The sequence below is a fragment of the Cantharellus anzutake genome (assembly GCF_015039405.1).
Source record: "Cantharellus anzutake strain C23 chromosome Unknown EI90scaffold_30, whole genome shotgun sequence".
Classification (NCBI taxonomy): Eukaryota; Fungi; Basidiomycota; class Agaricomycetes; order Cantharellales; family Hydnaceae; genus Cantharellus; species Cantharellus anzutake.
In genome coordinates, this window is record NW_024066980.1 from 19,620 (window position 1) to 288,052 (window position 268,433).

The window sequence follows — 268,433 nt, forward strand, 5'->3', positions numbered from 1 at the left end:
TGTCCAGTGCAGAGACTTGCATCTCTTTCACAATATTTGCCTCCCACTGTAGGAGAAATAACGGTCACCCTATGAAAACTCATTATGGAAATATGCCAGATAAATTACAAAAACACCCATACAACAAGTAGAAATGAGAAAATAGAAGAACCTGAATTTTAACGAATTTTCACGAATTATTACGACTACATATGACAAATAGAAAGAAAGAAAATTAATAGAAATACTTCAAGCTTAGCATCAACAAGACGGAATGCTTGGGAGAATTTATAGCAAATATAAAACAAGAAACTAGGTCAATCGAGTAAGATTTGACAATTAAATCAACCAGAAAACCTCCATGGAAACTACTTTCCCATGCCTGCACATGTAGCCAAGGTTGGAAGTACCACAGAACAAGGATTCTGTAGGAACCAATGCAAAATTCAAAATTGTGTTTATAATAGGGAATGTAGATGCCTCCCAAATAGACTCAATGAAAGTACTTTCAGGGAAAACTACGGATAAATGACAGAGAAATGACTGAAATTCACAGGAAATGGGGACAACATTCAAAAGGCAAGCATGAAGAACAACCAGTAATGCCTGAGACGAGTTTGATAGCCCATTAGAAAGGAAGGGATCTATTCTTAATTCACGCAAATTTTCATAATAAAAGGTTCACACATCAATGAGATATTAGGGGTGTTCACAGTACCACAAGTCAGCCATAAGTCAGTCAAAAGACTCAGTCACAAGTCAGTCACAACACTCGCCATCTTTTGGCAAGTCAACCAAAAGAGTGACTTTTGTCTTGCAGCTCTCAGGCTGCAAGAGTGCCAAAAGTACAAAACTCCCTCTTCAAAACATTTTCCATAACTCAGCCCTAAGCTGATAACCCTGTGCTGAGTCATCCACATCCCATGTAATTCATCCACAACTCAGTTACCTCTGTGCCACTGTCTCCCACTGTCAAGTCTGAACCAATCTCACCCATTGAGTGCATGCTTCTGAATAAACACCCACACCCAAACAGGTGATACCGAGTGCCACACCATTATTACATAATCATTCAAGTCATCATGACCTCGGACTTCACATGAAGTTGTTTTGCAAGTCTTTCCACAGGCAACTGTGAATGCCCTCATAAGTGCTCAAAAGTGTACCAAAACTCGAGGTCAAAAGTCGCTGGGAAAGTCCCAGTTTTGGGGACTCTTGTGAGCTGCTTTTCTTGTACTTTTCGCTACTGTGAACACCCCTATTCATTAATGGGATGAGCAACATTAAAGTCATAGCTCAGGGAAAAGTTGACGTTCACGCAAAATCCATATTTAAAACACATAACGAAATTTACAGGGAAAATATGATAAATTAGAAACTACCACTATGCAAAGTTTCAGGCCAAATGGCTCAGCCGTTGTGAAGTTACACCAGCAATGGGAATAGAGAATTCCACACTATGCTTAAAGACACATGAGGGTGGTGATGCGAAGGGAACCAGCCACCGGAAACGAGACCCACACCCTGGCAGATCGAAAAGACCAATTTCTGTCCAAATAAGGAAGACTCCGGTCAAAACAAAGCATGGAAAACACAAAAACACTTTAGATCATGAGGGAAAAATCTGAAATAAATCATGAAAGCCTGTATTGAGGATACAAACACCCACGCATACAATAAATTCCAAATAATCAAACAGAAACAGTGCCTGCATACAGATGAGTATGGGAACAACACACGTGATTACCGATTGTGCATGCGAACTTTTCCTAACTCGACAAATGCTGAGAGTTAGAGTACAACTTTAATACTGTTGGAAAGGTTGGATTAAATGATGCTGAGAATGTGAAAAACCATTCAGAAATGAGGGAGATATAAGGATATGAAGTTAGTAACCTTAAGAAGTGTGGGAAGACAACTTCTAGAGGTCCCAAGCCTCAAATAAAATACATAAAAATATGATATCTTTGAGGACGACCTATTATAACAACAAACAATACATACGAAGGACTAGGATGCAACAATACAAATGGGAACCAGGGGAAATGGATGAAAACCACAAAACTACGACAGACCATGGCTGTTAGAGACTGGATCGAGACAAAGGAGTCATCTCCGTGGCGGAGGGCTTTGGCCTCAGCGACTCAGACCAGGAGTGCTGTGCCAAGTTACACGTCCATGCCCTAATTTACTTACTGGCAACGAGAACTAAAGAGGGATCAACTCTAGTTGATTTTATCACTGAGGTGTAACCTATGTACAATGTTAGAACGGGCGGATTCGGACAACTCCGGAGTGGAATCGGAGACTTAGCATGGAAGGACCTTGGCCTCAGCGACTCAGGCGGAGCGCTGTGCCATTGCTGGTTGTCCTGGGGGTCCCTAATTTCGGATCTAGCAGAGGGAAAGTCTCTTGGGGGGAATTCAGGTCGATTTCGGACTGAGCCCAAAATGAGTATGTACAAGCGCCGATATATATAATGGAGGGGGCAAAAGCACAAGGAAAAAAAGGGGATCTGAATTGGAACAAAGACGTCCAAATGGGAACAAAAGGAAAACAGAAGCGGAGCGGTACCGAAGGTCATAAGGCAGAACCTGTGATATGTCTGAAAGGAGGTAGGGAGGGCGAGGCCCAGAGGGGCAGGAGGATGAGGAGAAGTGGGGATGATGACTAACTGGCTAGAATGGGAAGAAGCAGCAGTCCAAATAGGGATGAGGGGAAAACGCGAGAGATACATTACAAGTGGCGAAAGGGCCGAAGATGATCTGCAAAGCTCGGAGGTTGCGGAGCTTACAGAGGCGGGGTTGAAAGTCCGAGGAATATTGGCAATGGTGTTTACGTAGTATGAGGTCACCAATGCAATGGACTAAGACCGAGGTGGGGTCAAAGTCCGAGGTAGGGACTATGATGGAGGCTCGGAGCAAGGTACGAGCGGTGCCCAAGTACGAAGTACGGGACAGCGGTGGAAGGTCATAACTTGGCAGGAGGTCGGCGGAAGAGTACTAGAGGGAAGAAAGAGGAGAAAGGGAAGGTGGAGTGGAGGTGGCATGGGAGGTAAAAGGAGGTGTGTTGCCAGGACTGAAGGTGAGTATCGGAACGGACAGCGGTAGGGTAGGACTCCGGAGGTGGGGAAGGAGGAGGTCCGGAAGTCGGGTCGGGATCAGGTATGCATGGATATGACATACAAGTTAAGTATAATATATAATTACAGCGAGGGCAGACCCGTGAATGGTGGGGCCAAGCGGAGTGGAGCTAACAGAGTTAAACATTAGCTGATTGAATATTACTGACAAGTCGGGTTATGGGGTTAGCGGGATGGCAGGCGATAACCCAGAAATGGAAAGGAGGGATAGGCCCAAAGGTGGACTTGCAGGGCAAGCAAGTGAATTGCCCAGCAGAGGCGGGAGTGCGCTAGCGGATGTCGGAGCTGTCCGGAAGCCTTCAGGGCTCTGTACTTAGGGAGGTGTAGGTAATATATTGAAAAGAGGGGGTGGTGACCATCAAGGGAGGTGGAGGTGATTGCAGAATACGGGAGCTCCGAGGTTAGTGAAGAAGGAGTGGAGGTAGTCTGGAAGGATCGGAGGTAGTGGAAGATGATGGCTGTGGATGGATATGACAGGTATCCCCGGAAGATATTGGGCCACTGTGGGAAATGTTGGAGGAACCATGTGCTATGGGAGGCCGGACGAGTTTTCGTACAGCCACATTCCCACATCCAGGTGAGTTCCTCACCCGGACAGCCACATTCCCGCAGTAGCGTGACTACTTAGTCACAACACCTTTTCTCTTTTATATTATTTCGTACTAATCCATGCCAGGCCATGGACATATTCATTCATTTGAATTCATTTCCTTTTCCCTCAGTTCTTCATGCATATTGGCTGAGACTGAGGTTAGTTAGTTACATTCCCTCATTAGGGGGGCTCACAGTTGAATAAATTCGCCTAAACTGGATCTCAAGCGAGATTTCTCAAGTGAACCTAAAGTGACAAAAGTGCATCAAAACTAGATCTAAAGTCGCCACTTTAGGTCCTTCTCGACTTGGGGCTCAGGAGCCCCAATTTGCCTAAAGTCACCCATCTAAACTCGGCTTTAAAACTGAGTAAGTCCGTGTTAACACTAACTGTACAGTTTGCTACCTAAGTCACCTGTCCATTCCCTTCACCATGCTGCTGCTGCTGCTCGATGTGGATATTATTGTCACTGTTGTTGTCAGTGTCCGAACTAGAACTCAAGAGTGAATCCTTAATTTTAGACACTGGCATTGTTGATGGTGACGTGCATGTATTCACAGAGTATGCTGGAGGGCCGCATGTTGTCATGGCAGATGCGACACAAGGATGAAGGGGGAGGGGGCAGCTTCAGCCAAAGCGTCGGAGGCACTAGTTTCATGTTCACTGTTTCCTTTGTTGTCATTAGCCCAATGGATTGTACATTGCACCTGTCATATCCCGGAATCCCGACCCCGCGCACTCCCACCACATCACACCTTCCTAACAACTTCACCATCCCCTACACCATGCCTCCCCACTCTCCAGGTCACCTTCCCTCCTGACTGTCTCAGCTCCGGTCTGGTTGCGGCACACCGAACCTTGGCCACTCCCATCCCGGAACCTCGGTCCCGAGTCGGAACATTCGGAGACCCCGGATTTGCTCCGATATCCTGACGGACCTCCGACATCCCGTGACATGCTCTTAAACCTTTCCTCCACCCACTTCCTTTATTGGAGTCACCCAACATCCTTCGGATATGCAACTCCGCTTTCAGAGCTACCCGCATCCTTCGGTGATCTCCCTCACGTTATCACTTATTAGTCATCTTCCATTCTTAGCACGACTACCTTCTTACTACCATTCAGTCGGCTAACCCCCTTTACCCATTTGTCTTCCCCATTCATTTTCCAGCCTCCAACTCCGCCCTCCTTGGCCCGACACCTCGGTTCCCCATTTTAGATATCGTCCGGAACCTTTCGGTACCTCTCGGTATCATTCGGTACCTTTCGGTGTTTTCCCCATTTTGTCATTTCGGGCTTTGACTAAAGTCCTCCCCATCCTCCTTTATAAATACACGTAGATTAGAACCTGTAGTTCCTCAGTTCTAATCTCGACTAAAATGCCACCCAAAGTCCCTCTGAGTGAATCCTGTCCCTGTTCTACAAGACACCTCAGACATAAGAAATACAAGGACTAACTGAGACGTAACGGAGGCACAGCACTCCCCCCGAGTCGCTGAGGCCGTGTCCTTCTTAGAGCCTCTTGTACCATCCAGCAGAACCGGGCTCCCTGAGAAGCTTCGGTTCACTACCGGAGCCCTCGGACCCCCCTCTAGTTGAGCCCCGCCTGCATTCGGACTCACGCATTTTTACCCCTTCTTCCACAACCTCGGGTTTTTAACAGCACCTATATAAACAACATCACGCTCTAGCCCGACTTCACGCTCCCGTTCGCCCAAGTCTTCGTCAAAAGAACCAGTTCAAAGGCTTGACTCAGTCAGGATGGCAATTGATTCTATGTAACGTGTTCAACGCAAATACAGGTAAATATGCTCTGAGGTTGTTCCTCCAATGGAGCACACCACGTGTATGAGGAGCTGGCATTCGGATGTATAGTGATGGTGTGACACAGAATGAAACGGACTTATGAGATCCAGGCCCGAGCTACTTTGGACACACTTTAGAACCGCCCCAACTGTGAGTGCCCTTGAAGTGACCTAAACTCGACCTAAACTCGCTCTAAACTGAGGCCCCACTTGAGGTGGAATTTAGGTCAATTTTGAACCACTTCAGAACCCAGTTTAGCTCCACTTTAATCAACCGTGAGGCCCCCTATTGCTTTATCATTGTAACTTATATTATGTATATTACCTCTAGTCATTACTCATAGTCCAGCTCTGGGATCACAAGTGTCGCTCATCAACAGGAAAGTGACAAGTTAACCTTCTTCTCACTTTCTTACCCACAGTAGAGTTGTGCCCTAGACAGGGCTGTTCACAGGTTAGGCTGTGGGCCATAGAGAGGGGTCATGGGGTCCCGGGGTCCATCCCCTGACATGGACCCAGGTGGAGGCAGGTGTCAGGGCACACACCATGACTAGCCCGGACCTGCTACACTTCCCATGCAGACTTCCCATGCCACATGCTCCACACGCCACATGATCTGGCCCCGGATCCTGCCCTCATGTGACTTCCGGGTATCCCCGGAAGTTTGCCTGATATTGTGGCCACTGTGGGAAGATGAGAAGTTAGCTTCCTTCTCATCTTCTTACCCACAGTAGGCAAGTGTATCTACTTGCCTCTTTATCTATTCATCTCCTTACCCACAGTAGGTTGTGCCCTGGATAGGGCTGTGGACCATAGGGGAGGGTCATGGGGACCCAGGAGTCATCCCCTGACAGGAGGTCAGGTGGGTGTGCCCTGACACCTCACTTTCAGGCTCTGGCATCTTGGTTGCATGGAATGCTTGGCATCCCATTGTGTGCTTAGGATTAATCTCTGCCATCTCATCAAAGAGTGGTCACCCTTTTTGATGGAATGGAGCAGCCAGAGGCCACTCCTAGTAATGTAAATATCATTAATAAGAGATATGGGCTAGCAGCTACTTACCACAACAAAATCAATCCATAATTGCTCCTCTTCCAGTCCTAGATCAGCACCATTTTCATTACTCCAGGGGAAGCCTGACTGTTCCAAGCACTGTTTGACTGCCCAACATATCTGTTTGCAGAAAAGGTACAGTCAATACTTTGCTGAGATGCTGCAACTAGCAACTCACCTTGCCATATTTGTTCTTGCATGCACTAGGCTTGAAGACTGTCCCACACTGCTCAAGTAAGTGCACTGAGGCACCATTCCAAACCTTGTCCTTGAAGCCAATATTAGAAGTACCACCTGCACACTTAACTTCAAGAAGATGGTGGATGAGCTCTGCCTCATCATGGGACCTCCAAGTAGCCTGCTCAGATGGTGTCTCAGTGTCATATCCATGCAATCCCAACCTCCACTCCGGGCTCCCGGAACTCCGAAACTGATTCCGGAGCCCTACTTCCCTTCCATCACCTTCTCCTTGCCGACTCCCAAGAGGTTATCCCACCTCTGGCTCTGACACCACCCTCGGTCCGACTCCGGAACATTCCGGGTCCAACCTCAACCTCGACACCTTCCAGACAAGTACGCAACACCTATGCTCCCGACTCCGGACCTCTGCTCCGGAATCCCGTTCGCATCTCCGTCTCCGGAACCTCCGGTCTTAGCTCCGACCTCGGACTTTGACCCCACCTCCACTTATACCCATTGTATTGGTTAGCTCATTCCATTTAATTATGTTTGCCAATATTCCGGAGTTTAACTTCCGAGTTTGGACTTTCCGGACTTACGTCAGACCTTGCAACTATTGCATTGCTCCATTCAATTCCGCTATACTCCCTCATTCCTATTTGGGCTGCTGCTTCCTTTCTATTCAGTCAGCTGGCCATTCCCCACTCCCATCCTCCTTCCTTCCTCCTTGGGCCTTGGTCCTTCACTCCTCCTTTGGGAAACACCATTGAGTCAAACCCTTGACCCTCGGTGTTGTCCCCCTTTTGGCTCCCTTTGTCTCCTTTTGGAGTACCCTCACTCCTTTTGATTCCGGACCCCTCCTTATATACAATGTACATAGTAACTTGTAACCTCAGTCCGAAATTGACCTGAATTCCCCCCAAGAGACTTTCCCTCTGCTAGATCCGAAATTAGGGACCCCCAGGACAACCAGAAATGGCACAGCGCTCCGCTTGAGTCGCTGAGGCCGAGGTCCTTCCATGCTAAGTCTCCGATTCCACTCCGGAGTCGTCCAAATCCACCCATTCTAACACTCAGTACCTCCTTTGGGAGGTCAACATTGTTTGCTGCCATTGATCAGAGCTTCAGATGTTGTGTTGACATCTGTGTCAATGTGTTTCCACTTTGGGGGCATAATTCACAAGTCTCAATGTCACTACATTCCATTGTAGAATTTATAAAAGGATCTATGGGGAAGAAACTGTGTAACAAACAGTCATCAGTTTCTTCTCGTTTCTGTCATATCCATCTACAGCCATCATCCTCCACTACCTCCAATCCTTCCAGACTACCTCCACTCCTTTGTCACTAACCTCAGAGCCCCCATATTCCGCAATCACCTCCAACTCCCTCGATGGTCACCAACCCCTCAATTCAATATATTACCTACACCTCCCTAAGTACGGAACCCCGAAGGCCTCCAGACAGCTCCAACGTCTGCTAGCGCACTCCCACTGGGCAATTCACTTGCTTGCCCTGCAAGTCTACCTTCAGGCCTATCCCTCCTTTCCGTTTCTGGGTTATAGCCTGCCATTCTGCTACTGCGTTTTTCAGAGAAACTGTCTGATGAAAAGTGAATGGGGTATGACCCTGTTCGTGAGAAATCAACCAAGAAATGACCAAATTTCTGCAATTTCCACCTTTCAATACAGTCCGAATTATATTTCAATAGAGTAATTAGCGCTTGCACAGCCATTCCGCATTCCCCGTTGCACACTAAAGTCCCAGCAATCTAGTTCTCAATTCTCGTCCTCACATTGGCCATGATCAAACTAATGTTTGGCCATCTTTTCCGTGATTGGTTTTGATGCGTGTCATGTCTAAACAGAGCCAGAATACCGCTGGCATGTCTTTACCCCATTCTGGAGCTAGCTAGTATTCCGTATTCGTGGCTGGGCCCAGCTATCTGGGTCTCATTTCATAACAAGTCTGGGCTCTGAACTTCTGCACAACGGTCACTCACAACAGTCACTCTCATGGGCGCTAAGCACACCACTCCAGACATGAAGCGACTCATCATCCTAATGTCCGAAACCCTTTCTACTGAGGAGATTTCACAAGCTACACATTTCAGTAGCCAGACAATTCGCTGTATTCTTTCGGCTCACAGGCAGGGGATTCCCTTCGAGAAAGTCGGCAACCGTGGGCAGACCCGCAAACTGAACAACTGGGATCTGGATGTGAGTACGACATATCCTGGCAATTGGTTGGTGCTAGTGCTCAATCTATTGACCAGCTGATGCAAGGTCATATCGAGCTTAACCCAGATCTCTACCTTCATGAAATACAACGAATATTAGAGATCTACCACAATGCCTCTGTTGGCCAATCGACTATCTGGCGAGGCTTGAAGCAACGGGGTCTCACGTACAAAAAAGTACTTATTATACATTTTATGTCTTCTTTAGCATTCTGAAGAAGTTATTTTTTCTGACAGCTGCAAAAAGTTGCATCGGAACACAATGAAGAATTACGAGTTGCATTTAGGCAGTATATGGGCCGGAACTACCAAGCTGAACAGCTTGTTTTTGTCGATGAGACAGGTTGCAATCGCAACACCTCTGCACGCTCCCATGGCTGGGCACCATCTGGTGACCGAGCACGTCGCTGGGATTTTTTTGTGCAAGGAACCAAGTATGTAACATCTTCGACTCTAAATCCATGCTTCAATTCTAATAGCTTCTTCTCAGGTACTCCATACTCCCTGCTCTCAGTGTCGAAGGTATACTCCATGTCAATATTCAGGAGGGAGCATACACATCCGACACATTTAATGATTTCATTCGTTCCATCCTTCCTCGCATGAACCCATTCCCGCTTCCTCAATCTGTTCTTGTTATGGATAACGCATCGATTCACAAATCTGATGAGCTTGAGCAAATGTGCGCTGACTGGTATGTGTGCTTCACAATTATCTAAGCTTGCTCTTACTGGTCTTGACATTATAGTGGTGTTCATCTCATATTCCTACCACCATACTCCCCTGACTTAAACCCAATAGAAGAGGCTTTCTCTACGATCAAACATTGGCTCCGTCTCAACAGGAATCATGTTGATGCTGTGCTATCTGGGAGGGATATGGATCGTGCAAAAGGTTTACTTCTTGAAGCTGTGTATTCCGTGACTGCCGAGTCGACACGTGGCTGGTTTAGCCACTCAGTGTTAGAACGGGCTAAAACGGACGACTCCGGAGTGGAATCGGAGACTTAGCGTGGAGGGACCTTGGCCTCAGCGACTCAAGCGGAGCGCTGTGCCATTGCTGTTTGTCCATTTGGTCCTTAATTTCACAGTAGGTGAGCAGGAAGTCTCTAGGGGGCATTTCAGGTCGATTTCGGACTGAAACCAAGACGAGTATGTACAAGTGCCGATATATATAATGGAAGGGGCAAAAGCACAAGGAGAACAAAGGGTAACCGAATCGGGACGAAGACGTCCGAACGGGAACAAAGGGTAGACGGAGCGGATAGGTACCGAAGGTCATAAGGCAGGACCGGTGATACATCCAAAAGGAGGTAGGGAGGGCGAGGCCCAGAGGGGCAGGAGGATGAGGGGAAGTGGGGATGATGACTAACTGGCTAGAATAGAAAGAAGCAGTAGTCCAAATAGGGATGAAGGGAAAACGTGAGAAATACATTACAGGCGGCGAGAGTGCCGAAGGCGGTCCGCGAAGCTCGGGGGTTGCAGAGCTTACGGAGGTTACAGAGGCGGGGTTGGAAGTCCGAGGAATATTGGCAATGGTGTTTACGTAGTATGAGGTCACCAATGCAATGGACTAAGACCGAGGTGGAGTCAAAGTCCGAGGTAGGGACTATGACGGAGGCTCGGAGTAAGGTACGAGCGGTGTCCGAGTGCGAAGTACAGAACAGCGGTGGACGGTCGTAACTTGGTGGAAGGGTGGCGGAGGAGTAACAGAGGGAGAAGAGAGGGGAATGGTAAGGAAGAGGGAGTGGCGGAAAGGAGAGTAGTCAGGTCTGAAGGTGAGTATCGGAGCGGACGGGGAAGCATAGGGGGATGACGGGAGGGTGAAGGTGTTGTGAAGGGGGAGCGGAGTAGTAGGAGGGTGGCGAGTGGGGCGATGTTCGGTCCGAGATGAGTATCGGAACGGACGGAGATAGGGTCGGAGAGGTAAGGGGGAGGTGTGTTGCCAAGACCGAAGATGAGTATCGGAACGGCAGCGGTAGGTTATGACTCCGGAGGTGAAGAGGGTGGAGGTCCGGAAGTCGGGTCAGGGTCGGGTATGCACGGATATGACACTCAGGATATTTGGCTTAGAAATGTATTTAAACTCCATTGGAATAATATTTTTTGGGTTCACAACAAGTTTGCGATTATATACTGAGTCTATGGTTCTAGCTCATCATGCTCAGTGTCGGACTCAGGAAAATCGTCGGAAGAGCAAAGGTTGAAAACAGGGACAGGGGCCTTCTTGGAAGGTCCAGGAGTTGGGGAGGATGAAAGATTTATGATTTCAGTTCCGACTTTGGATGCGCGATGATAGAGAAATTCCGGAGTTATAGGGTCAGAAGAGAGGATTATTGTTTCTTTTTCAGGCTGCTGTTTGGCTGGCATCACATCGGCTTTAGCCTTCTTTACTGGGGGGCTTGGTGTAGTCGTGGCTTTGGACTTTGTTGGGGTTCTTGGTGGACTAGCGCTGCGTTTCCGCTTCTTAGATTCTCGGCGTTGCTTTTCATTGATAGCCTTGGTCTGTTTCCCCAGAGCTGGAACATCAAACCAGTGATGAGTCGGAGGGTTGTAGAGATCAACACCAGGAACACTGTCAGTCTACAATAAACATAAGATCAATGTCAAGGATTGCGATGAATTATACATACCCATTGCTGTGCCCATAAGGACAGCATTGCATTGCTAAGGTGGAGGTGTTTTCCCTTTGCCCGGGCATGCGGCCAACAGTGACCACCACATTTCTGACATCCCCACTGCTTTTCAAGCAAAGTGTATTGCTCCGAAGCCGGGTTGGACTGGATTGCATTGTTTACTGTATTGTTACGATGGCCTTTTCCACGTTTCCCAAGGTCTTCAGCTTTGGGTCCTGGTTTCTGGTGAGTTGGTGTATTAAGCATAAGTATTGTGTTGTGTAGATAGGGCTTTTGGAACATACCATATTGATAATGTATAGTTTTTTATTGGTCCGGGCCCGTGACAAGCAATCACGCAGTTCATGCAGTGCCTTTTCCATGTGCTCTACAGTCTTGAGTTGGACCGGTGTATCACGTCATCGCTTTCCATCAAAGGTTGGAAGGTAGCCAATCTCATGTTTGGCCACATTGACACCCATTCCTTCTTCAATCTTTTCAAGCACAAACGAGGGAGCACAGTCAACAGGTAGATGGAGACTTGCTTCCGTTGTCACCTTGTCAGGATTCAGTGTATTGCATTGGTAGCATATTCCAAGTAGTTCTATTTGGGTTATTGAGTGAAGCTCATGAGTCGAGAGAACCATGTACTTTCTGCTCTTTCATTTAATTGAGACTTCGGTGACAACTTTGCAGCAGGTACCGGTGTAAGGGTGGCAATAGGAGGAGAGGAAGTAGGATGCTGAGGGAGGAATATGGACAGTTGACTAGGAAAGGGAACAATGGGGTACGTGATTGGGTATGTAGAGTATGGGAGTTGGGGCAGAGGTGGCATGGGGGGCTGTGCTGCGGTGGAAAGTGCGGCGGCAGCAGCAGTCTGTTGATGGTCTGTGTGCTCCTGCTCAGCTTTCTGCTTCCGTACAATGAATGTTTCGCAATTGATGCGTGTCAGATTGTCTGATGGGAGTGCTTCCCCTGAATGAAATGAGTCTAATGTCAGTGTTTATCCGGCCACTCAAATTAAAATTTGCACAATTTGGTGGAAACTGAACAGTCCAGTTTTTGGGAGGCAAGTCATGCGTTGAGGGATCCAGAGCATCAAGGACTCGATCAGAGTCATCTGGCAAGAATAAAGCATGCCCTCTTGCAAAGAACTGTTGGAAAGCTTGTTGGGATGTTTTTGGGAGCGGGCGCGGGGCTAATCCCATAATGTGGTCATCATTCCATCGGGCACGCTTATCCCTGTTGAGAACATAGTAGTTTAGATCGTGCATAGTTCAAGCAAAGAACTGAGAGACCGCTATCAGAGAAGATCTAGCTGACAAGAGCTTGACGGGGACTCTGCTTTCATGAGTGCCCATATTTATGTGCCCTTTTGATGAGACACTACAGACAGCACCATGATATCCCTGCAGTTGGGCTTTCTAGGACACGGCAAAGATGCTAGTGTTATTGTCCTTATGATGGCGATTGTCCTTAGAATACAGCAAAACTAATTAACTTGACATGGTCCGATCACGACCAATGTGAGGATTGAGCTAGATCGCTGGATCTCTGTCAATGTAGTCACCGTCAATGGGGAACGTGGAATGGATGGGGGACGGGGAATGGACGGGGAACACATAACTAATATATTGAAATATAATTCGGACTGTATTGAAAGGTGGAAATTGCAGAAATTTGGTCATTTCTTGGTTGATTTCTCACGAACGGGGTCATACCCCATTCACTTTTCATCGGACAGTTTCTCTGAAAAACGCAGTAACCCCATAACCTGACTCGTCAGTAATATTCAGTTGGCCAATGTTTAACTCCATTAGCTCTGCTCCACTTGGTCCCACCATTCATGGGCCCACCCTTGCTGTAACTATATATACATAACTTGTAGATAGGTTACACCCTAGTTGTTAGAGACCGGATGTGAGACAAAGGAAATGTCTCCGTGGTGGAGGGCTTTGGCCTCAGCAACTCAGACCAGGAGCGCTGTGCCTAGTTACATGTCCATGCCCTAATTTACTTACTGGCAGAGAGAACTAGCAGGGGGATAACTCTAGTCAATTTTTATCACTAGGGTGTAACTGTCAGGGCCCGGCCTCGGACTCGGAGGCTCCCTGACCCCAACCCCCATCTAACCTGTCCTCACACTATGCGGGGCATGAGATGTATAGTAAAAGGAAAGATAATATATACACTTGCCTATGTGGGGCATGAGATGAGAAGAAGGGTAAAGGTCTCATCTCCCCGCATGGTTGCTATATAAAGGAATGGGTCACATGCCCACAACTATACAGCTCCTAGAGTTGTGTAGTGTGACCCGGAGGGAACATCCAGGTGGCAGTGCCCAGTAAGTGTGGGAACATTCTGGGCGAGCTGCTCGCTCAGAAAGTTCCCACGCTATCCCGTGCACGCGTGTACACAACACACAAAGGCAGCAACAAGGCAACAGTCAAAGAATAAAAGGGGGTAAAGTAGGTGGGGAGTCCAGGGCACCCTAAGGCAGGGTGCTGAACCCTGACAGTAACCTATCTACAAGTTATGTATATATAGTTACAGCAAGGGCAGGCCCATGAATGGTGGGACCGAGCAGAGTGGAGCTAACAGAGTTAAACATTAGCCAACTGAATATTACCAACAAGTCAGGTTACAGGGTTAGCGGAATGGTGGGCTATAACCCAGAAAGGGAAAGGAGGGATAGGCCCAAAGGTAGACTTGCAGGGCAAGCAAGTGAATTGCCCAGTGGGGGCGGGAGTGCGCTGGCGAACATCAGAGCTGTCCGGAGGCCTTCAGGGTTCCATACTTAGGGAGGTGTAGGTAATATATTGAATTGAGGGGGTGGTGACCATCGAGGGAGTCGGAGGTGATTGTGGAATATGGGGGCTCTGAGGTTAGTGACGAAGGAGTGGAGGTAGTCCAGAGGGATCGGAGGTAGTGGAGGACAATGGCCATGGATGGATATGACACTAGTGATAAGATCGACTAGAGTTAATCCCCCTTTTTAGTTCTCGCTGCCAGTAAGTAAATTAGGGCATGGATGTGTAACTAGGCACAGCGCTCCTGGTCTGAGTTGCTGAGGCCGAAGCCCTCCACCATGGAGACAATTCCTTTCATCTCACATCCAGTCTCTAACAGTTTCTTGCTGAAAGTGAAAGAATCAGGAAGAAAAAGCGAGAAAGAAAAACGCAAATAAAGAATTAAGAAACTGGAAGAAATGGGTTGAAGAAACCAGTTTCTTCAACCTGAACGAAGCCTAAAAGTGCTCAAGCACAGCAGCTTAGAATGGCAGTGCAGCGCTATTACAATACAATCCTAACTGTGTTGAAAATAAAAAATCCCCAAAATTTGATCACTTTCAAGCTGATTCTGACAACCATATTGATACCCCATTCATTTGGAAATTGACAGATTCCCTCAAAAATGCAGTACAACTGCATTGTTATGAGAATGAAGTCTCTGTCAGGGCATGCTGCCTCTCCCCCTCTCTCTCTGTAAGACCAGTGTAGGTTCTGACCTTAGTGCCTCTTCAGTCCTCAAGACAGTTGGAAGCTAGGTTGTATAGAACTTAGTATTTCGATGTGATGAGGAGGAGAGTCCAGTTCCCTTCACTCAACTCTGGGCAATACATAAGTAAATACAGGTGGTATGTCATATCCATCCACGGCCATCAACTTCCACTGTGTCAGGGCATGCCTTCGGGTCGCTAGTGTAAGTAGCGCATTGCCACATGACCTGTATCTCCATCAGCTTCTACTTCTTTTCTTCTTCTTCATCTCCGATCTGATCCGATCTGCAGCTGTCGGTTATGACGCCGCATGATCTTCTATCATTCTTGATCCGATACTACCGGTTATTAGCTAGTTGACTAGTTACCACCTCTACCATGTATATATGACCGTGTGCTGGGATGGGCATGTCCCCCAGCTTTGATATCAATTAGGTTTCTGGGGCATCCTTCATTGCGAGCACGCACGACCCTGACACACTGCCTCCAATCCCTCTGAACTATCTCTGCTCCTTCTTCACTAACCTTGGAGCTCCTGTATTCCGCAATCACCTCCACTTCCCTCGATGGTCACCACCCCCTCTTTTCAATATATTACCTATGCCTCCCTAAGTATGGAGCCCCAAAGGCTTCCGGACAGCTCCGACATCTGCTAGCACACTCCCGCCTCCACTGGGCAATACACTCACTTGCCCTGCAAGCCCACCTTCGGGCCTATCCCTCCTTTCCATTTCTGGGTTATCGCCTACCATTCCGCTAACCCCGTAACCCGACTTGTCAGTAATATTCAATCGGCTAATGTTTAACTCCATTAGCTCCGCTCTGCTCGGCCCCGCCATTTATGGGCCTGCCCTCGTTGTAACTATATATACTCAACTTGTACATAGGTTACACCTCAGTAATAAAATCGACTAGAGTTGACCCCTTTAGTTCTCATTGCCAGTAAGTAAATTAGGGCATGGACGTGTAACTTGGCACAGTGCTCCTGGCATAAGTTGCTGAGGCCGAAGCCCTCCACCATGGAGACATTCCTTCATCTCAATCTGGTCTCTGACATGGTACAACAAGAAATAATAAAGGAATAAAGTAACCACCATCCCTTCCTTGCACTCTCCCTTCTGTCATATCCATACCAACTCCACCTCCGCTTGTCAGGGCATGCCCCGACATGCCCCACCCGATCCCCACTCCGCACCGCCTCTCCTTCCTTTCCCTCTTCCTTTCTCCTGTTCTCCTTTCCTCCTTTCTTTCTTTCTCTCTTTCTCTTACATGGACCACCTTTCCCCCTGCTCAATGTATCACCGGTGCACACGCCCATCTCCCCTCCTGTATCTTACATCCCTATACCACCGCCACCACCACCGCACTCGCCTTGCACCCACAGCGGGCCCTCTTGGGATCTTCCGCAGAAGCACCCGGAGAGCCGTGGCTGTGTGCAAGGGTGACGTGGCGCACCCCACGTGACCATTCCCGCTTGTATATAATAACACCTGGAGTGGAAACCGAAGAAGTAGCCTTCTTCTCACATTTCCACTTCAGACTAAGTGGTCGGGGATGCTCACCCCACAACAGGATCGCCACTATGCATAGCCGCTATCCGTCCCCCCAAGTCCCACACCCCGGGACCTCGCCGCTTTCGGAGCTGTCCCTGACACCACTCCACTCTGCCACCACTCTGGTCCACCTCCGGTCCATCCTCCCCCCACACCTCTGCCATACCCTCTGGTTCACCTCCACCTCCAATCTCCGGTACCTTCTCCGGTACCTCTTATCCTCATCCTAAATATTTCTATCTACCCAATATTACTACGGACCTCCTGGGACCTCCACCCACCCTGCAAAGGTTTTCCCACTCTCCAGTAGCTGTCACTAATTCCACCCTTCACCTACCCACTCCACAACGCTCGATAAGGCGATTCTCTCACGAGCTTGCCGACCCAGCAAGTGGGTAAGTCCCCCTTGGGTTTTCCCCTCCAGGGAAAGGTCCAGGGACACTGCCCTCCTCGCTGTGTTCCTGACACCTTCCTTGTTTCCTTCTCTCTCTCCTTCCTTTGTTTCCTCTCTATCCCTATATGGATGACTCCCTTTTCCTTACATCTGTAGCATGGATGCATCCAATGCTGTAGGAGGGCATGACAGGTGTGCTCATTTTTGTGGAACCTTTCACAGTTAATACATCAAAAAGTGGGCTCCTGCCCTTGTACATTATTAGGGAAAAGGAATGATAGGAGGGCACAATGAGAGGGTTTTCATATGAACCAAATGAGCCTTTCCACAAAGCAATTGGTTCAGAGAAATTCAAGCTAAGGAGTCCTCTTGTGCTAAGTCCATGCACTTGACCATGACTCAATGGGAATGAGGTCAAAAGTTGGTGGCAGAGGATAATATTTGGGTCATTAAATCCAGAAAAATACCCAAAGACCCAGCATAGAATTTCATCCCAATTGGATCAGTGGTTGTGGGGAATTTCTGATTATTGTCATATCCATCCATACCCGATCCCAATTCAACTCCCAGACCCTTTCCACCACCTCCAGAGTCTTACCCCTATTCCTGTCCATTCCAATCCCCACCTTCAGACCTGACCTGACCTTCCATTCCCCCTGACTCTCCCCCACCTAATCTCTGCCAAGGTACAACCCCTCATTCTGCCCTGTACCCTGACCTTGGACACCAATCATACCTCCACCCCAAGATCCTGTCTTGGTCCCTGACCTCAGACTTTGACACCACCCTGGCCTAAGTCCATTGCATTGGTGACATCATTTCATGTAAATGCCATTGATTCTTCAAACTTTCAACCCCACCATAAGCTCCACTACGTCCAAGCTTCACAGACCTGCCTTGGCCCCTTTGCCATTTGTATACTTCACACTTCTCCCTCACCCTTATCTGGACTACTGTTTCTGTTGGAGAAACCATCAGGGATGGGTGCCCCCCCCTGGCATAATGGGCGAGTAGTGTATGGATGCACACTAGAAGTCCTGGGTTCGATACCAGGCTTGTCCATTTTATGTCATTTGTCCAGTCACCTGGTTTATGTCATTAGAATTTGGAGTTCTGGATAAGTCCATGTAGTTTCACCGGATACAAATTTCCTCAGTTTCCTCCTATTCAGCCAGTTAGTGATCCACCCCATTCCCCTCATCCTCCTGTCCCTCTGGGCCTTCACCCTCCCTACCTCCTTTTGGATGTACCATAGAGTCTAACCCTTGACCCTTGGTGCAGTTCCTGTTCCAAACTCCCTTTGTCTCTATTCAGACACAGAGTGTATATATAATACAGGAGTGGAGTCAGAGGACAAATAGAACCCAAAGGGAACAAAGGGAACTGGAAGGAGACAAAGGGGGACTGGATGAGGGGACAACCCCAAGGGTCAAGGGTTGGAACTCTATGGTACTTCCCAAAAGGGCAAGGCCAAGAGGGGAAGGAGTGGAGTGGGTTGTGGGGAATGACAGCTGACTAATATGGAAAGGAAGCAGCCATCTAAATAAGGAAGAAGCAACAAGAGGATTAAATGACACCATACAGTAGAGACTGCAGGGTCCAGAGTTCCGGAGGTCCGGAGTCAGAAGTCAAAGTCCGGAATATTGGCTAGACATAATAAATGAAATGCAATAAAGAATACAAGGAGATAAGACAGAGGAGGAGGTCAAAGTCCGGGGCAGAGATGTGACCGGAGTTCCAGAGGTGGAGGTGCAATGGGCTTCCGGTACAGGAGTCTGGAGCTGGAGGTGTGGAGCATCACAAGCTCTGGTCTGGAAGTGTCAGGGCATACACCCTGACCTAGCCCATACCCGCATCCACACCTGCACTTGCACCCGCACCCGCACCCACACCTGGCTGTTGCACTTCCCACGCATGCCCTGTGCTGGATGCTCAGTGTGGCTGGATGGCCCGGACCTCGGGTCTTGGGTCTCATGTGACTTCCAGATATCTCCAGAAGTTTTCGATCTATTGTGGCCACTGTGGGAAGATGAGAAGTTAACTTCCTTCTCATCTCTGACCCACAGTAGGCAAGTTGTATATACTTGCCTCTCCTCTATATACCATCTCTGACCCACAGTAGGATTGTGCCCTGGATAGGGCTGGCCAGACTTGAGGCTGTGGGCCATAGGGGAGGGTCATGGGGACCCAGGAGTCATCCCCTGACAGGAAGGTACAAGGTTGGGATCGGACCTGGAGTAAACCAGAGTCGGACTGGAGGTAGTGTTGGATGTTGTGTTGGAGCCAGAAGTAGAGTGGGCTCTCAACAACCAACAGGGGAGGAGGATGTGGAGGATGTGGAGTTCTGGAGGAGATGGAGGTCCAGAATCAGGAGCAGAGGTCCAGAGTTGTATGGATATGACATTCCCTTTATATATAGACTATGTACATACTTGTTCTACCTCAGTCTAAAATTGACTTGAAACTCCCCTTGAAAAGCTATGTCTGAAATTAAGGACCAACAAGACAAACAGCAATGGCACAGCGCTCCACTTGAGTCGCTGAGGCCCAGGTCCCTCCATGATAAGTCTCCAATTCTGCTCTGGAATCATCTGAACCTGCACTGTTCTAACAAGTCTTCTAAAAAGGGGGAAACTCTAGTTGATCATCTGACTGAGTTTTCCGGTATCTACAGGTTTGGTATATATAGTATAGGCAGGGACCCATAAATGGCAGGAGCTGGCAGGGCTGACATAATGGGATCATGGGTTAGTCAACTGAATGTTACCCAGAAAGGGAATGGAGGAGGCAGTCCGAAGGCAAACTTGCAGGGTAGGTGACTCAATGGCCTAATGGGGATGGGAGTGCACTTGCAGATGTCGGAGCTGTCCGGAGGGCTTCAGGATTCCATACTTAGGTAATATATGGAAATGGAGGGGTGAGGGTGGTGGCAGAGGATGGATATGACACCCTGCAAGCAAGGTAATATTACATTGGACTTTTGGTTACATGTATCTGAAGCTGGATATTGAGGCTCAGATATTCTGCCTCAAAACACAGTAATAATGTCATTACCAAGTATGATACACTGAGTCAATGGACACAATAGAGAGGAAAAGGTTCCAATGGTACATGAGGAAAGACATAAAACATAAATAATAGGCATAGCACTCTGAATGGCATACAAGGTATCAGCAAAGTTCAACACCAAAAACAATGCAGGGATGCTCTATTAACCTCAGCATCGTCCCAGCCCGTCATGAAGAGTTCCGACTCGTAAATAGTCGGCACTGCTCCTGTACTGAGATAGGGCAGAGAATTACAGTTCCGATGCACAGATAAGTGGAATACATACCTCTCCTGTAGCGCAAGAAGAGCTTCATCAGCGATCACATCCGCAGACACAATATTACCATCTTCGCACAGGACCTCAGCCTCCCTAAACGTTGCCTGTGCACGTTCAGCCAATCGAAGGGCCCGATCCCATTCATCAAAACTCTTTGAATCCTCCTTCCCCTTGTGTTTCAATTGATTGTAACATGCCTTCAAGCCTGCGATATACCCGCTCAGCATCACATCAAAGATTGTTTCGCATACACAACGAAGCTGGAGAATCCAAGGGAGAGGAGTTTCCATGGTTCTATTGTCGGATAGCTGCAGGCCACGCCGGAGGGTTTCGGATCCCCTCGAAAGCAGCCACGTAGAAAAGTTGGGGTTGGTGTTCTTTCGAACTTGAAAAATTCGAAGGACCAGCCATCGGAGAAAATGCAGTAGATAGGTAGAGAAAAACCATGAGTGTGGTTGTTGAGGGCGCAGCCTGCACATCTGGGAGTTCGAGCAGAAATGTAACCCTGAAACGCTGAGACTTACCATCACTTTTGGCTATGACCTGAGCAATACCCTTCAGACGTTCCTCGCTACTACCCACAAGGCGCTTCATCTCGATCAAAAGAACCGCAACAGCGCCAAAAATTTTGAAGAAGTACCCGATGCGATCCTGCGTAGCAATGTCACCAGCAATTATCTCTGGGTGATTCCTCAGCATGAAGGTGAACTGCTTAACGAGGTGGTTGAAAACCTATTGGTTGTGGTGAACTTTTGGGTCGCAAGCAAATCAGTTATCCGTACCGGAGAGAAGAACCTCGATCTCGTCTCTACCGTCTCATGATCAAAAGGCGGGCCATATTGGATTAACATGATATCCATGTCCATCACAATCGACTTGAAAAGCTTTAGGGGAATGCGACAACGGTGGATTTCAAAGGTTCCAATGTCTTCCAACATTCCGAAAGATCCAAGTCCGACGCAAGGAGCGACTTGCTTATATGTGGTTTTGGAAAAGCTGACTCTCGCACCATGATCTATGTCAACCGTTAGCACACCAGATTCCAAGACAGTGGAAATAGGGAGAGACCTGAGTCGTCCTCTTTTGAAACATCAAGACCGAACTTTTTAACGAGACCGCGTACAATGGCCATAGCGGCATCTGGTGTATCAGGAGTAAGAATCTTTGTGTAAGTATCTGCAGTGTCGTGGCGTTGCCACTTAGATGCCATTGCAGTGATGGTGGAACGGGGTGTGTCGGAAGCAAAACGGTCGGATGCAAATCAGCGAGACACCAGTGTATGACTCTGTGCAGAGTAACGTGTGCTCGCATACGCAGGGAAAACTCCGAGACAAGGACGGGGTTCTGATCCTTGCGAAGGTTATGCCTGTAGCAGAATATGCGAGCGGAGCGTGTGAGACATTAAATGGATTTTATTCCGAGGTTCCCACCCTTAGCGCTCCCAGAATCCAGAATAGTGTACCCTGAAAATACAGTACTAAACCAGAAGATCAACCACTTACCATGTAATATTCCCTCATGTATAGTAATACACTGGACAACCTCAATGGTCATGAGGTGGCAGTAAAGGCTGGGGTTCTGCCTAAGGCGGCGGGATGACGAAGAGAATCACCCAGAACAAAACAAATGCGTGCTGTAGGAGAAATAACGGTCACCCCATGAAAACTCATTATGGAAATATGTCAGATAAACCATGAAAAACCCCATACGACAAGTAGATAGAAGAACCTGAATTTTAACGAATTTTTACGAATTATTATGAACGATAAATCGGAAGAAAGAAAATTAATAGAAATACTTCAAGCTTAGCACCAACAAGACGGAATGCTTGGGGAAATTTATAGCGAATATTTAACAAGGAACTAGGACAATCGAGCAAGATTTGACTATAAAACCAACCAGAGAACCTCCACGGAAACTACTTTCCCACGCCCGCACACATAGCCGAGGCTGGAAGTACCACGGAACAAGGATTCCTTAGGAACCAATGCAAAATTCAAAGTCGTGTCCATAATAGGGAATGTAGATGTCTCCCAAACGGACCCAATGAAAGTAATTTCAGGGAAAACTACCCATAGACGACGGAGATATGACCAAAACTCTCGGAAAATGAGGACAACGTTTAAAAGGAAAGCGCGAAGAACAAGCAGTAACAACCAAGACGAGCTTGATGGCCCATTAAAAAGGAAGGGATTTATTCTTAATCTGCCCGAATTTTCATAATAAAAAGTTCATGCATCAATGAGATATTCATTAACGGGATGAGCGACATCAAAGTCACAGCTCAGGCAAAAGATGACATTCACGCAAGATCCATATTTAAAACACACAACGAAATTTACATGAAAAATATGATAAATTGGAAACTATCGTTATGCAAAGTTTCAGCCCAAACGGTCCAGCTGTTGTGAAGTTACACCAATGACAGGAATATAGAAATCTGTCAGGGACATGTCCGGGGTCGAGGTGGTCCGGGTATAGCGCCCAGTGCTGAGGACCTTGTGGGGGGTAGATCAGGCGTGCATACTGGCAGGCCCAATATGGGACAGCTGTCCCTGGCCACTCAGACTGAAGTGGAAAATGTGAGAAGAAGGTTATTTCTTCAGTTCCCACTTCAGGTACATTTATGTACATGCAGCTTGGGTCACATGATGGGTGCCACATCATCCTCAGAGAGAGCTGCAGCCATCCAGGTGTCCCCATGGGGGATCCTGAGAGTGTCCGCTGCAGGTGTGCGAGCTGGGCATATGTTAGAACAGGGCTGATACAGACGACTCCGGAGTGGAATCGGAGACTTAGCGTGGAGGGACCTTGGCCTCAGCGACTCAAGCGGAGCGCTGTGCCATTGCTGTTTGTCCATTTGGTCCTTAATTTCACAGTAGGTGAGCAGGAAGTCTCTAGGGGAATTTCAGGTCGATTTCAGACTGAACCATAACGAGTATGTACAAGCGCCAATATATATAATGGAGGGGGCAAAAGCACAAGGAAACAAAGGGAAACCGAATCGGAATGAAGACGTCCAAACGGGAACAAAGGGTAGAAGAAGCGGAGCGGTACTGAAGGTCATAAGGCAGGACCTGTGATACGTCCGAAAGGAGGTAGGGAGGGCAAGGCCCAGAGGGGCAGGAGGATGAGGAGAAGTGGGGGTGATGACTAACTGGCTAGAATGGGAAGAAGCAGTAGTCCAAATAGGGATGAGGGGTAAACGCAAGAGATACATTACAAGCGGCGAAAGTGCCAAAGGCGATCTGCAAAGCTCGGGGGTTGCGGAGCTTATGGAGGTTGCGGAGGTGGGGTTGAAAGTCCGAGGGATATTGGCAATGGTGTTTACGTAGTATGAGGTCACCAATGCAATGGACTAAGACCGAGGTGGAGTCAAAGTCCAAGGTAGGGACTATGATGGAGGCTCGGAGCAAAGGTACGAGCGGTGTCCGAGTACGAAGTACAGGACAGCGGTGGAAGGTCGTAACTTGGCGGGAGGGTGGCGGAGGAGTAACAGAGGGAGGAGAGAGGGGAAAGGTAAGGAAGAAGGAGTGGCGGAAAGGAGAGTTGTCAGGTCCGAAGGTGAGTATCGGAGCGGACGGGGGAAGCGTAGGAGGGTGACAGGAGGGTGGAGGTGTTGTGAAGGGGGAGCGGAGTAGGAGGAGGAGGAGTAGTAGGAGGGTGGCGAGAGGGGCGGTGTTCGGTCCGAGGTGAGTATCAGAGTGGATGGAGATAGGGGAGGAGAGGGAAGGAGGAGTAGAGGTGGCGTGGGGGGGTAGAAGGAGGTGTGTTGCCAGGACCGAAGGTGAGTATCGGAACGGCAGCGGTAGGGTATGACTCCGGAGGTGAAGAGGGTGGAGGTCCGGAAGTCGGGTCAGGGTCGGGTATGCACGGATATGACAGCATAGCGGGAAGCCATCCAGGGTGTCTGAGCCAGACGGGTTAACAGTACAATGATACAAGGGAAAGTGGTCCATGTAAATAGAAGGAATAAACAGAAAGGGAGAATGAAATAAAGAAAGAGAGAAGGAGAAGAAGGAGAAGAGGGAGGAAGGAGGAAGGAGAAGGATGGGCAATGGGGGAGTGGGTCAGGTGGGTGTGCCCTGACAAAATCTGCATCATTAAAGACACGTGAGGGTGGCAATGCAAAGGGAACTGGTCGTTGGAACCGAGATCTGCACTTCAGCAGATCACAAAGACCAATTTCTGTCCAAATAAGGAAGACCCCAGTCAAAACAAAGCACAGAAAGTACAAAACCACCTTAGATCATGAGGGAAAAATCTGAAATAAATCATGGAAGCCCGTATTGAGGATACAAACACCTGCGCATACAATAAACTCCGAACAATTAAACAGAAACGGTGCCCGCATACAAATGAGTACGGGAACAACACACATGATTACCAAATGTGTGCGCGAACTTTTGCTAACTCAACGAATACCGAGAGATAGAGTACAACTTTAGTACCATTGGAAAGGTGGGAATAAATGAAAATTTAAATGTGAAAAACCATTCAGAAATGAATGAGATACAAGGACATGAAGTATGTGTGGGAAGACAGCTTCTAGAGGTCCCAAGCCCCAAATAAAATACATAAAAATATGATACCTTGAGGATGACCTATTATAACAATGAACAATACATACGAAGGACTAGGATGCAATAATACAAACGAGAATCAGGGGAGATGGATGAAATCCACGAAATCCACTAAACTACAATGGACCATGGTGGGAATTTTAGGGAACAATATACTAATGAAGCAGAGAGCTATAACACATTCGTTTGATCAATTCTTGACTACTAGTGTCATATCCATCCATGGCCATCGTCTTCCACTGATCTTTCTGGACTACCTCCACTCCTTCTTCACTAACCTCGGAGCTCCCCCCCACTCCCTTCTCAGGAGCTAGCAAGGACCTCGACCGTTTTAAAGCCGAGTGCAGGATTTATTTCCATGTTCACGCAGCTGAGTTCCCCACCGCCCTCTCCCAGATCCTTTTTGTGTTGTCCTACATGAAAGGAGGACCTGCAGGGGCATGGGCCATGCAACGCATGATCATGCTGCTGACGGCCGGCTCCCCCCCCCCCCCTCACCATCGATGAGTTCAACACAGAACTCGATGCCATGTTCCAGGACCTGAACCGGGAGGCCACAGCCAGACAGAAGCTGGCAGCCATCCACCAGGGAAGCGACTCCGTGGATAAAGTGATCCAGGAGTTCGAGATATTGGGACCCGCCTCAAGGCTGGGTGACGTAGGACTAGTCGACCGCTTCGAGCAGGCGATCAACTCCTGCCTCCGGGAGAGCATATACCGGCTCCGTCCCATGCCCACTACTTGGGCCGAGTGGAAGTGCGAAGCCATGCTCCTGGACAACCAGTGGCAACGATTCCAGGCCACTCAACCACACACGTTCCCACCCAAACCCACGCTCCTGCCAACTCGATGTCAGGGCACACCCACCTGACCCCACTCCACCTGGTCCGACCCCACCCGATCCCACTATCCTCACCCGCTGCCCCCATCCTCCCTCCTCCTTTCTCTCCTTCTTCCTTTCCCTCTTCCTTCTCCTTCTTCCTTCTTTTCTTTCTCCTTCTTTCCTTTTCTACTACACGGACGACTTCCTTGCTCGATGTACCATTAATGCGCAACACACCTGGACTCGGACACACCAGGTGATGCCCTACACACCGGACGCCCCCAAGACCTCTTACGGAGATACCTGGGCGGACACGGCTGTGTACGTAGATGACGTGGCGCTCCCCACGTGACCTCCAACCGCATGTACATAAACACAGCCTAAGTGGGAACTGAGAAGTAACCTTCTTCTCACACTTCCCACTTTAGTCTAAGTGGCCAGGGACCCTTGCCTGCTTCGGGCCCGTTGTTACTGTTGTAACTCAGGTTATGGCACCTCTGAGATGAACTGTAATGTTTATACAAGAGTAGAAACAGATAAGTACAGGAGAGACTTGCCTGAGATGAACTGTAATGTTTATACAAGAGTAGAAACAGATAGAGTTCATCTCTGCAGTCATGTGACACATAAAAGGAAAAGAAAAAGGAAATCAAACAAGAGGTAGATGTACTACAACACTCCCCCTCAACCTAGCTCTTGTCTTCTAAGCCCTAGTAATTGGCATTGGTCTTGATGGAGATCTTTACTGAGAGCCTTGGTCAGGATATCAGCACAATTACTGCTGGATGGTACCCACTCTATCCTCAACTTCCCCAAATCCACCTGGTCTCTGATCCAATAATATTTTGTGTCCAGATGCTTCATCTTCCCATGATGCTCTGGATTCTTAGCCACCTTGATGGATGATTGGTTGTCAATTTGAAGGGGGAATGGTGAGGCTTGAGGGAATCCAAGTTCCTCCAGTAGGTGAGTCAACCAAGTCCCATCAGAGGCTCCACAGTTGGCAGCAATTAACTCTGCCTCTGTGGTGGACTTAGCCACAACATCCTGACGACGACTTGACCAGTTGACACAAGAAGCCCCAATAAAGGAGGCATAGCCAGATGTGGATCTTGCTTTCTCAGTGTCACCAGCATAGTCAGAGTCAGAAAACACTGAGAGGCTGACTCCCCCTACAGTGGATGGACCAAACTCAAGGCAGAAATCTGAACTACCTTTGAGATATTGGAATACCCTTTGGATGGCCTTCCAGTGGACCTTGGCTGGACAAGAGTTGAAGCGACTTAGCAGCCCAACTGCATAAGCAATGTCAGGCCTTGTCCCAATAGCCAAATACATGAGGCTTCCAACAGCACTCAAGTATGGTACACCAGCCATATACTCCTTCTCCTCTTGGGACATGGATTCAACTTTGGAAAGGGAAATGGAAGGGTCAAGAGGGGTAGAAACTGGCCTAGAGTGTTCATGATGGAAGCGATGGAGGATGTCAAGGGTATGTTTGTGTTGGGAGAGCCAGATCTTGCAGCTAGGGCGATTCCTATGAACTTCAAGGCCTAGAATGTACTTGAGCTCCCCCAGATCTCTCATTTCAAACTTGGATTGCAATTTGGACTTGAGCTCAGTGAGAGCATCCAAGTTATTGCATGCAAGTGTGAGATCATCAACATAGACAGGAATGATAACCTTGACCTTATCCTTGGCCCAAACCCAGATAGAATTATCACTTGGACATCTTTTGAATCCCAAATCCAAGAAAGTTTCATGCAACTTCTGGTACCATTGCCTAGGACTTTGCTTGAGACCATAGAGTGACTTCTTCAAGTGGCATACCATGTGTTCCTTGCCTGGCTCCACAAATCCTTCAGGCTGGACCATATAGATGTCTTCTTGGAGGTCACCATTGAGAAAGGCTGAAGACACATCCATGTGGTGGAGTTCCAAGTCTTCTATGGCAGCAATGGCAAGGATGGTTCTGAGGGAAGCAAATTTGGTGACTGGGGCAAATGTTTCAGTGTAATCAAGATGGGGTTTTTGGGAGAATCCTTGGGCAACAATCCTAGCCTTATACCTCTCAATAGAACCATCTGCATTCTCCTTGATCTTGAAGACCCACTTAGACCCAACAGGTTTCCTTCCCTTTGGCAGGGGAACCAACTCCCAAGTGTTGTGTGACAACATTTGAGTGTACTCCTTCAGGGCAGCCTCATACCATAAGTCCCAATCATCTCTTTTCTGAGCCTCCTTCATTGACCTAGGCTCAGCTGGAGAAGTCCTAAAAGCCCATTCTACCATTGCTTCCATTGACAACACCTTGGACTGGTACTTGGCCAAGCCAACTGACATTGCAAGTTCATCCTCTGATTCCTCATTGAGATCCTCAGATTCAGAGTGGGATTCAACATCAGGTGTAGGCTCTCTGGCTTCCCATTTGCTGGCAGGTGGAGGAAGCTTAACCTTCCACCACTCACCAGGTGGCTTGCCAGCATTGGAGCGAGTAGTCCTGCGAAGATTGGTAGGGCCAGATGAGGAAGATGGAGCACCAGAAGGAGGAGGTGATGGAGATGAAGGATTGGGAGTGGGAGTGGGAGAAGGAGAGGGATAAGGAGGATGGTAAGGCAGTGGATTTGAATCAGTGGCAGAAGTCAATGTGTTGGAAATGTCATCAAGGAAGGGAGTGAAGTGATTGGCAGTTGACTTGTCTCCCCCTGACTCTGGCACTTGGTTCAAGGGTAGAGGGTGATAGGAGGTATCAGAAAGGGTGGATTTGGTTCCAGGCATTGTCTGTTCATCAAAGATCACATCCCTTGAAATAAGAGTTTTCTGAGTGGATGGATCATAGAGTTTCCAGCCTTTAAAGTCTGAGGGGTAACCAATGAAGATGCATCTCTGGGTCTTGGATTCAAAGCTTTTACGTTTGTTTTTTTGCACATGGGCATAAGCTTGGCAGCCAAAGACACGAAGATGTGAGACTGAGGGCTTGTGTTTAAACCAGGCCTCATATGGTGTTACCCCCTTGACAGCTGAAGATGGAGAACGATTCAGGACATGGATGAAGGCTCCCAATGCATCTCCCCAGAAAGAACCAGGAAGGTGAGCCTCATTCAACAAAGAAGTGATCCCCTCATCAAATATTCGATTAGACCTTTCAGCAACTCCATTCTGCTGAGGGGTGGCTGTGGTGGTATGCTCCCTTGCAATTCCATGGGTTTTAAGAAAATCATCCATCTCCTTGCTCATGTACTCCCCCCCTTTGTCATCCCTGAGTGCCTTAAGTGGGAAACCAGTCTGTTTCTCAGCAAAGGCCTTGAACTCCTTGAAAGCCAGAAATGCATCTGACTTCTTGTGCAGCAAGTAGACAATTTTATATCGAGAATAGTCATCAACAAAGCTTATCCAATACCTGCACCCCTGTGGAGTCTGGACTGAGACTGGACCATGAAGGTCTGAGTGCACAAGTTCCAGTGGTTGACTTCTCCGATTAGAGGCAGCATGAGGAAATGAGGAGCGATGTTGTTTGCCAGCTAAGCAAGGTTCACAGAGTTGGGGGAAAGGAGTGGAGGGAGGTGAATTATGAACAAGAAGATCCCTCACAAGTTTTCCAGAAATCAACTGCTTCCAACGATCTTGTCCAATGTGGCAAAAACGACGATGCCAGAGTTCAGGGGACAGTGAAGAAGAGACCTTGAGAGCAGAGGCTTGAACAACTGTAGATCCATCCAACAAAGCACAGTTGTCATCACCAACCAATGCTTGAAAGATCAACTGGGAGTTCAAGGTGAAGGTCATAGTTGATTTCTTGATGTGCACTTCAAAGTCCTTCTTACGAGTAAGAGCAAGGACAGAGAGAAGGTTGTTGGCAAGGAGGGGGACATGGAGGACATTGGTGATCACAAGTTGACGTAGGGGCTGTCCATTTTTCCTTGGAGTAAACACAATTGATCCCACACCAGCAGCATAGATCACATTGTTGTCAGCAAGACGAACTGGGATTTTGCAAGGGTTGTACTCCAAGAACCAGTGGCGATTTGGAGTCATATGGGATGTAGCACCAGTGTCTGCAATCCAAACATCTGGACCTGGGCAGGCAGCAGTGGAGAGTGTCCTAGCAGTAGTATTGCCAGCAAATTCCTCAAAGGTATAACCAGTGTGTTGATGGTCACAGAAGAAAGTGGTGAATTTGGCATGCAAGTGGGATAGGAATGAGAGCAACATAGAAAGTATGTTGCATACAGAATGGCAAGCCATCCCTGCAGCCAGTAGTGTGATGAGGAGGAAGGGTGCTGGGTGTTGGGACAACATGGAAAAATGTAGTGATAAAGTGGGAGTCAGTGATGCGATTGACATGAAACTCGGAGGAATGATGGAGCGTCAAGAGAGCTACGTAGTCGCAAAGTTTCGAAGAGATTCAATGGCACGTTGAGGCGATAGAGTCAATTTTGTGCTCAAATATGTTTGCCTTATTCCAGATAAAGGAATGGCGCGATCGGCACGAAAGTTGGAGGGATAGTAGATCCGCAAACGAAGTATATCGTATGTCACTTTCGAGGCGATTGGCACAGTTTCTGAGATGCTATAGCCCTTTCAAAAACTGTACGATTTTTAAAGGTCGTTTTTTGGGTGAACGAGTGATTCGATCGGCGCGAAAATGCGAGGAACGCGAGATTAATATACGAAGTACGTCGAATATCAATTTCAGAGCGATCCGTCGAAGAACAGAGGAGCTAGAGCAGTTGCAAGATGATAGAATCGTTCGTTAAATATCAGCGGAGTCCGTGATTCGATCGGCGCGAAAATCGGAGAGCGTCGAGTTCGACAAGAAGTGACGACGTGGCAAAAGTTTCGCGTCGATTGAAGCAGATCTCGAGGCGCAATGGCAGATATCAGCTGAGAGGGGGTTCCAGGGGTTGTTTAGAGCAGTTATAGAGTGTGTTTTCAACCAGGGGAAGAAGATATGAAGTGCTGGATGAAAACTTGACCTCAAAACGAAATTTGCGAAAGCCCCTTCAGTATTCTGGGCTCATAACCTGTTGTAACTCAGGTTATGGCACCTCTGAGATGAACTGTAATGTTTATACAAGAGTAGAAACAGATAAGTACAGGAGAGACTTGCCTGAGATGAACTGTAATGTTTATACAAGAGTAGAAACAGATAGAGTTCATCTCTGCAGTCATGTGACACATAAAAGGAAAAGAAAAAGGAAATCAAACAAGAGGTAGATGTACTACAACAGTTACACACGCCCACACCCCACCCTGCCGGGCCCTCAGCCCCGGGCGATATACCCGGACGCTCTCGACCCCGGGTCGGTCCCTGACACTCGACCCCCATCGATCGTGACCCCACCTCAGGCACAACCCATGCCTGGGCCTCCACAATCTGCACCACTGCCTCCACCCTCCACCCCGGTAGCCCACCCCACGACAGGGACAGGCCCCCAACCGATGGACCTCGACCGCTCAAGGACTGACCAGAGATGGTGCTACAACTGTAACACCCAGGGGCACATCCTACAAGACTGCCCACACCCCAGAGTCCGCTGGGCGTGACGTCTCCACCCTGAGGACCTTCAGGCGTTGATGGAAGGGCTGAAGAGCCAGCTGACTGAAGAGCCAGAGATGGAAGGGACAGAGCCAGAGACGGAGGCTCAGGGGGATTTTCAGGAAGGCGACCGGTGAGGGATGCGTCCCAGGCGCTGCAAGAGGGCTAGCAGCTCTCTATGCTGACTAAGCTCGTGGGGCCAAACTCTCCTAAAACTTCACTTTCTCTCTAGACTTTGCTTGACTCTCGATCCTTAAACTCCATGGTGGGTTCTCCGGGATTTCCGCAAGGTCTGTCATATCCGTGCATACCCGACCCCGACCCGACTTCCGGACCACCACCCTCTTCACCTCCGGAGTCATAACCTACCGCTGCCGTTCCGATACTCACCTTCGGTCTTGGCAACACACCCCTCCTCTTACCTCTCCGACCCCTTCTCCGTCCGTTCCGATACTCATCTCGGACCGAACATCGCCCTACTTGCCACCCTTCCTACAACTCCGCTCCCCCCTCACAACACCTCCACCCTCCCGTCATCCCCTACGCTTTCTCCGTCCGTTCCGATACTCACCTTCGGACCTGACTACTCTTCCTTACCTGTCCCCTCTCTCCTTCTTCCGTCACCCCTCCACCACCCTTCCGCCAAGTTACGACCGTCCACCGCTGCTCCGTACTTCACACTCAGACACCGTTCGTACCTTACTCCGAGCCTCCGTCATAGTCCATACCTCGGACTTTGACTCCACCTCGGTCTTAGTCCATTGCATTGGTGACCTCATACTACGTAAACACCATTGCCAATATTCCTCGGACTTCCAACCCCACCTCCGTAACCTCCGTAAGCTCTGCAACCCCCGAGCTTCGCGGACTGCCTCCGGCACTCTCACCGTTTTGTAATGTATTTCTCGCAATTCCCCCTCATCCCTATTTGGACTACTGCTTCCTTCTATTCTAGCCAGTTAGTCATCACCCCCACTTCCCCTCACCCTCCTGCCCCTCTGGGCCTCGCCCACTCTACCTCCTTTCGGACGTATCACAGGTCTTGCCCCATGACCTTCGGTACCGCTCCGCTCCCTCTACCCTTTGTTCCCGTTCGGACGTCTTCATTCCGATTCGGTCACCCTTTGTTCTCCTTGTGCTTTTGCCCCTTCTTTATATATCGGCGCTTGTACATACTCGTCTGGTTTCAGTCCGAAATCGACCTGAAATGCCCCCAAGAGACTTCCTGCTCACCTACTGTGAAATTAAGGACCAAATGGACAAACAGCAATGGCACAGCGCTCCGCTTGAGTCGCTGAGGCCAAGGTCCCTCCATGCTAAGTCTCCGATTCCACTCCGGAGTCGTCCGTTTCTGCCCCATTCTAACAAGGTCCGGGCTCAACAAATCTACTACCCACTCGTTGTGGGCTAGACAGTTGCCCTTATTCCTACTGTTGGAATCCACTCACTCACACCCTCTCTAGCGCATCCTAGCACCTTAGAGAATTTTGGGGGAGGGGAGAACTTAATTTTCAATCCCGGTATGTACAGGATTATAAAGAATAAACATTTTCAGAAATGATTGATGGGAAATATTGGCTCCATATGGCTCCTGGACCCCATCGTAAGCGAAATATTTGAAAAGGGCATCAAAAGAATAAAAGAATATCATCCAATATATCAAAATGATGGTAAAAATGTGAAAAGATGAGGAAAATCGGGAATTTATCAATGATTTCACAAAATTAGTACCCGAAACTGGAAATGTGGCTGGGGATAACCTTTACGCGGCTAAAGAACATTTTTCCCAATTTATTTGATACCTTGGGAATGTGTGAAGCATGCTTTTCTGACTTCCCGCTTGCCTAAATTGAACTTCCCACGCCCGCACATGACCAGATCCCGTGACTCGCGCTGTGGCTAACCTCCCCAACACTTAACTCCACCAAATCTCCACCGATTGGGACGATCTTGACATCGACGGATTCGTAGGAATTAGGAGTATTTTTAGGTACCAATTTTGTATCGATTTATGGAACGAATGAAGATGATTCTTGCATGGTGAAAATGGGTATCCGAGCCGGGTCTGCGTGTGGGCGATTATCCTGCCTACAGCGCCCGTAGAAGATAGCTCATGTAAATACCGCAGTGCACATGAGTCAATGCCAATGCCAAAACTTCACTGAGTTATTGCAAAGAAGAGGAGAAAAAATGCATCCTCAACCCGTGAGAGTAAGAGAACCATAGAGATGGCACCTGAAGTAGCAGTATCCCTGCCAGCCATCTATGTCCTCTCTAAGCAATCCCCCAGATCCCTCAACCTTATGGTGAAACTAACTGCCCTGACCTCCCTCCCATCAGTGTCGGTACCAGCCCTCCTAGATTCAGGAGCCACCAGGAACTTTGTAAGCCCTGAGTTTGTCCGGAAACACAAGCTCAAGACAACCCCTCTCCTGCGACCCATTCCCGTCCATAACGTTGACGGAACCCCAAACGAGAATGGAGCCATAACCGAAGAGCTGGAAGCCCTCCTGACGTTCAGGCGGCACACAGAGCATGCCTGCTTCGTGGTTGCAAACCTGGGACGACAGTCCCTCATCATAGGGCACTCGTGGCTGCTACACCACAACCCAGAGGTAGACTGGGCACGACAGAAAGTCGTCATGTCCCGTTGCCTGTCTGCCTGTAGACAGCCATGAGCACGAGATGACCAGGACCCTGCACTAGAGCCAGGGGATGGGATCTACGCTGCAATCATCCCCCCTGGCTGGGGACATGACCTGAGGGCCACCACAACCCCCTCTCAGCGGATGGCCCAGGAGGCCCATGACCCAGACGCAGAGCCCGCATCGTTCAAGACGCTGGTGCCAGAGCACTACCAGGACTTCCAGGACATGTTCTTGAAAGAAGCCTTCAACCAGTTGCCCCCCCCCAGAAGCCCTGGGATCACGCTATAGATCTGGTACCAGATGCCAAACTGCCCAGAGGGAAGACCTTCCCCCTCTCATGCCCAGAGCAGAAAGAACTGGATGAGTTCCTGTGTGAGAACCTGCAGAACGGGTGGATACAACCATCTAAATCTCCGATGGGTGCACCAGTCTTCTTTGTCAAGAAGAAGGACGGATCACTGCGCCTGGTACAGGACTACCGGAAGCTGAACGAAATCACCGTAAAGAACTCATACCCACTCCCACTCATCTCGGACACCTCCAGAATGCCAAATACTTCTCTGCCCTGGACTTGTGCTGGGGGTTTAACAACGTCCGGATCAAGGATGGGGACAAGTGGAAGGCAGCATTTGCGACCAACCGAGGGCTGTTCGAGCCTATGGTAATGTTCTTTGGGCTGTGTAACTCCCCCGCGACTTTCCAAACCATGATGAATGACATCCTTAGGGATTTCATCGACCAGGAAGTCGTTATCTGCTACATGGATGACATTCTCATCTTCACGGCCACCCTGGAGGAGCATCGGAAGGTCGTCCGAGAAGTCCTGGAGATGCTGCAAAAGAGGAGGCTCTTCCTGAAGCCAGAAAAGTGCAAGTTTGAGCAGACCTGGATCGAGTGCCTCGGCCTCGTCATCTCAGAAGGTAGCGTTGCCATGGACCCCGTAAAGGTCCGTGGAGTCCTTGACTGGCCAACCCCAACCAAAGTGAAGGAAGTGCAGTCCTTCCTGGGGTTTGTGAACTTCTATCGCCAGTTCATCAAAGACTTCTCTGAGAAGGCATGCCCGCTCCACAAGTTGACCCAAAAGGCCCAAACCTGGAACTGGGGCATGGACAAAGACGATGCCTTCCGTGCCCTCAAAGAAGCTGTCACCACTGCCCCAGTTCTCTCCTTCCCCTCCGACTCCAGCCACTTCAAACTCGAATGCGATGCCTCCAATTTCGCAACCAGTGCAGTCCTCTCCCAGCTCCAACCTGATTGTCAGGGCACATACCCTGACTTAGCCCGGACCCGGACCCACGTCCGGACCTGCTCCACTTTCCGTGCACTTCCTGCGCCGCATGATCCCACCTCATGTGACTTCCGGGTATCCCCGGAAGTTTTCGCCATATTGGGCCACTGTGGGAAAGTGAGAAGTTAACCTTCTTCTCACTTTCTTACCCACAGTAGGCAAGTGTACCTTACTTGCCTTTCTATCTATTACACTTTCTTACCCACAGTAGCTATGCCCTGAGATGGGCTGTGTTTACAGGCCAGACTGTGGACTGTAGAGAGGGGTCATGGGGACCCGGGGTCCGTCCCCTGACACCGATGGGGAGTTCCACCCGGTGGCATTCATGTCCAAGAGCTTTATGGATGTGGAACATAACTACAAAATGTATGACAAAGAGATGCTTGCAATCATCCAAGCTCTTGAGGAATGGCAACACTTCCTAGAGGGTGCTGAAGAGAAGGTCAAGGTCTACACCAATCACCGCAACCTGGGGTACTTCTGGATGGCCCAGAGGCTAAACCGCCGCCAGGCCTGATGGTCCCTCTTCCTCTCCTGCTTCCACTTCACCCTTGTCCATCGTCCTGGGAAGCTCATGGGAAAACTGGATGCGCTCTCCCATCGTGCTGACCACCCAAAAGGGAAAGATGACAACGAAGGGTTGACCCTCCTCCAACCAGCCTGGTTTGAGGCCCGTGCAACAGAGGCATTCTCAGTGGAAGGTGAGGAGGTAGGCATCTTAGATCGGATACGCAGGGCAAAGGACCATGATGAGAGGGTGGTAAAAGCCATACGAGAGCTAGGAGAAGGGACGCTAAGGTCAGATGAATGGGAAAGGCAAAGCGAACTGGTCCTGTACCGGGGGAGGGTATACGTCCCAAAAGACCCCCAACTCCGCCACGACCTAGTGAGGCTACACCATGACGTGCGGGCGACAGGGCACCCAGGGCGGTGGAAAACCCTGGAACTTGTCTCCCACGACTACTGGTGGCCCCAGATGGCAGAGTATGTCAGGCGGTATGTACGTGGGTGCAACACTTGTAACCGTGTCAAATCCTTCCCCTCACAAAAGGTTGGGAAGCTTACCCCGAACAAAGTCCCTACCCGTCATTGGCAGGTAATTTCAGTGGATATGGTGGGAGAGCTCCCAGAGTCCAAGGGATATAACGCCATCTTGGTGGTAGTGGACCGCCTGTCCAAACGTATCCACGCAGTCCCCACTGTGACGACCATAGACTCGGAGGGTATCGCGTGGCTCTTCCTAGAGCACATCTGGAAGCATCATGGGCTCCCTGAGGAGATCCTCAGAGGAAGTGCCTTCGTCTCCCACTTCTCAAGGGAGCTCGCGGACCTCCTAGGCATAAAATTAACCCCCTCAACGCCCTACCACCCCCAGATGGATGGACAGACCGAGCGGGTCAACCAAGAAATTGAAGCCTACCTCCAGGTGTTCATCAACCATCAACAGGATGACTGGGCAGATTGGCTCCCACTAGCAGAATTTTCCTACAACAACCACATCCACTCATCCACCCACTGAACCCCTTTCGAACTCAATACCGGCCGGCACCCCAGAATGGGGACAGAACCCACACGTATGTCCGAAGTGGAAGCTGCTGATGCATTTTCGTCAAGGATGATGAAAATGCAGGAGGAGGCGAAGGCCACACTGGAACACACAGCGGACGAGATGGCCCGCTACTATGACCGAGACCGTGAGGTGGCCCCAGAGTATCGAGAAGGTGACCAAGTCTGGCTCAGCGCCCAGAACTACACGACTGACTGTCCAACCAAAAAGCTGGACCACAAATGGCTTGGCCCCTTCAAGATCGTCAAAGTCGTCTCCCCAGCCGCTGTCAAACTCCAACTCACCGCACAACAGAAGGGAGTTCACCCGGTCGTGTCTGTAACGAACATCAGGCCACACCACCCGGACAATATCGCAGAATGACCCACTGACCCCCGCCCAGGCCCGGAACTCGTAGATGGAGAAGAAGAGTACGAGGTCAAAAAAGTATTGGACTCTAAGTGGCTATGCCGGAAACTCTGGTATCTGGTAAAATTTGTTGGTTGGCCAAGCTCAGAGAACCAATGGCTCCAGCGGGACCACTTAGCCCATGCCCCCAACCGGATCAAGGAATTCCACAAGATGCATCCCCTAGCCCCAGGGAGAGAAAGAGAGAACCACCTGACCGCTTCGAGGCAAAGCGGCTTAAGGAGGGGGTGATGTCAGGGCACACCCACCTGACCCGGGTCCACCTGGACCCACCTGGCCACACCACACCCACTCCCTGCTGTCCATCCCTCTCCCTCCTCCTTCCTCCCTCTCTTCCCCTTTCTTTTCACTCTTTCTTCTCCTTTCTTTATTTCATTCTTCTCATCTTCCTTTTCCTGTTTATTTCCTTCTATCTACATGGACCACCTTCCTTTGTATCAATGTACTATTGACCTGCCTGGCCCACACACCCTGGATGGCTTCCTGCTGTGCCCAGCATGCGTGCATGCAGCAGACACTCTCAGGATCCCCCACAGGGACACCTGGATGCCCACAGCTGTCTCCGAGGATGACGTGGCACTCGTCATGTGACTCAAGCCGCATGTACATAAATGTACCTGAAGTGGGAACAGAAGAAGTAACCTTCTTCTCACATTCTCCACTTCAGTCTAAGTGGCCAGGGACTGCTGTCCCTTCCTGGACCTGCCAGCATGCATGCCCGGTTCACACCCTGCAAGGGCCCTTCTGCTGGGCGATACATCCGGACCCCCTCTACCCTGGATGCGTCCCTGACAGTTTATTGTTGCTGTTTACTCTAGTTAGCCCCCAAAAAACAAGGAATCTGGAGGCTACTGCCCACAATGATGCAGAAATGTGAGCTTGTGTGATCCTATCCCAAAGATCTCTGGCTCAGTTAGGACAAATTGCCCTCTGCCAAGCACCATCCTGACAGAACTTCACTGCCGCCACTTGATTAGTGATTCAGTCATTTCATTTTGAATATAATGGACATGTATGAAGACAACAACGTAAAAATAGGTGGTGGACTATGTAATTACAGTGCTGTTTAACAGATCAACAAGCTTATCAATGGCACATTGTGACTGCTCTTCACCTTCTTCCTCAGATAGCCCATCATCCATATTGTCACTGTTTCCCTCGTCAGCTGTCTCATTCCCAGAAGGCAAATTGGGTTCAATGCTGAGTTGTTGATTGACATCGGAGTTGCTTGGAGGCACCCACTCAGTGCAAGCAGAAGTACCAGTTCCATGTGGGGAAAGATAATACGGACAGGACTTGAGGCACAATAATTTCTTGCAGAGGTGGGCATTTGCTTTGACATGCCACTTGAAAGCCATCAAGATATATGATGCAAGGGTTGGGTTGCTAGCAGCCACAGCCTTGATAGTTACCTTGAGCTGTAGTTCCTCATCCCTCATAGAAGTCAGTATCCTGTGGGTTTCAACTCCAATGGTAACAAGTTCTTCTTTTGCACATTGGAGTCTTGCCCATGCCTGGGTTGCTGCACAGAAATGCTCCTGCATCCATTCACAACTCCGAATATCATCATGACCCCATAATAGTTCAACTGCACTTGGGAAGTCAGGATGGGTTATGTCATCCCAAGTGAGGGATGGCTTCAGAGGTATCATTGCTGTGCCAGTGGTGTCATACTTCTCAAGGGTGGAATGAAGCATCCTGCTCCGTTTTCCAACCAACTGTTATATGTTGATGGGTTTTGTAGTCTATGAATGGAAAAATTGATGTAATATCTGAAAACTATAATGAAGTACTCACCGGTCTTTGGAAGACCCATTTTCTCCAACTCAAACCAATGAGAGATAGCAAAATGTTCCAGATCATCAAGAAGGCAATGATACTTTCTCTCATTACGCAACTGGATGGCTTCCTGGAATTGAGGACAGTTTTCAAGCCAGGGCAAGGCGAGAGATGACGTTGCATCCAGCACAGAGACAATACAGTGTGCATCCTCCACTTTGCGTTGAGCACGCAAAGCTTGGTAGGTGAGTTCCAAGGTTGGTGATGCAGATAGCATCGATAACAGAGGCCGAAGCTCTGACCTACTTAGATTTGTAGGTGGTATGCACATTATGCAGGCAGCGACTCACTCAGCATTCTCTAATCGTGTCATATCCATACAACTCCGGACCTCCGCTCCTGTTCTGGACCTCCATCTCCTCCTCCAGAACTCCACATCCTCCACCTCCTCCTCCCCCTGTTGGTTGTTGAGAGCCCACTCTACCTCTGGCTCCCACACAACATCCAACACTACCTCCGGTCCGACTCTGGTTTACTCCAGGTCCGATCCCAACCTTGTACCTTCCAGACCAGAGTTTGTGATGCTCCACACCCCCAGCTCCGGACTCCTGTACCGGAACCCCATCGCACCTCCACCTCTGGAACTCCGGTCACATCTCCTCCTCCGGACTTTGACCTCCTCCTCCATCTTATCTCCTTGTATTCCTTATTACATTTCATTTATTATGTCTTGCCAATATTCCGGACTTAGACTTCCGACTCCGGACCCTGCAGTCTCTACTGTAATGGTGTCATTTAATCCTCTTGTTGCCTCTTCCTTATTTAGACAGCTGCTTCCTTTCCATATTAGTCAGCTGTCATTCCCCACAACCCCCTCCACTCCTTCCTCTCTTGGCCTTGCCCTTTTGGGAAGCACCATAGAGTTCCAACCCTTGGCCCTTGGGGCTGTTCCCTCATCCAGTCCCCCTTTGTCCTCCTTCCAGTTCCCTTTGTTCTCTGACTCCACTCCTGTATTGTTATATATATACTCTGTACTTAGTTTCCTGTACCCCCAGTCTGAAATCGACAACAATGATGACTGGATTGTCCCCCAAAGAGACTCCCCCTGCTAACCTGAAGTTAAGGACCACCTTAGACAACAAGCAGTGGCACTGCGCTCCACTTGAGTCGCTGAGGCCAAGGTCCCTCCACTCCTGAGTCCCTTCTCCACTTCCAGACAACTCCGCACATTCATCTAACAAATCGCTCCAGTGCTTCAAGGTACTTGATTTTGGCTTGTTCAGCCTTTGGCTCAGACCTCAGCAATGCAATGTATTCCTTCTCTTCTCACAGAAATAGTGGACAGTCCTGGTTGAAATCGAATGATGGGTGCATGCATTTCATTGCTTCCAAGATATCCATGGATTCGCAGATCTGTGTCCATGCAGAGGTATGGTTCCCTAATAGAAAGTTGCCTATCCCCAGGTCAGAACTAGTTAATGTGAGTGGTGCCGATCCTCACCTAAGCACTCATACTTATCCTGGTCCCACTTCTCAAAATGAAGGTGGATCCGGAAGTGGCAGTAATGCGCAGACGCATGCCAGGTTACTGCCGCAACACCATTACTGGAGGAGAATGTCCGTTTTTGGCATTGTGGGTGTCAATGGCATTGGCAAGAGTGGTACAATGGTTGAAAGAAAACATGTGATGGAGCTGTTAGATGCTGTACAGTTTATTAGTGCATTGAACGTGCGATGTGCATGCGGTGTATACAGTATGTATATAACTGGAAGTCGAAGTGGTGATGACACTTGAGAGTTGAGGTTGTGTGGTTGTGCAGTTGTGTGCACAGACACGATGTTGAGGTCGTGAGAAGTGTGAGTATCCAACATAGGAAATCAATTCATTATCTGTCCACAAAATGTGATTTTGCATCTGGACCATCTATATATATACAAGGGATTCCAAGAGCATTGGGAGCATGCTCTGAAAACGTGATTTGATATCTAAGAAGGTATTGGAACCCCCCCTGACTACGACACCTAGCAGGCTAGTCAGCCAATTAACCCACCCTATCAAGGGGTGTTTTTTACGCTTCAAATAGGGCCTAAACAGCCTATTTCAATGTGGACATCCTGGGACGTCCTGGTGATGCAGCTTGCTGCCAAAAATGGACTGTGGGAAAATCTGAGGATGTCCTGATAACTATGTGCCCCATGATGTTGTACATACGGCTATTTACATAAATAGTAGACAGGAAAATGGAAAAGATAAAGGGAATTAGGGCCAAGGTGGGGGAATGGCCAATGTTTCTCAATGATTTCGAGCATTATACTCTGCCATAGTGCTTTCAAGGGGATTTTTAATGCTTATAAAGATTTTGGAGATTTTACAGGCCATTGTAGATAACCATATCCGGTATGCACCTACTATGGGTAGCTTGCGAGGCTGGCATCTCTGTCAAATCTCCACCGATTTGGAAAATCCATTGCTTACAAGTACATACAAGCTCTGGCTAACATTCTATAAGGAAATGTATAACCTTATAGCTAGGTATCAGAATGAAGAACACACATGTTATGTCGCATGTAAGCATATATATTACCACATTCAAGTTCTAACGTGTATTGTCATGAATATTCACCGAACATGGATTGTGTGGGAAAGGGAAAAAGTCGACATTCAGAGTCTCTCAGGAGCCTTAAAAATATGAAAAAATATCCTGAGTGCCCGTGGAGAATATTTCTCCTATAGTACCAAGTTTGAGAGAAATCGATGGCATTTTTGTCAATATATTTGCAAGTTATGCTGATTGATGGCAACACAATGAATAAAGTTGACGATCTCCACAACGGCTGAACCAAATCTCTCCGCTACAGACTAGCTCGACTCATTTTGATAACAGCTTTCCAATAATACAAAATATGTGTAAATCGACGAAGAAATGGGGGAGAAATGGGGGAAATACTGTGGAGCAGCCTGATATGAAAGAAGGTTGACGCGAAACCAAACCGTCCCTTTCCATGCCTTTTTTTGAGCCACACTAGCTTCTCCTCTCTTCCAGCTTTCCAACAAGCTCAATTTTATTTAAATTGGCCCTGTGGTTCTTGAGGTACCACCATTAACAGGTGCTGTCAAGTCCACGTGAGATTCAGCATGGTGTTGAATCAGAATCTCTACTAATATTTGTCCATTCGGCACGAAAACCGGCATGGTAGGAGAGCTAATTGTGATCTATCGATCGAGCATAAGAACATCGGGTGTAAATGCGTAGTTGTGGAGACCGTTGAGTAAGAAGTTGAAAGTTATGCTGTGCATGAGAATCCTGCTTAGGAACTGAAAATGGTTTCAAAAAAATAGAAAAAAAATTGGAAAGAGCAAGTAATGTGGGTCGTAAATGGATGTGCAAATGGCGGCAAGACTGGGCCTGTGCGCTGTGTGGGCTACAGTGTAATATCCATAAAAATAGTTATTTTGTGGTGTATGAACCTTTCCCTGTAGAAACAAACAGAAACAATATGCTATGGTAGCTTCAAGAACATTCCAATTGGGTTTAATAGATGGAAAACACTAATAAAAGAAATTGAAAAAGACAGAACAATAAGAAAGTGGCCTGGAAACCCAAACTTGTGTTGGAAGCCTCAACCCCTCCCCATAACCATAACCGTTCTAATTCTACACCATTCAACTATACTAAACCTTAGCTTTACAACCCAGTTGGTCTCATTCCAAATGGTGGAGAAATGAGCAAGATAGTATGGGAGGAGCGGGGAATACATTGTGCATTTCCCCTATCTCACTGAATAGTAGTCCAAATGTCCTGAAAGTTTGTGCACTACAATACATGTCCTCAAAGTAAACTTGACATATTTTTTCGTATTTTTTTGACATCTGAGAGGCACTGAACTTTGACCTTGCATGTCATTTCCCACGCATGCCACTCCCGTGCGGTGTTGAGTGAACCGAGAATCACACATTTCTCCATCAGTTTTCAACCATTTGCCATCGGGTTTTTTGCGATAAATTTCTGTTAATCGCCTCTTTATTTCGTGTTATTACTCCAACTCATTATTCTGCATGCACACAGCTCCAGAAGTGGATTGTGAATCAAGGACATCGTTACTTGAACATTTGAATTGAAAGTGAATTGTCAGGACGTCTCAGGACGTCCTAGGATGTTCCCATACAAAAGAGGCCTCTAGGCCCTCTTCAAACGTCCTGAGAACCCCCCTCTATAGGTCTAGATATCGGTTGTCCAAGGTGCACCTAGTTACATTGATCCCGTGATGAGTAATAGGTGCTGCTACACCCCAGACACCTCTTTATATTGACTGAGTCACGAGTACTAGGTGCCACGGTCGGTCCTGGAAGCAAAAGCCTCGCAACAATGGTTAAACCGATCTTTTACGCATCACTAATTCCCTCTGCGCAGAGTGGTGAATCAATAATTCTCTGGAGAAGCCTTCCTGTGCCGCTTTTCGATGTCTCCTGTGATCAACTGCGCTCGCACTCCTCAACGCCGTCCCACTCCCGCCTTCACCTGCTCGGAACACCGCATGGAATACACACCTTGATTAGTCTGGGATTCCTCGAGCCACGTTTCTGGAAGTTCGAACAGAAGGGTCGTGTTCACGGAACCGTCGCGTCATGCCCCGAGAACCCTAAGTGCCATTTGGAAAGCAGCGTGATGGGAGGATGGTGTCACAAATTGGATGACTCGGGGTCGGGGCATTATGTACATGGGTGGCGCAGGCTTCAGTGGTGGCGATCCCTTCTATCCATTCTCATTGGAGGAAGAACTAAAGAACTGGTGGAAGTAGAGGGATGGGATGGGTTAAAAATCGAACCGAGCCTCCATTTCCCGCCCCTTTTCTCATGTTAACGACAATCCTAGCGAATACTTCGCAGTTTGCGGGCTGAGCGACGACATTTTTTTATATTATAATTAAGTAACTCTCTGGGACAAAGCGGTGCCTAGGCATTAGACGAAGACCACGCACGACCCCTATACCCATTTGCATTACAAAGATCATTTTAAAGATCTAACAGTGGTGATGGGTCGTATCCGAGGCCGTTTCGGGGTATAATAGCTCTCCGCCTATCTGGAGAAAAGGAATTAGCATTCAATATTCATTCTTGCGACACCGGGGAGTAAGGGGAGATGAATCACTTACCGAAAAGTTGAGGACTTCCTGTCGTTTGGCTTGCAGGAGCTGTCCATTCTGACAGAGTTCTCGAGTTCTGGCGAACCAGGCCGGACGAGGAAACATGTTCGTCCGAGGGGCGAGTGGGTGGATTTGTTAAATGTGCAATGTCCCGGAGGACACTGGCATAGTAAGGGACGGGATAGGGAGCGGCATCAAAGACGGGACCTAGCATCGTTTCCGTCACATCTCGGTGACGGGGCGTGATGTCGCGTTTACGTTGTCGTCGACGATAGAAAATGAATGTTGCTATGAGAGCTACTGTAATAACCACCAAACATCCTACAGTGCCGCCGACTATCGACCCCACATTAGTGGAAGTCGATTTTGACGATCCATTTTGGGTTGGACTTGCAGTTCGCGAAGATGTCCGAGCGGCAGTTGTGGAAGCGATGAAAGGGGTACTGGGGTCAAGGGAGGATCCCCATACTTCGACGTAATCAATGGAGAGACTAGCGCTATTGATGTTGTTAGCGATAGTGAGAAGGGTTGGAGATAGATGGTCGCCCAGCCCAAGGAAGTAACACAATAATTGCTGTATCGCGTCGTCGCTGAACAAGCCCGCGTTGCCGTTCATAGTCTGGAGCACTGGGTCGACTATCGTCTTGTTTATACCACACGCATAACTTCCGTGGCTGGGTCCAACTTTTCCGTAGACAGCAACGGCATCAGCTGTGGATGGAACAACAATGGATGTTCGAGCATAGTTCGTGTTTGTTGATGAAATCGTATCGTCGTATGACCCATTGTCAAAGGTACCAATATCCCAGAGAGATTGACTGGGGAGGTACTCAAACATGAGCACACTACCGTTTGCATCAAACCGGCTTGAATCATCGACCAGTAACGACGTTGAATAGTCTGCAATGATAGCCTCCCATATGATATAGTCAATATCGAAATAGTGGTCAGAGCCCCCGTTTGTGACGCTCAGGGAGTGCAGTTCAGGTGCAAGGTCTGTTCGCCCAAATAAAACATTTTGAAACGTGTCAATGGGGCTATAACCACTGTATTCGCTGACTGCACCATCCAAATTCACGAAATAGTTTCCATGATTCTGGCGCTTTGCACCATAAACCCAAATCCCGGTCCCTTTAAAAATAAAGGTTGCCGTTGCGTTTATAACATTCGTCATCACTCCGGTCCCGTTGTGGTACCGGTCCACGGACGGATCGGTTGAAGGTACCAGTTGCCAGCCACTCGACACATAATGTATGAGCGAGTTGGGGGCATCGACTGTGAAGTTGAGCTTCATAGAACAAGGCACAGGCAAAGGTGGTAGAGGGAGCCTGAGGATAGTTGGTGCAAAGCGAGGGCCTCAGCTGCAAAGCCATTGAATGCGCGAGGTGATTGTTTATACTAATAAAGACTGGTAACCTGCCTAAGGTGATTGATGGCAACAGCATCGGAGCTTAAGTACATAGTCGGAAAATCTTCGACTTCTCGTCTTCCGTCAGCCTAAGTCGGGGAACACCGAAACTCCCACGGATTAAATGGTTAAATGAACTCGTGCTCGATGGTGAGTAGAAACCTGCCTGTCGATGGTGGTGCGTCCGGTTCGACTAGCGGTCGTGGGCGCAGGGCCTTCGGCCTTTTATTGTGCACACAGAGTTCTCTCAAGACTCCCCTATTCCCAAGTGCATTTGTATGACAGGCTATGGGCACCCCATGGACTGGTTCGATATGGTGTGGCACCCGATCATCCAGAAGTGAAGGCGCGTAATCTCGCTCATTAAAATGAGCACGGGAAGCGATTGATCCTCAACCAAACGCACCTCGACCGCATAATTTTAGAATTGCACGCATAAATTTGATGAGACAGCTCTAGACCCTCGATTCAAGTTCTTTGGGAATGTTTCTTTGTCTGCACCCCTACCTATGAAGCAAAACGTCTCGCTTCCTCTGTCGTCTCTTTTTCCTTACTACACCCACATACTTCTCTCACATGGTGCATCTCGGCCACTTCCATTAGAGAACATGGATCCCTCTCATACCATCACCGCGCTACGTTTCGTCCACTGGTATACCGGACATCCTAGCACATATCATCTCCCTTCACCTCCACTGTCAAAGGTGAAGCATATTACTCTTGTCGGCCATGGAAACGTATCACTGGACATCGCTCGCCTTTTACTCACTGACTCGTCGCTGCTGTCCTCACTTGACATTTCGGCGCATGTCCTTGAAGAGTTGCACAAATCGACCGTTGAACATGTCAACATCGTGTCTAGGCGCGGCCCCGCTCAGGTGGCCTTCACCGCAAAAGAATTGCGTGAGCTTCTCAATTTGCCGAACGCTTCCATGGTACCCATTATTCCCGAGATGTTCTCCCCCCTTACACTTGTACCTGCATCGTCTTCTGCCGTGGAAATAACAAATAACGGCCCCAAATCCGCCACATCAATCATCCCTGGGTTGACGAGACAACAGACACGGATTTTAGACCTTCTCAAGAAGGGGTCCAAAATGGCGTTTGGATCTACGCGAAAAACTTTCTCCTTCCAGTTTTTCCGCACACCACATTCGTCATCCTCTTCCTCGGGGACAATAACCTACGATCTGAATATGCTGAACCCGGACGGAAAAGCGAGATGGACTGGTGACAGGGAGACACAGAACACGGATCTCGTCGTTCCCAGTCTAGGCTACCGCTCGGATCCTCTGGTTCCATCCCCAACTCCAATAATACCAACACCAAATGGTGCAGAAACGGGGGTTGTTGATGGATGGTATGATTCCACGCTGGGGAGGGTACGAAACGTCTCTGGACGCGTGCATGCCTTCGTTCCGTCGTCTTCGCCAGACCAGAGCCATCGGCTCTGTCGCATAAAGAACGTCTATGCGTCCGGGTGGGCAGCAAATGGCGCAAAGGGGGTGCTTGCTAGTACCATGTATGATGCGTATGCCGTTTCAGACCTTCTAGTGAGCGATCATCTGTCCCAACAGAACGAACTAGCATCCGAAGAGTCCATCGCTCCCAGCATCAATCTCTTGGAGGGTGATCAGGATCTGGGGACGAATCTGGCAACTGGTTTACCTGCATTCTTGAATGAGGCTTCGAAAGGAGCCGGGAAGAGGGTCGTTAGCTACCCAGAATGGAAAATGATCGACGAAGAGGAGCGGCGGAGGGGACAACAGATGGGGAAGGAGAAGGAGCGGATGTCTTGGGAAGAAGTGAACATTTTCCTATCATAAAAAGCAAGAATCGGGTGGCTTTCTCGCTTATATTTCGCCATCCTAGTCCAGTGATGGGAAGTCGCGTTGGCAGCTATGCCGCATCCCCATTTTGACGTTAAGGCCGAGGAAATTGTTGCACTCCAGACGCAAGGGGGGTTCTTGGGCGTCCATCCATCATCAATCCCTTGGTCGCAGTCGTCATCCCACCCAGCTCAGCTCACCCGCAAGGAAAAAAAACCATTGTTTTATTAAAAACACTAAATTACAATTTTGTTTCTCTCTTCCAAAACTACCAAAAAAAATATACCAGTGGTGCTACAAAAACTTCCACACAAAGTAAAACAACAAATATAATCTATGAAGTGAGAGCTTTTGATCGCTGGGCGGTTAACATTTTCCTCAAGTCCGAGGCTTTTCCTCCACCTGTGCCCAGTGTAGCCGTTAACGGTAAAGTAGACCCAGTGCTAGCGTTGGGGATAGCCCCATCCACGATACTCCGCATTCCGACAAATGACGTTTTCCGGGTTGGTACCTGGGTACCACCAGTGACCGATTCCAGTTCCCTTGTGTCGTATTCAAATTCGTCTGACACTGGCGGTGAGGTCACTCGAGAAGGGAGGGGGCGACGCCGACCCGATTTCTTGGCGTGAAGTTGGGGAAGGTGTCCATCCGGCTTGTAAGGAAGAGATGCAGATAGTGCGGCAGTAGGGGTTGTGGGTAAGGGTGTGATAACTGAAGAGGGGGTCGTTTTAGGTGACCGGTTCACCTTTCTGTCCGAGATTTGAAACTCATGATTCGGGTTAGACGTCGCGCGCGATCGCGAGGAGTCAGTATCCAATTTTTCTCTTGTCTTTGTCAGAGTAGGAGGCCCAGTGATTGGGGGTGTGATTTTGGAAGGAATGGTAGTTTTAGATGACTTGGCCGCTTTCCCATCGGAGATTTGAAGCCCATAATTTAGTGATGTAGGATTAGATGTCGCGGGTAGGTGCGGTAAGTCGGTGTCCGAACTCGTTTTCTTCAGTGGTAGATAAAGGTCTATACACACCCCTTCGCGGCGAGATGATGTGGAAGGTAGTTGGAGGTTTTCGAGTAACATTGATGGCGAAGGGGAGTTGGAACGATGAAAGTCCCGAGTCTGTTTGGGAGGCACCGCGTCCCCTGGGGGGGATGGATTCAGTGATGTGTCTTGGCCAGATATTCTGATATTCGGCATTGTGGGTCTGCGCCCAATGGAGTGAGGAGGGCGCCCCAGTCCAGGAGGCGAAGTCAAGGAATCCGATCTAGAACGGCTTAACAGGGAGGGGCGATTCACATCTCTCAGCTCAGAAGGAACATTCTGTACAGTACTCGATTCATTATTATTCTTCACAAGCGTAGCGTTCACAAAGCCATGATCTGGTAAAGAAATATGAGATAAAACACGCTTAAGTGGCGGCGTGCCCACCTATTGGGGAAGCTCTTCCGGCCGAAGAGCCGGGAGGCGCGTCCGGGGACCTCTTCAGCGAGCTCTTTAGAGGTCTCGGACACTGGTGAGGTTTTTCGACCATAGGATTCTTGTTTGTCGTCACGCTAGTATGATTCAACGGTGCAGTATGCGGCCGTTGAAGTGCGGGCACGGTTTTTGAAGGGTGGACGGGAAATTTTACAATGCTGGTGGGTGGCATGGGGAAACTATCAAGGGTGGAGAATTCGTTCAGTGCTTTGACAGATGGCTGACTGAGTCCTTGCGTTCCAGCTGTTCGAGAGAAGATGAGTGGGACTCGATCTGGTCCACGTGCTGCTTCTGGAAGAGCTTCATACGACCTGGAGCGACTTATCGGAGGCCGTGGGTTGCTGATCGTACTCTTGAGAGTTGGCTGCATTACCCCAGCTCCAGCGTCCCCACTGGGGGCACGCCAAGCACTAGGCGCAGTAGAAGGCCGTTCAATGGTGCTATGGAGTGAACGACGACTCAGGGATGGTTGTTGCGGGGATATGTCCACCACTGCGTTGAGATGTTCCAGCGGAGTCTGGCTGACCTCCGAAGGTGGAGGCTCTTGAATTGGCAGCTCGAAACGTTTGGAGGTGCCGTAGAAGGGAAGGGCCTTTTTCCAGACAGAGGTCTTGGACGGTTTCTTTTCCCTGACGGATGCACTGGCTGCTGCACTGGTTCCGTCTGGCAAGGAAGACGAGGGAGTTCCAGTGATAAGGACGACATGGGACGGTGAGTTATCCTCAACGGTCGGAAAGGGAAAGAGTTCGATAGGACCACTAGGTCGCCTCTTGACGAGCCTTCTACGACTATTGCTTGGCTTCAAGGACGGTGCATTGCTTGGAGTGGAGGAAATATCGCTGGTAGAGCTGCCCTGGGAATGTTGAACAGTGAAATAGCTCATCAATCTTCGCGCAGCTATCATGAACTGCGAAAAAAGCTTCGGTTGCCAGCCAGTTCAGCCGTTATACAAGTCTTCATTCCGACGACCCGAATTAGCGTGGAGAGTTGTAGGCAGTTAAAAAATTGCAAAAAAAAGGAAACTATCAACTCACTGAAATAACCGAGGACGAAGGAGCGTTTGTTCAAGGTCGGGACCAAGATGGACCCGCCTGGTTGGTGAGCGAAAGGAATCGACGAACGACAGTGAAAACAAAGACAAGGGAGGTGAACAGCAAAAATTGCAGTTAGTGATGCGATTGCATGTCATGGAGACGAGCTGCTATTTAGCGCATTCAGGAGATACAATCAGGACTTTTGTCAATGAACAGTACTTGGGATAATTTTCACACCGTGATCGTCGCCGCACGTCGCCATAGAGAAAATCTGGGCTCTCCCATGTCCCTAATTCAAAGAGAGTCATTTACGGGTCGCAAACGTGCACGTGCCTACTCCAGGTTCGTCGAGCGTGTGAGTTCGCTTTATCACAATCGGTTCGGGTTACTGGATTTGTCCAACCCAACACCAGAACTGTTTTCGCCAGTTGTCGGTGTAGTACGGCATATGCCGAGGGGCATGGACACCTGTATCATATCATCATCGGACGAGGTGCTAACATCAGAACTTATTATTATGGACTAAGTACATTGGCAAGGCCAGGACAGATAAGGTTAGTGCCCGTCGATCACAAGCATGCACATAAAAAATAAACGCACTCTTGTCTGAAAAGCCGAAGAGGACGCCACAAGACCAATAAAAACTCGGTTTCGATTTCTTGGGGCCTTGCATGGGTGCACAACAATTTAGCGCCTTTCGACAAGCAGGTTCGTTCTATTCAGTCAGACGTGAGACACGTAGTACTGAAAGCGCCATCACAACCCCCGGATCAACAAAGAGTTTGCGGTCAATTGATAAATCGAATCTCCAAGACGAAACCCGTTCTCGCCAGGAATGTGATCGGTCAGGTCTTTGATGAATATAAACCCCCGGATATGAACATGAGATTTCGTTGATGGATAGGTGGGTAAGCTAGAGAGAGATTCAACCGGAGATCACAAAGCAAGGTTGTACTTCCACAAGACACAGGTCGTTGTGGTTCAAATGTGAGTATATGCTCCCGGGTGCGACTCCGAAAAATCTCGCATATGAAATAAGTAATGGAGGAACGCCAAAGAACAGGGGCCGCTCGCGGGACCTAAAAGAATATTAACGAAACGTACAGTTTTTTTGATTTATTCGGTAAGTAACAGGTCGATGAAGCGGCCATCTCATGAACATCAAGAGGGGGTGCAAGTTGTTCCGCTTGTGATAGGAATCCATGAGAAACGTTAGGTGACCCATTACGAAGAGAGAGCCCCTGAATTCTCGGGGTGAGGTGATTAGCTAGGTATTGGGCCACATATTGTGCTAATATACTTAACAGCATGTGTGACGTGGGTGTTGAGGCTCAGATAATATTACCTCCAGCCACCTTAGGGTTGGAGGATTGTTTGTCCTTGGACGCGTGGACGATTAACCCCTGGAACGATAGACCATGTATGGGTGTGCATTCATCGGCGAAGGCTCTCGAGATGAACATGCGAAATCATGGCGGGGCCTGGCGCTTCAACGCTGCCACGTCATGATTTCAAAAAAAATTACATCTCCCTTGCACGCGCGCCTCATACTCCTTTCATTTATTGTCCGCCAATAATAAGTATCCCCCCTTGGCTTTAGGTCGATGCTCGACCCTGCGAACCTAAACAAGCAAGTCGTAACAGAAAAGCACCTGCTTTGGATATATCCAGATGACCATAACCTTCCGCAGGCCCAGGCATCCGAGAAGCGCTGCTGGGCCATGGCGACTGCAACTGCTTCGTGTCAATATCACTGACGTTTGCAACTAGCCCGGCCTGGGCGCGCCGGCAGAAACACACACATCGATCATGTTTTTTTTTTTTCAATCAATTTATACGTGAGGCACTAGAACGGCCTGAAGATTGCTTGTCTAAATGGTGGATAATGACCCAGGCCTTTGAGCGCTGCCGAATTGGGTCCTTTAACAATACTATGGAGTGTTGTCTTCAGATTTAGAGGGTGCTGAGACGGCTGAGAAACCTCCTGTCATTGTTAGACGTGACCTGAAGTGTCATCCTGTACACGAGATTTCAGAAAGATAGTCTGATATCGGCGCATGGCCAGAGACTCGAGGGAGGGGCCAGATTAATTATGTTTTTTTTTTTTGGTGGAACCTTCGGTAGCTTTCGCGGGCAGTGTAGAGTGTAGGTTTGTGGGGAAGGGCGAACCTTCCCGGGGATCGTCTATAAGCTTGCCTGGGTTATGAGTGAAATTGCCACCACGATCGCATAGGCGCGCCACATGTCCGACGTGCACGTCAATAATATCCGCTCTCCCCGGGGGGGGTCCGGTATAGGCAGGGTACTATACTCATAGAGGCTGGTGACATGACCTGCCTAGCAGGTATAAGTATAAGAAGGTCCAGTATACCCTAAACCCCCGGGCCTCTTAAGCCAATCCCCTTGGGGCGGCACGCTTCATTCATTTAGGATAGTACCGCTCCATGATGCATGTATGTGCGCGCGTAAGACTAACTTTTCTGGGATAGCTCTGTTTCGGTGCATGGCTTTTCCTGTTGGTTGCCAAGGTTCCTGCCTTGGTTTAATTACTAGTTTTTTTTTGTTTTTTTTTTTTCCATTCAGCCCGCGCGCTGCTGCGAGGCCGGGGGGGGGGGGAGGGTATTCAAGGGATTCATTCATTCGGGGGAGATATATTGCTGCGCTTCTAGCTGTGGGTTTCGCCCCTTGGGCCCCTCCTAGTATATATCCCCAACTTCCATACGTATAGTACATATTTGCCATATTTAAATGCATGTTTGTGCATTTCGGATCCGGATCCTGAAGAACTTTGTCGCGCCCCATTTCATCCCATCATCAAGGGGGCGGCTTGGCCCATATTTTACTTACGTGGGGGGGGGGCTAAATTTCCCATATTATCCGGGCCGGCGGGGTGTTCTTTTTCGCTCCCCCCTTCCCGACCCACCAAGAGCTTGCATGAGAGGGCCTTATTGCATGCAGGCCGGCAATATATATGGGACAAATAAATGTGGGTCCAATCGACTCTATGCATGGACCCTGCTTGCATCTCGAGCGCTTGCTTTTGGTTCTTCGCAAGCTCGGGATTTTTGATCTTCCAGCTGGCCAGTACATGCCGTCGATCTTTGTGGGCGCTACTTCCCACATTGCACAGGAAGTTCCACATTACATTAGCTCCGGGTTGTTGTTCCTCGATCACCCTAATTAATACTCCCGTCAGTCGTGCCATCTCTCATGATGGCCATGGCGCCATGACACAAACAATGCAGAAAAATCCCAGAAAAACCGTAATGAATTATGTAAAAAGAGAAAAAAAAAAAACCCCCGAAAAAAACAAACAAACACAAATTAGGATGACCATGTCCATCATTACTACGTTAACCAAAAGAGATTTTCAATGCATGACGTTCATTCGTGTCGCTGTCGATCGAGCAACCACGTAGGATGCAAGAGATTCATGGTGTACATCGCAAGGACGACCATCGTACCATCAAGGACGTTGAAATACAACTCGGTGGAGATGATCCTTCCTGTCCAACCGTCGTTGAGCTGTTCCATAAAATCAACAACATGAAAAAGTATATTTGCAAGGAGCCACACGACGCGCACGCACCTCTATCGTTCGGTAGATGGATCGAATGAACAAGAATAGGGTGCTAAGGATGAGTCCGTATAGCTGTAGTTTCACCTTTTGATGGAATCCTCCATTGGGTCGCTTTGGTTCTTGACCATCTTCGACGATGCCTGGTTCCAGGCTCGGCGCGCTTACCGACGACGCCAGCGGGTTATGAGTCGTATAACGCCAAAGGAATTCAGCCGCTAAGGCGGTGTAAAATATAATGGCAACTGGAGAAGAAAAAAAAAAAAAAATGTCATATCAGAAAGAAGGCAAGGGGGGTGCGGGATAAGGGGCAGTATGTATTACCCAGTTGAAGGATGATACCGCCTTCCATGATGTGGGCACCATGTGAAGCGGCAGCATCCGTTGAGGCTGCCGATGCCATACCCCCACCAACGGCTTGTATGACCAGCGAAATGACGTCTATCACAATGAAGAGGGTTGCATCTATATAAGATTATATTAGTTTGGTTGGAAGGGGAAGGGGATGAATGATGAAGACGACTTGGGGGGGGGGGGGGGAGGACACGTACAGAGCTTGGGTGAGAGGCGGCTGTACTGAGTTCCATATACCTTCACGATGGCACCGAAAATGAGGAAATTTGCAGCGCTCAGGAACGTAGGCCTATTTTTTTTTTTTGAGGGAATGTCGTGAGATCAGGGAAACAGGATCTCTGAGAGAGAGAGAGAGAGAGAGCCATCATTACGTACGATATGATAGTAGTTGATATTTGGATCTTGAACGGAGAGTCAGCGGGAGGGTTGATCGAACTCCATAAGCGACCGCTCCATCCGATTAGCTCCCCAACGCCACACAAGACCACGGTTGCGATCAGATACCAATGACGGCCCAAGACGCTTTGTACACAGTGAATAACTGGAAGAATCATGGTTCTCAGTCCCCGTTATGAGAGGAAAACCATAATATTGTATTTTTCCATACCAGTGGAGATACCAAAAAGGACGAGCATCAAGATACAGATCCACTCTGTGGGACCAGCATTGCGTCTCCCGTCGGGAAGGGAGTAATTGTAAGGGCTGGTGTGATTAGGGTCAGGATCGACGTGGGTCATTGTGATGAACTTCTTTTGCGCTGTGAGTGGATCGTAAGATAGCTAAGAACTCGTTCGATGAGTTAGGGGGGGAGGACATGGGTCATTTTTAGAGGGCCTTTTTTTATAAGTGAAGTCAACGGGAAAGCAGTGTGACGGTTTGGCGAGGTCGCAATTTGAAAATTTGAAACTGTTTTTTGCGGCGCAGCTCAATTATCGGTTGTGTGCGTGCGGGGACTAAAAGTCCGCATGGAGGAAAAGAAACACATCAAGCCACCCGAACGGAGATATGTATAGAATCCATCCAATTCTCGCAAGTGTACGATGGATCGTACGAGTCGCGAACCAAATAAACTGCGTGCGAGGGTTGCCCTGCAGGAAACATGTGCGGCGCCTATGTAATTCGGCAGAGTCACTCCTCCCCCCCACAAAAGGGGGTACCTCGGGCGCTCCCCTGAGAATCCACAGCCCATGCAACAAAAGCACTGGTTTTCAGTCGACCATGACGAGATCTCGAGGTGCGCTTGAGTACAAAGGGTGACTTTTAGGCGCGAGATGCATTGCATGCATGGCTTCTCGATTTCTTTTACTCAATGGTCCCTAGATTGCCAAGTATTCTTCAGATGCGGTGCAGTGGTGTTCCGACTGCCAGCAGTTTGCGATTGCGATTTGTCGATCTTCGGGAAAGGTGCATGGGTACCTTCACTCAAACCCGATTCCAATCCGGGTCCTTAAGAATCTAGTATAGCAATGGATGCAAAGACTTGAGAGAGCGAGTAGTTATGTAAACGGATACGGGAATGCATCCGGTGGCGGCCCCCATAGAATCTTTGATCTTAGATGAAGATGTCATAGCAAAGAACCCTGAAAGCTATGGGTTCAGAGCAATAATAGCGACTCAAAAAGGCGCCCATCAACGTCCGCTTATGTAATTGGGACTTCCGAGCGGATATCGGGATTATCAAGCTGCGCGAGAGGAATGGTTGTTCAAGTGACTCTGCTGCGGGTTCGGAAGATGAAGCGCCCAAAAAAAGAGTTGAAATTGTCAATGACCAATTTGGTTTCATGCCTTGTTGAAACGGCAAGTACCGTTGAATTGAAATCCCATCCTGTTTTCGCCACAAGCAAAGATTTCTGACAATGGTAGAGTGTCCCGCACCTCTGGCTTGGGGCAAATAGGGTTGACCAACTTTGTTTTGTTCTTTTCCAAACATAGAAAATATCTGTTCTTCAACATGACCCATCAGTGTTCGCTCCTTCTCAAGTTGGGGTCCCTAACCCGGTCTCTAGAAACCTGAGCTCACACATGCATCCCTTTGCAAAAGCCAGGGAACGAAGTCGTGCTTTGGTCGCTTCCAAGTTGGAGCGTATGTTTGCGAAACCGTTCATGGCGAGCTTGGAAGGCCATTCGGACACTGTGAATGCGATCGCGAGAAAACCTGATAGTTTGGCTGCAATTGCCAGTGCAGGCGCCGACGGAGGTACTATTATTAATTGTGATCATCTTTTTTTTTAACGCGATTTTCTACCCCCCCAATCATGGTCAAAAATAGAGATAATACTGCACGATTTACCCCAACGGCGGCACCTGATGCGACTTCCTCATGCACATGAACGTAGCATAACCGGGATCTGTTTCGCTGGACCGGACCGGCTACTCAGCTGTGGAGCAGACCAATTAGTGAAGCTTTGGGATTTGAAAGTCACCACAGACGGTGACGATGCGCTTGTCCTAGACGAGGAGACAGGCGAAGGCATTAACATAGTAAGTTTTTTTTTTTCTTTCTGGGGGGGGAGGGGGGAGGGGATCGTTCTACTCCTTATCTCTTACAATGAGCAACGATGATACCGATATGAACGGAATTGTGATGCTTTTAGGCGCAGAAAAAGCCCTTGTCACTCTATCATGGAAAAGCTGCATTCAAGTTGCGTTTCTGTATTATAAGGATTCCCTCGGTTCCTGCACTGAACACTTTTACTTTTATATAGCGCGATTGATCATCATCGAGCCTCTCCTTTATTCGCTACAGGCTCCAACGTTGTCCAAGTTTGGGACGAGAACAAGTAAGGCAGAGGCTTCCATTCACTGGGACCGCCTCTCATCAGTCTTTTTTTTTTTTTTTTTTTTTAAAAATTCACCATTCCCCCCCCCCGAATTACATAGAACCTCTGCCATCTCGAACATCACCTTTGCGTCCTCCAACGAAACCGTGATCTCTTTAAAGTTCAACTTGACCGAACAATCCGTTCTTGCCACCACGGGAACGGATAGAACTTTTACTCTCTATGATATCCGAACAGGGAAAGCAGAACGAAGATTAGTCTTTGAGGTGGGTTCTCCCTTTAAAAAAAATAATTCAAATGGATGGGGTCGTTGATGTTGTACCCCATGCTCCTTCTAGCTGAGAGCGAACGCACTGTCCTGGTCACCTATGATGCCTACAGTTGTCCTACTCGCCTCAGAGGATCACACCCTCTCAACGTTCGATATTCGTAAACTGAGCACCGCCACGCAGGTGTACAAGGGTCATGTAGCTCCCGTCATGAGCTGCGATTGGAGTCCGACGGGAACCGAGTTCGTGTCGGGTGGATGGGATAGAACGGTTCGTGTGTGGACGGAAGGGAAAGGGAGTGGTAGCGAACCTTATTTCACCAAGCGAATGCAGAGGTATGTTGCAATGTTCTCAAATTCAACATATTTAAAAATAAAAATAAAAAACAACGTGTTACTGTGCTGATTCCCTCTCGCCTTCCCTTTTTTTCTTTCTTTCTTTTTTGACAGAGTATTCTCAACAATTTTCAGTGGAGATGCTCGTTATGTTTTATCGGGTTCGGATGAAGGGAACATACGTTTATGGAAGGCACACCCTTCTGAAAAGCTCGGTATACTAACGGGAAAAGAGCAGTCCACTCGTGATTACAGAACACAACTACGAGAGAAATGGAAATATGATCCTGACGTTTCTAGGATTGAGAGGTACGGTCGTCACATTTCCACACATGAAACCTCCCCTCCTTCCCCTCCCCTACCATTGCGATTGAAAAACATTCTAATTATTCGATTGCTCTTTTTCAGGAAACGTTTTTTACCGAGAGCCATACATCAGACTCGGAAACTTCATACGACAATGACACGAGCCCGTCAAACCAAAGAGGACAATCGTCGTATACACTCGAGGTTGGGAGAAACGAAACCAAAACCCGAAAAATCCAAGGTCATCATCGCCGAGCAATCGTAATCAATGCATTATTTCACATATTTCAGTACCCTTACCATATACACGCTAGCTGTACCATACCACGGAGCGGAGTTTTGCTCCTTTGTTTTTTTTTTTTTTTTGCCAGCTTGGTAACCAATATTATGTGTTTTATGTGTTGTGTCCTTTCTTCCTCCCGATTTGCGACGGATACATGCATACCTTCACATATCAACAATATTGTTCTTGTTCTTGTTGCACTGTTGCAGACAATATTGAACACAATATATGTTGCCAATCAAATATATTGCATGTGGTTGTGCACGGGCGGATTTAAGTATAGCAGTTAGTTGGCTGGTTACGTTGACGCTGACTTCGACAGCGCAAGCACAATATTGCATCTTATAATAGTTTGTTCCCGTTCCGTTCATGGAACTATTTCGCAAGCGAATCATGCCGGGTAAGTACCGTTGCAGATGGATGAAACCTCGAGCGTAAAGCACGCCACCACCATTGTTTATTTGAACTGGGCTAGCTAGGCATGGCATTCTTCAAATCCTGTACAGGGCGTCAACGACTGATCGTGTGAGGGAGATGGAGTAATCGACAGATCGAAAATACGCATTTAGCGTTTAGGGGCAGAGGAATAGCCGCTTTACATAACATGTTGCCCAAAGAAAAGCTGCACTATGCTAACTCGGGAAAGTGTGCGAGAACGGGCATGTCGTACTGATCGATCGCGCCAATATCTACTCCATTTTGATGGATGCTTACGATTGTCCGATCTCCCAACATATTGGTTTGGATTGGGGTGGCTAATATGAATGAAGGGGATCATTGCCTAAATTATGAGATGTCCCAACTAATGCTCCCTAAGCTACCTGGAATCATGGGCGGTTCAGTCCGAAAAAAATTAAAGTTCATGTTGGCCCCCACGAAGTGTCAACTACATAAGTCCCCAGAAGTCATGACGAATACCCGTCCAGCATCTGTCTTGCATCACGTCTGCGCTCTAAGGGTGTAGAGGACTGTGTACGGCACCGTACAGCATTCAAGATCGTCGCTTCCCAATCCTTGAACCACTCTCCTTCCTTGGCACCGAGCGTCTTGGTGACAGATCGCCATCCGAAACTTTCCGCGCCGACAGTCACATCTACACGGGGTGCCGAAGGATCATCCTGCCGTTTCAATGCGTAGGCGGCTCCACACATATCCCAGTAACCCCCTCCCCTCTGGCTGAATCGTCGCCAAAGCCATATAAAGGGGTAGATCAAAAGGCACCAAAGAACAACTACGATCCACACTGTAGAAAGAGCGCGTGAAAGGCGGTTGTCCGGTCGAATGTTGATTTTATTCCTTGTGGTCTCGAACTCTACGTTCAGGTTGCCAATGTAGTTTGTTGATCGGATTAAGTCACAGATAGCTATGGAAAATGTCAATATTTATCCTGAAAAGAATAGATGGAAATCCCCCGCCTTCCTTGAGCGTTCCTAACTCCCATCCATACACAACCTGTTGAAGAAAGGTCAGGTTTCAAGAAGGGGTTATCCGAACAGACCGCACCTTTGTAAAGGTGAAATCTTTTAAAACCATCTCGCTGGAGCAGTAATCATCTGCCCAGGCCCTGACAGTCAGCCTCGACAGCATTGATCCCCGCCTCTCCCCATCAACAAGTTGCTCTTCTGGCGCAAACTGTACTGCCCAGGGGGCTCGCCCTTGCTCTTCAAGAGCTTTTCTTAATCTCTCCGCGCTCTTCCTTTCTCGGCGCGCAGCTTTCCGCCACATAAGGTTGTGCTCGTCTCGAGACTCCTCATCGTCAAGTCTGATCCGTCTGTTCGGAGTGAAGATGTCTTTACATTTATCCCAGAATGAGAGGAGCGGTGGGACTTCGTGAGGGGAGAGGAAGACTGGAATGTTTTCAACTTCTTGATACATTCTTCCACGGTATGCTGGTTCCGAGTCCGCCAAAGTGAAAATTTCAGGGTTTCCGGCGGTGACCAGAAAATGAGTAAGATCGATATAAAAGTCAAAATCAACAACAGTTACGGTCTCTGCTTCTGGAGAAGGGTTAGAACATCGACATGATATGGTGGCAAGGGTGTTTACCTTGGCTAGCGCGCCGACGGTCGCTGGAACCATCTGAACGGTAAATCGTTCTTACACGTTCTTCGCTATGGGACCCGCAGCAATGTAGACGAAAGCGTGGAGGCTCAAGATGATTTAGTAAGAAACGATACAGAGCCTCTCCATCTTTGTTGAGATGCGGATCATGGGAGACAATGTCACCACTGCCCGAGGTTATGGCTTCCGCCACGTATTCGGAAAAAGGTGGCGGACTCGCACCGGTACCAATGTTTCCATCGAGCCTAGGTGACTGCGGATATGCGGCGGGTGCAGATTCGACATCCGTCGCCACCTCCACCCGACTGTTCGGTGCCGAGACTGAGTCCGAAAGTGGTGTCCCGGAATCCCAAGCTTGCGGGACAGGTCCTGCAGTAACTTCCTCAAAGGGCGGGGGAGGTTCAAGAGACACACTACGGGCTCGCTCAGGTGCATTATTCATTACTCCATCCTTGATCATGTCAGTGGTTGATTGGACGTCAGGCTGCGCCGATGCGACACGTGACCATACGGTTACATCCGCCAAATCTCTAGTCAAGGCTCTCAATTCTTCATTTTTCTTCCTTCCACGCCACACAACCTGTGCCATAACCTGCCACTCGCCGCTTCCCCAACTCCTCTCACCTGTTTCCTTCTCCGTTCCCCCTTGACCTTCCCGTTTTCCGCATGGCTAACGGTGAGTAACAACTACGTACGCTCGTGCCTTGATTCTAAATGCGTTGCGAATCGTCGTTTCTAGAAGCCGAGACTCACACTATGCCCACCAGCACTGGTGAAGCCCTTACTCTCCGTGCTCTTGTCACCACGAAGGAGGCTGGAGTTATCATTGGAAAAGCTGGTAAACATGTTGCCGACCTCAGAGAGCAAACTGGGGTCAAAGCTGGTGTGTCTAAGGTTGTCCCTGGCGTACATGAGCGTGTGCTCAGCGTCAGCGGGACTGTCGAAGGCATTGCGAAGGTGTGCATTTCTATCACTTACGTACTTAACTCGTTCCTAACTACCCGACTGTCCATCATTTTTTTTCTCTCACATCTAGGCCTATACACTCATTGTTCGCCAGTTACTGGATCCCGAAGTTTCCTCCAATGTCACCGGCACGGCAGGTCCGGCCCCAACTAACACTTCCCTCCGCCTCCTTATCTCTCACAACCTGATGGGGACGATAATTGGACGTCAAGGTCTGAAGATCAAGGCCATCCAAGATGCGTCTGGCGCCCGCATGACCGCTTCCAAAGAAATGCTTCCACAGTCTACAGAACGTGTCGTTGAGGTCCATGGTACAGCGGAAGGGATCGGTCGCGCTGTAGAGGAGATTGCCAGATCATTGCTGGAAGATTGGGAGCGTGGCTTGGGTACCGTTTTCTATCACCCAGGAGTCGAGGGTGTGAAAGACACGAGACGCACCCATGGGATCAGTGAAAAGAGGCGTTCTGCACCCAACGGTGCTCCCGGGAAATCTGGTCTTCCTGACTCAGCTGGACCTGGTAGTTCTTCGCCGCCGTCTTCACCCCCACCAGATGCAAACGGTGCGACTCAATCGAGCCTCCGTACTCAAAATATCTCCATTCCCTCTGATATGGTTGGTTGTATAATCGGACGTCAAGGATCCAAAATCACCGAAATCCGACGGCTCTCCGGTTCCAAGATCTCGATCGCTAAGACTCCACATGATGAGACTGGCGAGCGCATGTTCACTATTATTGGCACCCCCGAGGCCAATGAGAAAGCGCTTTTCCTGTTGTACAATCAGTTGGAAAGCGAGAAGGAACGTAGGGTAGGCAGAGAGAATGCTGCCGCCGCCGCCGCCTCACCGGGTGGTGTTGGGACGGAATAAATCTCCGTCACTCCAGATTTCATCTTCCTAACTCCTCTTCCATTGTCTGATTGCTTGCGTGTGGGACCCTCTTGCGTCTATTTGTCGGCGCCATTTCCTGGGCCCTCGTCCTGCTTCACGTCCGTAATCGCACAGAAAAGCTACATGGTCATTCCCTGGAATAGCTGATTCTGTTTACCCTCAGTCGCCCTACATATCCAAAAGTGTTGACCCTTGCTCTTGCGAATGCCCTTTGATCTGACTCCCATTATCTCTTCCGTGCCATTTTCTTTGGCGTTGCGGACCATTTTTGCCATCCTCCCTTCTACTTCTCCGAAAATCCTGCCTCAACCCATTGCTTCCCCAGTTATCCCAACCCTTCGCCTCTTCTACTGTCACTTTCAATGAAGCCCCAACTCGGCATATCCTTTATTCGTTCTTGTTCGTATTCCTCACTCGTCATCCAAAGATAAGATTTCCAAATGCTTTCTGTTCCTTGTCCATTATCGGATTGCATTTGAAATTGCTGGGACGCAAGCTTCCCTGTACAACCGGACTGCTCAGGCACAGATTACCATTCAAGTGCCAGAAAATATTCAATTGTGCCTTTACAATAATTTGAACATGAAATGAAGTAGTAATTGTGAGTCTCAGAGAACCTTTGGGTGTGACCGGGGATACAACGTGTGTCAAGCTCCGGCTGATTCGTCTGCGTCGAGTCTCTTCTCCAATAATGCCCTTGCAGGGATCGCAACATCTTTGCCCCTATAATCTCCATGGAACTCCCGGCCCGTAGTCCCGCTGACACTCATGCTGATGTACTATGGGGAGCATTCTGGACATCTGGCCAGTGGTTCGTCTGAAGGTCCCAGATTGGTACCATCAGCCTGCTGTGCAATAGGATGGGTCGACTGGGTGTGGCCAAAGTTAATTTGCTCACGCAAGGTGAATGTTGTCTGAACCCTGAGACAGTGAGCAAAAAGATCATATCTTATGCACGGGTACTGGTGCAGTGTATATCATAACACACTTATGATCGCAAATGGGGGTGGGCCAGTCAAGAACTGACGCAATAGTAATGACACCCGTTGGTGGCAAGTCCGAGACAGCCAACGAGGAGCAGTACATACACAAAGTTTCACAGATACACCTTTCTGAGAGCGCAGAGGCTTGAAATGGCCTATCGCAACAATTCCCAGGACCCAAACACCCAGCAAGCTCGGCCAATGGCTCATTGTAAGGAATCCCAGCGAGTTGTTGCCCAACCCACCCTGAAACTGTTTAGCGGTCAGAATGAGGAAAGGGCTTCTTCATTGGGAAAATATCAAAGCGATCCCAGTAGGTAGAAAGAAGGGTCAAGGGATATCCATTGCAATGTTCTGTCTACTCGATGCGGTGGCGCTCGAACGCCTGGAAGCAACCTGGAAGAGTAAGCATTCCTTCAAGTTGACGTTTATTTGACCCGCACAGCCACTTCAGTGACCCTCTTTAGCGCCGGCCCTCAGGGAGGGAGTTGACCAGATGTTCGACGAATGTACCGCCAATTATGTTCTTAACCGTCAGAACACTTACAGTATGCCAATAGATGTAGAACATTCTACCAACGCCGGATCGTTCTTCCCCCCGGCTCGTTCACTTCCACACCTTCAGTACGAGGGTTTTGAACCTGCTGGAGACCAGGACGAATTGGCTTTTGAGGCTGGTGGTGCTTATGGGTTGGCAAGTAGTTATATGTAGCGGCATTCAACTTGTTGGCTGACCGCGCTGGTCCGCTGGCGCCCCAGAATGCTTATGCTTCCCAAAATCTATACCCTATATTCGCTCTCGAGACTGTGCAGCACACATTCCCCAGTGCACTAGTTTCGATGACAGTTTCTTCAAAAATTATTACGATGGCGTTCAAAACTAACAGTTTGCAACAAATCGACCTCGACAGGGCGGAGGATATTCGTAACATTACCCTCGAAGTCAAGAAAGGCAGGGGGACAGCGGAGCTGAGCATCTCAAAAATATTCTGTGATCCAACGGGACGGCACGTAATAATTGGCACAGCTCAAGGAGAAAACTATTATCTGTTTGAAGGATGGTCGAAGGCACGACTGCTTCCAAAGTGCAAGCTAGTCATAGAGTCCGTGGCCTGGAATCCTGCCCCCCCATCCAAGTCCTCTGTCTCTGCGCATCCGCGGACCTCCGCTCGGGAGATTCTTCTCGGCGGACGCAATGGCACCATTTATGAGATGCACCTAGACGCACAAGAAGATATTTTCAAGACCCCAGATAGATATGTGTCGCCACTCTACACTTTCACCGAGCGGCATCCTATAACAGGATTACACGCAGAGTATATGTCCTCTGGTGCTGGCGGAGCATCGGGCGACAGCAAGCGGCTAGTCGTGCTCGCTACATCTGCTACACGGATCTATCAGTTCATCGGGATAATTGAGAGGAAGCCGGAAGAAATAGGGAAGCTTTATGACCCAGTGTTCGCAACCTATCGGGACGTTGCACCTAGTAAGTGATGCCGCTAAGTGAGAACTGAGCCTCGCTTATCGTAATGCGTGAAGAATTTCTCGAACTCCAAGGAAATAATCAACACTCTGAGCTTCATGTAGTCCCGAAGTCAAGAAGCGTTCGCACGATGGCTTGGATGACAGGTATACACATTTTTGTCGTTATTCGAGATCTCTGACCTTTTTTTTGCAGGACAGGGGATCTACTATGGCATGTTAAATCTCTCCGCACCATCAACCTCCGACATTATCGAGTCCGCCACCCTCCTTCCGTATCCCTACTCGGCCCCATCATCACCCACTACGCCCCCTTCCTCACCAAAACTGTCCCAGAACCCGATGCCGCTGTCGATGCTTATAACAGACTACCACTTCCTACTGTTATACCCTGATCGTGTGTGTGCTGTTAGCAATCTAGGAGGAGTGGAGAGGCTTGTATATGAAGAGTTCCTTGCACTGGTCAGTATTGGTGACTATGTATCTCGATCTTGCACTCAGGGACGCGCCGCAGAAACCTTCAGAGAAACCACTTTACCTTGCCTCTGACACCAAGAGCAAAACGTATTGGGTGTACAGCAATTCATCTATGTTCGAGGTTATTGTCAACGATGAGGACAGAGATGTTTGGAAGATTTATCTTGAGCGCGAGGATCATGAAAAGGCATTGAAATACGCTAAGGTACGAAAGCTGTTGCATCCAGAATCATTAGCGTCTAATCCGGAACATGGCTCATGCCATCGTCAGACCGCGTCACAACGATCCGTTGTTAACGCATCCCTTGGTGACCAATATTTCAAGTCGCAAAACTATATCAAAGCGGCTCAGTGCTATGCCCAGAGCAGTCGTGGGTTCGAAGAAGTATCGCTCAGCTTCAATGATATTGGAGAAAGCGATGCGCTGCGTTACTTTCTCGTCAAAAGGCTTGAAACCATGCCGAAGAGCGTCGGTAACTTGTGTGTGCCTAAGTTTTTCGTTTGTTGATGCGTTTACCCGGCAGATGCTGATACAACGGACCATGCTGGCATCATGGCTGGTTGAGTTTTACCTCGGAAAACTGAATACCCTCGACGATCTTGTTGCGGCAGAGAGCACTTCACAGGATGTTGACAATTTGAAAGCCGAAAGGGATGAAATCACCGAGGAACTCCATCAGTTCTTGGTCACATACAAAGTTAGTGACCCCGCCTGTCGATGTTAGTTGATTGTATCCTGAGATTCTTTTGAAGGCTAGTTTGCATAAGAAAACCACATACGAGCTCATACAAAGTCATGGGCGAACCGACATTTCCCTCCATTACGCCATGACTGTCGGTGATTATGAAAAGGTTGTGGAGACGTATGTCATGGACGAGGAGTGGCTCAAAGCTGTCGACGTGCTCAACAGACAGGCAAGGTCTTTGCAAACACTCTGCGTGCATTTCATAATTATTGCTCTTAACAGTCAGACTTGAATTTATTTTATCGGTTCTCTCCAGTTCTCATGCGACATGCCCCTAAGGAGACAGTCGAATCTTGGCTAAGACGAACTACTCTGGACCCTCATCGTCTCATTCCTGCGTTGCTGCAAACCCAGCACCTTCCACCTTCCCCTCTGTCACCAAACTACGCTGTCCACTACCTCAACCGTGTAATTTTTGATTTAGGGTCAACATCTCCGATGATCCACAACCTCCTGCTTACGTTCCTTGCCTCTAATTCGTCATCACAACCCGCCTCGTCTCCAACAATATCATCTAGCAAGCTTCCTAATGGCACTACAACCCCTGATGTCCGTCCAGGTGTGAAACTCGGTTCCGAGTCATCGGTCGATCGTCCTTTGCTCCGCTTTCTCTCCACGGCACCCAAGAACCCCATCACGTCTCGGCCATACTATGACCTTGATTATGCCTTGCGCCTTTGCAAGCGCAACAATCGACTTTCTGCTTGCGTACACATCTATGCTCAGATGGAGATGTGGGAAGATAGCGTCGAGTTAGCCCTACAGATAGGAGATGTTGAGCTCGCCAAGACGTACGCAGACAAACCAGAAGGTGATGAAATCCTCCAAAAAAAGTTGTGGCTGATGACAGCAAAGTACGTCGTCCAAGACAAGAAGGACATTAAGTCGTAAGTCGTCGTATGACTTGTATTGTGACATAACGCTTAGAGATGTTTCTCACTAGTGCAATGCAATTCCTTGAAAGTACAAATGTACTCAAGGTTGAGGACATATTACCGTTCTTCCCTGACTTCGTCGTCATCGATGATTTCAAGGATGAAGTTTGCAATGCTTTGGAAGGATACAGTGCTCGCATTGAAGAACTCAAGAACGAGATGAACGACGCAACAAAGACAGCAGAAGCGATCAAACGAGACATGGCCGAACTCAAGAAACGTCTTCTTACTGTCGAACAGAATGACAAATGCGCTTCATGCGAGCTGCCACTCTTGACGAGAGAATTTTATGTCTTTCCATGTCAGCATACCTTCCATGCTAATTGCTTGATCGGACAGGTGCGCCTTGAACGTTCACATCATGCGGGCGTTACACTGACTCAAACTCTGACATTGTGCAGGTCAAGGAGTATCTCCCAACCCCCACTCTACGGCGAATCGTCCTGCTTCAGGATGAGTTGATGAAGCTGACTGGGAAACTTATCGAAAAGCCCCGTCACCGCCAAAAGGCACCCTCCATGCCTGGAATGATTGAAGTTCCGGGTCATCAGCGCCAGGAATCGCATTCAAGTGCCACCCAACCGGTTGAGAATGGACCTGGAGGATTATTGTCTTCAAACTTCAATCGCGCTGTCGTCGCCCCGGCTGTGGCAGGGCGGAATGCGTTCGTTGCTGCTGGCGCAGGATTACGGGATCTGGTTATCCCTGAATCACTGGCAAGTGCGATAGCGAGCAACATTAACTTGGGGATTCCTAACGTATGGGGTGGGAACGGAGGGGAATTAAAGAATGGTATGACGACGCAACAACTTCAGGAGAGAGCTACCAAGTTGAAGGAGGAACTGGATGAGCTGTTGGCTGCCGCTTGTCCGTTATGCGAGTCTGTCGTTGCAGGACTGGATAAACCGTTTGTTCTACCCGAAGAGCGGGATCGTTCTTGGGATCTTTAGCTATCGTTATGCTGTCGACATTATTTGTTGGAATCAAAAGTCAATTTTCGGCGATAGGTTTAAGCGAACACTTTGATTAGAGAAAGTGCAGTTGTACAGTTGAATAAGAATATCGAATGTCGGGGTGTAAGTCCACTGATCAGCCATTGATTTTCTTCGTTCTCCCTTCTTTTCTCCGTTTTCTGTCTAGCTTCTTTTGGCTCATCTAAAAAAATGTCCTGGATGAGATTGCTCTCAACCAAGTAAGCGATTGCCGACAAACCTTTGCCCTCATTCTCTCCAACCTCTCCTTCTCCGCCTTAGCCCTTCTCCTGGCCTTTATCTTCTCCACATGACTAGAGGTAACAAGCCGACGCGCGAGGAAATCAAATTACAGCAACGTTCGACGATTATGCGTAGAGTGCAACAACTCACGCTGCCTTCTCCGCTTCTTTCTCCGCCTTCATTTCCCTCTCCAGTTGCTTAACGGCTTGAGCCTCTGTTTTCCTACGCATTTTTTCCTCCCAGGTAGTTCTTAACGATTCTGCTAACTGAGTGCGTCTAAGAGTGGGAGTTAACGAGGTTAAAAGGGACACAAAAAAGAGGACCTTGCGGCTGTTTTGGGTGCTTTCCAATTTTTCCCCGATACTCGACCCTTCGAGGAAGAGTTTAAAGTCACTGGTGCAGCCATAGCATCTGTTGACATTGGAATGGGCGCTTATTTTGATTCAAAATTCTGTTCTTTATGCATGTGACTCTAATTATTCAAATTTGACGCCACACTCCAAATCAGGAATGCAACCGCCGTCGAGTACTGTACTCCACCGACCAACAACCGCCAGGGTCCTGCACGTGATACATGTGTGACGGACCGCTGGCTCATTTTGATGCGTGACACCCGACCGGCCAGGCCTCTACTCTATTTACCGGAGTTAGCCGAATGTATTTTATTTCAAAAGGAAATGGGAAATTTGAAAACATGTTTGCCGTACTCCCTTGTAAAAAAATTCTTACTCCCGGTCATCATCCATGGACGGGTTTGCTCTTGCACGACATATCTGCTCTTGCACAGATGAGCTTGTCTTGTACAGTGGTATCCCAAGCACTCTTATTGGACCCTATTTCCCAAATGAAACCCTGTCAGTCACCGACTTTCTCAAATTTAAGCTTCCATCACTCCAGGGAAATTTACAGATAATATCTGCATGTCTCAGTCATTGCCCACCATCCACCCGAGAATTGACAGAGAGTGACCTCCGTAGCATGCTCTGCCCTCCCCGCCCAGTAATCAAAAGTCTAATTTACAACTATGATCCCAATGATCCCAACCCTCCTTGCTCCGTTAAAATTGGCACACATTATGTCCCTATCAACATTCTACGAATCTGGGAAGTCCTATTTCAGATACAAAGTATCCGAAAAATGTGGAAAGAATCAGAGGCGCATGTTGAGGCATTGGCGGGTTGTCAGCCTACTCACCATGTTGCTGTCATCACCACCCAAAAGCGGCTCTTATCATGCAGCTGGAATGCTAGAGTCCTTGGATTTTCAAAATCAACATCGAGTTCCATTGGGGGACTGCTCCGTCACCTCACCTTCTCATGCCTTGTGACCACCGATATCTCGTACCATATCCAACTTCTGGAAAGGGCCTTGGATGCCAATGATGTAAAGGCTAGACTTTTCAGCCCTCTTGACATCCAGTACCTGACAGGGTGTGCCATGCAACCAGATGGGAATGGGTTGAAAAGATATCGCCATGACCGTACCTGCAAAACTCTCCACCAATTTGGCTCTGAGCTTTCGTCTGGATCCATTTCTCAATTTGGTGGAATTACTCACATTAACAACCACTGGATCGCATTTGTCATCTCCTCTAGGGAATTGACCATCTTCATCGCTGATTCCTTACACTGGCCAATGGGGAACAATGGGCCACCTGCCGGAGTCAAGGAGGCAGCCGCTACTCTTCAGTGGTGGCTCAACATGTCGTATTTGAGTTCAAATCAATCAGTCTCTCCATTCCGGATTGTGAGGCTGCCAATTGCTTACCAGAAGGACTTCTCCTTAAAGTTGCACCACTCAGTGCGGCGGCTCGGTTGGGATGGCAGTAGACTCTGAAGATATATTTGTCGGTGTAAATACATGTAAATACACATCGAGACAAGTATGGAAAGTGCACAACACCCGTTATGACTTGCTCCTCCAACACTCCCCCTCAAGTCATGATCCAAAAATATTCAATGAATGTGGAATCAAGTAACAACTTGATAGGAGAGGTTGATAGAAAATTGTCCATAGGACAAAAATGAATGTAGAAATCATTACCATATTCAATACGATGAGCAACAAAGGTGTTGGCTGTCATAAAGACTATGCCAATAAAGAAATGTTTGATGGCCTTATGATTCCTCCATTTGCTGTGCCCTTAAATCGATGACCTCCCCCTCAGCGTCCTTCTTGGTCGCATTATACCACCCACTCCTTATTATCAATGCCCTTAGTTAGGCAGCTCCCCTCCTTCTATGACAGCTGATTGAAGCATAGCGACTATTCTCCCCCTCAGGTGTTAGGGAAAGGGGCATGTGTGATGGTGGTTCGGATTGGTCACAGGGTGATTGTTGGAAAGGAATTGGATTGTGCACGAAAATGATCGTAAAATGGGCAAATGGGACATGAATGGTAGTTTTGCATGAGTTTTTGCTCACATGTCTTCGCTTCAAAAGATCCTTGTCCTCAAAAGGGAATCTTAGTCCCCCCCTGCATGCATTGAAAAGCGGGTCGCGCTCCATAGCTATTTGCATCGGAGTCGCTGATTATAAGCTGACTCATAGGATGCTGCCGCATTTGTAGATGTTGCAGTATGTGATTGTTGATTTGTTGAGGTGGATTAAGGCCGGAGCCAATTGGTGTGATAGCGAGGACGAAAACGGGAGGTGGAAGTGGAAATATTGCGCATTTTTATAAAGCATGGTCCGGAGCCAAGCTGAACCCGGCCTTGTTGAATTTGCATCATGCCCCCAGCCCAAGGGGTGTGGAGTCAACAGTAAAATTGCTTGAGGCGATGTTAAGGGAGTATATTGCATGCATAAAAGCTGCAAGAATCGCGCGCGCGTGTCCAAATCAGTTCCTAGTCCTCCTCTCATTCATGTGGAATATATCAGTCCCAAAGAATAAAGATCTAAAGGATCAGCCCAAGAGATCATTGAGTGGTTTCGCGAAAGTGGAAATGAAATGGGACAATGGGATATGAATGGTAGTTTGCATGATCTCCCGCTTGAGTACATCACTGGTGTAATAGATCTTCATCCTCAAAAGAGGTGTTAGCTCGGCCATAGATTGGTCCGGTGTTTCTGCATAATTGTCGAGGTGATCTGAGCCAGAGTGAATTTGGAGTTGAAGTGGGGATGGAAACAGGAGGTGGATGTGGAACAAAGTGTCGCACACGCGCGCGCGCATGTTCAAGTCGAATCCAAGTAGTCCTCCTCTCATTCATGTAGGACCCAAAGAAAAGATCCAGTAGATCAGCCCAAGAGATCTCCAAGTCCCTCCTGAGAGCATTCTATGCTTCAGAGGGTTATAGTTCGCAGCGCAAAGACCGTGGGAATTTTATGACGTGGCACGACGGAAAATATAAAGGAGTAGTCTGTGCCGCATTCCCAATGTGAGGGCTTCATCCAAGGGGCTTGCAATCAGCCTCAAATAGGGCTTTCCAAGATTGTATCTCAGCCTCGGGTTTTCCAAAGATGCGTGCCTTTTCAAGGACTTATCGCAGACAAACTTGAAGTCTTCCTCATAAGCCGCTTGAACCTGGCCAGGGTGCCACGAGAGTCATGTGGACTTATACTTGAACCAACCCAGGTGAGCCGCTCTGGGCTCATAACCTAAAGTTGCACCACTCAGTGCGGCGGCTCGGTTGGGATGGCAGTAGACTCTGAAGATATATTTGTCGGTGTAAATACATGTAAATACACATCGAGACAAGTATGGAAAGTGCACAACACCCGTTATGACTTGCTCCTCCAACACTCCTCGTGCGGCATCTTTGCACTCAATGCACTGATGCACCATTTCATTCCATCCCAATACTCCCTCGGCACCAGCGATGATATGGTGATGATACGCATCAAGCTTCTTGTGTCAATCCTTGATCATCATGCTGCACATGTAAGTGAATTGAGTGCAACGTTGACAAAATTGAGACTCACCACCTTATAACCAGGGAACACCCGGCCCTGAAGCAATCACACCAATAACAACAGCTGCCCCAGTGGTAGCAACCCCAGTGGCAGCCATTGGAGCAACAACAATGCCAGTCAGAGTGACGGCGCCACCAGTGGCAACAATCCCTGTAGCAAAGGCCAGCCCATCAACAATGTTTACCCAAGTAGCAACAGTGCCAATCAAGGTGATCGCGATGTCAGTACCAAAAATGGAGCCAATGGCAGTAGAACCTACTGCGCAGACAGGCGCCCTGGCCCCAACGACCATTTTGCCCAACCCCGATGCCAAGAAACCAATTGGAAAACGGAAGCTGGACCTCACCTTTCAGGAGGGGGATGAGGGGCATGGACTGCTGCGGTTCTTCAGCCATGCAAGCCGTGAGGAATATGAGGGGCAATCATTGATTGAACTCGAGAGAATTGCTGAAAGATCTGAAGAAGCACGGGTGCAAAGGTCACGCGCGGTGGAAAAGAGGGAGGAGAGGAGTCGGACATTGGCTCGCGAACGACAGCAGCGACACCGAGCAAAGGTGGTGGCAAGCAAAGTGGAGGTGGCGGCGAGCAAAGTGGAGGTGGCGGCGAGCAAAGCAGAGGTGGTGGCAAGTAGGGAGAAGGTGAAGAATGTCAGTCCGCTGAGATCACCACTGTTTCTAACAAGGAGAAATTGTTTAGTGCGCACCTGACAACCAGAATGCGATCTCAATTCCCGTTGCTGAGATGTCACGGCCCAAGCGCCGAATTCAGGAATGGCTGCAGGAGCACAGGCACCGGAAAACCATCCATAATTCTACAAATGTGGTTGGGCCTCCTGCACAAAGGGTGCGCGAATTGGCTAAGGCAACAAACTGGTTCCAGCCGATCTTCTGGACGATAATAACGGAAGTCACAGAAAATATTGGCTGGCAGATGAGTCCAACTGAGATAGCAAGGGGATGTCAAACAAGAAGCATAAGGCTTTTTCAATCACTGCGTGCCGATGTTGTTGGAAAATGGATTGACCGCACTGGATCGCGTCCGTGCTGGTCCGCTGAAACACTGGCAAAGGTTGAAAAAGAGAACTGCCCAGGTGGCAATATTACACGGAAGGGGATATTAGTAAGTTGTGAACTGCTAGTAGAACTTTGTGAACTTATCTGAGCCATCTTAGGCATCATATCCTGAAACGGTTGCAGCAATCAAGCGAACATTGCAAAGCATTCGACAGGCCGGTGCTGCGCTGGACGCTCAGCAAATCCGCGGTGTCATCATCGCACAAATCCAATATACTCAGCCCGAGATCCTAAGAACTGTTGTGAAGAAGGATGGGTGCATTTTTGCTGTGAGCATGGCGTGGGTTAGGAAGTTTCTTGAACAAGAGATGAATTGGAGCCTGCGTCAAGCGACACGTGCATCGCAGAAGATTCCCTCTGATGCCACAGAGAAAATCCATGCCTCATTACTCCGCCAAGCTTACTCCGTCCGCCACTATATGATCCCTTGTGAGCTCCGGGTGAACTCAGACCAGACACAAGTAATCTACCAGCAGAACTCAACTTCTACATATGAAACAAAGGGGTCTCGTCAGGTTTCCACAGTTGGTCATGATGAGAAGCGTGCCTTCACTCTCAATGTGGCCATCTCTGCGAGTGGAACCCTTTTACCATTCCAGGCGATTTTCCGAGGCAAAACTTCAGTCAGTCTCCCCTCAAAAAACGCACTGTGCTATGATGAAGCCATGGAACTTGGCTTTATTTTTGACATCTCCGGCGGTGATACTTACTGGGCTAACATCGAGACAATGAAAACATTTGTAAAATCTATTCTAGTTCCATATTTCCAAACTCAAAAACAACGGCTAGGTCTTGATCCACATCAGGAGTGCATCTGGCAACTTGATGTGTGGCCAGTACACGCGTCTCTGGAGTTCCGCATCTGGATGCACGAGAACCATCCCTGGATAATACTGGACTATATTCCAGGTGGTTGCACGGGTCTTTGGCAGCCTTGTGATGTTGGTGTACAACGTCCTCTGAAGCATGCTGTGAAGCGAGCGCAGCAGTCCGCTGCTATAGAGGAGGTGTACTCACAGTTACAGCAGGGGGTTGGCTCATGCGATATCAAACTCAACACCAAGCTTGGCGTACTAAGGGACCGTGTCCCTGAGACATTGATCTATGCTTTCCAATGTATGAATCGGAAGGATAGAATTGAGAAAGTGAGTTGATGGGAACAATCCCCCATTTCCGTGTACACAGTACTAACTACCTCGATCTAGGCATTTGAACTTTGTCAGTCGGGCGAATATAATCTATCCCACACCAGTTTAACCAGCCGTAAACTATGCCAACTCCTTGATAATCTCCACTGGGAGAATCCCAACCTCGCAAATGCTATAACAGCCCCACGAAAGCAGCCTCATGATAGCAACACTCACGGCTCTAATTCCACCATTCCCGAGATGGAATTTACAAATTCTGCAGAGGACGGGCCTGATGTGACAGTGGATGAAGTTTTCGACTATATGGCAGGGAATGGGGTACCTGATGGGCTTGAGGTGGTGAATGGCAGCTTGCACGCACTACCAACCTGTGCTGAGGAAGCCGAGCCTGATACTCTTGATGAGGCTCCGCCTTCCTCTAGCCTTCAGAGCCGGGATCTTGGCCGGGGGATGCGAGCTAGACGGGCACGCAATTTGGATGAAGAAATGAAGATTTTTCACTTTTGAATGTATTTAATTTACAAAAAAGGAAATTTGAAATCAATTTGCATAGCCACCGAGAAGGCAGCCCAACTGCGTGACATGGATTGCTTGACCGCCTGCCCAGCGTGACGCGTGACGTGGCTGTGTTTTGGGCCGGACCGGCAGGCCTGCGTGACGCGTGACCGGTTGTTGGTCGGTGGAGTACAGTAAGCACTGCAAACTTGATCTTTTCGTTGTGACGGAAGGTGTCTTTGGGCTCTGTCGCCCGCACTCTATAGCACTCCTGGCTCTAATGTAGGCTGCGGAGGGCCCCATCGCCCTTCAACTGTCAGTTGCTCGTGGGTGAATTGCCAGGTTTCCGACCGATTGGCAGCGTTTCATTGCAGGTTTGTTTTCCCATTCCCTACGCTGTCCCTCCAACTTTCCTGCAGTAAGCGCAGCGCGCAAGTTGTGATATCGATGGCGATCGTCGTATTGGACTCGTGATCATGATCAGCCACTCCAAGTAGAATAATGAATGTTTCGCTCAGCCCCGGCGAAACCTGAAGATTTTCACGAGGATGACGTTACCCCATTTATGCTGCTAGTTAGCTGACTATCTCTGTGGGTTCCCCTCTGCTCTATGTCCTGATTAGACGCTTCCCCTGTCTTTACACACCACCGTTATCATCCCGAAAGGGGCTTAGCAGCTATCTAAACGAGACTTGATAAACGGTTCTGTTGACCAGGTGAAAGCGTCTAATACGAATTGGACATGGCAGCACGGATATCAGCCACAACTGCAAGAAGTCATTTACGATCCCATCTTGAAACTATGTGGTACCTGGGCAGTATTTGCTTAGGCACAAGGAGGACGTGAAGTATAAAGGCAAAGATCCTACATCTGCCTCAATTGTTCCAGGGACCCTTCCTCTATAGTGCTTTTCCGGTAGATTTTTTCATTTATCCTGTCTCCTTTAGTCTCGACATCGCCTCGCCTCGTAACTAATTACCCAGCCTGTGCGTGCCAAGTTTTGCATGCAGCTTCGTGTACATGATATTGACACGTTCAGCAGGAGGCTCGTGCTTTGATCTCCAGGGTCCCACCGCTAGGAATATGTAGGCCTCCATTATATTACAATCATTCTGTTTGTTCGACTGGCTAATGGAATTATGTAACAGACTGACATTGTCAGGACACCATGCGGTGAAATCGTGGATTGCTGGTGCTGGCTGACCCTGTATGTGGTCCAATGCATCGGAATTCTGCTGCCGGGGATATTCGGGAAGCCTACTTTCGAAATTAACCTGTATTTGCCGTGTACGTTATCTCGAGGGATTGAGTACCATGCACGAGGTCCGCAGCGTGCCGTCCGTGCACATGGAGTTTTGTTGCTTATCGGAGAGCTAGCTTATGAGGGTTTTAATTGTGCAGCCATGAAGAAGCACATCCAATAGTACGACCCAAACTTGTGTTGGACGATATCATATCGCCATATTCGGAAGCTCTGGCCTTATGTGCTTTCACCCTCTCCTGACGATTGGAAGCATCCTGGAGAACCATGTACCCGGAACCAGGGCTGATTATTTCCCCAATCATCTTAGTTCCAAGATTTCTTGCAATCCTGAATCTGCCGTGAACGACCAGTTTCCCAAAAGTATCTCGACGAGTTGCCCCCAAATAAACACGTGTTTTTGTTGCTTAAAAAGAAGTGTCTTTGCGAAAATCCCCCCCCTCTTGCTTCTACCTTCATCTTTTTCGTGAGACGGGGTGAAAGTTTGACATTTTTTGAACGAACGAACGAGCTCAATCCCAACTTCACGATGTCTTCCAAGGTTTACGTCGGTGTGTCCTCCCGATCTTGATCCAATCTCTACCATCGCCGTTTCCAACGATCCCCGTCTTTGCCTCACATAGGGAACATATCATGGAACACGACCGATGAAACGCTTCGCGCAGTAAGTACAGCTCCCTTTGGCGTGCCCTCAATCCCCACCACCGATCCTCATCTCCTTATCTTCATCCAGATTTTCGCTGAGTATGGAAATGTCCTCGACGCGCTCGTTATGAAGGATCGAGTGAGTGCTCCCTGATCAAACGAGGTGCCTGCCATTGGTGGCGCCTTGTCGTCATGTTGTTTAAAATGAATTCATACCATCCCGTACGCCCGACTTGTTAACTCGGATATAAAAACTATCAGGACACTGGGAGATCTCGAGGTAAGCAGATCCGTTTTTGGGGCTCTGTTTCACCATACAATTCGTGAATTATTGACGGTCTGTTCCATCGATCGGGTGAATTGTTGCATTGGCCATCCTACATTATATTCACATTCCCTTTACACATCAAGGATACGCATTTGTTACCCTTTCTTCCGATGAAGAGGCGGATGCGGCTATAAACGCGTTGAACGGACAGGAGCTTGATGGCAGAACAATCAAGTATGTGAACTTTATTGAACATTAACCCGAACACGCTCGATCGATGGTTTCCTCCGATATAGAGTGAACAAGTCTCAGCCCAAAAGCTCAGGCGGAGGGTTCGGAGGCGGAGGGGGAGGATACGGTGGGGGGTACAGTGGAGGAGGAGGATACCAAGGAGGATATTGAGGAGGATCCAGTGGACCGTATTGAAAAACCAACCATCCTTTCTGCTACGATTTCACGATGAAGGAGGGATTGCATTGTTGTTGCTCACTCTCCGCCGCGCGTCGCATTTGTCTTTTCTCTCTGATGCTTGTCCATCTTCTCTGTTTGGTTGCTTCGCTTCGCTGTTGCTATTCATCTCGACATGGTATGTCCTTGTAGTACCGTAGTGCTGTTTCTTGCTCGTAGCACACTTCTTTCCTTTCCTTTCATCAATCCATATCATGCTGTGATTCTGGTCCGGGTTATTATCCCCGTGTGATCGATCTGTGTTGCAACATTACTGATTCTTCCTGTAAACGTTCATCACTTTACGAGCCAAAATGCGAGCATCTGAGTCAGTCAGTGTCTCTCTCTCTCTCGCTGCTGCCAAGTCCTTCCTCTGTCGCGCTATGCCTCACCATGGACAATCCCCTAGCAGCGGGAACTGCCGCGGCAGGGACAAAATTATTAATTGGATTAGCCCCAAATGAACACGTGTTTTTCTTGCTTAAAAGAAGTGCCCTCTCGAAGTTTTCCTTTTCCTTTCTTCACCACTACCTTCATCTTTTTTTCGCGAGACGGGTGGAAATTTGGTTTTTTTGAACGAACGAACAGCTTAACCCAGACACGATGTCAGAGGTCAAGCTTTATATCGGTGCGTCCCCCGTTCTTCAACCCGTCTCTTCCTTCGCCGCTTCCAACGGTCCTCATCGTTTGTCTCACACAGGGAACTTATCGTACCACACGGACGATGAATCCCTTCGCAGGGTGAGTGTTCCCTTTGGCATATTCCCATGCCCCTTCACAACACCGATCCTTGTCCAGGCTTTCGGAGACTATGGCACTGTCGTCGACTCGATCGTGATGGTGGATCGAGTGAGTGTTCCCTGATCGGATGAGGTGCCCCTTTGCAAGGCCATTGGCGGCGCCTTGCTGTCATGTTAAGATGAATTCATGTTACCCTGCACGCCCGATTCGTCACCTTTGACGATAAAAACACATCAGGACTCTGGAAGATCTCGAGGTAAGTTGACCTGTTCTTCGGGGCTCTATTCTTCCATATGACGATTGACGGACTGATCGGACTACACATCAAGGCTTCGGTTTTGTTACGCTTTCCTCCGATGCCGAGGCGGAAGCCGCCATCGCAGCGTGGAACGATCAGGACCTTGATGGGAGAAGAATCAGGTACGTGAACTCTACTTGAACCTGACGCGCGATCAACGGTTGACTTCCAATCCAGAGTGAGCAAGGCTCAGCCTAAAAGCTCGGGAGGCGGGGGTACGGAGGCGGAGGGGGCGGAGGATACCGTGGAGGCGGAGGAGGAGGATATCGTGGGGGAGGAGGAGGAGGATATGGAGGGGGATATGGCGGTGGAAGTGGTGGTGGAGGTTGGGGAGGATCAGGTGGTGGCAACGGTGGATGGTAATCATCACTCTTTTTGCTACGATTTCAAGGTTCTGTTTCTGCTCGTCCTCCACGCACGTTGCCATTGTCTTTTCTTTCTGGAAAGACAGATGCATCGATGCGTTTTTCGACTGTCTCCTGTCTGGTTGCTCTGCCGTTGTCATTCATCTCAAAATTCATTGACATGGCATGTCTCATAGTACTACAGTGTTGCTTGTCGCGCGCGCTAGTTTCCCTCCCAATGTCATCCCCTGTCCGGGTTGCTGTCCCTGTGAGACCCTATATTGCAACGTTGCATCAACGTTGAAGATGTGACAGGGTTTTGTTTTCTCGGCAAGGATTTTGCCACACCGTTGAAACCCCTTATGCTAAACGACGCTACTATCTCTAAACTGTTTGCCAACGTGCTTGGCTTGAAGGACAACAACGAAAGGGGTAATTAAAGCGGAGTTTGAAACTGGTTTTCCATTTTGGGTAAGTCATTGATCCAACTTCTCTCACAAGCTCGTCCATTTGCTCACACTCTCTTCCATCTCCTACGCTTGCGAGCTCAAAGACAACACGTCTTCATTCCTTTCTTGCTAGCTTTGCTTTCCCTAACACCTCCTCTCCCTTACTTTTGGGCTTTGCCCCTCTTTTTTTCACCCTCTTTTCCGCCCTCGTAACCATGGTTTTCAACCCCATCTCTAACGCAAGATTCGGACACCCTGTTCATAAAGTTGGAGGTGGACACGCTCGCAAAGCAGAAACCGGTCATCTGGATAAACGCTCCAATTGTGCCGGTGGTGGTTTTTATAAAAATCCTACTACCAATCAAACGGTGTCGACTTCCAGTCCTGTTAATGTCGCTTGGGACAATTCGTGCTTGAGTCCTTCTCCAAAGCTTGTTGATCTTTATCTCTACGCTCCTGGACTTAACGATTCGCTTATCCAAGCCTTTAATGGGGCTGATTATGCTCATGGCTCGATGGAAGTACGTTTCCCAATCATATCTCTTCGTCCATGAGAGAGTTGATTTTTTTTGCTACTGCAGATGACCCTTAATCCTTCCTGGTGGGGGAATGCTAGCAGTGTTAGCCTGCAGCTCGCTATCGTTCCCCACGGTACTCCCGGCTTCATGACTTCCATCGCTACAGGTCCCATCTGGACTGCGACATACAATTCCTCGGACCCTAATGCCCATCCCAAGTCAGGGAACGCCTCCGGCTCCGGGGGCATCATTCAAGAAGTGAAGAATATTTTCGCCAAGTTGCCTGGCGGGAGTGTCGCTGCCGCGGTCATCCTTCCTCTACTCGCCGCTACGATAGCCATCCTCCTCTACGTCAGGCACCAGAGGAAGAAACGCGCCGAAAAGTCAAAGAGGTTCAGTCAAGCTATAGATCAACGCATGTCTACGATCTCTACCGACTGGCGTTCCATCTCTGGTGCTGGTGCCAATGCAGCCATTCGTGCTTCCATGGTCGATTCTTCTGCTTACGGTCGTCCCGCATCCTTCATGTCCTCAGTAAGCAGTGGACAAGCCGGTGTTGGTGCCCACTTCGATAATTTGGAGACTGCCGAACAGGAGGTGCCTCAGTTGAACCAATTGCGTGCATCCCGTCTCTCGTCCGTTGGTCAGGCCGAACGCACTTCACGTACCATTTCCTTTGCTGCCGATGCTCGCCCTTCTATCGAAACAACTCATACCCGTCGTACCGGCGGAACTGGTAGTAATAGACCGTATCAAACACGCTCCTTCCACCAAGCCCAGAACTTCGACTCTGACGAGGAAGACGCCGATTTGCAACTTAGTCCAAGACAATCCCAAGGCCCTACTGTTTTTAGTAATGCGGAAATCGAAGCCCGTGCATCTGTTGGGGATGAGGATCTTCGTCGTGAAATGCTCCAGATGCCAGCCGTGAGCCTCATGCGTACTGGCAGGCACAATGCCGGACCAAGCAATGAACTCATTTTACCTGCGCCTATCCTCCGGAATGCCAGTCCAGGTGCCCTTGCGGTGCCATCGCCTACGCTTCAACCTACGAGCCCCATTCCTCCCTCTCATCTCGCCGCGACGAGCGCACCCATGAATCCCGCTTTGTCGCCTGATGATCTTCTTCGTGCTTACGCCGCCGGTCGAGCTGCTAATGTGCAACCAAGTTCAACTCTAGGTGCAGGAGCCCAAACTATCACAGGTGGAAACAAGGCCAATACCGGCATGCGTATCCTGTACGCTCCTTCCGAATCGCCCATGATTTCTTCCCCACCTCCCACTTCTGCTCCGATGACGTTGACAAACTCGATATCTCCAGCTATTTCATCGCTTGCCGTTCCTTCACCCGCTCTCACGCCCAATCAATTGGATAATAATCCATTCAGGAAGAGTATGGCTGCTAGGAGCACGTACACGCTTAGTCAGTATAGTGGGAGTTACGCCGATGACTTCGATCCTGAGGATGCGTATAGTGGGCATTTAGATGAGTATGGGAACGATGGAGGGGGTTATGCCCGTTGAGCCGCAGGGGCGGATGGTGAATAGGGCGAAAGGCCACATACAGTAAGGACGAACGTGTATATTCTGTGTACGGCTCATGGTTGGTTTTGTTTTAATTTTCCACCCTCTTCAAGCGCTACTTCATTTTTCCTTTGCGCAACTCTTGATTTGTTCCGTTTCTATTACATATACATATCCGATGTTCCGATGTTTTTTTTTTTCGATTGTTCATATCGATGTTCTCATGTTTTTTTTTATTGTTCATATTGCGGTCTTTTTTTTCACGTCCCTCTCTTTCCCCCCATCTAGCATGGTAGCGTTTGTTTCATGAGGTCTCTCACTTGGCTCTCTTTTCGTGAGTGGCTGATGTAGAGATCGAACTGAGGGGATTTCGATTTTTTTTCTCATAATCCCCTTGCAGGTCGTCTCAAACACCCTTTTTTCTCTTCTTTTTTTTATTGCTCAACCTCTCAAATTCTCAAAGGAAAACAAGGTCCATCTAACGTATTCTTCCTCTATTTCCACTGCCTTTTTCATGTAGTATTTGTTGTGCCTTCTTGTTATCATCGTCGTCGCTCTCCCACGTTCGAAGATAAAAATAACATGATGCCACCATCAGTTGCTATTCAGTTTCTGAGAGTCTCCGGTCTTTGCCGACTTCTACATATAGTAAGTTGATATACGGCCCTTCAGCGACTTTTCTGGTGGTAAGTTTTCGGCAACTGAAAAGTTTCCTTGCACTCTTTTGTTGACCATAAGTCGTGTTCTTGTAGCCTCCCATGAGTCTATCTGTTACTGAGGATGGCCCTGACTGATCTTACCATAAGAGAAGCAATGGCTTAGGTACGGAGTCCTTGATGCTTCAACCGGCCGATAGCCTCTCGTATATTCGCTCAGTGGGGTGCCATCCTCAGCTTTGAGGTGCTCAGGGCCAGCGGCAGTATTGACTGTCAATCCTTTACTGTTGTGTCAACATCCAAGTTACACCAAGGGCAGTGAGGAGTGCCAATCCCTACGCCACCGTGTCAACATTCGAAGGGATAGCAGTAATGACTGTCAAACTTGTGTCAGCATTCAAGGATAAAGTAAATGTGTTTTCAGACATGCCTTCCAACGAAGCATTTCAAATAGAAAGGGAGATTTTTTGAAGGGAAATTGTATTCCGGCATGTTCGTTTCACGTTCGCCTGGTATTGCATGTCGTTTCAATTATATCACCCATAAAGTCCTAATGAGGGTTTATGGTCGGGAACTGATCATGATAGCCATGGCAAGGCAGGCATCTCAGATGCAGGTGGCATGCTGTTATCTGGTACTCATGATCATCGTGATGGGCTGGGTCAGGAACGAGATGGTGAAAGCTAAACATGATCCAACGCATGCTGAAGCTATGCGAAGAAGTGATGGGGAATGACGGCCGATGAGTGGAATTCCAATGTGTCCTCGGCAATGAGAATCCATTCGGCCAACTTGATCACACTGTAGGCTCGAATCGATGTCACGCAGATACAGTGACAAGGATTTTCCAAAGGCCGTGGCCGTGTGCATCGTAGCTTCTGTTTTACTAGCAACCTGCCCGCACAAGGGCTCTGTCAACGCGACCTCTCCGGGCATCCAATTGCAAAAAAGGCGTTCCCATATAAGTCATGTGCGCGCGGCGAGTTGTGCACTGTTCTCTCCTTGACGCGCTCGTTAACTCCCACCCCGGTGCGATGTTTGGAAACAAAAGCCCTCAGATCCCCTCTCGACGTCCTAAGAGCCACCCTGCTCCTGGATCATTTTCTAGTGATCGGCAGCCGTCCCTCTCTTCCATCTCGGAGTACATCCCCCAGACATCCCAGGACAGAGACAATGTTTGTAATGATCGAAATGGAGGATTGACGGGATCATATCCCGGGCCTCCGGCGGCCAATGAGACTGTACCTTGTGGCTTTGGTAGTTCAAAGAAATCGACATCTCCTTTCGGCCTCACATTTGGAAAGATTTGCAAAAACACAGTTCTTGATCGCAGCAAGCCTAGCACTTCCGGACCCGGATCGTTCTTTGGGACAACTACACCCTATCAGCCATCCGCTGATAACCAAGGGTTTCCGTCTCCTTGTGCCCCTGAAGGGAATCTTCCTGGAAAGCACAGCGCGTATATCACTTGTGAGGGTGACCCGGGCATCCACACGCATCCCCCATCGGGGTTTCCAAGCACGCCACCGGCCAGCTCACGCAGTGATCAGCATAAAATGATCATCGGTGCCACAAGACTAATCCTCCAAACCGCGGCCTCCGCTCTCAACCTTTCTCCGATTCCAAAACTCGGTGAAATCCCAAACCTGATTTTGATATGGCTGCAAGTTTACGAGGTGAGGATATCGCTCATTAATCACAATATACAGTATTCATGTTTCCGCAGACTGTCGATGACAATGACAAGAATCTCAAAGGATTGCACGATGAGATTCAAAGAGCCTACGAAACTATTTTGCAACCCCTTCAAATGTGGACATGCCAAACTGGCGAAATTCCTCCTGAAGTAGTCTCACTAGTCAAAGAATTTCACTCGTGCGTCACTGTGCCTCCCCAGTCGCTCGTTTAGCCTGAAATCTTGAGGACAGGGACCTGGAGGAGCAGATCGAGCAGATTCAAATGCTTGGCAACCAAAAGGTCATTCAGAGAGTGATTTTACGGACCAACACGGCTCGGAAACTAACCGATGTGAAGGCTTGCATAACTCGTGCTCTCTCGCACTTCGCGGTCTGTTGAGCCCGTATTCATATCGTTGCATTTCGACTAAAATGTCCGCTGTAGACGGTGGCAACGACTTTGAACCTCCTCAATACAATTCGAGCGTCAGTGGATTGTTCGTTCTATCTGCTTGGTTCCAGACTCTTTTGCTCAGTTCGGTCTTTAGACGAACTCTCGAAACTTCCTAGAGCCGACGCTGAATATAACCGCGTGAAAAGCAAGTCAGAATGTCTCAAAACCACACGGGATGGGATTCAGAGTGCGATACTCAGTCACCTCAGGGAACCTAGGAACAGGTTTGTCTGGTTGCGTGGTTCACCTGGGACCGGGAAAACTGCGATATCTATGAGCGTAGCCTCCGCTCTTGACAACCAAGGTGCCCTTGCAGCGTCTTTCTTCTGGGATAAGAACCAAAAGGGGATGGGACTTGACTCGGTTGAGCGCTTTCCCTCCACCCTCGCTCTACAGCTTGCGGCATTCAGTGCTGAGTACAAGAGCTTACTCAGGCAAATTCGCGAGCGTGCTTCGTTGAAACGTTATCAGGGTTCTGCTCTGGAGAAGGAGATGAATGCTTGGATTATCGACCCGATGCGTGAACTCACGGATATACGATCTTCAAGGAAGGATCGCTTTATCATCGTCTTAGATGGACTAGACGAGTGCGGGGATCCAGATACACTTGGATCCTTGATGAAGCTTGTCCTTCTGCTCGATGGGCTGCCTCCGACCTTCGCCATACTAGTCAGTTGTCGTCCTGAACCGCAAGTTATTTCGGCTTGGGCTCGGGCCGAAGCACAGGACTGACATCCTGTGATCCCTTGTGAAGATGTGGATAAGATAGCAAGAGATGAGACTTTTCACACAATACACCGTATGGTCGAGGAGGGGCTCCAAGACTGTATCAGGGAATCGCCGTGGAAACCATCTAACATGGATCTCAATTTCTTCACCTCAGCTTGTCGTGGATTACCCCTTATTGCCTCGATCCGCATACGCGAGGTCCGCATTCAGACTCAAAGTGGTTCCCTCCTGAAGTCAGAGTTTGAGTACTTCCTCAATCTCATGGATGCGCCTGAGGACCTCAACGAAGAGGATAATGCGACGAGCCTATATGCCTTATCGCTCGAGAATTCGCTCACGAGTAGTAAAGAATTACCATGAGGTACTCGGAATGATTATTGCGGTGCGGAGGGAACTCGGCGTATATGACATATCACAGCTCCTAGGAATCACTGAGGATGAAGTCTACTCGACACTAAAACCCATCGGCTCAATAGTCAATATTCCCTCTGGCAACACAAAGTACATCAACTTTTACCACGGAACGGCACGGGAATTCATCACGGGCGATCCCATCGGTGAGGAAGAAGACAAAGTATTCTTTATTAGCGACACGGAAGGACACTTCCTTGGACCACGGCTCCTTCGAATTGTCAATGATGTCATTAAAAGGAACGAGTTTGGTGTCCCCACCAAACCTCCTTTGGGAGATGAAAAGAAGTGGCAGCATTCTCTGAGCCGAGCGCGACCCAATCACATCAAATACGCGTTTGAACATGTGTTCAACCACTTGGACCGATCGCTACTCATTTCACAAGACCCTAACGAATTGCAGAGAGAGTTTGAGGAATTCCTTGCACGAAACTTATTCTCACTCTTCTCAACGGTGCACCGCACGTATTTTTATCGGCGCAGTGATTGGGACCAAGGCGATGTGAGTGCGAAATAAATTGAATTTCGAGTTTTTGATCGATGGGCTATGCTTTAAGAATCACAGGATAACAGAACTCATGAGAGAAGTTCACGAATTGTTCGACGACTCGGCGTGCGTTTATGAAATCACGCCCTGGCATTTCTATAGATCTAGCCTTCCATTCATTCCATCGTCGTCACTCATTTTCGAATGGTATGGCCATCTCTCGGACCCCATTCATGTCTTCAGCATCTCCGGCGACTTTGCTGGTCGCTTGATCCCCCTAAGTGACGATGCACTTCAGGCTCAAGAAGCCATGAGGGCGAGGCAGAGAGAATTACCAACCTCTCTTGATGAGCAGGGCAGAAAGACATTAGTGATCAATTATAGGGACGAGTTTCTTGACAACGACGTTCGTAATGGCACTGTGACTTGTGCAGCACTCTCGAGAGATGGTCGTCACATTGCACTCGGATTCGGAAGTGGCGTAATCGAGGTAGCTGACATTGACGATCAGTGCACGGTCTCTAGATTCCGAGGCGATCCTCTCAGTCTTCCCGCTTGGATTGAATTCGTCCAAGGTCGCACCGTTTGCATTGCCACCGAGGACACTGATGGAAACATCTCGATTCTCGGCCATAGCACGCGTTTGGTGAGGCTCGGTCCTCTCCCCAGCGACCCATACCCTGCTGTGACCGCAGTGTCGGACAATGGCTCTTTCGTCTTACGAGTCCCGCGAAATCCAGAAAAGGGCTGGTACGAGAACACTACAATCTTGTGTGTTTCAGGCGATCCATTCATTAAGCCTCTAGCGTCTCCGTTCACTCCTTCCGGTCCTTCTACTGTTCAGCCTCTTCAACCTCGTTGCAGGTCGTCCTTTCCTTTGCGCCACATGATTGGATTCTCTCCTACAGGTCGATATGTCGGCGCTTACGATAAAAATGACGCTTTTGTTTGGTCAACAGACTCATGTCAATTGGTATCTCGATTTTGCGTCCACGATCTCAACAATTGGATTATCAACACCGGTGTTGTACCTCCTTGCTCATATGCCACCCCCAAACCTACTATGTTCTTTGGACCTACCATTCCTTTGATCCTGGACGAGGGTGTAGAAAGTCCTGAGTCAATGCCCATGCATGACTCGGATGAGTCCTGGCTAACGTGTCCTTTTTACGACCTCTCGCTGAGCATGGCGGACAGTAACTTGCCCATCGAAGTCCGGTCTTTTGCAGCAGGAAGAGTGCCATTGATTCCTTTCACCCGTTTTCTTTTACCAGCAATTTGGTTCAATGGGAGAGTCGAACTCTTCGCCCCATTCCAGTACGAACCGATTGGATACAACGTGAATCTCGTTCGCAACGGGAAGCCTGGTATGGTGATCGACTGATATACAGCGATGAGCATGAGCATGAGCATGATCATAGGGATGACAGGTTTCGTCGCGCTCAGGGCGGCAGCATATTCTCCCTTCCTCAGGCTAGTAGGAACGGGACTCGATTTCTGATCCAGGGCCGGATGAAAGCCCCCCTCGTCGTCGACATCAGCCAAGTTATTTAGTGTCTGAATCCACATGGGGTCATCTCTTGCGTTGCATTCCGACTTTCCATCCCTTCTGTAGGCCCCGGTGGCTCTGCCACCACCTTACTCAATTTCAGCTGGAATGTTCAGACACCGAGTTTGGTGCGCAGAATCCCCCTTCTTTTACATCCAATGTATGTTCAGTGGTGTAATAGCACTATGCAGTACTGTGCAAATTATTATTCTAATAACGATACTATAATCTATAAACACAACGAGTTAAATATCCTCGAGAGCGATGTCACGCCATACTAGCGCTGATTCGATATGCTCTGCTGCACGTTTAAGACATGAGCAAAGGTTGCATGCAGAGCGAGGATTTCAGGGCCAGGGGCTGAATAGCTACTGAATAGTTCTGTAGTGGCAGCTGCTGAAAGTGACAACATCGCCGTTGAAGTATCTTGTCCGGATAGTGTAAGTATTTTTTGTCCTGGTACAATGAAAGATTTCCGGTACATCATGAAGACTGGTCTTCATTGCGACATACCGTTTGTTCAAACTACCTCTGAAAGCACATCAATGTCACCTTGGAGAAGCAGTGCATTGCTGTGCATTGGCAGGGCCATTTAATTCCCCTCCTACGAGCTTCGTAATGTTGAAGGAATTAACCCCATGGCCCCCAGCATGTCGCATGTCTTTACAGCTGAAGTGGCATGAAGAGAAAGTCATAACGGACAGAAGTTTAAGAGCCTTCTGATCTCCGCGCGAGGCGCTTTCAATTAGGATGGCGTGTACTGTACTCACAATCGGTTCCCACGGCATCCGGGAATTGCCGGAGACACCCAATCAATTCAATTGTGCTGATTTTAATTCAATCCAAGACCTTCGTGTGACGCGTGACCGGTTGTTGGTCTATTAGTCGGCGTCTGCAGGAAGTAATGGGTGACACCGATGGTTGGCAGTCGGAGAACTGATTTGGGAGAAATAATGAGCCTGTCAGTGTATATTATCGCTACCCATCCGTCATACGCCGATCGGCACAGGCACGGAGCCTAAAATGATATCACACACACACACACACAGTACGTCTGCTCCTCGGACGGTGTGCCTCTTCGTTTCGCCCGCCACTTTTACTGCAAGTCATATGGAATGTGGCATGGGAACGAGAGGAGTCATATATTACTGGGATGCAGAAGGTGGGTCGACCACACTTCCCCCAAAGCCACGAGAAATTCAGATGTCTCGAGGTCTCTGCACGCTTGAAGAATGACGTACGGCGGTGACGTTACCTCCTTCGTCCGCGGCGTAATCCATAAGGGAGAACAAGATATTGTCTGCTTTAAGACGATGATTCTTGGGCAGCATGCCTTTGACAAGCATGGTTGGGGCATTCGGATTCGAGGAGGACGCGGACCAGGTCGGTGGGTGAAAGCAGCGACCGGACACAGGTTGGCAGAAATGTTACCGCAGTGCTACTGCAGTGCAGCTAAGGAGCACGAGCAGCTAGATCGATCATGAGGGGCCGGACACAGATAGAAGTCACTTGAGTTTCTGTGCACTATTTGATAACCCAATGTATAATTTTCTTTCGCAGAGCTAGCAGCGTGGGCATCACGCCTGTTTGTGTAATGATAACCAATTTGAATCTCTGAAGACCTACACTTCTTCTCTCCTTTCTTCCTAAATTGCGAGTGTTTTCATGAACGGCAGAGCAGCTCAAAACAGAGCATTCTGGCTTAGTATTTCTGCTTATCAGTCCTATACACCATAATAATTTCTTTCTTCTTTGTTGTTGCAGCACACCTGGTTGCACATACAGTTTCTTCATCGCCTGGTTGTGTTGCCTGTGACATAAGTTGTAGAATTGTCCGAAACGTTACAATCGCCCGCTGGCACCCGCAAAATAATGTCAAGATAGAACAAAAGAGGAGAAAGGGAATAAAGTACAGTGGAAAATTCAAAAAAAAAAATAGAAAAGCCGGAAAAAGAGGAGAATTGATGTTGTCGTCGATACCGGGGTCATCAGGGCGGAATAGAACAGATAAGAGGGATGGAAATGAGGAATAGTAATGCGTGAAGGGAAATTGGCGCTAAGCAAGGATTGCAAAGCGTGGAATTGCGCACTAGAAGATTTCATAAGCGGAGCTTAAGAAAAGGCATAGAGCGGAGCAGGTGCACGCTACAACGAGCCAAGGGTAAAAGTGAATGGCAAGGGAGGTGGGAACGGGCATGACGACGACTTTGGCTGATTAGAAATTAGAATGGGGGTGATGGGGTCAAGTATAGGGCGGAAGTATTGATGCCTCAGCCAGCACCGTTGCCAAGCATCTGATGCTGGTGGGCGGGGCTCGGCATTGCGAGGTGAGGTGATTGTGACTGGCGATGCTGTTGAAGCATTGCAATGTCAGCTACCGACGAGGCAGAACGAGGAGAAGCGGTGGCACGATAAGGAATTTGAGGTGCCCCATGGTGTACGTCCATCAGCGGCGAGGGTTGATGTTGCGGCAACTGTTGCAGGGATGGATGAGGGTTCATAGGCGAATTCCTCCCACCAGGCAGCACCCCGTTCATACGTACAGGCGAGCCTTGTCCTCCAAGATTTGGCGAGTTGACGTGATGCTGCATAACAGGAGAACCTGTTGGATTACCGTTTGGAGCGTTGCTATTTATATCCGCCTGACCACCGCTATGACGCGGCCATTGTCTCGCAGATTTCAACGGCATGTTTGTCGCGGACATGTTCATCACTGGCGGCGCCCCATTCGCAGCATTATTCGCCATATGGAGGCCATGATATGCTTGAGGCGGCGGCATCATCATCATGCCGTTGCGAGGTACACCATTCGGCATTTGCTGTACATGCTGTTGAGATGTTCCGTTCAGGTATGGATGCCCGCCGTTCACGGTGTTTATTCCATTCTTCATAGCCGCATGCTGGTGCTGTTGCGCTATTTGGTGCGCCAGTTGCTCCCGCGAGTAGTGCTGCGGTAATTGCTGTTGCCCCGCTAATATCTGAGATGGCTGAGACGGTTGGGCTGTTCCATTTGGGGTGGGATATTGCGGCACACCTTGGGGCCCGGCGTATAGTTGAACGGTAATGCGCTGTGGAATGGCATGCCAGTGATTTGAGGCACGACCATGGGGGACTGCTGCGTGATCTGAGAAGGTGGGCGTGTAGGAGAGTTTTGCGTAAGACCCGGGTTGGGATCTGTGGGTGAGACGGAGGGAGTGGGTGGACGCATGGAAGTTGGGGATAAATGAGGAGAGGGGTTGTATGACGGAGTAGGTTGTGGAGGCGCTGGGCCTGCAGAGGACTGGGTTTGGGGCTGCGATGAAGCTGGTGTTGTCGGTGAAGGTTGTTGAAGGAGTTGGGGGTGGGGTTGCTGGATTTGTTGCTGCTGTATTTGTGGCAAATTCCCATTGACAGCCATTTGAGAGGTTTGGGAAATGTTGAAACCGGCTCGCTGCTGCGGTGCTAGCATAGGCATTTGGGCCATCTTTTTCAAATGTGCTGCCGACTGAGGCATCTGCCCGTTATACACGGGGATCGTGCCGGATTGCTGTAGCTGCTGTGTAACTGCAGCTAGAGCAGAGGTATTCATCGGGAGCTGACCTGATGCTTGCATGGCGAGCGCCGCATTCTGCATCTGGGCATTCTGGTCCGGCGTGGGTCTGGAAAGAGGATTGCCATTAGGAACGGGTTGACTAGGAGTAACGCCATGTTGCCCCCAGCCGTTGTAAGCTGCTGACGCATCCGTTCCTTAATCGTCATTTCCTTCATCGCGATATACTGGTGCCGCGCCGCCATAAGTGCCCGTTGACCAGACTCCTGTTTAGCGTTGGCGTACAGTTCGGCGTTGCGGATGTGGCTTTCGTCCACCGACAACCCAATGAGTTCCGATTCCCCAAATAGAGAAAGACGCGAGGGAATATACCTATCATGGCAGATGAGTCCCAAAGACCCAGGCATGCAAATAAACACCGTACCGAGCGTCAAAGTCATCAATCAATACCCGTTGCTCCTCTTCCATCACTACCGCATCATCGTCGAACCTCCACTGCTCATTGATCTTCCGCACATACTCATCCTTTGGCTCATCATGAGAGCCTTCATCGCCCTCATCCGACTTGATATGAACGGTCAACTCTTTCGGTGAGTGGGACCAAAGTCCACCCTCAGATGAGAGAGTTGATGAAAATAGTTGCGGAACTGGGGGTGGGGTATTCCGAGGATCTCCTCTTCTTCTTCCGTGGAACGGGCGACGATCGATGAATGACCGGCCGCCTCGCCCTGTACGTATTCGGATCGAGAACGGTGAACGTCCTGTGTGCTCTACCGAAGACTTTGATGGCGATACAGCGAGGGAAAGAGCGTGAAAAAAGTGATCTGAGATGGGTAAACTCGTCGGGAGCTAACATAGGCAGACGATCAGAAAGAAGACAATTAATACGTGAATCTTGACTCTGACATCTAAATAATCCTCCCAGCCCGAGTTCTTTCTCATCTCGCATTGGCGCTCGATCTCCTTAGCGAATAACTCGGCACGCTCATGTGGATGCACTTGCTCTTCAAGGGCCGGATAGGGCGAATTTAAGTCTGTAGGATCCTTACTTCGTCGCGGTATTTTCAGCGACACGGCGCTTTTTCATGTTAGCAAATTAAATACCCCCAGTTCCATCCTTGTCGACTTACTTCTGCTCCAACGTCATCTTCGGCCGCTTGGCCAACACGCGTTCGGGGTCCACGAGTAGTTGGTCATCTGTGCTCAGCGAGAACTGTGGATGCTTCCTTTTCAACTCGATAAACCTGATCCTCGCTTCGAGAACGCTGCGCGCGTCCTTATTGAGCTCCAACTTCTTGACCTCACGCGAAACGGTTAAGTTAGCGAGATCTTTCGCCTTGATAAGCTCCTGCCGTAGCCGTGAGACCTTTTCGGCAGGCGTCGTATCCGTCCGACGGGTCTTACGAACTGACTTGACATCTCGTCGGCGGAAACACACGTAAGCATCTTCAGAATTGGATTCGTCGAACTGGTGGGCTTTCTCAACGGGTGTCAAATGTAACTCAACATAAACACTTACATTTAATGAGGGTATTATTTTGTGACCTTGGCGAGCAATTTTCCGCTCCTTGTAGTGGGGGTATATTGTTCGAGCGAGCCGAATGAGATGTGAGGGGTCTCGGGCATGGGGAGGAACTATGAACGAGGCGAAAAGAGTTGGGGACAGGGGGGTGGCGAAGAGCGGCTCGTACTCGGACAATGGCGGGAGGCCCTTGATGTCAAGGTGAAGGAAAGGGCATTTCTCGTCGGTGAACTTCTCGAACAGACCCATCACGAGTTCTATCTCGTCCTCGGTGATGACAAAAGAAAGTCGGTCTGAAGCAATGTCCTTGCCCCGGGTTTTGACATTGCGAGTCGGCGAGGGAATTGCGCTACTTGAGCCTTCGCCAAGGGCGATGCTGTTGTTCTTCTGCAGCCATTCAACGTCGCGTTCGTCCATGTCGTATGTCGACCCGCCGAGAATGGCACCATCGACACACTCCTCAACCGTGTCCGAAGACTTGACATAAGCCGCTGGGTCGGTCCAAACACCTTCTGGGTAGTGCTCCAAATAGTTGTCGACGACACCTGTAGCATCGGGTATGGGAATATGTGCTGTTGATGGTTTCTCTTCGGTTGATTTGGGGATACGGCCTGAAATCCGTTGGGTAGCCGCGGCGAGGACTGATTACATCGTTCTCAATAATCAGATGAATTTAATGATGAGCCAGTTTTTCTTGCCTTTGACCAAATGCTCTTCCTATCCGGGTTAAGCGCCGACAGGATGAGTGATGGTGATGGTGATGGCGAATTGCGGAGATAACGGAGGTAACGGGCATAGTTGCGCAGCCAATGAAAATTGAGTGGGAAAGGGGGTGAGTCAGCCACTTGGGACAGCGCTGGCAGCAGATCGGTCCACGATCGCTGTTGATGTCTACGAACCTTGGCATCCTCATGTTCGACGCCCGCCGTATCCAGGACCTTGTTCTTATCCGAGTCTTCCTCAATGAAGACAAGTTCGGCATCTTCAACATCGCCGTCAATAACCTTGAGACGGGTCTTGTTTGTGACGCGGTTTCGAGTCCTTAGGCCGCCACCAGTAGCCGCCGAGGAGACCACCTTATCGAGGCGGCCCATGGAAGTGTTGGAAGTTGTGCGCTGGGGGCCACGTCAGTACTTTTGGGGCCGCCGTTGTGACCGAATGCACACGTGATATTTGATTTTACGGTAACTGCATTTGGCCCTTTTATCGCTTGGGCCCGTGGAATATCCTTCGACGATGGCGAAGTGTGCACGGACGATATAAGTGGTACAGACCTTGTGGTGGTGCCGCGAAGTGTGATGAGGCGTCAAATTAATGCCTCGGAGGTGCATATTTAGCTCCGAAAGTCACCGGTAACGCTTGTCGCTCTGCCCATCCATTTCATCTTCCTCACCACCGCTAACATATGTCCATCTTGATGGGGAGACCCTGCTTCCAACAAGGTGTTGTTTTAGTAGAGGGTAGACACTGGCTTGTGTGTGTGAGTGCTTCTTGTGTCGGTACCGACATTGTTTTCACTGCCATCATGGCGTGCGGACTAGATGGTATCGAGCGTTGTGCATCCTCTCGCTCACATCCATTCTCCTTTCCTAACAGTCAGTCCGTTCCCCTTTGTAGGGGGTTGAACATGCGACTTGCGAATATTCGTGGTGCAAGTAGCAAGTGAGGGTTTGAGTGTATTAACCGTTATCTCAACAGGCCACATTCGCTATTCCAGCTTCTCTCACACCCACTTTTTCTCCAGTGACAGGCTTCCGCGTCCGAGCATCGAAGAATTTGCCAGCCTGCTCACTGCGTTAGGTTCCCGCCTCATTGCGTAAGCGATGAGTTCGCCTTTTTCTTCGCAATTCTTCCACACTGCCTCCAATAATTGGACTGCCCTCTCCTGACAATTTCCATATCCTCCGTTAATGTCACCGCCTCCTAGCCAAACATTTTTCAGTTCTGTGACCATGTCTCCTATCTTTCAATATTCTTGGATTCGCGGCCCGTGGGGTCCACCTGTTTCTGACCACAAGACTTTGTTTTCATTCCCTTATCCTCCCGGTGAGGTATCTAGATGCTCGGTCCTCCATTCTGGGCTACGGTCTGGTTGCTCACATTGCCCAAAATAACTATCCTATCCTTTACGATCCCCTCTCCATGAAGGGTTACCGCACCTGCAAGCATGTCACCAGTCGCCATTAAGCAAACACTCCACATTAACCTCAGCACAGCTCCTTCAATCAGACAAAGCTTTTTGGGCTTTTCATGATCTGCTGAAGTTCGGCTGCGCACTCTCCCCTGTGACGATGGGAGAATGAATGACAATCTGTTACCGATTCCTGAACGTCATTTTCCCCATTGACTAAATGCCTGCCTCCACCATTCTTGCAAGCAGGCAGCTCAATTGTGCTTACCTCATTTCATATGGGGCCAATGAAGAGAGTGCGTCTGCTCAATTATTCCATTCCCCCTGTTTTCTTTCCATCTCCACCCCTGTAGCAGCCATTTTTATCTGCCTTAGCCTTTGTATGGCGGGCTTATCATAAGGCACCGCCCCCAGACCGCATCCGTCTATTAGGGCATGAACATAATGAGGAACACCAGACACGCAGCTACGTTGTCCTCGTCCACCTGTTCACTCGTTCCCACCATTCGAAGTCCGTTGATAGGCTCCATGCGGTATATTTTGACTATTGACTGCGCTCTTTGTATGATCTCTGTTCTTTGGTAGAGGTCTCGCCAATTCGTACGTTATTCCTCCAATTCGTCTTGCTTTGTGTTCTCGGTATCCTTGTTTCTTGTCCTGGCACAGTAACCCGAGAGAATTACCGCTGGCGAGTGCTCAGCGTGAACAGCAATACTGTCTTTCTCCTTCTCAGATCGGTTATCTCATCCATTTCGCCACTCATAAACTTGGGAGTTACTGCTCGCAGTATGCAGTGATAACTCTCCCATAATGTGGAGATACAACGACGCGCGTCGCCGCCTCAGGATCTGATACCGTTGTGCACAGGTTCTTGTCTCATGGGTGTCTCTGTCGCCAGGGGTGTCAACTGAAGCGGAACGACTACATCTACCTACCAATGGCACGCAGTCTCGCCTGCTACGTAAACACATCGTGTTGCAACTGATACTGAAAAGAGAGGTGAGGCTTGGGAAAACCAGATGGGAAATCGACGAGTTGTTCGGGCAGCGAAAAATGTGAGCTCTTGAGGTGGGCTGATGCTAACCATCGAGCAGAAGCTCCTCACAAGTCGCTGCATTCGATGAGTCTGGGGCTAGATACAACTTACAGATGTCAGGTGATCAGGTATTGCCAACAGGTACATCCATCCTTCATCCCTACCGTAGTACTCCCTGGCTTTCTAGCTGGGATGTCTGGCGCTATTCTGGTCTCTTGTCACTTCCTCGCATATTTTTCCCAAATGCTTTTCGACAGTTTGATCCACGGCACTATAATTTTGCAACGGTTGGCGCGCGGTTATCGCCACTAAAGCTATAACAACTATCGATTGACCCATCGGAATTTATGGTCCCCTGGGATAAGCGTCGTTTGTTGGCTGAGTCCATTCGAGCAGCTGCCCGAATCTTTGGCCAACAGTCAGTGCCTAGTTGATCCACTGCTGCTCTTGCTCAGAGATGCCAAGGCAGAAGTCGCCATGCTCGTCAAAGGCACGCTGCTCAAGAGTCATTGTCTTAGAGCAAACAATGTCTTGATCTCGCTACAGATTACGCCGTGGATGAAGGGGTAGATGGTATGTCACTGCTGCCATTCTTGCGTGCAGAGACCTCGAGACATCTGAACACTCCGAATTTCTCATGACCCCGGTGGAAGTGTGGTTGACTCACCTTCTGATGTATACCTCTCCTCGTTCCCATGCCGCATTTCATATCACTCAAATGACTTCTATTCGGCAACTCATGATCTGGCTGTTCGTGCTCCTAGCTGCACTGCGATAGCGTTTCTGCCAACCTGTGGCTCTGCTTTCACCCGCCGACCTGATTGTCTGGTCCGCGTCTTCCTTGAGTCCGGCACTTTCGTTGCCCGCTGCGCGTTCTCATTTCTGATGCTTGGTATTTTTGGGTTAGATTGTTTCTCTGTTTTTACTGTTGCTCTTCCGCTAGTCTTGTTCGGGACTATCCTGACCATTGATGTGAGTATTCGGTCTTGCTGTAGGTGACCTTCGGTTACCGTTTACTCTTGTTCCTTTTTTCAGTTTGCCGGCTTTTGGGTCCTGATTGTTTCTCTGCTCTCGCTCACGCGTCCGTGCTTCGAGTCTTCCGTGCTACTCATCGCCGTTCCCTTAGCTCCGATATCTGTGTATGGTATCCAGGTCGCTTCCGAAGTCTCGACTGCCATCGGGGCTGTCGCTTCGCTATTCTTCACCTGTACAAGCCAAAAGTTAAGGGGTCTATAGCTGGTAGGGAAGAGGTGCAACATCATAGAAAATCTAGTAGGGTCTCTTCTAGCTGTATTTAGACGCGCCCAAAGACGATCGACCCAATATGAGGCAGTTCACGACAGTGTGAGACCTTGACTAGACTTTGAAATCGACAATCTGAAGCTGTAATTCTCACGGCATGGCATTTCGCAACTGCTCTACACCCAGCCTTCTCGTCAATGCCAAGCTCCATTCAAGTACTCAGTGATATCCATCTTGAAATTGAGAGGTCACAGGACACCATCGAGTATGAGACTTTCAAGGTTACACCAGTGGCCCCCATATTAGCCTTACTGGGTGACATTGGAACCGCAAACGACCCCCGTCTCTTTGAGTTCATTAGAACACAGCTCCATCAATTTAAAGCCGTATTGTACGTTCTTGGAAACCACGAGTTTTATTGGAACAGCTATGTGAGATCTATCCTGCCTTCAGAACCTGATGATCATCTGATTGCAGCGGCTGGCTGTTTAGGATAGCGTTACCAAAGCGTTCGAGGATTTTGAGGACTCCATTACCGCCGAACGCGCTTCGGGGTCCTCTCCTACCTTAGGGGAATTTGTCCTCATGAACCGGCGATCTTACTCGCCTGGTCCAGAGACCAACACTATCATACTCGGCTGCACTCTCTGGTCCGCTCTCAATCCCGCGGACTTGGAATTCCTGATATGGGGTCTAAACGATTTTAGAGCTATCAAGGGCATGAACCCTGAGGTATTTTGCAAGCTGCACGAAGAGGAAATCTCCTGGTTACGCTCAAAAATCGAACGAATCAAGATTGATTTTCCTGAAAAGGATATTGTTATCCTTACACATCATGCACCTACCGTGGACGGGACGGCGAATCCGAAATACAAGGGCGGACCGACTAACAGTGCTTTTGCCACGGAATTAACTGGGGAGGGCTTCTGGGGTGAACCGATCAAGACTTGGGCTTTTGGGCATACACACTGGACCTGTGATTTTGTACGGGGTGGGATCAGAGTTGTGAGTAATCAGAGAGGATACAAGCATCGCATCGACGAACAAGCAGAGCCATTCGATGGCAAATTTGTGATTGAAATGGGCTAGATTTGAGGTTCAATTTGTACGTACGTTACTTCAATTCTCCATCACTCTAACCATTCAGATTAGTCAACCTCTTAGACCTGTGCTGTACTATCACCGATCATGTCCTAGAGAGGTTACAAGGTATATTCCTGGCTCTCCACCGACAGAGTGTATCGTCGCAATCGGGCTCCCCGCCTTGGTTCTTGCTTATCATCGTGGCGTAGCTGTGTAAGTTTCGTTATGGCTGGGCCGCGCTCTCAATATCGTCAGGTGCTATCAGTCGCAAATTCTGAATTCCGCACCTCATTTTCAACGTTAATTGTCTTCCCCTGGCCAACAGACCTCAGCTCGATGCAAACCTTTTAAACTCGACCGAAAGTTTCTCAGAACGCAGTTAGCTCCCGTGTAATCGATTAGCTATGAAACTCTAAACTGAGACAGCAAAGTCTGGGCTCGCTGGGCGTGAGACCCAGTCTTACTTAGTTATGGACGCACAAACAAGTCTGAGACTACGCCGACTGTTAACAAAATTTTCACTTGCCAATCCCACTTCTACATGCACGCATTACTGCTTAGTCTCTCGTGACGGGGTTTGATCTGGAACTTGGTAAATGATTATTATACAAGATAACGCACACAAGCAAGGTGTGGATTCGTCAAAACCGTGAGGATAAATCATAAACAAAAACAATGATGTTGCAAGGCAAAAATTTCCTGATGACATATTGCTTTGCGGAAAGCAGGTGGGTGGTTGAAGAAGGTTTGTTTTGAGAGAGATAATCGATGGGAAACGGACGGAGGGAGAGACCAAAGGCAGCATTGAAGGGGCTAAACTTTCACGTCCTCCTCAGGCTCCAGTTCTTTCTTATCGGAAGTATGACCCCCCTCGGTCGCAGGGCCCGACGTGCGCGCCTCAGCTTCGCTTGGTGAGGGCACAGCAGCCCCAGCAATCTTTTCTACATCCCCATTCTTCGAATTTCCCCCATATTGACTGAAGTCCATTTTCAATACGGGCATAAACAGCGCTACGAAGAATCCCAGTACCCCAGCAGGGACGCCAATAAGGAAAACATCATTTAGCGTATCGACGTATGCGTGCAAGACCGCTGGTCGATCAGGAGGTGGCACGACCTTCCACACTGCATCGGCGGCGTTCATCACCGCGATAACTAGGGGTCTGGGGAGGTTAGGGGCATACTTGTGAATGTTGACCTGGATCATATTCTCGAACACGGATCCAGCAACAGAGATTCCAAATAGTCGTCCAGTGAAACCTACAAAGACGACGACTCCTGTAGCAGCGGACATCAGTTGAGGCTGATCGCGGAATTCGTACTGCGTGATCATGATCGTGTTTTGGAGGAACATCCCTACTCCGATACCGACAAAGACTTCGTATCCCATGAGTTTGGAGATGTGGTCAGCAGGTGTGACGGAATACAGAAGCCCACATCCTAAAGCAATAAAGACAGGTCCAAGGAGGATGATAAGGTAAGGACGTCCGAAATGGGCAATGAGCCGGCCGGTGAGGATAAGGGTAAAGACTTGGACAATGATCATGGGCAGGAGGCGAATACCAGCCGCTGTGGCAGACACGCTGGGTGGGGAAAAATTAACGAAATGTGAATCCGGTAATCTGAGGGAGTTCAAAACCTACTTATATGCGGCCTGGAAGCCGACCGAGAGATAATAAACGGCAATCATGAATGCACCCCATTCGAAGAATGAGACTAGCGATGCTCCCCTCAGTGTTGGATACTTGAAAAGCTTCAACGGCAGCATCGCATGGTCCGCCATATACGCCTCCCAGGCAACAAACACTACCACCAGTACAACGCTCATGACGAAACACGCAATAACATTCCCATCGTTCCATGGTTTAGTCACTCCTCCCCATTGCGGCCCGAGGATGAAGACAACTCCCCAGCAAAGCGTTATCGCCACACCCATCCAATCGCATCGCGCAATCTGATTCACCATGTGATAGCCATACCCTCGGTACGTCTCAGCTCTGCCATATGGGTGCCGAGTCTCGAGGAGAATGAAAAGAAGGCAAAACGCGATACCTCCGATAGGGAGGTTAATATAGAAACACCACCTCCAACTGACATGATCTGAGAAGGCACCACCGACAAGCGGCCCTAGTACCGAGGCGACCGCAAAACATATTCCGATGAGACTCATGTACATTGCCCGCTGCTTGAGCGTAGTTATCTCCGTCAGTACGATCACACAGCTGACAAAAACCCCTGCCCCTCCCATGCCAGCAATTGAACGTCCGAGGATCAAGACAACCATGTTGGGTGCCGCGCCGCAGACGAGGGAACCAAGTTCAAATACCGCGATAGCAAATAGAATCATGTGTTTGGAAGGGAAGATGGTGAGCAATTGGGCGTAGATGAGATTGAAGGAGAGCATGGTTAAGAAGAACCCATTTGCAAGCCATGAAATTTGGGTGAGCGAGTGGAACTGGTTCGTGATTTTTGGTATAGCGGTGGCAATGATGAGTTGGTCAAGCTAAATAAAATAAGTTCACAATAGCACGTCGCCCTTCGCTTATCAACAAACCACTTATCGTGGGGATACGGAGAGATTTCACTCACCGCAAACAAGAACACAGACAGCATGAGAGAAGCGAATATAAAGACGAACCGCGGTGTCGAGTATTCAATGACAGCGTGCCCGCCTGCATCAGAATTTACTGGTTTATTAAGGCCACTATGTGTAGTTCCTGATAGGTTCTTGCTAGATGTGTTTGCGTCAGTGGACTTAGGAGCAACGGAAGTGGGATTGGTATCGGTGGCCCGGCTGGGAGAGTTCTGAGGCGGGAGGGCACTCCCCTCCTTGGGTGACGATGATGGCATTACCCTGAAGGTGATCGGTGTGGAATGTGCGCCCTGGTAGGAGTGTCGGCGGTGAGGGAGAGAGGAAACGACGAGTTTAGGCGATGAGCTTGCGGGGCATTGATATTTTGACCTAGAGATATGGTTGTCTCATCACCTGAGCGGTCCATTCAGAGAGCTAAGAACAGCGAGCCGAGGAATCACAACATGAATTCAGTTTACCCGCACGTGCCTTGCCAGTTTGTGCCGCCTCGGCATCCCTCAATTGCCCCTTTTTCGGCGCTACCTAATAATATTGTCCTGTCTTACTCTGTCTACCTGGGCCGCGCGTCCTCGAACCTGCATTTATTCTGCAATCCCTCATCAAGGCATCTTTAGCAATCTGTACAGGCTTGTGCATTTTGTGCATTTTGTGCATTTGTCCGAGCATCTAATCCTTGTGCTCTGCCACTGGTGGCCGTATCATTGAATTCCAGAAACGGGTAAGACAACAATAACACACAATAAATTCGGCCAACTCCGCTACAATACAGCTCAGGCATGACTTACATAAAAGCCATCTCGTTACTCATTCCGACGTGGGTCACGCTGGCCAGTCATCAGGATGGCTTTATTATAGCGGAGTTGGCCGAATCTATTGTGACTGATCGGAATGTTGTGCGCTGCGGTGTGACGCGGCACTATCACGTCATCACGAGGGCGCCGATGGTTCATCATCATCATCGGAATATTGAGTACTTAACTTACCAGATTTACATTAGCGTCGACTAGTGAGTACTGAGGTGCATGAGTATTTAAGTAGTGTTCAAAATCTAAGCACTCACTCAATACCTTCCCACCCTCCGTAGCCTACCACGAACGAAACGCCCTGCACTCATGCAATAAGATACAATCGTTAGGTGTTAGGTCCAGCTCAAGGAAAGGTTGTATCGCGGACTCCCGAGGATGCGGCTCCGCATCGCAAGTCCCGGACGGAAAACAGTTCTACTTCTCGTTATCGCGATCAGGTCCGAAGTCGCTACGGATACCCTCGTTCACAGCTCTATGCGAATCGCCGTTCTTCGAACGCGAAGTTTCCATGCCGCGGGTTATTTATCCTCCCATAGTGCTTGGTTACCATCGATCTCCCACGCCTCAGCACACAATAAAACCATTCCATCGAACTCTTCTCTCCTCGTCTTGTCAGAAAAGCTGTCTTCTTAGGCCAGGAGGTGTCAGCCTCTCGGAGGGAAGTATGTCGCCAAACGCCGCTGTCGGGATTCCGAGTCTCCCTCCAATGGCGTCAAAGGGCGCATGTTGTTCGGGAAAATCGAAACCCCCCCCCCAGTAAGCTAGCCATCGCCAGCCTTGGCGATAGTGCAGGCTATGCCCCTTTCAGGCTGAGGACCCAAGGCTCGGTCATCTGAAGGGGATCTGATTTCTCACTGCCTGTGATAGGGGATGACTCGACGACCTGAAGCGCCAGATTGCTGCGGTATTAGGAAGCGCCACGACAACTTGCCGGTAGAAAGATTTACTCTGGGGATGCCTCATCTCAAAAAGGCACGGGGCAACGGGGACTAGGCGGGTCTCCCATCCGCACCGAAGTTGACAGGAACATAAGTTCCCGACAGTCTTGTGCTCTTCTTACGAGGAAGACGAGCCAGTCTCGTCAGATATCTGAACAGATACTTGATCCCCTCAATACCTCAGTCTACGCATCCTCAGAAGCTTATCTATCTCGTGGTTCATTCGCACAACAAGCGAGAGAGAAGAAACCCGGATCTCACTTGCCAATGGCGGTCTCCAGTATCGACATTCAATTGTCCAGATAACGGGGCAGTGGTATACGAGCATGAATATCTAAGTGATGGGGAGAAGAGATACACGTGCATCTAACATATAAATAATGCGTAAGGGCTGTAGGGATAACAATGGTCCGATGGTTAGTTAGAGGGTCAGACTTCGAGAAATGTTTGCCCACCACGATGGTCTATCATTCACGATCAGGCCCGAACTGGCGATAAATGTCCTGGTTGCACCGCTGCAAAGCCCGGTGCGAATCACTGTCTCCAACCGTAAGGTTCCCATAAACGTTGTCCCATAGCACTCCCTTGTCAGCGATGTCACACGCCTCTGCATTCAGACCCTCCACAGGGAAGCCAGCTTTTCTGAGTCTGCTCTCCTCGGCTTTCCACGGAGGCGGGGGATCCGACTTCGACCGAGAGGATCTCGTCCTGTCGGGACAGAGTATGTCGTCGAACATAGCTCTGGGGAGCCCGAGCCCCCGCTGGCGCCGGCCGAGTAGATATCGGCGCAGAAGCTCAAACCCTTCAGCCCAGTATACGCCCGCCAAAGCTATGGCCTTGAGACCTGGCGCCAGTACAGCCTGTCCCTGACGCCAGTTCTCCAAGTTCAGGATGAGAGGGCCAAGCATCACCGAGAGATCCGATACAGAGACGTTCGTGGCGTTGACTGGCATTCCACAACCGAAGAGCCGGATAGTTGTAAGGATGGGAGCAGCTGCGATCACTTTCCAGATTAGCGACGAAGGAACGCAGTGGAAGGTGACGTGTTCAAGAGCCTTCATTTCAAAGGGGTACGGAACAATATTCATCTCCATGCTTGGTTCGTGCTCAAACGATGTACAATACTCGAGCGACCGTGCATTTGGGAATGTGCAGAGGCTCACCAACCGGTCGAGAGAGTGATAGCGCTGGCATCCGAATAAAACGTGTTGCATTTTTGGAAAGACGCCTCCATGTGGCAAGGGGGGAGAAGAGTCCCGAATATCATGTATCCGCAGGATCTGTAGATTGGGACAGCTGCGAAGGATACAGAGAACCTGAGAAGTGGTAAGCCCGATCCCGACGCCTTCTTCCTCATTGGGGTGGAAACATCCGATATTGCCACGACCGTAAGGAACGAACTCCAGATGGGTTAAACGGACCGCAGTTGACAACGAGGACATGAATTGGGTGGTGTCCACGGGCTCCCCGCAAATCCTGAGGCAGCGAGCCCGGGGGATCGAACCAAACAATGTCCTTGCAACCCTGGGTGGTTCGTAAATACCAGAGTCCTTACAGATACAAGGGTTATCTGTGTCGATTGTAATATACTGGATGTTTTCCGTGTTAGGAAGAGGGAGAAGTGGTTCAAGATCGACTTCCGAAAGATCCAGGTGCCGGACACGGGGGAGGTTCTTCGCTATGATGTCGCGCAGGAATCCAACGTGGGGGGGATAAATGCGAACTGGATCGGTCTTGCCGGCGCCACGACGATCGACTGTGTGGAGGTCGAATCCCCACGTCATTGGACTACTTAATTGAAAAGAGATTCGGATGACAGCGTTTTTGGAACGTGCGATCCACGTTCGAAAGTAGTCCAGTTTGTTGTCCTGGACCTTCATGTCCTCCTCTGAGAGTGGCGTTTCACGGTTAAATGGGATAAGAGTAGTATAGATGCAGTTCCACCAAAGAGTTGGGAGCGCGAGAGTTAGTGACCTCCAGTATCTCCAGGTGTGCGAGATACTGAGGAGGGTATTATTGTCCTCATCTACTGTGGCCTGGGAGAAGACGCGTGCGAGCACATCGTGGGGAAGTTTGTGAATAGGATGGGGATTTTGGTTGGCTGAAGGGGCGGCTTCGCGTCGGCGACGAGTGTCATGCTTAAAAACGTTTGTCAGACACAAGTAAGAACACGATATGGAACTGCGGCTTACAGATCGCATTACGGATCGCATGACTGCTTGGAGTGGGACTGAAAGCAGATGATGGACAATTTGTTGATGAGCTAAATCATTGGATGCTCCACATTTAAGTGAAAATGCGAAAAGGAGTGGCGAAGGCGGAAAGAAATGATATGGCGATTAAGCGCTTTGAACTTCAGAAACCCTTGACCTTCAATGGGCCAGGGATTGAAGTAACGCTATATCCTTGAGCCCTGTCAATCTTGGGGCCGCAATAAGTGGAGATTGCCCTATTATTGAATGGTAAGTGATGGCAATGGTGATTGTTACTATAACTTCAGTGAACGCCCCATTGTGGTTGAACCTAAAGCCATCCGCTTTAAGTATTTTCAATCTCGCGCCACCCACTGGCCCTGGGTGTTTGGTAGCTGTGGCAGAGCAGCATGAGTTCTGGAATCGTTTCTTTGGGAATTGTCGGGTGGCTGCCCATAGAAATCACGGCTTGTTCTTCTGGGGGGGGTTGAATTCGCCGTACCATACTATTGATGGGAGGCGTGTCAGCGCTTGAGTGACAAAGACCAAGTTATTAGCGGCATTCGTCACCCGACTGTATTTTCTGTTTTGCCTACGTAACCCTATTCGGAAGTTGTGACTGTGAGGTTTAATCCGAGCGCTGCTCGCATTGTTTTGAACAACGCTACGAGATATTGCAGCTGCGCCCTCGGAAATTCCTATATTCCTGTTATTCGTGTAGCCCTTGTCTTGGGTAGTTACAAGAGGGCTAAGGACCAAATCCTCAATACTCAGGTCTAATCAAGGTTACCTGGAAGCGGCCATATAAGGCCAGGTGTGACCCATACATACAAAGAGTAAGCGCAAGGGAACAAAAGGTGGTGGGGCAAGACCAAATTGAAACCCTAAAGCAAGCAAGTTACAGGTGGAAATTATAGTGCACGCAAAAACGAAGCAGAGTTAACAGACAAGAGATCACAGACGAGATAACTATGTATCTGAAAAGGCGAAAATTACAGAAAGGAGTGTCGGGGAGGGGGTGGGAGACAAGAAAAAGACTGGCAAAGAGAGCGCTAAGGGGCAAGTGAAATTATAAGGTCCAACTGCGGAAGAAAACATTGTCAGCAGTGAGTCAAAGCAGCGCGTTACTAGTTTCCGGCGGAAGTAGCGGCAGCGGGTCAAGGGTGTGAGCCCGGACAACAGGCAGCAAGATCTCGGAGAGCGCGAAATACCGGGCGATAGGGAAAGGAGGAAGGGGCGCTGTCAGGGCCCTTTATAAGTCTCAGTTTAATCCCATTTCACGTGACTAATCAGGTGGATCCGCGCGCGCCTCAGAGGAGGCCGTCTTGTTCTGCACTGTCGCAGTGCGGATGGAACAAGACGGACGAAACCCTCCTCCGGGCCCAAACTTGGTCTCAGACCAGCTGCGGGAAGAGACAAGTTGCATCCGGGAGCGAGATAAATAGCGCACCTTATCCACTCCCCACCTGCCTGCGCAATCGTACTACAACGTCTAACTGGTAAGTTAACGGTAGTGCGATGAGGCTTCTAACCGTGTGTGCTGGCCCCGCTCCTCAGGCCTGCACACGGTTATCCCTGCTCTCGCTATCCACTAAACGCGCGCTTACTCTTACTTTCATAGTTCTTAACTGAATCTCCGCGCTTATCTAATCGAACTCGATCATCTATCGATCAACTACGCTTACATCTTATGTCGCATCATGCAGCTCAATCCATCTCCCGCGACAATGCGTTCCAGTCACTGCTCGAGGCCGCGAGTACGGTCGAGCAGCTCGATGAAGTCGTCAGGCGATACAATGCCAACCAGATCCCACTTAGAGAGGCGTACGCTACCCTCTCCGAAGCCGTCGCTGCGGATCAGTCCCTTAACGAGGAAGAGCGCAGGGAAACGCTCGTCCGATACGGCGACGAACTGGAACAGTCAGCAGAGGCAAGGATCCGAGCTCGAGCACGAGGAGACCGTGACCTCGATGGAGGTATCGCCCGACAACAGACCTCGGCCGAGCAGGATGGGACTGTCCAATCGAACCCTAATGTCACGACTCGGACTACCTCTCAAGTCAGACAACCCACCAATCAAGCCAGTTCCGGACGGCTCCGTGGAAACGAGGTTTTCAAACGAGTTGCCGACGAAGAAAGTGACCATCGTGCCGAGTATGCGTGGAACTGGAAATTCGGGAACGGAGGACCACCTTGGGATGCCAGCGAGGAGGCCATGCTCACCAACGCCGAGAAGACACAACTCCTCAAGAACGCGTACAACACCAACGTCAAACGTGCCGTCCGAAGTCTCATCTGTCGGGGCGGTCAACCTGAATTCCCACCATACCTCTGGAAGGACATCCTTGGGGACCGACTCGTCGACTTCGGACACTTGGTCGAAGATAGGCGCTCCCATGCCATCCGATATGAAGACTCCGTTGACCTCGGGAATGGGGTTCAAATCTCGACTGGGTCGAGTAGCCGGAGCAAGACCAAACTGGCAAACGAATCACAATGGACGGAGGCGTGGGACAAATATGTCGCTGCGGTTGTATGGGCATACCCCCACCGTGGTCCGGAGCTCCATGAGTACCACCGTCACATCGTCAAGCGTTTCAGCAGAAACCGGAATGTCGCCCTCAACATCGAATACGACCAGGCTGCAAGGAAGTTCTTCCAGGAAACCCACCGAGCATTCTCCGACATTAATGCGCTCAACGAAATCATCCACGACATCTACCTCGGAGGAGGAGACGGAGATACCCGGGGAGAAGGTAAGCCTGGAAAGTCGGCTGGAGAAGCAGGGAGCGACAAGGCGACCGGAGCTGGGGAGAATGTCACCAAAAAACGAAAGCGTGGCAACAATGATTACCCGATCTGCCGAGAATTCAACAAAACGGATGGATGTCGACGCTCCGAATGTCGCTACCTCCACAAGTGTGGATCTTGTGGATCCAGTGCCCATGCCGAGCCAAAGTGTCCACAGCAAAAGGAGAAGACAACCACAGGATCTCAATGAGGCCGAGGAGAAGAGCAAACGACCAAGATACATGAGGTTCGTGTTCGGTCAGCATGATATTGGTCAGACACCATCGGCATCGTACACTGAGAGTGCTCAACCTGTCCCGAGCGTCCCTCAAAGTGATTATAGATATCAAGACATCACTATGACTATCAAGGACAACCCGAGCCTGTTCAAAATCGTTACCCCTATCAACGTTGACCGTTTCGAAGTCCTCCTGAAATCACACCCGAATCGTGATCTCGTCAGATCTGTATGTGATGGACTGCGGACTGGGTTCTGGCCCTTTGCAGATGTCGAGGACCCGAAGAGCGTACCGGTAGGAATTGTAGAGCGTGCGAAGGGCGCTCCTGAATTGGACGATGAATCAGTCAAATTCCTTAGACGGCAATGTGCTGCCGAGATGGGCCTGGACCGATACTCCGAAGCGTTTGGGGACCAGCTACTGCCTGGGATGGTGGCGCAACCTATTTTTACGGTACCGAAGAAAGGCTCATCGAAGCTGCGGCTTGTCAACGACCATAGCGCAGGGGAGAAATCCCTGAATTCGCTGATCCCGAGTGAAGGCGGGTATGTAGTCCTGGACAATCTAACTGACCTTGGGACCAATATCCGTGCCGTCATGAAAGAGAATGGAGGAAGGAGGCCAGCTTTTCTCTGGAAATCTGACGCATCTCAAGCTTACCGACGGCTACCAATGCACCCACGATGGCAGGCACGGCAGGCAACACTGATTAACGGGAAGTACCATGTGGACCGATGTGCAGTCTTCGGGAATCGGGCCTCTGGCCGGCTGTGGTGCTTGTTCTTCGGACTCGTATGTTGGATTGGAATCCATGTTTGCGGGATACGAGGTCTACTTCACTATGTCGATGATGCATTCAATGCAAGCTTCGACAGTGAACTTGAACTTTATCCCCCATACAATAGGGAGTTACCACGAGGCCAGACAAGATTCCTTAAATTGCTCGACCACATCGGAGTCCCACACGAGTCGGCCAAGCAACTCTTTGGGACCCAGCTTGAAATCATAGGCTTCCTCGTTGACGCAGAGCAACTCACGATATCCATCTCAGAAGAGGCAAAGGGAAGATTCTGCGCTGCGATACGAAAGTTCGTCCTTGACACCCCGGACAATCTGCGAAGGCAACCTCTGAAGGACTGGCTGAAGACCCTTGGGTATGCGAACTGGGTCCTCAACGTATTCCCACTTCTCAAGCCGGCGCTGAACTCGTCATACGAGAAAATCGCAGGGAAGCGGATGATGAATCAAAGCATCTATATAAACAAGCAGGTACGAAATGACCTACTATGGTTTGCTGATTCAGTAGAGCGGATGGAAGGAGTTCGCATGCTGAACGCCGAATCATGGGGGCCAAGCGATGCTGATGTGGTTGTATGGGGAGATGCCTGCAAGATTGGGCTCGCATTCTGGGCACCGAAATACAAAGCTGCGTATATTGGCGACCCGGTAACCCAACCTGACGAGGCATTCAACATATTCTACAATGAAGCTATCACAATACTCGCGGCACTCCAATGGTCTACAACAATATTCCCCCCACCGAAGCGACTCGCAATCTACACCGATTCGACAAACTCACTGAACATTTTCAACTCGCTCCGCGCGACAGACCTGTACAACCCAATCCTCATGACGGCTGTCTCGACACGGATAGAGCACAAGATCGACCTCCGCGTCTTTCTAGTGGAAGGGAAGCGGAATGTTGTGGCAGATGCACTGTCGCGACGCAATTTTGAATTGGTGAAAGGTATGTACCCGAAGCTGGTCATCAAACACTTCATGCCTCCGGCGCTTATGAAGCTGGGGGCATTGAAGAAATGAATGATCAGAGGCGCTCCAAGACCCGTCAACCACAGCGCGAGCCTTGGTCCCTGGAGCGCCTCCGGGAGGCTCGAGCAGCTGCCCTGGGAGCCGCTCTTGAGCCTAGCACTGCTCGTACCTATATGTCAGCGCTAATGTCTTACATCAATTTCTGCGACCTCCACCATTTCCCATTACGACCAACGATCGACACACTCACCTTTTACATCGTCTACATGTGTGCCCACATCCAACCAAACTCGGTCTCTTCGTATCTTTCAGGTATATGTTCGGAACTTGAAGCATACTGGCCGGAGGTCCGCGACACTCGCAACTCAAAACTCGTCTCGAGAACTCTAACTGGATGCTCCAAAATGTTCCGCACTCCAGCTGTCAGGAAGAGGGCTCTAACCGAAAGTGACTTGCGGACCGTTCTACAATCAATCCCACCTCAGCCTTCACATGACGATATGCTCTTCCTTGCAATCACCTTCACAGGATGGCACTGCCTCATGCGGCTTGGCGAACTAGTGGACAGCGACTCGGGGGCACTGCGCAACTACCGAAAATCAATAAGAAGATCTTCAGTTAGATTCCACTCCAAACCGCGACCTCACTACGCATTCATCTTACCAATGCACAAAGCGGACAGGCTGTTTGAAGGCTCAACGGTCGTGCTAGAGAGACGAGACAGTGACTTAGACCCCCTGGGAATCTTCGAACAATACCTGAACGCTCGAGACTATCGATTCCGACACCTCCCCGATTTATGGCTGCGAGACTCAGGAAAGATCCCCACCCGGTCCTGGTTCTTGGGCAGACTGCAAGGAGTCATCACGACGGGAGATGTTGCAGGCCATTCCTTGCGCTCGGGTGGTGCAACGGCGTTAGCACTTGCAGGTACTCCTTTGGAGCGGATACGCGCTATTGGAAGGTGGTCTTCAGAAGCTTTCCTGATCTACCTGCGCCAAAACCCGATGCTGATCCAAGGCACATTGGGAGGACGATCAGCATTCGACGGCCAGCGTGCAGATCATTGAGTCTAAGTACTCACCACCAACCACCCCTCCACCAGCCATTATACGTGTACAAGTTACGGCTCGCATCGCTGGCGCACAATCATACGCATTGCAGGTCCATACGGACCGTGTCCACTAACTCATGGACCGCTCACGGAACCGAACTGATTAGTCTCAGTTTAATCCCATTTCACGTGACTAATCAGGTGGATCCGCGCGCGCCTCAGAGGAGGCCGTCTTGTTCTGCACTGTCGCAGTGCGGATGGAACAAGACGGACGAAACCCTCCTCCGGGCCCAAACTTGGTCTCAGACCAGCTGCGGGAAGAGACAAGTTGCATCCGGGAGCGAGATAAATAGCGCACCTTATCCACTCCCCACCTGCCTGCGCAATCGTACTACAACGTCTAACTGGTAAGTTAACGGTAGTGCGATGAGGCTTCTAACCGTGTGTGCTGGCCCCGCTCCTCAGGCCTGCACACGGTTATCCCTGCTCTCGCTATCCACTAAACGCGCGCTTACTCTTACTTTCATAGTTCTTAACTGAATCTCCGCGCTTCCCACCTCCTTCCCCATCGCCTCCGTTGCGTTACATCATTTTTTCACTTGCTACCCTCTCCTGCATTTACTATTAATGTATTTAATTGACGTACGGCTCGCATCGCTGGCGCACAATCATACGCATTGCAGGTCCATACGGACCGTGTCCACTAACTCATGGACCGCTCACGGAACCGAACTGATTAGCCTGGCCTAAACAACGTGAGCGCCCTCCTTAACAGCGAAAATTCAGTACGTACCTCCATTGAATGGTCCGCACCAGCATACGAAGTTGCGCGACAACCCTCAAGGGATCGGGGATCGATGAGGGGAGGCATGTGAATGCCACAGCGAGCCGAGAGGGCATAGCCAGGTTTCCCAGAAAGTGGCAATCGTAAATGGGAAACCTAAAGTCAGCTGCGAAATGAGAACATTAAAACTTGCGACTGATATAGCAACCAGGCTGGACATTCAGCCATACCGGAATTAGTTGCCCAGCTCAGCAGAGACTAGCCAGTCCCACTGAATGCCAAACAATCGGGAAGAGGTAGGTGCAAAACTCCGCCACGTCCAACTAAGACTTGAAGCTGCAAGAATCCATCTCTGACAAATCGTCCATATGACGCTATATACTGTACATATGCAACACCCTGTGAAAAGGTTACAGTTTATGCAAAGTTCACGATAGCAGGAATATCGGTCTGTGAGGCCGGGGTACTGGTGGGGTAGCTCACAAGTGGGACCATTGAATGCCTGAGGGCTCGGTGAATATCATGCAGTGCAAAGTCCTCGCTCGTGTCGTCAGTGTCCGTGGGAATTTTCTTCGAATGGAACCCGTGGGAACGGGGACATTCCGTGTTCAGAAGATTTTGCCACACATTACCCCTCATCGTCTGGATATCGAAAAATGCCGCCCTCAGAGACATCGGCATCGGAATCGACATCTTTAGAAAACAACACGGCCTCGTACTTACGCAATGCCTCCTTTACTCGCTCAGCACCACCACCTTTCCTCAACACCGACGGACCTTTAACCGCTTCCGACTTGCTTACCTCTGATAATTTTGATCCTACCAAGTTGCACCCAATGGCAAACTTGGGAGACAACTTGGATTTTCTTGTTTTGGAAGATGATAAGCGGAATCAACTTCCTGGTGCTGAGACTGCACTGCCAAGCCGTGGTTGGACCGATGATTTGTGTTATGGGACTGGTACTACATATCTATCAGGTGCTTACTATTTTCAGGGAAATCTCCTGCAACACCATTAATCCTTCCTTCCTGGAATTAGGATTAGCTCTAGGAGGCCTCTGGGGATTACGCGAAGGTGGCACTCGCCAACTCGCCGTATCAAATTCACGGTTACGGTTGAACAGCATCCTCAACTCGATCACTCGAAGAGGTTCATTCATGGGTAACTCGGCTGGTGTGCTAGGTTAGCTAGCAGTCTTTTCTTCTACAACACAAAAGTCTCATAACCAAACAACATCGACTTTACAGCTCTTATATATAATGCCATTAATTCATCTATCGATCATTATCGGGGGAAACATGATACTTATGGAGGAATGGCAGCCGGTGCATTGACCGGAGCGCTTTTCAAGTCGACAGGTAATTGTTTTGCCTTTCAGAGTTTTCTTGGTGCTTTGATCCGGTGTTCACATTCACCACTACTACAGCTGGTGTGCGACCTATGCTCGCTGCTGCTACCCTCATGACGGGGGCCGCTGGTATTTGGAGTCTAGTTAAACGATCTCTATTATAACGCGGTGGCGCGACCATCGTTGCAATTATAATTACTCGGAGAACATGTAACACACGGCAACACCTGGTACATCTTTCTAACCGAAGGTCACAACACCTTCACCTTCAGTAAGACCGAATACTTACATTCGGAAACAAGTTGAACTATTGACAAAAAACCAAAGAGTCAGAAAGAAGAAAGGCAGCACACAAACAGCGAACGGAATAAAGCATATGGCGGATGCCAGAAAAGACAAGCTGATGCGTGCAAAGCGCTAACATGAACGCAGGCACAGGCCGAAGCGCAAGTAAGCGCGAAGGCACGAGGGCCGAAGGCATTAAAGCCGAAGGCACGAAGGCCGAAGCATCCAACAGGACGCGAGCAAAGAAAAGAAAACAACGTACCCAATCAAAGAAGCAACGAAAAACACCTCCGTGAAATGATAAGAGACACGAACTGAACACACACAATTGATTAGTATTCGAAGAGTCGTAAGCATGTATAGCGTACGCAAGGTCTGATAAAATCCCAGGTGTGCGGCGGACACGAGGGAAATCGAGGTGCTAAGACCCAAGTCTCATTTAAAGAGAAGAGATGAAGCGTACTAAACGATTTGGCAGATGTCGACGGTGATTGGGACTCTTTGCGGGCCCTGGAGTAGAAATCGAGTTGCATCTCTGCTGGACTGAGGGCGTTAGAACTCCGTATAATCTGATCACCGTACCAGGCTCCCCAAGCTTGGTGGGGCGTAAAGTCCGTTGGCTCTACTTTCGATTTGTTCCTGAAGAGGCAACGGCCGATCTGCTGGATTTAAGCTTTGGCCCGCATGATGAATAAGGCGTCGACTCACTCTAAACTCTCTACAACGTCACAAAAGTTGCCGGTCCCAGAGTATGTGTTGGACTCAAATTTGCGATTACTGAGTACATCGCATCCCCAACAACTCTCTGTGTCTACGATTGCAAGTACTCTTGCATCAGGATAAAGGCAGTCTTATTCAGCCTGATACGGGTGATATCTTTGAGCTCGCGGTTGACCCAGATGACGTCGAGGCAAAAGCAAAGTGAAAGTGAAAGATAGATTCCTGATTGACTCTACTCTCAGCATTGTGAGCCAAATCCAGGCCAGAAGAGGGATTTCAGTTGCCCATCCTTGTTTGGGCCTTGTAATTGCGATCGCGTGTCAACCAGGTGTCATGTCCAAAAATCCCGGAATTCCTATTTTGATTGACGCAGTTCAGCCTCTATTGTTCATATACAACAATGTAACCGAATAACCATACTACGCAGTTAGTGTTTGACTCTAGCATGCACATATCTCTGGTACAATTTAGAAAGATTTCTTGTTGCTGGTGTATGACCCTTGAGGAACATGCTGGGGGATGTATTTAGGATTAGTCCGCATGGCTCACAATAGCACCTCGAAAGACTTCAGTCAATTGCTTAGCTTGTGGTCGATCCAATGGCTCCACATTCCAACATTGTTTTAAAATGTGAAGCGGAAGGAGTGACTTACACCCTTCCAGCTGTTCAGGAGCAATAGGCGGCGTGCCGCTCACAATTGCAGCTAAGAGGGCCTTGTCGCTGCGGATGGTTTCATACGGTCTTTTGTCTAGTAAGATCTGGGCATGTCACAAACTCGTAAACTTTAGCAACCAATGAGCTCCCGGGCCTCTGACCTCAATGCAAGTGCACCCGTAAGCGTAAATGTCAGCTTCCATTGTCTTGTCCTCACGATCCAGTAATTCAGGAGCTGAGAAGCGAAGGCTCATTCCAACAGTCGTGAATGTGAACCCTGTGGGATTATTGTCCAAGATCCTCGAGAGGCCAAAATCACAGATACAGGCACGTCCGTCGGAGGCGATCAGAATATTTTGCTGAATAACTCCAATCTCAGATTCCCAGCCATCCTGTAAGCAAGCAAAACACTCGCCCCCTTGATATCACCATGTACGATTGGGGGAAGTTGCGAATGGAGATATTCCAATCCTGATGCTACTTCAGCGCACTTGGGAATGTCCGTCAATTCCCCAATCCTCCAAGAAATAGAGAGATAACACGCACAATCATGCTTCTGTTAGCACTGGGATGGTTTTTGAGGAAGCTGATTGCGTCCCTCTCTGAATACCAAGGAGAGACAAAACCAGGGCCATGAACACCATTCACGTAGCCCAGTAGTGGAACCAAGTTGGCATGGCTCAGACGCGACCATACACGCATCTCTCTTTTCAGGCGCTGGAGTATGACATCAATGTGACTGCATCATCCCGACACGGGCAGGCGCACCTTCCATTGTTTCTCCTGAGGATTCGAATCCTGTGAATACAATAAGTGGAGCACTTTCACAGCAACTTCCTGGAAGCGCTCAATATTAACTTCGAACTGGGACGCAACAAATGCTGACTTGGGTGGGAGTGCCCGGTGGGTCGGGCACCCATGTGCCTTTGTACACGAGCGAGTATCCTCCTCTGTCGACTTGGCGCATCGAAGAGATTTGTTGTGTGAGATCACGGCAATCAAATGCACCCAACACCTCTACCTCCTCAACTTCACCCGAACGAGTAACATGACTCTCAGTTGGGCGTTTGACAGGGGTTGAGGGTGAAATTATTAGAGGGGTGGCAACTAGGCCCTCCTTGACTGACTTCTCTGGAGTCGGGGGACCGGATACTCGTGTAGCGCCTGTAGAGTCGGCGAGCAGGTGATTGGCGGGTGACGCACGAGTGTCAGACTGGAGGGTCGGAGCGGGGAGGACGGAGAGTAAGTGGCGCGGCTCAGCTACTGATTGGCCAGGAGCGACCACGCTAGCTGATGTAGAGGTCGACCCCAACCTGAGAGTTTGAGCGATCAGCAGTTTTACTCTGGTATAATAAGCAGAAAGGAACTAACCGGTCTTTAATCTGCTTAGCCATGGTCAAGAAAACTTGTTCCACATTAGTTGAACTCTTCGCGGAAGTTTCAAAGAAGGGAATAGCCAACTGGTCGGCGAATTCCTGGAGAAATCGCACACAAAGGGAGGCATCAGGATACCCCAGTAGAGGATACGCAAATACCTTGGCGACGGTGTATTCCACAACCTTCTTGCTCGTCAAATCTGACCTAGTTCCAACCAAGAGCTTGTTCACCCCTTCAGACGCATACGACTGAATTTCCTGTAGCCACCGCGTGACGTTTGCGAATGACTCTACACAATTACAGTGCCGCTAAGAATCAGTATGACAAGTGAGAAGGAGGGATGGATGCCTCATACTATCGTCCGTCACATCATACAGGACAATAATCCCATCTGCACTCCGGCAAATCGAGTAAGCCACTGGTCGGAAACGCTCGTAAGCTATGCACGATCGTTTCGAGATGATTATCATCGCTGCAACTGATTTCATAATAACCGACCTGCTGTGTCCCACTGGAGAAAGCAAGTTCAAGTTAGTCCCATATCAGGGAAGCCGAGTAACGCAAAGTTTATGCTTATAGTACTGCTACGTGAGGGGTACCGGATGGGCACTCATCACTTGAGGATACGCCACCAACACCATTTGCTGTTCACAGGAGATGAACTTACAATCTGCAGCTTGACGGTCTTCCCTTCCAGTTTTATGGTACGAGTCATAAAGTTGGCACCAATGGTACCGACGAAATTCTCGGTATAAGTTCCATCTACAAAGCGGAGCAGTAGACTAGTCTTCCCAACGGCCACATCGCCAATCAACACGACCTTGAACAGCTGGTCGCATTCGTTGTCACCATTCGGAACAGGGCTGTGTTGCCTAACTGGCATCTCTTGAGTAGGAGAAAAAAAGAAGGAGCGGAGGGAGTGGCGTAGCCCAGCCACCAATTGGCCAGGAGTTGTCATGCTGGCTTTTGAGCTATCGCCAGCTGATGTGGGGGTCTGCCCTAATCTGAGAGTTTGAACGATCAGCACCGTTTCCCTGGTATAATAAGCAGAAAGGGACTTACCGGTCTTTAATCTGCTTAGCCATGGTCAAGAAAACCTGTTCCACATTAGTGCCATTTTTTGCCGAAGTTTCGAAGAAGGGAATAGCCAATTGATCGGCGAATTCCTGGAGGAATCGCACACAAGGGGAGGTATCAGGATATCTGGGTAGAGGATACGCAAGTACCTTGGCGACCGTGTATCCCACAACCTTCTTGCTCGTCAAATCTGACCTAGTTCCAACCAAGACCTTGTTCACTCCTTCAGACAGATACTGGTCAAGTTCCTGAAGCCACCGCCTGAGGTTTGTGAACGAGTCTGTGCAGTTATAGTACCCAGAAGAATCAGTATAACAAGAGGGAGGGATGGACGTCGCATACCATTGCGCGTCACATCATACACGAGAATGACCCCATGTGCACCGCGGCAATATGAGGGATACATTGATCGGTAGCGCTCTCGGGCTATTTACAATCGTTTCAGAACAATTATCATCGCTGAAACCTAATTTCATAAAAACGGGCCTGCTGTGTCCCACTGGAGAAAGACGTTCAGGTTCGTTATCAGGCAACAGCACTAGCTGGATGAACTCACAATCTGCAGCTTGACGGCCTTCTCTTCCAGTTTTATGATGCGAGTCTTAAAGTCGACACCAATGGTAGCAGGGGAATTCTCGGTATAGGTGGCATCTACAAAGCGGAGCAGTAGACAAGACTTCCCGACGGCCGCGTCGCCAATCAACACGACCTTGAACACGTAGTCGTATTCAGGAGCGTTCATTTCTGGATATTCTGAGTGATTAGATGGTGATATCGCAAGCTCAAGCTCAAGTAGATTCGAAGAGAGGGTAGAGGTTGGACACGGGTTGGAGATAATCTTCAAGATCGGCGCCAACGGCGTTTACCGTAATGCCTCACGTCTGCAGTAGAGCCAGTTTGTTCCCCTCCATCCTGCAAACTACACTCTTCGCTCATGACTGTCCCTTTCAATGCTTGAATGCATGAGACACGCGCACAGTGTCATTTCTGTTGAAAAACAAGGTTACGCCAGCGAGGGTAGGTGATGGAAGTAGACCGCTAAGTTTATTAACCTGATGTAAATAACCGTAATTACACGATTCGAGCTTGACTTCCAACAATTTCGCGTCCGTATATGATACTGCATGCTTACGCGTAACACACATATATATATGTGATCGTGTTTCATTTGCAGACACACACTATCGGTGAATCTGGGGGCCCCAAGTCGGCCTGCACCACTTGCAGATGTATTGGTTTGGGTGTTCGCGAGCTGATATCAAACTTTTGAATATTTTGACACCATCCAATCGTGTTGCACCTTGGTGAATGTTATTTTGATATTTGTGCTGCCGGTGTTTGGCTGATTGTTTGATTTAATTAGTTCTCTACTGTGCGCACCTCGGGTTGCGGGATCCCCACGCAATGGTCGTCGAACCATCCGGCACTTGTTCACTTGTTCCTGGAACCGCAGAATTGAGCGCGGGTTGTTTTGGGACGTCAGGCATGGACTGGGCCTGCGGATCAATTCGGGCTGGGAACGTTACTCCGTACGTTCCTACTGTGTGTAGCTGGTTCCCTATTGTACCATGCCAAGGACGATATGTAACTAGAAATGCCTGCTACGCAGCCCTGACCTTGCTTGAGACCCGACTTTTTTGCATCCGCTTCCTGACAACGTAAACTGCCTCCACAACATAAGTTATTTTGATTGACACTATCGATACTGAGTAAAATGAGGATTGAGATAAATTTTTTCTAATAAACGTTTAAGAATGAGAGTTATGTTTTGTGTGTGGAGCAATAAATATCAAATGGTGCGCATTTAGCAGAAAGAGTGTGTAGCGCAGAGTCAAAAGCATGGTGAGAGTTGACGTTCTTTTCTAGTGGTGGCGCTGGCGCTTTGCCGGGGAGAATGATGGTCCTGAGAATGCACGCTTTGAAGGTGACCCGTTCTCTGCACGGCCAGCAGTGATGATCTCAGCTTCCTTCAATACAATAATTTCACCAACTTGCGCCGAAAATGTGGCACGTCCTCCAATCAGGTGGCATGTTAGAGTGAAGGAGAGTTGCACAGTTGCCCCCCGTAGCACAGACTCGTATTCAGAGGGGGGGATCACACCCTCAATACCCTCACGATAGGCCTTGAGGGGATTCGTATACCAGTGTCCACTTGCTACCATGCGATCACGAATGCCTATATTCGACTTGGACACTGGCCAGTGTTGCAGGCCAAATTCATCCCCGAGGAATGCATCGTCTATACAGAAAGCTAGTCAGTCCATTGATACTTATATCTTAACTGTAGGAACACACCAGGGTCATCCTTGCCGACATCAACGTCGTCACTCTCCTGATCAACCCCACCGGTAGCTGGAGGGTTTTGTTAATATAAAGTGAATTAGATAGTTTCACTGTAAACTTACTTTTCACTGTTGGCTCGGGAGTGCGAGGAACAAGAATGCATGGCCCAGCTGTCGTAGATCCAATTGTCTGAGCCGGGGGTGTACACGCTCTTTTTCCTAATATTGTGAATGTTTATCAGATTATATCAAGTCTTTCAATTCGTGTACATACTTTTCTGGCCCAGTTGTGGAGCACCGGACTTCACTATGTCGGCACTATCTTCAGCCACAACTGGTTGCTTACTCCCTGATGGTTCGGAACCAGGAGTCGACGCGCTGCCTATGTAACAAATAAACCAGATATCCGGATATGAAAACATTATGTGCCAGGATTGCAAAGTTCATACCCTTTCCCCCATCGAGAGTGGAGGGTGTTGGCGTATGCGAAGTGCCTAGTGTCATAAATATGGAAGAATACAGAGGAGCGAAACTTCAGACTACTTACTGGCCAAAGCCGACTATGATGCTCAAGTGAACAAGTTGAAGACCGCAGAAATATAAGAAAATGACATTACCTCAAACATCCGGTGGATGATTTTTATTTCAGTGCCAAGGGTACCCTCGTCCGTGACAATGGAGTAAACCGAAGTTTGTCCTTCGCGTACCTGCCCTTCCAGTGCCTTCAGATTCTTAACGTACACTGGGAAATCTTCATATCCAAGGATATCTTCATCTCCAACACGTTCCAGTCGAGCCCAGGAATTGGCCTTGCCCATGGCTTCTTCCTCTGTAGTTCTTCCGCCAAAGTTCACACTCGCAGCTTTAGCTTTGAATCCACCATCAGGAGAGAAGTAAAAAGGGCTTCGGACAACTTTGAAACAACCGTGCAACAAAGCGGGGGGAGGGTTGTGTGCAGCTGGCGTCGATTTGTGAGTGAGCACATGGCATCGACCACCTTTGGAATATGACCATTTGAGCTGAGAAATCACATCTGGGTCGCCCAAGTAGATGCCATCGATACGACTGCGGAGCTCGTCATTGGATGGTAGAGTGGGCATGGGTTGTGTGAGTGCACGGAAGGGTGTTGTGGGGAGGAAAGTCGGTGGGGAGATGCTGCCTACTTTTAAATCTATGAATTTGGACACATTTTCATCACAACTCACATATGGTGTGTATGACAGAGAAAACCACTCACTAAGTCGGCATCGTACAGTTTCACATCGACCACCGCATGTAAGCGCCATCAGTGAAATAAAACGGCCGGCACAGTCCCTAGCAGCTGTTGTGTCATTTAAAAACTGGTGTAATTCATGAGTCTTCCCTGACAAAGTGGTTTTTTTTCAAACCTGATTAGCAATGTCCGGGCACACCTCGGTCAAGCAGGTAATCACCTCCTGTCAGCCTAGCCTCTCAAGACCAATCCGATGCCAAACATATTTATGTCAGGGCCAAGACCGGGGACCTAGAGCATTTGAATATGGGCACAATTCGGCACCGCTTCACCATGTCGAAGTAGTGCACTTATGTTGGCAATACTGAACTCAGTCCATTAAATGTCTGCATTTTACGTGCTCTAGTCCTCGTAGTAGACATAGCCATGTTCAAGATCTCGTCATTCTGACATGGGTGACAAATATTAGTTTATTAGATTGCAAACTCGATGCATTAATCTCACTTTGTGGGTTATCGGAAATGGGCTTGAGCACATCCCTGTCAAGGTGAAATGCGATAGTGTCCAGGCACTGGTCAAAGTGACCTGGGATCTTGTACAATTGTTAGCGAAGAATGGAGTGCGAGGTTTTGATGGAAAATACTTATCTTCAACTCGAGACAAATCCGACCTGTTACATTTCACCGTAGATGTGCGACGTGACGGTCTCTAAGCACTACTCAGTGCACCTTCACTGATTATCAAAGAATACACAGTGGAGTTTGAATAAATGAAACTTACTTTCAGCTTTCAGGTCGGTCAGTCGGGCCCGTGTGGGTGTACAATGGGCGGAGTGTCGAGATCTTATTTGATAGGTGTGAAAAATGAACCAATGTTCTGATGGAAAGAACTTACATTTCGACAGAGAATTCTTTGGTTGTGCCTGTTTCGCTTGACATTATGAGATTATCCATGAGCACACTTATTTGGTACTAGAATACCTGTTTGGGGCTGCGCGCGTTAAAACATACACGTTAGCAAAACATATCCCCACACCACCTTAACAGCTTCTCGTCATGAAGGATTGGCTCTCTCCTCTGAACATGGAAGAGATCAGGACTAAGTGCCGTGAGCTGAACATAACACTTAGCAGTGCGGCATGCAGGAATCGTTTGAAGTTAGTGGACTATTTGCGATGCCTCGAAGTTGACAAAAAGACGGAGCTTGAGTTACTGAGAGAGAGGAAACTCTCTAGAAACGACATGGATAAGCGAAAACGGACAGAGACGGCTGTTGGAGGGGGCAGCACAGAGGTGAAATTAGGCAACGAACGATACCCGACACCCAGTGCAACTCACAATACAGCCAACATGATGTTGACACCCATGAATAAGCGAAAACGAACCGAGTCATCTGTTGGAGGAAGTGGTACAAAGAAGACAAAATTAGGTGATGAACGATATCCGACACCCAGCGCGACTCCCAACACAGCCGAAGTAGTGTCAGTGCCCTTGTTCATGCAACTTCCTAGTGCAAAGGAGATTCGTGACCGTCGCATCGAGTTCCTGGATGCACTTTCATCTGATGCTGTCGCTGAAGTTGTGTGTGCATCATGCGCGCGACTTCATTGGCTAGCAGAATCGAAGACCATCAGCATAGCCGATATTCCTCATTCGCATCACCTACGTCCCATACAGAATCCTCACCCTGCACATGTACTTATCGATGGGATGCTACTGGACCCCGAAGGAATTTTGGATGATACTGGTAGCGAAGGAACACATGCATACCTCTGCAGCGAGTGCCTTCAGCATTTGTCGTCAAACAAACTTCCCCCCTTCACGCTGTCGAACAAAATGTGGATTGGACCAGTTCCTGAAGTCTTGAGTAGACTTACGGTGCCAGAACAACTCCTGATCGCACCGGTTTACCCACGATGCTTCATTTATAAGCTCCATCCTAAGGCTGGTTCTACTGGGGATCCAACGCGTGAGCAGTCTGGTTTACGAGGGAACGTTACCAGCTTCCCGATGAACACCGACGATGTCATTGAGATGCTGAAAGGGGCAAAAATGCCACGGCCAGCATCAATTCTCGCGTCGGTTCTCGCCATAACCTATGTCGGGGTTGGACAACTTCCTGCAAATTGGCTCAAGTCGACATTCCGAGTTCGACGTCGAGTGGTTCTGGAGGCACTCACATGGTTGGTTCAAAACAACAAGTTGTTTTCAGACTATGTTATCGACGAACAGATCCTTGGGAGCTTACCCGAGGATGATGTACCAGTGGAGATCATTGCATCCATCCGTCAAGAAACCGCAGCAGATATTCTCGGCAGGGAGCATGATTCATATGTTCCTGGTCCATGTAAGTTGTTTCTTGGTGAGCAAAGCGAAATTTTCAATCTGATTTCGGCGTAGATACCAGTGATGATGAGAATGATATGGACGAGGGTGTGAATGAGACTCAACATGGTAAGATTAGATTGACATACCTTGAATTTTGCCGATGTCTCATAAGGAATGAAGATAATGGTGACGTGGTCTCAATCCAGCAACTAGGAAGTATGGAAACCGACATCTCCACCACTTCAGCCTCCGAACTGCTCATGTATGGGCTTTTGAATCTAGGGCAAGAGCCAGGATATGCAGTTCGACATGGTTGGCGTCCTGTTAGTGACTTTGGATACAGACCAGGAAAAGAGCGCACCGAAGGCAATAGTGTTGCATCACAGCCTATGCACAACTTTTGGGCGCTGGCATTTCCTACATTATTCCCATATGGTGAGGGTGGAATTGAAGAAGCACGGCAAGTCTATGTGAGATTTAATGAGCACGTACGATATTGCCTTTCCCACCATTCGCGGCGATTCCGCACACACCATTCTTTCCCCTTCCTCGCATTTGGTATCGAGCAGCGTAGGCAAGCCCTGTCGTCAGCACGCATACAAATGGGCCGGAGGGATTTCAGAGCAGATGGCAACTTGCTTTCCCAACTCACGGTCACAGACTTACAAGAAGCAAGCCAGGAGGAAGCTCGAGGAGAACGGATATCAAACAGACGAGTTTCCCAATTGATGAAACACATCCGAGCCACATCTAGTCGAATCATGGGGACTGACTCATCGCGGGCTGCAATTCGAAGTCAGATATGGAGTACAACACTTACCAAAGGCCCACCAAGTATTTGGCTTACAATCAACCCAAGCGACATCCATGACCCCCTCGCGCAATTGTTCGTTGGGGAGGAGATCGATATGCAGGCCCTTGATGCAGCGATTAGCAACTCAATCGAGCGGGAACGTGCAATAGCGAAAGATCCATTTGCTGCTGCTAAATTCTTTCACTTCTTGATCGAGACCATGCTCAAAACATTGTTGGGCATTGATGTGAAAGCAAACAGTATCCGTAGAACTTGCGGTATTTTGGGTTGGATCGAGGCGTATATCGGGATGGTGGAGGCACAAAACCGAGGAACCCTTCACCTGCACATGATCTTGTGGCTGGAGGATGCACCAAGCGCTGGTGAACTGCGATCCAAATTCCTCTCACCCGAATTCCGTGAAACAGTGAGACAATACATCGAAGCTAATATACGCGCTCACTTACCTGGCATGGACGAGCAAGCAATCAAAGCGATGGAGCGAGAAAAAGATGCAGCGTTCTGTCGGCCACCACATCCTGATGAACCCAACTTCAATGCGAAATTCGAATCCCTTGAACGACATCTAATGAGGTCCAATCAAATACACTCGTGCAAAAAGTATCAGTGTCTTCGTCAGGATTGGACAACGGGGAAGTGGACATGCAAGCGACGCGCACCTTTTGAACTATGCGATACCGATAAGGTAGAAGCTAACGGTGAATGGTACCCTCGGCGGTCATACGGATTTGTCAACAACTACAATCCAAATCTTCTCGTGTACCTCCGTTGTAATCACGACATCAAGTTGCTGACAAACAGTGAGGACACAAAGAATGTCTGTTGGTACATTACCAAATATGCGACGAAGGCACAATCAAAAATGTCAAATCTGTCGGCATTGTTGGCTCAGAAACTCCAATATCATCTTGATGACAACAAGTATATCGATAATATTCGGGAAAGGAACCGACTCCTGGTTTTCCGTTGTTTCATGACGCTCAACCGCAACACTGAACAGTCTGCTCCTCAAGTTATCAGCTATTTGATGGGATGGGGTGACTCATTCAAATCCCATCATTACGTGCCGCTTTACTGGACAACATTTTCTCATCATCTTGAACGGGAATTCCCAGAACTAAAAAAAGCATCTAGGTATGAGTTGCCGAAGTTTTTGGGGATATATGATCTCACATACACACCATCAGAGCTGCAAGGTCGAGGGCTAATGATGGTGGTAGCCCATCAGTGGATGGGTCCACCACCGACGGGATGGAAGCCCATGTTAGAAGGGCTGAACCTCCGGGGAGGGGAATTGAGGTAATTAGCGTGTTCAGTGAAGTTCAACATGAGGTGACTGTTTGGAATTCAAGGATGATGAGACAGGCATCGAGCTTCTGAATATCGATGTCAGCCCAAACGGGAGTTTGGTCGCGAGGTCGCAATTTGAGGATTATTCCCACCGAGGATATGAACTAGAAGATATGTCACTATTGGAGTTCACCACGGACAGCTACGAGCGCAATACCTGTCAAGATAAAGTGGTGAATTGACCTACAGACAATACCTCCACAACCACGACAAGGCGTGGTCGTCCAGCAAACTCCAGGAGTCAGTACTTAGTATCGCATCAAAGCCACAAAACAAAACTCAGAGTTGTGCGTTCTTCTGGTCACCGAACCATTGCGAACATCATCGGGAAATGGTTCCCTCGTGGTGACGACTCAGATTTCGTCGACAGTCACCATGCCTCAATGCTATGTCTGCTCAAGCCTTGGAGGAATTTATCTACACTGAAAGGAGAAGGTGAGACGTGGACATCAGCATACGAAAACTTTCTGAATTCAGAAAGAATGGACGATCGCACCGCAGCTATAGTTGGGAATGCACAATTTTATTATGACTGCAAGGACGCTGCAACACGCCAAAGCTCAGATAGTACCGTTCCCAGGGGCCGAGCACATACGGAGGGTACTGATGATGAGATGGAGGACATGGAGGATGGAGGCTTGGATGATGACAACGTAGATTGGTCCGAAGCTAGCTTGGAGAGGTTCTTGAAAGATAGGAACAAGACACGGGAAGTTCTTCATGGTGAACACGCCGTTGAATGTGCGAGATTGGCACAGATTTTCAGTGGGATGGGTACATGGCAAGCAGACACAGTTTCATCATCGATTACTGGTTGCGACCTTCAGAAACTCGCGAAGTGGAAGGATGCGATGAAACGGGCAGATACTGAGATATCTGAGAACATCAGTCCAAATGTTGGAGGAGACTGCAGCGGAGTCAACCCACTCACACTCAGTCAAATGGCCAACACCAGCAGCGGAGTTGTAGCCATGAGTACATTGGATCCATTTCGGCCATCTATCGTTCTGGACATATCACATCTTCGCACAGATCAGAAGCGTGCATTTGACATCATATCAACTCACGCACTGAACACAATGCAAGGAGGGGGAGGCCAACAGTTATTGATGTTGTTACTGGGTGAAGGTGGCACAGGAAAATCAGTTGTGATCAGCACCCTCACTTCCTTCTTCAACTCACATGGAAAAGCGAATATGCTAGCGAAGGGCGCATATACCGGCATCGCTGCATGTCATATCGGAGGTCGGACACTACACACCTTGGTCAACCTGCCTCGAAGTGACCAACAAATGCCAACCATGGAACAAATTCGGAAGCAATCGAAGTGGTGGTCAACTCGACGATATGTCATCATTGACGAATGCTCAATGATTTCACGGCGTCTCCTTGGAAAACTATCCACCATTCTTGGTCTCATTATGTCGGAAGTGAAAGGGGAGCGGCAGGATGCGCCATTTGGTGGCTTGAATGTGATTATGTGTGGAGACTTCCATCAGTTTCCCCCTGTCGTGGGCGGCCCACGCACGACGCTCTATTGGCCCTCAGTTGCTGGGGACAGTGGCGAAGAAGCTTTGGGATCAGCCCTATATGAAAAATTCGATGTGGTCGTCATCCTTAAAGAGCAGATGCGAGTTACAGATGAAAAATGGATCGACTTACTGCGCCACGCACGTCATGGAACGTGTACTCAACAGCACGTCGACCTGTTAAAGGGGTTAGTGCTTTCATCAAAGGAATGTCCATCTACCGATTTCAGGAATGCGCCATGGAGTCGTGCGAGCCTTGTCACACCACGCCATGGTGTACGTCTGGAATGGAATAAGGCAGCACTCGAGGAGCACTGTCGACAGGGGAAAATACCCCTTTTCGCATGTATGGCAGAGGACACCATTAAAGGAAGGCCACTACGACTTGCAGAGAAGTGGGCATATGCAACTCAAGCCAGCAAGAATCGGGAGAAGAAGAATGATGGGACAAAGCTTTCGGACGTTGTTGAAATTGCACTGGGAGCCAAAGTGATGGTCACTACAAATGTTGACACGGACAAGAACATCGCAAATGGCTCAAGGGGAGAAATCATCGAGATTATGATGAACGAGAACGAGCCAACGCTACCGGACAACGTAGAAAGGATCAAGCTATGCCATCTCCCCGTTTGCGTGCTGGTTAAGCTAGACCATGCAAGCGAACAGCGGGTAGGGGATTTAGACAATGGTGTTGTTCCAATTTTTCCAGAGGAGCGGAATTACCGGATCACTATGGGGGATGGAAAAACAAAGTCAGTGAAGCGACGGCAGCTACCTATGACAGGGGCATATGGCTTCACAGACTATCGAGCACAAGGCCAGACGATCCGATATGTGGTGATTGATCTTGCACCCCCACCAACAGGCGGGCTAACACCTTTCAACGCCTATGTTGCATTATCGCGGAGCTCAGGGCGTGATACAATACGGCTTCTGCGAGAGTTTGACGAGAAGTTACTGAGACAAACACCATGCGGAATTCTAGAGGCGGAAGATAAAAGATTAGAGAAGGAGAATGAGGCAACGAGAATCAGGTGGGAGAGGTTCCAGTTGCAGAGCGCTTGAACGGATGTGGATGATGGAACGATCGATGATGGAAATGAAGTCACGTTGGTTGTGTGCACGTTACACTAGTACTACTTTATGATGGACACCTCCGCTCTAAATAATATTAATATTATAGTAAGGAAGGACACGTGGATACATGAACATGTGATGACGAAGAACAGGTCAATATATTTGCAGAATTCCCACCAATATATTTGCAGAATTCCCACGAATTGTGGACATGCAAGAGACCTTGCAAGCAAGGTAATATTAATTCCGGCACACGGACCACGACAATCAATAATTTAGACGATTGTTCACATGTCTCGCCCTCTTGCCGCTAATTTTGGTGCAGTCAGCCGTTAATTGCTGAGTGGTGCCAGGCTCCGCCCCATTGCCAGAACCATACCGTCCGTGCCTCAAAGATATTGGGTATCACGGTGTGCGCGCTCGCGGGGACGAGAGATCGTCAATACAATTCACAGCTATGCATTGAGTAGCAATCTCTTCAGGACAGTCTTGACGGCGTGCAATCAATACGATAAACCTCTGAGTCATCCTTTTCATCAAGGGTCCAATCAACTCCGATGTTGATGGTCGAGAGATCCCGCACCCCATACCAATATCTCCTAAATTGTAGCAGCGAAGAACCTGCATGTTGTGCGTGAATCAGTTGATGATAACATAGGAGTTGCGACACCAATGCTTACCTTAATAATTTGCGCACGGGAGCCTCTGCCAGCATCGCCAGAGGAAGACCACGGCGGCCTGCCAATCTCCGGATCCATTATCAGATGGTGGTCAAGTTGAACAGAGATAGCAGCCTACCCAGTGCAGTATTTAGCTCACAGCGCAACAATTCAACACGCACCATATTTATGTCCCCGAACCCCACATCCCAAACTTCCGCAATGGAAAATTGTGGTCCCACCCGCGGTTGAAGAGAAGGTGGAACTCCCTTCCGTCTGTTCGAGTGACATGGAGGACGGGATACCCCATAGAGATCTCCATACGGGTACGATCTGAGCATCGACAGTACAAGAGCTCTTGAGCAAGCTTTCAGAATATGCACATACAGAAGGCCCGTGTGGTCGGGAGTGCGTGCACTCGTAGTAAAATTCACCTGTGGTACAAGTTCTGTCACATATTCCTTGAGGGAGTGGTGGATGGGGCGCCTAGTAATATTGTATCCAATCGCGCAAGGGGTCCGCTAAATCAGCTGAGAAGGGATGGCATCTTGATGGATCGGGCGGAGAGACCTCGATCGGAGACGTAATGCCATCATTGAACTAAACGAGTAACGTGTAAGAAAATCAAAGCCACCATGAATTCATTCTTCCTTCGAGAAGGGAACCATTGGCTGAGGCAGGTTCTGAAAACGATGGAGGCTCGTCGAGTCAGAAGCCGAGATAATATCCATTTCATTGAAAGAGTCCTCGGGAATCGTATGCTCGGGCGGTGAACAACGCAAGGATTGTTCCTAGTAACGTGGCGGCCTTGAACACGTTCGGGTAGAAGCCTCACAAATATCTCGATGGTCGCGGGCACCATTGATAGAATCTTCGGCGGCGCTCACAACGCCATCTCGCTTAAGATTGTCCGGGTGGGAGTAATGATGGTGGTCCCAGCTGAGCTTCGGTCCTCCAGAGGGACCAGAGTAGGAATGCCCATAGCTCCAGATAGCAGGTCGAAATGAAGCTAGGGTGCCAAAGCTTTCGGCGCCGCAACCGGAACCACTCTCGCTTAACAGACAAACACCAGTGCACAGTAGATATCTTCGACGTTGTAAGGTCTCCGTTAGGCATCCACTCAAAACACTCATCGCCAACTTGTGTGTTCATTTCGGCACTTGCCGGTTTACCAGAGTAACCTCCGATCATTGATTCATCGCCACGGTACAAGTACTATTTCTCATGTCGAAGATCCTGCAAGATATCCTTCCGCGTGTGTCGGCAGATGTGGAAACACTTGGTGACTATGTCCGAGCAACTACAGCGGCCGAGATCACTCCCCTTTACTGCCTCCACGGGCCACCAGTCCGTCGATCCCATCGAGCCTCTGTGATGGAAGCTCTGGGTAAGGTGGATGTTGACTACGATGAAATCCTTAAACAGTTGGGAGAGTTGAAAGCCATTGAAGCCAAGTTCCGTGTTTGGTGTGCTCGACTCCGCACTTCCCTGCAACCTGTTGCGGCAGTTCCAACAGAAGTTCTCCAAAGGATTTTTTACTTCTCCGTTCGTCGGGCTAACTTCAGCCAACGCACGTGCGCAGACGCCTTAGTGCTCAGCCAGGTATGTTCCACCTGGCGTCATGCTGCCCATTCGGTGGCATCAATTTGGGCCATCATACCCGGGCATTGTGGGGTGCTGGATCCACAGAATCCATACATCCTATATTCGAGAGACAAACCCCTTCATCTCGACCTCTACCCCCGGGAGTGGGAAGATAAGAAAACACCGATGCAACATGAAAGAATTCGTTCCCTGCATCTTCCAATTGGCTCCGATGTACGACTCTCCGACGTACGACTCTCCGATTACTCCAAGCTTCACCATCTTGAACTGTGCAGCAGTGCCAAGCATTCACCCATCAATTTCAGACCACTCTCGGAACTGCAGGAGATACGCTCTCTATCACTGAGTAATGTCTCATTGTTTCACATACCCCAGAGTCCACCCCACCTGTCTAGCTTGAGGCTCGGGTGTTTTGACTGGGATATAGTCAGGCCGCTCACCAAGTCTGCCATTCAAAGTGTTGAGAGCCTCCATCTTAATCACATCACTGGTTATGGGGCTCACATGGGAATCCCGAGGTTTCCACGGATTCACACGCTTGAACTGCGCCATTGCTCTCCTGAATTCCTGAACTATGCCTTCAGAATGGATTTTCCTCGTCTGTCGGACCTCACCATAGCAACTAAGAGCAGCCTGGGTTCACGTGACCAGTCTTTCTACCCAGGTAGAAGTAGTCTCGGGGCGGTTCTTTGGCAGCTGGCGCCTTTTGTAAGAAAAACTTCCTGCATTAGCAAATGGCTGCTGATGCGGTTTTGTAGCTTGCTCGTGCAGCACAAATTGAACGTCTATCTTTCAGTGTCGTATTCGAGGCTGATCTCAACTCTGTGCAACTACTCCTGATCCCGTCATTCCGAATATATGAAGATTTGCAAGCTGAACTTTCGCCAGGGCACCTTCTCCCCAACCTTCGCCACCTCACACTTGTATTTGGCTCCAATTCTCCGATGTCACCTGATGGATTCCTTTCGCTCTTGAAAGAAATCCTCACGGGTCGCATACGATTCGGGATGGATGCCAAGTTGAAACTCTCCCTCTCCCCAAATTTATTCCACATTGTGAACGAGGCCTGGTCCACCATCGGAGATTTGGTCGAACAATTGGAATGTGTACCAGAGGAGTTAGCCCCAGTGGACAATAGTGCCACACTTTGTGAATGGTGTCGTTATTAGATGATTGTTGTGTCTAGTAACCTAACCTGCTAACCCAACTCAACCAAAAAAAACTATCAGAATGTCAATTCTATTTACATTGGTGAGTGAGTTGACTGATGGTGGATGCTTTGGGGTGCTTTGGTGCTTTGGTTTCAGCCTAATCAGCCAGGATCCAGGCCCAATAGGGCCTTGATTTTGCGTTGCCATACATACCCTAAGGGGTCCCCTACTATGGGGGCCCCCAATGTTGATAACCAGTGATGTCCACCATGTAAACAGTAGAAGAATTAACCACTGAATTATGAATCATCAACACTTTGTATGATACATTATCGCATTCATCTTGTCAGCAAGAAACCATTTATGTGCAGATTATAATAAATTTACAAAGCAAACAACTTCGCCAGTTGGTCTGCCTGTACATTCCCCCTCACACCGGAATGAGATGGACACCACTGTACCACAACTTCAACACCGCTCCGACAGCACAATAGATTACCGATTATTTTCCTAAACCTCCTGCTATACGGCCACCCCCCCACCTGACTGACAATTCTTCCAATGGAGTTTGTGTTGTCAGCGAAAATATATATGCGCATCACCCCCTGGACCAGCATCTCATTCTTGAGTATGCAGCTTGTCTCCGCTGCCACGCCTTGCAAGCCTCTCATTTTGGCATCCATCGAACTCCCCCATCCCAATGAACCCCCGGTCCCCAATATCTCCTGACCGTCAAAATAAATAGCGACCCCATACCCTGTCTTTGTGTCAGGGCACACCCGCCTGACCCGGCTCCACCTGGCCCAACCTGACCCGGTACCCCGCTGGTCCACCCCTCCTTACCTCCTCCCCCTTTCCCTTCTTCCCCCTCATCCTCCCCTCCTCAGTTTCTCCTTATCTTACTTCTCCTTTATTCTCTCTTTATTCTACACGGACGACTTTCTCTGTATCAATGTACAACTGACCCATCTGCAGCGCGCCCACCATGTACCCGGCCCGGGCACCTCGGGCGACTTCCCGCTGTGCCCAGCACGCGCGCCTGCACCGGATGCCCTCGGGATCTCCCACGGAGACACCCGGGTGGTTACGGCTGTGTGCGAGGGTGACGTGGCACCCGTCATGTGATCCAAGCCGCATGTATATAAACGAACCTGAAGTGGGAACCGAAGAAGTAGCCTTCTTCTCAACTTTCCACTTCAGTCTAAGTGGCCAGGGACCGCTGTCCCACATCGGGCCTGTCAGTACGCACGCCCGATCCGCCCCCCGCCAGGCTCTCGGTCCCGGACGCTATACCCGGACCCCCTCGACCCCGGACGAGTCCCTGACACTTTGTCATATCCATCCCCAGCCATCGACTTCCACTCCCTCCGATCCCTCCAGTCTACCTCCGCTCCTTCTTCACTAACCTCGGAGCTCCCATATTCTGCAATCACCTCAGTACCCCTCGATGGTCACCACCCCCTCTTTTCAATTTATTACCTATGCCTCCCTAAGTACGGAGCCCCGAAGGCCTCCGGACAGCTCCGATGTCCGCTAGCACACTCCCACCTCTGCTGGGCAATACACTCGCTTGCCCTGCAAGCCCACCTTCAGGCCTATCCCTCCTTTCTGTTTCTGGGTTATCGCCTACCATTCCATTAACCCCATAACCCGACTCGTCAGTAATATTCAATCGGCTAATGTCTAAACCCCATTAGCTCTGCTCTGCTCGGCTCCACCATTTGCGGGCCTGCCCTCGTTGTAACTATATATATACTCAACTTGTACATAGGTTACACCTCAGTAATAAAATCGACTAGAGTTTACCCCCTTCAGTTCTGGTTGCCAGTTTAGTAAGTTAGGGCATGGACGTGTTACTTGGCACAGCGCTCCTGGCATAAGTCGCTGAGGCTGAAGCCCTCTGCCATGGAGACACTCCTTCGTCTCAACCTGGTCTCTGACAGTATTTTATTACTCCCTGACTAGTACACATCTTGTATGGCACCAAAAGCCCCTCGCACTCATTCGCAACTATGCACATTAGTTCCCAACTCTGCCTCACTGTCCCCAGAACCCTCACAGCCTGGTCCTAGTTGATTGGCGAGAAACCCAGTTGAGTTTCGTAGCTTCTCTAATCTAGAAACCCCTCTCCCATCGACTCTGATCATGCATCCCGTTAGGAATCGATCACCAGTTGCAGATTCCGATTTTGGAGACACCACGGAACAACCCATAGACCCCGTTCACTTCTTTGGACTCGGTTCCGAGGTCCCTGACTTCGTTGACCCTCCTCCTGCTGATCCTCCCATCCCCACTGTCCCAACCGCCGACGATGCCGAACCCATCCCCAACGTGGCTATTGCGCAATTAGCCCAAGCCATTGCCAGCTTGGCTCATCACACTGGACGTCCACCATGTCCACCATCCTCTGCTCTCCGTGAGCCCAAACAGTTTGACAGGAAAGATCCCCGAGAACTCCGAGTATTTCTGGTCCAATGCGAACTTAATTTCCAGGACCGTCCCCTCGCTTTTGCTATCGACCGCACTAAGGTCATCTTCGCGCAGTCCTACCTCAAGGGAATGGCCCTCGATTGGTTCGAGCTGGATCTATTATTCGATCAAAATTCTATGCTTCATCCGCGATGGATGAATAACTATCAAGAGTTCGTCAACGAACTTCAAACCAACTTCGGTCCTCATGATCCTGTGGGTGACACCGAAGTTCAACTAATGACCCTGGACATGAAGGATGGGCACCACATCAATAAGTACGTCATTGAGTTCAACCGACATGCCTCTCAACTTCATGGTTATGGAGAAGCCGCACTTCGTCGTTTTTTCTATAACGGATTGCCGGAACGTATCAAGGACAATATTGCCAGAGTAGGTAAACCTTCTACTCTTTTGGAACTTTGCACCTTGTCGCAAACTTTCGATGCGCACTATTGGGAGCATAAATCTGAAGTTACATGTCATGCAAAACCCTCCTCCTCTAACGTTTTTGACAAGTCCACTGCCACTTCTCATCCTGACCCGACCCTTCCTCCTCCTCTTTCAACTCCACTTCCGGTAGCAAGCCTCCAAAGGACAATAAGAAGTCTGAGGCCAGCTCCGCTAAACCAGACCTTTCGTCAAAACTCGGAGACAACGGCAAGCTCATGCCACAAGAGTGTAAGCGTTGTCTCGACGAGAAACTTTGTATGTTCTGCAGCCAGTCTGGCCACATGGTCAAGGACTGTCCCAAGTCTTCTTCTCGCGTGTCTAAGGCCCGTTCGGCCCAGACCGAGGAGCAAGGATCCACTTCTGCAGAAGCAAAAAATTAGTCCGCACCCCCGTGGACTCTGCATGGACCAGGGGTTGCGATTCTTCCCTCCATGCACTCAAAGAAGTGCGTTTAAATGCATCTTCCATCTCCGACTTATCCTCCCTCCATATTCCCATCTCTTTTTCTCTTTCAAATGGTCTATTTTCTCCTCTCAATGTTGACCCTCCAGTTAATGTTCTACCTGTTGTAGATAGTGTTGCTGATGTACCACTCTCTCCTCCACCCACTCCGACTACTTCCGTAGATCGATCCACCTCTCTCCGTTTCTCTTCTTTCTCTTCTCCTGTCCCTTCTCCTCTGTCCAATGATAGGACACAAAATAAACTTTTCCGCTCCTATGAGAACGTACCCGCACTCATAGACTCTGGGTCTTTGGACTGCTTCATTGATGACACATTCGTAAAGAAGTTGGCCTTGAAGACATATCAGATTAAACCCCTACAACTACGCCTATTCAACAGTAGCACCAACTCAATCATAACCCATGCCATCGATATTCCCCTCTGCTTCGCTTCCGGAAACATCACCCCCACGATTTTCTTTGTCACATTGCTGGATGGATCATGTTCCCTAGTCCTAGGACACAACTGGCTTACCTGCTACAATCCGTTGATTGACTGGGTCTCAAGCAGTATTACGTTCCGAACTTCTGAACCTACCAAGACAGTTACTCTGAGCTCTCCCCCGTCATCTCCGGCACCACTGCCGTTGTCCAACATCCAACCATCTGATGTTCCACCAGCACCTCAGTCACAGGCTCCCTTTCCTCCGTTACCATCTATCGAGTTCGTCAGCTGTTCTGCATTCGCAAAGGCTTGTTGACTTGAAGGATCGGTATCCTTCAGCCTAACCATCCCTTCCAAGGACAGCTGCTTGAGGGCTGCCTCATCCCACACCGATTCCGTTGACCTCTCGGCTGTTCCGAAGGAGTATCACGAGTTCGCGGATGTGTTCAGTAAGAGCAAAGCCTCGATGCTGGCACCACACCATGAGCACGACCTGAAGATCAACCTAGAGGAAGGCACTTCACCACCCTTGGGTACTATGTACTCTCTCTCTACTTTGGAACTCGAGGCCCTCTGGGCATTCTTAGATGAACACCTAGCCTCCGGGTTCATTCATCCCGCTACTTCCGCTCACGTGGCACCGGTCCTCTTTGTCTGCAAGAAGGATGGATCCCTCTGTCTTTGCATTGACTTCCGAGGGCTGAACAAGATCACCAAAAAGGATCGCTACCCACTTCCCTGCTTCTCCGACCTCCTTGATGCACCTAGCCATGCCACAGTCTACACCAGACTCGACCTCCAGCATGCTTACCACCTGGTTCGCATTGCAGCAGGCGACAAATGGAAGACCTCCTTCCACATGCACTATGGTTCCTATGAGTGGCTTGTCATGCCATTCGGTCTCACGGATGCACCCGCAGCCTTCCAGCGATTCATCAACATGATCTTTGCCGACCTCTTGGACGTTTCTGTGGTAGTCTACCTAGACGACATCCTTACTTACTCGGAAGACATGGCTTCACATCAGGAGCATGTCCAAGAAGTTCTTAGGAGACTCCGCAAACACAGCCTATATGCCAATCCGAAGAAATGCGAATTTCATACGGACACTACGGAATATCTCGGATACTGCCTTTCTCCCTCCGGACTCACCATGTCCATTGAGAAGGTTAAAGCCATCCAAGATTGGCCCGAGCCCCGTAAAGTCAAGGATGTCCAGTCCTTCCTTGGCTTCACTAACTTCTATCGGCATTTCATCCACCAATACTCCAACATTGTGGTCCCCTTGACATGCCTTACGTGTAAAGGAGCCCCCTGGTTATTCTCTGATGACTGTCACTCTGCTTTCAACACCTTGAAAGAAGCCTTCACTTCTGCTCCTATCCTGACACATTGGTTACCCGACGCCCCCCTCATTGTAGAAACCAACGCTTCCAATTATGCAATCTCTGGAATCTTGTCCATCCATTGTGATGACAGAGAGATTCGCCCTGTTGCTTTCTGCTCTAGAACACTCTTGGCACCGGAGCTCAACTACAACACCCATGATAAGGAACTGCTTGCCATCCATGACGTGTTCCGATCGTGGCGTCACTACCTTGAAGGTTCAGGAACTCCAATCGACATCGTTACCGACCACAAGAACCTTGAGTATTTTTCCACCACCAAACTCTTGACCTGGCGGCAAGCCTGCTGGTCAGAGTTCCTCTCCCAGTTCCACATGACTGTCCGGTTCCATCCCGGAAGACTCAGAGTAAAACCAGATGTGTTGACTAGATGCTGGGACGTTGCAAGAGGGCTCGTGGCTCTCAATGCCGACTAAGCTCATGGGGCCAAACTCTCCAAAATCCTACTTTCTTGACTAAACTCGCTATGCTCTTGATCCTTAACTCCGCAGTGGGTTCTCTGGGATTTCCACAAGGTCCGGGCTCAGTGTCCACTACTCACTCGTTGTGAGCTAGATCACTGCCCTTATTCCTACTGTTGGAATTCCACACACTCACACCCTCTCTAGCGCGTCCTAGCACCTTAGAGAAAATTGGGGGAGGGGAGAACTTCTTTTCCAGAATCCGGTATGTACAGGATATAAGGAACAATTATTTTTAGAACTAATAGATGGGAAATATTGGTACCATATGGCACCTGGGTACCTTATTAGGCGAAATAATAAAAAAGGGTAACAGTAACAATAAAAGAATATCAATCAATAACTGAAATGATGGTGAAATATGAAAATATAAGAAAATACGCGATTTCTCAATGGATTTGCGGAATTAAGAGCCTAAATTGGAAATTTAGCCGGAGATAACTCTCACACAGCCAATAAGCATTTTTACCAATTTATTAGACGCCGTGGGAACGAGTGAGGCTGGAATTCTGGGTTGCCGCTTGAGATTCCCATGCCCACACATGCCCATGCCTAACTTGCCCAACATAGAACTCCGTCAAATCTCCACCGATTAGGACGTTCTTGGTATCGTCAGAATCGTAGGAATTAGCCCTATTTTTAGGTACCAAATTCGTATTGAGCTGTCGCATGAATGAAAGGGGTTTTCTAATCGTGGAAACGGGCATCCAAGCCGGCGCTGCGCGTGGGCGATTATCCCGCTGTAGGAGAAATAATATTCAAAGAATAAAACAATGATCTATCAGAATAGTCAATGAACAGGTGACAAGTTCAGACGTTTAACAGATCTCATGATCTTTATGAGACTGGACAGACATTAGAAGATCATTATAAAATATCTACACCCATGTAGTATGAGATTTAATCTACTACAATCATGCCTAGAACTTGACATAGGTGTAATATTCAAAGAATATATCCCTACAACAGGAAAATAGCACATAGACGGCAGAATAAGAAGGAACATTGGAAAAGAAATGTAAATATCTCGGGAACCAGTAAACTTTTGACTGTAATCTTTTTACCATCTGGAAGGACTGTTTCTTAACTTTATCCACGGTTTTGTTTCATTCTAAAAGCTTCAAAACTGACGGAGATATCGCTCAAACGGCGAAACACCTTATAATTCATATATATTTATTTGCTAATTCTTACAAAAGGTAATGTGACTCAAGGGAAATATATTGGCGCCCGGAAGTCTGGCGGACCGAATACCATATGATAGAGTATTCCCCGGCGCGGGCGGACAGTTTTTGATCGCATCAGAAGAGGAGAAAATGCTAAAAAACCGGATCTTGTATATTTTCCCATGATTCATCAAAACTTTTTGATTTTAAGCCCAAATAAATCGGAACAAAGGAATGATTGATGATCTGGATCTCGGATCATAAGCATGAAGTGATTCAGAAGTCCGCGGATCAGTTAATTAATTGGGAAGGCTCTAGAACATTAGTAATGATGTGGCTTCACAAAAAGGGGTCAATTAGAGAACAGTCTAGAAAGTTCCTTTATAGCCGAGTCATTTCTAAAGATAACCGTTCGTAATTAAGGCGGTGTAGAGCATAGCTTCAGCGCTACAAGATCCCGCTGAGATCGGCCCAAAAGACAAAGAAATGAATTACTTATTGCTGAGTCATGTCCTAAGTCCATTATTAAGCTTACACAGCCCAACCCCCTATATCATTCTAGAACTATCTATAATACAAATGTAGCACATGTAACTAGTGCGAGGCGTGGGAGTAGAGAGGCCTCTGAAAAGCATAAAAGGCCACCGCTTCTGCCCCCTCTCAAACCTCAGGTAGAAATAAAAGTTTAATTCTCCTCACCAGTGGTTGGTTCGTTTGCTCCAAAAGATAAAAGCAAATATTAGTTGTTAGCTAATATAAAACTAACACGTCACTCTAAGCGTGAGTTAGGGTCAGTTAGACACAGCTGAACAAAAGTGTCATAGTGAGAATTAGTGAGAATTTGGTGGAGGGACTTCTTAATTGAATAATCTCTCAGCAATACTTGGTTATCACACCACAGGAGAAAAGTGAGCGATCCTGAACCTGCTAGATAACTAGCATGCACTCTAAGCGATAGAAAGAGCAGTTTGGTCACTCCTGTATTGAGTAACATTTATTGCGGAATTATTTTATTAGCAGTTTTCCTTCAGTAAATTATCAGGAAAATTACATCCTACTGAAAAGTGGTAAATATAGGTGTAATATTGACTAGAAATCATAGTAAAGTCAATATAGAATTTTATCCATAGACGATCTATACATCAGGTGAGATCGTTGGGGGGTGTTTATTGTTGTTTAGACAGTGAACAATCATATATTTGGCAACCAAAACACGGTCAGTACGCAAATCAGCACAAACTCTAATATTGTTATTGGACGTAGGAAACTGGTTACATAAGGTGATCCAGCTCCGCTCCTTCACCGCCTACAACGTCTATCCCAAAGAAGGGGATATGGACTACGCTCATGTCAATCCGCAGAACTTCCGACTGGTCTTCACTTCAGAGCAGCTCACTGCATCCTTACGAGCCACGTTCCTAGCTGCCACAGCAGCTGTACTCATCGACACAGAGGCTCTCCATCGAGACATTCTAGCCTCCCTCTCCTCTGATACCACAATCTCTTCTCATCTCGCTTCCCCCAACCTCCCCAATTCCTGCTGGTCCGTTGATGCTGAAGGCCTGTTAAGGCTGGACAACCACATTTACGTTCTGGATTCCAACAATCTCCGTCTCCACATTTTGCAAGACAAACACGACCACCAACTTTCCGGACACTTCGGTCAAAACCGGACTGTGGATCTAGTACTGTACTGGCACAACCAACAACCGGGTCATGTGGAGGCATGGGAAAAAGTTTTGGAAAACCACCAACCGGCAACCCACCGTTACGTGTTACACCTGACTGGATTCACACGTGATTCACCCCCAAATAAGTATATTTGTCATATTGCTAATAGTATTATATTATATATTAGTGCTGATAATGGAAGGCACATCATTTGCAATGCATTATGAAATTCAAATGAAAAAAATTTTCAGTCTGTGCCCACTTACAAATTTCCAAGCACCTGTTCGTCACCTATGGATGGCTTTGCACTCACATGGCATGTTACATTATACACAGAGGAGATTGTCTCATACAATAGTATCCCAAGCGCCCTCATTGGCCCCTATTTCCCAAAGGAAGCTGTCATATCCATCCCCGGCCATCAACTTCCAGTTCCTCCGATCCCTCCGGTCTAACTCCGCTCCTCCCTCACTAACCTTGGAGCTCCCGTATTCCGCAATCCCCTCGGTACCCCTCGATGGTCACCACCCCCTCATTTCAATTTATTACCTATGCCTCCCTAAGTACGGAGCCCCGAAGACTTCCAGACAGCTCCGACGTCCGCTAGCGCACTCCTGCCTCCGCTGGGCAATACACTCGCCTGCCCTGCAGAGCCCACCTTTGGGCCTATCCCTCCTTCCCGTTTCTGGGTTATCGCCTGCCTTTCCGCTAACCCTGTGACCCGACTCGTCGGTAATATTCAGTCGGCTAATGTTTAAACCCTGTTAGCTCCGCTCCGTTCGGCTCTGCCAATTGCGGACCTGTCTTCACTGTAACCATATATATATCCCACTTGTACATAGGTTACACCCCAGTAATAAAATCAACTAGAGTTACCCCCCTTAGGTTCTGATTGCCAGTCAGTAAGTTAGGGCACGGACATGTCACTAGGCACAGCGCTCTTGGCAGAAGTCGCTGAGGCCAAAGCCCTCCGTCACGGAGACTCTCCCTCATCTCGAATCTGGTCTCTGACAGAAGCCATGCCCATCACCCAATTTCTCCAGTTTAAGCTTCCCATCCTCCAAACAAGTCTTCATGCATTGGCTGCAAATCTTAGCCAGCATCCACCCTCCAGCAACAAGTTATCTGAGAGTGACCTCTGCACCATGTGTCCTCCATCCCATTCCTCCATAAAGAAGCTCATTGCCCAATACGACTCCGACCTTGACAACCTAGCCTGTTCAGTCAGTATCGGTTCACACTACATTCCCATCAACACCCTACAAATTTGGGAAACCCTATTCCGCCTACACAATCTACAGCAGGCATGGAAGGAGTCACAAGTGCAAGTTAAAGAGATGGCAAACCACCACCCAACTCAGCAGCATGCGATCCTGGAAACTCAAAAAAGACTCCTTTCATGCCACTGGAATACTAGGGTTCAAGGGTTCTCAAAGTCAGTGTCAAGTACTATTGGGGGCTTGATGCGTCACCTCTCTATATCCTGCCTTACAACAACCGATGTGACCCTCCATCTTGAACTTCTGCACAACGACTTAGAGAGCGGAAATGTGAGGGCATGTCTTTTGAGCCCACTTCATATTCAGTACCTATCCGGATGTGTTAGACTAATGGGCAAGAATGGTTTGGGAAGATACAGAAATGACCACACCTACTTGGCCCTCCATGTCAGGGGACGACTCCCGGGTCCCCATGACCCTCCCCTATGGCCCACAGCCTCAGGTCTGGCCAGCCCTATCCAGGGCACAATCTACTGTGGGTAAGGAGATGAATAGATAAAGGCAATGTAGAATACACTTGCCTACTGTGGGTAAGGAGATGAGAAGGAAGCTAACTTCTCATCTTCCCACAGTGGCCACAATATCAGCAAAACTTCCGGGGATACCCGGAAGTCACATGAAGGGGTAGGAACCGGGCCCGGAGCATGTGGGAAGCGCAGCGGGTGGAAGCGGGTCCAGACGCAGGTCCGGGTCCGGGCTAGTCAGGGTGTGTGCCCTGACACTCCGCCAGTTGGGGTCCAAGCTCATATCAGGCTTCATATCCAAGTTCGGTGGAATTATGCTTGTTAATGGTAATCACTGGATTGGGTTCCTTATTTCGTCTATAGAGTCAACAATTTACCTCGCTGATTCTCTATACCACCGGATGGAGGACATTAATTTCTCCCACACTGCAAAGGAGGCCACCAAAATCCTTCAATGGTGGCTAGATGCTTCCTATTTAGAATCAAATCAGCATTCGACTCCCTTTCAGGCTGTGTGGCTTCCAACAGCACACCAAAAGGATTCTTCATCATGCAGCTTCTTTGCTTTGAATGCCCTGATGCATCATCTTCTCCCTGAAAAATACTCACTCTGCACGGATGACAATGACAGTGTGATAGGCCTGTGGGTTAGGTTTCTAGGATCAATCCTTGAACATCACATGGCACATGTGCGTACCAAACACACCTTTGATGATTGAAGCCATTAACGTTAACCCACCACCAGGCAACAATCACCCAAGTGTCAACACCCAAAGCAGCCCCCGAAACCACAACAGTGATCCCAGTGGATCTCATGGATCCTGAGGTGGCAGCAGTGACCGCAATGTCAAAATTCAAGTTTGACATGAACAAGTGCAGGGGAGAAAAGTTGCACTTGAATCTCACCATCCAGGAAGAAGACAAAGGCTATGGCTTGCTACGTTTCTTTGGCCCTATAAGTCGTGAGGAATATGATCACCAATCAGCTATACAGTTTGAAAGGATGGCAGAGAAACAAGAAGAACTCCGAATTTTTGCACAAGAAGCGGCAACATCAAGGAAATAGACACTCCGCGAATTGGGGCGAGATCGACAACGACATTACCGAGCTTCTAGAATACTGTCCAATGACAAAGATGATAGGGTATGTGATCTGGCTCCTAGTGGCAGTGACGTTGATCTATTCAAACAGGCCAGCATTACTGATATCATGGCACCACTCCAGCTGGTCACAATTGCAACACCTCTTCCTGTTGCAGAGATGTCACAACCCAAGCGTGCCATTCAGGAGTGGATGAAGGAACGAAAGCAAAAGAAGACAACTCACCCCCAAGTCAACACATCCCAGCCTCCCAGGAACAAAGTTGGTGAGCCTGTGAAAGCAACAAATTGGTTCCAACCGATTTTTTGGACAATCATTGCAGAGGTGGCGGCCACCGTGAGCCACAGGATGAGCGCCACTGACATAGTGAAAGGTTGTCAGGCAAGAAGTTGGCAGCTATTCCACTCCCTGCATGCCGATGTTGTCAGTAAATGGATTGATTGCACCAGATTGCAACCATGTTGGTCAGCTGAGACACTGGCCAAAGTTGCACGGCAGAACTGTCCAGGAGGAAATGTGACAAGGAAAGGGATTTTGGTGAGTTAGGGCATTATTCCAGAAGATATTTCACTTACCAATGAAGCCCAGGCTTCTCATCCAGATGTGGTTGCAGGAATCAAAACAATGTTGTCGAGCATCCGGCAGATGGGTGCAGTGTTGGACATCCATCAAATCCGAGGCATTATCATTGCCCAAATTCAGCACAGCGAACCTCAAATACTCCGAACCATCATCAAGAAAGATGGGAGCGTTTTTATGGCGAGCACAAAGTGGGTTCGCAAGTTTCTTGAACACGAGATGAATTGGACATTGCAACAAGCAACACGTGCCTTGCAAAAGATTCCGCCTGATGCTGCCACAAGAATCCATGCCTCACTCCTTCGCCAGGCTCATTCCATCTGCAAATATGTAATCCCTAGCAATCTCCGAGTTAATTCAGACCAGACACAGATAGTCTACCAGCAGAGCTCTGTATCAACTTATGAAACAAAAGGCTCACATCAGGTGTCTACTGTTGGCTATGAAGAGAAACGTGCCTTCACCCTCAACGTCGCCATCTCCGCTAGTGGCACACTTCTACCATTTCAAGCAATCTTCCGGGGGAAAACATCTGCAAGTCTTCCATCGGCCAGTGCTCCAGGATATAAGGAAGCTATGGACCTTGGCTTCGTTTTTGAGTGCTCTGGCAATGACACATACTGGGCAAGTATAGCAACAATGAAATCTTTTGTGAACAAGATTCTAGCCCCCTATTTCAATTCTGTGAAGCAGCGGCTTGCACTGGACCCCCTCCAAAGTGTTTGTGGCAGCTCGATGTATGGTCCGTTCACACATCCCTCGAATTCCGATGTTGGATGTATGAGAATTACCCCTGGATCATACTCGAGTATGTCCCTGCAGGGTGTACCGGTCTCTGGCAACCTTGTGACATTGGTATTCAGCGTCCACTCAAGCATGCTGTCAGGCAGTCACAGCAAACTGCCACCATTCAGGAAGTGTATTCACAACTACAGAATGGGGTTGACTCATGCGACATGATACTCAATAGCAGACTCAGCAGACTCAGGGATCATGTCCCTGGGACATTGGTCCATTCTTTCCATGTCATGAATCAGCCCAATCGGGTCCAAAAGGTGCGTTAATTTATCACAAGCTAGCTTATCCAGCTGCCCACTTTGCTTGATTCTCGATGACCTTCCAGCTCATGACCCGGAGCTTGGTAAGGCAATAATGGCACCACAGAAGTGCCCAATTGATGGCAGCAACATTCCCAAACCTACTGGACATGAAGAGGAATTCACACCTACTCCAGAAGACGATGTTGATGTCGATATTGATGAAGTATTCCAGCACATTGATGGATGGACCAATCCTGATCTGGAAGTGGATCATGGTGGCCTTCGGGTCGCTTCAACCTGCGCTGAAGAAGCTGAGGCCGAGGGCCTTGGTGATATGGCATTGCTCCCTTCATCCGGTCTTGCACAGGACCTTGGCCGTGGAATGTGAGTGAAGTGGGCATGTAATTTGGAGAGGCAAATGGCCGTTTTCCATTTTTGAATGTATATACAATACAAAAAAGGAATATTATTAGCACAGCCATCACAACATCCATGAATCTGCGTTACACTGGACAGCCAACCGGCTGCCTCGCGTTACACGTTACAATTTTACATTTGAACCGGACCGGCAGGCCAGCGTTACACGTTACCAGTTGTTGGTTGTGCCAGTACAGTATGTCGTGAGTATACCTGGCCGGGCATCCGTAACTTCATCAAGAGCTATGTCTCCTCCTGCACTTCTTGTGCCCATGCCAAAGTCCCCCGTCATAAGCCTTATGGCTTGCTCAAACAACTCCCCATCCCCAAACGTCCTTGGAACTCCATCTCCATGGATTTCATCGAACAGCTACCCTCCTCTTCCAGATTCACTTCCATCTTGGTTGTCGTGGACCACCTGTCTAAACAGTGCATTTTCATTCCTACCCACGATACCATCACCTCTCCGGAACTGGCCAAGCTCTTCCTCCTCCATGTGTTCTCCAAGCACAGAGTTCCTTCCCATGTCACCTCCGACAGGGGTCCGGAGTTTGTCTCTCATTTTTTCCGTTCACTTGGTAAGGCCCTCGACATCCACCTCCACTTCACCTCCGGTTATCATCTGGAAGGAGATTGTCAGAGACCAGATTCGAGACGAAGGAATGTCTCCGTAACGGAGGGCTTCGGCCTCAGCGACTTCTGCCAAGAGCGCTGTGCCTAGTGACACGTCTGTGCCCTAACTTACTGACTGGCAATTAGAACCTAAGGGGGGTAACTCTAGTTGATTTTACTACTGGGGCGTAACCTATGTACAAGTGGGATATATATAAGGTTACAGCAGAGACGGTTCCGCAATTGGTGGAGCCGAACGGAGTGGAGCTAACGGGGTTTAACCATTAGCCGACTGAATATTACTGACGAGTCGGTTCGCGGGGTTAGCGGAAAGGCAGGCGATAACCCAGAAACGGAAAGGAGGGATAGGCCCGAAGGTGGGCTCTGCAGGGCAGGCGAGTGTATTGCCCAGCGGAGGCGGGGGTGCGCTAGCGGACGTCGGAGCTGTCCGGAAGTCTTCGGGGCTCCGTACTTAGGGAGGCATAGGTAATAAATTGAAATGAGGGGGTGGTGACCATCGAGGGGTACCGAGAGGATTGCGGAATACGGGGGCTCCGAGGTTGGTGAGGGAGGAGTGGAGTTGGAACGGAGGGATCGGAGGGACCAGAAGTCGATGGCCGGGGATGGATATGACAGAGATGGTCAGACCGAACGGATGAACCAGATGCTCGAGCAGTACCTGCGCATCTACAGTAACTACCAGCAGGACAATTGGTCCGAACTCCTGCCTCTTGTGGAGTTCGCATACAACAACACTCCGAATGCCACCACAGGCGTCTCTCCGTTCTTCGCCAACAAAGGCTACCATCCGAACATCACCGTTCACCTGGAGCGAGACCTAACATCAGTACGTGCCCAGGAGTACTCTGTAGATCTCGACTCCCTCCATCACTTCCTTCACGAGGAAATGCACCTCGCTCAGATCCGTTATCAGGGCCTGGCAGACTCCCGTCGGAGTCCTGCCCCAGCTTTCAAAGTAGGAACCTCGGTCTATGTAAAGGCCAAGTATTTCCGCTCCACCCAACCTTCCAAAAAGCTCTCCGAGAAAAACCTCGGCCCATTCGAGATCATTGCCCATGTGGGAACTCACTCCCTCACTCTCCACCTGCCGGAAAACATGCGAGCCATTCACCCGGTATTCCATGTCTCACAGATCGAACCCTCCATCCCAAATATCATTCCGAACCGCCACCAGCCACCTCCGCCTCCCATAGAAATCGAAGGTGAGATAGAGTTTGAGATTGAGGAGATACTCGACTCCAAGATCGACCGACGTAGACGCAACAAGTTGCTCTACCTGGTCAAGTGGCTAGGCTATGAAGGGACTGACGAGGAGACACAATGTGTCAGGGGACGTCTCACGGGTCCCTGTGACCCCCCCATGGCTGTCATATCCGTGCATACCCGACCCCGACCTGACTTCCGGACCTCCACCCTCTTCACCTCCGGAGTCATAACCTACCGCTGCCGTTCCGATACTCACCTTCAGTCCTGGCAACACACCTCCTCCTTACCTCCCCGACCCTATCTCCGTCCGCTCCGATACTCATCTCGGACCGAACACCGCCCCTCTCGCCACCCTCCTACTACTCCGCTCCCCTTCACAACACCTCCACCCTCCCGTCATCCTCCTACGCTTCCCCCGTCCACTCCAATACTCACCTTCGGACCTGACTACTCTCCTTTCCGCCACTCCTTCTCCCCTTACCTGTCCCCTCTCTCCTCCCTCCGTTACTCCTCCGCCACCCTTCCGCCAAGTTACAACCTTCCACCGCTGTCCCGTACTTCGCACTCGGACACCGCTCGTACCTTGCTCCGAGCCTCCGTCATAGTCCCTACCTCGGACTTTGACTCCACCTCGGTCTTAGTCCATTGCATTGGTGACCTCATACTACGTAAACACCATTGCCAATATCCCTCGGACTTTCAACCCCGCCTCTGTAACCTCCGTAAGCTCCGCAACCCCTGAGCTTTGCAGATCGCCTTCGGCACTCTCGCCGCTTGTAATGTATTTCTCGCGTTTTCCCCTCATCCCTATTTGGACTACTGCTTCTTCCTATTCTAGCCAGTTAGTCATCATCCCCACTTCCTGTTACGGATACGGAGTCTCCAACGACCATATCCATCGCATGGTCAAAGACTTCCCCTCTCTATCGCTCCTCCCCTCTTTCTCCTTTCCGTCCTCTATCCCGCTACCCTATCCTCCTTACCCGTTCTACCCCTTTCCCCCCCCTCGTGCAAAGCTTTCCCCATTGGGGTTTTGGTGCTGGCCGAGGTTGTTTGTGTTTCGCGGGATTTCCCGCGACCTTACCATTTGTAGATAGTCACACGTCATGTACGGAAACCGCCGAAGGCGGTTCCCGCAAACTAACAACTGCTCTACAACTGTCTCGTGTACCGTCTTCTGTAACAACCCTCCCTGTGACTCAACTGAACCTGTGTGACTGTACAACTCTCAATATAAGTCTGGTTATATCGAGTCCTCTAACGGCCCTCGCCGCGAGAACTCGAAGTCGAGAGTCGAAGACTCTTGACGTGTGTATCGTCCTATTGAACCTGTACCCTATGGGTCTTCATCACTCCGCTCTCCCCCCAGTACTCAACATACGACGTCCCATCACGATCATGGTGATCGTGAACACTATGAGGCCCACTTACCCTCGATGCCGGCACGTTCGCTACGCGAACGCCAAGTAGCTGCCCATCCACCGTCTGTTTCTTCCTTTGCCAGTCATCATATGTCCCCGCCAACGGTACGTTCCCTTTGGGAACGCCAAGTCACCGAAGGCCCTAATAGTCAGCCCTCATTGCACGCCTACGATATCAACCCGCTACCGGTACGTTCACACTGCGAACGCCAAGTACCCGATGGCAACTACGTGAAGCTCTCACCCATCTCACCAGTCGCGACCTCGCACACGGTACGCTCCATTGAGGAGCGCCAAGTATCCGTGGCTGACCCATCTGTCCTGATATCTCCGACTATCAATCATCAATCCCTTAATAGCTCACTACATCACCCATCGCGATCGATGGGAATTCGATCGCCCACTCCCAGGTCAGACTGGGATCACTCATCGATTACACTTCCAGTTATGGTACAAACTAGACATGACTCTCGCCTTCCCACTATAAGAATGGATCGAGGAATGGGGAATTTCCCCCATCCCCGTAACACTTCCCCTCATCCTCCTGCCCCTCTGGGCCTCGCCCTCCCTACCTCTTTTCAGACATATCACAGGTCCTGCCTTATGACCTTCGGTACCGCTCCGCTCCCTCTACCCTTTGTTCCCTTTCAGACGTCTTCGTTCCGATTCGGTTACCCTTTGTTTTCCTTGTGCTTTTGCCCCTTCCATTATATATATCGGCGCTTGTACATACTCGTTTTGGTTTAGTCCGAAATCGACCTGAAATGCCCCCTAGAGACTTCCTGCTCACCTACTGTGAAATTAAGGACCAAATGGACAAACAGCAATGGCACAGCGCTCCGCTTGAGTCGCTGAGGCCAAGGTCCCTCCACACTAAGTCTCCAATTCCACTCCGGAGTCGTCCGAATCCGCCTGTTCTAACAATGGCCCACAACCTAAAGGGACACAGCCCTGTCCAGGGCACACGCTGTGGGTAAGAAGGTGAATAGATAAAAGGCAAGTAGTGTACAACTTCCCTGCTGTGGGTAAGAAGGTGAGAAGGAAGCTAACTTCTCACCTTCCCACAGTGGCCCAATATAATCGAAAACTTCCGGAGATATCCGGAAGTCACATGAGGCCCGAGACCCGGGCCCGGGGCATCCGGCCGCACAGAGCGTCCGGCACAGGGCGTGCGCAGGAGGTGCAACGGCTGGGTGTGCATGCGGATGCGGGTGCGAGTGTGGGTGCGAGTGCGGGTGTGGGCTAGGTCAGGGTGTATGCCCTGACACAATGGCTCCTTGCTGTCAGGGGACGGACCCCGGGTCCCCATGACCCCTCTCTCTATAGCCCACAGCCCTGTGTGTAAACAGCCTATCCTAAGGCATAACCTACTGTGGGTAAGAAAGTGAGAAGAAGGTTAACTTCTCACTTTCCCACAGTGGCCCCAATATGGCGAAAACTTCCGGGGATACCCGGAAGTCACATGAAGGGTAGGAACCGGGCCCGGAGCATGCGGCGCACGGAGCATGCAGGGCAGAGGCGCACATGCAGGTCCAGGTGCAGGTCCGGGCTAGTCAGGGTGTGTGCCCTGACACTTGCTGGCGAACTCGATCACGCCTCTGACCTCGTCGAAGCATTCCACTCTCGGTACCCAGATAAGCCTGGACCCGAAGCCCCTTAGGAACCCTGGCTCCTTTCCCATCTCTCCCTTTCTCTCCACTCCTCACTTCCATTTTCATTTTTTTCTTTCTGTAAGTACAGCTCCCCTCACCTTACTAATTCTGGGCCTTCAAGGGTTCAGGCCTAAGAAGGGGATACTGTCATATCCATCCCTGGCCATCGACTTCCACTCCCTCCGACCCCTCTGGTCTACCTCCGCTCCTTCTTCACTAACCTCGGAGCTCCCGTATTCCGCAATCACCTCGGTACCCCTCGATGGTCACCACCCCCTCTTTTCAATTTATTACCTATGCCTCCCTAAGTACAGAGCCCCAAAGGCCTCTGGACAGCTCCGACGTCCGCTAGCGCACTCCCGCCTCCGCTGGGCAATACACTCACTTGCCCTGAAAGTCCACCTTTGGGCCTATCCCTCCTTTCCATTTCTGGGTTATCGCCTACCATTCTGTTAACCCCGTAACCTGACTCATATGGACTTATAGTTTGGGATTCCCTGATCTTTCCAGAAATAACCACCGAACCGGGCATAGTCCGATCGAGTGGCAAAGATAATGTAGTTATCTGGCCCTGTACATCAGCGTCTTCCAGTCTGGCTATCCTTGGGCATTCATAAGCTTGTTTCCACTGATGAAGCTCTAAAGAGAGACTTCCAGAATAGCGGGCATAAGGTGCATAGGAACGGTGGTCACATGGTTCCAATTGAACAACAGTCCATATTGGAGGATATGATTGGGCCGCATGTCTCCACGTCGAGGAGACTTCACTAAGAGTGATAGGAGAAGGGAGATACTTGAAGTTGTAGTCAACATATTCTCTTGGTTGAATGGCATACAGGAAGATTTGTTGCAAAACTTCCATAGGAAGGGCAGCCATGGGTTGAAGGAAATTGCGAAGCCTGGTGCGCCATCGTCGTAAAGTATGTTTGATTGTGCTGAGCTTCTGACTTAGTGCATCAATGGATTTGTAATCCGCATCCATGCATTCCAGGGTGTCTGTCATATCCCGGAATCCTGACCCCACGCACTCCCACCACATCACACCTTCCTAACAACTTCACCATCCCCTACACCATGCCTCCCCACTCCCCAAGTCACCTTCCCTCCTGACTGTCTCAGCTCCGGTCTGGTTGCAGCGCACCGAACCTTGGCCACTCCCATCCCGGAAGCTCGGTCCTGAGTCAGAACATTCGGAGACTCCGGATTTGCTCCGATATCCCAACGGACCTCCGACATCCTGTGACACACCCTTAAACCATTTCTCCACCCATTTCATTTATTTGAGTCACCCAACATCCTTCGGATATGCAACTCCGCTTTCGGAGTTACCTGCATCCCTCGGTGATCTCACTCACATCATCACTTATTAGTCACCTTCCATTCTTAGCATGACTATCTTCTTCTTACCATTCAGTCGGCTAACCCCCCCCTTACCCATTTCTCGTTCCCATTCATTTTCCGGCCTCTTACTCCGCCCTCCATGGTCCGACACCTCGGTTCCCCGTTAAAGATATCGTTCGGGACCTTTCGGTACCTCTCGGTATCATTCGGCACCTTTCAGTGTTGTCCCATTGTCATTCGGACTTTGACTAAGTCCTTTCCATTCCCCTTTATAAATACCCGTAGGTTAGAACCTGTAGTTCCTCAGTTCTAATCTCGACTAAAATGCTACCCAAAGTCCCCCTGAGTGAATCCTGTTCCCATTCTACAAGATACCTCAGACATAAGAAATACAAGGACTAACTGAGACGTAACAGAGGCACAGCGCTCCCTCCGAGTCGCTGAGGCCGTGTCCTTCTTAGAGCCTCTTGTATCATCCAGCAGAACCAGGCTTCCTGGAGAAGCTTCGGTCCACCACCAGAGCTCTCGGATCCCCCTCTAGTTGAGCCCCACCTGCATTCGGACTCATGCATTTACCCCTACGATCCGGGTTTTTGACAGTGTCCTCAATTGTCCTTCGAGAGGAGTGTTGGGTTGCAGTATTGTATGTGAGATGGACGGTGTAGGCGGGATAATCACCCACATGCAGAGCTGGCTCGGATACCCGATTTCACGACTATAAAACCACTTCCATTCACACAACAACCCGATACAAATTCGACATCTAAAAATAGTCCTAATTCGTACGATTCTGACGATATCAAGAACGTCCCAATCGGTGGAGATTTGACGGAGTTCCGTGTTGGAGATGTTAGGCACAGCAGGTCACGGGCATGTGCGGGCGTGGGAATCTCAAGCGGCAACCCAGGATTCCAGCCTCACTCGTTCCCATGGCGTCTAATAAATTGGTAAAAATGCTTGTTGGCTGTGTGAGAGTTATCTCCGGCTACATTTTCAATTTAGGCTCTTAATTCCGCAAATCCATTGAGATATAGCTTATTTTCTTTTATTTCATATTTTGCCATCATTTCAGATATTGATTGATATTCTTTTATTGTTACTGTTACCCTTTTTTATTATTTCGCCTAATAAGGTACCCAGGTGCCATATGGTACCAATATTCCCCATCTATTCTTTCTAAAAATAATTATTAGATATAATCCTGTACATACCGGATTTTTGAAAAGAAGTTCTCCCCTCCCCCAATTTCTCTAAGGTGCTAGGATGCGCTAGAGTTGGAGTGAATGTGTGGAATCCAACAGTAGGAATAAGGGCAACTGTCTAGCCCACAACGAGTGGGTAGTAGATTAGTTGAGCCCTGTCATATCCATACAATCCCGACCTCCGCTCCGGGCTCCCGGAACTCCGAACTCCGACTTCCGGAGCCCTACTTCCCTCCCATCACTTTCTCCTTGCCGACTCCCAAGAGGTTATCCCACCTCCGGCTAGGACACCACCTTCGGTCCGACTCCGGAACATTCCAGGTCCGACCCCAACCTCGACACCTTCCAGACGAGTATGCAAAACCTATGCTCCCGACTCCGGACCTCCGCTCCGGTATCCCGTTCACGTCTCGTCTCCGGAACCTCCGGTCTTAGCTCCGACCTCGGACTTTGACCCCACCTCCGCTTATACCCATTGTATTGGTTAGCTCATTCCATTTAATTACCTTTGCCAATATTCCGGAGTTTAGCCTCCGAGTTCGGACTTTCCGGACTTACTCCGGACCTTGCAACTATTGCATTGTCCATTTCAATTCCGCTATTCTCCCTCATTCCTATTTGGGCTGCTGCTTCCTTCTATTCAGTCAGCTAGCCATTCCCGACTCCCATCCTCCTTCCTTCCTCCTTGGGCCTTGGCCCTTCATTCCTCCTTTGGGAAACACCATTGAGTCAAACACTTGACCCTCGGTGTTGTTCCTCTTTCCATCTCCCTTTGTCTCCTTTCGTCCTACCCTTGTTCCTTTTGATTCCGGACCCCTCCTTATATACAATGTACCTAGTAACTTGTAACCTCAGTCTGAAATCGACTGGAATTCCCCCCAAGAGACTTTCCCTCTGCTAGATCCGAAATTAGGGACCCCTAGGACAACCAGCAATGGCACAGCGCTCCACCTGAGTCGCTGAGGCCGAGGTCCTTCCATGCTAAGTCTCCGATTCCATTCCGGAGTCGTCCGAATCCGCACATTCTAACAAGCCCGGACCTTGCGGAATCCCCAAGAACCCACCACGGAGTTAAGGATCGAGCATAGTGAAGTTCAGTCAAGAAAGTAGGAGTTTTGGAGAGTTTGGCCCCATGAGCTTAGTCGGCATAGAGAGCCACGAGCCCTCTTTCAACAGGTGCGAAAGTGATGATATCATAACCAAGAACATATTGATGCAATGAGTTAGCGTCATTGGACATGCGGTGAAGTAGAGTGGTGAACATAGATTCTGGCATCTTAGACTTGGGGAACGCGGATGTCCTGAGCATTCGGAAGTTTCTGCATCATTCCAGGATGCCAAGAGGATTGCACAACACGAGGCTTCGGATTCTGCAGGGGAGTGAGGCAGATTTATTGCCGAAATCTTGCTTTCCAGCTAGCGTACATGCTTAGAAAAGAAAAACCAATCCCAAATGCCAGAGATATCCAAACAAATATTGGAAAAAGCAGATCATCCACATCCATTCCCACGTTTGCTCCAATGCATTTCAAATTGTGCCATTGCCCGCCAAGCAATTACTCGAGCTTTCCCTTTTGCTTGCAATGACCGTGGTGCTCTCCTTATTCTTCCTTGTTCTCTGTGCACGGCATGTACTAGCATGTACATACTGTAAGGATTTGTAAGCTATCGCACCTGCATTCCGATAAAACGCTGGACCATTCCATCCTCATCCTCTGCTTCTGCATGAATTAAGCTATGGGCATGTATACTGATGCGACAATGGCTTAAGCACTGCAGCTCGCATCACAATCGGAGTTTCCGTTAGTAAGCAAACGATCTACCTTCTCTCACCAATGCAACCCGCAAACCGTCTCCTCTCATCCATAGCTGCTGTGCTCATACTACTCCTTGTGGGGGTGTTATATTACCGCCATCGTCATGCATGATGAAATGTCGTATTCACCCAACAACCATACTCAGACCCATACAACAACCTGTCTCCAGAATTTGGGCGGGGTGAAGGATGGAATACAATGGGTGGCACTGGCATGAGCTACCCACCCCCTGCTCATCCAGTGCGTCCATGCTGTGCACCCGGTTTTGACTCATGCTAATTTATCTTTTTTCAGCCTCCACCTGGCGGACATCACCAATATCCTCCACCTCCTGGACTGCCCCCTAATCATCAAGTCTGAAAGCGACCACGAACGACTGACAGTTTGATGGCACTCCTCCCTCTTATATCACCCCTGATTTTTTGCCATCGGCCAGGCTCTCAGCCCCAGATGCTACACCTGGGCTCCCTCGACCCCAGATGAGTCCCTGACAAATAGCCAACCTGTCAGGGGACAAACCCGGGTCCCCATGACCCCTCTCTCTATAACCCAGAGCCTGACCTGTAACAGCCCATCTCAGGGCACAATGCTACTGTGGGTAAGAAAGTGATATAAACAAAGGGACAAGTAGATACACTTGCCTACTGTGGGTAAGAAAGTGAGAAGAAGGTTAACTTCTCACTTTCCCACAGTGGCCCCAATATGGCGAAAACTTCCGGGGATACCCGGAAGTCACATGAGGTGGGATCCGGGGTCGGATCATGCGGCATGCGGAGCATGCGGCGCAGGAAGTGCGCGGGAAGTGGAGCGGGTCCGGACGCGGGTCCGGGTCCGGGCTAAGTCAGGGTATGTGCCCTGACACAACCTCAACTCATATCGGAAATTCATGACCAATGTTTGTTATTCGAAGGATAAACCTGGATTAACAAACATTGAGAAGAATGTTTCTGATGGTCTTGAGGATATTCCGACACTTACTGAACTCTGTGTTCACACTTTGTATAGTGAATTTGTCTCCCAACCCTTGGTGCAAGAGCTCCATTATGGCATTGATAGGGTCAATGGGATTTCACTTGGGCCATTACATGATGCTGTCCTGACTCACCTATCCAAGATCCAAAGCAATCCTTCCCTTTGGCTCACTCACAGCAGCTCATTTGTTGAGGCAAGCCTAAATGGTGCCAAAATCAAAAATACCGAGGCAATTGAAGCAGCACATGTACTTTCCCTTCACCTCCCCCACATACTGGACGCTCTTATTGCATTTCTGGATGGTGCCTCTGAAACATACATGTCAGGGCACACCTGCCTGACCCTGTGCCACACCCCACGCTGTACTGCCCTACTCCACTTCCCCCACTATCACCCCCTGTCCCTCCTTTCTCACTTTCCCCCCTCCCTCTCTATTTCTATTCTACGGTCGATTTCCCTTTTCTCCATGTACCACTACATACCTAACCCCGTTCCCCTGATCACCGCACGCGCTGCGCACACTCCTGCCTCCTGAGCGGCCACCTCCGGGATCTCCTGCAGAGACACCTGGGGAGGTGTGGCTGTGTGCGGAGATGACGTGGCTTCCTCCATGTGACCCTAACTGCATGTATATAATAACGCCGCGACGGGACCGCCACTACACATAGCCGACACCTGTCCCACCAAGTCCCTCGTGCCGGGACCTCGCCACTTTCGGAGCTGTCCCTGACAATACACCAGGTTCTCAACAGAGTTTGCTATTGGGGGGACAAATCAACTCACTGACACCAGAAGAGATCGAAAGGATCTTCATTCCAAGCACAAATGATGCAAACAAGGGTGCACTGTCAGGGCACACACCCTGACTAGCCCAGACCCGGACCCGCATCCGGACCTGCATCTGCCCACTGCACTTCCCACATCTGCGCACACTCCATGTGCCGCATGTTCCAGGCCCAGTTCCCACCCCCTCATGTGACTTCCGGGTATCCCCAGAAGTTAGCTTCCTTCTCATCTTCTTACCCACAGGAGGCAAGTGTATCTACTTGCCTCTTTATCTATACATCTTCTTACCCACAGTAGGTTGTGCCCTGGATAGGGCTGGTTACACCAGTAGGTTGTGGGCCATAGGGGAGGGTCATGGGGACCTGGGAGTTGTCCCCTGACATGCACTTGGCCAACTTTGGTGCATGAAGCAGCTGAGTACACACATGATGCAGATGAAGTTGAATGCCATCCAGATGGCAAAGCGGAATGGAGTAGATGATTTTATAGTTGGTAGTCTAATAGGAGGGCTAAAGCGGGAGCTCAGTCTCTGTTAATGAAGAACTGAATTACTACAGTTAATACTAACCTAAAGCAGGAGCTATAGTACAGAAGAGTACAGAGTAAGTAATGTAACAACTAACTAAAAACAATGATACTAACCTCAGTCTCCGTTAATGTTAGAACTGGGCAAGGGTGGACGATTCTGGAGGGGAACCGGAGACTTAGCAAGGAGGGACCTTGGCCTCAGCGACTCAAGTGGAGTGCTGTGCCATTGCTGTTTGTCCATTTGGTCCTTAATTTCATAGGAGGTGAGCAGGAAGTCTCTAGGGGGCATTTCAGGTCGATTTTAGACTAAGGCCTAAAACGAGTATGTACAGGCACCGATATATATAATGGGAGGGTGAAAGCACAAGGAAACAAAGGGGATCTGAATTGGAATGAAGGCATCCAAACGGGAACAAAGGGAAGACCAAAGCGGAGCGGTACCAGAGGTCATAAGGCAGAACCTGTGGTACATCCAAAAGGAGGTAAGGAGGGTGAGGCCCAGAGGGGCAGGAGGATGAGGGGAAGTGGGGATGATGACTAACTGGCTAGAATGGGAAGAAGCAGCAGTCTAAATAGGGATGAGGGGAAAACGCGAGAGATACATTACAAGCGGCGAAAGTGCCAAAGATGATCCGTGGAGCTCAGGGGTTACGGAGCTTACAGAGGTTATGGAGGCAGGGTTGAAAGTCCGAGGAATATTGGCAATGGTGTTTACGTAGTATGAGGTCACCAATGCAATGGACTAAGGCCAAGGTGGAGTCAAAGTCCGAGGTAGGAGCTATGATGGAGGCTCGGAGCAAAGGTATGAGCGGTGTTCGAGTACGAAGTACAGGACAGCGGCAGAAGGTCGTAACTTGGTGGGGGATTGACAGAAGAGGGCCAGAGGGAAGAGAGAGGAAGGAGGAAGGGTGTGGAGGAGAGGAGAGGTGTCAGGTCCGAAGGTGAGTATCAGAGCGGATGGGAGAAGAGTAGGAGGGTGACGGAAGGGTGGAGGTGTTGTGGGGAGGAAGCAGAGGAGTGGGAGGAGGAGTAGTAGGAGGGTGGTGAGAGGGGTGGTGTTCAGTCCGAGGTAGGTATCGGAGCAGACAGAGATAGGACAGGAGAGGGACGGAGGAGTGGAGGTGACATGGGGGGGGGTGAGAGGAGGTGTGGTGTCAGGACCGAGGGTGAATATCGGAACGGACAGCAGTAGGGCAGGACTCCGGAGGTGGTGAAGAGGGAGGTCCGGGAGTCAGGTCGGGATCAGGTATGCACGGATATGACAGTTAATGAAGAACTGAGGAGAAAAGGAAAGTAGAGCGAAAAGAGTATATGTTAGAATGGGCGGATTCGGACGACTCCGGAATGGAATCGGAGACTTATCATGGAAGGACCTTGGCCTCAGCGACTCAGGCGGAGCGCTGTGCCATTGCTGGTTGTCCTGGGGGTCCCTAATTTCGGATCTAGCAGAGGGGAAGTCTCTTGGGGGAATTCAAGTCGATTTCGGACTGAGGTTACAAGTTACTAGGTACATTGTATATAAGGAGGGGTCCGGAATCAAAAGGAACAAGGGTAGGACGAAAGGAGACAAAGGGAGATGGAAAGAGGAACAACACCGAGGGTCAAGTGTTTGACTCAATGGTGTTTCCCAAAGGAGGAATGAAGGGCCAAGGCCCAAGAAGGAAGGAAGGAGGATGGGAGTCGGGAATGGCTAGCTGACTGAATAGAAAGGAAGCAGCAGCCCAAATAGGAATGAGGGAGAATAGCGGAATTGAAATGGACAATGCAATAGTTGCAAGGTCCGGAGTAAGTCCGGAAAGTCCGAACTCGGAGGTTAAACTCCGGAATATTGGCAAAGGTAATTAAATGGAATGAGCTAACCAATACAATGGGTATAAGCGGAGGTGGGGTCAAAGTCCGAGGTCGGAGCTAAGACCGGAGGTTCCAGAGACGTGACGTGAACGGGATACCGGAGCGGAGGTCCGGAGTCGGGAGCATAGGTTTTGCGTACTCGTCTGGAAGGTGTCGAGGTTGGGGTCGGACCCGGAATGTTCCGGAGTCGGACCGAAGGTGGTGTCCAAGCCGGAGGTGGAATAACCTCTTGGGAGTCAGCAAGGAGGTGACGGAAGGGAAGTAGGGCTCCGGAAGTCGGAGTTCAGAGTTCCGGGAGCCCGGAGCGGAGGTTGGGATTGTATGGATATGACAGTATATACAATTATATACATTGTGTCACAAGGCGAATATGGATGTAAGAGAGATCATGTGGTGTTGGTTGGTAAGTCACAGGTCGTTGTTGCTCCAACATAGTCTGTCCAGCGAAGACCAGAGAGCACTGATGTCACTTGCGAGGCTGTGGGATATGTCAGGCCATGAGTGTGAGCGGAAGCGAGAAATCTGAGCAGCAAATGCAAAGGTGGCAGATAGTCAGCAGAAGGCCAAGGCTGCAAAAGAAAGGACACAGGCAAAGCAGGAAGCACTCAAGAAGTTGTCAGAGGATGTGATCTATGATTTAGAAGGAATAAAACCAAGAAAGCAGCCAAGCAACAACTTGACGTGCACCAATACCTTCATCCCAATGACAAGGACATCCCAAGGGTTGGGGTCTTTAGCAGTATGAATAATGAAGAACAGAAAGAGGTACTCACACAGATAGCCAGCAAGTATTATCCTGTGTAGCACTCAGTAGTTGACTCAATATGGGGATGGGGGGAAAGAATGACGATGATAGCTCGATGTTGCAATGGCCCACACAGTTTTAAGTGGCTAATGAACAAGAACAGATATTGGACAAATGGGATAAGCAAATAGGGTGGGGAAACTGCTGCATATGGAATGGCACAGCATAGTGGGCTGACAAAACTCGGAGTAGGACAAGATGCAGAAAGGGGACCTAAAATGATATTGCAACGTAAAATGCATACCAGAACATCATTATGTCTTGTCTTCCAACACTGCAACATCCCCAGCACCTGGAAGGATGGAGAGTGATGCAATGTGATCATGTTTGGCATGTCCATAGTTCAATCACTAGAATGCCCATTAATCTACTCATATTTGCATGGGTTTAATCATCTATCCTTACAATCTCCTTACTTCCAAAGTTTTAACGTGGTTTCCAACCTAGAGGCCAGTTTTGCTTATGTAAGTGTCACAACGTTACAACGTTGGTTGACGACCCCCATTTATAGTGAAAAAGGCCTTTTAGGCCCCATGCAAATGTCCTGAGGTCCCCCCTATAAAGGCCCACATAGTAGTTGTCCAAGGTGGATGTCTTCAACGTTGTAAGGCCTCCATTAGGCATCCACTCAAAACACTCATCGCCAACTTGTGTGCTCGTTCATTTTGGCACTTGCCGGTTTACCAGAGTAACCTCCGATCATTGATTCATCGCCACGGTACAAGTACTATTTCTCATGTCGAAGATCCTGCAAGATAGCCTTCCGCGTGTGTCGGCAGATGTGGAAACACTTGGCGACTATGTCCGAGCAACTACAGCCGCCAAGATCACTCCCCTTTACTGCCTCCATGGGCCACCAGTCCGTCGATCCCATCGAGCCTCTGTGATGGAAGCTCTGGGTAAGGTGGATGTTGACTACAATGCAATCCTTAAACAGTTAGGAGAGTTGAAAGCCGTTGAAGCCAAGTTCCGTGTTTGGCGTGCTCGACTCCGCACTTCCCTGCAACCTGTTGCGGCAGTTCCAACAGAAGTTCTCCAAAGGATTTTTTACTTCTCCGTTCGTCGGGCCAACCTCCACCAACGCACGTTCGCGGACCCCTTAGTGCTCAGCCAGGTGTGTTCTGCCTGGCGCCGTGCTGCCCATTCGGTGACATCAATTTGGACCATCATACACGGGCATTGTGGGGCGCTGGATCCAGAGCTGAATCCAGAGTTGAATCCATATATTCTATATTCGAGAGACAAACCTCTTCATCTCGACCCCTACCCCCGGGAGTGGGAAGATGAGAAAACACCGATGCAACATGAAAGAATTCGTTCCCTGCATCTTCCCATTGGCTCCGACATACGACTCTCCGATTACTCCCAGCTTCACCATCTTGAACTATGCAACAGTGCCAAGCATTCACTCGTCATTTTCAGACCACTCTCAGAACTGCAGGAGATACGCTCTCTATCACTGAGTAACATCTCATTGTTTCACATACCCCAGAGTCTACCCCACCTGTCTAGCTTGAGGCTCGGGTGTCTTGACTGGGATAAAGTCAGGCCGCTCACCAAGTCTGCCTTTCAAAATATTGAGAGCCTCCATCTTAATCACATCACTGGTCATGGGGCTCACATGGGGACGGGCGCTTTCGGAATCCCGGGCTTTCCACGGATTCACACGCTTGAACTGCGCCATTGCTCTCCTGAATTCCTGTACTCTGTCTTCTTTAGCATGCATTTTCCTCGCCTGTCGGACCTCACCATAGCAACTGAGAGCAGTCTGGGTTCACGTGACCGGTCGTTCGACCCAGATAGAAGTAGTCTTGGGGTGGTTCTCCAGCAGCTGGCACCTTTTGTAAGAAGAACTTGCCTTCCCGCATTAGCAAATGGCTGCTGATGCGGTTTTGTAGCTTGCTCGTGCGACACAAATCGAACATTTATCTTTCGGTCTAGTATCCGAGGCTGATCTCAACTCTGTACAACGACTCCTGATCCCGTCATTCCTAATATACGAAGATTTGCAAGCTGACCTTTTGTCATGGAACCTTCTCCCCAACCTTCACCACCTCACACTTGTATTTGGCTCTAACTCTCTAATGTCACCTGGTAGATTCCTTTCGCTCTTGAAAGAAATCTTCACGGATCGCATACGATTCGGGATGGACGCCAAATTGAAACTCTCCCTCTCCCCAAATTTATTCCACATTGTGAGCGAGGCCTGGTCCATCGGAGATTTGGTCGAACAATTGGAATGTGTACCAGAGGAGTTAGCCCCAGTGGACAATAGTGCCACACTTTGTGAATGGTGTCGTTATTGAATGATTCTTGTGTCTAGCAACCTAACTTTCCAACCCAATTCAACCCAAAAACAAAAAACTATTAGAATGTGGATTCTATTTACATCGGGCTTTGGGCGCTTTGGTGCTTTGGTTCATTAGAAACTCCGTTGTGCGACGATGTTGCCACTCGGTGACATTGCGTATATACGAGTGTGATATTTGGAACTCTCTCTCCCTCAAATCTCTCATTAGAGTCTGAGGTAAGAACGATATCTTCTTTTTCCAACTCATGTATTACTCGTGTCGCAGTCTAACGCGACATGGGTATACTATCTACAATATATCAGATCTAACTCTAATAAAAAAACAGTTGAACTCCGCCACGTCGTGCGTGTCGTCAGTGTCCGTGGGCGAAGCAAAATATGTACTTACGACGGGAACATTCTGTTCCTTCTCCGGAAGCGGTCTTGTGCAAGGTCACTGGCTTGGAATGATACTAATAGGGGATTCTGTCAAGTCCGTGCACAGGGCTAACAATTCCTTTTTTTTTGAATTCACGTTTCAACACATCTATTTCGACTCTGCGAGTGATCAACGCTGACTGTGTTTGACATCACGCGGTTGTTAGGAACACCCTACTAAATTCCCAGGGCGGGCCATGATGATGCAGTTGTAATACGAAACCTACTGCATCGGAGGCAACGTCACCATCCCGAATAGGGTATTTCCAGTAAATCAGCAAGTTGGCACGCTTCTCCTTATAGGGACCTAAGGACGAAAGCCGAGAGACCAAAACCCTGATGGAAAACATGGTTACATATTTGATTACAGAATATAATAAAATCGGTGGGGCAAGTCCAAAACTGCCATGTCATCAATTGAGTCCAAAATAACACAGTGTGGCGTGGGAATTGAGACGTCATGAGGGTGGCATCTGCCGCTCGTCGTTAACAGTTAAGCTTCATAATTGGGTGGTGGCCCAGAAGGTGGAGAGTACTGGGGATTCCCACTAGGGGACGGCTGTTGGAGAGGTGAAAAAAATTTAACAGCAAGGTCAACCAAAGGAGCCGGCGTACGATATGGTGACGTACAGGGTGTGTAGGAGGTGGGTAGCTTACGCCACCTGCATTAGTTTCACTCCAGCCACCTGCCTTCGGGCCGGCAGGCTCAGGGTCTTGTGGATGAGACGATTGCACACTGTATGGGTTGTACGGTGGTTGGATGAGGATCCCCCACGTCGCCGAGCACGACGTTGGCGAATGTACAACATTACAGCGAGGAATATCAGGCATGCGATAGCTGTGGGAGGGGGGGGGGAGGGTCGACCTTGCTCGTGCGCCGGAGAGGAAAAGAAGAGAGATTTTGCTTACTGACGGATATTCCAATCGCGATGCGTACCCCGACGCTCACATAATTGTCGCACTGATATACCCTCCCAAGGCTTAGTACGATGAACGGGAGGACATGAAGGAACATTTCGCACAAGGACGATAAAAAGGACGGGTTCAGTGGCTTCATCAGATGACACGACGCCGCTCATAACTTACATATCTTCACAGTACCGTGCAGCTAGAGCAGTCCGCACGCAGACAGCAAGAAAGAGTGAGAGCACTACGATCATGGTCGAAGTGGAGGAAAAAACGATGTTTAGTAGCAAGGTTATGTTATTTGAGGCGTGTTGTTTTTTTTTGTGGGGGAGGGGAGGGGCTTAAAGGGAGGGCGGCGGAGATATTTGCAATGACCGAAGCTTTTTAAAAAATGTGGGAATGGAGGCAGTGCAAGCGGAGCCGCTAAAGTAAGACCAAAGCGTTGCCAAAGCGCCACGACCCTAGCCGAAGGAGGGCCATGCGGTTAAGCGCGCCTCGCTAATGCATCCCGAACTCGGCTGTCAAGACCTCACGTTCTCCGTCGGTCCAGCCGAACTCCCTCAGATCACCTTATAACTTACGCAAGGTTTAAACGCTACCATTATCCATACTTTGTGTCGGCTTTCTAGATCCGTTCGCCTGTTATAGCCTAGTTGCTCGTTGATTAATCACGGAATTCTATCTCTGCGCGTCTCCCGGTTAAGTATTTTATTGCGCACTGGTTTTGACGACGAATATGGCATGCAAAATATTTGATGCGCGTCTACTCGCATTATATTAATCGTTCTAATACCGGCGCTACGGCTACAATGCAGCGGAACGTCTACTTCCCACATGGATCGCTATGTCTAAGCCACGAGCAAAGGGGCTAACCTGGCCACATAAGGATGAATATATAGAGACATTGCCTTCGCGTTTAGAATATTCGTGCCCGAGTTCGCTGACCAATAAACTGCGAAGCGCGACTTTCAGCTGTAATCACACCCCACTCGTTGAGACATGTCATTGTTGCATAGCTAAGTGTCAAGAAAGGGGTCTCAGAGACCTGATCTCGAATGTTGGGGATAGGCTATGTAGAAGGTATGTTTCATAACATATAAATTGCGAAACACCACACCACTTATGGCTCAGTTATCAACCCACGAACGAAACATGCTCAGTGTGTATCAGAAAGTCTGAGTCGTTAAGCGGTAGCGATGACACGCGTGTAAGAATACAAACTGTTAGGGGGGGTCGCAGGGGGGGGAAAGGCAGTGGAACAAAGCAAAGTTAGAGCATTTGGATATTGTTATAGGGACTTCCGCGGAAGTTGTGAAGCGGGCGGTACGGCACGCCTGTCAATATAGAGAAGTGGTGAAATCATAACGAGACAGGTACCCGACTGGATCATGATAGGCGGGAGGTGGCCACCCGTTGCATTCCATCCCGGCTCGCCCCCCACACACACACGGCATCCCTCGGTTCTGGAGACGGATGAGACGGGTGGCCCCCCCCAGCCTGACGTCCAAAATAATGGATACCCGCTGCGAACCCAACGACTAATGGACAAGATCGAGAAGAGTATCATCTTATGGTAGGAGTAAGGAACGGTCCAAGCGTTTAGGACCGGAAGACAGGGACTACGTACCAGTGGCTTACATATAATAGCTTACATATATAGATAACAGAATTTGTTTTGCTTGGCGCGCGCGGGCATCGCCGAATTTTTCAAACATGGCATGCTTTGCGCCACTGAAGGCCGATGATGTGGATTGGGTTCGAGGGTTACTATATCCTTTGAAAATATCGCGCGTGCTGCTGACACAGTCTGCACGCATATTAAAGGTAAAGTCGACGCCCCCATATGCACATACCTCAAAACATGTACTTATTTTCGTGCCGACAATTCTATCCTCTCATATGGTACTCGTTGTGGCCTCATCCCTATATATACATACATGCATTGCGCACGGACGCACGATCTCCATGATTTCTTGACTACGCTGTCTTTGACCGTTGTCTAAATTCATCTGTAAATACTTTCTAGTGAAACCTCAGGGAGGAAAGAATTAAATGGAAGTTTTTAAGCCTTCAGCGTTGCTGCAATGATGGGCAATGATGGAGATCGTGCGTCCGTGCGCCATGTATATGTGGGACGACGGGCTTTACCTCTAATATTCCTCACAACGCAGACAAGCAACAAACATTCCTATAACGTAGGGATTTCGTAATCAGCTATAAGTATACCTCAGCGGCTACACTCGCGAGACCAGATGTATGCTAGAGGCAAAAACTGACGATCCTTGTGAACGTCCGTCTGTGCGTAATGAATCCATTGCGGAGCGGTAGCTCCCGCGCGACTGCACACGATTCTAGATATCAAAGTGGTCATTGATTGATCGCGGAGTTCATCCCCTCGCGTCTCTGTGTTACACTAGTTTGGAATGACGCGCAACAGTCGGTCACATAAAGGTCAAATCGAGATACAGCCTTGCATGGGTTGCAATACCCGTGCGCGAGTCACTGACCGGTTGCTGAGACATGGAACTATCAGTGGGTATATAAATCGTAAAATCATAACCACTGATGGTTCCAACCATCACTCATAAACGAAACACACCTGGCGTATCAGAATGTCTGTATGGATGGATACCTGGGGGAGGAAAATAAAAGGGCGGTGGAGCAAAAGAACGCCAAAACATGGTTTATTGGTTACCCGCAGTCTGAGTCGTGAGGGCAACGATAACACGCGTGTAGGATATAATCACGATGGAAAAAAATCAGGGGTGATATAAGAGGGAGTGCCATCAAACCGTGAGTCGTTCGTGGTCGCTTTCAGACTTGATGATTAGGGGGCGGTCCAGGAGGTGGAGGATATTGGTGATGTCCGCCAGGTGGAGGCTGAAAAAAGATAAATTAGCATGAGTCAAAACCGGGTGCGCAGCATGGACGCACTGGATGAGCGGGGGGTGGGTAGCTCACGCCAGTGCCGCCCGTTGTATTCCATCCTTCACCCCGCCCAAATTCTGGAGACGGGTTGTTGTATGGGTCCAAGTATGGTTGTTGGGTGAATACGACATTTCGTCGTGCATGACGATGGCGGTAATATAACACCCCCGCAAGGAGTAGTATGAACGCAGCAGCTATGGATGAGAGGAGACGGTTTGCGGGTTGCGTTGGTGAGAGAAGGTAGATCGTTTGCTTACTAACGGAAACTCCGATTGCGATGCGAGCTGCAGTGCTCAAGCCATTGTCGCATCGGTATACGTGTCCATAGCTTAATTCATGCAGAAGCAGAGGATGAGGATGGAATGGTTCAGCGTTTTATCGGAACGCAGGTGCGATAGCTTACAAATCCTTACAGTATGTACGTGCTAGTACACGCCGTGCACAGAGAACAAGGAAGAACAATGAGAGCACCACGGTCATTGCAAGCAAAAGGGAAAGCTCAAGTAATTGCTTGGCGGGCAATGGCACAATTTGAAATGCATTGGAGCAAACGTGGGAATGGATATGGATGATCTGCTTTTTCCAATATTTGTTTGGATATCTCTGGCGTTTGGGATTGGTTTTTCTTTTCTAAGCGCGTACGCTAGCTGGAAAGCGAGATTTCGGCAATAAATCCTCCTCACTCCCCTGCAGAATTCGAAGCCTCGTGTGTTGTGCAATCCTCTTGGCATCCTGGAATGATGCGGAAACTTCCGAACACTCAGGACATCCGCGTTCCCCAAGTCTAAGATGCCAGAATCTATGTTCACCACTCTATTCACCGCATGTCCAATGACGCTAACTCATTGCACCAATATGTTCTTGGTTATGATATCACCACTTTCGCACCCGTGCATCTCACATACAATACTGCAACCCGACACTCCTCTCGAAGGACAATCGAGGACACCCTGGAACACATGGATGCGGATTACGAATCCATTTATGAACTAAGTCAGAAGCTCAGCACAATCGAACATACTTTACGACGACGACGCGCCATACTTCACAATTTCCTTCAACCCGTGGCTGCCCTTCCTATGGAAGTTTTGCAACGAATCTTCCTGTATGCCGTTCGACCGAGAGAACATTTCGACGACTTGGAGTATTTCCTTTCTCCTATCACTCTTAGTGAAGTCTGCTCGACATGGAGACACACGGCCCAATCGTATCCTCCAATATGGACTGTTGTTCAATTGGAACCGTGCGAGCAGCGCTCCTATGCACCTTATGCCCGCTATTCTGGAAGTCTCTCTTTAGAGCTTCATCAGCAGAAACACAATTATGGCCTCCCAAGGATAGCCGGACTGGAAGGCGCTGATGTACGGGACCGGATAACTACACTATCTTTGCCACTGGATTCGTCAGATGATTGGTGGACCAAGTTCGGTCGTTATTTCTGGAAATATAAGGGAGTCCCAAACCATAAGTCCATTGAGCGCCTGGCTCTGCTCGCAAATAATGATGTGGAAGATTCTGCTTACAGCTACCCCCTGACATTCCTTCCATCGCTCCGTCATCTATTCCTTGAAACCATGTTCGTCCCGTTGTCCACCACCCAGCTGGCAAATCTCGTTACTCTTGTTGTCCGCTGTGTTAAAATTGATAGCTCAACGTTTACCGGGTTCATCGGTGCCTGCGACAGTATCCAGGAATTGACCCTAGACCTGGTGAACATCAAGTGCGACGAGGATGACGACATTGTCTCAATCCCATCTCTCCATACTCTTTCCGTTGTCCGTCCGATTGCAGGTTTTTTTGCCGGCTACAGGACGCCTCAACTCCAATATTTTACCCTGCGGGATAATTTGGAATTTCCTCAACCTGCGTACCTGCACACAGTGGAAGATTTTGTATGTCCACACCTCGATGACACCTCTTTTACCAAAGTACCCACTTGATCTCTGTTATAGATAGCAGACACGCCGACGATCAAGGTCGCTACCTTGGGGATCGGACCCCAACTCCTATCTCGTATTCTCGAAAGATTATGGCCTCATTCATCCCATTTAGAACATGACAATCTTCGTTATTTAACGGACCTCACCATTTCTGGGCATCGCAGATGGCCTCTTGATGACGTTAAACTTTTGATCAAAGCTCGCTTGGAAGGTCATCAAGCAGAGCTGAGACCGCTCCAGAGATTATCGGTACCACGCTTTATGTTCGAGGATGATGTGGATTGGGTTCGAAGTCGGGTGCAAGTGTTAGAACTGATTGATCGATATCGTTGATTGAACGGTACATGTGTTATAAATTCATCGAAACAAATGCATGGGAACATGTCTTCCCTCTCATCCTTTGCCACCATGTCCAGTGACTCCTATTCAAGACAGTCTAATCATACGGCTCGCACAGTCCCACTTTCTGCAGTGTTGGGGCCGCGGACTTGGCCTCGGCTGGACATTCTATCAGTCAATGAACAACTCTGGAATCCCGATGTTACTTCTGTGCACCTATCGCCTATGTTTCGTCGTTGTCTGCTTGCGGGGGACATGCTGTGTAAAGGGTGTATATTTATAGCATACAAGTCGCGAAACCCCCACATTTCTTCACCATCACTCTTGAACGAAACACGCCCCGGGTATCATGGATGTACCTGTCCCCTGCGGAACCCCAGGGGCAGGTAACCAAAAAGGCGAACATGATTTTTTGGAGTCTTAGTCGTGAGACAAGTGACAAGCGAGTAAAACTACAGAGAAACTTTCAGAAAAATTCAGGACATTGGCTATTGTTACAAGAAATCGGAGCTGAGGCAGCGTGAATGTGACATGGTCGTAATTAATATTAATCTCAACACAGTCGAAGCTAGTTACTGGCTCTGCTTTTTCCACCATTTGTTTGGATATCTCGCTGTTTGAGATTGATTTTTCTTTTCTTCTCCGTTATAAGCGCGTACGCTGGCTGGCAAGCGAGATTCCGGCAATAAATCCGCCTCACTCCCCTGCAGAATCTGAAGCCAATCCTCTTGGCATCTTGGAATGATGCGGAAACTTCCGAACGCTCTGAATCACCTTCACCAAGTCTAAGATGCCAGAATTTATGTTCACCACTCTTCTTCACCGCATGTCCAATGACGCTAACTCATTACATCAATATGTTTTTGATTATGATATTAGCACTTTCGCACCCGTCCATCTCACATACAATACTGCAACCCGACACTCCTCTCGAAGGACAATTGAGGACACCCTGGAACGCATGGATGCGGAGTACGAATCCATTTATGAACTAAGTCAGAAGCTCAGCACAATCGAACATACTTTACGACGACGGCGCGCCAGACTTCACAATTTCCTTCAACCCGTGGCTGCCCTTCCTATGGAAGTTTTGCAACGAATCTTCCTGGATGCCATTCAACCAAGAGAATATTTCGAGTTCGGATATCTTCCTTCTCCTATCACTCTTAGTGAAGTCTGCTCGACATGGAGACACGCAGCCCAATCGTATCCTCCAATATGGACCGTTGTTCGATTGGAACCGTGTGACCACCGTTCCTATTCATTTTATGCCCGCTGTTCTGGAAGTCTCTCTTTGGAGCTTCATCAGCGGAAACAAGATTATAATCGCACAAGGATAGCCGGACTGGAAGGCGCTGATGTACAGGACCGGATAACTGCACTATCTTTGCCACTGGATCAGACGGATGATTGGTATGCCCAGTTCGGTGATCATTTCTGGAAAAGTAAGGGAGTTCCAAACCCCGAGTCCATTGAGCGCCTGGCTCTGCTCGCAACTCATGGTGTGGATGGTTCTGCTTACAGCGACCCTCTGAGATACCTTCCATCGCTCCGTCACCTATCCCTTGACAACATTTTCGTCCCGTTGTCCACCACCCAGCTGGCAAATCTCGTTACTCTTGTTGTTCGCTATGTTGAAATTGATAGCTCAGAGTTTACTGAGTTCATCGAGGCCTGCGACAATATCCGGGAATTGACCCTAGACCAGGTGGACATCAAGTGCGACGAGGATGATGGCATTGTCTCAATCCCATCTCTCCATACTCTTTCCCTTATCCGTCCAAATGCAGGTTTTTTTGACGGCTACAGGGTGCCTCAACTCCAATATTTTACCCTGCGGGATGATATCCGGAGTTATTCACCCGCGTACCTGTGCATGGCAGAGAATTTTGTATGTCCACACCTCTCTTTGACCAAAGTGCCCACCACATTTCTGTTATAGATAGCGGACACGCCAACGATCAAGGTCGCTTCCTTGAAAATCGGACCCCAACCCCTATCTTGTATTCTCGAAAGATTATGGCCTCATTCATCCCATCTAGAACATGACAATCTCCGTCATTTAACGGACCTCACCATTTCTGGGCATCCCAAATGGCCTCTTGATGACGTTAAACCTTTGATCAAAGCTCGCTTGGAAGGTCATCAAGCAGAGCTGAGACCGCTCCAGAGATTATCGGTACCACGCTTTATGTTTGAGGATGATGTGGATTGGGTTCGAAGTCGGGTGCCAGTGTTAGAACTGACTGATCGATAAAAGTGCATTGAACGGGTACATGCTATAAATTCATCGAAACAAATGCATGGAACATGTCTTCACTCTCATCCTTTGCTACCATGTCCAGTAACCCCTATTCAAGACAGGCTGATCAGACGGCTCGCACAGTCCCACTTTCTGCAGTGTTGGGGCCGCGGAGTCAGCCCCGGTTGGACATTCTATTAGTCCATGAACAACTCTGGAATTCCGATGTTACTTCTGTGCACCTATCGCCTATGTTTCGTCGTTGTCTGCTTGCGGGGACATGCTGTGTAATGGGTGTATATTTATAGCATATAAATCGTGAAACCCCCACATTTCTTCACCATCACTCTTGAACGAAACACGCTCCGGGTATCATGGATGTACCTGTCCCCCTGCGGAACCCCAGGGGCAGGTAACCAACGTGGTTTATTGGAGTCTGAGTCTCAACACAGTCGAAGCTAGTTACTCTGCCTTTTCCAATGTTTGTTTGGATATCTCTGATGTTTGAGATTGGTTTTTCTTTTCTTCTCAGTTCTAAGCGCGTACGCTGGCTGGCAAGCGAGATTTCGGCAATAAATCCGCCTCACTCCCCTGCAGAATCTGAAGCCTCGTGCGTGCAATCCTCTTGGCATCTTGGAATGATGCGGAAACTTCCGAACGCTCAAGCGTTCCCCAAGTCCAAGAACCCAGAATTAATGTTCACCACCCTACTTCACCGCATGTCCAATGACGCTAACTCATTACATCAATATGTTCTTGATTATGATGTTAGCACTTTCGCACCCGTCCATCTCACATACAATACTGCAACCCGACACTCCTCTCGAAGGACAATCGAGGACGCCCTGGAACACATGGATGCGGATTACGAATCCATTCATGCACCAAGTCAGAAGCTCAGCACAATCGAACATACTCTACGACGACGGCGCGCCAGGCTTCACAATTTCCTTCAACCCGTGGCTGCCCTTCCTATGGAAGTTTTGCAACGAATCTTCCTGGATGCCGTTCAACCAAGAGAATATTTCGAGTTCAAATATCTTCCTTCTCCTGTCACTCTTAGTGAAGTCTGCTCTACATGGAGACACGCGGCCCAATCGTATCCTCCAATATGGACCGTTATTCGATTGGAACCGTGCGAGCACCGTTCCTATGCACCTTATGCCCGCTGTTCTGGAAGTCTTTCTTTGGAGCTTCATCAGCGGAAACAATCTTATAATCGCCCAAGGATAGCCGGACTGGAAGGCGCTGATGTACAGGACCGGATAACTGCACTATCCTTGCCACTGGATCGGTCAGATGAGTGGCATGCCCCGTTCGGTGATTTCTGGAAAAGCAAGAGGGTTCCAAACCACGAGTCCATTGAGCGCCTGGCTCTGCACGCAAATTACGATGTGGAATATTCTGGTTACAGCTACCCTCTGGCATTCTTTCCATCGCTCCGTCACCTATCCCTTGAAAACATTTTCGTCCAGGTCCAGTTGTCCACCACCCAGCTGGAAAATCTCGTTACTCTTGTTGTCTGCTGTGTTCAAATTGATAGCTCAGAGTTTACTGAGTTCGTCAAGGCCTGCGTCAATATCCAGGAATTGACCCTAGACCAGGTGCATATCAACCGCGACGAGGATGACGGCATTGTCTCAATCCCATCTCTCCATACTCTCTCCCTTATCTATCCAAATGCAGGGTTTTTTGCCTGCTACAGGGTGCCTCGCCTCCAATATTTTACCCTGCAGGATGATATCCGGAGTTATCCATCTGAGTACTTGTGCATGGTGGAGAATTTTGTATGCCCACACCTCGATGACTCCTCTTTTACCAAAGTACCCACCTCTCTGTTATAGATATCGGACACGCTGACGATCAAGGTCGCTACCTTGGAGATCGGACCCCAACCCCTATCTCGTATCCTCAAAAGATTATGGCCCCATCCATCCCATCTAGAACATGAAAATATCCATTATTTAACGGACCTCACTGTTTCTGGGCATCCTGAATGGCCTCTAGAGGATATTAAACTTTTGATCAAAGCTCGCTTGGAAGGTCATCAAGCAGAGCTGAGACCGATCCAGAGATTATCGGTACCACGCTTTATGTTTGAGGATGATGTGGATTGGGTTCATCGAAACAAATGCATGGGAACATGTCTTCACTCTCATCCTTTGCCACCATGTCCAGTAACCCCTATTCAAGACAGGCTGATCAGACGACTCGCAGTCCCACTTTCTGTAGTGGGCTCGATGTTACCTCTGTGCACCTGTCGCCTATAAATACTGGGTTTCGTCGTTGTCTGCTTGCGGGGACATGGTACATTTAGAGCATATAAATCGCGAAACCCTCGCATTTCTCCACCATCACTCTTGAACGAAACATGCCCCGGGTATCATGGATGTACCCGTCTCCTGCGGAACCCCAGGGACAGGTAACCAAAAAGGCGAACATGGTTTATTGGAGTCTGGGTCGTGAGACAAGTGACACGCGAGTAAAAATACAGAGCGACCGGGGTCAAAAGGCAGTGGAGCAGAAATTTTCAGAAATTTTCAAGACATTGGCTATTGTTACAAGAAGTTGGAGCTGAGGCAAGACCGCAATGACACGCATGTGAAAATACATAGTGATGGAGGGGAGGGAGGTGGGCTCAATCATAAGAATGCCAAAAATCGAGGTGGCAGACCGCCGGTTCGCTGTGATTGCTTCAGACCTGATTATTACGGAACAGTTCAGGGGATGGATGGTACTGGTAGTCTCCGCCAGGGGGAGACTGTGTTAGTTAAATTAGGGTTGCGTCAAAAAAACCGGGTACGTAGCACGATCAGAACTAGTGGGGACGCACTGGATGGGCAGGAGGTGGGAATCTTACGCCGCCCGTCATGCTCCATCCCTCACTCCCAGGAGCCTTTGGACTTCCTGGTCCAGATTCTAGGGATGCATAAGGTGGGAAAATATATGAGTTGTGTGGGTTGGACGGAGGTGGCGGGGCGTATATGATCGCTTGCTGCGCATTGCGTTCGGCGCGACAACACTTGACTACTCCGTAGACTATTGCGATCACAATGATTACGAGCCCAAAAACTATGGATGAGAAGAGTGTGATCTTGGTGATGCATTGTGGAGGGAAGGGCCTTGCTTACAGGAGCCAATTACGACTCCGACGAACTCCCCAGTGCTCAAACCAGTGTCCAAAATCCCGTTGCTGCAGTTCCCCCAGCTTGGTTCAGGATTCGGGTAGGGCAGGGGAGGAACGGTTCAGTGCTTTTCGGAACACAGGGGCTGTTCATAACAGCTTACAAATCACAATATGTATCCGCTAGTACAATCCGTGCACAGACAACAAGGATGAATAAGAGCACGTCGACCATTGCAAGCGCAAGCAAGGGGGAAAGATCGGATAACGATTGGCGCACGAATTTGAAATGCTGTGGCGGGGCGGTGCAGGCGCTCAACTAAGGGATTCAGTAAGTGGCTTGTCTTTTACCACACCTCAAGTCTGTTATAGATAGTGAGAATGCGGGTGATCAAGGATCAAAGCCACTGCCTTCAAAAGTAGAATGGAAGCCCTCAAAAGATTATGGTCTCATTCGTCCTGTCTGAGTCCCCAGTTTCATGGACTCGCCATTTCTGTCTGAAGGCATCTTGAACGGCCTCTGTGCTATCGGCTCAGGGTCTTGTGGACGAAACGGGCCATATGGTGGCTGGATGAGACTCCCGCCACGTCACCGGGGCGAATGAATAACGGGAATAGCAGGAACGCAACAGCTATCGATGGATGAAAGGGATCACCTCGTTGGTGCGTCAGGGAAGGGAGTGGGACGTGGCTGCTTACTGACGGACATTCCGACGATACGTATTCCGATGCTTCGAGCCTATGTACATTCCTAGAGAAGGGAAGAACAGGGAGGTAATTCGTGTGGACGGCTAGGCGCTTCAACGGAAGACAAAAAATTGCTTTACAGTCACACATTTCCCCAGTATCGTGCCGCTATTACAGTGGACCGCTCGCAGACAGCAGAAAATTGCAAGATTATTGCGGAGAAAAGCCAAAGGAAATGATTAGTTAGCGCGAAGCCTGAGTAAGTTGAACGATGACCAAGTTATTGGGACCAGGGTGATTACGCAACATATCTTCTGTGTGCGCCTTTTTTGTTCACCTCATTTGGAAGATGCAGCTGGTTGTCGCCTCGCCTGAATAGAGACTGAAGTGGTCGTTGATCTGTCACGGAGCATTTACTCCTCCGGGATTCCATCCCTGCGTGTCTCCTGGATCCCAATACAGTGTGCACTGGGTTGGAACTACAACTATTCATGCACATTTCGGCGCTACAGGCTACGGCTGCAATGCAGCGGACATTTACCTTAGCCATCAGGAAGGAGCTAACCACGACCACATAAAGATCAAGGACCAATTTGAGACAGCCCCAAAATTGGAATATCCATGCACGAGTCGCTGACCAATAGACTCTGAAGTGCAACCTTTGGACTGTGGTTAAAGTTCAATTGCTGAGACGTGGTAGTTGTCAGAAATCTCGAAATGAATATAGGGAGTATACATCATGTAAGGCCCAAAACTCCATGCCACTGGTGGCCCAGCCATCTGAATTAGCTCCGAACGAAACACGCCCAGTGTTTTATATACCTAGAACACGGATACACCGTGAACCTGGGGACAGGAAGCTAACCAGCAGTAGAGCCAAAAGAATGCCGGAACGTAGTTCACTGTTACACGAAGTCTGAGTCGTGAGGCCAGAGGCAACGACACACGTGCGAAAATATAAATTGGTTGGGGGAGAATGCGGTAGAGCAACATAAAATGTCAGAACAGCACCATTTGTTGCAGGAAGTCTGAGGAGCGAGCAGTAACGACACGCACGAAACAATGATGCCAAAATCAGGTGATATGGGAGTGAGTCCACAAGACGGCAACCGCCATGTAATTAATATTTATATTGCTTGATGTAATAAGCGGGTCTTGAATGCGTAAACTGAATGCTCGTGTTCCAAAATCCTTATCTTGATTTGTAAGCCAACTTTCCGCATTTGTTTTTGTAACTTCCGTATCCTGTCCTCGCTTTAAAAGCTCCCCTTCCCAATAACTTCCCCTGCCCATCATGCCATGCTCCTTTCTTCATTACCCATTCTCTCTTTCACAGCCTTGTTCAACATTTCCCTAATGTCTGTGGCCAATGATGTCATCACCCATTGCACGGTCATTAGCGGTCAGTTTGACTCAGTACCCACGAGGTTTTGAGCTGTGAAACAGATGAGCTTATGTGCGAGCCTCCTGTTCTTTCGCGCGAACTTGTGCTAATAAACATTGCATTGCTGGTTCGGGAGGATGTGTAGGATTTACAGACGGACTCATGCATGGATTTTTTTGGGGTTATGTTCGCTGGGCGCTTATGTTACTTGTGGATTGTCTACCAAAGTCCAAAAGAAAAGCCTAGTACCCTGCCCGTCGGTGTAGGTCCCAATCAGGGAGGGTCAGGAAGCCGGGCGGATTTTTACCAATAAGGCATGATAATGTCGCGCTCCCCAGGCTTGAGGCTCTTCGAACACAGGCCATCCTGGGAAGGACGCACTGCAGTTTGAACTTTTAAACAATCCTCATGAAAAAGGCATCCTGTTGCGCATTCAAACCCACCTCGAGTTAAACCAATCAGGGCCCAGCCCTGAACGGATTCGCTCACGCAGTCACCATGGACGACACTCAATTTTCATCCCCAACGCCACTCTTGTCGTTTCAAATCAAGCTGAGGGCCTTGGGAGTTGTCTTGTTGCAAATGCATGAATTCGCCACAGCGTACACGGGTAGAGCACTCGTTCAAGAGGAGATACCAATGTACCCCAGCGCGCAGTGACACAAGTTTGGCTAACCGCCGCACTGCTGAAAAAGAAGAAAGGCCAGGGGAATTTGCAGGGGGATTTGAGACAGCACTGTAACTCACAATGCTGAATTCAATCTGGCCTTCCTCCATGGACGTCAGATGAGAGAACCGATAAGAGTAGCGGGTAATGCCGCAACAGGCGGGGTCCATCAGTTATCAGGGTAGGGAGCGGCAACTGACACGCAAATAAAAATACAGAGCGGCCGGGGTAAAAAGTGGAGCAGAAATTTTCAGGACATTGGCTATTGTTACAAGAAGTCGGAGCTGAGGCAGGCGGCAATGACATGCATGTGAAAATACATAGTGAGGAGGAGGGAGGTGAGCTCAATCATAAAAATGCCAAAAATCGAGGTGGCAGACCGCCGGTTCGCTGTGATTGCTTCAGACTTGATTAGTACGAGACAGTTCAGGGGATGGATGATACTGGTAATCTCCGCCAGGGGGAGACTGTGTTAGTTAAATTAGGGTTGCGTCAAAAAAACCGGGTACGTAGCACGATCAGAACTAGTGGGGACGCACTGGATGGGCAGGAGGTGGGAAGCTTACGCCGCCCGTCGTGTTCCATCCCTCACTCCCAGGAGCCCTTGGACTTCCTGGTCCAGATTCTAGGGATGCATAAGGTGGGAAAATATATGAGTTGTGTGGGTTGGACGGAGGCGGCGGGGCGTATATGATCGCTTGCTGCGCATTGCGATCGGGGCGACAACACTTGACTACTGCGTAGACTATTGCGATCACAATGATTACGAGCCCAACAACTATGGACGAGAAGAGTGTGATCTTGGTGGTACATTGCGGAGGGAAGGGCCTTGCTTACAAGAGCCAATTCCGATTGCGATGAACTCCCCAGTGCTCAAACCCAAACCACTGTCATCGCAGTATCCCCAGCTTGGTTCAGATGAGGGTTCGGGTAGGGCAGGGGAGGAACGGTTCAGTGCTTTTCGGAACACAGGGACAGCTCATAATAGCTTACAGATCACAATATGCATCCACTAGTGCAATCTGTGTACCGACAACAAGGAAGAATGAGAGCACGTCGACCATTGTCGCAAGCAAAGGGGAAAGATCGGATAACGATCTGGCCCACGAATTTGAAATGCTGTTGCGGGGCGGTGCGGGCGCTCAAGTGAGGGATTCAGTAAGTGACTTGTCTTTTACCACACCTCAAGATAGTGAAAATGCCAGTGATCAAGGATCAAGGCCACTGCCTTCAAAAGATTATGGTATCATCTGAGTCGCGACAATCTCCCTGGTTTCATGGACTCACCATTCTGTCTGAAGGCATCTTCAACGGCATCTGTGCTACCGGTTCATGGTCTTGTGGACGAAACGGGCCGAATGGTGGCTGGATGAGACTCCCGCCACGTCACCGGGAACGGCATTGGTGAATGAATAGCGGGCCCACAACAGCTATGGATGGATGAAAGGGGTCGCCTCATTCGTGCGTCAGGGAAGGGAGAGGGACGTGGCTGCTTACTGACGGACATTCCGACGATGCGTATTCCGATGCTTCGAGCCTATGTACATTCCTAGAGAAGGGCATAACATGAAGGTGATTCGTGTGGACGACTCGGTGCATCAACGGAAAACAAAAAAGCTACACATTTACATTTACAGTCTTACAGTATCGTGCCGCTACTACAGTGGACCGCTCGCAGACAGCAGAAAATAGTGAGATCATTGCGGAGAAAAGCCAAAGGAAATGATCAGTTAGCGGAAAGCCCGAGTAAGTTGAACGATGACTAAGTCATTGGGACCACGGTGATTAGGCAACACATCCTCTGTGGCCGCCTTTTTATTCGCCTCATTTGGAAGACGTAGCTGGTTATCGCCTCGCTTACGGAGCTCGGGAGCGGCCAGGTCAAAGTTTTTGAAACTGAGAATCGACAATTGTACAATTATGCCAGTCGAACCTGCCACTGATCCCTGGTCGGCCCATTTTGCTTCCGCGGACACTTGCGTGGGCTCTTGGGCTCTGGCGCATGGCGTCTATTCCTGTGCGCGTTCTTAAGCTTTAGCCATACCAGCCAGCCAGTCATTCGTCTATGTCTTGATTTCTTTTAATTCTGGAGGCAGACCGTTCCAAGTGTTACCACCGGTATTCATTCAATTGAGCTCGCTTTGGATCTCGCTGCGCTGTGGGCTCCAGTGCACGGCATCTATTCTCGTCTCATCAAACATCCAGCTGAACTGGGCTACCATCATACTGTCAAGTGTAGTATTGGGCTCCTCTGATTGTCGCTGACAATCTCACGCCACTGGGCCGGGCCGCCACTGCTCCAAAGTCTTTAAAATCCCACTTATGGTCTTGGCCATCATTCTCTATCGTCTCCATGCCGCGTAATAATAACCCAAATGGAAAAAATCAGTATGGCCCCGTCTGTAAGTAGGTGTTGCTTCATACCACCACCCTCATGATCAACTTTTCTCCAGCCCGAGCCTCAGATGCGCGCCTTGCTGAAGCACTAGGGAGGTACCATAGGGAGCTCATCACAAACCCCACGACTATCAAGGAGCTGCTGGGGGCTGAACCTGAACCTATTCATATGAGGTGCGTATTCACGTTTCTGGGATCCATAATGCCTAGACCATTTGCAGTACCCGAACAATCCGGCGTCGAATGAAGGAATTAGGCCTTTCAGCTTCCCGTACTACGGCAAAGGAAATACACCCTATCCGTGAGACGCAACTTGTGCTGGACCAGATGGACAAGGACCCAAACATGCGGAGAGGGGTTAGATCAACGCGTGCAAAGATTGCAATGGAAACAGGAGTCCATCTGAGAGGGTGAGTATTATTTCCCTTCTACATCTTCGCTTTGGCTAAACCAAATACTCAGAGAGCGCGTAAGGGAAATCATGCAACAGTATGAGCCTGAAGGATTTGAAAAGCGAGAACCCCGTGGTAAGAAGATCAAACGACACCCTATTATCAGTGTTGGTCCTGGTGCGGAATGGAGTGGCGATGGCCATGACAAGCTGAAGAAAATAGGCTTCTCAATATACGGGATACGCGATGTCGCAACAGGGAAATGGTTGAAGCTTAAGTTATTGCCTGATAACCGCTTGAAAGAGGCGATTGCATATGTCTATCTTGAGTTGATTGAAGAGATCGGTGGTATGCACATCGCTATTATTGCTCCACTATTTCTCAGTACCCTTCACCATAGGAATGCCAGTTCAATCAACGACAGACCATGGATCGGAGACAACGCTTATGTGTGCATATGCTCACGCTTTACGGTATGTGGTCTTGTGAATCCTTGCGTTCAAGATAACATCTCCATGCCTGCTAAGGGAGTTTTTCTATCCTGAACTGGATGGAAATGAGATTCCAGTTCATCGCTTTACATCTAGTACCCGGAATATTGTGATCGAACGGGGATGGCTTCGGCTGCGTGAGGAATTTGGTGATAATATGGTCTTAGTGTTTAGACAAGGGGAAGAGGAAGGGATATACAATCCGGAAAACCTGGAGCACTAGTAAGTAGATCGACATGCCACCCATCATAATCTGCCATTGAATTACCACTTATTCTAGTAATTTGTGCCGGTGGCTCTGGTCATCTTTCTTGGCTTGGGGACTGGAGAAATGGCGTTTAGAGCAAAATGCCTTTAGGGTTCGCAAACTCAAGAACAAGCCTGGCCCTTCAGGTGTCTCTGCAAATATCGCATATGCACTTCCGGGGACTTTTGGCATGAAAGATGTGCTTTTGCGAGATATTGACGTTGAAATTGTCCGTCGGAAAAAGGAACAGCTTTCCCAGGATTCTCTTCATTTTGTGCCTCCAGAATACGCAGAAAGGGCCAAGGAAGTTTATAACTCCTTGAATGTCCGAGAGCTCTCAATTCACAATGTGTGGGATATCTTTCGCAAGATGTTGTCTATGATGTAGAACTACTCTTCTCTTCTCATCCAAGCATTGCAACCCCAAGACTCATAAATATGGAACAGGATGAATATGACATAAGTAGTTTGCGTATCTACTAATCCTCATCCTCTTCATTGGTATCCCCAAATTTTGCGCTAGAGTCTAGCCCATTCTTTCCACTGCCATCGTCGCTTTCCGAGTCAGCATCCAAACCAATGAGAGTACAAATCTTATTACATTTATGTCTGCTGAGATAGTCATTCATTGCCCGGACTCCTTCATCAAAATATCCCAGTCCGGAATTCGTGCCATCCGACCTAAAGGCTTGATTACAAACCGTAGGCCAACATAATTGGATAAAACTTGCCTGAACTCGGATGAGTGCCCTTGAGGATCAAAAAGCATCCAGCAACTGACGTCAGCGGAGTCACTCCAGATACCTAATTTGTGGAAATAAATATTGTTTTTTTGAAGTTACGGGAGCTCCGCACACCTTGAAGGTCGGTGATCAAGAATTTTCCTCCAGACATCCTGTAGGTATAATGTTGAAATGCATCCATAGTGTTTTGCTCAGATGGACGTAGTGATGGCTCAACATCACCAGCGGATCCAGTGAACTTTTGGAATCCTCGTGATTGGGGTGGGTGAGGCAGGAATTTGGTAGCAAGAAATGTGTCATATGGAAGAACGGGTTCCAACGAAATGGATGGCGCTTTTCCGACTAGAGTCCCTATGAACATTCCATCGGTGTTAAACCGAATGTCTATTGGTTGCAGTCTGTTGGCTATTGCACAATTGGAACGAGCATCATGTATACTTACTAACGAAATTATTGCGTCTAATTGTGCGGTCTTGAACAGCCTTATTCATACAGTCCATGAAGCTTATGGCAAACTGTTGAGCCAATCCTGTGATACGAAGCTCACATTCCAGGTAGTACTTGACCTCATTTTCTGTGTGCTTTGATTGCTTTGGGATGCAAAGCGCTAAACTATGTTCACCTTCCCGACCCTACGTGGATTCTTAAGTACTGATCACGGAATTCCAGATGAGCACAACACTTACATATATGGCGATTTTTGAGAACCCATCCCCAATGTACCCAGATCCATAAAAAGGTTTACCAGCTTTTGCCAATTCCAGACCATCACGCCAGTCTTCTGTGACTAAGACCTCCACTGTGTCAGGAACATCCTCGATTTTGATAAGCTCACACTCCGAGCTCAATATGCGCTTCTTGACTGTTATCGGTATCATTTTCCCTTCGAAAGTTGAGTAGGATTTGACTTCACTCGGGCGTGATATGACATCGAGTAAGTCAATTTTGGGGTTTACCCATGGCATACTCTTGTAGAGTGGCTCGGATGCACGGCGCAGACGTTTCGATCTCAAATCTAGATAGGACGGTGAGTAATATACAGACAAGAAACCGTGAAAGTAATACTCGCCACTCTCCTCCGATTCCTCCAAGATAAAGCTCTTCCGTTTCCTACTTTTTTTTGGAGATGGAGGGACCTGAAGTATGAATATATGCGTGAGATTGGAGAGAAAGCACTACCCTGAAACTTACAAGCTCACTCAAGTCATAGCAGATGCGCAAAGTAATCTGCCGCTCCTTGACATCCTCTGGGCTAATGTGGTCCGTGAGAGCAAGGTGATTAAATAACTCAGCAATGGTTTTCCCGCTCCACTCGGACATTGGGAGTATTGCATATCGGGGTCGTTTACCATTTACATGCCAATAGAATGTGAGGATATCGCTATGAATGGTAAATATGAACACCAAAATGACGGAATGGAATAATTCTACTCACTTTTTGACCTCCGGCAATAAAGGATATAACTTGCGATGACTCCGACGAAACTCAGAAAGGAGAGCTGCCTCCACTGCAGGCATAAGAGCCTTGTTCTCATATGTTTCATGGAGTCGCAAAGGGTTGAGCTGTGGACAGCATATTGGCAATAAGTAAATTAAACTCGACTATGGGTCATACCTGCACCATTTTATTCTTCTCAGTACGAAAACCAAGAACATCCACCCTAATTGTTTGCCCTTTGACTGTGGCAATTCTCTGTTGATATGCTGCACGGTAACTTTGGTTTGACTGTCTTTCAGCTACAGCGCGCTGAAGGGCTTCATTTTGTGATCGACCTTTTGCAAGGCGCTGGTTTGAGACACTTTGATGATGGTGCTGGACCCGCATGTCGAGTCCAGTAAGAATGTCGTCGAGCGGCAGTGTTGGTATGCTATCAGCTGGAGCCTGAGTGGTTGTGGGGAGTGGTGGAGGATGTGATGGTACGGAAGGAATACTACGGGAAGGTCGTATATTGAAATGGGCTAGCGTCCCAGTGATGACTGGATCCCTGAATATGCGTTCCGGAGTCCCATGTTTCGCTAGAAAGGTCATATGAGAGTGTATGAGGCTGGATGGAAGGAATGGGCATACATAAATAATCAATGCAAGGAGGGCATACAATAATTTCTCCTCGTCGAAAGTATACGCCACAAACTCGGCATTGCGAATTTCGTCGGGCCTTTACTTCCTGTAAGCCTACATTATATCTGTCAGAAGGGGTCAGGACGGCATACCTCTACCTCCTTGATATTTTCTGCGTCCTCAGGCAAGGCATCAAGAGCGATGCATATTGCGCAGTCGTTGTTAGGTTCCTTGAGGGGGAAGTCCTTCCCACAGCCATTGCAGACATTGAGCAACATGATATGCCACTGAAAAACGGCCTACAACTGGACTGAAGGCCTCTTATATAGCTTAGAACCTTATGAAAGGTTGACTGCTGAGTGGCGTGTGGCGAATCAATGGTGACATTAGATTTTCATGATGTGTGCATCGGTTGGTGGCCCGGCCCAGTGGCGTGAGATTGTCAGAGACAATCAGAGGAGCCCAATACTACACTTGACAGTATGATGGTAGCGCAGTTCAGCTGGATGTTTGATGAGATGAGAATAGACGCCGTGCACTGGAGCCCACAGCGCAGCGAGATCCAAAGCGAGCTCAATTGAATGAATACCGGTGGTAACACTTGGAACGGTCTGCCTCCAGAATTAAAAGAAATCAAGACATAGACGAATGACTGGCTGGCTGGTATGGCTAAAGCTTAAGAACGCGCACAGGAATAGACGCCATGCGCCAGAGCCCAAGAGCCCACGCAAGTGTCCGCGGAAGCAAAATGGGCCGACCAGGGATCAGTGGCTCAACTGGCATAATTGTACAATTGTCGATTCTCAGTTTCAAAAACTTTGACCTGGCCGCTCCCGAGCTCCGTACTCGCTTGAACAGAGGTTGAAGTGGTCGCTGATCTATCACGGAGCATTTGCGCCACCGGGATTCTATCCCTGGATCCCAGTACAGTGTGCACTGGTTTGGAACTACAACAGCACATGTCTATTCGTGCTCAACTCGGTTGTCCTAACCGGCACTACAGGTTACAGCTGCAATGTAGCGGACATCTACCCCAGCCATGAGAAAGGAACTGACCACGACCACATAAAGGTCAAGGACCAATTCGAGACACAGCCCCAAACTGGAATATCCGTGCGCGAGTCGCTGAACCAATAGACTCTGAAGTGCGACCTTTGGACTGTGGTTAGAGTCCAATTGCTGAGACGTGGTAGTTGTCAAGAAATCCCGAACGCCGGGGACATGTGCGTAGGGGGTACATTTATATCATATAAGCCGCAAAACTCCATGCTACTAAACGGAACACACCCAGTGTTTTATGCACCTAGAACATGGATGCACCGTGAACCTGGGGACAGGAAGCTAACCAGGCAGTAGAGTCAAAAAAAAGCCAGAACATGGTTCACTGTTACACGAAGTCGGAGTCGTGAGGCCAGAGGCAAACAACAACACGCGTGCAAAAAATATAAAGTTGGTTGGGGGAAAATACGGTAGAGCAAAAAATATCAGAACATCACCTATTGTTGCTGAGCCATGGAGCAAGCAGTAACGACACGCATATGGAAACACGAAGCAATGACGCCAAAATCAGGTGATATGGGAGTGAGTGCCACGAAAATAGCAACCGCCATGTGATTAATATTGCTTTCATACTTGATGATCAGGGGGTGGTCCAGGAGGTGAAGAACCGGCCTGGTGATTTCCACCAGGAAGAGGCTGCCGAAAGTTACATTACCGTGCATCAAAACCAGGGCGCGTAGCATAAACAGCACTAGTGGGGACACACCGAATGGATGGGAGGTGGAACTTGAAGGCTTACGCTGCCCGCCGCATTCCATCCCTTGTCCTCAGCGGCCTTTGGACTTCCTGGCGTTGGGTTGGTAGCTGGACTCTCTGGGTCGTCCGGTCGCTGGTTGGGCCTGGCGTCTCGCCGTGCACGACAACGTCGAACGAGGCAGCTGATTGTCATTAGAAATAGTGCAACCGCAATGTCTATGGATGAAAGAGTGTTGCATTACTACGGCGTTGGGGAAGGAAGACCCTTGCTTACAGATGGCAGCTCTGAACAGGACAACAATGAAAAGACTCAAAACTTGTCCCATTGGTATCCGTCCCCAGATCTTAGTGTGGAATCGGGATATGGTTCAGCGTTTGATCGGAACACTGGGGCGACTCACAATAGCTTACACACGATTCGCCAGGGCACTCCTCGCACAGAGAAGGAAGAGAGAAGGCAACACAATCATTGCAGGCAAAGAGGGTAACAATTTTCTTGCACCTGGCAGCTGCGACAAATTTGAAATATGTGGGGATTACTTAATAACAAACTAGAGACCTTAAACCCGTGGGGTGCTCGTTCCTCGCACACCCACGCGTTCTTCGGTCTCTAGCTCCTGCGGAGGGCATCGGGGCTGCGCCCCGAACCCCCCTGGGGCGTTGCCCCAGACCCCATTGGGGCTCCGCCCCATGCAACGACATCCTTGGTATTATTGTTCCCCATGTGCTAAAGAAATAATGAGATATATGGTGATTATTTATGAACCAAGGGGCCAGCCCCTTGAACCCCAGCTCCTGCGGAGAGCTATTGGGGCGTTGCCCCAAGCCCCACTCCTGCGGAGAGCCTGGGGCTGCGCCCCAAACCCCCCCCCCATTAATCATGTACACAAATGAGAAATGCCTTTTCCCCTGTTGACAATGCACTGGAAGTGGGGCCTGCTACACACAAATTACATGGACCACATACCCACCTTACACCCTTGAGCACATTTGTGTATTTTTATTTGCTGTTTTTCTGGCTATTTCCACAAATTTACCATGAAATTTGTTCATTCTCTATCAGGTTTTTTGCTGTTATTTATAAAGCAGTGTTCCCCATGTTGCCATGATTTTTTTTGATTTTATTTTATAGAGAGCACCTTTTATTTTTCTATCTTTTTATTCTTTCCTGTCCCCTGTTGCCGTGAATTATCTGGATTTTAATTTGTATAGAATACCTTGGTATTATTTTTCTTGGTTTTCCCACATTGCCGCAATTTTTTCGGATTTTATTTTATATAGAATACCTTGGTTTTATTTTTGGATGTTTCTATTTCATGTTGTCCCATGTTGCCATGAATTTTTCGAATTTTTACCTTATCTGGAACCTTAGTTCATTTGGTTCTGTTGTTGGAAACTCCGGATTTTAACTTACTTACTTCCTATTTATTTATCTATTTTACATGCTAATAGCGAAAATACAAAGAAAAAAACAATACCACCATTGATTGTACATGCCAATTTTCGACAAAAAACAATAACTTATACAACAAAAATACTACTACTACTATTACTATTACTATAATTATTTATTCACTATTTACTACTATTATGACCTATTTATCTACCTATTTTATCTATTTATCTATCTATTTCATCTATTTTACATGCCAAAGTCACATGGGAACAAAAAAGAATTGCTCCCATGGGGGGGTGGGAACCGGTTTTGAGTGGGGGTATTAGTACTTTTTCGCATATGTCTGTGCGCGGAAAAAGTTGTGGGAGGTTACGCTCAATTGCTCACGTGAATTTCCTCAAACTAAACATATACACGTGATTTTTCACATAAACCTATCATATCTCTGTCAGTTCTCATCCGTTTCTCCTCGGGTTTTTTTCAATTGGCGCGTCTTGATGTCCTCTACATGTTGTATTATTAGTCCGACCCATCGTTCCGCGATCCAGAGGAGATGATGGCGATTTTACTCATTTCCCATGCACACACTGTATGGTAATCTATTATATCTCGCTGAATACTGCATCAAATGTTCTATAGTTTTGCGTCCTATTTTATATATTATTAACGCAAAGATTTCATATTTTTCTATATTTCTTTTGACATCCGTGAGGCGCTGGAAGACGTTTCCCACGCACAGACCATGCGCAGAGCAGACACTACATTCGTATCTCTGTCAGTTCTCATTCGTTTCTCTTCGGGTTTTTTTTAACGGGTGCGCGTTAATGTCCTATACAATCCGTACTATTACCCAAACTTGATATTTCGCGATCTTGAGGGTGCCAAGTGAAATTTAATGGAATAATTTATTATATCTCGCTTGATACTGGACCAAATGTCCTGAAATTTTGCGAACCATTTTATATACCATTGACGCAAGTGCCTAATATTTTTACATATTTTTAGAACATCTGTAGAGTGCTGGGGACCGTTTCCCACGCACAGATCATGCGCGGAGCTGACACAGGATTCGTATCTCTGTCAGTTCTTGACCGTTTCTCGTCGGGCTTTTTGCAATGGGCCCGCAGTAACTTCCTTTCTATTTGGTATTATTAGTGAAAGTCGTGAATCAGCATGAATGAGGAAGTGGAACGTTTTTTCCACAAATAAACCATGTACATTAGTATCTCTGTCAATTTTCATTCGTTTTTCGTCGGGTTTCTTTTGATGGGCTCGGATCACCTCTCTGGTTATTTTCTATTATTGGTGCAAGCCGCGAATGAGCGCGTATGAGGCGGTAGGACATGTTTTTACATTTTTTCACAAAAAAACCATGTACATTCGTATCTCTGTCAATTATCATTCGTTTTTCGTCGTTTCTTCTTGGACATGCTCTTTATGACGTCCTCGTTATCTTATATTATTGGCGCACATTGCGAATGATGGTGTATGAGGCGGTGGGATGTTTTTTCACATTTTTTCACACAAAAACACATGTACATTCGTATCTCTGTCAAATCTTGTTCGTTTTTCGTCAGGTTTTGTTCAATGAGCTCGTCCAAACAGCCTCTCTATACCGTATTATTCACTTTAGTCATCAAACAGCCTGTATGAGGCCGTGGACACTTTTCCCACACTCAAAACACGCGCTGGCATGGGCCACACCCCATATCTCTCTCAGTTTTCAACCGTTTTGCATGGGGTTTTTTGCAATGGGTTCATGCCAACGTCCTCTCCATTTGTTATTATTGCCTCACTACAGGTCATCCAATGCAATGGCAAGATGCCACCTTGAGGCCTTGAGCGCGGGAAAAGCTTATATAATTACTTGGAATCAATACATTCAACCTGACTTCATTGTAGACTAGAGACCTTAAACCCGTGGGGTGCTCGTTCCTCGCACACCCACGCGTTCTTCGGTCTCTAGCTCCTGCGGAGGGCATCGGGGCTGCGCCCCGAACCCCCCTGGGGCGTTGCCCCAGACCCCATTGGGGCTCCGCCCCATGCAACGACATCCTTGGTATTATTGTTCCCCATGTGCTAAAGAAATAATGAGATATATGGTGATTATTTATGAACCAAGGGGCCAGCCCCTTGAACCCCAGCTCCTGCGGAGAGCTATTGGGGCGTTGCCCCAAGCCCCACTCCTGCGGAGAGCCTGGGGCTGCGCCCCAAACCCCCTGGATATATTTGATTATTTTTTACACCAAGGGGCCAGCCCCTTGAACCCCTGCTCCTGCGGAGGGCCATCAGGGCGTTGCCCCGAACCCCACTCCTGCGGAGAGCCTTGGGGCTGCGCCCCAAACCCCCCCCCCCCCCCATTAATCATGTACACAAATGAGAAATGCCTTTTCCCCTGTTGACAATGCACTGGAAGTGGGGCCTGCTACACACAAATTACATGGACCACATACCCACCTTACACCCTTGAGCACATTTGTGTATTTTTATTTGCTGTTTTTCTGGCTATTTCCACAAATTTACCATGAAATTTGTTCATTCTCTATCAGGTTTTTTGCTGTTATTTATAAAGCAGTGTTCCCCATGTTGCCATGATTTTTTTTGATTTTATTTTATAGAGAGCACCTTTTATTTTTCTATCTTTTTATTCTTTCCTGTCCCCTGTTGCCGTGAATTATCTGGATTTTAATTTGTATAGAATACCTTGGTATTATTTTTCTTGGTTTTCCCACATTGCCGCAATTTTTTCAGATTTTATTTTATATAGAATACCTTGGTTTTATTTTTGGATGTTTCTATTTCATGTTGTCCCATGTTGCCGTGAATTTTTCGAATTTTTACCTTATCTGGAACCTTAGTTCATTTGGTTCTGTTGTTGGAAACTCCGGATTTTAACTTACTTACTTCCTATTTATTTATCTATTTTACATGCTAATAGCGAAAATACAAAGAAAAAAACAATACCACCATTGATTGTACATGCCAATTTTCGACAAAAAACAATAACTTATACAACAAAAATACTACTACTACTATTACTATTACTATAATTATTTATTCACTATTTACTACTATTATTATTATTATTATTTACGACTATTATGACCTATTTATCTACCTATTTTGTCTATTTCATCTATTTATCTATCTATCTATCTATTTCATCTATTTTACATGCCAAAGTCACATGGGAACAAAAAAGAGTTGCTCCCATGGGGGGGTTTGAACCGGTTTTGAGTGGGGGTATTAGTACTTTTTCGCATATGTCTGTGCGCGAACAAAGTTGTGGGAGGTTACGCTCAATTGCTCACGTGAATTTCCTCAAACTAAACATATACACGTGATTCTTTACATAAATCTATCATATCTCTGTCAGTTCTCATCCGTTTCTGGTCGGGTTTTTTTCAATGGGCGCGTCTTGATGTCCTCTACATGCTGTATTATTAGTCCGACTCGTCGTTCGGCGATCCCGAGGAGACTATGGCGATTCTCTTATTTCCCACACAAAACTGTATGGTATTATTCTTATATATCGCTTAATACCTTACCAAATGTTCTATAAATTTGCGTACTAATTTATATATTATCAACGCAAGTTTTTGACATTTTTTCATATTTTTTTAACATGCCGCGAGGCACTGGAAGACGTTTCCCACGCACAGACCACGCGCAGAGCAGACACTACATTTGTATCTCTGTCAGTTCTTATTCGTTTCTCTTCGGGTTTGTTTCAACGGGCGCGTGTTAATACTCTCTACAATTATTATTATTGCCCCGGCTCATTATTGCGCGATTTTGAGGGTGGAAAGTGAAGTTTAATAGAATAATTTATTATATCTCGCTTGCTACAGCACCAAATGTCCTGAAATTTTGCGAACCATTTTATATAGTATTAACGCAGGTACCTAATATTTTTTCATATTTTTAAAACATCTGTAGGGTGCTGGGGACCGTTTCCCACGCACAGATCAGCCGCGGAGCTGACACTGGATTGGTATCTCCCTCAGTTCTTGACCGTTTTCCGTCGGGTTTTTTTTAATGGGCCCGGATTAATTTGTTTTACATTTGGTATTGTTAGTGCAAGTCGTGAATCGGCGTGTATGAGGAAGTAGCACGATTTTTCCACAAATAAACCATGTACATTAGTATCTCTGTCAATTCTCATTCGCTTTTCGTCGGGTTTCTTTTGATGGGCTCGGACCACCTCCCTGGTCATTTCTTATTATTGGTGCAAGCCGCGAATGAGCGCGTATGAGGCGGTAGGACATGTTTTTACATTTTTTCACAAAAAAACCATGTACATTCGTATCTCAGTCAATTATCATTCGTTTTTCGTCGTTCCTTTTTTTACATGCTTGTACCAACGCCCTTATTCTTTTATATTATTGGCGCACATCGCGAATGAGGGTGTATGAGGCGGTGGGATGTTTTTTCACACTTTTTCACACAAAAACACATGTACATTCGTATCTCTGTCAAATCTTGTTCGTTTTTCGTCAAATTTTTTTCAATGAGCTCGTTCAAACAGCCTCTCTATACCGTATTATTAACTTTAGTCATCAAACAGCCTGTATGAGGCCGTGGACACTTTTCCCACACTCAAAACACGCGCTGGCATGGGCCACACCCCATATCTCTCTCAGTTTTCAACCGTTTTGCATGGGGTTTTTTGCAATGGGTTCATGCCAACGTCCTCTCCATTCGTTATTATTGCCTCACTACAGGTCATCCAATGCAATGGCAAGATGCCACCTTGAGCCCTTGAGCGCGGGAAAAGCTTATATAATTACTTGGAATCAATACATTCAACCTGACTTCATTGTAGACTAGAGACCTTTAACCCGTGGGGTGCTCGTTCCTCGCACACCCACGCGTTTAGCGGTCTCTAGCTCCTGCGGAGGGCATCGGGGCTGCGCCCCGAACCCCCCTGGGGCGTTGCCCCAGACCCCATTGGGGCTCCGCCCCATGCAACGACATCCTTGTTATTATTGTTCCCCATGTGCTAAAGAAATAATGAGATATATGGTGATTATTTATGCACCAAGGGGCCAGCCCCTTGAACCCTGCTCCTGCGGAGAGCTATTGGGGTGTTGCCCCAAGCCCCACTCCTGCGGAGAGCCTGGGGCTGCGCCCCAAACCCCCCTGGACATATTTGATTATTTTTTACACCAAGGGGCCAGCCCCTTGAACCCCTGCTCCTGCGGAGGGCCATTGGGGCCTTGCCCCAAACCCCACTCCATTAGTCATGCACAGGAATGAGAAACACCTTCCCCAATCCACTGGGAGTGAGGCCCCTGCATTGTTTTTCTTCATTTTCTGGCCATTTCTCCAAACCCACCACCCCAACCACTCCCCATCACATGAAATTCCTTCTAAGTTTATAAAACAGTGTTCCCCATGTTGCCGTGAATTTTTTTGATTTTATTTTATAGAGAGCACCTTACTTTTATTTTTATTCTATACTGTCCCATGTTGCCGTGAATTTTCTGGATTTTAATTTGCATAGAATACCTTGGTATTATTTTTCTTGGTTTTCCCCCATTGCTGCAATTTTTTCAGATTTTATTCTATATAGAATACCTTGTTTTGGATGTTTCTATTTCATGTTGTCCCATGTTGCCGTGAATTTTTTTCGAATTTTTACCTTATCTGGAACCTTAGTTCATTTGGTTCTGTTGTTGGAAACTCCGGGTTTTAACTTACTTCCTATTTATTTATCTATTTTACATGCTAATAGCGAAAATACAAAGAAAAAAACAATACTACCAATTATTGTACATGCCAATTTCCGACAAAAAACAATAACTAATACAACAAAAATACTACTACTACTATTACTATAATTATTTATTTATTTATTCACTATTTACTACTATTATTATTATTATTATTATGATTATTATTATTATTATTATTATTATTATTATTATGACCTATTTATCTACCTATTTTATCTATTTATCTATCTATTTTACATGCCAAAGTCACATGGGAACAAAAAAGAATTGCTCCCATGGGGGGTGTAAACCGGTTTTGAGTGGGGGTATTAGTACTTTTTCGCATATGTCTGTGCGCGAAAAAAATTGTGGGAGGTTACACTCAATTCCTCACGTGAATTTCCTCAAACTAAACATATACACGTGATTCTTCACATAAACCTATCATATCTCTCTCAATTCTCATCCGTTTCTCCCCGGGTTTTTTTCAGTGGGCGCGCCTCAATGACCTCTACATGTCGTATTATTAGTCCGACTCGTCGTTTGGCGATTCTAGTGAGATTATGGCGACTTTTCTCATTTCCCATGCACAAACTGTATGGTAATCTATTATATCTCGCTGAATACTGCACCAAATGTTCTATAATTTTACATCCTATTTTCTATATTATGAACGCAAGTACAGAATATTTTTACGTATTTTTAGAACATCTGTAGGGTGCTGGGGACCGTTTCCCACGCACAGATCATGCGCGGAGCTGACACTGTATTCTTATCTCTGTCAGTTCCTCCTTGTTTCTCTTCGGGTTTTTTTTAATGGGCGCGTGTCAATGCCCTTTACAATGTTTATTATTTCCCCAACTTGATATTGTGCGATCTTGAGGGTGCCAAGTGAAATTTAATAGAATAATTTATCATATCTCGCTTGATACTGCACCAAATGCTCTGTAATTTTTCATGCTATTTTATATACTATCAACGCAAGTATGGCATATTTTCACATATTTTTAAAACATCTGTGAGGCGCTGGAGACCGTTCCCCACGCACAGATCATCCGCGGAGCTGGCACTGGATTGGTATCTCTGTCAGTTCCTATTCGTTTCTCTTCGGGTTTTTTTCAACGGGCGCGTATTAACTCTCTCTATAATGTGTATTATTACCTCAACTTGATATTCTGCGATCTTGAGGGTGCCAAGTAAAATTTAATGGAATAATTTATCATATCTCGCTTGCTACAGCACCAAATGTCTTGAAATTTTGCGAACCATTTTATATGGTATTAACGCAGGTACCTAATATTTTTTCATATTTTTAAAACATCTGTAGGGTGCTGGGGACCGTTTCCCACGCACAGATCAGCCGCGGAGCTGACACTGGATTGGTATCTCCCTCAGTTCTTGACCGTTTTCCGTCGGGTTTTTTTCAATGGGCCCGGATTAACTTTTTTTACATTTGGTATTGTTAGTGCAAGTCGTAAATCGGCGTGTATGAGGAAGTAGCACGATTTTTCCACAAATAAACCATGTACATTAGTATCTCTGTCAATTCTCATTTGTTTCTCGTCGGGTTTCTTTTGATGGGCTCGGACTACCTCCCTGGTTATTTTCCATTATTGGTGCAAGCCGCGAATGAGCGCGTATGAGGCGGTAGGACATGTTTTTACATTTTTTCACAAAAAAACCATGTACATTCGTATCTCAGTCAATTATCATTCGTTTTTCGTCGTTCTTTTTTGTACATGCTTGTACCAACGCCCTCATTTATTTATATTATTGGCGCACATCGCGAATGAGGGTGTATGAGGCGGTGGGATGTTTTTTCACATTTTTTCACACAAAAACACATGTACATTCGTATCTCTGTCAAATCTTGTTTGTTTTTCGTCAAGTTTTTTTCAATGAGCTCGTTCAAACAGCCTCTCTATACCGTATTATTAACTTTAGTCATCAAACAGCCTGTATGAGGCCGTGGACACTTTTCCCACACTCAAAACACGCGCTGGCATGGGCCACACCCCATATCTCTCTCAGTTTTCAACCATTTTGCATGGGGTCTTTTGCAATGGGTTCATGCCAACGTCCTCTCCATTCGTTATTATTGTCACACCACAGGTTATCCAGCGCAATGGCAAGATGCCACCAACAGGCTTGAGCGCGGGAAAAGCTTATATAATTAACTCTCAAACAATACATTCAACCTGACTTCATTGTAGATGATGAATTCGGCCAACTCCGCTGTGTATGGGGGGAACTGGACCTAGAGTGGAAGTGTACGACGCAGAAATGGAAGGACTCGCCCAAGGATCAGTTCACCTGAAAGCATGACTGGACGAACACTTCCCAATAGAAGATAAACTCACCAGGCCATGAAGACATCAAAGGGAACGAACGCGCAGACCACATTGGCCAAAGAAGGATCCAACCTGCCATCCGTCCACCCACACACCTCCTCAGCAGCATTCATGCGCAATCAAAACAAAAGACAATCCAAAGGCGAGTGGATCTCCCGCTAGAACACAGACCCTATACAGCAGAAAGCGTCAGAATACCGCAGCTGCAACCGCATAGAACCGCACCTCCGACCAACGAAGCGCTTCAAGACTCCCTCTCACAAAGCCTTTAGCCGCCTAGTACAATTACGCACAGGCCACGCATTCATCGGACAATATTTCAACCGCTCCCTCCCAACAGAGGACCCCAGTTGCGCCTGCGGGGAAACCGTAGGAACGAGAAAACACATACTCCTCGAGTGCCCGAAATACGACCACTACCGAAGCCTGCTACCAGACGATGAAGGTGAACTGATCCTGGACGACCTCCTGGGGGAGGAGAAAGGAATGGAAAGAATAGCGGGATTTCTGGCGGCGAGCGGAGCATATGAGAAACAAAGAGAGACATAATAGGGGAAACCGACACGAACCGAGTTATGACACCGCTGTAAGGCGAAACCCAACCCATTTGTCGACACCGTCACCCAAAATCGGCCAGCACAACGCGACCTTGGCTGACCTGCTAATGACCTATGATACCGAGGAAGGATAACTCAAAAGCGGAGCAACATTCGGAGTTAACCTCGTCAGAACGCTCGAATCGGACTTAGATTATTATTTTCTCACTTTATTTTCGTGTATTTATTCCAACCCCTGCCCTCGGCGCTCTCACGAGCAGCCTAAAGTTTGCAGGATAAATATCCAGAATAAACAACAACAACAATCCGCTGTGTATGACCAAAACGTTGCTCTATGTTGGCTGGTGTGCTGCCTGCGATTTCGACCTTTCGAAGAGAGTCAAACCCGAAATGCACCTTATTGGTTGGTCTCGGCTTGTGTTATTCTTCTGAGGGCTTGGAAATTACACGTTCTCGTTGGTCGAGGCGAGAGTATTGAACGGTGACCAAGCCATTGGCACAACTTATGCGGCGTTTACACAGTCGTACTTTCTGAGTCAGCTTATTTGTTCGCCTCGTTTGGAAGTTACAGCTGGTTCGTTCCTGCCTCGCTTGAATAGAGGTTGAAGTAGCCGTTGATAGTACTTGCCCCTCCGGGATTCTATCCCCACGCATCTCCCGGATCGCAGTATGGTGTGCACTAGTTTGGAAAAACAAGGGCATACAGCAGTGCATGTCTATTCGCGTTCAACTCAGTTGTCCTACCGGCGCTACAGCTACAATGCAGCGCGCTTCTACCCCAGCCACCTACGAGCAAAGAGCTAACTGTGGCCGCATAAAGGTCAAGGACCGAATCGGGACACAGCCTCGGATCGGAATATCTGTGTGTGGGTCACCAATAGACTCCGAAGTGCAACGCCGAGCTGAGGTCAGAGCTCAATTGCTGAAACATGACAGTTGTCAAGAAGAATGTCGGGGACGTGGTATATATAAATTACGAAACTCCACACTACTGGTGGCTCCGCAATCATCCCGAACGAAACATGCCCAGTGTATCAGAAAGTCTGTGCAGATGGATGCACTCATGGCCCCTATGAAACCCGGGGAGCCGGTGAAAAAGGCGATGGAACAAAGAAGGCGAGAACATGTTTTATTGTTACGGGAAACCCGAGTCATCAAGCGCGTTCAAAAATACAAAGTAACAGTAACAGGGGGAAGATTAGTCATGATGATGCTCAAAATCGGGTTGAGAGTGAGCGCCACAGGGGCAACAAAACCGCTAATTGGCTGTGATCGCAGGGGGTGGTCCTGGAGGTGGAGGATATTGCTGATGTCCACCAGGGGAAGGCTGCGAAAGTTAAATGAGGGTTGCCTCTAGCAACTGGGCGTGTAGCACGGACGCACTGGATGTGTAGGAGGTGGGTAGCTTACGCCGCCCCCTGTATTCCATCCTCTAGCTTTTGGACTTCCTGTCCCAAATTCTGGAGGCGGATAGGTATTATATGGGTTGTACGGTTGCTGAATGACTATGACTTCTCGCCGCGCACGACGTTGGCGGAAATATAAAATTCCCGCAAGGAGCAGTATGAGTGCCACGGCTATGGATGAGAAGAGTATCGATTTGCTTGTGTGTTGGGGAGAAAAGGCGGACCCTTTACTTACAGATGGAAACCCCGATCACAATGCGAGCCGCAGTGCTCAAACCATCGTTGCACCTATATAAATTCCCCCAGCTTGGTTCAGAGGGAGTACACGATTTAGCAGGATTCGTGTAAGTGGGGAAAGGAAAACTTGAGCACTTCATCGGAAGACAGGGTACCTCATGATGACTTACAAATCGCGACAGTATGTATCTGCCAGTGCAGTCCGTACACAGACAGCAAGGAAGAATAAGAGAACCACAAACATAGCGAGCAAAGGGGGAAGCTCAGATAATGATCTTACTGCTTGGTATGCAGAGACGAATTTGAAATGGGCTGGGTATGCCCTTCGGAGCAAACTGAGGCGGTGCAGGTGCCAATCCCAGAGTGATTGCCCTTGCCCACCGCCTCTTGTTTACGACCCATGTAAGTACGGCATATACCGCTCAGCACTGAGTCGTACTATGAAATGAATTCATTCATTCACATCTCGTTCCAAAGATCTAGGATGCCAGCGTTTACCACTCTACTTCGCCGCATGTTCGAAGACGCTAACTCATTGCACAAATATGTTCTTGATTATGATATCAGCACCGCCGCACCTGTCCATCTCACATACAATATTGCAACCCGTAATTCGTCTCGAAGGACGATCAAGGACATGCTGGAACGTACGGACGTGGATTACAAATCCATTTATGAACTCACTCAAAAGATCACCGCAATCGAACATACTTTACGACGACAACGTGCCATACTTCACAATTTCCTTCAACCCGTGGCTGCCCTTCCCATGGAAGTCCTGCAACGAATCTTCCTGTATGCCATCCAACCAAAAGAATATTTCCATCGCGAGTATCTTCCTTCTCCTGTCACTCTTAGCCAAGTCTCCTCGACATGGAGACATGCGGCTCAATCGTATCCCTTAATATGGACTGTTGTGCGATTGGAACCGTCTGACCGTCGTTCCTATGCACCGTACGCCCGCTATTCTAGAGGTCGTTCTTTAGAACTTCATCAGCGGAAACAAGATTATAGAGGTGCAAGGACGGATGGGCTCGAAGGGGTGAATGTTCAGGATCGGATAACTGCTCTGTCCTTGCCTCTGGATCGGGAAGATGAGTTGGATGCGACCCATTCCAGTCGGTTTTGGGAGAACAGGGGAGTGCCAAACCCCAAGTCCATCGAGCGGCTGGCCCTGTTCGCTCTTCACGATGTAAAAGATTCCTACGTTTACAGGAAAGCTCTGGCAGTCCTTCCATCGGTCCGTCACCTGGTCCTTGATAGCATTTTCATTCCGTTGTCCACCTCCCAATCAGCAAACATCGTTACTCTGACTATCAGTCATGTCTACGTTGATGGCGCAGGGTTTAGTAACTTCATCAATGCCTGTGACCACATCCAGGAATTAACCCTGGACCAAACACGGATGGGCTGGAGCACGGACATCACTTTAATCCCATCTCTCCATACACTATCCATTTCCGTTTCCCCTATACTCCCTGATACCGGAAGGTTTCTTGACTATTACAGGATGCCTCAGCTCCAATACTTTACACTGAGCATGCCATCCATATTGGGCGATCATCATGATGCCATAGAAGATCACCTGTACACGGTGCAGGATTTCGTACGTTCATACTTTGGTGACATCTCTTTCGCCATAACGCTCGCGTGATCCCTACTATAGATGATGGACACCCCGACGATCAGTGCCGTTACCCTGAAGAGTGGAATTAGAATCTTATCTTATGCCCTCAAAATATTATGGACTCCTTCACCTTATCTGGGACCCGAAACACTCCCCGGCGTCACGGACCTCACTATTTCTGTTTGGAAGGACCTTGTTTGGTCTCCAGGGGACATAACTCAGATTCAATGCCTGATCAACGCTCGCTTGGAAGGCCCTCGGGCAAAGCTGAGGCCACTTCAGAGATTATCGGTACCACGTTTCATATTTGAGGATGATGCAGATTGGATTCGAGGTGAGGTGCCAGAGTTGGAACTGACTGATTGATAGTTGTGCTTTGAACGGTACGTGTCATAGACTCGCCGATCAAATGCACGAGACATGTCCCCTCTCTTATCCTTCCCACCATGTCCAGCAACTCCAATTCGAGACAAGCTGATCAAACGGCTCGCAACAGCCCCACCCTCTGCGGTAAGTGGGCCGCAGAGTTAACATTCCGAGCACGCGGAATTCCGCCCAATGAAGGAGGACGGGATTGAACTCATCTTGTTATTTTCAACTTTATTTTTATGTATTTATTCCGAGAACCCATCGCGCTCTCACGATCAGCCTGAAGCTAAATGTTTGCAGGCTAAATATCCGAATTAAAATCAATGAGTGTTTTGCGGGCCTTCCAAGCCACTGATCTGTTTTCTTTCAACAATATGTGAGCATGGTTTTTCTTTAGGCGTTATGGTAGGATTGACTTCCAATGATGCTGCCAGAAACCTTGATTTCTGGACAGAGACTGTGCGTCGTTCCAAGTTGGGAGCGGCACTTTTGTCATTTCTCACCCAATAATATTGCAGTTCTCAATATCCTTCTATCTGACTTATCTCTCACGATGGCCAGATTTGTGCTACATGCAAGAGACGCCTAATGGGAGGAGCATGGGATATGGTAGTGTCTCCTATGATCGCTTGAATTTAAGTCCCCAGCTGATGTCTTTTGCTCTAGCCATAGGCAAAGCTGAGGGTTCCCAAGTAGATTGGCATGGTCATGTCACTGCGATCACCGTGGCCCCCGAGTTCCGCCGACTGTCCCTTGCTCGGAATATGATGAATGCTCTGGAACGAATGTCGGACGAAGTTTACAAAGGGCTTTTTGTCGATCTCTTCGTCAGAATAAGCAATCAGATCGCCATAGATATGTATGAGGGGATGGGATACAGTGTATACCGGCGAATACAACAATATTATGGTGGAATAAATGGATCCCCAGATGAAGACGCTTATGGTGAGTTGTTCCGCTGGTGATTTTACCAGTTGTGCTGATCTTTCACGTCGATAGACATGCGGAAACCCATGTCCCGGGATCCTCATCGGCGCACTGTGAGGCAGAATGGGCGTGATATCGTCACAACTGCTAAAAACATTACCATGTAACACCAAGGCCATTTCATCAATTGGTGATAAACCCTAGAGGGAACTATATGGAATTTCATCTCTTTGCTTTCTCGGCTACGGGTTGCGAGCATTTTCTAAGCTGCTGCACACCGCGTTTGCTCCTTCAGAGGGAAGAGTTGCTTAATCGACTTCTGAACAGACCCATCTGGACAAAGGTGTAGTCGATGGGCTTTCCCCGAGTGGGCGAACGGAGACCAGCAACCTAGATGAAATTGTACCGCTGATTTCGCCGTCCAGTGGAAGGGCCGCTTAACCGAACCTAGAAGGCAGCCCAGGGTCGTAAACAGCGACCTTGACGTTTTGCTGCTTTTTAGGTATTCAGCTGCAGTTTGAGGTTATGGACGGGCAGCTCACACCATTGCAGAGGCGCGGGCCTATTGATTTTCCCTGCAAAGTCTTTTCGCAAGTCCGCGATTTCATGTGTGCTTAAACTGGCCTTTACTGTCCTTACTCATGCCAATATGACGGAAGTTAGCATTACAGCAAGTTCAAGTGTTGCCACTGGATCCGATTAGTGACCCGATCTAGAGCTATTCTCCGACCCCTGTACGTCTCGGCTCAATGGATCCAGCTGGCTTGTTGGGCGCCTCACCAAGCTCTTTCCACGCACTGATTCATCACCAAGCACGTGAAGAGGGATATTTGCCTGACGATGTACTTGCTAGTTCCCTTCTCGTTCATGGCGTCCCTCAAGTCGACGCTTCTCACCTGTTTAGTACGGTCGTCCGGGAAGGGATTGTCGTTATTCCGAAGTAAGTTCTGGGGAAAAAGGATTGAGCCTTGAGGATGGTTATTACGAACGGCCAGGATCACAGTGACGCCGTGTTCGTGAGGGAGCACGACCTGATCCGACGTGGGGCCATTCCAGAGTGGGCTCACATGTAAGCGCTCGTGTCCGTCAATATATCTATCATGGGTTCTGGTCGAGTATGGCTCATCGCGATCGTTGGTGCAGTTCGTGAGGGATAAGAAACAAGGAACGGCTTCGATAGCCTTCGTTTAGATGAATACTCGACCCACCGCTTCAGTGTCACAACCTAGTCCCATGAAATCCTAGTTTTGTGTACTGGGGGACGTGAGTCCTCTGCAACTTCTACGTGACATGCCATTGGTCCTTCATCTGGGTCTCTGAACTGTGCGCTTCCCAGAAGTTGCTCTCTATCGTGGCAAATGACCTCGAAGCCCATCATATTGCACACGTACTGAGAGTACATCCGTCAAGGATCCAACAGTCAAAATTCACACCATTGACGGTGCGACTGCTGACAACTCACTTGGGAATGTTCTACGGATGCTCTGCGTTTCGAATATATGGTAGCTCACAAAAAGATTGGGAAGTATTTCATTTATAATCTAACCACACAACAAGTCTACTATCGATGTACACAATATTTTTGAACTTCAGACGATTTTAGGATAACCATCTGGTTGCAAGGCATCCTCTGGATGTGTTCTCTTTCTGATCATTGCTTCACGCCCGGGCCCTACCCCAATCCACTCTATTGGGATGCCACTACGGCGTTCGATCTCCTCCACATAGGCGCGACAGTTGGGAGGAAGGTCGCTGTACGTCGTGATGGAGGATATCGAAGTTTTCCAGCCAGGCATCGTTACATAGGTGACGTCTACACGCGAAAGGAGATCTAGATCGGCTGTACAGGTCCAAGCGCAGTTAGATGGGGATCGCTCGCCTGGGAGAAATGTAACATACCTGGGAATCCAGGAAGCACTTTTCCGTCTACAACGTACTCGACACCGATCTTAATCTCGTCTAAGTCATCAAGGACATCGAGTTTAGTCAGATTGAACGCATCATAGCCGTTAACGATGCAGGAATGTTTCAGTACAGCGAGGTCTAGCCATCCACAACGTCTTCTTCGTCCAGTTGTAGTCCCATACTCGGCTCCTACTTCTTGAAGATGCTCTCCGATGGCCTACATGGGATTATCAGTGCATTTCCAAAATCAAAACAGCGATTTCCACGTGCGTTTCGTTGTTCGGTGGGAAATGGTCCTTTGCCAACGCGGGTCGTGTAGGCCTTGACGACGCCAAACACTGTACTGATCTGCTTAGGAGGAATACCAAGACCTGTGCAAACGCCTCCGATGCAAGTAGACGATGACGTTACATAGGGATAGGTCCCAAAATCAAGATCAAGCATGAGCGCATTAGCCCCTTCTACGAGGACACGCTTAGGAGGGGAAGAGGTTATGGCGGAATGGACCAACAGCAAAGTGTCGGTAACGAAAGGTCTAAGACGTTCTGCGAGCTCCTTGTATCGAAGGATCTCGGCTTCGGTGTCGTACTCAAAGGGACCATATCGCTTGAAGCGTCCTTCGACAACCTTGCGGAACTTGGTGGCGAAGGTTTCGTGGTCAAACAAGTGATGGACTCGAAGGCCTGAGCGAGAAGCTTTTCCAGAATAAGCCGGGCCAATACCCTTCTTAGTGGTGCCAATACTTGGTCCTGAAGTGAGTACGAGGTATGGGTCACTGAGGCGAACGAAAGCAAACCTTGAGCCTCCCACTTGGAGCTCCGCTTCTTTCAAACCATCTACGATTTGATGAAAATCAAATACAAGCTGCGCCCTATCGGAGATGAACACGCGGCCACTGCAATCGAGTCCTAGGTGGGGCGAAGGACCATTAGCGAGTGCACATACGCGTACAATGAGTCCCCTTGCCTTTCTCCTTTAGTCCCTGGAACTCCTTGAAGAAGGAGGGCAAGTGGATCACAACGCCCGATCCTATAATACCCGTGCAGTTTGGATTGATAACCCCTGGATGGACGGCGGTTGACGAGAAAAGGTCAAGTACCTGTCTCCCAATGAGTTGAGACGCATTAATTGAACTCACCGCTGGGTATAAGATGGAAATCGTACGTCGTCTTCGGTCTGTCGACCGTGGCAGGAACAACAATCGTGTGGCCAGCATTGTTCCCGCCGGCACAGCGACAGCATAGATCGGCTTCAGCAGAGAGTATGTCGACAAGTTTTCCTTTTCCCTCATCGCCCCATTGGGTGCCCAGGACGACGTTAACACCCATATCCCTCCTTCGGCTTTGGGTTCAGTGAGAAGGATCAAATGCCTCATTTGATCATTCAACAAATGGTTCCCACGGCCCCTGGGAGTTGCCGGAGGCTGCCAATCAATCCAAGACCTCACCTCCGTGTTATGGTACAGGTTGTGTTGGAGAGTCCTGATATGAAGCACTCACACATATTTGAAAACGTTATTCAGGGTATGCACAGCTATTGGGGACGGAAAGCTTCTATAGTAAGAGGGTTTGGTCAAGCACTGTGAAGTAAGTGGTCGAACGATTGCTTACGGAGGGTGCGTTCGGAGGAAGAAGCGGCGAGGGATGCGATATCGTCCAGTCACTGAGATATCTGAAACCACGCGACCCTGTCGAGATTAGTGCTCGATTTTGTGAAAATTTCAAGAGCGATGACGATGTCTACGAGGCATATAGCACATTTTCCCCGTTCAGTTGGTTAGTCAGTCAGACTTAGGCTTCTACTTGTTCTCCTCTCTGAGCGTCCTTTTTATGTGACGTCTTGGTGTAATTTTAATTAGACACCATGGCATAAACCGGGGCTGGGACCAATGACTGAGGGCTTACGATACTTGGTGCATCATGGCTGTCGACGTGTCCATGCAAACAAATCCTTGCAACCAGAAAAAGCCAAAAGGAACACGTTTCGTTGCGCATAGAAGTAACAAACAGAACCATTTTTGATCCTTATGGACCTGTGTCCTTGTGTCCAGACAACCTTTCAATGGCGCCCTTCCATAATTGCACGTCAACGCGTGCGCGAGCGAGGATAAAACACTACTGATCATCTTACAACAGTCTCATTCATGATTCAATAAAGGGTTTCGCAGTTGATCGCACTGGAGCTGGCTGCATTCTAAAATTTTGGTCTGAGTTTAGACTTTCAAAACATTTATCGCGGAATTCGATGTATTTCCTTTAGCCATACATAGCGGAGTTGACCGAATTACATTTGCCGTTACCATGTCCTTCGAGCCGAAACCACTCGTGCCTCGCTCTTCAGCAGCCCAAACATGGAACAGAGGTTTCAGAAAGAATCCGCTGGTGTTTGGGATCCCTTTCGTGCTCACACTTGTCATCGCTTCTTTTGGACTCTCCACGTTGACACGAACTCGTTACGATTTGCATGACAATAAAGTTAAAGAGGTTTGTGGGTTGATTACGGTCAGCGTGAACGATAGCTCATTGATTGCTATCTCATACAATAAGGTATCTAAGGAGGAAGAGATCAGACTTAAGAAAGATCGAAGGAAACTTGACATCCGTGAGGAGTACTTCGTGTGTCCTGCCTTTCCTTTAACGGGGATACAACGATTTATTGAGCTCACACCTAATACAAGCGTCTGCAAGCTGATGGAGGGAAGCATGCTGCAAGAGATGACTGGGAGCAAGTACGTGTACCTCGGCCTGAAGGGACGCCCGAATGGGGAGTCCCTCCCTCTTCCACACGATAATTGCGCGGAACCTCGACCATACCACCTCGGACTCAGCTCTCGTGCACCACGTTTAGGTTCCTTTCCGTCCATACGAATATGGGCTTGTATAAAAATTCATTATATTATGCAGTAACGCCATAGTCTTCCAAACTTCCCTGACGCCCTTCCACCGGCTTTTTGATATGGCTTTCTTTCCGCGCTTTTGGGATTGACGTGCCAGATGATTTCTCATAAGAACCTCTGCTCGCATACAATACTTCGGATTCCCCGAGGATTGGGGGCTGGGGTGGTGTCTTCAGATTAGAATCTAACAACTCTGCCAGTAATTCAGGGCTATGCGTCGACGTGAATGAAGGAGGGAACGAGAATGTTGGGAGTTGAGTTAGATGAGAAGGATGTCGGGTAAGATAGAGACGATTCAAGGAGTCCTCCGCGGCCTGAACTTTCAGCATTAGAAGGATCGAGAGAAGAGGAAAGAATGCAAATACGCACCCGGTGTTCTGCCATTTTCAGCGAGTGCCCAAAGCCTTCACCGAGCTTGTCTGACCCTGAATATATTCCGACTACAAACATCGGTGTGTTGGTGTACCGCCCAGTTTCGCTCAACAACCTGACCATCCGCCACTCCGTTAAACCATTCCGTGCGCTAAGTGAACACTAATTGTGACTGCACCTTGATATTGGTCGCTCTCTACCAAACTTGGCGACGGTCTCAGTGAGCGCAGTCTTTGGGGCGCGAAACTTGAGCAGTGGTTCAAGATCCACTGAGCGTGATAAGAAATGAACATGGGTGAAATCCCGTGCATGGGCGAGGGAAGCATGGTGAGCTAACAGCGCCACCAGAGCACGGGAGAAAGATGCAAGCGCATTCACTTGCAAAACTCCTGGGTCTTTGTCATTTCGGAGCTAAATAAGGTGGGCGCAGACAGATGAGTAAATAGAAGACACACGGTTTCCTGTGGATTAATTGTGTAATGCCAATGTGAAGAGTTTCGTAGACTTACAGCACGCGACCATCTCAGTAATGGCGAAACACCCCATTCCTTCGCAACATCCGCCAAAGTCCGCGGACCAACGTATGCACTTACAGCAGCTTTGACCGCTCGCGTTGGCAAATGAGGATAAGCCGAATGCACCCACTCAGACGCAAAAAGCCCCAGTAAACCATTTCCTACGCTAGCAAGCGCTCCGTTCGTTCTAGGGGGGGATGCTCTAGGGTAATACTTTCTGATTGTCGGTAAACATGATGAATGGGTGAGTGCTTGTGTAAGTAATTCCGCTTTCTGCGACGGAGTGTAGGAAGGGGATGAGGTGAGAAAGGCAAGTCGGGCAGAGAGAGCATGCAGAGCAGAGGGCGGCGGCTGCTGAATCGATCCCCATTCTTCTGGAGAGAAGTGTGGTAAATCTGGCGTTTCCGTCGTGGGGCCACGGGCGACACAGCAAACGAAGGAGGAAACGGAGTTCGCGGAAGGGCAGAAAGACCGGGGCGGATTGCACGTGCAGCCATCCCCTAAACACGCAGCTCAGCTCGGAGACGAAATTAGTTTTCTAGGTTGATATCAGCGATTGCACAAAACATCCGAAAGCGAATTGTGCGAATTTTGCTCAGAAGTCAAAGTTATTGAAGCTTTGTTTATGTCGAGGAGACCCCAAACAAAACCAACTTTGAGAGGCAAGCAAAGGGTGACAGACTCTTAAGCGCTCCGGCGTGGCCCACCACATCCAGTTCTCACTCTAACAGGGATCGAGTGCGTCTGTGTGTATGAGTACGCCCACAACATCTCCAGCGGTCCCAAGGCCGCCCGGAGCCGCAAGTGCTGCAACAACGAACTCTCCTAAGCCACCGACTAGTTTAGCTCTCCCTTCTCCCCGTCCCGTTAGCTCAGCGCCACTTCCTCCAAATGCTGCGCCTTCCCCAGCATCCGCAGCGCCTCCTTCAAAGCCTTATCAATCTCCTGCGCCTTCTACTGGGGTGACGCTGCCAAGTGGTTGGCACACGACTCGTGAGCCTGCAGCGTGAATTTGTGACCTCTGGCATTACGTTGTGACGACAGCTCTTGTCTATAAGAACCCGTCCAGATTGACCCCACATTACAATCGGCCTCGGCGAGGTCATCAACGCCTACAATGACAGGGTATGGTTTATTGTATATCTCTTTGGTACCTCTTCTTCGAGCGCGTTTTATTCGTTCACAGGGCATCCACACCAAATACTGCCGGGACCACTACAACACCCAACCCTTATCCACCAGCTGTAACTTCCAGTTTTGTTCACCGCTATCTGCCGCCACAGCAACTTCCCCCTGGCGGGACATCATACACACCTCAAACCTATCCTTATACTCAGCAACCATATCCTTCTCCTTATATGACTTCTTCTACTACTGGGACAGCTGCGCCCCCTTACACTTATTACACCCAAGCTGGATATGCCAGACCTGGTCAAGGCTATCAAGTTCGAGCAGGGCCCCCCACAGCTGCGAATGGGACCTCTACGGGGACATTTCAAGTGACCCCAGGGCCCCCTCCACCGACGACTGCCCCCCCTCCAAATCCATTGGACTCATCGGACCCAAATGAACTGAAAGACGCGTTAGGTTCTGCAGGCGTGGACATCAGAGTTCGTAAAAAATGTGGAACGTATTTATATTGTGTTATTCAGGGACGACGCATTATCTATAGGCTGAACAAGACGCATTACAACGTTCGCATGCATACTACCAAGCACAAGCGGGTCAATTGGCTCCTGGAGCTGACCGTTCTAAACGGCAAGCATTTGTAGACGCCCGGATAATAGCACCAACAATACGCTCCATTGGTGAGTAACCTCCCTAACATATTATCGGTCATTTATATTCGGTCCTTTCATAGCCACGAGGCATAATGTGAAAACTGTACCAGAAGATTCAATAAACTATACGGCCCTTGCTCTACGGGCTCGCTTGCTCTCCTTGATTGGCTCGGCCATAGAAGCGCGTGATCACCGCTCCTCCTCTACCATATCTCGGCCACCTGGAATGTACTCGGATGGGTCTACTCCCATGTGGTCCACGATCGTGCGGAGAGACGTTCAAAAACAGTTAATGGCGTTAGAACGTGTTGACCGTGAAGAAGAATCTCGGATACGAAGGGAAAGGCGGGAACGCCTCGAAAACGGACCTGTTGAGACGTCGGACAACGTGGATGACGATTCTGCTGCCGGGAAGAAACGGAAGCGGCAGAAAGAAATGGGACCAGGTGTGACCGCACGGACGATGAACGAGGAAACGCGCAAACGAATGATGGACGATGCGGCTAGCCGAGCAATTGGTGGGACAGGTAAGCAGAAGTATGGGTGGATGATGGCAGGTGCCGCGGCTGCTGCCGTCACGCCAACGAAGAAGGTTGCAATAAGTACACCCTCAACCCCAGTTGCTGGATCACCTGCACCCAATGGAGTAAGCGGCACCTCTACGACTGGGACATATACCCCTTCCACTACGAAACCCCCGCCATTACCCTCAGGCGGAGGATGGGCAAGAGCGCGTTTTCCAACATATGGAACGACGGCTGGTACGGCAGAACAGGAAGAAGCACGGACGGTAACTAAGAAGGATATAGATTTTGCCATTGAGAAGGAGAAGGGTCATGGTGGTGGGCGGGGGAGTGCCAGAGGATGGACATAGCCATATTGGGACATGTTTGTTCCACTCCACACTCTCCGCCCCCGACCTACCTTAGCTTGCTGCGACGCCACCTCGCCGTACTCTATTGTAATGGATCGCCTTATCTTTGACGTTAAGCTTGTTGGTGCAAAAATGATTAGTATACTCCAGCGTGCACATATCAGTGCACCAGTGGACATGTTTACAGGATTAAGCTACAAGGCCCAAATATATACGTGAGTTGATAAGTGACGAACGACAATGGCCGCTTAATGTAGGATGGAGAATTGCAAAGATATCAATCAAGGTCCATGCCCATAGATTTCCCTTCGCCAGGACGTAATGCACTCTTTCGACTCGCTTTGACTGGCACCTTGATCTTCTCCTTGACAATATCCATTTTGGCAATCGGCTCGACAAGTTCAGTTGACGCAACGTATGCTTTCTCTTTCTCGGCCTTGGCGAGTTTCTTCTTCCTGTGTGCTTCACGCACTTTCTCGCGAGCGGCCATCATGCTAAGACAAGAAACAATGCATTTGAGCAAGACGGATAAGGAGGACGTGATGCAAATCAACTGACCGATGCTTCCAGAAGACATGCGCTCTTCGAGACTTGATCTCTGCGATGCGAGTCATCGCTTTCATCGTCTTCTGGAACAGTTCACGATTGTATCTAATTGGGGCATTTCGCCGTTTTTCGAATTCGAATGTGGAGTCCTATGGAGTGCTTCAGAAATGGAAAACTTAGGGCGACTAGGGAATACTCACAACGGTCATTTCTTTCCCGGCCGCCCTTCTAAATACTTTCGTCCATCTGAGTTTACGAGGATTCCTCTTCATTCTGTCATAGAGGATCATAAGAGATGTAAACGGTGGAAGGGAATCAAGGGTCATGGTCGTACTTGAAATTTTTGTTGCATCTGAAAGTGGTGGTGATTAGCCACAGCGAATAATGCGCGACATACAAGAGAACTTACTTCGAGGAGCAAAACCGGAATACTTTCGCATCATTTCTAACGAATGCAGTACCTATGTCGAGTGAGTTCGGTCTCGAAGACATCAAAATGGCATTACATGCATTCTCATTCTTACCTTTACCGGGGTATACACTGACCGAGCAGAAATAGCACTTTTCAATTCTCATGGCAGTCGATCCTCAGTCTCTAACGATAGGACAGTGTAAAGTAGGAGGTATCCCAACAGAACTGCAGACTCTTGAGTCTTGTCAAAATTCGGGAAGGTTGTGGCTGTACAAGAATACTTGTTCACATGATTGACAAGCGCCCCTACCCTTGCCGCAACTGAATCACAATTCCTCATTCTTTCGTAGAACCACCACTAATGGACTCCGAAAATTACGACGAGCAACCACCCTATGGTTCCCGCGAGCAATTGGAGCATCCTGTCGGCGAACTTCCCTCCGTCCCACTAGTCACCACCCCATTTCTTGGGGTGCAATCCGTGTGGTCCACTGAGATGGCGTTTGGTCGGTCCCACACTCGCACGGAGCGTGAACCATCGCTTGTTAACATCTCCTTCAGCGTCACCTTACTTGATTTCCCTTGGTCTTCCCAAGAGCCTAACGGCGTGCACTTTCCTCGCTGGCCCACTCTCTGGTCTACTCATTCAACCCCTGATGGGAAGTTATGCTGACGCTTCAAGATCTCGTTATGGTAGGAGACGACCCTTTATGCTGGGTGGTTCTGCAATCTGTGCAGCGGCCATGCTGTTGCTTGGATTCAGCAAACCGCTTGGGTCACTGTTTTTTGGCCAAACAGCTACGGTATGCTGATATCTTGTCGTGACATTCCTGCTTATCCCTCATCCACGAGGCTGGCAGGGAAATACTATTACAATAATTCTTGCTGTGGTGGCTCTTTATGTGATAGACTTTTCCATTAATGCTGGCAAGTATCAATATCTCCGCGTTCGCAGAGTGGACGCGGCATGCTGATGCTCTCGTTCAACTTGGAAGTGATGGCAGTGGACCGGGCACTCATAGTAGATGTGCTACCCTCTACGCTCCAAGACCACGCCAACGCTTGGGCGAGCCGAATGATCGGTATTGGAAACATAGCGGGATTTTACATGTGGGACCTTCGCTCCCTACTCGATTAAACTTACCTCGGCTCCACAGTGGAAACCTGCATCTACCCAATATATTGCCATTTCTTGGCTCCACTCAGCTAGAGATTGTATCCGTGATTGCAACTTCCATTCTCATTGGGACACATATACTAGCTATCGTCAGCATCAAGGAAAGGCCTCTAACGGGCCCGGTGTAAGTATTCCCATGTGACAGGCGTTGCTAGCTCACCCTTAACATTACCATAGAAAGGCACAACAAACGGTGTTATCCACGTTTACGAATGTGTTTCTCCATTTTCGACAGCTGTCTAAAGTCGTCAGGACTGTTGTAAGTAACGCTTCCCCCTGCAACCATTCTCGAGGCGCTAATCAGCGTGTGAAATTTAGTGTCTGATCAAATTCTGGTAATACACAAACTATCCATATTCAACGTCCCACTGATAAGGGCACAGGTCAAGTCAATTCGTCACAACATTCTTCGCTACAGTGTACATCAGCGATATTTACAACAAGCAATATCCAGACCAGTCCCTTTCAACGCCTCCGAAGCATTTGAGCACTGATGACGCCATTCGGGCGGGATCATATGCTTTGTTTCTCGGCGCTATCGCCACGCTTGTTGCCACCATCGTTGTGCCCTGGCTTCAAAAGAAGTTCATGCGCAGAGGTCGGAGTGGTTTGATCACTTCATCCAGCGCGGCATCGTTGGCGTTTGTTTGGGCATGTAGCAATGCGTTGTATTCGGTCCTCAACTTCCTGAGTGGGTACGTTAGCAAAGTGAATCCCTCAGAGAATCTCACTGAAGTCCCCTCAGAGCATCGAAGTCCGTAGGCTTTGCCACTGCAATAATCGCTCTAATGGGCACCTGCGTCGGCGTGGACCATTGGGCGCCATACGCATTAGTATGCATATTCCAATGTATCGTTGCCCCCGACTGAAGGATCATTGCCTTCAGATTGGTGAAGCCCTCCTCGTAGAGTCCCGAACTCATCCGTCGGCTCCACAGTCTGGATCCGGGACGCCGGACACAGATCTTGACGTGACAGAAACGTTATTGGAGGGACAAGGCAACAGTTCCTCGGCTGTTAAGAGGTGTGTCTGTCGCATCCGCTGTCCTCTTTATGTACCCATTTCCGCACCGCGATACAGCTCTGATGCCGCAGCCAGCGCTGGCGTTGTCTTGGTATGTTAGAATGTCCAATTCCTTGAACTTTGATTTTCTTAATGGCAAATTGGCTCTAGGGCATCTACAACATATTTGTAGTTCTGCCGCAGTTTCTTTTTATTGCGCTGAGTGCAATCATATTCCAGATAATGGAACCAAACCGTGATGTGATTCACCCTGGGCCGAGTTCAGTACCATCAACCGACGAAGCGAAACCTGAGGGCGGGCCAAGTGCCATTGTTGTTATATTTTGGTAATTCGTCAACCCCTGCAGACATTCAGGAACTTACTCTTCGTTTCTATGTTGCAGGTTCGCAGGACTAAGTTCTTTGATAGCAACATACTATTCCCTCAAGCTGATGATGTACCTTCGAAAACATCCTCTGGACTAGCATGAATGACTTTTTTTTTTCGATCGGCAGGCGACAATATATCTCAGATAAATCTATACCACAATCTCCGATTCATGTGGAAGTACGTTTGCCGGCACCATAGAACTTCCGATATCGTGCTTTAATCTCTTTGCCAACTTCTTTCTTGACCTTGAATGCAATGAGGCCATAGGTGAGGGCATCAAGGGGCCCCTGAAGAAATAGCGCCCATCGTGACAGGGCCCGTACGGGCACGACTGGACTTGAGGAAGCATAATCGACAATAAGCCGGGTGAGCGAGACAACGGTGAGAATAAAATACTGTTATTCAAAGCCGCAAATTAGCGGGGCCAAGGAACAGCGTCGCAATTGGGGATTGGGAACTTACCGTTAAGGGGAAAAGCAAAAATAGGAGGGCAGCTCGATGTGTCATTAGTTTGTGTACCGTATCGTATCGTTGATGTGGCCCGTTGCCCTGGGAATTTGTTGGCAGTGATTGCTGGCTTCGGGCTGTGTACTGTTGCGAACACTCTGGCCCCGCATCATACGGATTCAGATAGCGGTTACTGTTCCTGCTTGAAGAGCTGGAGTCGTGTGCGGCGAAGGACTCGGAGAGGTTGTCCGTGACCGATTCCCGGTCATTTGCCTCCGAGATCCTGATCGTCTCCAACCCATCTGCTTTAACGTCGCTTCCTTTTAGCTTACCATATCCCGCGGACGTAGAACCGAGAGTTGAGTGGGATGATGAATGAGCTATTTTGGGTTGGACCCTCGTTCCTGAAGCTCCGTCCGGTGATGAGCCCGAAGTTTGGTTGCTGGTGCCTTGTTCGAGCATATCAAGCTCAAGTTGGAGCAAGCTCTGATGTTCAGCATCCAGCATGAGCGATTCTGCTAGACCGGATAAGTGTAATGGGCGGCCAGACTGAGCCGCTTGTCGTTCCAAATTCTCCAGATAAGGGGCCATCTGTAACGCTTGTGTGTCTCCCTCGGATGCGCTGTGGGTCGAATGATGCTGCGCAGGGGGACAGTGGGCTTGATTCCCAACGGCTGAGGGATGACGCCATCGGGAAGGGTCGGTATTTAGAGGGAACCTGTCGTGGCAAAGGTACAGGTGTATTCTCCAGTATAATGCGACAATCACCAGAAATACGATGACACGAGGCAGGCAATTTATGAGCTCGTTAAACACGTTACGTTGTGACCCCTAAATGGTACGGTTATGAAAATCAATATTTCGGGCAAAGAGGCCATGTCTGTCGGACTACTTACGCTCCAACAGAAACCGCCTATATAAACGGCTGAATATAGCCCCACATGCAGGCCAGCCACACCGAGGGCAGTGACACAAACGCCAATATCAACAAGAAACCAGTATTTCTCCAATGCAAGAGTGAAACTCGACAATGGGTGCAGAAGGATGCAGTACGAGACGACGGCAACAGCAATGGTGAAAAGGTATTGGCCCCATATGGCGCTTTCCACAAGATAAGCGGAAGCTTGGCAGGCTGCAGTCCCAGTCCGGGGAGGATGCCCTGACAGAGATGCGACAAGGAAGCAGAAGAATATGACGCTATGATTTGCGATTGTCAATTCCCTGATTGAATTCGACGCACAGAGCGATCAGCTTACCCAGCCCAAACGTGTGACGAAAACAATCCGACAAGCATACGTCCCCTAAGTTTATTTTTGTTTTCCAGATTGAGGATCCCAATGAGAACGATTGAACAGCAAATAATCGAGGCCCCCAACAAGCTGGACGAGACAACATCTGCTGCTAACCCCCATACTTTGGAATATGGTGCTATTTCATACCACGGTGACCTATAGCCAGAAGCCATACTTTGTGGAGAGTTTACACCGCAATGCGAGGGAACCAGGTGATGGTCTAAATCGCAATGCCGCAGGAACATCCCAACTCTGAAACCGCAAGTCAACTGAAAATACAAAGACTTCTCCATGTTTCCCGATCACTATCAATCTGCTAGAGCGCTACGTTGGGTATTCGTGGTTCACATCTTGGTTGGACACCGGCTGTGAGGACTCGGGAGCGGTGATTGAGTCGGCAATTGCCGCAATCATCGGACTTGGAGAGGGCTGGGCGAGTTTCCGCGCCGCGAACTGCCCGACGAGGTTATTCCAGTTGGAAAACACATCCCGTTTCACCGTCAAGGCAGGAGAATGTTGTAATGCTCTGCCTGCCAATCTATGAGAATCTCCGGCAACATGTATGCGTTATACTGGATTGGGGTAATGACTTCATGCACTTGCCAGATCGAAGCCCCTATCATCCAATCTCAGCTTCGGCAGTTGAGCCTTCCAATTATAGAGACTATGCCCAGATGTGTTTTCGATAGGGACGACTTGCATTCGGTTGCGCTGCAGAGTGAGTGACAGCGACGACAAGATGTATGCGCAATCGTCCGGATGTAAGGCATCTAGCCTCTATGACTTCGTAATGATGTCCGGATGAGCCGGACGGAAGTGCGCTCCGTCAAGGCGACCGGCTCGATCGTCTCTTGGGCATGAATGCCTTCTGACGGATATCTCTGCGGCTCCAAAGGAATCACCACACCTACTTCTGGTAAAACCCCGCTTTATGTCTAACGTAAAATCAATGGAGGGAGAGAATTAATATTCTACGTTTGCTAAGAAGGATGTTTACACATAGATATTAACCGCCAGGCCTTTATTGTCCCTATTCTCTGCGACATTTTCTATCAACTCTCCATGTATTTGGTCCCCACTGTATATATGTAAGCCTGTTGCAGGAACATTGTTTTTTAATCATATTGTTCCTTCACAATAAAAAGAAGCTTCCTTGCTGGACTTCATTGGAGCCTCCTAGGCCCTAATCTAGTGGACTGGTTTTCCCTGATAAACCGGCCCCTGAAATGCTTCAATGCCCAATAATTGCGCTGGATTTTGCAATGTCGGCTTCTGGCGAACTCAGGGATCGCTCACCCGCACACGTAATTCAGTGTACATGTCTATGGACAATCAGCAATCGCAGATCTCCCATTCGGAACAAAGGGAACTTTACAGTGATATTACTTACAGCATGACATATATTCATGTCATCCGAAGTTGCTTCGAGCGAGTCGCGCGCGGTCTCAAGCTTCGCCACCAGGATGTCCAAAGGCCATAAGTTAGATTGGGGGTCAAACTCATCTACAAAGCTACAGATAAGAGAAAAGAACAATAAATGCAATATGGGCCAGTGTCCGAATCCTGTATGAGTAGATCGTGGTGGTATACATAAACAATGGTCAACGAGAGAAATGCATAAGTATTTGCCCGAGTAAATAATGCAGAAGTGGGAGAATCAAATAGCAAAGGCCATCAAATAAAGCAGCTATAATAGACCAGTCGACAAAAAACACAAACAAACAAACAAACAAACGTGATAAACCTGATTGAGCAGTACGTGGATCCCAAACAATTATGTAAATAGCAATGATAATATATCGTGCTGTTCAGGCGAGGCTTCCAAAATATTGCTTTTATCTGAATGACGGTGACTAGCGGTGTATTTCACTGCCAGCCTTGTATATGCGATCCTGGTTGGGTGGGCTGCGGAGGTTGGGGACCAGAGTCAGGATCACCGGTAAACTCGACCGGATATCGCGTCCTATTGAGATGCTGAGCTTCCTGCACGTAGACCATCTCCCCATCCTCGCCGTCTTGGGGAATATCGTGCCTAACCGAACTTTGTCCTGCAGTTTGGAACCACGCATCGTCGCTATTGGCAGCTGGGATCCCATTCCCATGTATGTGAGCATGACGAGATTGGTCAGGTGTAACCCCAGAAGTAGTAATATTATGCGAATAACCCAGTGGCTGCAGGGTGTGAGATCCATAAGGTTGGCCACTCCCGTGTCCGTGAAAGCTCGCCTGAGGAGAGTGATTCATGTGGGTACTAAATGAATCACTGTGCCGAGTGGAGTTGCTGCGGTCCAGGGGCGGCCAGACTCCCTCAGGATCAGCAGCGTACGAATGAGGATTTGGGCGATTGAAGGATTGTTGGTGTGGTAAGTAAAAAGGGGGATTGGGTTGATCAGGTGTGATGGGAGGCATAGACTGCGGGTTCGAGCGATCATATGAAGAAGCATGAGAGCTCCCGGTCGGAGAATCGTGTACGGCTCCGATGGAGGAACGTCGACTCATCTTGGGTGGCGGTGAGGGATCATGAGACAAAGGTGCCGCCCACGGAGCTGCCGCACTGGCAATCATGTCATCGGGTGGATGGATCCGAAGACTCGCGGAGTTCAATGGGGGAAGTCGATATAGCCCGGATAAAGCTGAATGTTCAGCCGTTGATTCAGAGCGTGATAAACCCCGTTGGGGTGAGGGCACGGGAGCCGATGGACGATGCTCTGGCTGAGCGTTGCTTCTCTCGTAAACATAGTACTCGAAAGGATCACGACCCTGATCAGAAAATGCATTGGGGCTTATGGGTAAGTGCAACTCCACCATTATTCGTGGATCTCGAAGCTGAGGGATGACACCATCCGACGGCGATCGTGGTCGAGTTGAATGACCAATTGGCCGCGGGCTTCTAGGACGGTTCTCCCAAGCGTATCGCAGGGTTTCAATCCTTGTCTCACCAGCTGAGAAAGCCCAGCGCATCTTTTGAAGCGCAGAAATACAAGCTTCGACGTCTTTCTCACTTCCCCCCTCTTGGCACGCCCAGCTCCCAGCATAGAAAGCTGCAAAGCTTGAGCACATGGATTGTCTAGCGCAAAGGAATGCCACTCACTTCCATCACGGACCAGAGAAGCGTCAAACTGAAAGAAAGTGGGGCTTTCTAGCTGATTGTGAATAATTTTCATCACATGCTGATGAAGATTGTGGCAATGGGTTTCAGCAAGTTCAAGGAGTCGCTTTACATTCGAGGTGAATGGCCTTTCGTTCGGGTCATCCAGGTTCTCAATGCGTGCCTCGGAGCGGGTTTGACCATGTTTAATCCACCTCTCCTTGATGGCCTCGACAATCACATTATCTTAGAAATGCAAAGAGAAGTTAGATAAGTGTATCCCTCATTACCATTTTCGACATATAGACATACAGCATTCGAATAAAAAAATCTGTTCAAACGTCAATCAACTCCTGGAGCTTAAAATACGGGCTACAGAGAAGAACACACCTGCCAGCCGCTAATGAACCTGTCCATGTCCGATGATTGCATGACGGTCGATGTGCTCGATGGTCTTGGCCCGCCTGCAAGCTCTCTGAGGTTCTCAAACTCATCCCAAGTCCCTGCGAGCGTTTCCCATGCAGCCTGAAGTTTCTGTTCGTCTATATCCTGTCTAAGACTTGCTTTCGGCCCAGTCAACGCGTAGTTGATTTGACGACATGCTGTGGACAAACGGATAGGAGCCGTTGACAGCTGTCCCAATATCAGTATCCAGGTAAAAGACGTAAATGTCGACAAAGCGACTTACACGGAAGATGAAGTGATCCGGAATAGGCCGGCTTGTAAGCGCGAGATTATTCCCCTCGTTCCTCATTCTCGGGAGCTGGGACTCAAAAATCTTTAAATCATCGTCGTCGCTGATTCCAGGTATTGGAAATCGTTACTGTGACCCCTAAATGCCACGAGAATAATTCAATACACTTACAATATCAGTTTTCTCCCTCTCAAGCCGCTGGTGATTCCTATTCCAAGGTCCCTCAGCGGAAGGAAGTCCGACACGGCCGGCTCGCTCACCTTCATGGACGTACGCGTACCAGAAAATGCGCGCGGTGACAAGTCTGTCCATTGGCCCACCATGATTCGCGGTCCCAAGGGTGCAAAGCGTGTATATTTGGGAGATAGTAGCTTGATACGTGCTCTGACAAGATGACGTGAAGCGAAGTAAAGCGATGAATATCGTTTACTCACCAAGCGATCAACAGGATTTAAGGCGTCTAGTAAGTTGGGCGACTGGTTAGCTTGGGACTTGCTCAAAGAAACGAGGACCACCTTCGGTTAGCGGCATGATAAGCATGAGCACCCGTACACCATCCCAGCTCGGCTTTCTGAGCAATGCAAGCTCATCAATTTTTTCCAAAACCTCTGCGACCATTATATTGACTCGTGCCCGTCTCCGTCTCACGGCGGCCAAGTTATCCTCAACAGCCTGAAAATTCCCACTGCTGGGACCGCTTCCCCGATCTCTTGAAATAGAGGGAGGGAATGAATTTCCAGCTCCAGCACCGTTGGACACTTCCTCTCGCCCACTCTCGTCGATCCCGTAGGAAGCCGCCCATATCACATACATGCTGCTGATGAGAGAGCCAATGGGCCCTAGCTCGTTTGGCCGCCCTTGTGCAGCAGACATGTAACGTGCACGAAATTCGACAGGGTCAACAATGGGGCCTGCATCGAACAGGGATATGATTAGTCACCGCCCACAGGGGCCGTTGTTGAAAAGTGTACGGGGCTTGTAACACTTACGCTGTGTGTGAAAACTCCTGTAAAACGGAGACTCTAGGAATTCAGGGCGCATTGACGGGATACAGCTTTGTTGCTGTCCTCTAGATTTGCCGGTGCCGACGGGCGACGTTACAATGACATTCTTCGCTGTCCGATTAGGGCCTGCAATACTATCTGAAAGATGCCCAATTGCCAGTTGTCAGCAGGTTTGTGAGCTGGAAGGATCGGGGCAGGATACCTCCAACGGAGCCAAGGGATGTACTCAGGGGACCGTCCAAACTCCCATTCTCTCCAGGGTGAGTTGGGATGTTGTTACTTTTGCCATAGACCTCTCTGTAAGTACGCCGATGGCAGAAGTAAATTATCGTGGGGACAGAATGGCACAGGTGGGAGGAGAATTTGGGAAGCAAGGAAGAACGAACTTGGCGAATGGGGGTGTTGATGAGGAGGGCAGGGCCGGGAATAAATGATCGATTCAAGGGGGTGAGCATTTTTGTAAGTTCAATTTATGTGGATCCATCCGGGCAGCACACGAGGCAGACGGGAGAAGGCACAAGGGGACGAGAAAACGGAAAAGCGCCACGATACGCGGAGCAGAATCGAAGATAAGGGACCATTTGCAGTCAGCGATTGGAAATGACATGAAGAGAAGCGGAGGCACGTACTCAACCACACGCAGACGACGGCCTCTTCGCTGGGCCTTGGGTTTACTGTCCGTTGGGTACACATTTCTGTTGGGGAGGGGGAATAACGAGAATCACCATCAGTTGGGGGGAGACCGTTGCAATGACCAGGATGATCATTTGGGTGAGGTGAATAACAATTGCAGGTTAGACAATAGGAACGCATGAATGGGGAAGGGTTTAGGAACGAAAGGAGACGTACACGCAGTTAACACCTCGCTCGCTGCAGGCGGTACAAGATGCCCCTTCACCATCAGTAGCGAGCTTATCCTTGAGATCACATCTGACTCTGCAAGACCGACCGAAATATGGGGAGATGGGTGTTCCAATAAATCAGTACTGAGTGATATGGAGAGAGGAACACAAGGCAAAGTTGAGACACTCAACTGGCGAAGCTGGCACGCTCCACACGCGCTAAACTGCTTCCTACCAGACTTCGGCTGGTTTGCCTTACGGCCAGTGCCATGATCTCTGCTTGTGGTCGGAGATGGAGTGCCTGAAGATCGAGATGCTCTGGGCCTCGCCGTTTTCGGCTTAGCACTGAACTCGAGGGCTAATTCGGGAGAGGAGAAAGCGCTAAGAGAAGGCAAAGGATCGGGTGGGGAAGTGACAAGGGGAGGAAGGTCCAGTGCACCTTGGGGCAGGAGGGGGTCCGGAAAAAGCTGAGATCCAAAGGGAGGAGGCTGAGCTTGGGTGGTTGAGGAGGCAGCCCATGGTAGTGGGTATGGATGGGCGCGGTTAGATTGCCTGTGATGAGTAGGCTGAGGTCTCCCGGACATTGCTAAAGAAGCGCAGACCGCGAAGAGCGCCAAAGTAGACGCGAGAGGAGCGCGAGGCAGAACGAAGGAGAGAGCAAGCTGAGGTTTAGCGCAATGGTTAACACCCAGAGACGAAGCATTGAATGGTCGAATTTTGGACTTTTTTTTTTCTTTTCAATTACTGATTTTCCTGGTTTTTCCCAGCTTAATTTTCGGTGGAATAGACTTCTGCATCTCAATTCAAATCCGAAGATGGTCAAGTGGTTCAATTGTCAGAGTTCAGGCACGCGGCCACAATTCCCAGAGGAAACAGAAACAAAAGTTACAAAGACAAAGAAAAGCGAGAAGCGAGGCAAATGAGGAAGGGTTAACAAATGGTGACACTATGTAATGGTCTTAACAATGTACTGATGCACAAGTAATTGCCCCAGTCACATCTCCCGGATCCTATCAATCCCTCCAGCTCGGGAAATCCTGTCCTCGACGTCGAAAATGTTAGCGACGTTGTCAAAGCGATAGCCATCCCGGATCAGAAATAACTAGCAAAACTCACAGCTTTCGCAACTCCCCGGGAGTCTTTTGCCATACATTCCGCTTCATATCCATCGACATCGCCGTGATGTTGTCTCCATGGGCATCAACCAGCGAGCGTAGCCACTTGATCTGGTGTTTCGACAAGTACGTTTCGAACTTCGTGCTCTCTGATCGGGCATGTTCCTCCAAGGCTAAGCGCTCGAGAGATGCGGAAATGGATGTAAGAACCCGACAATGACCCACAATGTCAGGAGACAGGTGAAAATGGAAAGACGAAAAAGGCATTACAGTTCAGTACACTTCCAGCTCAGAACAGCGGTGCCTGGGGACGACCGGGGGATCACTCACCGCACACAATGCCTGTTTTCGCGACAATGGGCTGAGGCTCTGGTCCATCCTGTTCAAATGGCTTTGGCGGCCACTCTTCTGCTGCATGTCCACCCTGATCGTCCACCAAAACGAAATCAATCACATTTCCATTTTCATCCCGGATCAGCCGACCCATCTGGGTTTCGGGGACTTTTGTGCGCGAAGTGCTTGAGGTGGGTGCCTCCTGAGTTTCGAGTGATGACAGGCTTATTGATTCTGTGGGGCGACTCGGACCCTTAGCAGGAGCCATAGCCGCCATGAGACCTAATGCTTCATAACTGGACAAGCAACGAAGGTCGTTGACCGGACAAGCCATGGAGGAAAACGAGGGGACGATAGGTAAGAGTCAAGGAACACTCCACCGAGAAAATGTGTACTTCTGATGCACAGTTTTACGATAATCCCAAGCTTCCTGAAGGACTTTTGGCCCAATGATTTCTGCAGAATATTAGTCTGGGGCGCCACCTCGAGAATTCGATCTGTGACTTACTAGCCTTTTTCCTTAATGCCTTTTTTACATTTGTTGTACGAACAGGACGGTGTGTCCCAGAGCGCGCTTTCCGTCGTTGCCGGGGATTGACCATCCCTCAAATTCTGCGAATTGAGTCGCGTGGAATCAAAAAAATAAGCGAGGAGCTGCTGAGTGTTGCCACAAGACAAATGATAAGGTAATCGCAGAAAGACTCAGTGAGATGCACCGCAAAGGGTTCCGTTCAATGAACAAGCGCTGACTCGGCAGTCCCCGAACCCATAATTGAATTGTAGTCCTGGACGTTTTCAACCTGACAAGAAATGAAGAGTAAGCAGGTTGATGACTTTGCTTTGACTAGTCTCCCGCGCTCAGTATGTCCGAAAAGATGCTCCTAAATGACCGTGGATTGCTGTGTCCGCGATTCTATAGCGCCGTTATCACACTCCTGTCGGCGGTCGGAGCTCAGTGTCTGATGAGCACGCTATCTGCAGACTCTTCGAGTAGATGCTAGTTCTCAACCCTGATTGACAACGGCAATATGCAGCCGTTATCGCTTTCTGGAACTTCATTTCTTTGAAATAACTCTCAACCAACACACGGATGCCGAACCGGTTGTTATTGGGTTCTTGTCAAGACAGACTCGCGGCTCCGGCGGGCTGCAGCATATGAGTACAATCATACTCATGACCGCTCCGGTGTTGTCGCACTGCGTCGAAGCCTTGATTGATGTTGGATTAAGTTTCGGACCGAAAGCTGTGAACCACACCATTATCTTCATGCGAACACGGGCTCCGGACTCTTTTTGCTGCTTCACACAACACGCTTGACGAGCAAAATTGGTGAACGCCTTACTTCATTCCATTCGCCTTTGTTTGCAGTTTTGGCATCCCGGCTTGGGTGAACCTGGCTTGGTTCGCTACGCTGATATTTGAATTAGCCGGCAATTACATATACTGGATGCCACCCCTGGACCACGGTACCTGAACTCATTCAATCAACTTATCGATCGTTCTTGTTCGCATCCCCCCGCAGTATCCTCATCATCCAATTTCCACGTGTCCGAGGGGCTTGAGCTAAGGTACGGCACTGGGGCGGCTAGGTAAAAGCCCCCTTATGCCCTCTCCCACAGCTCGTTGACCGATCACCAACACATGTCTTCTTTTTTCGTTCGCTGCGCATGCCCTCTTCCATGCCAACTATCGAACACACCCCTCATTCCCTCATTGTGTATTGCAGATGAAGTTTCCCAATTGGTGTGCGTTCCCCCAATTGAGTCCCTGCCAATTGCCACAACCTACTAGTGCTGATCGTCAAGAACGAGAATTCAAAAACACAGCGCATAAATGAAAGATCAGCATGGGGATCGATTGGAACATATTTCATCCCATTGGCGTTGGACATCGACATAGCCCTTGGCTCTAGCGCTAACGTGTTTCCCAATCATTCGGTTCTCCGCCGAAGTGGCCTTGTATAGGGACCTCCTCGAAGCTGGTGCCATCGCAGCTCGGGCTGATGCTTGCTCGTGCGTTTAGCTATGCTGTATTTGGCGAGTACCTGGGGTTGAAGGCCAGCATGAAGGTGGCCATGCGCGACTGTACTCTTCGTCCGGCCCTTATCCTTGTTAGGGTACGTGGTGTCAGTGGCAGCCGTTTTGCTATGGGTCCGAAATGTACAGATGCAACTGCATAAGTCTCACGCGATAAATCGATACGCAGGAGGACCATACATGCCCTGCTGCCTCGGTGGGAGACCAAAATCACGGAAGAAACTTCTACCATCTGCAGCGCGTATCGTCTGCTAGTAGGTGAGGGAATATAGTCATGGCACTGTGCCATGTACAACAGTATGTTCTTCCTTACGAAGGGATTATTTCACGGGGGAAGACAGGGGTGTTCCTGCGCAACTTGAGGGAAACTTCCGCGGCTGTGAAGTATTCCCACAGCGGGAGAACCTTTCCTAGCACGGACAGCACCCCTACAGGCGCGAAGGAAAATACGGCTTCGAATGTACGCTCGCCGTCCCTCTCTCACAATTCTTTCACGCACCAGTCAATTCCCACCTTATATTATTGATCGTCAATGGTACCGCATTCAGGGGTTGAAACTGACAAAGAATGCTGTACGTCTTGGGCAACACGTTGCGGCCAAGTAGAAATAACCAGTTTCGTCCAAGCCCTGGCTCCGGGGAGCGCATTGCTAATGCGCGATAAGTACTAAGCGTCGCCCCTAAACTTTCCTCTGAGTCAACCATGAACGGAGAGGACTGCGGGCCTCCGTTACCACAGAATCTCGATGGTCACGCTTGTTGCGATGGTCGCCATCATCCACAGCGACGAGATAGAGCGTTAGTCACTGAAAGTGGGAAAGCCCTTGGTCTGCATGCGCCGGCAAGGTGCGCAGGGTGTTGTGGAACGGGGGGGACAGTTTAGCCTTCTAAACTCAGTCCTTACACCTCTCCGGCGTGCCGGTCGATGGGCTCAGGGGAAAAACTGTTCGTAGTCCAGATAGATGCCGTACTAGGGGGCTTTGTCAGCCCCCAAATCGAACCTGTGCGATGGCGTAAGAACATCCCCAGGTGTGCTAGCCCGTGAAGGGACAAGAAAGCGTCTCATTAGTTTGTCGCCTTCAGTACGATGCTGACAATTTTACCGGGAAGCGGAGGGGAAAACGAATAGCCCTCGATGGACAATTCAATAGCATTGTGCACTTGAGCTTTGATTCTCAGCATCTCGGACCGAAGTTTTGAAGGTTCCGCCTCTGACGCGCTTTCAACGTCCCACCCGTTTTCGCTCCTCATTCACGTCATTGGAGTTCAACTCTCGCCCTTGATTGAAATCTCAAAGGTCTATAGATCATCCTATCGCTTGAATGCTGAATGGTGTAGCAATCGATTCTTGTCCTCTGAGAATAATCAACCCGCAAACTCGGTTGATTCTCACCAAATACCCATGTTGTCTAACAATGTACCGCTTACGCATCTTGGTGGAACTGGACCAGGTGGAAGACAGCGGTGCATTATTAAGGGTCCACGACTGATCTCCCAAATATTGATCTTTTTATTTTGTTTCCGCTCGAAACCTAAAAGTTGAGTGAACTCAACAATCCATGAACGACGGGGACGAGGAGGTCCGAAGATCCACACGGACCATGGAGGATCGATGATTTTCAGGGCCATCACAGAATCACCACGTAACACTGTCCCCAGCGACGGAATGGAGCCTCCGTCTGCTCATACTTCTCGGAAAGAGACTGGGCGAATTTCTTTTTTTCCCTCTCGGCCCTTTTCCCGATACAATGTAACCTGATGGTGCCCTCATTCCCGTCGTTCTCGTTCCCCATCGTCCGTCTCGTCCGATCCGCGTTGCCTTGCATTTCGGACACTTTGAGGTCGGAACGCCTGTTCCAGAGACATGTGTGTTCATGGTGCGTGCCCGCTGCGCAAGTCTGTTGACTCGTTTCTGATCAAGCTCGGAACGTGCCAACAGACGGACACACACGTTTCTGGAAGAGGCGTCCCGACCCCAAATACAAATGTTCGAATGTGACCACTAAAGGAAGGTCATGTAAGTTTCGGGGAGAATAGAGGGCCCCAGCTTCGAGAGGATCCTGCCCACAACCCCAGGTCAAAAATTTGCAGGACCCGCTACGGAATGGCGGGAATTTCAAAGATCTGATTCCTGATAATTGTCGGTTCGTGTGAACATGTTATTCGAACGACTCTATGATTAAGTACTGAACTTAACCCTACAAATTCGAGTTAATGAGATGAGCCATTTCCATGGTGCGGGTTGAATTTGTTGGTTGTATATGGAACATTATTCAGTGGTTTGCTTCGTTTGCTTTGGGGAAGTTTGATGTAGTTCATGCTTCCTCGGGGTGCGTTGACCGTGACGCTTTTGGGGACTGACCATATGTAATTATCGATAGATCACCGACGTTTCCTAGGACGGAATGGTACGATTCCTCAAGCTAGGTGTGTTTACAGCAAACGTTAGTCTCGGATGCAAATATGCTGAATACAATTTCAGGCGGTATATTACTCTTGGCCGAGAGCCCGCTTTGGTTGGCGGCACCGGGGGGTCTGGCAACTGATGGCGGAAATCTCGAAAGGCAGTTAATGCAGATGTTTCAGTGTCCGCTTCCAAACGCTATTCTGCCCTCGGCCCCCGCTGATCCACCATCCAGGGGTGGAAGATGTCTTCCAAAGAAATGGATCAGATATCGGAGTCATCGACAACCTACGAACATAAGTGGAGGAGCACTCCCAACTGGAGAATGAGGAGTCTCTTATTATAACCGGCCCAGTCGGCTCATGGATGGCAGGATGGGATGAATACATTGGGGGACTTATGCGGGAGAATGTCTTGGCAAGTTGCGTCATTACTCCTTCCCCACGTCCTTGCTGACATGAATGTGCCGTCGCTCAGAATTTGGCACATGCGCTGGAGCCCGTCTTCAGAGCAGGGCACACTCTACCGACGGCTAATGGATGGATTGGATCAATCAAGGGAGGTGGATTGCTCGTGACGTGGCGGAGCATGATGGAATAAAAGAGTGGCTGACTATCTTGCTCAAGTCCTCCTTTCTCCTTCAGCAAAGTTCGTCTAAAGTGGACGTACTATTCTGCAACACGCGTGTTGGATGCAGAAGCGGACACGACAACAGAAGAGGATGGACAGGGAGGGAAGGGGAAGAGCAGGAACAGAAGGAGGAAGAGATGGCCAGGATGTGGAGTGAGGTAGAGGAAAATTTAAGACTGTTGTCTCGCGTGGATCCAACGCCACTCGATGCAGGGGCTATCAGCAGAGCCGTGATAGCTTTCAAAACCTGAACGCGGATATCCTCCATACTACTACGTTACCGTCACCCTGTACGACTTGTCAGATATAGGACACTGGCTTTGATATTATAGGTTCGGGCTCTGGGTTAGCATTGGGAACTTTCGGGCTGTGCGTTAGCAGAAGGCGACCGGCGGAAATGCCCCTTCGTGTGCGGGCTTCCAAAATCGTCCATCGATGGCTAAATTTGCAGCGACGTCATGTTTGGTGGCGTGCCAACATGTACTCATTCCACAAACCGTACCGCCACACTCATCGAGCCAGAGATTCTGGGACAATTGCTTGTAGTCCTTGTTCAAAACACATGAGGGGTCCGTGAGCTTTCCATCTCGTTAGGGTTAGGACGGAGAAGTGGTTTTCATAACAGTAGGGGACGAGCTGAGCAGATCAGGCAAGAAATTTGTGAGTTGGGTGGCAAGCGATGCAGACACAATGGAAAGTCGAGTGGTTACGCAACCCACACCACAGAAAGCGGGCTGGATGTTTAGATAGGGCTTGGTGATGGAATAGTTGGGACGGAGGGCGTAATGTCAATACCAAGCGTTGACAGATAACGTAGACATAGAATTTGGAACATAGAGCGACATGTTTCCATGCCTGGAGGGCATTTAATCGAAATCGAGACGCATGTGAGGTTTGAGACCTGCTGGCACCACGAGCCTGGGATATAGCAATGTTATGTTAGGAGAGGAGTCAAGGCCTGATCCATGGTTGATCCCGCTGAACACAGATCGGGAAAAGCATCGATCTCTAATGAAAACCAGAATTATGGAGAGCGGAGTTCGGTTACATATTACTGCGTTACCGGTGTAGATATTGAGAATGTGAATCCAGTTCTATTTGTAACTCTTTGAAATGTTTGAATACATCGTAAAATTGCGACAGATATCGGAATGAGTGGTTCGATGAGATTTAAGAGGGAGGGACGCTTTCGCTGCGCCGCGTTTAGGGCTCAGCATTCCCACCGTGTTTTTGCCCGAGTTCCTACAATCGCCGATGGAGGATATGATTCAATACACCAATTTTCTGTTTGCATACACACGTCCTTTTCCGCCTCGATCCTGTCCCCAAGTACATCTCGCACCTTGATCTCAGAGCTGTGGCACGACAACTGGTAAGTTGAAGTGTTACAGCCGTTCTCAAGGGGGTGTCGGTAATGTTCAGCAGAAAGGTATGGCCAGTTACGTGTTTTGCCGAACATCGGCCCCTCACGTGAGCGAACCTTCCAAATATGGGGGGCTACTGTTATAGGAATGGAGTCTCTCGCGACCGTGTCGACTGAACGTCAACCACAGCGGGTCCTCCTTCTCCACATCCTCCCATCTCTTCCTTACATTCTCCCCGCTTCCCCCCTTCTTACACACTCACTCCGCGCTAAGCTTTCCCTTATTGGGTTTTGGTGCTGGCCGGATTATTTATTCTATTTCGCGAGATTTCTCGCGATCATTTCTTATTCAATAGTTAGCATCACGTTCATGTACGGCTACAGCCGAGAAAAGACGGAACTTAACAAATAACACACCCTCACCTTCTGTGCAACAACTGTAAACCTCCTTGTGCCAACACTGTAACGTCTGTGTAAGATTGTATATGTCTCGGTCACCATCTGTGATAACTGCGCAGTGCAATACCTCAATTAGTTAGGTATGAGTAGTGATGGACGGACTTGCCTGCGCAGCGCGATACCTCAATTAGTGAGGTATCAGCTGCTAGCGCAAGTCCGGTCCTTATATACATCTTGTAATGACTCTATGCCACTGAGGTGAAACATGAGTGGTAAACAACAAGTTGAAAACTGTCAGGGCACACCCGCCTCACCTGGCTCCACCCGGCTCCACCCCACCTGCTACCCCCTTCTTCCCCTTCCTGTCTCCTCCTCCCTCCACTTCCCCCTCTTCTTATTTCTCCTCTGTCTCATTCTCTATTCTTCCTATTTCTATTTACATGGATGACTTTCCTTGATCGATGTACTACTAACCTGCCTGCAACCCATGCACGACCCACCCAGCCCCGGACGCTCTGGACGACCCCTGGGTACACCCAGCACGGGCGCCTGCAGTGGATCCCTTCGGGATCCCCCATGGTAATACCCGGGCGGCTGGGGCTGTGCATGGGGACGACATGGCAACTCTCATGTGACCTGAGCACCATGTATATAAACATACCTGGGGTGGGAACCAGAGAAGCAGTCTTCTTCTCACCATTCCCACTTCAGGTAAGTAGCTTAGTTTTCCTTCTAATGATAATTAACACCATTCCCACTTCAGGGACATCTGCCTGTGCCGGACCCGTTACCGCACATGCCCGCTTCACACCCCACTGGGCCCTCAGTGCCAGGCGATATACCCGGACGCTCTTGACCCTGGACCGGTCCCTGACAAAAACAAAAGCGCAAAAACAAAGAGTCAAAGAGGTTGCTGCCGTTTGTGCCTCAAAGTGCCCCTCCCCTTCCCAAAGCGTGAATGTCTGGCCCGGGTGACTCCCTTGACCACCAGTGGCATTGGGCTGCAACTTCTAACACTCCCCCACAGTCCAACGTTCACGCATCTATCTAGGCCATGAACTCCATCCCAAGCATCAGGCAGAAGCGATCATGCTTTGCCTTGACTAAGGACTTCGTAAGTACGTCAGCCGCCATATCATTCGTTCCAATAAGCTTCAAATCAACTGTTCCATCCGCAACACATTCCCGTTGAAGGAGGAGAACAGAAATCCTATAAAAGGCTGTTCTTTCTTCTGATACTTATATGTTAGTATTGGTACTTTAACTCAACCACTGTAGCGTTTTGGTTGCTTTGTGTATTGATATTTGTATGTGTTACTAATTGTTTGTGTGTGTATGTAACTCTCAGGGTTCAATTCACTTGTCTACCTGATTCTACCTGATTGTTCCACACAAAAATCGCGCTATAGACCTACTATTTTTAGTTGTTTCACCTCTGTCTTGTCACTTTTAACTCGGAGCGACTCCAACCGACTTGACTCAACGTCACTATTTCTTAACTTCTTCTTAACTTTTTACTGAGGGTTGATCACTTTTACTCAGATGTGATCTGAACTGCACACTTATACTAATAAAACTTAATTTTTATTAGGACGCTATGAGCCAGAGCACGTAGGGGAGAGGAGTGAAGAAGGAAGAGGGGTCAGACCAGAAAATGCGGTCTTTTATACCTTTCCTAAGGGCTCTGTTTTCACATGTCACTTTACTATTTACATTGCTGAGTAATCTTATATTGAGCTTAGCAATCCTCTTATGTAAGCGATCAGCATCCCATTCTGCTTCTAGAACTTTCTGGAAGTTTTGGTGTGGGAATTAGCCAATTGCATTGCCTAACACCCATCATGACCTTGTTTACTCTTGTTTACTCACTTTATTCTAAGTCACATGTCATGGGGTTATTTGTTAGCTTAAGAGTGTAGCTTTCCGTCGGTATAAACAACAGTAAACTACGAGGATTATTTATGAAGATATGAATTTTTCAAGATTTAATTTTGAGGTTCTCCAGATTGCTTTGGCATTAGCTCATCCATTTTCCTACGATTAATTCTGGATAAATTATGCCTTGTTCCTGGACTCAAATTCTTTAGTTTCGCATTTCTAGCTCATCCGTTTTTACCACAAACTCAGGATGTTTGAGCCAGTCTTCTCTGCAAGTGTGTTTTAATCTTGTTAAATCCATTTCTCCCTCAATTCTTCAGATTTTAACATGAAATCTTTTTGTACACAGACCTATACTTCAACTCTTTAAGACCGACAAATATTCATATTTTTCCCTATTTTCCTCGTATAAATATTCCCAATTCTTTCATCTTTTCCTCGTACCCGACCATTTTTCATTATATGAATGCCTTGATTTTCTTCCGATTTCTCTTTGTCATTCGTTTCGTACGTTCGTAAAACTATTTTCCCACGTTACCACGAATTTCTAATATTTTATTTGATACAGGAAACCTTGTTTTTGTTTTCATGTGAGTGTATTTGCTGTTTTTCTTCATTTTCTGAACCATCTTTTAATCCCTAGACTTGAAAGTTCGCGTAGATACTCAATCCATCGACTCTGTTCTTCATTATTTTTCCGATATTTTATTTCAATTCATTTTGTTGAGTTATGATTTTATTCCTATTTTTATTTCTGGTCCGTGTGTCAGGGCACACACCCTGACTAGCCCGGACCCGGACCCGCATCCGGACCCGCACCTGGACCCGCATGTGCGCCTCCGCCCTGCACGCTCCGCGCGCCGCATGCTCCGGGCCCGGTTCCCACCCTTCATGTGACTTCCGGGTATCCCCGGAAGTTTTCGCCATATTGGGGCCACTGTGGGAAAGTGAGAAGTTAACCTTCTTCTCACTTTCTTACCCACAGTAGGCAAGTGTATCTACTTGCCCCTTTGTTTATACCACTTTCTTACCCACAGTAGTTATGCCCTGAGATGGGCTGTGTTTACAGGCTAGACTGTGGACTGTAGAGAGGGGTCATGGGGACCCGAGGTCCGTCCCCTGACACCGTGGAGGTTGTATGATTTTTATCCATTTTTTTGTGATGGTTTCTGGTTATTTTAGTGTTGTAACTTTTATATTCCTACACCGTATGAAATGATACCTGATGTCGATACTTTTGGTCATGGCATGATTGACGGGGTTTCGAGCAAGTAGGTTTGCAGCTCGGTTATCAATGTGTAACGTGGTTGAGCCAGGCATTCCTTCATGTAATTCCTCCAGGAGGCGTCAAAGCCAGAATACTTCTTTGGCTGCTTCGGCTGCTGCAATGTACTCCACGTGTGTTGAGGATGATGCTACGCCAGCTTGCTGCTTTGACATCCACGAAACCACTCCCCCAGATAAAAGAAAGGCATATCCGGATACTGACTTTCTGTTTACCACGTCGTTCGCCCAATCTGCATCAGTGTAACCTACAAGGTCCCCACTCCCGGCTGTATATACTATCCCTCAGTTCATAGTCCCCGCAAGATATTTCATTATGTGCCTAAGTCCCTCGATGTGTTCTTGTCCAAAGGTCGATGCGAATGGTGCCAGCGCTCTCACGGATGCACAGATGTCTGGATGGGTTCCTAGAGCAGCATACATGAGAGATCCAATGACTTCGAGGGGGGGGTATGAGGAAACTCTCAAATGGTCTTCCGTTGGTACCGGTTTGTAGTGTATCCCAGCGGGTAATGGCATGGTGCATGGTGCGCAATCTGTCATGTTGAAACGAGCAAGAATATCCTTGATATACTGCGACTGGTCAATCGATAGTGTGCCAGCCAATATCTCTTGGCGAACTCGGATCCCCAGGATCCATGATGCTTCCCCTTTGCTTGAGACTTTGAAATGGTCCCCTGTCAGAGTCTGGAATGCTGTCAGAGACTGGATTAATGTCAGAGACTGGGATATTGTCAGAGTCGGACAAACTGTCAGAAGATGGATGGAAGACGGATTGGGTTCTGTCTGAGTTGAGGTCAGAGGTGATGCAGAGGTCTGTTGGAGCGCGCGCGCGGATATGCAGGCGGAAATATGCGGCACGTCCGGAAGTGCTGTTCAAGGTTAGCAGAGTGGGATCGCGGCCTCAGCGACTCAGGTGGAGCGCTGTGCCCTGAGCTTGACATTTGGGGGAGATCCCGTATTTACAGACTGACACTCACAGCGGACTTCAAACAAGACTTGTGGGTGGAGTGGACCTGTAGGAGGAGCGCAGACTCCATGAGCACGGACTCAGAGGGGGGGAAGCCCCCTTTGCAGAAGGAGAGACTCAGACCAGACAGGGGGGTACTCTAGTTGATTTCAGACTAAGGTCCCTGAAAGTATTTACAGGATATAAATAGGCAGGAGGGAAACACAGAAGGACCGGTCAGTCTGGCACGGTCCGGCGCGGAAATAAGTGGGGATTGTCAAACTGAATGAAGGACAAGAGCCCGGGAAATGGAAGGCAATGAACTAAACAAAAGTGGATCAAGTGCCAATATTGACAGGTAATAAGAAGTGCATCAGCACATGGATCAAGTGCCAATATTGGCAAGTTAAGTGAATGAATGGATGAACAATATAGGCACTCGGCAAGGAATGAATGGTATGCTGCCGAGTGACAAGATGGCCAGAGAAAAGCGGAGGTCAGCGCGCGGTGCCGATACAAGTCCGCAAATAAGCAGGGTTGGTGCGGTGCCGACGAAGGGACATGGAAATCAGCGCGGTGCTGACAAGTCCGCAACAGAGGGTGGTCCGTCAGTGCCATCACAAACAAGGGCAGCATGATGGCCAGCAAGGTCAGAGGGGAGTGTTGGCCTGACCACAGGGTGTGGAGGTGAAAGGTTTGCTTACTATTTTGGGGATGGTACGTTCCATTCCCCTGTTCGCCTCAGGCCTCAGGTAGTCCATCTAAATATAAGCTTTAATGTGCTGTATATTCAACGGGGTAGAGGTAAAAGGCTACCGGGCCTTTACAACTACTCCGAGGTATATATATGTAATTTACATATCTCGGCACAAATAAATAAAGAAATAAACACATCACTATAATGGGAATTATAGTGATGCAACATAATATAAATATCACTATAATCGGAATTATAGTGAAGTAAGGTTAATCCCTTACATCCTCCTCCCTTGCGATATTGAATCGCAGACAGGGTACAAGCATATGAAAGGGAAAGCAAGCATATTAGGGAAATATAACACTCTACATACAAAGAATGTATGCAAGCGGGGGTACACTCATTGCAGGAGGCTATAGTAGTAGTTTGTAGGCAAAGCCCACTTAGAGTTTCTCCTGGAACATATGTACCCAGCTCTCGACAACAGCATTGTCGACAATGAAGTAGCAAGTGTCAATATGACAAGCTAGAGTAACGGTTGAGTCACCGTCAAAAATCAAAAAAGGAAAGGAAAAGAACCAACAACGGCATTGTTGTTGATGAGAAAAGGCAGTGACACCTGAATTGGTCCGCTGCAGGATTGGGCACAAGTTTATAATGCCCACAAGTTTGCGGCATCATGGCTTCCACCCAGCAAGAGATGAAGCAGTCAACCTGAAGGTTGATACTCCAGTGACGGAAGTAACTCACCGAAGGTCAATGCCCCGGTGATGGCCAGTGATTCCACACCTGAAGGTTGATACTCCGGTGACACAAATAACTCACCGAAGGTCAATACCCCGGTGATGGCCAGTGATTCCAAAGGTCACTGAGGCCGCTCCTCCCTAGAGGGTTCTCTGGGAGTAAAATAATAGTTTGATATGAGTCAGCACGATGCTGACCCACAAAGATAACCACTAAAGAGTGGCACGGGTTTGTTTCTCCTCCCTAGACAGTTGTCTGGGGGAGTAGTTGAAAATTCAACCTAGGAATCTAGGTTAAAAAAATAAGACAAAATTTCCGCCACACTTGAATGTGGGCCGGAGTTCTGAGCAGTGATCTGCTCCTCCCTAGATAGTCATCTAGGGGAGTAGAGAGGTCATTCTGTCCATATGAGTGACAGAATGGAAGCGCGGCCCATGAACTGGGCAGGACTGAGCATGTCTGATCATTCAGACACGGGTTTTTTTGTTGGGGGCGGCTTGTCCGTCGGTGGGACAGCTTGTTCACTGTGAAGTGAACAATAGAGAGAAGCGCTTTCCTTAGAAAGGGCCAGCCTTCCAGATGGGAAGGCAATAAGGAAATGAGCACGGTGCAGAGAGGCAACGCGCATTTTGACGACCTGGCACTCAACAGTGCCAGGAAAACACAGACCTTCCCTTGGAGGTGGGGTGTCTGTTGGCAAGACAGATCGTTCACTATGCAGTGAACGACAGAAGAGAACCCTTTTCCAGATGGAAAAGCAACAGAGAAATGAGCGCGGTACAAAGAAGCACCGCGCATTTTGGGGGCCCGGCACCCAATAATGCCGGGAACACACAGACTTTCCCAGAGGTGGAGTGTCTGTGGGCAGAACAGATCGTTCACTATGCAGTGAACGATAGATGAGAACCCTTTTCTTAGAAAGGGTTGGTCTCCCTTCCGCGGAAGGGGTGGAGAATAATGAATCACCAAAATCGCGATGTGGAACAGCATCGCGCATCTTGGTGACCTGGCACTTAACAGCGTCAGGAAAGCATCCCTCTTGGCCTGCAGAGGGCCAAGGAGGCGGTTCGGATTCGACTTCCTGCAGAGTGGAGGGAGTAGGTGCTGCTGGGTTGTCAAACCCAGGAATTTCCGAAGCGCTGGGCAGCTCTATGAGCTGGCACTTGGCAGCAGCTGAAGCGCTGCCGATTCCATCTATAACCATAATAGATGAGAACCCTTTCCTTAGAAAGGGTTGGTCTCCTTTCCATGGAAGGGGTAGGGAGTCATGAACCACCAGGTCCGTGGTCCGGAGCATCCTGGTGACCTGGCACTCAAAAGCGCCAGGAAAAACGCTCCTCTTGGCGTGAAGAGGGCCTCTGAGGCCCCTCGAATCCATCCTCCCTCAGATCAGGATGAGTAGGGGGTTGGGAGTGTGTAAGGAGTATCTGGGTTGTCAAACCCAGGAATTGCCAAAGCGCCTGGGTAGCTCTATGAGCTGGCACTTGGCAGCAGCTGAAGCGCTGCCGATCCCATCTAAAACCGATGGTAAACAAGTCGCTTGGGCCCTCACAATGTCGCTAGATCGACACTTGGCTCCCACTGGGGCAGGAGAGTCAATGAGACTTTTACACAGCGAAGCGCTGGGTGGCTCGGTGCGGTCACACTCTACAACATTAGAGGAATGGTTATTCCGCCCCAAACTGGGTGGAAGGGAAGTCTCAGCACGCTTTTCTAGTGTGCAAGTGAGTGGGGAGGGAAGTCGGGCCTGAGTGGCCATGGGTGGGTCAACTCGCGTTTTTGTCCGCGGTTCTAACTTTGTTGATGCGTTCACATAATACTCATGCGCTCTTGAAATAGGGAGAGCGGGCCCATGATGGTGAACGCGAGGGTGGCAGTAGGACAGACACCAAGATGCTGCAACAGGTTCAGCATCTCCTGAGATGGTACAACGCATATGAGACACGTTGCTGGGCCCTCACGGGCCCAGATCACCACTTCCAGATGGAGTGGTGTTGACTCCCACCATAGGACTGGAGGGAGGGCCAGCTGTGCAGGTGCGAGTCCGGAACTTCCTGGTTGTGAGCATCAGGAAGTGAGATCAAAGGTTCCGGTGTGAACCTTGATTGAATGTGCACGTCGTCAGGGACAACGATGCGTCGGTTGCCAAATGGGGTTCTGGCACCGGTGTCATGGTGGCTTCCCAGATCCTGAGATTGGGAGGGGTTGCCTCTACTCTGAGGCACAGCCTAGGTGAGCGTGCGTCTAGGAACGGCGCACGCGCGATTTGCACGTGAGAACTAGGCGCAAATGCGCGTTGTCGGGCTAGACAACGCGTGCATGATCAATGATGCGCGTTGTCAGGGTAGACAACGCGTGTGGGACACAGCAGGGTTCCGTCACCAGTCACGGTGCCGAGATTGTAAAAGGAAACTAGCTTAAAAAAGTGAAAGGTTTGCTTACTATTTTGGGGATGGTACGTTCCATTCCCCTGTTCGCCTCAGGCCTCAGGTAGTCCATCTAAATATAAGCTTTAATGTGCTGTATATTCAACGGGGTAGAGGTAAAAGGCTACCGGGCCTTTACAACTACTCCGAGGTATATATATGTAATTTACATATCTCGGCACAAATAAATAAAGAAATAAACACATCACTATAATGGGAATTATAGTGATGCAACATAATATAAATATCACTATAATCGGAATTATAGTGAAGTAAGGTTAATCCCTTACAGGAGGGCAACCAGGAGTGGCAGAGGTCCAGAGGGTGTGGAGGTGGGCAGAGGTACAGATGCAGGTGGAGGTCCGGATGCGGGCAGAAGTCCGGATGCGGGTGGAGGTCTGGATGCAGTGCATGGTTGATAGGGCAGGGGGGCCAGACATCGGATTGGGGGCTGGTTAGATTGGGTTTCGGGTCGGCAGATTTGCCTATCGGCATTGATTCGCCACTGACAGAGCCCCAGGATTTGTCGGTCATGACACCCCGATGGTGTCTTGGATAGATGTAAGCAGTTTTTCGTCATTTCCAGCAAGGAGTTTGTCGTCAACGTAGACAGGAATGATTACAATGGATCATCCTCATTTGAATACGAAGACCAAGTGGTCAGCATGTGTTCGATGAAATCCAAGGTGAATCAAGAAGTCATGTAAGGTTGCATACCACTCCTGTCCGGCTTGCTTCAATCCATAGAGCCCCTTCTTAAGTTTTGCAACCATTTGTTCCCTCCCCTTTTCCTCATATCTGTCATATCCGTACAATCCCGACCTCTGCTCCGGGCTCCTGGAACTCCAAACCTGACTTCCAGAGTCCTACTTCCCTTCTGCCACCTCCTCCTTGCTGACTTCCAAGAGGTTATCCCACCTCCGGCTCCAACACCACCTTCGGTCCGACTCCGGAACATTCCGGGTCCGACCTCATCCTCGACACCTTCCAGACGAGCACGCAACACCTATGTGTCAGGGCATACACCCTGACCTAGCCCATACCTGCATCCACACCCACACTCGCACCTGCACCTGCAACTGCACCCGGCTGTTGTGCTCCCCATGCGCGCCCTGTGCCGGACGCTCAGTGCGGCCAGATGGCCCGGACCTCGGGTCTCGGGTCTCATGTGACTTCCGGATATCTCCGGAAGTTTTCGATGTATTGTGGCCACTGTGGGAAGATGAGAAGTTAACTTCCTTCTCATCTCTGACCCACAGTAGGATTGTGCCCTGGATAGGGCTGGCCAGACCTGAGGCTGTGGGCCATAGGGGAGGGTCATGGGGACCCGGGAGTCGTCCCCTGACACTATGCTCCCGACTCCGGACCTCCGCTCCGGAATCCCATTCGCGTCTCTGTCTCCAGAACCTCTGGTCTTAGCTCTGACCTCGGACTTTGACCCCACCTCCGCTTATACCCATTGTATTGGTTAGCTCATTCCATTTAATTACGTTTGCCAATATTCCGGAGTTTAACTTCCGAGTTCGGACTTTCCGGACTTATGTCGGACCTTGCAACTATTGCATTGCTCCATTCAGTTCCACTATACTCCCTCATTCCTATTTGGGCTGCTGCTTCCTTTCTATTCAGTCAGCTGGCCATTCCCCACTCCCATCCTCCCTCCTTCCTCCTTGGGCCTTGGCCCTTCACTCCTCCTTTGGGAAACACCATTGAGTCAAACCCTTGACCCTTGGTGTTGCCCCTCCTTTCAGCTCCCTTTGTCTCCTTCCAGAGTACCCTCGCTCCTTTTGATTCCGGACCCCTCCTTATATACAATGTATGTTAGAGATGGGCAGATTCAGACGACTCCGGAGTGGAATCGGAGACTTAGCGTGGAGGGACCTTGGCCTCAGCGACTCAAGCGGAGCGCTGTGCCATTGCTGTTTGTCCATTTGGTCCTTAATTTCACAGTAGGCGAGCAGGAAGTCTCTAGGGGGCATTTCAGGTCGATTTCGGACTGAGCCTCCATGAGTATGTACAAGCGCCAATATTTATAATGGAGGGGGCGAAAGCACAAGGAAACGAAGGGGGACCGAATCGGAACGAAGGTGTCCAAACGGGAACAAAGGGATGACAGAAGTGGAACGGTACCAAAGGTCATAAGGCAGAACCTATGATATGTCCGAAAGGAGGTAAGGAGGGCGAGGCCCAGAGGGGCAGGAGGATGAGGGGAAGTGGGGATGATGACTAACTGGCTAGAATGGGAAGAAGCAGTAGTCCAAATAGGGATGAGGGGAAAATGCGAGAGATACATTACAAGCGGCAAAAGTGCCAAAGATGATCTGTGAAGCTCGGAGGTTGCGGAGCTTACAGAGGTGGGGTTGAAAGTCCGAGGAATATTGGCAATGGTGTTTACGTAGTATGAGGTCACCAATGCAATGGACTAAGACTGAGGTGGAGTCAAAGTCCGAGGTAGGGACTATGACGGAGGCTCAGAGCAAAGGTACGAGCGGTGCCCGAGTACAAAGTACGGGTCAGCGGTGCAAGAGGGCTAGCGGCTCTCTATGCCAACTAAGCTCGTGGGGCCAAACTCTCCAAAACTCCTACTTTCTCTCTAGACTCGCTATGCTCTTGATCCTTAACTCCGTGGTGAGTTCTCCAGGATTTCTGCAAGGTCCAGGCTCAGTGTCCACTACTCACTTGTTGTGAGCTAGATCACTGCCCTTATTCCTACTGTTGGATTCCACACACTCACACCCACTCTAGCGCATCCGAGCACCTTAGAGAAAATTGGGGGAGGGGAGAACTTCTTTTCAAAATCCCGGTATGTACAGGATATAAGGAACAATTATTTTTAGAATAATTGATGGGAAATATTGGTACCATATGGCACCTGCATACCTTATTAGTCGAAATAATAAAAAAAGGGTAACAGTATCAATAAAAGAATATCAATCAATATCTGAAATGATGGCAAAATATGAAAATAAAAGAAAATAAGCGATTTTTCAACGGATTTGTGGAATTAAGAGCCGAAATTGGAAATGAAGCCGGAGATAACTCTCACACAGCCGATAAGCATTTTTACCAATTTATTAAACGCCGTGGGAACGAGTGAGGCTGGAATTCTGGGTTGCCGCTTGAGATTCCCACGCCCGCACATACTCGTGACCTGCCATGCCTAACATGCCCAACATAGAACTCCGTCAAATCTCCACCGTTTGGGACGTTCTTGGTATCGTCAGAATCGTACGAATTAGGACTATTTTTGGATACCAAATTCGTATCGAGTCGTCGCATGAATAAAAGGGGTTTTCTGAATGTTGGAAGCGGGTATCCGAGCCGGCTCTGTGCATGGGCGATTATCCTGCCTACAGCGGCAGAAGGTCGTAACTTGGCAGGAGGTCGGTGGAAGAGGACCAGAGGGAAGAGAGGGGAAGGAAGAGAGGAGAAGGAAGAGAGGAGAAGGAAGAGAGGAGAAGGAAGAGAGGAGAAGGAAGAGAGGAGAAGGAAGAGAGGAGAAGGAAGAGAGGAGAAGGAAGAGAGGAGAAGGAAGAGAGGAGAAGGAAGAGAGGAGAAGGAAGAGAGGAGAAGGAAGAGAGGAGAAGGAAGAGAGGAGAAGGAAGAGAGGAGAAGGAAGAGAGGAGAAGGAAGAGAGGAGAAGGAAGAGAGGAGAAGGAAGAGAGGAGAAGGAAGAGAGGAGAGGTGTCAGGTCCGAAGGTGGGTATCGGAGCGGACGGGAGAAGAGTAGGAGGACGATGGAAGGGTGGAGGTGTTGTGAGGAGGGAGCAGAGGAGGGAGCGGAGGAGTAGGAGGAGGAGTAGGAGGAGGGTGGCGAGAGGGGTGGTGTTCGGTCCGAGGTGGTTATCGGAGTGGACGGAGGTAAGACAGGAGAGTGACGGAGGAGTGGAGGTGGCATGGGAGGTTGTCAGAGACCAGGTTCGAGATGAAGGAAAGTCTCCATGGCGGAGGGCTTCAGCCTCAGCGACTTATGCCAAGAGCACTGTGCCTAGTAACACGTCCGTGCCCTAACTTACTAACTGGCAACCAGAACTGAAGGGGGGTAACTCTAGTCGATTTTATTACTGAGGTGTAACCTATGTACAAGCTGGAGATATATATATGGTTACAGCAAGGACGGGTCCGCAAATGGCGGAGCCGAACGGAGCGGAGCTAACGGGGTTAAACATTAGCCGACTGAATATTACCGACGAGTCGGGTTGCGGGGTTAATGGAAAGGCAGGCGATAACCCAGAAACGGAAAGGAGGGATGGGCCCGAAGGTGGGCTCTGCAGGGCAGGCGAGTGTATTGCCCAGCGGAGGCGGGGGTGCGCTAGCGGGCGTTGGAGCTGTCCGGAAGTCTTTGGGGCTCCGTACTTAGGGAGGTGTTGGTAATAAATTGAAAGGAGGGGGTGGTGACCATCGAGGGGTACCGAGAGGATTGCGGAATACGGGAGCTCCGAGGTTAGTAAAGAAGGAGCGGAGGTAGGCCGGAGGGATCGGAGGGACCGGAAGTCGATGGCCAGGAATGGATATGACAGAGGTGAAGGGTGGTATGGTGCCAGGACCGAAGGTGAATATTGGAACAGACAGCGGTAGGGTAGGATTCCGGAGGTGGGGAAGGAGGAGGTCCGGAAGTCGGGTCGGGATTGGGTATGCATGGATATGACAATGTACATAGTAACTTGTAACCTCAGTCCGAAATCGACCTGAATTCCCCCCAAGAGACTTTCCCTCTGCTAGATCCGAAATTAGGGACCCCTAGGACAACCAGCAATGGCACAGCGCTCCGCCTGAGTCACTGAGGCCGAGGTCCTTCCACGCTAAGTCTCCGATTCCACTCCGGAGTTGTCCGAATCCGCAAGTTCTAACAATATCCCTTTGGTTGATGCATGTATATATCTTCCGAGAGCACCCCATTGAGATATGCCGATTTGATATCCATCTGGCGGACTTTCCAACTGTGACGGGCACATATGGCAAGAAAAATGCGTAGGGAGGCTGATTTCACGACAGGGGTGAACGTCTCTGAGTAATCGATCCCCTCCCGTTGACCAAAGCCTTGAGCCACCAGACAAGCCTTAAAACGGGTTACCTTTCCATCAGCACCACACTTCTTGGTGAGCACAAATCGACAGCCAATGACGTTACGGATACTTGGAGATGGGTCAACCAGATCCCAGGTGCCGGCATCCCGGATGGCAGCAAGCTCTTCTAGCATGGCGGCATGCCATTGATCCTGCTCGGGGCCAGCCAACGCTTCCTGCAAGGTCGGAGTGTCTGGCAGATCGGCGTCTTTATCTAATATGGGGTTTGCCAGATGGGCCTCATCCAACACAATATCCAGGACGTCTTCCATGGTGACAGTTGCCGCAATCGGTACCTCATTCAGGAAGTCTTCATACACATTGGCAATCAGGTCCTTGCGCTGGCCATGTGCACTGTAGTCTGATGGGTTGAAGCAATGAGGTGGACGTTGTTCCCTCTGTGGTCGAGCAGTGGGCTGGGTGGCAGCAGGAGGTACAGTAGGGGGTACAGGTGGAGATGTGGGTCTGGAAGATGCCGCCTCAGTCAGGTGATCCGAGTCATCTGACTCATCACCAGAATCGTCATGTGCCTTTGACTCAAAGACAGCACATGGCTGGATCTTCGCCTCCTCCCGGAAGATAGGTGAGTGGACGATCTCGACCTTGTGGGTCAGCTCATCGTATGCCTTATACCCAGAAGAATTCTCTGGATACCCCAGAAACTTAGCCGGTCGCCCCCTCTCCCCCAACTTCTGCACTCCCAAATCTTTCGGCTGATGAATAAACATGTTAGTGTACCAAACCCTCATGTGCGCGACACTTGGCTTCCTTCCATGGAATCGTTCAAAGGGCATCGTTGTATTCGAGTGGGTATCGATGGTCCGGTTCATAGCGTAGACAGCTGTGGCGAAAGCATCAGCCCATAAGAAGTTTGGAGCCTCAGCATCCTTCAGCAAGGTGCATCCTTTATCCAAGATCTTCCGATTAGTCCATTCGGCCACTCCATTTTGTTCAGGGGTGTGTGGAACTGTCTGCTCCATGGCAATTCCCTTGTCTTTACAATATGTCTGAAGGGTCGAGTTCAAGTACTCTCCTCCTCCATCCGTCCTCAAAACCTTGACATGGGACCCATACTGATTTGCAAAGTGTGCGTCCATCTTGATGAACCACCCTGTGAAATCTGACTTAAGTGAGCATGGATAGAACCAGGTGAAACCTGTCTTGTTGTCCACGAGTGTGCAGAAATATCGCCTCTTTCCAAGTGACATCACCTCCATCGGCCCGCAGATATCAGAGTGTATTCGCCCTAGTCTCTCACCAGCAACTTCATGTCCCCTTCCAAACAATCCCCTTGTCATCTTTCCCCTGATACACGCTTCACAATCGAAACCTCTCGAGTCATCCTGAACGTCTTCCATTCCCAGAACCGACCCGCTCTTTATCATTTCCTTTAATGCATCCTTCCCAGGGTGGAGGCTTCTGCAGCCGGGTTTGCCCTTTCGGATGCGGTGGGTGTCAGCTGTGAGGTCGGGTGATTCAGGTAGAACATCGGTGCGAGTTCTTTTAGTGTTTCGGTGATCAGCTTCCCATCTTTTTCAATCCTGCAGACATTGTCAAGGCCAAAGGTAATCTGGGCGCCCCGACGGATGAGGACTCTACAGGAAAGGAGACCGTACTTGAGACTAGGTACATACTGTACATCTGGAATTCGACAGGTGAAGCGCCTCCCTCCGGCAGTGCAGGCGATCAAGATGGTCCCCTCCCCGAGCAAGGGAATGCGGCTATCGTTTCCCAAGGCAATCTGGCGTGGAGGATCAAAAGGTGTGTATTCCACGAAGTCATTTTTGTTTGGGCAAAAATGGTTACTGCATCCTGAGTCCACGATCCAGGGTTTCGGCGCATCTGTGTTCCTGTCGGTGACCAGTGCAGTGTCCATGATATGTTCAGTACATAGAGCCTTTTCCTTGGAGTCCTCAGTAGCGTTTGCACTTTATTTTTCGGTGGCTCTCTTTTTCTGGTAGGTTTCCTTTTCGGCTTCTGTTGCCATGCACTTTGTGCGAAGATGGCCGGTCTTTCCACAACTCCAACATGTTTTGCGCATTAGCCAAGATGGATCACCCTTCCTTCCCTTTGTATCGCTCTCTGCAGCAAGGGCCTTTGGCATGAGTGCAAGTTCAGTTTTCGTTCCAAGGTTCTCTCCCTTTGCCCGGGCCCGGAGTTCCTCGGTCTCTACCTCCCCCTTCAGTTTGTTGAGGTCCCAGCTCATGTCATTAGTTGCTGCTGGGGCGTTCTGGATGAGCAAGGTCTGCAGGGTACTCATGCAAGATGGGAGGGTATGGATGAGTTGCATGGCAATCATTCGATCTTTGATCCGTCCTCGATCGCCAGGGACAAGTTTGTTTACCTCATGAGCAAGGTTCATAAGGCCAGATAAGAAGTCTGAGATCGATTCGTAGTTGCTGACTTTTGCCTCACAGTACCTAGTTCTCGCATAGTATTCAGCAGAGGCACCAGTCTGCTGGTAGGCACCTTTCAAGGCTCTGAATAGTGTTGCAGCAGGACTTTCGGAGTGGCAAAAAATGTTGTCTTGGACTGAATCGCTGAGAGATAGCCATAATCTTCGGCGAGTATTCCTTTCTCCTTCAACCCATTCCGCATGTTTGGGTATTGTCTTATCAGATGGTTCAATCAGGCTTCCATCTAGGTAGCCCCAGGGGTGTCCCATAGCAAATCGGAGGTTGATAGACCACCTATTCCAATCGTCGCATCCCTTCAGCTTAGTGATAGCAAGGACAGCCTTATCGATGGTCGAGTCTTTCAGAGTCATGGTACATTCTTCAGGTCTGATCCAGAATGAGTAGGTAACGGTGATTCAGAATGAGACAGCTCCTTTCTGAGCAATAGTTCAACAGTGCCAGACGACTTTTAAAGCGGTGGAGTAAAACTGGGCTCATAACCTGTGATAACTGCGCAGCGCGATACCTCAATTAGTTAGGTATGAGTAGTGATGGACGGACTTGCCTGTGCAAGTCCGGTCCTTATATACATCTTGTAATGACTCTACGCCACTGAGGTGAAACATGAGTGGTAAACAACAAGTTGAAAACAAAAGCACAAAAACAAAGAGTCAAAGAGGTTGCCGCCGTTTGTGCCTCAAAGTGCCCCTCCCCTTCCCAAAGCGTGAATGTCCAGCCTGGGTGACTCCCTTGACCACCAGTGGCATTGGGCTGCAACTTCTAACACCATCTATATGGGTCATCCCTACCGAGGATGATGACTCTGGCCATGGATCGTCGAGTTCACATGTGACTCAACTCAGGTATGCGCAAATGCCTTCTGTTATGACTCATGTCGCTCGCCCAGGTACTGGGCTCACATCTGTCTCACCTTACGGTGAGCATCTGGTTAACTCTATGGATGGAGTGGTATTCGATACAAGCCTGTTCCCCTCGTCGCTGGTACGCTCTTGTGAGCGCCAAGTAGCCGTTGATCCCACCACGTGTCATTCGACCTACAATCGACTAACCCCTCCATCACCGGTACGCTCATACAAGCGCCAAGTACCCATTGACACGAATACAGACTGTTCACCAAACGAACAGTCTCATACCCTGTTGCCGGTACGCCCATCTGGGTGCCAAGTATCCATCAACCCAGCCTCAAGTAGCTCCCTCAAGGAGCTGGAATCTCACTCGTTGCCAGTACGCCCATCTGGGTGCCAAGTACCTGTCAACCAAATCTCAGGAAGCTCCCTCAAGGAGCTGTTATATCACTCGCTACCAGTATGCTCCCTCGAGCGCCAAGTACCCACTAGCCCTTTGTCCTCAACTGGTCCAGTTCTGGATATCCCCTTTGCCTGTGACCCTATACACCCGCGCACAGTATGCTCACATAACGAGTGTCAAGTATCCATTGTAGCAGACTCCCATTCACCATGAGGTCCCAGCTTTCTGTCAAAAGCTCCAAGGCTATCGGACAATACTCATTACATGACTAGGCCACCCTACATACATGAGGTCAACGATTCCAAGTTGTCTATAAGGATGGAAAGAAATGGATTACCCATAACCCATTTCTTTAACAGCTACTGCGTTGTAATATCCAAAAAAGGCAAGCCCTAAGTGTCACCGCCCCCTTGGATCACCTCTCTAATGTCTGCAGACGCACTAGACAGCCTAAATCCCGGCTTTCAAGAATGTCCATTATGAAAAAAACAGGTTCACATAGCTACCAGAGGGGACATGAATCTTGAATTCCATATGAGCGGGGCGGAATGTTTGAGAACACAGAAAAAAGCTAAAGAACAGGAAAAATCTCAGCCCAAGCAAAGAACTTCAGTGCCTGGTTTTCTAATCCCACAAAAGCCAAACCAACACATTAAATCCGCCACCACCACTCCACCATGAGCCAACACCTTCCCTTAAGCCCGTGCTTAAGCCATCCCACTCAGATATCACCAGGCCCCCTATCCCTATTTCTCCTCGACCTCCTGACAGAAACACACCATTCTCTGCACTCCATGATATGGAAAACCTGAGCCCACTAGAGAGGGTCCTCCCCATGCTCCTTCCTTCCTCCATTCCAGTTGCTCATGAAGACAATGCAATCTGGCAATTAGGGACACTGGACCCATCCTCCTGGGCTGAGACAAACTGTAGCAAGGATACATCAGAGGATTGGGAACTCATTAATCCGATGCTACATACCATTTTTGGATGGAACGACTCAGTTCAGATGGTCGTTGACAATGAGTGGAGGGGAGCTGATGGAGTCGAAGGGCTAGTCGGCTTTTTAGAATGGTTTGTCCATAATCAGGGCTTGAACCCTACCCTATTTGACACCAAATGTCAGGGCAATAGTGTCAGGGCCCGGCCTCGGACTCGGAGGCTCCCTGACCTCAACCCCCATCTGACCTGTCCTCACACTATGCGGGGCATGAGATGTATAGTAAAAGGAAGAGAATATATACACTTGCCTATGTGGGGCATGAGATGAGAAGAAGGGTAAAGGTCTCATCTCCCCGCATGGTTGCTATATAAAGGAATGGGTCACATGCCCACAACTATACAGCTCCTAGAGTTGTGTAGTGTGACCCAGAGGGAACATCCAGGTGGCAGTGCCCAGTAAGCGTGGGAACGTTCTGGGCGAGTTGCTTGCCCAGAACTGTGGCTGTGACCCGTGGGAACATTCTGGGCGAGCTGCTCGCTCAGAAAGTTCCCACGCTATCCCGTGCGCGCGGATACACAACACAGAAAGGCAACAACAAGGCAACAATGAAGGAATGGAAGGAAGGGATTGGTTGGGGAGCCTGGGGCACCCTAGGGCAGGGTGCTGAACCCTGACAGATAGCCCTGAACCCCGGGCCATATGTAATTATGAGGTACATATAGTCACATGGGTAAGCAGTAACTTCTGTTAACTGCTTACACACACCTTCATATCACTTATGGCTCTGTGTGCTGAGCTACCCCACTGAGACCTCACACTTTTTTAAGTGTATGAGGTGTGTTTTACAACACAACCCACCAAATTATCAAATCATAACAAATTGACTTGGTAGCGCTGATGGCACCTAAACATGCCTGCAAGGGCAAGGTCGCGTTGTAATGGGTCTATCCAACTAGACTTGCAACTCAGGTCTGGGGGGGTAGGTATCTCTCTATCTCTCAGGTAGGATGGTCCTTGGGAGTACGGTGCTGATACTCTCTAGCTACTGTACAGCAGTCACGGAAGAGTCCGATAAACAAATAGAAAAGGAAAGTCACATGCGTGAATGAATGAAAATAGTAAAGATAATAAAGAAAATGTCATATCTCCTCAACAACCCAACCGAATCCAACGATCTTAGACTCGTCAGAACCACCTCTACAACCTCTACAACTCCTACTATTACCCCAACTCACCAATCCTGATCCCTGATGCAGTAAAGGGTGAAGTGTGCAATGAGGCTCGTTTTAACCTGCACGGACTTGTCCCTGCAACAGCGTCTGCAGCAACAATAAAGAAAAACGAGCAGTGTATAAAGAAACTGCAATCTCCCATCATGGGAGATTCAAATCAACAGCCGTTGTCAGACAATGACAAGGATCAACATGATCCAAAGAGAACAACCACCTCAGGGCTGGTCCCTGAAGGTTTTAAAAACTTACATGGAGTAAGGGTGGGGCCCAATACCCCTAGAACTCCATGTCACATTGATCTCACCCAAGCTGGGGAAGATCTCTCACCTCCTCAGGAGGTGATTGACTTGCACGATAAACGTGTAAGTGCCGAACAATCAGCCCGAAAAGCTGATTGGATAGAGTTGCAGGAAACTCCAGGGCCCCACTATCCCCTGGAGTCCTCCCCCATTTCCCCAAGTCAAGCCCCAAAGGCAGACAAAGGGAAACAGAGGGAAGAACCTCTGCATTGGTTATCCAAAAAACTACTGTCCGAATGGAGGATGGAAAACGAAGATCAACCCCTTCTCAGGCTAAAGGCCCGAGAAGGCACAAAGAAACGCCCTGAGAGCAGGATCTCTCAGAGTGCAGAAGCTCCAAAAGAACTTCCACTGTTTACACCCCCCCATGCCATGCCAGACAAGGCAAGGTCTCCAACCTCGGAGGAGGTCTCTGAGATCATGAAGAGGAGGCAAACTGAAATGAGGGAGTTCGCTGAGGAAGCCTTATGGAAAAGTAAGGAAAAACCAGCAAACAGACCCCTCTATGAAAGGGAAGTGCCCTCCGCGATGGCCTCGCCTAAACAAGCGAGCATGGAGTTTTTACTCCAAGAACCCCTTCTGGAACCCCCAGAAGCGGCAATGTTAACTGGGGAGAGTCACTACTCACCCAGCCAAATTTCCTCCTGGAAAACCAGGAATCGTGCATAATAAACATGATAAACTTGATCCAAAAAGAAATTGAGGAAACGAGCCATAATAGCATGGCTCGTCTAGAGATAACTCTAGAAAGAATGGCCAACGCAATCGACATGTTGACTGACAAAATCAGCGAGCAAATGGACCTGCTGAAGGAAATAAACTTCTCACAAAATAGTGAGGAAACAAAAAAATATCCCTGGCCCACTGGCCAGGACAAAACCAGAACTTGTGAAAAATTCATGAAAAGAACAACCAGTGAAAGTACACTGGAGGATCATCAGCAACTCAACAGAGACGCAAAGCAGATCCTTCTCCCAAGGATAGGAGAAGATGATGCTGAAAGAAGGCACCATTCAGAAATCAGGAGGAGAATTGGCACGTACCAAAGGTTCGGCCAAACATCCACCTTCGACGAACCTCTTGAACAGAGAGGTAACACAACCACACTCTCTCAAAACAATGAGAGAATCCAGATACAACTTCAGGCAAGATTGCCTGAAACGAAAGAAATGCTGCAAGGAAAACTCCCTCCAGTGAAAACCCCCCCAAAGGAGAAATCTCCATTGGATAGCGACCCTGCAAAGGCAGGGGAGCAAGAGGAGTACCTGGAGAAATGGTACGAAAAGGCCATAAGAATGGCTGAAGTGAGAATACTCACTCCCTACCCAGAGGGAGTGAAGCCTGAAGCTCTAAAGAATGGGCCGGCTTTCCCTGACAAGAAATGGTCAGGGGAGAACGACATGGAGTCGTTCTGGCAGTGGTTCACAGAACTACTGGGATTCCTCACCTTGCAAGGATGCAAAGGTCCCCAATTCAATGAAGTTCATCTGGACTGCTTGATTCGTGGATTAGGGGGACCCACGTTTGACCTTGGAATAAGACTCCAAGACGAAACTCTCCTCAGAGGAGATGAGGGCATGTTCCTCAAAGTTCTCAACATACTGATGAGAACTTTCATCAAAGCCTCTGCTGCATTGAATGCAACAAAGAAGTACTGCAACGTTAAATGTGAAGCAGAAAAAGGCCTAAAACAGTTCTACTTAGAACTGTCTAAAGCAGCATCCCAGATGGTGACACTGCCAGACCAGGCATCCTTCAATGCCAGGTTTCTAAACAACATTCCCCTCGAATGGAAGAGGGAAATGATTGCTCATGACAGAATCAGAGCGGACTTCTCCTCAAATGAGGAGATGTTAAAAGCAATATCTCTGTCATATCCATCCCCAGCCATCGACTTCCGATCCCTCCAATCCCTCCGATCTACTTCCGCTCCTTCCTCACTAACCTCGGAGCTCCCATATTCCGCAATTCCCTCAGTACCCCTCGATGGTCACCACCCCCTCCTTTCAATTTATTACCTATGCCTCCCTAAGTACGGAGCCCCAAAGGATTCTGGACAGTTCCGACGTCCACTAGCGCACTCCCACCTCTGCTGGACAATACACTTGCTTGCCCTGCAACGCCCACCTTTGGGCCTATCCCTCCTTTCTGTTTCTGGGTTATCGCCTGCCTTTCCGTTAACCCCGTAACCCGACTCGTCGGTAATATTCAATCGGCTAATGTCTAACCCCATTAGCTCTGCTTGGCTCGGCTCCGCCATTTGCGGACCCGCCCTCGCTGTAACTATATATACTCAACTTGTACATAGGTTACACTTCAGTAATAAAATTGACTAGAGTTTACCCTCTTCAGTTCTGGTTGCCAGTTTAGTAAGTTAGGGCACAGACGTGTTACTTGGCACAGCGCTCCTGGCACAAGTCGCTGAGGCCGAAGCCCTCCACCATGGAGACACTCCTTCGTCTCGATCAGGTCTCTGACAATCTCATGTAGACGAGATAATCGACAGGCTGAAGATGTCTTCCCTACAAATTGGGATATTATACCCAAACAACCACCATGGCAACCATGGGCCGCGGTAGAGCTCTCCCATCAGGAAAGAAGGCTGAAGAGCCAAAACCCAGATGGAAACCTCGAAAAATTCGAGGAAAACTGACCAAAAGTCAGTCCCAATTTGCGGCAAATGCAGCAAAATAGGGCAAACGAAAGATTGCCCAAAACATAATGCAATGAGTGATGAAAAACCAAGGCACATAGCCGCCATGGAAATCGCAAACGCATCAGAAGAAGAGTCGGAAGACTCATCAGACAAAAAACCAGAGAACAACTCTGGTGACTCCGGAGCATCAAGCTTTGAAGTAGAGGACCCATATGAGGGACCTCAATACTCACCCAATTCAGAGGGTGAGGAAGTTAACATCGGGACCATAAGGATGGGCCCAATGTCAGTCGTCGACCATGACGATGTAGGAGTGCATAATGGGTGTGCTCAATTTCATGGAACCTTATGCAGCAAATACATCAAAATTGGGCTCCTGCCCTTGTACATTATTAGGAAAAAGGAATCGTAGGAGGGAGTAATAAGAAAGAGGAAAGAGAGTTTTCGTACGAACCGAAAGAGTCTTTTTGCGAAGGAATTGGTTGAGATTTGGTGGAGAAATTCAACCTGAGATGTCCTCATGTGCAAAGTCCATGCACTTGACCATGACCATGGGAACAGGGTCAAAAGTTGATGGAAGAGGATGATCTTGGGGTCATTAAATCCAGAAAAATGCCCAAAGACTCAGTGTTGAATTTCACTCTAACCGGTTCAGTGGTTGTGGAGATATTGTCAGAGGCCAGATCGAGATGAAGGAAGGTCTCCATGGTGGAGGGCTTTGGCCTCAGCGACTTATGCCAGGAGTGCTGTGCCAAGCAACACGTCCATGCCCTAACTTACTAACTGGCAACCAGAACTAAAAGGGGGTAAACTCTAGTCGATTTTATTACTGAGGTGTAACCTATGTACAAGTTGAGTATATATTGTTACAACGAGGGCTGGCCCATAAATGGTGGGGCCAAGTGGAGCGGAGCTAACAGAGTTAAACATTAGCCGATTGAATATTACTGACAAGTCAGGTTATGGGGTTAGCGGAATGGTAGGCAATAACCCAGAAACAGAAAGGAGGGATAGGCCCAAAGGTGGGCTTGCAGGGCAAGTGAGTGAATTGCCCAGTGGAGGTGGGAGTGCGCTAGCGGACGTTGGAGCTGTCCAGAAACCTTCGGGGCTCTGTACTTAGGGAGGCGTAGGTAATATATTGAAAAGAGGGGGTGGTGACCACTGAAGAGAAGCGGAGGTGGTTGTGGAATACGGGAGCTCCGAGGTTAGTGAGGAAGGAGCGGAGGTAGTCCGGAGAGTTCGGAGGTAGTGGAAGTCGATGGCCGAGTATGGATATGACAGATATTCTGGTTGTTGGGCATGATGGGAGTGTCAGGGACCGGTCTGGGGTCGAGAGCGTCCGGGTATATCGCCTGGTGCTGAGGGCCCGGTGGGGTGTGAAGCAGGCGTGTACGGCAACGGGTCCGGTGCAGGCAGATGTCCCTGAAGTGGGAATGGTGAGAAGAAGACTGCTTCTCTGGTTCCCACCCCAGGTATGTTTATATACATGGTGCTCAGATCACATGAGAGTTGCCACGTCATCCCCATGTACAGCCCCAGCCACCTGGGTATTCCCATGGGGGATCCCGAAGAGATCCGCTGCAGGCGCGTGTGCTGGGCGTACCCGGGGGTCATCCAGAGCATCCAGGGCTGGGTGCATCATGCATGGGTCACGGGCGGGTTAGTAGTACATCAATCAAGGAAAGTCATCTGTGTAAATAGAAATAGGAAGAATAGAGAATGAGACAGAGAAGAAATAAGAAGAGGGGGAAGTGGAGGGAGGAGGAGACAGGAAGGGGAAGAAGGGGGTAGCGGGTGGGGTGGAGCCAAGTGGAGCCGGGTGGAGCCGGGTGAGGCAGGTGTGCCCTGACAGGGAGTCACAGGACGATATTGTCATATCCATACAATCCCGACCTCCGCTCCGGGCTCCTGGAACTCCGAACTCCGACTTCCGGAGCCCTACTTCCCTTCCATCACTTTCTCCTTGCCGACTCCCAAGAGGTTATCCCACCTCCGGCTCCAACACCACCTTCGGTCCGACTCCGGAACATTCCGGGTCCGACCCCAACCTCGACACCTTCCAGATGAGTACGCAAAACTTATGCTCCCGACTCCGGAACCTCCGGTCTTAGCTCCGACCTCGGACTTTGACCCCACCTCCGCTTATACCCATTGTATTGGTTAGCCCATTCCATTTAATTACCTTTGCCAATATTCCGGAGTTTAACCTCTGAGTTCGGACTTTCCGGACTTACTCCGGACCTTGCAACTATTGCATTGTCCATTTCAATTCCGCTATTCTCCCTCATTCCTATTTGGGCTGCTGCTTCCTTTCTATTCAGTCAGCTAGCCATTCCCGACTCCCATCCTCCTTCCTTCCTTCTTGGGCCTTGGCCCTTCATTCCTCCCTTGGGAAACACCATTGAGTCAAACACTTGACCCTTGGTGTTGTTCCTCTTTCCATCTCCCTTTGTCTCCTTTTGTCCTACCCTTGTTCCTTTTGATTCCGGACCCCTCCTTATATACAATGTACCTAGTAACTTGTAACCTCAGTCCGAAATCGACATGAATTCCCCCCAAGAGACTTTCCCTCTGCTAGATCCGAAATTAGGGACCCCTAGGACAACCAGCAATGGCACAGCGCTCCGCCTGAGTCGCTGAGGCCGAGGTCCTTCCACGCTAAGTCTCCGATTCCACTCCGGAGTCGTCCGAATCCCCGCATTCTAACAGTATTTCGGACTCCTTGTTGCTGTTGTCCAGCTCCGACTTCTAGCACCTGGCGTCCGACTGCGATTCCACCTTCCGCAGTCGACCGCACCCTCTGCTCTGGCTTCGGGTAAGCCACCAGCACCTCCCAGCCACTTTGGGTGCCCCTTCCGAAGTCCTGGAAGCGGGTTGACTAGGCACCACTACTCCTTTCTTTCTAGGTGGCGCTTGCAGCGTCCCCCTTCCCCCTTTAGGTCCCTGGAAGCACCCTCCATCCACCCATCCTAGGTTCCCCTGCAGTCCATCACTTCCATCGGCGATTAGATCCATGTCTACATCTGCCCACTGGTGGTTGCACCTACCCGGAACCTCCGACCTCACCTTCCGCTTCCACACCTCTTCACCCTGAGGCATCTGAGATGCACTCGGACCCCTCTTAGGTCATCACACATCGACCTACCCCACTCTCCTTACCCTCGGTTCCTGGAGTTACCCTCCGGACCACACCCCCTGATGGATGCAACATACCCAACTCCCTTGCTACCATCTCCTGCGATGTTTCGCACCTCCGACTTCAACTCTGCCTACCTCTGATACACCCCTATCCCTGGTTATCGAGGCCCATCCTTCGGTAACACCTCCGATTGGATCTGCAGTTAAGTCCGGCCCCTTCGGCTGTTGATTTACTTCAAGTCCTTGTTCTCCCGCACCTTCGGCTTGAGCAACCAAGGTCTGCGACTCCGGAAATCAAACCGGAAGTCTCTTCGGAGACACACAAATAGTCTGCCCTCTCTTCCTCTTGTTCCTCTCTTCGGTTTCCTTTGGTTTGTTTAATGGTCTATATTTCTCGTCTCTAAGTATAAAACCAAACAAAAACATCTCATTCCTCCACTATCACTTCCCTCCTTGTCACATATCATCAATTCCTGCCTTCTGTACCCATAACTCCGACTCTCCGACTCATATTTAGATCAGTTTCTTCTGCTTTGTTATTTCCGTTTTGGTTCTAACTTTCTGTTCCTCCTTTAATATGTCTTCTGTTTATTCTAGAATTCTCGGTCCCTCCGGACCCCATCTCTTCTGTCTCAGACCCTTCGGTCCTTGACACCCATCACCTTCCGATGCACCAGCTCCTTGCTGGTCATCACCCAACTGTCGATTAGGCACTGCTGGCACACCAGTACCCAGGCCTTCGACTCACCCCATCTGCTTCGCTTCGGTCTGAATCAACCTGGACGAATCTTTGTCATTCGTAGATGGTCCTTGTCCCTTAAGTTCTGGGACACCTACTGACTCGCCCAACTTCGATCCGTTGATCGATGGGTTTAAGAGCAGTTACCTAGTCTGTGCTTCGGGACAACCCAGTCTGCCATTCCGTGATCACCCCCCAGTCTCCACTTGGACTCCTTGTCCTATGGTAGACGCTTCCACCCGATTCTCCGTTGCACTCCCCACCGCCTGGCATTCCATCAGTAATGCTGAGCATCCTACTCCGGGATAGCGAGCCATGCTCCGCTTCCATCCCATCTGGCCCCCATCTTCCTTCGGACCTCATCCCGTTGGTTGATACTACGTCCTCCTCTCTTCCGATGACGTTCCTACGCCACCCTGGCTGGCTTGGCTTGTGGTTCTGATTTCCCATGGCATAACTTGTCTCTCCTATGCGCTCCGTTGAGCGATAGTCTTGAGCTTACCTTGTCCGGACCTCCGGAACTCACAACCCAACTCATCCACCTCCACTTACTCTTCCGTTAACCTTCGGACCTCACACCGCTGGTTGACACACACTTCCCTCATCAATTCCGAAGATGTTCTTACATCACTTTTGTCAAATGGACCTTGCCTACTGTCTAGGACACACTGGTACTCTACCTCTTGCTCCGTTGAGTGACTGGTACCGCAGTACCTTACGTCCGGACACTTCGGACACCCCAGTTTGACCACCTCACACTCGACTCTACTTCGCCTCGTTGCCTTCGGACAGTGTTCCACCGCTAGGATAACTGTCTCACCTATGTGCTCCGTTGAGCCTAGATCATGAGCAGTATTTCCGAAACACCGGACACCCCACCGCAACCTCCCCATACTCTTTCCGTCACCTCCGGACCTAGTTCCGCTGGTTGACCCGTTCCCTCCGTCCTCTCTCTTTGAGTTAGGATCCCATCTGTTGACGTTTCCACGTCTCCCCATTGGATAAGTTTGTGCTCAAGTATCTGGCTAATGTCTGCTCACCCTGAGACTCCGTTGAGTAATGGACCTGAGTAAAACGTTGTCTAGGTATGAGAACACTTCCTTTCCTCTCATCCTCGCCTTTCCCTGTCGCCTCCGGACCTTGCTCCGATGGCTGGCACTCTTTCTCTGTCTACCTCTTACCCTGAGGAAGACTCCTACCCCATTGGTAACCTTGTATGATTCACCAAAGCTTGCTACCGGTTAATATCTAACCTTTGCACATGGTATGCACACATCTCTACTCCACCTACTCTCTTTGCCTTCGGGCTCACCTCTGAGAGTTCTCTGGACGATCGCTACCACGATCCTCACCCTCCCACTTCTCCTTGGAAGTATTCCGGAACCCTCCGGTTACTCCACACTCCTCTCTTCCACCTTCCCTATGATGTTCCGCTTCCGCTTCCGGATGATCCGACTTTAGCCTGTAGTGTCGATTAGATGCTGGGACGTCTAATCCTAAGAAGGGGATATGGACTCCGCTTCTATCTACCTCAGCGCTATACATCGGTCTCCACCAGGAGTATTTTCGCATCGTCCCTACAGACAACCCTAGCTGCTCAAGTTCCCTGAGCTAGCTCTACCTCCGATGCCGAAAACACTGCACCCCAACATCATACCCAACCTCCTTTTCGCCATCCTGTGCCTCGCACACCCTCGGACCTTCATCATTTCCGACAATCGTGACTCCATCGATGCATAAGACCCATTCAGGTGGGCAACCATACTCTTCCTCCTGACATCGACTACCCCCGATTCTGTATCTTATGATACACTCTCTCCCACCCTCGACAAACCTTACCTGGCTGGTACCTCGAGTTTCTGCTCCGGACCTCCGGACCTCTTATACCTCGCCAAGGTACTCCTTCTCAAGCCTTCGGCTTGCTCCCCAAACAACTCCAACCCCTATACGCCTGTGGAACTCCACCCCTTGTGTTGTCAATCTTGAGTTCCTCCCCATGTCAACTCCGAAAGGGATCCCGAGTTTGTTCTCTTACCCCCCTGCTCCTTCTGAGCGAGCTCCAGTCCCGCATGTTCTTCGGAACTCCATGGACCTCGTCTCACACCATCATTTCTTCTGTGACTGAGTTGTACCACGCGCAGCACAATCCCATCCTTGAGATTGTTGTTGCAATTGGGAACTCCTTCACTCCGTTCCTTCGGATACTTCGGAGCCGACTTTGGTCCTCCTTGTATCATCACATGGACCTTCGGTCCCTCCAACACACCTTGAGTCGCCCATCCGGCCTCCATTGTGACACCCCTGGATTCCTTCATTCCTTGAGGACCTCCCAACCCACCAAAGCTTGGTCTTGGAACAGACCTTGCTCCGGATTTTCCGCCACGACCTCCGGACTTGCCACTCTTAGGAAGTTAGGGTTAGGAAGGTTGAAGTTTTCTTTCTTAGACAAGGGATGAATCGCATCCACTTGGCTCCGCTTCCCTTCCTTCTCTGAGCTCACCCTCTTGCTCTAACCCCATTCCTACTTCCGATCAAGTCTCCTCCATGTCCGGATCCGACTCCGCTTCTCCGAGTCTTCAACATCGCCTTCAGTTCCTTGTCAAGTTCTTCCGGACTTTGACTCCACCGGCCTCCGGACTCTTCCGGACCTCTCTTCTCCTCCATCTCTCGTTGGTTGAACACTCTCCCCAACCTCTCTGAGCTGATTGACGAAAGCTTGCTAACACCTGGCAGCCTTCATCTCACCCCTGTGTTCTCCCACTCCCTCTGTCGCTATTGTAGTCGGAATATTCAGCCTCCGATTCTAAGGCCTTCAAGGGTTCAGGCCTAAGAAGGGGATACTGTCATATCCATACAATCCCGACCTCCGCTCCGGGCTCCTGGAACTCCAAACTCCGACTTCCGGAGCCCTACTTCCCTTCCATCACTTTCTCCTTGCCGACTCCCAAGAGGTTATCCCACCTCCGGCTCCAACACCACCTTTGGTCCGACTCCGGAACATTCCGGGTCCGACCCCAACCTCGACACCTTCCAGATGAGTACGCAAAACCTATGCTCCCGACTCCGGACCTCCGCTCCGGTATCCCGTTCACGTCTCATCTCCGGAACCTCCGGTCTTAGCTCCGACCTCGGACTTTGACCCCACCTCCGCTTATACCCATTGTATTGGTTAGCTCATTCCATTTAATTACCTTTGCCAATATTCCGGAGTTTAACCTCCGAGTTCGGACTTTCCGGACTTACTCCGGACCTTGCAACTATTGCATTGTCCATTTCAATTCCGCTATTCTCCCTCATTCCTATTTGGGCTGCTGCTTCCTTTCTATTCAGTCAGCTAGCCATTCCCAACTCCCATCCTCCTTCCTTCCTTCTTGGGCCTTGGCCCTTCATTCCTCCCTTGGGAAACACCATTGAGTCAAACACTTGACCCTCGGTGTTGTTCCTCTTTCCATCTCCCTTTGTCTCCTTTTGTCCTACCCTTGTTCCTTTTGATTCCGGACCCCTCCTTATATACAATGTACCTAGTAACTTGTAACCTCAGTCCGAAATCGACATGAATTCCCCCCAAGAGACTTTCCCTCTGCTAGATCCGAAATTAGGGACCCCTAGGACAACCAGCAATGGCACAGCGCTCCGCCTGAGTCGCTGAGGCCGAGGTCCTTCCACGCTAAGTCTCCGATTCCACTCCGGAGTCATCCAAATCCCCGCATTCTAACAGATATGAACCATTCGGATGCTCACATGCGAGCTAGTCCCAATGAAAATATGGGCTAGACAAATGATATAAATGCTGAAGAAGTCATTGGAGGAGTCTTGCAATTATGGCATTTTATTTGGACCAAGTTTCCCTGTGCATGGATAATTGAGATATGTATACTGCTTCTGAGAATTCCTGTTCTCAGTCAAATCTCCACCAAATTTCACAAAATCGGTATCGTTAGAAAGCTAAGGATAAGGAGAGTCGGATGGAATAAAGGGACGGAGGTTTGACGCAGTGTCTGGAGTGGTATGAGGAAGTTTGTGTTTTCCTTTTCAATTTCTTTTGTTGTTTGGAATTTTATTCTAAGCCAATGGCAGCCAAACCTTACTGCCGTTGTTGGTGGAGGCTTAGCTCAGCCAAACCCATATGTTTCAGACTCTTTTCACAAATTGTATATTTGCTGTATGGATATATGTACATAGCGATTGAAATGGAATAGGCGATTTCCCCCCCTCCTGCTACTTTTGAAGTCCATATACTTGGGTGCTGTGAGTGGCCAGACGATTGGTAAAGGGCTATTGTGACCTTTAGGGAAATCTACCATGGAAAGAAGATAAGCAAGAGTTACCAGAGTTATATATTTCCCCAAAATTCCCCCCCCCTCCCTGTTGAATATACGGACCTGTTCTTACTGCAACACCCTTTCAGCCCCCTTTCTCTTTCTTCCCTAGCTTTTGGGGAGTGAGTTGGAGTGCTACCTTCTGTTTTCTGGAGACTGTAGCCGATTCCCGCTTGCAATGACATAAATTATAAAATCAAACTGGCCATAGCATGCCAGTTAGAAAACATGGCAGACGAGAAAGTTGCTGAAGCCTTGGTGGAAGCACCAAGAAAAGACGCCTTGGGGAAATACACCAAAGTACCCAAGGAAAACAAGGAGAAAGGGAAGAAGGACCAAAAGTCCATCAAAACCCAGACCCCCTTGTTTGATGCGAAATTCTGCATCTCAAAAGATGTGGGAAAATACCCCACAAACAGACTGCTCTCAACAAAGAGGACACTGATGGCTCACATAAAAATAGCAGGCATAAAAGCCTATGTGCTATTTGACAGTGGAGCCGAAACGGATGCAATATTGCTGGACTTCGTCCATGTGGTCCATATCCCAATTCTCCAATTGGAGAACCCAGTCATCCTTCAAATGGGGATGAAAGGAACAAGATCACAGATCCTGTTCAGAACAAATGTGGATGTTGAGATCAATGGCCACATAGAAAAACACTACTTCGATGTAATTAACATCGATAGATACGATGCCATATTCAGCACCCCCTGGTTAAACAAAAACCAGGTAAGTTTAGACTTCCAGTCCCACAAAGTGAGAATGGTGAACAAGGGTAACATAGACACCCTTGGAGTCAGTGAAGACCATGCGACAAGATCACATGGGTGGAAAACTCGAGCAAGGGCTCAAGAACAGCCAAAAAGAAGCCCCCCTGACAGGGAGGTGAGACAAAAACACACCTCAGGGTAATCAAAAGAAAGTACCCTGAAGGTTGGCCCAATCCTAGTCCAGAAGGACTAGAACTTCCAGATGTACCACATCTGGAAGGACTCTCCATGAACAGCCCTGAGTTCGAAATACTCAGGGAGTGGTGGAGAGAGAAATTTGAAACTGTAATGGTGCCAGTGCCATTAGAAATGCCTCCCTTGAGGGAGGTGAACCATTAAAGGATCTGAACAAGAAATTTTGGGAAAACACCCCAAGATGTCCTGCAGCACTGCAGGAAGCACTAGCAACCAAAATAGATCGCTATGTAAAAGCAGGATGGTGGTATCCTGCAAGCAGCAAGCGAGCATGCCCACTACGAGGCATCCACGCTCAATGTCATATCCGTACATACCTGACCCCAATCTGACTCCCAGACCCCCATCTTCATCACCTCTGGAGTCCTACCCTATCTCTGTCCGCTCTGATACTCACCTTCGGACCGAACATCACTCCTCTTACTCCTCCTCTTACTCCTCATGACACCTCCACCCTTCCATCACTCTCCTACCCTACTTCCGTCTGCTCCAATACTCACCTTTGGACCTGACACCATTCCTCCTCCACTCCTCTCCCCACCCCTCTCTTCACTCTCCTCCCTCCTCCCCTCTCCCGCCAAACCTCTGGCAAGTTATGACCTTCCGCCACTGTCCTGTACCCTGTACTCAGACACCACTCGTACCTTCGCTCCGAGATTCCATCATAGTGCCGACCTCGGACTTTGACTCCACCTTGGCTTAAGTCCATTGCATTGGTGACCTCATACTACATAAACACCATTGCCAACATTCCTCGGACTTTCAACCCTGCCTCTGTAGCCTCCATAAGCTCCGCAACCTCTGAGCTCCATGGATCATACTTGGCACTTTTGCTGATTGTAATGTATCTTTCGCGCTTTCCCCTCATCCTTATTTGGACTGCTGCTTCTCTCCATTCTAGCCAGTTAGTCATCATCCCCCTCATCTTCCTGCCCCTCTGGGCTTCGCCCTCCCTATCTCCTTTCGGATGTACCACAGGTTCTAACCTATGACCTTTTGGTGCCACTCCGCTTCTGTCATCCCTTTGTTCCTGTTTGGATGCCTTTGTTCCGATTCGGACCCCCTTTGATTTCCTTGTGCTTTCGTCTTATATACAGGTGCTTGTACATACTCGTTTTGGACCTTCAGACCTGAAATGCCCCCTAGAGACTTCCTGCTCACTGCCTCTGAAATTAAGGACCAAATGGACAAACAGCAATGGCACAGTGCTCTGCATGAGTCGCTGAGGCCAAGGTCCCTCCTTGCTAAGTCTCTGGTTCCCCTCTGGAATTGTCCACCCTCACCCAGTTCTAACACTCAAGCAGATAAAATGGAAAAAATCCGCAACTGGCAAGAGCCAGTAGACCACACAGGAGTCCTAAGATTCCTGGGAATGGTAGAATATCTATTGATATTCATGCCGAACGTCAGTGGCTACACAGGGCCACTGCAAACAATCTGCTCAAACAAGCAGACATTCAGGTGGACACCACTCCACCAGAAATGCTTTGACGAGATTAAACATCTCACATGCAGGGCTCTGATTCTGAAGCCCATCCAGTGGAATCCACCGGAAAACCTCTCATGGAAGAAGAGAGGAGTAAACTCCACGTCCGGGTCATAACAGACACATGCCCAGTGGGCATGGGCACACTAATTGGACAAGGCAAAAAGTGGCAGACCTGCCGCCCAGCCACATTCATGTCCAAGAAGTTCACCAACACACAACGTAGGTACTTCACCTATGAACTCAAGGCACTGGGCATCCTCAAGGCACTCATGAGATGGCAAGATGATCTCATGGGAGGCCATGAATTCACAGTAATCATGGATCACAAAGGTTTGGAATATTTCAAAGCGAAAAACCACAACTCAGGTAGACACCTGAGATGGCAAGCCTTCTTTGCAAGCTTTAATTGCAAAATAAAATATGTGGAAGGCCACAAGAACAAAGTGGCAGATTGTCAAAAACCCGGATCGTAGGGTAAATGCGTGAGTCCGAATGCAGGCGGGGCTCAACTAGAGGGGGAATCCGAGAGCTCCGGTGGTGGACTGAAGCTTCTCCAGGAAGCCCAGTTCTGCTGGATGGTACAAGAGGCTCTAAGAAGGATGCGGCCTCAGCGACTCGGAGGGAGCGCTGTGCCTCTGTTACGTCTCAGTTAGTCCTTGTATTTCTTATGTCTGAGGTATCTTGTAGAATGGAACAGGATTCACTCAGAGGGACTTTGGGTGGCATTTTAGTTGAGATTAGAACTGAGGAACTACAGGTTCTAATCTATGGGTATTTATAAAGAGGAGTGGAAAGGACTTAGTCAAATTCCAAATGAAAATGGGGCAACAACGAAAGGTGCCGAATGATACCGAGAGGTACCGAATGATATCTTAAACAGGGAACCGAGGTGTCTGTCAGAGACCAGATTCAAGACGAGGGAGAGTCTCCATAGCGGAGGGCTTTGGCCTCAGCGACTTATGCCAAGAGCGCTGTGCCTAGTGACACGTCCGTGCCCTAACTTACTGGCTGGCAATCAGAACCGAAGGGGGGTAACTCTAGTTGATTTTATTACTGGAGTGTAACCTATGTACAAGTTGGATATATGGTTACAGCGGAGACGGGTCCGCAATTGGCGGAGCTGAACGGAGCGGAGCTAACGGGGTTAAACATTAGCCGACTGAATATTACCGACGAGTCAGGTTGCAGGGTTAGCGGGAAGGCAGGCGATAACCCAGAAACGGAAAGGAGGGATAGGCCCGAAGGTGGGCTCTGCAGGGCAGGTGAGTGTATTGCCCAGCGGAGGCAGGAGTGCGCTAGCAGACGTCGGAGCTGTCCGGAAGTCTTCGGGGCTCCGTACTTAGGGAGGCATAGGTAATAAATTGAAATGAGGGGGTGGTGACCATCGAGGGGTACTGAGAGGATTGCGGAATACGGGAGCTCCGAGGTTAGTGAGGAAGGAGCGGAGTTAGACCGGGGGGATCGGAGGGACCGGAAGTCGATGGCCAGGGATGGATATGACAGTGTCGGACCAAGGAGGGTGGAGTTGGAGGCTGGAAAATGAATGGGAACGAGAAATGGGTAAGGGGGGGTTAGCCGACTGAATGGTAGGAAGAAGGTAGTCGTGCTAAGAATGGAAAGTGACTAATAAGTGATAACGTGAGTGAGATCACCGAAGGATGCAGGTAGCTCTGAAAGCGGAGTTGCGTATCCGAAGGATATTAGGTGACTCAAATAAATGAAATGGGTGGAGGAATGTTTTAAGGGTATGTCACGGGATGTCGGAGGTCCGTCGGGATATCAGAGCAAATCCGGAGTCTCCAAATGTTCCGACTTGGGACCGAGCTTCCGGGATGGGAGTGGCCAAGGTTTGGTGTGCCACCACCAGACCGGAGCTGAGACAATCAGGAGGGAAGGTGACTTGGGGAGTGGGGAGGCATGGTGTAGGGGATGGTGGAGTTGTTAGGAAGGTGTGGTGTGGTGGGAGTGCGCAGGGTCAGGATTCCGGGATATGACACAGATGCACTTTCATGGTACTATGACTTGTCAACTGACAAGAATCTGCATTTTGACAACTATGTGTCAGTGGATATCCATCTGGATAAAAATGCAGAAGACATTATCCCCAACAGAGTTGAGGAATATGAAGAACTGCTGCTAAGCAGTACTCTGAGTAAAAACTCAGAGAAAAAGAGACTTGCAGCAATATGCGCGAGAAATACCCTAGAGGAAGCTCTAGGGGGGAGTGCCCAAAACCTGGAAGAAATCATAATTCCAGAAGAGAACCTTCAAAAACAATTTGAAGGAAAAGACCTCATTGAGGCAATAAAATCTGGATACACACAAAGCCAGATCCACTGGGAAATCCTAGAGAACCCCGGGAATTTCAAAAACTTCTCCATAAAAGATGGGCTGATAACCCGACTTGGAGAAGGAGGGACGACCCAAATAGTAGTCCCAAAAGGGAACTACGAAAGGAAGTCCATTCGAAGAATAATCCTTGAAAACATCCATGAAAACAGTGGAAACCCTCCATTGATACTTCTGGTGGAAGTTGATGAGGAAGGACACCCACAAGTTCTGCAGGTCTTGTGGAACTTGTCAGACAACAAAGAAAAGCACCAGGAGAAATCCCAGACTGCTTCACCCACTCCCGACCCTGGAAACACTGTGGTCGTTGTAATGGGGATTTGCTGGTGGACCATAAACAAGCCAAACTGCTCCCATGGCTTCCGGTATCAGCTACAATGAAACCCTAACTGCCCTAAGACAGTCCCCAAATGGTAAAGCCCCCAGCCTCAATGGCATTTCAACTGAACTTTACAAGAAACTCCACAAAAGATGGGCAGCAGAGGCAGACGGCTGTGTAGATATAGTTCAACTCCTCCATAATGTAATTAGTGACATCAAAATGCAAGGTGTTTCCTCCCCACAGTTCACTGCTGGCTGGCTGTGCCCTTTGTATAAAAAGAAAGACAAACGAGAAATCGAAAATTACAGACCAATCACTGTACTAAATGCTGAATACAAAATCATGACAACAGCACTCATGAACAAAATAGCGCCAATCGCCCCTAACCTCATAAATAAATGCCAGGCTGCCTTCATAAAAGGCAGAAGCATCCATGATCAGATTGACCTAGTCAACTGCATGATAGACCTGTGCGAAATCATCAGTCAAGATGGTGCAATAGTTGCCCTAGACCAAGAAAAAGCATATGACAGGATCTGTCATGACTACCTCTGGTGCACACTGGAAGCCACCGGGATCCCACCACCCACCATAAACTCCATAAAGGCCCTCTACTCCAACCCTGGTACCAGAGTGATCCTGAACGGTGTAGGTGGGATAATCGCCCACACACAGACTTGGCTTGGATACCCGCTTCCATGATTAGAAAACCACTTCTATTCATGCGATGACTTGGTACGGATTTGGAACCTAAAAATAGTGCTAATTCGTAGGATTCTGACGATACCAAGAACGTCCCAATCAGTGGAGATTTGACAGAGTTCTATGTTGGGCAAGTCAGGTCACGAGTATGTGCAGGCATGGGAATCTCAAGCGGCAACCCAGAATTCCAGCCTCACTCGTTCCCACAGCGTCTAATAAATTGGTAAAAATGTTTATCGGCTGTGTGAGAGTTATCTGCAGCTTCATTTCCAATTTTGGCTTTTAATTCCGTAAGTCCGTTGAGAAATCACTTACTTTCTTATATTTTCATATTTTGCCATCATTTCAGTTATTGATTGATATTCTTTTATTGTTACTGTTACCCTTTTTTATTATTTCGCCTAATAAGGTACCCAGGTGCCATATGGCACCAATATTTGCCATCTATTCTTTCTAAAAATAATTATTAGATATAATCCTGCACATACAGGATTTTTGAAAAGAAGTTCTCCCCTCCCCCAATTTTCCCTAAGGTGCTAGGATGCACTAGAGTGGGTGTGAGTGAGTGGAATCCAACAGTAGGAATAAGGGCAACTGTCTAGCCCACAACGAGTGGGTAGTAGATTAGTTGAGCCCGGACCTTGCGGAATCCCGGAGAACCCACCACGGAGTTTAAGGATCGAGAGTATAGTGAAGTCTAGTCAAGAAGTAGGAGTTTTGGAGAGTTTGGTCCCACAAGCTTAGTTGGCATAGAGAGCCGCTAGCCCTCTTTCAACAGCAAAATCAGTGATGAATTCTTAATAGATCGAGGAGTACGTCAAGGTGTCATGCCTCCTCTCAACATAGCTATTGAACCCTTATCTGCTATGCTGAGAGAATCCAGTAAAATACAACATCAGCAAACCTGGTATGGACCTCTCAGAGCTCTCAGAGCTCTGTGAGCAAATTGAGTCTTTTGCTGTGCACCCTCTACACATAGAGTCAAGAAAATGAAATATATGTATGATTTTGTTCTCATAAGGATGCCAAAGTGCAAAGATAATATGGATATCCATTTTTGGAAATGCATGTAAAGTAGCCATCATCATCACTCGAAAAGCTCTATGAGCTCAGTGGGCTCATAGAGCTCATAGAGCTTTGTGTTTTTTTTACTAATGAATGGTCTCCATGTCTCCATGGAATCTGCTGAGTTATCTTGGCACCAGTAGTGCAATGGTAATATGGATATATGTTTCTGTAAATGTGTGGAAAATAGCCATCCTCATCACTCCAAAGGCTCCAAAGGCTCTATGAGCTCTATGATCTCAGCAGGCTTATAGACCTCATAGACCTTTTGTGTTTACTGATGTATCCATGGAATATGCTGAGATACAGCACTTTGTTTATTGCTATTTGTAAAATTTGAGGAAAACTCCAAAATTCGGGACTTTGCACTTTATCTCATTTCTTGCTCAAAACTCATCCAATTTTGATGATTCTATCTATGTGCATTGGAAAGCACTTAAGTGTGGCAATGTAACCATGCATGTTATGTAGGGTATAAATCAGTTTTGAAAAGTGTCCCAAAAAGAGTAAATTTAAAATACAGCCCAATAAAGCAAACAGAAAGCTGATGTATCCTTCAGATATCATCCATACATCCATACCAAGCCTTTTGAATTGTCAAAATTGGGTGAGTTTTGGGTGAGTTTTGGGTGAGAAAGGAGATGAAATATATAGTGTAAATTTTTGGATTTTGGAGTTTGCCTTGAAATTTTCAGATAGCAAAAATTTTATGATAGAAAGGTGATTTCAATTTTTTTAAATTATTTCTAAATGTCCTGAAATTTCTCTCCCTAACATTCCCCAAGATTTCTGAATTTTCCCTAATTTTCCCTGATTTTTTAGAAATTTTCCTTTTCTCAATTTTTTTTGAAAGTCCCCCATTTCTCCCTGAATTTTCTGAATTTTCCTTAATTTTCCCTGACTTTTTTCAAGTTTTTAGAAACCCCCCAGTTCCCCCTCATTTTCCTCCCATTTCCCCCTTCATCCCCCCCCCCAATTCCCTCTGCAATTCTCCCCCCATCCCCCCTTCAATTTTCCCCTCATTCCCCCCCCTAATTCCTCCTTAATTTTCTCCTCATTTCCCCCCATTCTCCCCTCCAAATTTCACCCATTCCCCCCCTCATTTTCCCCCTCATTTTCCCCCCATCCCCCTCTTCAATTGTCCCCTCATTCCCCCCCCCCCAATTCCTCCTTAATTTTCTCCTCATTTCCCCCTCATTCCCCCCTCCAAATTTCACCCCATTCCCCCCCATCCCCCCCTTCAATTTTCCCCTCATTTCCCCCTCATTGCCCCCTCCAAATGTCACCCCATTCCCCCCCTCCATTTTCCCCTCATTTTCCCCCTCATTCCCCCCTCATCCCCCATTTCCCCCCTTTAATTTCCCCTCATTCCCCCTCCCAATTCCCCCCTCATTTTCTCCCTCATCCCCCCCAATTCCCCCCCATTCCCCCCCCTCAATTTTCCCCTCATTTTCCCCCCCTTTCCCCCCTATTTTCCCCCTCATTCTCCCCCTCATTCTCCCCCTCATTCTCCCCCTCATTCTCCCCCTCATTCTCCCCTCATTCTCCCCCCATTTCCCCCCCCATTTTCCCCTAAGTAATTTCGGATTAACCCTATTTATAACCCTAAATTCAGTGTATATATCAATTGGGTTGTGTGCCCTTGGTGTGCAGTGCCACATGAGGGGTTGTGAGTTAAGTAGACTGTTGTCCAGTTGACCCTAGGGTAGGAACTTGACTGTGGCCAGTCACATGATACTGTAGTCAAGCTTTTTATTTTTTTGAATTTTTGCGAATTAAACATGGGCTCAGGGTGCTCATAGAGCTAATAGTCCTCTGTGGACAAATATATCTCTATGAGCTCTCAGAGCTTTGAGCTACTTTCCCGAGCTCTCAGAGAGGGGGACCTGCAATTTTCAAAGTTCATAGCTCTGTGAGCTCTGAGAGCTCTATGAGCTCTCATACCTCCTGGTTGGGTTTGCTGATGCTCTCCCCCCTCCTTCCTCCCTCTCCTCCCCTTTTCCTTTCTCTCTTTCTTCCCCTTTCTTTATCTCATTCCTCTCATCTTCCTTTGCTTGTTTATTTCCTTCTATCTACACGGACCACCTTCCTTTGTATCAATGTACTATTGACCCGTCCGGCCCACACACCCCAGACGGCTTCCCGCTGTGCCCAGCACGCACACATGCAGCAGACACTGCAAGAGGGCTAGCGGCTCTCTATGCCGACTAAGCTCGTGGGGCCAAACTCTCCAAAACTCCTACTTCTTGACTAGACTTCGCTACACTCTCGATCCTTAACTCCGTGGTGAGTTCTCCGGGATTTCCGCAAGGTCCGGGCTCAGTGTCCACTACTCACTCATTGTGAGCTAGATCACTGCCCTTATTCCTACTGTTGGAATTCCACTCACTCACACCCTCTCTAGTGCGTCCTAGCACCTTAGAGAATTTTTGGGGGAGGGGAGAACTTCTCTTCCAGAATCCGGTATGTACAGGATATAAGGAACAATTATTTTTAGAATAATTGATGAGAAATATTGGTACCATATGGCACCTGGGTACCTTATTAGGCAAAATAATAAAAAAGGGTAACAGTATCAATAAAAGAATATTGATCAATAACTGAAATGATGCAAAAATATGAAAATATAAGAAAATAAGCGATATCTCAATGGATTTACAGAATTAAGAGCCAAAATTGGAAATGAAGCCGGAGATAACTCTCACGCAGCCGATAAGCATTTTTACCAATTTATTAGACGCCGTGGGAACGAGTGAGGCTGGAATTCTGGGTTGCCGCTTGAGATTCCCACGCCCGCACATGCCCGTGCCTAACTTGCCCAACATGGAACTCCGTCAAATCTCCTCCGATTGGGACGTTCTTGGTATCGTCAGAATCGTACGAATTAGGACTATTTTTAGATACCGAATCCGTATCGAGTTGTTGTGTGAATGGAAGTGGTTTTATGGTCGTGAAATCGGGTATCCGAGCCGGTGCTGCGCGTGGGCGATTATCCCGCCTACAACGCTCTTGGGATCCCCCATGGGGATACCTGGATGCCTGCAGCTGTCTCCGAGAGTGACGTGGCACTCGTCATGTGACTCAAGCCGCATGTACATAAATGTACCTGAAGTGGGAACCAAAGAAGTAACCTTCTTCTCACATTCTCCACTTCAGTCTAAGTGGCCAGGGACTGCTGTCCCTTCCCGGACCTGCCAGTACGCACGCCCGGTTCGCACCCCGTGAGGGCCCTTCTGCTGGGCAATACATCTGGACCCCCTCTACCCCGGACGCATCCCTGACAGTGCGCTCTGTGTGCTGCCCGAACGTCAGGAGGGCTTCCAGCTCCTCAGTTATAGCCCCATTCTCATTTGGGGTCCCATCAACATTACGGACAGGAATGGGCTGCGGGAGAGGGGTCGTCTCGAGTTTGTGTTTCTGGACGAACTCAGGGCTCACAAAGTTCCCAGTGGCTCCTGAATCTAGGAGGGCGGACACTGACACTGACGCGAGGGAGGTCAGGGTGGTCAGTTTCACTGTAAGGTTGAGGGATCTGGGGGATTGCTTGGAGAGGACATAGATAGCAGGGGGGGATACTGCCACTTCGGGCGCTGCCTCTATGGTCTCCCTGCTCTCACAGGCTGAGGATGCATTTTTCCTCTTTTTCTTTGCAATAACTCGGTGAAGTTTTGGCATTGGTGTTGACTCACACGCGCTGCGGTATTTACATGAGCTATTTTCTATGGGCAGCCGGGACGCATCCCTCACCGGTCGCCTTCCTGAAAATCCCCCTGAGCCTCTGTCTCTGGCTCTGTTCCTTCCATCTCTGGCCCCTCAGTTAGCTGCTTTTTCAGCCCTTCCATCAATGCTCGAAGGTCCTCCAGGTGGAGACGTCGCACCCAGTGGACTCTGGGGTGTGGGCAGTCTCGTAGGATGTGCCCCTGGGTGTTACAGTTGTAGCACCATCTCTGGTCAGTCCTCAGGCGGTCGAGGTCCATCAGTTGGGGGCCTGTCCCTGTCGTGGGGCAGGCTGCTGGAGTGGGGAGTGGGGGGATGGGTGCAGATCATGGGGGCGCGGGTGTGGGTCATGCATGAGGTGGGGTTACGATCGACGGGGGTCGAGTCAGTGGGAGCATGGGTTTAAGTGAGAAGGCGCGCAGTTGGGTAGCTTGGAATCGTCGCCACTGGTTGTCCAGAAGCATGGCTTCGCGCTTCCACTCGGCCCAGGTGGTGGGCATGGGACGGAGGCGGTATATGCTCTCCCAGAGGCAGGAGTTGATCGCCTGTTTGAAACGGTCGACCAGTCCTACATCCCCCAGCCTTGAAGTGGGTCCCAGTATTTCGAACTCTTGGATGACCTTATCCACAGAGTCGCTTCCCTGGCAGATGGCTGCCAGCTTCTGCCTGGCCGTGGCTTCCTGGTTCGGGTCTTGGAACATGGCATCGAGTTCTGTGTTGAACTCGTCCATGGTGAGGGTGGGGGATCCAGCCGTCAGCAGCGTAATCATGGGTTGGGTTGCCCACACTCCTGCAGGTCCTCCTTTCATGTAGGACAACATGAAAAGGATCTGGGAGAGGGCAGTGGGAAACTCAGCCACGTGAACGTGGAAGTAAATCCCGCACTCGGCCTTAAAACGGTCAAGGTCCTCGCTGGCTCCTGAGAAGGGAGTGGGGGGGGGCGACCTTGGGTGGCTTGGGTCTGGGTGCAGGTGCAGGTGCGGGTGTAGGCACGGGGGTGGGTGCTGGTGCAGGTGCGGGTGGGGGATGGTTGCAGGCCTGGTTCTCTACAATGGCTTGGAGTTCTTGGAAGCGGGCCAGCAGCCCGCCATACTGCTCTTCTGACACCATGGCTGGGGAGGCAGGGGAGACGAGGTTGAAACCTTCTTCTGCTGTCAGGGACGCATCCGGGGTGGAGGGGGCCCGGATGTAGTGCCTGGCAGAGGGACCCTCTCGGGGTGCAAAGTGAGCGTGCGTGCTGGCAGGCCCGATGTGGGATGGCAGTCCCTGGCCACTTATACTGAAGTGGAAAAGGTGAGAAGAAGGTTACTTCTTCCGTTCCCACTTCAGGTACATTTATGTACATGCGGCTTGAGTCACATGACGGATGCCATGTCATCCTCGGAGACAGCTGCAGCCATTCGGGTGTCCCCACGGGGGATCCCGAGGGCATCCAGTGCAGGCACTGTTGTGGGGACAAGTCCGTGCAGGTCAAACCAACCCTTATCACACATTTCACCCCCTACTGCATCAGGGACTAGGATTGGTGAGTCGTGATAATAGTAGGAGTTGTAGAGACTGTGGAGATGGTTCTGACGAATTTAAGATCGTCGGATTTGGTGGAGTGGTTGAGGAGATATGACTTTTTCTTTATTTTCCTTACTATTTTCATTCATTCACATGTGACTTTCCTTTTATATTTGTATCGGACTCTTCCGTGACAACTGTACAGACAGTTAGTTAGAGGTTACACAGAGTATCAGCACTGTACTCCCAAGGACCATCCTACCTGAGAGATAGAGAGAGACCTACCCCCCCCCCCCCAGACCTGAGTTGCGAGTCTAGTTGGATAGACCCGTTACAGCGCTGTAGGAGAAATAACGGCCGCACTATGGAAACCCATTATGGAAATATGCCAGATAAATCACAAAACCTCATACGACAAGTAGATATGAGAACATAGAAGGACCTGAATTTTAACGAATTTTACGAATTTTTACGAATTATTATGACTATACACGATAAATCGAAAGAAAGAAAAATAACAAAAATACTTCAAGCTTACCAACGAGACGGAATTCTCGGGGGAATTTATAGCAAATATTAAACCAAGAATTAGGACAATCGACCAAGATTTGACTATAAAAATAATCAGAGAACCTCCACAGAAACTACTTTCCCACGTCCGCACACGTAGCAAGGATGGAAGTACCACGGAACAAAGATTCCTCAGGAACTAATGCAAAAGTCAAAGTCGTGTTTATAATAGGAAATGTAGATGTCACCCAAACGGAACCAATGAGAGTAATTACAGGGGAAACTACCCATAAACGACGGAGATATGACTAAAACTCCTGCAAAATGAGGACAATGTCTAAAAAGCAAGCGCGAAGATTAACTAGTAACGACCGAGACAAGCTTGATAGCCCATTAGAAAGGAAAGGATCTACTCTTAATCCTCCCAAATTTTCATAATAAAAGGATCATGCGTTAATGAGAAATCCAATAACGGGAATAGCGACATCAAAAGTCCGAGCTCAGGGACAAGACGATGATTGCGTAGGATCCATAATTAAAACATACAACGAAATTTACACGGAAATTATGAAAAATAGGAAACTATAGTTATGCAAATTCTCAGCCCAAACGGTCCAGCCGTTGTGAAGTTATACCCATGACGGGAATATAGGAATCCGCATCATGTGTAATGACACGTGAGGGTGGCGATGCACAGGGAACCGGCCGTCGGAACCGAGATCCGCACTTCAGCAGATCGTGAAGACCAATTTCCATCCAAATAAGGAAGAGCCCGGTCAAAACAAAGCACGGAAAGTGCAAAACAACCTTAGATCATGAGGGAAAAATCTGAAATAAATCACAGAAGCCCATATGAAAGAAATAAACACCCGCGCATATCATAAATCCCGAACAAATAAACGAAAACGGCTCCCACATACGAACGACGCACGTGATTACCGAATGTGCGCGCGAATCTTTGCTAACTCAACGAATACCAGGAAATAGGACACAATATTAGTACCATTGGAAAGGTGGGAATAAATGAAAATTTATGATACTAAGAACGTGAGAAAACATCCAGAAATGAATGAGATACAAGGACATGAAGTTAGAAACCTGAAAATGCGCGGGAAAACAGCTTCAAGAGGTCCAGAGTCCTAAATAAAATAGATAAAAATATGATATCTTCAAGGACAACCTACTATAACAACCAACGATACATATG

General features: G+C 48.9%; 56 protein-coding genes across 56 annotated transcripts; 28 read left to right on the plus strand and 28 right to left on the minus strand.

Moving 5' to 3' along the window:
- Nucleotides 1-11,131: 11,131 nt before the first annotated feature.
- On the minus strand, nt 11,132-12,878 carry EI90DRAFT_3124911 (uncharacterized protein; the record flags this gene model as incomplete). The annotated part of the gene is made up of 6 exons (XM_039063767.1): nt 11,132-11,572; nt 11,623-11,847; nt 11,910-11,999; nt 12,075-12,208; nt 12,256-12,579; nt 12,638-12,878. The coding sequence occupies 6 exons, from the start codon at nt 12,876-12,878 to the stop codon at nt 11,132-11,134; spliced, it is 1,455 nt and encodes a 484-aa protein (XP_038915008.1).
- A 7,171-nt stretch (nt 12,879-20,049) lies between these two features.
- EI90DRAFT_3061538 (uncharacterized protein) lies at nt 20,050-21,829 on the minus strand. The gene is made up of 7 exons (XM_039060567.1): nt 21,651-21,829; nt 21,444-21,585; nt 21,158-21,390; nt 20,900-21,107; nt 20,762-20,846; nt 20,385-20,714; nt 20,050-20,330 (listed from the first exon to the last, which is right to left on the minus strand). Exons 2-7 carry the CDS (start codon nt 21,583-21,585, stop codon nt 20,231-20,233), a joined length of 1,098 nt encoding a protein of 365 aa, XP_038915009.1. The 5' UTR covers nt 21,651-21,829; the 3' UTR covers nt 20,050-20,230.
- Nucleotides 21,830-38,277: 16,448 nt separating this feature from the next.
- Nucleotides 38,278-39,121, minus strand: EI90DRAFT_3017014 (uncharacterized protein; the record flags this gene model as incomplete). The annotated part of the gene is made up of 2 exons (XM_039057065.1): nt 38,278-38,949; nt 39,029-39,121. 2 exons carry the CDS (start codon nt 39,119-39,121, stop codon nt 38,278-38,280), a joined length of 765 nt encoding a protein of 254 aa, XP_038915010.1.
- A 3,987-nt stretch (nt 39,122-43,108) lies between these two features.
- EI90DRAFT_1334224 (uncharacterized protein) lies at nt 43,109-44,014 on the plus strand. The gene is made up of 2 exons (XM_039051682.1): nt 43,109-43,280; nt 43,334-44,014. The coding sequence occupies exons 1-2, from the start codon at nt 43,277-43,279 to the stop codon at nt 43,870-43,872; spliced, it is 543 nt and encodes a 180-aa protein (XP_038915011.1). The 5' UTR covers nt 43,109-43,276; the 3' UTR covers nt 43,873-44,014.
- Nucleotides 43,941-45,376, minus strand: EI90DRAFT_3061549 (uncharacterized protein; the record flags this gene model as incomplete). The annotated part of the gene is made up of 2 exons (XM_039060568.1): nt 44,165-45,376; nt 43,941-44,092 (listed from the first exon to the last, which is right to left on the minus strand). Coding segments are annotated over exons 1-2 (1,225 nt in total), but the record flags the coding sequence as incomplete, so codon positions are not given.
- Nucleotides 45,377-45,710: 334 nt separating this feature from the next.
- EI90DRAFT_3281019 (uncharacterized protein) lies at nt 45,711-47,656 on the plus strand (the record flags this gene model as incomplete). The annotated part of the gene is given in 3 exon segments (XM_039066797.1): nt 45,711-45,741; nt 45,761-45,909; nt 45,989-47,656. The coding sequence occupies 3 exon segments, from the start codon at nt 45,711-45,713 to the stop codon at nt 47,387-47,389; spliced, it is 1,581 nt and encodes a 526-aa protein (XP_038915013.1). The 3' UTR covers nt 47,390-47,656.
- On the minus strand, nt 47,558-49,941 carry EI90DRAFT_1334025 (uncharacterized protein). Its single transcript, XM_039051681.1, has 3 exons — nt 49,898-49,941; nt 48,816-49,817; nt 47,558-48,766 (listed from the first exon to the last, which is right to left on the minus strand). Exons 2-3 carry the CDS (start codon nt 49,765-49,767, stop codon nt 47,727-47,729), a joined length of 1,992 nt encoding a protein of 663 aa, XP_038915014.1. The 5' UTR covers nt 49,768-49,817; nt 49,898-49,941; the 3' UTR covers nt 47,558-47,726.
- A 3,340-nt stretch (nt 49,942-53,281) lies between these two features.
- EI90DRAFT_3017018 (RTA1 like protein-domain-containing protein) lies at nt 53,282-54,565 on the minus strand (the record flags this gene model as incomplete). The annotated part of the gene is made up of 6 exons (XM_039057066.1): nt 53,282-53,422; nt 53,487-53,719; nt 53,799-53,939; nt 54,026-54,117; nt 54,204-54,369; nt 54,436-54,565. The coding sequence occupies 6 exons, from the start codon at nt 54,563-54,565 to the stop codon at nt 53,282-53,284; spliced, it is 903 nt and encodes a 300-aa protein (XP_038915015.1).
- A 1,315-nt stretch (nt 54,566-55,880) lies between these two features.
- EI90DRAFT_3061561 (WD40 repeat-like protein) lies at nt 55,881-58,047 on the plus strand. The gene is given in 9 exon segments (XM_039060569.1): nt 55,881-56,025; nt 56,098-56,309; nt 56,423-56,469; nt 56,534-56,608; nt 56,709-56,874; nt 56,947-57,212; nt 57,327-57,521; nt 57,621-57,859; nt 57,870-58,047. 8 exon segments carry the CDS (start codon nt 55,914-55,916, stop codon nt 57,781-57,783), a joined length of 1,236 nt encoding a protein of 411 aa, XP_038915016.1. The 5' UTR covers nt 55,881-55,913; the 3' UTR covers nt 57,784-57,859; nt 57,870-58,047.
- A 659-nt stretch (nt 58,048-58,706) lies between these two features.
- On the minus strand, nt 58,707-60,366 carry EI90DRAFT_2973348 (uncharacterized protein; the record flags this gene model as incomplete). The annotated part of the gene is made up of 4 exons (XM_039055771.1): nt 59,848-60,366; nt 59,305-59,798; nt 59,159-59,253; nt 58,707-59,097 (listed from the first exon to the last, which is right to left on the minus strand). The coding sequence occupies exons 1-4, from the start codon at nt 60,320-60,322 to the stop codon at nt 58,707-58,709; spliced, it is 1,455 nt and encodes a 484-aa protein (XP_038915017.1). The 5' UTR covers nt 60,323-60,366.
- Nucleotides 60,367-60,618: 252 nt separating this feature from the next.
- Nucleotides 60,619-61,696, plus strand: EI90DRAFT_2923498 (cytoplasmic protein; the record flags this gene model as incomplete). Its single annotated transcript, XM_039054818.1, has 2 exons — nt 60,619-60,819; nt 60,899-61,696. 2 exons carry the CDS (start codon nt 60,619-60,621, stop codon nt 61,694-61,696), a joined length of 999 nt encoding a protein of 332 aa, XP_038915018.1.
- A 1,442-nt stretch (nt 61,697-63,138) lies between these two features.
- Nucleotides 63,139-67,343, plus strand: EI90DRAFT_3281024 (Pep3/Vps18/deep orange family-domain-containing protein). Its single transcript, XM_039066798.1, has 12 exons — nt 63,139-63,209; nt 63,261-63,394; nt 63,460-64,186; nt 64,240-64,329; nt 64,379-64,644; nt 64,697-64,864; nt 64,931-65,128; nt 65,184-65,357; nt 65,413-65,574; nt 65,628-66,292; nt 66,349-66,679; nt 66,742-67,343. The coding sequence occupies exons 1-12, from the start codon at nt 63,197-63,199 to the stop codon at nt 67,288-67,290; spliced, it is 3,477 nt and encodes a 1,158-aa protein (XP_038915019.1). The 5' UTR covers nt 63,139-63,196; the 3' UTR covers nt 67,291-67,343.
- An 86-nt stretch (nt 67,344-67,429) lies between these two features.
- On the minus strand, nt 67,430-67,960 carry EI90DRAFT_2973355 (uncharacterized protein; the record flags this gene model as incomplete). Its single annotated transcript, XM_039055772.1, has 4 exons — nt 67,430-67,495; nt 67,553-67,625; nt 67,705-67,830; nt 67,878-67,960. 4 exons carry the CDS (start codon nt 67,958-67,960, stop codon nt 67,430-67,432), a joined length of 348 nt encoding a protein of 115 aa, XP_038915020.1.
- A 338-nt stretch (nt 67,961-68,298) lies between these two features.
- EI90DRAFT_3124926 (uncharacterized protein) lies at nt 68,299-69,390 on the plus strand (the record flags this gene model as incomplete). The annotated part of the gene is made up of 1 exon (XM_039063768.1): nt 68,299-69,390. The coding sequence occupies one exon, from the start codon at nt 68,299-68,301 to the stop codon at nt 69,388-69,390; it is 1,092 nt and encodes a 363-aa protein (XP_038915021.1).
- Nucleotides 69,391-75,863: 6,473 nt separating this feature from the next.
- On the plus strand, nt 75,864-76,787 carry EI90DRAFT_1334668 (uncharacterized protein). The gene is made up of 6 exons (XM_039051683.1): nt 75,864-75,997; nt 76,070-76,110; nt 76,180-76,230; nt 76,353-76,371; nt 76,503-76,593; nt 76,656-76,787. The coding sequence occupies exons 1-6, from the start codon at nt 75,976-75,978 to the stop codon at nt 76,759-76,761; spliced, it is 330 nt and encodes a 109-aa protein (XP_038915022.1). The 5' UTR covers nt 75,864-75,975; the 3' UTR covers nt 76,762-76,787.
- Nucleotides 76,788-77,044: 257 nt separating this feature from the next.
- Nucleotides 77,045-78,579, plus strand: EI90DRAFT_1334952 (uncharacterized protein). Its single transcript, XM_039051684.1, has 7 exons — nt 77,045-77,138; nt 77,219-77,434; nt 77,507-77,547; nt 77,605-77,655; nt 77,737-77,803; nt 77,877-77,967; nt 78,023-78,579. Exons 2-7 carry the CDS (start codon nt 77,410-77,412, stop codon nt 78,384-78,386), a joined length of 639 nt encoding a protein of 212 aa, XP_038915023.1. The 5' UTR covers nt 77,045-77,138; nt 77,219-77,409; the 3' UTR covers nt 78,387-78,579.
- A 137-nt stretch (nt 78,580-78,716) lies between these two features.
- On the plus strand, nt 78,717-80,918 carry EI90DRAFT_3061572 (uncharacterized protein). The gene is made up of 2 exons (XM_039060570.1): nt 78,717-79,159; nt 79,220-80,918. The coding sequence occupies exons 1-2, from the start codon at nt 78,854-78,856 to the stop codon at nt 80,678-80,680; spliced, it is 1,767 nt and encodes a 588-aa protein (XP_038915024.1). The 5' UTR covers nt 78,717-78,853; the 3' UTR covers nt 80,681-80,918.
- Nucleotides 80,919-82,188: 1,270 nt separating this feature from the next.
- On the plus strand, nt 82,189-83,925 carry EI90DRAFT_1335647 (uncharacterized protein). Its single transcript, XM_039051686.1, has 5 exons — nt 82,189-83,012; nt 83,063-83,211; nt 83,265-83,403; nt 83,458-83,498; nt 83,561-83,925. Exons 1-5 carry the CDS (start codon nt 82,305-82,307, stop codon nt 83,580-83,582), a joined length of 1,059 nt encoding a protein of 352 aa, XP_038915025.1. The 5' UTR covers nt 82,189-82,304; the 3' UTR covers nt 83,583-83,925.
- On the plus strand, nt 83,617-83,832 carry EI90DRAFT_2832802 (uncharacterized protein; the record flags this gene model as incomplete). The annotated part of the gene is made up of 1 exon (XM_039053632.1): nt 83,617-83,832. A coding segment is annotated over one exon (216 nt), but the record flags the coding sequence as incomplete, so codon positions are not given.
- A 371-nt stretch (nt 83,926-84,296) lies between the features above and the next one.
- Nucleotides 84,297-86,143, plus strand: EI90DRAFT_1335606 (uncharacterized protein). Its single transcript, XM_039051685.1, has 3 exons — nt 84,297-85,108; nt 85,164-85,843; nt 85,900-86,143. Exons 1-3 carry the CDS (start codon nt 84,461-84,463, stop codon nt 86,024-86,026), a joined length of 1,455 nt encoding a protein of 484 aa, XP_038915027.1. The 5' UTR covers nt 84,297-84,460; the 3' UTR covers nt 86,027-86,143.
- A 2,424-nt stretch (nt 86,144-88,567) lies between these two features.
- On the minus strand, nt 88,568-93,173 carry EI90DRAFT_3061579 (enhancer of polycomb-like-domain-containing protein). Its single transcript, XM_039060571.1, has 9 exons — nt 92,593-93,173; nt 92,392-92,410; nt 91,691-92,334; nt 91,302-91,639; nt 91,078-91,249; nt 90,596-91,020; nt 90,307-90,543; nt 89,677-90,280; nt 88,568-89,629 (listed from the first exon to the last, which is right to left on the minus strand). Exons 1-9 carry the CDS (start codon nt 92,785-92,787, stop codon nt 88,913-88,915), a joined length of 3,351 nt encoding a protein of 1,116 aa, XP_038915028.1. The 5' UTR covers nt 92,788-93,173; the 3' UTR covers nt 88,568-88,912.
- On the plus strand, nt 93,044-93,412 carry EI90DRAFT_3061580 (uncharacterized protein). Its single transcript, XM_039060572.1, has one exon. It carries the CDS (start codon nt 93,099-93,101, stop codon nt 93,357-93,359), a length of 261 nt encoding a protein of 86 aa, XP_038915029.1. The 5' UTR covers nt 93,044-93,098; the 3' UTR covers nt 93,360-93,412.
- Nucleotides 93,413-96,263: 2,851 nt separating this feature from the next.
- Nucleotides 96,264-97,637, plus strand: EI90DRAFT_2973360 (uncharacterized protein). Its single transcript, XM_039055773.1, has 3 exons — nt 96,264-96,533; nt 96,595-97,207; nt 97,267-97,637. The coding sequence occupies exons 1-2, from the start codon at nt 96,300-96,302 to the stop codon at nt 97,189-97,191; spliced, it is 831 nt and encodes a 276-aa protein (XP_038915030.1). The 5' UTR covers nt 96,264-96,299; the 3' UTR covers nt 97,192-97,207; nt 97,267-97,637.
- Nucleotides 97,638-97,717: 80 nt separating this feature from the next.
- Nucleotides 97,718-99,860, minus strand: EI90DRAFT_2996862 (major facilitator superfamily domain-containing protein). The gene is made up of 3 exons (XM_039056223.1): nt 99,774-99,860; nt 98,828-99,687; nt 97,718-98,767 (listed from the first exon to the last, which is right to left on the minus strand). Exons 1-3 carry the CDS (start codon nt 99,795-99,797, stop codon nt 97,999-98,001), a joined length of 1,653 nt encoding a protein of 550 aa, XP_038915031.1. The 5' UTR covers nt 99,798-99,860; the 3' UTR covers nt 97,718-97,998.
- Nucleotides 99,861-101,602: 1,742 nt separating this feature from the next.
- On the minus strand, nt 101,603-103,897 carry EI90DRAFT_1336561 (uncharacterized protein). The gene has a single exon (XM_039051687.1). It carries the CDS (start codon nt 103,732-103,734, stop codon nt 101,989-101,991), a length of 1,746 nt encoding a protein of 581 aa, XP_038915032.1. The 5' UTR covers nt 103,735-103,897; the 3' UTR covers nt 101,603-101,988.
- A 7,033-nt stretch (nt 103,898-110,930) lies between these two features.
- Nucleotides 110,931-111,935, plus strand: EI90DRAFT_1336954 (Tim17-domain-containing protein). The gene is made up of 4 exons (XM_039051689.1): nt 110,931-111,328; nt 111,396-111,533; nt 111,599-111,709; nt 111,778-111,935. Exons 1-4 carry the CDS (start codon nt 111,007-111,009, stop codon nt 111,861-111,863), a joined length of 657 nt encoding a protein of 218 aa, XP_038915033.1. The 5' UTR covers nt 110,931-111,006; the 3' UTR covers nt 111,864-111,935.
- Nucleotides 111,936-112,111: 176 nt separating this feature from the next.
- On the minus strand, nt 112,112-112,391 carry EI90DRAFT_3061605 (uncharacterized protein). Its single transcript, XM_039060573.1, has one exon. The coding sequence runs from the start codon at nt 112,339-112,341 to the stop codon at nt 112,180-112,182; it is 162 nt and encodes a 53-aa protein (XP_038915034.1). The 5' UTR covers nt 112,342-112,391; the 3' UTR covers nt 112,112-112,179.
- A 500-nt stretch (nt 112,392-112,891) lies between these two features.
- On the minus strand, nt 112,892-115,081 carry EI90DRAFT_1336697 (kinase-like domain-containing protein). The gene is made up of 9 exons (XM_039051688.1): nt 114,895-115,081; nt 114,731-114,834; nt 114,246-114,672; nt 114,128-114,157; nt 113,906-114,076; nt 113,775-113,849; nt 113,521-113,718; nt 113,125-113,463; nt 112,892-113,059 (listed from the first exon to the last, which is right to left on the minus strand). Exons 2-8 carry the CDS (start codon nt 114,751-114,753, stop codon nt 113,236-113,238), a joined length of 1,152 nt encoding a protein of 383 aa, XP_038915035.1. The 5' UTR covers nt 114,754-114,834; nt 114,895-115,081; the 3' UTR covers nt 112,892-113,059; nt 113,125-113,235.
- Nucleotides 114,983-116,525, minus strand: EI90DRAFT_3061616 (GTP-binding protein ypt1). The gene is made up of 9 exons (XM_039060574.1): nt 116,370-116,525; nt 116,304-116,312; nt 116,273-116,276; nt 116,156-116,239; nt 115,963-116,093; nt 115,799-115,902; nt 115,404-115,740; nt 115,092-115,247; nt 114,983-115,025 (listed from the first exon to the last, which is right to left on the minus strand). Exons 4-8 carry the CDS (start codon nt 116,217-116,219, stop codon nt 115,221-115,223), a joined length of 663 nt encoding a protein of 220 aa, XP_038915036.1. The 5' UTR covers nt 116,220-116,239; nt 116,273-116,276; nt 116,304-116,312; nt 116,370-116,525; the 3' UTR covers nt 114,983-115,025; nt 115,092-115,220.
- Nucleotides 116,526-117,675: 1,150 nt separating this feature from the next.
- EI90DRAFT_3124938 (uncharacterized protein) lies at nt 117,676-119,195 on the minus strand (the record flags this gene model as incomplete). The annotated part of the gene is made up of 7 exons (XM_039063769.1): nt 117,676-118,052; nt 118,109-118,165; nt 118,219-118,314; nt 118,370-118,477; nt 118,545-118,589; nt 118,643-118,655; nt 118,713-119,195. The coding sequence occupies 7 exons, from the start codon at nt 119,193-119,195 to the stop codon at nt 117,676-117,678; spliced, it is 1,179 nt and encodes a 392-aa protein (XP_038915037.1).
- Nucleotides 119,196-128,236: 9,041 nt separating this feature from the next.
- EI90DRAFT_3155150 (uncharacterized protein) lies at nt 128,237-130,155 on the plus strand. Its single transcript, XM_039065976.1, has 2 exons — nt 128,237-129,377; nt 129,428-130,155. Exons 1-2 carry the CDS (start codon nt 128,289-128,291, stop codon nt 129,836-129,838), a joined length of 1,500 nt encoding a protein of 499 aa, XP_038915038.1. The 5' UTR covers nt 128,237-128,288; the 3' UTR covers nt 129,839-130,155.
- Nucleotides 130,156-148,432: 18,277 nt separating this feature from the next.
- EI90DRAFT_3124947 (uncharacterized protein) lies at nt 148,433-149,364 on the minus strand (the record flags this gene model as incomplete). The annotated part of the gene is made up of 2 exons (XM_039063770.1): nt 148,433-149,176; nt 149,227-149,364. 2 exons carry the CDS (start codon nt 149,362-149,364, stop codon nt 148,433-148,435), a joined length of 882 nt encoding a protein of 293 aa, XP_038915039.1.
- Nucleotides 149,365-159,071: 9,707 nt separating this feature from the next.
- EI90DRAFT_3061639 (uncharacterized protein) lies at nt 159,072-160,042 on the plus strand. The gene is given in 3 exon segments (XM_039060575.1): nt 159,072-159,273; nt 159,329-160,001; nt 160,012-160,042. The coding sequence occupies 2 exon segments, from the start codon at nt 159,151-159,153 to the stop codon at nt 159,734-159,736; spliced, it is 531 nt and encodes a 176-aa protein (XP_038915040.1). The 5' UTR covers nt 159,072-159,150; the 3' UTR covers nt 159,737-160,001; nt 160,012-160,042.
- Nucleotides 160,043-162,117: 2,075 nt separating this feature from the next.
- Nucleotides 162,118-162,795, minus strand: EI90DRAFT_3061644 (uncharacterized protein; the record flags this gene model as incomplete). Its single annotated transcript, XM_039060576.1, has 2 exons — nt 162,692-162,795; nt 162,118-162,631 (listed from the first exon to the last, which is right to left on the minus strand). A coding segment is annotated over exon 2 (230 nt), but the record flags the coding sequence as incomplete, so codon positions are not given.
- A 1,083-nt stretch (nt 162,796-163,878) lies between these two features.
- Nucleotides 163,879-164,472, minus strand: EI90DRAFT_3017039 (uncharacterized protein; the record flags this gene model as incomplete). Its single annotated transcript, XM_039057067.1, has 4 exons — nt 163,879-163,944; nt 163,999-164,186; nt 164,250-164,320; nt 164,396-164,472. The coding sequence occupies 4 exons, from the start codon at nt 164,470-164,472 to the stop codon at nt 163,879-163,881; spliced, it is 402 nt and encodes a 133-aa protein (XP_038915042.1).
- Nucleotides 164,473-164,731: 259 nt separating this feature from the next.
- Nucleotides 164,732-166,418, plus strand: EI90DRAFT_1337524 (uncharacterized protein). Its single transcript, XM_039051691.1, has 4 exons — nt 164,732-165,884; nt 165,945-165,968; nt 166,045-166,272; nt 166,349-166,418. Exons 1-3 carry the CDS (start codon nt 164,817-164,819, stop codon nt 166,066-166,068), a joined length of 1,116 nt encoding a protein of 371 aa, XP_038915043.1. The 5' UTR covers nt 164,732-164,816; the 3' UTR covers nt 166,069-166,272; nt 166,349-166,418.
- A 702-nt stretch (nt 166,419-167,120) lies between these two features.
- Nucleotides 167,121-168,810, plus strand: EI90DRAFT_3061651 (uncharacterized protein). Its single transcript, XM_039060577.1, has 2 exons — nt 167,121-168,162; nt 168,214-168,810. Exons 1-2 carry the CDS (start codon nt 167,233-167,235, stop codon nt 168,526-168,528), a joined length of 1,245 nt encoding a protein of 414 aa, XP_038915044.1. The 5' UTR covers nt 167,121-167,232; the 3' UTR covers nt 168,529-168,810.
- A 445-nt stretch (nt 168,811-169,255) lies between these two features.
- On the plus strand, nt 169,256-170,634 carry EI90DRAFT_3061654 (uncharacterized protein; the record flags this gene model as incomplete). The annotated part of the gene is made up of 2 exons (XM_039060578.1): nt 169,256-170,300; nt 170,358-170,634. Coding segments are annotated over exons 1-2 (1,210 nt in total), but the record flags the coding sequence as incomplete, so codon positions are not given.
- A 148-nt stretch (nt 170,635-170,782) lies between these two features.
- EI90DRAFT_1337514 (uncharacterized protein) lies at nt 170,783-172,340 on the minus strand. The gene is made up of 7 exons (XM_039051690.1): nt 172,337-172,340; nt 172,127-172,269; nt 171,994-172,070; nt 171,802-171,929; nt 171,645-171,721; nt 171,347-171,585; nt 170,783-171,274 (listed from the first exon to the last, which is right to left on the minus strand). Exons 4-7 carry the CDS (start codon nt 171,870-171,872, stop codon nt 171,209-171,211), a joined length of 453 nt encoding a protein of 150 aa, XP_038915046.1. The 5' UTR covers nt 171,873-171,929; nt 171,994-172,070; nt 172,127-172,269; nt 172,337-172,340; the 3' UTR covers nt 170,783-171,208.
- Nucleotides 172,341-174,596: 2,256 nt separating this feature from the next.
- On the plus strand, nt 174,597-175,783 carry EI90DRAFT_3289996 (uncharacterized protein; the record flags this gene model as incomplete). The annotated part of the gene is made up of 7 exons (XM_039067199.1): nt 174,597-174,713; nt 174,801-174,846; nt 174,889-175,015; nt 175,120-175,182; nt 175,275-175,324; nt 175,392-175,533; nt 175,565-175,783. The coding sequence occupies exons 1-7, from the start codon at nt 174,680-174,682 to the stop codon at nt 175,781-175,783; spliced, it is 681 nt and encodes a 226-aa protein (XP_038915047.1). The 5' UTR covers nt 174,597-174,679.
- Nucleotides 175,784-176,348: 565 nt separating this feature from the next.
- Nucleotides 176,349-178,473, plus strand: EI90DRAFT_3061677 (uncharacterized protein). The gene is made up of 7 exons (XM_039060579.1): nt 176,349-176,777; nt 176,829-176,946; nt 176,994-177,182; nt 177,235-177,512; nt 177,565-177,637; nt 177,692-177,877; nt 177,936-178,473. Exons 1-7 carry the CDS (start codon nt 176,729-176,731, stop codon nt 178,288-178,290), a joined length of 1,248 nt encoding a protein of 415 aa, XP_038915048.1. The 5' UTR covers nt 176,349-176,728; the 3' UTR covers nt 178,291-178,473.
- Nucleotides 178,336-179,778, minus strand: EI90DRAFT_1337814 (kinase-like domain-containing protein). The gene is made up of 6 exons (XM_039051692.1): nt 179,715-179,778; nt 179,332-179,660; nt 179,088-179,277; nt 178,760-179,029; nt 178,634-178,706; nt 178,336-178,583 (listed from the first exon to the last, which is right to left on the minus strand). The coding sequence occupies exons 2-6, from the start codon at nt 179,608-179,610 to the stop codon at nt 178,382-178,384; spliced, it is 1,014 nt and encodes a 337-aa protein (XP_038915049.1). The 5' UTR covers nt 179,611-179,660; nt 179,715-179,778; the 3' UTR covers nt 178,336-178,381.
- A 2,514-nt stretch (nt 179,779-182,292) lies between these two features.
- Nucleotides 182,293-183,341, minus strand: EI90DRAFT_3289998 (uncharacterized protein; the record flags this gene model as incomplete). The annotated part of the gene is made up of 6 exons (XM_039067200.1): nt 182,293-182,399; nt 182,470-182,675; nt 182,734-182,803; nt 182,871-182,961; nt 183,052-183,186; nt 183,226-183,341. 6 exons carry the CDS (start codon nt 183,339-183,341, stop codon nt 182,331-182,333), a joined length of 687 nt encoding a protein of 228 aa, XP_038915050.1. The 3' UTR covers nt 182,293-182,330.
- A 10,077-nt stretch (nt 183,342-193,418) lies between these two features.
- Nucleotides 193,419-194,457, minus strand: EI90DRAFT_3061696 (uncharacterized protein; the record flags this gene model as incomplete). Its single annotated transcript, XM_039060580.1, has 4 exons — nt 193,419-193,807; nt 193,864-194,057; nt 194,122-194,192; nt 194,294-194,457. Coding segments are annotated over 4 exons (498 nt in total), but the record flags the coding sequence as incomplete, so codon positions are not given.
- An 868-nt stretch (nt 194,458-195,325) lies between these two features.
- Nucleotides 195,326-196,388, plus strand: EI90DRAFT_3061699 (uncharacterized protein). Its single transcript, XM_039060581.1, has 3 exons — nt 195,326-195,729; nt 195,790-196,133; nt 196,205-196,388. Exons 1-2 carry the CDS (start codon nt 195,529-195,531, stop codon nt 196,114-196,116), a joined length of 528 nt encoding a protein of 175 aa, XP_038915052.1. The 5' UTR covers nt 195,326-195,528; the 3' UTR covers nt 196,117-196,133; nt 196,205-196,388.
- A 31-nt stretch (nt 196,389-196,419) lies between these two features.
- On the plus strand, nt 196,420-197,510 carry EI90DRAFT_1338091 (N-acetyltransferase). The gene is made up of 5 exons (XM_039051693.1): nt 196,420-196,495; nt 196,554-196,578; nt 196,638-196,728; nt 196,786-197,064; nt 197,119-197,510. Exons 1-5 carry the CDS (start codon nt 196,443-196,445, stop codon nt 197,211-197,213), a joined length of 543 nt encoding a protein of 180 aa, XP_038915053.1. The 5' UTR covers nt 196,420-196,442; the 3' UTR covers nt 197,214-197,510.
- A 1,125-nt stretch (nt 197,511-198,635) lies between these two features.
- EI90DRAFT_3145849 (uncharacterized protein) lies at nt 198,636-200,279 on the minus strand (the record flags this gene model as incomplete). The annotated part of the gene is made up of 5 exons (XM_039065352.1): nt 198,636-198,886; nt 198,946-199,168; nt 199,222-199,859; nt 199,918-200,013; nt 200,090-200,279. 5 exons carry the CDS (start codon nt 200,277-200,279, stop codon nt 198,636-198,638), a joined length of 1,398 nt encoding a protein of 465 aa, XP_038915054.1.
- A 950-nt stretch (nt 200,280-201,229) lies between these two features.
- Nucleotides 201,230-202,162, plus strand: EI90DRAFT_2996884 (cytochrome c oxidase assembly protein COX16-domain-containing protein). The gene is made up of 3 exons (XM_039056224.1): nt 201,230-201,434; nt 201,498-201,566; nt 201,629-202,162. Exons 1-3 carry the CDS (start codon nt 201,252-201,254, stop codon nt 201,740-201,742), a joined length of 366 nt encoding a protein of 121 aa, XP_038915055.1. The 5' UTR covers nt 201,230-201,251; the 3' UTR covers nt 201,743-202,162.
- On the minus strand, nt 201,629-204,340 carry EI90DRAFT_3281033 (ribonuclease III domain-containing protein; the record flags this gene model as incomplete). Its single annotated transcript, XM_039066799.1, has 5 exons — nt 201,629-202,161; nt 202,217-202,334; nt 202,398-202,630; nt 202,729-203,129; nt 204,307-204,340. 5 exons carry the CDS (start codon nt 204,338-204,340, stop codon nt 201,847-201,849), a joined length of 1,101 nt encoding a protein of 366 aa, XP_038915056.1. The 3' UTR covers nt 201,629-201,846.
- A 327-nt stretch (nt 204,341-204,667) lies between these two features.
- On the plus strand, nt 204,668-205,447 carry EI90DRAFT_3061712 (uncharacterized protein). The gene has a single exon (XM_039060582.1). It carries the CDS (start codon nt 204,742-204,744, stop codon nt 205,387-205,389), a length of 648 nt encoding a protein of 215 aa, XP_038915057.1. The 5' UTR covers nt 204,668-204,741; the 3' UTR covers nt 205,390-205,447.
- Nucleotides 205,448-205,513: 66 nt separating this feature from the next.
- On the minus strand, nt 205,514-206,511 carry EI90DRAFT_2973391 (ribosomal protein L24e-domain-containing protein; the record flags this gene model as incomplete). The annotated part of the gene is made up of 6 exons (XM_039055774.1): nt 205,514-205,883; nt 205,948-206,084; nt 206,136-206,208; nt 206,270-206,287; nt 206,345-206,396; nt 206,460-206,511. The coding sequence occupies 6 exons, from the start codon at nt 206,509-206,511 to the stop codon at nt 205,667-205,669; spliced, it is 549 nt and encodes a 182-aa protein (XP_038915058.1). The 3' UTR covers nt 205,514-205,666.
- Nucleotides 206,512-206,708: 197 nt separating this feature from the next.
- EI90DRAFT_3155165 (uncharacterized protein) lies at nt 206,709-209,031 on the plus strand (the record flags this gene model as incomplete). Its single annotated transcript, XM_039065977.1, has 12 exons — nt 206,709-206,853; nt 206,909-207,150; nt 207,208-207,278; nt 207,343-207,648; nt 207,702-207,783; nt 207,843-207,859; nt 207,908-208,219; nt 208,270-208,357; nt 208,411-208,547; nt 208,605-208,638; nt 208,698-208,873; nt 208,931-209,031. The coding sequence occupies 12 exons, from the start codon at nt 206,709-206,711 to the stop codon at nt 209,010-209,012; spliced, it is 1,692 nt and encodes a 563-aa protein (XP_038915059.1). The 3' UTR covers nt 209,013-209,031.
- Nucleotides 209,032-209,084: 53 nt separating this feature from the next.
- On the minus strand, nt 209,085-210,829 carry EI90DRAFT_3124965 (uncharacterized protein; the record flags this gene model as incomplete). The annotated part of the gene is made up of 4 exons (XM_039063771.1): nt 209,085-209,312; nt 209,380-210,195; nt 210,261-210,561; nt 210,621-210,829. 4 exons carry the CDS (start codon nt 210,827-210,829, stop codon nt 209,085-209,087), a joined length of 1,554 nt encoding a protein of 517 aa, XP_038915060.1.
- Nucleotides 210,830-212,123: 1,294 nt separating this feature from the next.
- Nucleotides 212,124-217,048, minus strand: EI90DRAFT_3290006 (uncharacterized protein). The gene is made up of 14 exons (XM_039067201.1): nt 216,477-217,048; nt 216,292-216,378; nt 216,072-216,137; nt 215,645-215,739; nt 215,428-215,580; nt 214,954-215,349; nt 214,873-214,898; nt 214,699-214,822; nt 214,610-214,646; nt 214,433-214,541; nt 214,135-214,377; nt 214,057-214,075; nt 213,748-213,990; nt 212,124-213,697 (listed from the first exon to the last, which is right to left on the minus strand). Exons 1-14 carry the CDS (start codon nt 216,866-216,868, stop codon nt 212,523-212,525), a joined length of 3,165 nt encoding a protein of 1,054 aa, XP_038915061.1. The 5' UTR covers nt 216,869-217,048; the 3' UTR covers nt 212,124-212,522.
- Nucleotides 217,049-217,093: 45 nt separating this feature from the next.
- Nucleotides 217,094-218,334, minus strand: EI90DRAFT_2996893 (ribosome biogenesis protein Nop16; the record flags this gene model as incomplete). Its single annotated transcript, XM_039056225.1, has 5 exons — nt 217,094-217,321; nt 217,401-217,572; nt 217,730-218,028; nt 218,128-218,188; nt 218,241-218,334. 5 exons carry the CDS (start codon nt 218,332-218,334, stop codon nt 217,279-217,281), a joined length of 669 nt encoding a protein of 222 aa, XP_038915062.1. The 3' UTR covers nt 217,094-217,278.
- Nucleotides 218,335-222,097: 3,763 nt separating this feature from the next.
- Nucleotides 222,098-222,730, plus strand: EI90DRAFT_3061725 (uncharacterized protein). Its single transcript, XM_039060583.1, has 3 exons — nt 222,098-222,194; nt 222,250-222,588; nt 222,649-222,730. Exons 1-2 carry the CDS (start codon nt 222,173-222,175, stop codon nt 222,498-222,500), a joined length of 273 nt encoding a protein of 90 aa, XP_038915063.1. The 5' UTR covers nt 222,098-222,172; the 3' UTR covers nt 222,501-222,588; nt 222,649-222,730.
- Nucleotides 222,731-268,433: the final 45,703 nt, after the last annotated feature.

What these genes read in the sequence shown, in the direction of transcription:
- EI90DRAFT_3061639 (XM_039060575.1), top strand. Translation starts at nt 159,151, where the DNA reads ATGCATTTTCCTCGCCTGTCGGACCTCACCATAGCAACTGAGAGCAGT. An exon ending in TCCAGCAGCTGGCACCTTTT is followed by an intron (nt 159,274 to 159,328) that starts GTAAGAAGAACT and finishes GCGGTTTTGTAG; the next exon opens with CTTGCTCGTGCGACACAAAT.
- EI90DRAFT_3061572 (XM_039060570.1), top strand. Translation starts at nt 78,854, where the DNA reads ATGGTTTTCAACCCCATCTCTAACGCAAGATTCGGACACCCTGTTCAT. An exon ending in ATGCTCATGGCTCGATGGAA is followed by an intron (nt 79,160 to 79,219) that starts GTACGTTTCCCA and finishes TTGCTACTGCAG; the next exon opens with ATGACCCTTAATCCTTCCTG.
- EI90DRAFT_1336561 (XM_039051687.1), bottom strand. Translation starts at nt 103,734, where the DNA reads ATGCGATCCGTAATGCGATCTGTAAGCCGCAGTTCCATATCGTGTTCT.
- EI90DRAFT_1334952 (XM_039051684.1), top strand. Translation starts at nt 77,410, where the DNA reads ATGTCAGAGGTCAAGCTTTATATCG. An exon ending in AGAGGTCAAGCTTTATATCG is followed by an intron (nt 77,435 to 77,506) that starts GTGCGTCCCCCG and finishes TGTCTCACACAG; the next exon opens with GGAACTTATCGTACCACACG. An exon ending in ACGATGAATCCCTTCGCAGG is followed by an intron (nt 77,548 to 77,604) that starts GTGAGTGTTCCC and finishes ATCCTTGTCCAG; the next exon opens with GCTTTCGGAGACTATGGCAC.
- EI90DRAFT_3061579 (XM_039060571.1), bottom strand. Translation starts at nt 92,787, where the DNA reads ATGGGCCGCCTCGATAAGGTGGTCTCCTCGGCGGCTACTGGTGGCGGC. An exon ending in GCTGGGAGGATTATTTAGAT is followed by an intron (nt 91,021 to 91,077) that starts GTCAGAGTCAAG and finishes TGCCTATGTTAG; the next exon opens with CTCCCGACGAGTTTACCCAT. An exon ending in ACTATACGCCGGGCCCCAAG is followed by an intron (nt 89,630 to 89,676) that starts GTGTGCCGCAAT and finishes CAACCGTCTCAG; the next exon opens with CCATCTCAGATATTAGCGGG.
- EI90DRAFT_3281024 (XM_039066798.1), top strand. An exon ending in CACGATGGCTTGGATGACAG is followed by an intron (nt 64,330 to 64,378) that starts GTATACACATTT and finishes TTTTTTTTGCAG; the next exon opens with GACAGGGGATCTACTATGGC. An exon ending in GACAAGAAGGACATTAAGTC is followed by an intron (nt 66,293 to 66,348) that starts GTAAGTCGTCGT and finishes GTTTCTCACTAG; the next exon opens with TGCAATGCAATTCCTTGAAA.
- EI90DRAFT_3061561 (XM_039060569.1), top strand. Translation starts at nt 55,914, where the DNA reads ATGTTTGCGAAACCGTTCATGGCGAGCTTGGAAGGCCATTCGGACACT. An exon ending in CAGGCGAAGGCATTAACATA is followed by an intron (nt 56,310 to 56,422) that starts GTAAGTTTTTTT and finishes TGATGCTTTTAG; the next exon opens with GCGCAGAAAAAGCCCTTGTC. An exon ending in CATGGAAAAGCTGCATTCAA is followed by an intron (nt 56,470 to 56,533) that starts GTTGCGTTTCTG and finishes ACTTTTATATAG; the next exon opens with CGCGATTGATCATCATCGAG.
- EI90DRAFT_2973360 (XM_039055773.1), top strand. Translation starts at nt 96,300, where the DNA reads ATGCCAAGCTCCATTCAAGTACTCAGTGATATCCATCTTGAAATTGAG. An exon ending in AGTTTTATTGGAACAGCTAT is followed by an intron (nt 96,534 to 96,594) that starts GTGAGATCTATC and finishes CTGGCTGTTTAG; the next exon opens with GATAGCGTTACCAAAGCGTT.
- EI90DRAFT_1337514 (XM_039051690.1), bottom strand. Translation starts at nt 171,872, where the DNA reads ATGGTCGACGTGCTCTTATTCATCCTTGTTGTCTGTGCACGGATTGTA. An exon ending in CGGAGTCGTAATTGGCTCCT is followed by an intron (nt 171,586 to 171,644) that starts GTAAGCAAGGCC and finishes TCTCATCCATAG; the next exon opens with TTTTTGGGCTCGTAATCATT. An exon ending in TCCCACCTCCTGCCCATCCA is followed by an intron (nt 171,275 to 171,346) that starts GTGCGTCCCCAC and finishes TAACTAACACAG; the next exon opens with TCTCCCCCTGGCGGAGACTA.
- EI90DRAFT_1335606 (XM_039051685.1), top strand. Translation starts at nt 84,461, where the DNA reads ATGCGCCTGAGGACCTCAACGAAGAGGATAATGCGACGAGCCTATATG. An exon ending in GTGATTGGGACCAAGGCGAT is followed by an intron (nt 85,109 to 85,163) that starts GTGAGTGCGAAA and finishes CTATGCTTTAAG; the next exon opens with AATCACAGGATAACAGAACT. An exon ending in CGAAATCCAGAAAAGGGCTG is followed by an intron (nt 85,844 to 85,899) that starts GTACGAGAACAC and finishes TTAAGCCTCTAG; the next exon opens with CGTCTCCGTTCACTCCTTCC.
- EI90DRAFT_3061725 (XM_039060583.1), top strand. Translation starts at nt 222,173, where the DNA reads ATGGTACGATTCCTCAAGCTAG. An exon ending in GGTACGATTCCTCAAGCTAG is followed by an intron (nt 222,195 to 222,249) that starts GTGTGTTTACAG and finishes ATACAATTTCAG; the next exon opens with GCGGTATATTACTCTTGGCC.
- EI90DRAFT_2996862 (XM_039056223.1), bottom strand. Translation starts at nt 99,797, where the DNA reads ATGCTGTCTGTGTTCTTGTTTGCG. An exon ending in TGTCTGTGTTCTTGTTTGCG is followed by an intron (nt 99,688 to 99,773) that starts GTGAGTGAAATC and finishes TATTTTATTTAG; the next exon opens with CTTGACCAACTCATCATTGC. An exon ending in GGCTTCCAGGCCGCATATAA is followed by an intron (nt 98,768 to 98,827) that starts GTAGGTTTTGAA and finishes TTCCCCACCCAG; the next exon opens with CGTGTCTGCCACAGCGGCTG.
- EI90DRAFT_3061712 (XM_039060582.1), top strand. Translation starts at nt 204,742, where the DNA reads ATGTACTCGGATGGGTCTACTCCCATGTGGTCCACGATCGTGCGGAGA.
- EI90DRAFT_3061616 (XM_039060574.1), bottom strand. Translation starts at nt 116,219, where the DNA reads ATGTATCCCTCATATTGCCGCGGTGCACATGGGGTCATTCTCGTGTAT. An exon ending in GTATGATGTGACGCGCAATG is followed by an intron (nt 116,094 to 116,155) that starts GTATGCGACGTC and finishes ATAACTGCACAG; the next exon opens with ACTCGTTCACAAACCTCAGG. An exon ending in TGGGATACACGGTCGCCAAG is followed by an intron (nt 115,903 to 115,962) that starts GTACTTGCGTAT and finishes CGATTCCTCCAG; the next exon opens with GAATTCGCCGATCAATTGGC.
- EI90DRAFT_3061580 (XM_039060572.1), top strand. Translation starts at nt 93,099, where the DNA reads ATGTCCATCTTGATGGGGAGACCCTGCTTCCAACAAGGTGTTGTTTTA.
- EI90DRAFT_1334025 (XM_039051681.1), bottom strand. Translation starts at nt 49,767, where the DNA reads ATGATAGCTGCGCGAAGATTGATGAGCTATTTCACTGTTCAACATTCC. An exon ending in CGGAAGAGCTTCCCCAATAG is followed by an intron (nt 48,767 to 48,815) that starts GTGGGCACGCCG and finishes TTTCTTTACCAG; the next exon opens with ATCATGGCTTTGTGAACGCT.
- EI90DRAFT_1334668 (XM_039051683.1), top strand. Translation starts at nt 75,976, where the DNA reads ATGTCTTCCAAGGTTTACGTCG. An exon ending in GTCTTCCAAGGTTTACGTCG is followed by an intron (nt 75,998 to 76,069) that starts GTGTGTCCTCCC and finishes TGCCTCACATAG; the next exon opens with GGAACATATCATGGAACACG. An exon ending in CTTGATGGCAGAACAATCAA is followed by an intron (nt 76,594 to 76,655) that starts GTATGTGAACTT and finishes CCTCCGATATAG; the next exon opens with AGTGAACAAGTCTCAGCCCA.
- EI90DRAFT_1337814 (XM_039051692.1), bottom strand. Translation starts at nt 179,610, where the DNA reads ATGCCATGGGTAAACCCCAAAATTGACTTACTCGATGTCATATCACGC. An exon ending in TCTCAAAAATCGCCATATAT is followed by an intron (nt 179,278 to 179,331) that starts GTAAGTGTTGTG and finishes GAATCCACGTAG; the next exon opens with GGTCGGGAAGGTGAACATAG. An exon ending in GGGCACTCATCCGAGTTCAG is followed by an intron (nt 178,584 to 178,633) that starts GCAAGTTTTATC and finishes TCAAGCCTTTAG; the next exon opens with GTCGGATGGCACGAATTCCG.
- EI90DRAFT_3061605 (XM_039060573.1), bottom strand. Translation starts at nt 112,341, where the DNA reads ATGCTTACGACTCTTCGAATACTAATCAATTGTGTGTGTTCAGTTCGT.
- EI90DRAFT_1336954 (XM_039051689.1), top strand. Translation starts at nt 111,007, where the DNA reads ATGCCGCCCTCAGAGACATCGGCATCGGAATCGACATCTTTAGAAAAC. An exon ending in TGGTACTACATATCTATCAG is followed by an intron (nt 111,329 to 111,395) that starts GTGCTTACTATT and finishes AATTAGGATTAG; the next exon opens with CTCTAGGAGGCCTCTGGGGA. An exon ending in AGCGCTTTTCAAGTCGACAG is followed by an intron (nt 111,710 to 111,777) that starts GTAATTGTTTTG and finishes CCACTACTACAG; the next exon opens with CTGGTGTGCGACCTATGCTC.
- EI90DRAFT_3061677 (XM_039060579.1), top strand. Translation starts at nt 176,729, where the DNA reads ATGCCGCGTAATAATAACCCAAATGGAAAAAATCAGTATGGCCCCGTC. An exon ending in ACAGGAGTCCATCTGAGAGG is followed by an intron (nt 177,183 to 177,234) that starts GTGAGTATTATT and finishes CCAAATACTCAG; the next exon opens with AGAGCGCGTAAGGGAAATCA. An exon ending in GCATATGCTCACGCTTTACG is followed by an intron (nt 177,638 to 177,691) that starts GTATGTGGTCTT and finishes ATGCCTGCTAAG; the next exon opens with GGAGTTTTTCTATCCTGAAC.
- EI90DRAFT_1338091 (XM_039051693.1), top strand. Translation starts at nt 196,443, where the DNA reads ATGAGTGTTTTGCGGGCCTTCCAAGCCACTGATCTGTTTTCTTTCAAC. An exon ending in CTGTTTTCTTTCAACAATAT is followed by an intron (nt 196,496 to 196,553) that starts GTGAGCATGGTT and finishes TGATGCTGCCAG; the next exon opens with AAACCTTGATTTCTGGACAG. An exon ending in CCCAGATGAAGACGCTTATG is followed by an intron (nt 197,065 to 197,118) that starts GTGAGTTGTTCC and finishes TCACGTCGATAG; the next exon opens with ACATGCGGAAACCCATGTCC.
- EI90DRAFT_2996884 (XM_039056224.1), top strand. Translation starts at nt 201,252, where the DNA reads ATGTCCTTCGAGCCGAAACCACTCGTGCCTCGCTCTTCAGCAGCCCAA. An exon ending in ATGACAATAAAGTTAAAGAG is followed by an intron (nt 201,435 to 201,497) that starts GTTTGTGGGTTG and finishes TCATACAATAAG; the next exon opens with GTATCTAAGGAGGAAGAGAT. An exon ending in ACATCCGTGAGGAGTACTTC is followed by an intron (nt 201,567 to 201,628) that starts GTGTGTCCTGCC and finishes ACCTAATACAAG; the next exon opens with CGTCTGCAAGCTGATGGAGG.
- EI90DRAFT_3155150 (XM_039065976.1), top strand. Translation starts at nt 128,289, where the DNA reads ATGTCGAAGATCCTGCAAGATATCCTTCCGCGTGTGTCGGCAGATGTG. An exon ending in TTTGGCAGCTGGCGCCTTTT is followed by an intron (nt 129,378 to 129,427) that starts GTAAGAAAAACT and finishes GCGGTTTTGTAG; the next exon opens with CTTGCTCGTGCAGCACAAAT.
- EI90DRAFT_3061538 (XM_039060567.1), bottom strand. Translation starts at nt 21,585, where the DNA reads ATGGCATCTAAGTGGCAACGCCACGACACTGCAGATACTTACACAAAG. An exon ending in GGTCATAGCCAAAAGTGATG is followed by an intron (nt 20,847 to 20,899) that starts GTAAGTCTCAGC and finishes CCAGATGTGCAG; the next exon opens with GCTGCGCCCTCAACAACCAC. An exon ending in TGGTCCTTCGAATTTTTCAA is followed by an intron (nt 20,715 to 20,761) that starts GTTCGAAAGAAC and finishes GCTGCTTTCGAG; the next exon opens with GGGATCCGAAACCCTCCGGC.
- EI90DRAFT_3061651 (XM_039060577.1), top strand. Translation starts at nt 167,233, where the DNA reads ATGGATGCGGAGTACGAATCCATTTATGAACTAAGTCAGAAGCTCAGC. An exon ending in TGTGCATGGCAGAGAATTTT is followed by an intron (nt 168,163 to 168,213) that starts GTATGTCCACAC and finishes TTTCTGTTATAG; the next exon opens with ATAGCGGACACGCCAACGAT.
- EI90DRAFT_1337524 (XM_039051691.1), top strand. Translation starts at nt 164,817, where the DNA reads ATGTCCAATGACGCTAACTCATTGCACCAATATGTTCTTGGTTATGAT. An exon ending in TGCACACAGTGGAAGATTTT is followed by an intron (nt 165,885 to 165,944) that starts GTATGTCCACAC and finishes TCTCTGTTATAG; the next exon opens with ATAGCAGACACGCCGACGAT. An exon ending in CAGACACGCCGACGATCAAG is followed by an intron (nt 165,969 to 166,044) that starts GTCGCTACCTTG and finishes CATCCCATTTAG; the next exon opens with AACATGACAATCTTCGTTAT.
- EI90DRAFT_1335647 (XM_039051686.1), top strand. Translation starts at nt 82,305, where the DNA reads ATGTGCGCGCGGCGAGTTGTGCACTGTTCTCTCCTTGACGCGCTCGTT. An exon ending in TATGGCTGCAAGTTTACGAG is followed by an intron (nt 83,013 to 83,062) that starts GTGAGGATATCG and finishes ATGTTTCCGCAG; the next exon opens with ACTGTCGATGACAATGACAA. An exon ending in CTCCTCAATACAATTCGAGC is followed by an intron (nt 83,499 to 83,560) that starts GTCAGTGGATTG and finishes TTCGGTCTTTAG; the next exon opens with ACGAACTCTCGAAACTTCCT.
- EI90DRAFT_3061699 (XM_039060581.1), top strand. Translation starts at nt 195,529, where the DNA reads ATGGGCTGGAGCACGGACATCACTTTAATCCCATCTCTCCATACACTA. An exon ending in TGTACACGGTGCAGGATTTC is followed by an intron (nt 195,730 to 195,789) that starts GTACGTTCATAC and finishes TCCCTACTATAG; the next exon opens with ATGATGGACACCCCGACGAT.
- EI90DRAFT_3290006 (XM_039067201.1), bottom strand. Translation starts at nt 216,868, where the DNA reads ATGTCCGGGAGACCTCAGCCTACTCATCACAGGCAATCTAACCGCGCC. An exon ending in TATCATGCCGCTAACCGAAG is followed by an intron (nt 214,899 to 214,953) that starts GTGGTCCTCGTT and finishes CCAACTTACTAG; the next exon opens with ACGCCTTAAATCCTGTTGAT. An exon ending in TTCTCTGGTCCGTGATGGAA is followed by an intron (nt 213,698 to 213,747) that starts GTGAGTGGCATT and finishes CAAGCTTTGCAG; the next exon opens with CTTTCTATGCTGGGAGCTGG.
- EI90DRAFT_1336697 (XM_039051688.1), bottom strand. Translation starts at nt 114,753, where the DNA reads ATGGCTAAGCAGATTAAAGACCG. An exon ending in CACCGGGCACTCCCACCCAA is followed by an intron (nt 114,158 to 114,245) that starts GTCAGCATTTGT and finishes TTGTATTCACAG; the next exon opens with GATTCGAATCCTCAGGAGAA. An exon ending in ACGGGTGCACTTGCATTGAG is followed by an intron (nt 113,464 to 113,520) that starts GTCAGAGGCCCG and finishes TGACATGCCCAG; the next exon opens with ATCTTACTAGACAAAAGACC.